Source organism: Podarcis bocagei (genome assembly GCF_964188305.1).
Source record: "Podarcis bocagei genome assembly, chromosome: 10".
In the NCBI taxonomy this organism is placed as follows: Eukaryota; Metazoa; Chordata; class Lepidosauria; order Squamata; family Lacertidae; genus Podarcis; species Podarcis bocagei.
This window is the reverse complement of record NC_138135.1, coordinates 6,780,699-7,002,355: the sequence shown is the minus strand read 5'-3', so window position 1 is coordinate 7,002,355 and position 221,657 is coordinate 6,780,699. Positions and strand designations below refer to the sequence as shown.

The 221,657-nt window shown below is 48.4% G+C and overlaps 2 protein-coding genes across 11 annotated transcripts; both read left to right on the top strand.

Annotated features, from left to right (window-relative positions):
- Nucleotides 1-22,383: 22,383 nt before the first annotated feature.
- On the top strand, nt 22,384-74,509 carry CCDC136 (coiled-coil domain containing 136). 5 transcript variants are annotated; one of them, XM_081210225.1, is made up of 10 exons: nt 22,384-22,574; nt 35,995-36,240; nt 39,232-39,306; nt 53,874-54,248; nt 58,701-58,818; nt 60,648-60,873; nt 61,651-61,782; nt 64,805-64,948; nt 66,486-66,603; nt 73,018-73,142. In XM_081210225.1, exons 1-9 carry the CDS (start codon nt 22,433-22,435, stop codon nt 66,588-66,590), a joined length of 1,563 nt encoding a protein of 520 aa, XP_081066351.1. In that variant the 5' UTR covers nt 22,384-22,432; the 3' UTR covers nt 66,591-66,603; nt 73,018-73,142. The 5 variants fall into 5 exon arrangements, with proteins under 5 accessions (XP_081066351.1, XP_081066352.1, XP_081066350.1 ...); XM_081210226.1 differs by lacking the exon at nt 66,486-66,603 and having other exon boundaries at nt 22,387-22,574; nt 60,666-60,873; nt 73,018-74,509; XM_081210224.1 differs by lacking the exon at nt 66,486-66,603 and having other exon boundaries at nt 22,388-22,574; nt 73,018-74,509.
- A 17,785-nt stretch (nt 74,510-92,294) lies between these two features.
- On the top strand, nt 92,295-219,940 carry FLNC (filamin C). Of its 6 annotated transcripts, XM_081209698.1 has the most exons (49): nt 92,295-93,218; nt 133,876-134,124; nt 141,235-141,332; nt 141,919-142,069; nt 143,012-143,130; nt 143,851-143,928; nt 145,094-145,256; nt 146,837-147,037; nt 148,597-148,722; nt 153,390-153,527; nt 154,452-154,578; nt 157,136-157,272; nt 158,112-158,305; nt 159,047-159,160; nt 160,398-160,541; nt 161,974-162,097; nt 164,272-164,432; nt 165,418-165,508; nt 166,544-166,713; nt 166,951-167,068; nt 168,354-168,616; nt 170,339-170,936; nt 172,931-173,104; nt 174,274-174,436; nt 177,929-178,089; nt 179,935-180,102; nt 181,599-181,722; nt 181,876-182,032; nt 182,967-183,156; nt 184,512-184,535; nt 186,549-186,796; nt 189,198-189,296; nt 189,898-189,997; nt 191,937-192,077; nt 193,524-193,652; nt 194,780-194,953; nt 196,083-196,244; nt 197,208-197,411; nt 199,885-200,037; nt 200,910-201,032; nt 203,680-203,925; nt 207,864-208,133; nt 208,895-209,032; nt 209,600-209,715; nt 211,413-211,545; nt 214,272-214,448; nt 216,288-216,506; nt 217,430-217,654; nt 218,520-219,940. In XM_081209698.1, exons 1-49 carry the CDS (start codon nt 92,864-92,866, stop codon nt 218,705-218,707), a joined length of 8,325 nt encoding a protein of 2,774 aa, XP_081065824.1. In that variant the 5' UTR covers nt 92,295-92,863; the 3' UTR covers nt 218,708-219,940. The 6 variants fall into 6 exon arrangements, with proteins under 6 accessions (XP_081065824.1, XP_081065828.1, XP_081065829.1 ...); XM_081209702.1 differs by lacking the exon at nt 203,680-203,925; XM_081209700.1 differs by lacking the exon at nt 148,597-148,722 and having other exon boundaries at nt 92,296-93,218.
- Nucleotides 219,941-221,657: the final 1,717 nt, after the last annotated feature.

The window sequence follows — 221,657 nt, the reverse complement described above, 5'->3', positions numbered from 1 at the left end:
CCAACCCCTTTGCGATGCGGAGAATCGCAGCTGTAGCGGAAATGACCGGGAAGATCAGAAACCAAGACGATAATAAATCTAGTAAAGGATGGTTCTTACTAAAAAAAAAGAACACTGTAAACAATTAAAAACGTTGGCAGGATTTTAAAAAAACCCGCTTGCAGTGTGACAAGAACTATGGTGAGAACTGAGCGTTCAGGAAATATGGAGAATGTTATACGATGCAGTCGGCAAAAAATAACTATGGAACCCATGGAGGGACGTCAAGGGATTCAGAGAATCCTATGTATTTTTTATTATGATTTACATGTGATTTTAATTGTTATATGTAAAACTGAATTTGAGAGAGAGAGAGAGAGAGAGAGAATCGCAGCTATAGCATAGGAACCCAAATGGGATATCCAGAATTGGGATCAGAAGCTGGGGCGGCTTCTGTAAATTTGGGGTGTCCCGCTCGAAACGGGACAGTTGTGCCTTTTGCTTTCGTATCCCCTTCTCTTCTCCAGGCCAAACTGAATTCCCTCGACTTTATCAATGCACACGTAGTACATTTGAAGCACACATTATTTCCCTCCAAGTACAGTCATACCTCGGGTTACAGACGCTTTGGGTTGTGTGATTTTGGGTTGCGCACCGTGCCGAACCCGGAAGTACTGGAATGGTCACTTCCGGGTTTGGGCGTTTGTGCATTTGCAGAAGCGCTAAATCGCGCTTTGCGTATGCACAGAAGTGCCGAATTGTGCTTTATGCATGCGCAGAAGTGCCGAATTGCAACCCGCGCGTGCGCAGACGCATGGGTCGCAGGTTGCGAACGCTGCGGGTTGCGAATGTGCCTCCCGCACGGATCACGTTCATGACCCAAGCATCCACTGTAATCCCAGGAAGTGTAGTTGCCTAAGGGTGCTGGGAACTGTAGCTCAGGCAGACTACAGTTCCCAGCATTCTTTGCAGGGAACGGTGTGCTTCATGACGATTTGTGCCCAGGATGCAACTGGGCTGGTTATACGCGACTCCACTTTTAATACAGTTCGTACCTGCGAAAATTTCAGGGCAGGCAGACTGCTTTAGATCCAACCAGTCCATGACCTGCAGTATCCTGTTGAAATCCTGTAGCTATTTCTACCACAAATGTTTTCCACCGCGTTCTCTCCCCTGTTCCCCTTTAGATGCTCTGTAGCTCATGAGAGTCCCTCTAGACGGCAAGAACGAGTTAACATTGGGGGTAGCATTGCAGAACTACAAATAAAGTGGAATAATTTTATAAAGTGTTTAGGGAAGTTTTTAATGCTTCATATTTTATCGCTTTTTTATTCTGTTGGGAGCCGCCCAGAGTGGCTGGGGAAACCCAGTCAGATGGGTGGGGTATAAATAAATTATTATTATTATTATTATTATTATTATTATTATTATTATTATTATTACAGTGGTACCCTGGTTCTCAAACACCTTGGTACTCAAACAACTTGGAACCCAAACAGTGCAAACCTGGAAGTAAGTGTTCTGGTTTGTGAACTTTTTTCAGAAGCTGAACATGCTCTTTTTTGAGTGTTATGCTTCCGTTTTGAGTGCCACACTTCTGTTTGAGTGTTACGCTAAAGTCTGTCTGTTTTTGCTATTTATTTTGCCTTTTTGTTTTTGCGACTCTTTTTGTGCCTGTATGGAACCCAGTTCAGCTTCTGACGGATCGATTGGGTGACTGCAGTACATCGTTTATCGCTTTCATTTTATGGATCAGTGGTCTCGTTAAAAAGTAAAATCCATGTTAAATTGCTGTTTTAGGGGTTGTTTTTAAAAGTCTGGAACGGATTAATCCGTCTTGCATTACTTTCTGTGGGAAAGCGCGCCTCGGTTTTGGAAAGCTTTGGTTTCGGAACGGATTAAGTTTGAGAACCGAGGTATTATAACTTGCGAACCGAATGAATGTTGGCGTACTAAACTGCCTCATTAAAAGCACAGCAACAGAGGCTGGTTAGAAAGTTGGCAACCCAAGTGGTAGCGAGCTTGCTTGGGATTTTGGCCTCATGCTCTGCTTATTCCTCCACCCCTTTTCCCCACCCCGAATAAATGGGACTTTCCCCCCTTTAAGGGCAGAGGGGTAAATGTAGCTTAAGATGTGTGTTAAATTCCCATTTACTTCGCGGAATCCGTTCTGCCCAATTCTCCCCGGCGCCAAAGGGGTTAAGAGCTTTGCTCCCGAGCAATGTGGACATGAGCATGTGAGCGCCATATGGGAATGTGGCGCATCACCCTGTTCCTTGCCTGCCACATGCAGAGAGAAGGTAATTTGAGCCTGCAAATTACCAGCCGGCCTGAAAAGAACATCTGGAAGGACTGCAAGCAACTGGCTCGTTGGTCTAGGGGTATGATTCTCGCTTAGGGTGCGAGAGGTCCCGGGTTCAAATCCCGGACGAGCCCTACTTTTCGAACTCCGACTACGCAAAGGAGAAGACAAGTTGAAACCACAAATGCAATTACCTTTTCTGAAAATCCAGATTTACCAGTGCAGATCACCCGGGGGCAATCATTTATGGCCGGCCTCCCCTTTTGGCCACGATCCAATCGCTTGCCGGCAAATTCAGGTTGTGCAATTAAAGTTGATTAGGGAGGCTTGTGCAACAAACCCGCTTCTCCAAAAGATTAAGAGTTTATTTATTTATTTTTAATGTTGCAATGCAATATGTGAAATCTTTACATAATGATACATCTACATTATATTCGTAAATTTAACATTTCATTATGTACTAACATTGATCCATTTCTTATTCCTTGCCCTGCGCGTGACTTCCTTGTTATTATTTTGTAACTTTATTATTGAGATTGTAATTTTTTGTATCTTAATAATTGAAAGTTTGGTCTTATATATCTGCTTAGCTTAGCTTAACCTTGTGAAATCAGTCTATGCATATCAATAAATTCATGTTGGAGCATCTTTTGGCCATGTATTCTTCTACACAGTTCCATTCCTGTTTGAGATTTTAATTAGATTGCATTCTAATTAGAAAGATTAAGAGGGGGGGGGGGGTTGGATCAAGGAAAGTGACAGGAAGATGCGCTGAGACTTGTTCTAACCTGGGGGAAATTATCTGGGTTTTTTGCTAACTTATTCACGTAAAATATCCGTTGCAGCTTCCATCTTGCCATGGGTGCGTTTTCGTGGCCATCTTTCCTATCCCGACCAGTGGGAGTTATTTACTCCCGTGCAGTGGCGTAGCGTGGGTTGTCAGCACCCGGGGCAAGGCAAGTAATTTGCGCCCCCTAACCCGTGGATTTGCGCCCCCTAAGCCTAACCCCCAGATGTTGCGCCCGGTGCGGCCGGCCCCCCCTGCACCCCCCACGCTACGCCACTGCTCCCGTGTAAGGATGGGGCTCTCTTTGGACGAAACCGAGCTACAGATCAAGAAGTCCCAGTTCGAATCTTGACAATTCAAGAATTGGATTTGGTTTTGTTTTTTTTTATAATAATGTTTATTAAAGTTTCACAAACAATAAAAAAATTCCAAAATTTAAACATAAGAAAAACTACAAAGATATAAAAATACAAAAACAAAACACATAGAAAATACACAATAGAAAACAGTTAACAAAAGAAAAGAAGGAAAAAAAGAACAAAACAGAAAATAGATTAGTATTTTCATATCTTATACTTCCTTCACTAGTTTCTTGACCTCCTCACACCTCCCATTTTGTATTCCAGTTCAGATATTAAATTCAGCAAATCCTTACCCTCTAGCATTTATCCTCACTCAAGATATTAACCTATTATAAGTATCAATTTTCCAATTATCAATCCCTATTTACATTTTCTTAGAAATCTTTTTACCAATACCACTTATTTTCCATCAGACATCGTTTTAACATTCCTTAATTTTACAGTGCTTCTGCAAGTAGTCCTTAAATTTCTTCCAGTCTTCCTCCACCGACTCTTCTCCCTGGTCACCAAGAATTGGATTTGTTATTGGCCCTTCGACACCAGGTCCCAGGGGCGGATTGCTACAATTTAAAACAGGCATGGCCAAACCTGGCCCTCCAGATGTTTTGGGACTACAACTCCCATCATCCCTGGCTAGCAGGACCAGTGGTCAGGGATGATGGGAATTGTAGTCTCAAAACATCTGGAGGGCAAAGTTTGGCCATGCCTGATTTAAAATCCAGTATCTTAAATATTGGATTAGACAAATAATAGAGGCTCAGGCTATCTGCCCACAGACTGTCTCGCCAGAGTGGTGCATGCTCTGGTTATCTCCCGCTTGGACTACTGCAATGCGCTCTATGTGGGGCTACCTTTGAAGGTGACACAGAAACTACAACTAATCCAGAATGCAGCAGCTAGACTGGTGACTGGGAGTGGCTGCCGAGACCACATAACACCGGTCTTGAAAGACCTACATTGCCTCCCAGTACGTTTCCGAGCACAATTCAAAGTGTTGGTGCTGATCTTGAAAGCCCTAAACGGCCTCAGCCCAGTATACCTGAAGGAGCATCTCCACCCCCATTATTCAGTCCAGACACTGAGGTCCAGCGCCAAAGGCCTTCTGGCGGTTCCCTCCCTGCGAAAAGCAAAGTTACAGGGAACCAGGCAGAGGGCCTTCTCGGTGGTGGTGCCCGCCCTGTGGAACACCCTCCCAGCAGATGTCAAAGAGAAAAATAACTACCAAACTTTTAGAAGACATCTGAAGGCAGCCCTGTTTAGGGAAGCTTTTAATGTTTAATAGGTTACTATATTTTAATGTTCGTTGGAAGCCGCCCAGAGTGGCTGGGGAAGCCCAGCCAGATGGGTGGGGTATAAATAATAAATTATTATATTATTATTATTATTATTATTATTATTATTATTATTATGCTTTGCCTCCACAGTTGGGAGGCAGAAATGCTTCTGAAATTACCGGTTGCTGGAAACCACAGGAGAGGAGAGCGGTCTTGTGTTCGAATCCTGATGGCGGGTTTCCCACTGGAATGCGGACCTTCTGCTAGGGGAAAAAAACACACCATTTACCACCCCTGAGGGAAAGGACCACAGGCCACAGAGAAGACATCTGTCTGAATTTTCGTTTCAGCAGAAAACCTTTCTGGAAACTGCCAGTCAGAGCAGGTCAGGCTTCCCCAACCTGGTGCCTGGACATGCTGGGTGTCACCAAGGTTGGGTAAGACTTGTTGCAGGAACCCCCCCCCCCAATCATTCAGTTTGTACAAGCACGACACTCACACACACGACATACGCGACGTTTCTGTTATAAATTCATAGAAAATCAACCGTACATCGGATCTACACCGGTCCACTTTTATTTTGCTCCATGAAGAAAGGACTATCAAAGGGGGTGGTTTGATACAGGACGGCCATAATCCCTGAAGCGTAGTACTCAGGAGCCCATCCCAGTTGGCATGCCAAACTTGATGAAACTGCATTAAAATGAGGGGAGCAGCCTGGCATTTTGCTGTGTGGATGTCGGTTGGGAAAACCTGGAAATATTGCAAGTAGAGCGATTTATTTGGGGGAAAAGGCTTAAAAAATCCAAGAAAAATGTAATTTTGGGGGGAGATGTTCCTAAAAAAAAAAGCTCACAGATGCTCTCCTCCTCCATTAATTTGTCTTTTGAAGGTTGGTAGCCCTCACTGCCTACTGTGGGAGGGAGTTCCACAGGTTAACCATGCGACACATGAAGTGTGTTTAGCAAATTTTGACTTTTAGAAAAGATTGGCTTCCAGGGTGTTATGTACTGAGTTGAATAGGATCCAAAAGGCAGCAGTCTGATTGGTCCTAGAACAATAGAATTCAGAATGCAGCAGTCTGATTGGTCTGAGAACAATAGGGTCCAGAATGCAGCAGTCTGATTGGTTCACACAAGCCACCCAATCCAGCTCCAGGTGGAAGTGAATCCGCAACCTGATTGGCCTACAGGTGAATCCCGGAATTAGCCAATCACGTGGGGCCCACTGTGTAAATAATGTATATAAGGCAGACATTCTGGGGGAACTTTTATTCCTCCTCACCACTATGAGCTGAATAAAGAGCATGAAATCCACTCTCGACTCCGAGTATATTTCACAGTCAGACTGTCTCTGTTTTGGGGTGGGCTTTAGCAAATTGGAACAGAGCCTTATTAAATAGGCCAGGGTGGTCTCCCTCCAGAAGAAGACTCAAGCAAACAGGCCATCAGGTCTTAATCCTCTCTATTCCTGTTTGCAGGGATATGGTTTCCAAACCTCACACAAGTAAATATAGGATGCTTTGTGGTTTCTCGGCTTGCCAATGCTTCGTCTTTTCAAATGGCAACATCTGGCAGGCCACAGCGACAGCTGGCTCGTTGGTCTAGGGGTATGATTCTCGCTTAGGGTGCGAGAGGTCCCGGGTTCAAATCCCGGACGAGCCCCAGGTAACTTTTTCAGCTTATGTGGGCTGAAGTAAGATGTTTGGAAAAGGGTTGAGATATAATTTTAGAGCAGGAGGAGAACTGTCCACATCGGGCAGTTAGGGATATGGAAGCTCAACAACTCTGGTTCCCAAATAAAGAAATAAATAACAGAAACTCAACAACTTGGGGGCGGCAGGAGCTCAACAACTCTGTCCTGATTTTCACTTTTGGAGATACAGCAACTCTATTTAAACAGCCTGCAGAACTGTAGCCCTTGGATACAGAACCACTTTGGGTTGTTCCTCTGCTATGGAACTCACAAGGTGGTCGTTTTCTCCCAACCCCAGTAAACCACCTGCCATGCGGGGATAATAACACCAGCCTACCTCGCAGGATAGGGACACGGGTGGCGCTGCAGGTTAAACCAGAGAGCCTAGGACTTGCCAATCAGAAGGTCAGTGGTTCGAATCCCCGTGACGGGGTGAGCTCCCGTTGCTCGGTCCCTGCTCCTGCCAACCTAGTAGTTCGAAAGCAAGATGTTCAAGTAGATAAATAGGTACCGCTCCAGCGGGAAGGTAAAGGGCGTTTCCGTGCGCTGCTCTGGTTCGCCAGAAGCGGCTTAGTCATGCTGGCCACATGACCCGGAAGCTGTACGCCGGCTCCCTCAGCCAATAAAGCGAGATGAGCGCCGCAACCCCAGAGTCGGCCACGACTGGACCTAATGGTCCCTTTACCTTTACCTTTACCTTTACCTTTACCTTTACCTTTACCTTGCAGGATAGGGACGCGGGTGGTGCTGTGGGTTAAACCAGAGAGCCTAGGATTTGCCGATCAGAAGGTCGGTGGTTCGAATCCCCGCGACGGGGTGAGCTCCCGTTGCTCGGTCCCTGCTCCTGCCAACCTATCATAGAATCATAGAATAGAATCATAGAATCATAGAGTTGGAAGAGACCACAAGGGCCATCGAGTTCAACCCCCTGCCAAGCAGGAAACACCATCAGAGCACTCCTGACATATGATTGCCAAGCCTCTGCTTAAAGACCTCCAAAGTAGGAGACTCCACCACACTCCTTGGCAGCAAATTCCACTGTCAAACAGCTCTTACTGTCAGGAAGTTCTTCCTAATGTTTAGGTGGAATCTTCTTTCTTGTAGTTTGGATCCATTGCTCCGTGTCCGCTTCTCTGGAGCAGCAGAAAACAACCTTTCTCCCTCCTCTATGTGACATCCTTTTATATATTTGAACATGGCTATCATATCACCCCTTAACCTCCTCTTCTCCAGGCTAAACATGCCTAGCTCCCTTAGCCGTTCCTCATAAGGCATCGTTTCCAGGCCTTTGACCATTTTGGTTGCCCTCCTCTGGACACGTTCCAGTTTGTCAGTGTCCTTCTTGAACTGTGGTGCCCAGAACTGGACACAGTACTCCAGGTGAGGTCTGACCAGAGCAGAATACAGTGGCACTATTACTTCCCTTGATCTAGATGCTATACTCCTATTGATGCAGCCCAGAATCGCATTGGCTTTTTTAGCTGCCGCGTCACACGGCAGCTCAAAAGCATGTCAAAGTGCAAGTAGATAAATAGGTACCGCTTCGGCAGGAAGGTAAACGGTGTTTCCGTGTGCTCTGGTTTCCATCACGGTGTCCCGTTGCGCCAGAAGTGGTTTAGTCCTGCTAGACACATGACCAGGAAAACTGCCTGTGGACAAACGCCGGCTCCCTCGGCCTGAAAGCAAGATAAGTGCTGCAACCCCATAGTCACCTTTGACTGGACTTAACCATCCAGGGGTCCTTTACCTTTTTTTAAACCTTTCCAATGATTTTTATGCTCTAAGTGGCCTCCAGCATGGCTTTAACCAGGGAAAGGCAACCTACAAATAAATGGATGGCAAAGACAATCTTCAGCGAGGACAGCTGGCATACGAAGGCCCTTTAAAATGTAGTGGACTTTTAAAAGGGTAAAAGAGTATCAGGAAGTAATCCATAAGGAATTGGAAAAAATGTTTAAAAGTACTCCCCCCCCAAAAAACACACACACCTAGAGTTCTTTTTGTTGGGGATAATTCAGACAGAAATTCCCAGGTGTCAAAAAAGGTTACTTCTGTATGCCACTTGGGAGAAAAGCAATGACAAACTTAGACAGCATCTTAAAAAGCAGAGACGTCACCTTGCCGACAAAGGTCCGTATAGTTCCGGTCGGTGCCAGCGCTTAATGGCGGTCCTATCTCCGAGCTCCGGAGAAGGACTGCTTCGCAAGTTCGGGTCTTACCCGCTACGGCGAGCGGGGGACCCCTAAAATCCCAGGCGCTGAAGCCTGAGAACAAGGAGACTCGGTGGGCACCTTCGCGCCCCCCGGTACCGTGAAAGAGCCTTTTTAAAGGCTACGGATCGACATCGGGAGAGAGCGCGGTGCTGAGAGTCGCTACCCAGCCTGCGAAGTGAAGCCGCGTCGCCATAAGCGGAGAGCGCCGATTCCTTCCTGAAAAGAAAATCTGGACTGAATTCCCGTGAGTAAGAGCTGGAAAACAATCGGGACCCTTTAAATTTCAGAAATTGGGCTAAAAACGGGGAGATTTAAACAAAGGAAGTCTGCCTCCCCCCGACTGCATGAAAGTGAAAGCAACGGAACTCTAAACTTGCATCCGTTTAGACCTGCTCTTTGATCATATAAACCGGACATTTAGACCCTTGATCTCCCCTCTAGCAAGCAGGGCAGAGGGGAGGTGAATTCGACTAATAACTGCATGATTTATTTGGAGGAAAAAACCTCTGCTATCTCATCTATTTGAAAGCTTGAAACGGTCTGCCTTCTTAGTACATTGAGCTGACTTTTCCCTGTGAAGTGACACCTTGATACAAAGTTCCCACAGTGCCTGACTTTTGTACATTATAAGAAGAAACAGTATAAACAGTATACTGGGTAACTGTGGCAATTGGAAGCTATAAGACTTTAGCAACATTGACTTTGACTGGTTTAATCTCCTTTCTTTCTACATCTTGGACTGTCTCCTTTGTTCTTGTATTTGGAAACTTCCTTCTATGGCCATTTTGATTTGCTCCCTCTAGAGGATAAAGTAAAGTCCGGCACGGCCTAAGACAGTGGAATTTTCCAAGGGAGAATAAATCCCTTGGGAATTGACCTTGACATGAGTGGACCACAAGAAGAGATAGCTACAAGAGCTAAGACCAAGCAACAACAACAACAACAACAGTTGCAGCTGCAACAAGCAAAGAAAAGAGGCTCAATCTCTGGAACAACAGGACAAGACAAAGGAGCAGCCGTTTCTATGGAAGCTGTGACAGAAGCTTTGCTTAAGATAAACCAGACTCTGGATTCTCTGACAAAACAGACTTCAGAGAATACACAAAAATTAACAGAAATATCAACAAGATTAAACCAGAATACAGAATCTATAAACAAACTGGTCGAGGAAAACGCCACCACGCGTCAAATTGCCGAAGAGGCCAAAGCCACTGCTGGAGAGACGCAGGAGAAATTAGAGCCACTTGCCAAGAAGGTCTATGAGCATGATGCAACTTTGGCCTTGTGGGAGTTACAGAGGAAAGAGAGAAACTTAAAATTAAGACTGATTCCGGAGAATGAAAGAGACAACCTTGTGGAATATTTGACACGGGAGTTTGCGGATTGCTGGGACCTTGAGGAAGACGAATTCAAAATTACAACTGCCTTTAGACTGGGTAAAAAGCACGATAGAAAGACACCGAGAGATTGTTTGATCACACTCAGATCTAAGGAGGAAAGAGATAAAATTTTAGGACTACACTTTGAAAAGGCCTTGCAAATTGGAAATTCAGCTGTACAGATCTTTAAAGACATACCAAAATACATTTTGGATTTAAGAAACCTCTACAAGGATTTGGTTCTTTTGTTAAAGAAAAATTTTATCCGCTTCAGGTGGGAGTTCCCACAAGGACTGTCATTCGACTACAAGGCAAAGAAAGTGAAAATAAAGACAATTCAAGATAAAGACAAATTTTTGGCAAGATACCAGGAGGACCTACAGAAGGGGACTGTGGACGTACTTGCAGAACAGAGGAGAGCACTGGATATCCTGAATCTCTCGTTTGGACAAAAACCACCACCATCAGAAGAAGAGCAACAACTTGGAGCTGTTGGAGGAGCCTTAAGAAAATAACAAGATGGCTTTGCAATTCCTTAGTTGGAATTGTAATGGACTGAATGGGCCTTTGAAGAGAAGACAAGTATTTCATATTTTGAACAGAGAACAACTGGACTTGATATGTTTACAAGAAACTCACATAACCAGAGCCCACAGGAGATTACTCACAAATAAAAGGCTAGGACAAGAATTTATTTCATCAGACAAAGTTAAGAAGAGAGGAGTGGTAATATATGTGAAGGAGAAATGGGCTCCAAAAATGATATTCAAAGATGAACAAGGGAGATATCTGGCTGTGGAGATACAAGTACAAGGAGAAAAATTTTTAGTTGTTGGAATTTATGCACCAAATGAAGGCAAATCTGACTTCTTTAAGAGACTTCATGAAACTTTGACGGACTATCTGGATTACAATATGATAATCATGGGAGACATGAATGGCGTGGTCTCCACTAATATGGACAAGGCACAAAGACTAACAGTCACTAAAGAAGGGAGACTCCCTAAGACTTTTTTCGAAATGACAGAAAACATGGACTTGATAGACATTTGGAGAACAAGGAACCCTCTGGAGAGAGAGGGAACCTTTTTCTCCCAAGCAATGATGACCTGGACCAGAATTGACCAAATCTGGGTTACTAGTGGACTGGCTCCAAAGATTAAGAAAGTGGAAATCTGCCCAAAAACTTGCTCCGACCATAACGCCGTGAAGATGGAGATGAAACTCACAATAACTGGTCAATTTAGATGGAGAATGAATGACACCCTCTTTCGAGATAAGGAGATTCTCACGAAGGCCCAAAAGACCCTAAAAGACTATTTGGAAATAAATTTGAGGACCGACGTGGAGAAAAGAGTGATCTGGGACGCAAGTAAAGCGGTTATGAGAGGATTTTTGATTCAACAAAATTCAATAAAGAGGAAAAAACAAAATGAGAAAAAAGAGAAGATCTTGGAAATGATAAAGGAAGGAGAGAGGAAATTAAGAACAAAACCAAAGTCTCAGGACATTTTAAGAGAGATCAAGTTATATCAAACTCAATATATGGAATTGATGAACCAAGAGATTGAATGGAAGATAAAGCAAATGAAGCAAAAGACTTTTGAATCAGCAAATAAATGTGGTAAACTTTTGGCATGGCAATTGAAGAAAAGGCAGAAACTAAATACAGTTACAAGCCTAGAGGTGGATGGAAAGAACATATCTAAACCCAATGAAATTAGAAATTGCTTTTTAAGTTATTTCAAAAAACTCTACACCCAAGGCCCGCAAAATGAAGAAGATATAGACAAATTCCTTGGAAGATATGGATTACAAAACATCTCTCAGCAAAGTAAGATGGACTTGAACCAGAGAATCTCAGAACAAGAGATAGAGGCTGCCATTCAGAATATGCAACTGGGCAAATCTCCGGGACCAGATGGACTGACTTCTAGATACTACAAATCGCTGAAGGAATGGCTGATTCAACCACTAAGAGAAGTTTGTAATGAGATTCTTGAGGGAAAAAGGGCACCTGAATCGTGGAAAGAGGCATATATTTCACTCATACCAAAGTCAGAGACTGAAAAGACCCAACTCAAGAACTACCGCCCAATATCACTCCTTAATGTGGATTACAAAATTTTTGCAGACATTTTGGCAAAAAGATTTAAAAGAGTTTTGATGGAGAAGATTCATAAAGACCAAGCAGGCTTTCTCCCTAAAAGACACCTAGCAGACAATGTAAGGAATGTAATAGACATCTTGGAAAAGCTGGAGGTGAATATAAACACTAAAGCAGTATTGATCTTTGTGGATGCGGAGAAAGCCTTTGATAACATCTCTTGGAGTTTTATGAGGAAGAATCTTCATGGGATGGGGGTAGGCCAGGGTTTTGAGAATGGTATGGCTGCAATATATTCTGAACAAAAAGCTAAACTGATTGTAAATAATGTTGTGACTGAGGAACTTAAGATAGAAAAAGGAACACGACAGGGGTGCCCAATTTCCCCATTACTTTTCATTTCGGTTCTGGAGGTGTTGCTGAATATGATAAGAAATGACCAGCAGGTCAAAGGTGTGCAGGTCGGAGCTAAACATTATAAGTTAAGAGCGTATGCAGATGACCTAGTATTGACTTTGCAAGAGCCAAACACTAGTACGAAAAGGGTCTTAGAAATAATACAACAATTTGGCCAGGTAGCTGGATTTAAGTTGAATAAGCAAAAAACTAAAGTTTTAGGGAAAAACCTAACAGATATGGAAAAGGAGAAATTTCAGGAGGAAACAGGTTTGACAGTGGTCAAGAAGGTCAAATACCTAGGGGTTTATTTAACACCTAAGAATGTCAATTTGTATAAGGACAATTATGAAAAATGTTGGTCAGAGATTAAAAAAGATTTAGAAATATGGTCAAATCTGAAACTGTCAATGTTAGGCCGAATTGCAGTAATTAAAATGAATGTATTGCCTAGAATGTTATTTTTGTTTCAGACCTTGCAGATTCTTGACAAGATGGAATGCTTTAAGAGGTGGCACAAAGACATTTCGAAATTTGTCTGGCAGGGCAAAAAGCCCCGAATTAAATTCAAAATACTGACTGACGCTAAAGAAAGAGGGGGTTTTGCCCTGCCGGACCTAAAATTGTACTATGAGGCAGCAGCTTTTTGCTGGCTGAAAGAATGGATGCTCCTCGAGAACACGGACATCTTGGATCTGGAAGGTTTCAATAATGCTTTTGGTTGGCATGCATATCTTTGGTATGACAAAGTTAACAGTACTTTCAAAAATCACATTGTTAGAAAAGCATTATTTAATGTTTGGATAAGATACAAAGACCTATTGGAAAATAAAACCCCTAGATGGGTGTCACCAGTGGAGGCTAAAGCAGTGAAGAAACTCAATATGGAGGTCGGATGGCCGAAGTATTGGGAAATCTTAGAACAGGATGGAGACAAGTTTAAACTACAAAGTCAGGAGAAATTGAAGCACAAAGTAGAAAATTGGTTTCAATATCGCCAAATAATGGAATTTTTTAAACAGGATAGGAAAATCGGTTTCCAGGTGGAGAAATCAAAACTAGAGACCGAATTGCTAGAACCCAATACTAAGAATTTATCTAGAATGTATAACTTGCTGTTGAAATGGAACACACAGGATGAAACAGTTAAATCTGCTATGATTAAGTGGGCGCAGGATGTTGGACACAACATTATGTCAGATGACTGGGAATGGTTATGGAACACCGGTATCAAATTTACGGCATGTAATGCCTTAAAGGAAAACATTATGAAAATGGTTTACAGGTGGTACATGACCCCAGTCAAACTGGCAAAAATCTACCATTTGCCCGATAATAAATGTTGGAAGTGTAAAGAGACTGAAGGTACTTTCTATCACCTTTGGTGGACATGCCCGAAGATAAAGGCCTTCTGGGAAATGATCTATAATGAAATGAAAAAGGTACTTAAATGTACATTTTCTAAAAAACCAGAGGCCTTTCTCTTGGGCATTGTCGGCCAATTGGTGACAAAGAAAGATAGAACTTTCTTTATGTATGCCACAACAGCAGCAAGAATACTCATCGCAAAGTATTGGAAGACACAAGATTTACCTACTCTGGAAGAATGGCAGATGAAAGTGATGGACTATATGACATTGGCTGAGATGACAGGCAGAATCCGTGACCAACGCAAAGAGACGGTGGAAGAAGAATGGAAAAAATTTAAAAGCTATCTTAAGGACTACTATAAACTGAATGAATGTTAAAATGTTGTGGTTGCCAGAAGCAATAGGGTACAGGGATACAAGGTTAGACAATAAAAGAGGACTAAGATGACAGAGATTAGAAAGTAACAATTGGGAGTTGCTAGTTCAAATATGGACATTGGGATGCAGAGAGGGGGGGTATGGGGAAGCCCAAGAAAAGAGGTTTATGAAAATATCTTTGAAACTATTTTGTATGTTTGTCTTGTTTTGTGTTTGTTTGTTTTTCTTAAAAATGTTGTAAAACCAATAAAAATTTATTAAAAAAAAAAATAGAGTTCTTTTTGTTGGGGATAATTCAGACAGAAATTCCCAGGTGTCAAAAAAGGTTACTTCTGTATGCCACTTGGGAGAAAAGCAATGACAAACTTAGACAGCATCTTAAAAAGCAGAGACGTCACCTTGCCGACAAAGGTCCGTATAGTTAAAGCTCTGGTTTTCCCAGTAGTGATGTATGGAAGTGAGAGCTGGACCACAAAGAAGGCTGATCGCCGAAGAATGGATGCTTTTGAATTCTGGTGCTGGAGGAGACTCTTGAGAGTCCCATGGACTGCAAGAAGATCCAACCTCTCCATTCTGAAGGAAATCAGCCCTGAGTGCTCACTGGAAGGACAGATCCTGAAGCTCCAGTACTTTGACCACCTCATGAGAAGAGAAGACTCCCTGGAAAAGACCCTGATGTTGGGAAAGATGGAGGGCCCAAGGAGAAGGGGACGACAGAGGACAAGATGGTGGGACAGTGTTCTCGAAGCTACCAGCATGAGTTTGAGTGGAAGACAGAAGTGCTCTGGTCCAGGGGGTCACGAAGAGTCGGACACGGCTAAACGACTAAACAACAACAACATGTATGCCACTACTGCAGCCTGAAAGCAAGATGAGCACCGCAACCCCATAGTCACCTTTGACTGGACTTAACTGTCCAGGAGTCCTTTAGCTTTACCTTCTCATGTTCTTATGAATGCCAAAGGGGATATAAACAGGCATCAGACTGGCATGGGGAATCAGGTGTCAAACGAGGGCCAAGTAGTGCTCAGCTCTCCAGGTCTACCTGCCTCTCTCGCTCCCCCAGGGGAGCCATAATACGCAGCGCGAACACCTGTAAGCCCAGGATCCTGCAAGAAATTTCTACTGCGTACCAGACGCCGTGGTTGCCTTTCTGCCAAAAACTTCCTCCAGCGATTTGTTCGCATAGTTGGGAACTGAATGTAGGTCGTGGACAAGGAACATGCAGAGATAGAGAAAAATGTTCGTGGCTGTGGAGGATAAAGTGGGCAAATTTTCAGCCGGGATCTTGTGCCCATATCCTGCTTGCGGTTTCTGGGGGCCAGCAAAACCTGCCCGCTGTGGCCAGCTGCACCCACCCAGCAATCTGCTGCCCACTCTTCAGCCTTGGGGCAGTGAGTTCTGCAGGATAATTTCAGACCCTATTTTCCAGGGACAGTCCGGGACTTACAGAAGCCATCCCGGTTTCTGATTTTATCCCGGAATGTTCCACTTTTCCACGGAGGTCCCTATTTCCATCGGAGAAATGTTGGAGGGGATGGAGTTATGTGATCCCCGAGTCAAGGAGATAAGCAACTATACAACCTTTAGAGGACATCTGAAGGGAGCCCTGGATAGGGAAGGTTTTTTAAAAAAATGTTTAATACTTTATTATGTTTTTATATATGTTGGAAGCCACCCAGAGTGGCTGGGGCAACCCAGTCAGATGGGCAGGGTAATAATAATAATAATAATAATAATAATAATAATAATAATAATAATAATACAGTCACACCTCAGGTTACAGACGCTTCTGGTTGTGCAATTTTGGGTTGCGCACTGCGCTGAACCTGGAAGTACCAGAACTGGTTACTCAGAACTGTGCATGCTCAGAAGTGCTAAATCGCCCTTTGCGCATGCGCAGAAGCGCCAAATCATGATCTGTGCATGCGCAGACACAGCACTGCAGGTTGCGAAGGTGCTTCCCGCACGGATCATGTTCGCAACCCGAGCGTCCACTGTAAGACAGTAGAACCTCGGTTTTCGAACGTAATCCGTTCCGGAAGACCGTTCGACTTCTGAAGCATCCGAAAGCCGAAAATCAAAGGGCTGTCAGAAATTTCAATGGAGGAAAAAGAGAAACACACTTCGGAAGCCGTTTGAGTTCTGAAAAATGTTCGAAAACCAGAACATTTACTTCCAGGTTTTCAGTGTTTGGGAGCTGAAACGTTCCAAAACTGAGGAGTTCTAGAACTGAGGTTTGGCTGTAATATAAGACGTCCCTATTTCCATCAGAGAAATGTTAGAGGGTATGTTATTTCTTGGCTGCTCCAGGAAGCCTATTCATTCCAATTTGGTTTACACACCTTTCTGTTAATCGTTTGTTCCCACACACCCTTCATTGCATTTCTCCATCCTTTTCCGAATTCCAAAAACTCTCCCTTCCTTCCTTCCTTCCTTCCTTCCTTCCTTCCTTCCTTCCTTCCTTCCTTCCTTCCTTCCTTCCTTTGAAATGGATTTGCTGTCTCTCTGAGACAGAGCCTGTTTTATCCCCTCTAACTGGGCAAACCTACAATCTCCACCCCGCACGAGAGTCTGGGAGCACCTTGGGGGACAAAGGCGGGTTGAGGGAGCTGCCAGCTGGCGAAGGTGCCCCCATTTCTGTGCCCCCGAGAAAGGGGCACACGGTGGCAGGAAGCCCCAGAGAAGCTGCATGAGGTAGGATGTCCAGGGAGGAAACATTGGCCTCGTAATCCAATTGGGTCAATCCCATTTCCGATCCTTGGGCGGCTTCCCACCAGTGGGTAAGGAGGTCAGGGGCACTGCAAATGGTGCCAGATTCCTCTTTCACAACCAACATTATGTGTGCTTGTGTGTGTTAAGCAAGCTGTGGGGTTCCTTGTGTCCTTCTTCGAGTGCCTGAGAAAAGACGGAGAGTATTATTCGAGGGGTGCCATTTTTTTAACTTGGCGGGCAGAGACACGGGTGACACTGTGGTCTAAACTACTGAGCCTCTTGGGCTTGCCGGTCAGAAGGTCGGCAGTTGGAATCCCCGCGACGGGGTGAGCTCCCGTTGCTCGGTCCCTGCTCCTGCCAACCCAGCAGTTCAAAAGCACGTCAAAGTGCAAGTAGATAAATAGGTACCGCTCCGGCGGGAAGGTAAACGGCGTTTCCGTGCGCTGCTCTGGTTCGCCAGAAGCAGCTCAGTCATGCTGGCCACATGACCTGGAAGCTGTACGCTGGCTCCCTCGGCCAATAAAGCGAGATGAGCGCCGCAACCCCAGAGTCGTTCGCAACTGGACCTAATGGTCAGGGGTCCCTTTACCTTTACCAACCTGACGGGCAACTAATTGCCCAGGCCCAATTTTCCTTTTGATATGCTATCAATATACACTCTTTATATAATATGAAATATATGAAATCACATAAACAGAAAACTTATGAACCTTTGACTTATCTTTATTTGGTTTTATGTTTTCAAGAGAATCCATTAAGAGTCCATATTTTGTGAGTTTCAGAGATTCATAAGTTTTCTGTTTATGTGATTTCATATATTTCATATTATATAAAGAGTGTACAGTGGTACCTCGGGTTACATATGCTTCAGGTTACATATGCTTCAGGTTACATACTCCGCTAAACCACAAATAGTGCTTCAGGTTAAGAACTTTGCTTCAGGATGAGAACAGAAATCGTGCTCCGGCGGCGGGAGGCCCCATTAGCTGAAGTGGTGCTTCAGGTTAAGAACAGTTTCAGGTTAAGAACGGACCTCCGGAACGAATTAAGTACGTAACCAGAGGTACCACTGTATATTGATATCGCATCATTGTATTTGGTCATTGTGTTGCCTTGGGTATTACTGATCATTGTTTGCAACACAGGGGTTAAATTGTTTGGTTACCAATTTTCCTTTTGCCAGAATCCCTCCAGAAGGCAGTTCTTAAGAACATAGGAAGAGGCCATCAGCCAATGAACCATCTAGTCACAGAATCATAGAAAGGGAACCCCAAGGGCCATCTAGTCCAACCCTCCGCAATGCAAGAATCTCAACTTTTTCCATGCAGGCATAATTTTATAAGCCCCCATCCTGTTGCCTTTTTACTCTCCTTTCCTCAGCAGTGTCCGAACCTTTTTCAAGGAGGGCCAGATTTGAGGGCCGACCAAATTTGTTGACCTTTTTTATAGGATTGAATTTCTTGAGCTTTTTTCTTAGGATTTTACCTCAGAAAATAAACAACTGCCACAGGGGCTAGATTAAACTGACCGGCGGGCCAGATTAGGCCCCCGAAACGGACTTTGGACATGCCTGCTCTACACCATGCGTAGGCAACCTAAAGCCTGGGGGCCGGATCCGGCTCAATCACCTTCCCAGTCTGGCCCCCGGACTGTTCGGGAATCAGCGTGTTTTTACATGAGTAGAATGTGTCCATTTATTTCAAATGCATCTCTGGGTTATTTGTGGGGCATAGGAATTTGTTCATTTCCCCCTCACCCCCCCCAAAAAAAATATAGTCTGGCGTGTAAAACGTACAGGGGTAAGCAAGGAAATAATAAAAGAATCAGCTGAACAATGATTAAATTACAACAATACAACAAGACGGAAGCAGTAAAAATAAAATAAGATCGCACCTGGGTGAAGGGGAACGGGGGGTATAGGGGAATTTGAAATATTATTTATAATATAAAAGCTTTAATATGAAATTTCTAACTGTGTTGTATTTGTATACAGCAAAGAGAAGTTTAGAGCAATTAGGTAGATCTTTATTTAGTTGTGTAATCGGTTTAAGTTAGAAAATGAATATGGATGTTGAATTGATGTTTGTAATTTTTCTTTTTTCGGTTATATATATATAAAATCCGGCCCCCCCACGAGGTCTGAGGGACAGTGGACCGGCCCCCTGCAGAAAAAATCTGCTGACGGTTGGACTAGATGGCCCTTGGGGATTCCCTTTCTATGAATCTGGTCTACACTAAGAAGTCCCAGGCATTTCCAGACTCCTGGATCTTGTCCCCATAGATGGAGGCGGGGGGCCGTCTAGGGCAGGGCCCTCCTTGCCCGTCAAGAGGGAGGCAGGCCGGCCCCCTCCCCAGGAAGGATGAGCAGGTGGAAAGCGGCTTAAGGAAGATCGGTCCAGCCCCCTGACCCAGGGGTGGGGGATAGAGAAGGGATTAAGGACAAAGTGATTACCCCAAACTCTCCTCCACTGCCCTTGCTCTCGTTGGATAATGGGACACTCTCCGCCCTGGCAGGGCCTGATCCTGGATGCGACGCTGGTTGGTTTTCTCCCTTGCCAGCTGTGTGAATCTACGGTTGCGCCCACCCCAATCTCCGAGAGAAAAAGGGATTTTCTCTCTCCCCCCCCCATTTTTTTATTAGTTTTACAATATTATAAACAAACAAACAAAAACACAAGACAAACAAACACAAATCATAGCCTTATTGAAAATTGCAGTTATTAACTTTGTTAAGTGACTTCCTTGCTTCCCCTTGGTTGAATTTCATTGCATGTCCTTCCAAATCCCAATTTTTATGAAATTTAACTTAAACATTAACATCCTTAGATCTTCACCTTATGGAATTAAACATATTAATTCATCACTTAACATAAATAAAATCCTAAGCCCATTATAAATATCTGCAAGCTATTTTCAGTTAGTTTAACTTAACATATTTTACTAAATAATCATTACATTTATTCCACTCTTCCTGATTCTCTCTCTCTTTTTAAATTTTTATTCATTTTTCTTTTTCATTCATTACACACATCTCAGTTTCTTAACATTCACTATATATTCCTCCTCTCCAAGGTTTTCCCCAACTTCCACTTCTGGTTCGTTTATCTTTTCACCCATTTTGCTATCTCTTAACAGAAAAAGTTATTCATAACATAACATCAAATCTAAAGACGTAAAAATAACAGTAAGTACACCATCATCTTTCACTGTCTTCTAATGCTAATAATGTGAATGTTTATTTAAATCCTGCCATCAAGTCTATTAACTTTCTTTGCTTCAGCAAATATACCGTATTTTTCGCTCTATAAGACGCACCAGACCACAAGACGCATCTAGTTTTTGGAGGAGGAAAACAAGAAAAAAAATATTCTGAATCTCAGAAGCCAGAACAGCAAGAGGGATCGCTGTGCAGCGAAAGCAGAAATCCCTCTTGCTGTTCTGGCTTCTGGGATAGCTGCGCAGCCTGCATTCGCTCCATAAGACGCACACACATTTCCCCTTTTTAGGAGGGAAAAAGTGAGTCTTATAGAGCAAAAAATATGGTATTCCTCCCTCCCTCCCTCCCCTCCAAGGCTTCCCCCAACTTCTGATTCTGGTTCGTTTCTATTTTCACCCATTTTACTATCTCTTAATAGAAAAAAGTTATTAATAACATAACATCAAACCTAAAAATAACAGTAAGTGCACCATCACCTTTTGCTATCTTCTAAACATTTTCTAATGCTAATGATGTGAATGTTTATTTAAATCCTGCCATCAAGTCTATTGACTTTCTTTGCTTCTGCAAAAATAATATGGATGGTTCCCGATCTTTTTCAAAGTATCCGTTTTCTTTTTCTCTTAGTCTATATATCATTTTTGCCAGTTCTGCATAGTTCATCAACTTCCCTTGCCATTGTTCTTTCGTTGGTATTTCTCCAGTCGCGAAAAAGGGATTCTCAACAGATACCTCAGGCTTTCTCCGGAGGAGAAATTGGAAGTATACATGAGAAGAACACAAACCTATACAGTGGTACCTCGGGTTAAGAACTTAATTCGTTCTGGAGGTCTGTACTTAACCTGAAACTCTTCTTAACCTGAAGCACCACTTTAGCAAATTGGGCCTCCTGCTGTCGCCACGCCGCCAGAACACGATTTCTGTTCTTATCCTGAAGCAAAGTTCTTAACCTGAAACACTATTTCTGGGTTAGCGGAGTCTGTAACCTGAAGCATATGTAACCTGAAGCGTTATGTAACCCGAGGTACCGCTGTAATGGGGCACAGTTGGGGGTCTGCCAGCCCCATTGGGTGTCATGGTCCGAAGTCCTGGCAGGGTCCCCCGTTTCCAGCATCCTAGAGCTGCTCCATCAGTCTGAAAGGGTAGATTTCCAGCCATCGTGTGCCCCAAAGCTAAGCATTTAATAACAGCAGAAACAGCAGGTGCTTGTAGTGGTTAGGAGCGGTGGACTCGTAATCTGGGGAACCGGGTTCAATTCCCTGCTCCTCCACATGCAGCTGCTGGGTGACCTTGGGCCAGTCACACTTCTGTGAAGTCTCTCAGCCCCACTCACCTCACAGAGTGTTTGTTGTGGGGGAGGAAGAGAAAGGAGAATGTTAGCCGCTTTGAGACTCCTTCAGGTAGTGATAAAGTGGGATAACAAATTCAAACTCTTCTTCTTCTTCTTCTTCAGAACGACGAGCGAGTTCTCTCTCTCTCTCTGTATATAATTTTTATTGAATTTTCTGTTTTGCAATTCAAAGTACTCCTTTTCACATCCCTTTTTTTTAAAAAAAGAGTTTATTAGACAAACAGGTTCTTAAAACACATGCAATACGAACAAAATAACATTCAGTATGTTATAAAGAATATACAAGTATTTGATCCCCTGCTAAATTTGCCCGTTTGCCCTCTGACGAAGAAATGACCAGTCCATAATTTTAATGGTAGCTTTATTGTAGCTGTGAGAGACAGAATAACAACAGGAAAACCCCCAGAAACCCTCACTGTAAATATAAAAAGAAAAGAACGGAAAAGAACAGAAGAAAGAAAAAACAAAGAGAAAGAAGAAGAATGAAAGTGCGAATAAAGGCAAAGACATAATGTTATCCACCGCTTAAATCAGCAAAGAAAAGGAATTTCCGACTATGCCCATTGTACTAATTTACAATTAATCTATTATTTACACAGTTGTGTGAAGTTGTTTTTTGTTAACTTAATTTAACTTTATCTAACAAATACTTTTTACTGTGTGGCTCATTCAATATCAGCCAGAAAGCATTTATTATTGCAGTACCCTTTGAGATATTCCTTCATTATGGACCATTCCTTGTTACGCTGGACCTCTCTGCAGCTACCGAGGCAGCGAGGCGTGCAGAAACCCCGCTTCCCCTCAGGGATGCTGTGTGGTCCGTTGCCATGGAGACGCAGAATCTAGAACTCTGAGCGGCATCTCAGGTGAGAAGGATGCTCTGTGCAAGTGTGCCTCCAGCTTGTCTATGAGGTTGCCTGTGCTGGGGTGCGGGAGAACAGGGGAAGGTGTTCAGAATGTGACCTTCTGGACCAGGGTGCCAGAGCTTCTGAATCATCTCAGATTTGGCCCGGGAACTGAAAATCCGCTGATGGAGCAGCCTCCAGACAGTAAGGAAGAGGGGTGTGCTTTGAAGGTCAGAGAGAGGGAGGGAGAGAGAGAGAGAGGGGATTGTGTTTGGAGAGAGGTGTCATAGACACTGACGATGGTGATGAATTGAATTTGTATACTGCCCTATACCTGTATATCTCAGGGTGGTTCATATGTAAAATTGCAACACCAAAACCACAAAACAAATAATTAAGTACCTTGGGTTAAGGGAAGCGGGTGGCGCTGTGGGTTAAACCACAGAGCCTAGGACTTGCCGATCAGAAGGTCGGCGGTTTGAATCCCCGCGATGGGGTGAGCTCCCGTTGCTCGGTCCCTGCTCCTGCCAACCTAGCAGTTCGAAAGCACGCCAGAGTGCAAGTAGATAAATAGGTACCACTCAGGCGGGAAGGTAAACGGCGTTTCCGTGCGCTGCTCTGGTTCGCCAGAAGCGGCTTAGTCATGCTGGCCACAGGACCTGGAAGCTGTACGCCGGCTCCCTCGGCCAGTAAAGCGAGATGAGCGCTGCAACCCCAGAGTCGGCCACGACTGGACCTAATGGTCAGGGGTCCCTTTACCTTTTACCTTGGGTTAAGAACTTAATTCATTCTGGAGGTCTGTTCTTAACCTGAAACTGTTCTTATCCTGAAGTACCACATTAGCTAATGGGGCCTCCCACTGCTGCCACACCGCCGCGCAATTTCTGTTCTCATCCTGAAGCAAAGTTCTTAACCTGCAGTACGATTACTGGGTTAGTGGAGTCTGTAACCTGAAGCGTCTGTAACCCGAGGTACCACTGTAATAAAAATAAGAACGAAGACAAGCCAGGAACACCCCTTCTCACAACACTTTTAAAAGGCTGGTCCACCGTCCCTCAGACCATGTGGGGGCCCGGACTATATTTTTTTGGGGGGGAAAGAACGAATTCCTATGCCCCACAAATAACCCAGAGATCCATTTTAAATAAAAGGACACATTAGAATCATAGAATCATAGAGTTGGAAGAGACCACAAGGGCCATCGAGTCCCACCCCCTGCCAAGCAGGAAACACCATCAGAGCACTCCTGACATATGGTTGTCAAGCCTCTGCTTAAAGACCTCCAAAGGAGGAGACTCCACCACACTCCTTGGCAGCAAATTCCACTGTCGAATAGCTCTTACTGTCAGGAAGTTCTTCCTAATGTTTAGGTGGAATCTTCTTTCTTGTAGTTTGGATCCATTGCTCCGTGTCCGCTTCTCTGGAGCAGCAGAAAACAACCTTTCTCCCTCCTCTATGTGACATCCTTTTCTATATTTGAACATGGCTATCATATCACCCCTTAACCTCCTCTTCTCCAGGCTAAACATGCCCAGCTCCCTTAGCCGTTCCTCATAAGGCATCGTTTCCAGGCCTTTGACCATTTTGGTTGCCCTCCTCTGGACACGTTCCAGTTTGTCAGTGTCCTTCTTGAACTGTGGTGCCCAGAACTGGACACAATACTCTAGGTGAGGTCTGACCAGAGCAGAATACAGTGGCACTATTACTTCCTTGATCTAGATGCTATACTCCTATTGATGCAGCCCAGAATTGCATTGGCTTTTTTAGCTGCCGCGTCACACTGTTGGCTCATGTCAACATTCTACATTCTACATTCTACTCATGTAAAAACACGCTGATTCCTGGACCGTCTGCGGGATGGATTGAGAAGGCGATTGGGCCGCATCCAGCCCCTGGGCCATAGGTTGCCTACCCCTGGGGTAGGCCCAGATTTTGTGTCTCCTGCAGACTCAGAGCTGAAATGCTCTTTAAGTTTGTTTTGCACCTCTGAAAAGGTGTGTCTGCCGCCTCCAGCCGCTGTCGCATGATCTCTGCTGCCCCCTGCTGGACACAGTAGCAAATGCAGACATAGTCCCGGACTGCAGTCAGACAGTCTATAGGACACAGGTCCTGGATCACTGCCTTGCCGTGGCGAAGGGGCTTGAATAACTCAGAGAAGCTAGGAGCTATGCCGTGTAGGGCCACCCAAGATGGACAGGTCATAGTGGAGAGTTTTGACCAAATGTGATCCACCTGGAGCAGGAACCGGCAAGCCACTCCAGTATCCCTGCCAAGAAAACTCCATGGACAAAGGCAACAGGCATATAAAAGTACAAGTAGATTCAGAGCTGATGAAGCGGCTGGGCCAAAGCCGAAAGGTCGCTCAGTTGCGGATATGCCTGGAAGTGAAAGTCCAATGCTGTAAAGAAAAATATTGCATAAGAATTGATGCTTTTGAATTCTGGTACTGGAGGAGACTCTTGAGAGTCCCATGGACTGCAAGAAGATCAAACCTCTCCATTCTGAAGGAAATCAGCCCTGAGTGCTCACTGGAAGGACAGATCCTAAAGCTGAGGCTCCAAGACTTTGGCAACCTCATGAGAAGAGAAGACTCCCTGGAAAAGACCCTGATGTTGGGAAAGATGGAGGGCACAAGGAGAAGGGGACGACAGAGGACGAGATGGCTGGACAGTGTTCTTGAAGCTACCAGCATGAGTTTGACCAAACTGGGAGGCAGTGGAAGACAGGAGTGCCTGGCGTGCTCTGGTCCAGGGGGTCACGAAGAGGCAGACACAACTAAACAAAAACAACAACAACAAAGGGCCGGCCCACTGCCTCAGGTGGCTGGATCAGTAGGGGCAGCAGATCCCCGTGTAGATCTTTACCTCCCCCCCCACTTTGTTCCTGATGTAGATCTTCACTCACCTTTCTTCCTTGGTGGCAGGGGCGGGGTGTGTGTGTGTGGAGATGCCATTTGGCAGTTCCCCTCAGGGACAAAATTTCAGGGGACCATTCAAGAGTCCCCCTCTGCACCCCTATGCCTGAGTGTTGCATCCAGCACCTTCTTCGTCAGGCCAAGGAATCGCAAATTGGGTGGCTCATAGGAAGATAGGAAACTGCTTTGTCCTGAGCTATTGTTCTGCATAACCCAGTGTTGTCTACACTGGCAGACAGCTGCTTTCCAGGGTATCAGGGCAGAAGGCCATCTGCAGATGCTCCTCCACTGAGCTAAAGCCCAAAACAGGCACACCTGAAGCTCCCTAATACTCAGCCGCCCATCATCACAGTGATCCACATGACGGTCACCTCCAGGCTTGACTACTGTAATTCGCTCTACGCGGGGCTTTCCTTGAAGCTGTCTCAGAAACTCCAGCGGGTGCAGAATGCTGCAGCAAGGCTCCTCACGGGGTCTTTGCCATGGGAGCATATTCACCCAGTGCTTTTCCAGCTGCACTGGCTCCCGGTGGAGTATTGGGTCAGGTTTAAGGTGCTGGTTTTGACCTTTAAAGCCCTTCACGGCCTAGGACCCATGTACCTTCTGGACCGCCTCTCCCGGTATGCCCCACGGAGAGCCTCAAGGTCCATAAATAGCAACACCCTAGTGGTCCCTAAGGAAGTCAGATCAGTGGCGTAGCGTGGGTTGTCAGCACCCAAGGCAAGGCAAGTAATTTGCGCCCCCTAACCCGTGGATTTGCGCCCCTTAACCCGTGGATTTGCGCCCCCGAACCCTAACCCCCAGATGTTGCGCCCGGTGCGGCCGGCCCCCCTGCACCCCCCACGCTACGCCACTGAGTCAGATTAGCCTCAGCCAGAGCCAGAGCCTTTTCAGCAGTGGCCCCGGCCTGGTGGAACGCTCTGCCTCATGAGACCAGGGCCCTGCAGGATCTGATTTCTTTCCGCAGGGCCTGTAAGACAGAGTTGTTCCACCTGGCCTTTGGCTTGGAGTCAGTTTGATTCCCTCCCCCTCTTTCTTTTTCCTTTTTCCTTTCTCCTCCTGTGATGAGGCTGCATTTTAATATTTCATGTTGTATTTTAATCTTGTTTTTAAGTTGTATTCATTCAACTTGTTTTTATTATTGCTTGTTAGCCGCCCTGAGCCCGGCCTTGGCTGGGGAGGGCGGGGTATAAATAAAAATTATTATTATTATTATTATTATTATTATTATTATTATCTAACTCAGTACTGCCTACACTAACTGGCAGCAGCTGTCCAGGGTTTTTGGTGGGGAACATGCCCAGCTCCACCTGTGGACTGAACCTGAGCTATGGCCCTTCCCAGATAGGAACGCGGGAATCATTGCTGAGTCCATGTAGCTCAGTATGGGCTGCTCGGACTGGCAGCAGCTCTCCACGGGGAGGAAAATACCTTGAGCCTTCTGTAGTTCGAGGCTGCCGTCCTAGTTTAGACTAAGAGGCAGAGACTGCCCCCCCCCCAGGTCACCACCAGCCAGGTGGATTTGAACCTCTCCCAGGAGCTCCGCGCGGGTGCTTCAAGCTTGTGTGCTGGGTGTTTGTGTGTGACCGTTGTTGTTGTTGTCTAGTCGTTTAGTCATGTCCGACTCTTCGTGACCCCCTGGACCAGAGCACGCCAGGCACTCCTGTCTTCCACTGCCTCCCACAGTTTGGTCAAACTCATGCTGGTAGCTTCGAGAACACTGTCCCACCATCTCGTCCTCTGTCATCCCCTTCTCTTTGTGCCCTCCATCTTTCCCAGCATCAGGGTCTTTTCCAGGGAGTTTTCTCTTCTCATGAGGTGGCCAAAGTACTGGAGCCTCAGCTTCAGGATCTGTCCTTCCAGTGAGCACTCAGGGCTGATTTCCTTCAGAAGGGATAAGTTTAATCTTGCAGTCCATGGGACTCTCAAGAGTCTCCTCCAGCACCAGAATTCAAAAGCATCAATTCTTCAGCGATCAGTCTTCTTTATGGTCCAGCTCTCACTTCCATACATCACTACTGGGAAAACCATAGCTTGAACTATACGGACCTTTGTTGGCAAGGTGATGTCTCTGCTTTTTAAGATACTGTCTAGGTTTGTCATTGCTTTTCTCCCAAGAAGCAGGCTTTAATTTCGTGACTGCTGTCACCATCTGCACTGTTCATGGAGCCCAAGAAAGTAAAATCTATCCCTGCCTCCATTTCTTCCCCTTCTATTTGCCAGGATGTGGGGCTGGGCTGTGGGTCTCGGCTGGTGCTGAGCTTGCCCCCCCTACCGTTGGGTGTGCGTGCCAAGCGGACAACCCCGCCTGCTCCTCGGTGCGCGTCGATTCGAGCGCTTGCGCTTGGGAATAGCAGAGCTCGCCATATGGGAATGCGCATTTCGAGCGCTCCGCGCGTGTCTGGGGGCATGTCTAAGTGCCGGGAGGCTGGGGGGAGAGCCACGCGCTGATGCTCCCCTGCTCGGGCCATCTGTCAGGATGTGCGAGTGTATGCGCTGGCCCCCTGCAAATGCACAAGCGTGTCGGTGGCTCTGAAGTTGTGAGGTTTTAACCTTTGGCTAAAGAGCAGGCCTCGCCAGAAACGCCACGGCCGGGTGTCCATTTATGTGCGCGTTTTGCGCTTGGTTGCGAGCCCTCCACAGCGGTTACGCGCGCGGAGTGGCAAGCCGGAGACGCCTCCGATGTTTCCCGCTGGGCACCCGGGCGGCCAAAAGCTCGGCTGCGCGCTCCTGGGTACCGATTTCCAGCGCGCAACAGAAAGCATCTTTGGGTACCGGCGCGAGCGCGCCAAAGAGGTGTCGCGTTTGGGTTGCGCCAGCCCGGGTTGTGAGGATGGGCTCCGGGTAGCGCCAGCCCTCTGTCTCTCTCTGTGTGTGCGCCTTCCGCCAGCCTGGGGGTGGGCCTTGCCTCCTCCCCCTCCTCCCCTCCCCCTCCTCCCCCGCCTCCTGCTTCCCCCTCCCCCCCTCCGTCTGCTTTTTCGCTCCAGAAACGGCCATGGAGGCAGCTGAGACGCAGCTGCTTGGGAGGCGGACGGAGAGAGCAGGTCAGTGATGGGGGGCGGGTTTGATGGAGAGGAGGGGGGCGCAGCTCCAACTCCCGCAAGGACCCCCGCAACCCCCCTGCTCCCCTCCCCTTGCATCACCGCAGCCTTTCCGTTGCGTCCCCTCCATCCGTCTCCCTTCCAAGCGCCTTCACCTCTCCGGGGTCTTTCCTTCCTCCCCTCCTTCCCCGTCCCACCCCCTCTCTCCCCTCCCCCTCTCCACTTTCCACCTGTGGCTGCCCTTCCCCCCCACCCCCCGTCCTGTGCCCACCTTCAGGGGCACGCGCAGCCCTCCCCCTCTGAGACCCTTCCCCACCCATCTCTCTCTTTGCAAAAAAATAGAGTCACACCTTGCGCTGATGATATCACGGGCGGTGGTTATGTCATCCGGCGGGCGAGGAGGGTATGTGGTGGAAAGTCCAGTCTCTTCGCTACCCGAGACCCTTTCCCCAAATATACACCTCTTGAGGAGTCCCGGCCCCGTTTGGAGAACAGGATTTGGGGGAAAACCGGTGGAGAAAAAGGAATGCAAAACGGGAGTTTTCTGGAGAGTGTTTGGGGTAGGAGAAAGTGGGTTTTCTGGAAATGCGGCTGAATTGTGTGTCTCTAACACACACACACACACACACACACACACACACACACACACACACACACACACACAGGTTCTGGACGCTCCATCCTTTTGATCATTGAGGAGTTAGTCCGTTTTCCTGCCCCCCTTCCCCGGTTCCATCTGGACCCCACCCCCTTGAAATTGTGTCTAAAAGGGCTGCAGCGAGAAAAGGGCTTCTCTTTGTCCTAGGGGAATTGCATCTCTCTCTCCGCACCCCTCCAGCTGCCCACCCGATTTCTCCCCCCCCCCAAACTGACCCAGTTACATAACCCTCCAAGAAAGAAGCGAGGATGCGATCTTCGGAGACTTGTGGGGTTGTGGAGGCCTTAGGAAGAATGTATCCCATAAGGGATACATGCGTTGGGTGGTCTGTGCCCCGTAACAGAACCCCGGTGGGGCTAGGGGGCTGCCCGGCCCTCCCCACCCACCCTCGCCCCAGATTGCCCCACTCTGCAGACACTGCAGCAGGCAGAAGTTCAAGGGACAGATACACGAAAGCCCTTCTTCACGCAGTGCAGTTAACCTGTGGAACTCCCTGCCACAGGGATTTCAAAGGAGGTTAGGCAAATTCGTGGAGGAGGAGGAGAGGGTTAGAGAGGCAGCCATGCTTCTGAATGTCAGCTGCGGGAGGGAAGAGGGCTCTTGTGGTCGCATCCAAGAGAAGTGAGTTCTTGACTTGATGGGCTGTTGGCCCGATCCAGAAGGCTTGTCTTGGAATCACTGAATTGGAGAGTTGAAAGGGACCCCCAGGGGTCATCTAGTCCAACCCCTGAAACGCAGGAATCTCAGCTCAAGCATCCAGGACAGGTGGACCAGGTCACTTTGGACTCAGTTGTCCATGGAGACACAGGTCCGTTCTGCGTCCAGGGCAACTGTCTGCCAGCTCCATCTGGTACGCAGGATGAGACCCTCCCTGCCTGTGGACTGTCTCGCCAGAGTGGTGCATGCTTTGGTTATCTCTTGCTTGGACTACTGCAATGCACTCTACGTGGGGCTACTTTTGAAGGTGACCCGGAAACAACAACTAATCCAGAATGTGGCAGCTAGACTGGTGACTGGGAGCAGCTGCCGAGACCACAGGTCCATCTCTGAGGGCCTCCTGGCGGTTCCCTCCCTGTGAGAAGCGAGGTTACAGGGAACCAGGCAGAGGGCCTTCTCAGTAGTGGCGCCTGCCCTGTGGAACGCCCTCGCAGCAGATATCAAGGCAATAAACAACTATTTTACTTTTAAAAGACAACTGTTTAGGGAAGTTTTTAATGTCTGGTGCTATTTTGTTTTTAATATTCAGTTGGAAGCCGCCCAGAGTGGTTGGGGAAACCCAGCCAGATGGGCGGGGTATAAATAATGAATTATTATTATTATTATTATTATTATTATTATTATTATTATTATTATTATTATTATTATTATTATTATTAGGCCATCCAACCTCTGCTTAAAAACCTCCAAGGAAGGGGAGTCCGCCACCTCCCAAAGGAGCCCATTCCACTGCCAAACAGCTCTTACCGTCAGAAAGTTCTTCCTGATATTTAGCCTGGATCTACTATTTTGTAACTTGAAGCCATGGGTTCGGGTCCTACATCCCAGAGCAGGAGAAAAACCGTTCTTACGTTCTCATAAGGTGCTCGTGTGAATGTTTAAAGTCCTAAATGACTCAGGCCCCAGAGGGGGAGCTCTTGAGAGTTCCTCCACCCTCAGAGGCTCAGGATGGTATCCTGGGAGACAGGGCCTTTTCTGTGGTGGCCCCTAATCCATGAGACTCCCTCCCCACAGAGGCCTGTCTGGCACCTTCATTGCACAGCTTATGGAGGATTCTGAAGACACTTGTCCCTGGCCTTTAACCCTTCAGGTGCATGCTATCTTATTTCTGCAACTGCAAGTTATTTTAAACTGGTCTTAACATTTTTTTTTAATTTTCAATGCAAAATTACAACAAAAATAACAAACATTGAATCCAAAACAAAACAGTACAATCAAGAAAAAACAAATCACAAAACACAAAAGAAAAAAAGAACACAAAACCCAAAAAGACAAAAAACAAAAACACACATCTACAAATATAACCATATCATCATTCTAATCTAATCATTGCATACATATACACATATTGCCTTTCTTCCTTTTTTCTAAGACCTCAAAATTTTTACTCTTTCTAAGTTGTTGTGTCTAATGTAGATTACCTCCATCTTTATACTTTTTACACCATTTTTCTCTTTCTTTAACCCTGCAAAGCTTCATTCATTATATGAAAAAACATTGTTGTGGAGTAAGCATGTCTTACTTAACATTTTAACGTTCAAAATCTTGTGAGCAGGCCCGGGGCCTTAGGGTGGGAAATTAATAAGAATAAGAATAATGAGCTTACCAGGTCTCACTCGACTTGCGGGCTCTGTATTAAGGGACAGATAATAATAATAATAATAATAATAATAATAATAATAATAATAATAATAATAATAATTTATTTGTACCCCGCCCATCTGGCTGGGTTTCCCCAGCCACTCTGGGCGGCTTCCACAAAGACCAAAAATACACTAAGATGTCACACATTAAAAACTTCCCTTAAGGGTTGCCTTAAGATGTCTTCTGAATGTCAGGTAGTTGTTTATCTCTTTGACATCAGATGGGAGGGCGTTCCACAGGGCGGGCGCCACCACTGAAAAGGCCCTCTGCCTGGTAGCTTGGCTTCTCGCAGTGAGGGAACTGCCAGAAGGCCCTCGGCGCTGGACCTCAGTGTCCGGGCAGAATGATGGGGGTGGAGATGCTCATTTGGGTATAGTGGACTGAGGCCGTTTAGGGCCTTAAAGGTCAGCACCAACACTTTGAATTGTGCTCAGAAATGTACTGGGAGCTAATGGAGGTCTTTCAGGACCGGTGTTATGTGGTCTCGGTGGCCGCCCCCAGTCTAGCTGCGGCATTCTGGATGAGTTGTATTTTCCGGGTCACCTTCAAAGGTAGCCCCACGTAGAGCGCATTGCAGTAGTCCAAGTAGATCTTTATTTCGCAAGAATTCTCCGCTCTTAAGAAATATTGCCTGCCGCAAGCTGATGTGGAGACAGCAGGCTGCAAACGGAATTGTGGGGATTTCTGCAATGGGTTATCCTAGTCACACCTGGCCAGGTAGCATCCAACTCTGATTCTATTCCCGCTTGCAAAGAGAATCAGGGAGTCTGAAGAGCCTTCTTTCTGCCTGCCTCTTTCCCCAGAGGGCTGATGTCAGTTAGAATAAAACAGGCAATGTGAGCAAATGGTCTGAATAACGCAGCTTCTTTGCCCCCGTTGAGAACGACAGCAAAAACTTCTCACACCGCGTTGCGTATTTTATTTCTCTCTTATACTTCTTGGCCTCTTAAAACAGGGTGGCTGTTTAGCATTTGTTTAATTAACAAAATATAGATGCATCTTAGTAGACAAAAGACCTTTAGAAGATGATGATGATGATAATAATAATAATAATAATAATAATAATAATAATAATAATAATAAATTTATTTATAACCTGCCCATCTGGCTGGGCTTCCTCGGCCAGTCTGGGCGGCTTCCAACAAAATATTAAAATACTGTAATACATCAAACATTAAAAGCTTCCCTAAACAGGACTGCCTTCAGATGTCTTCTAAAAGTCTGGTAGTTGTCTTTGACATCTGGTGGGAGGGCATTCCACAGGGCGGGTGCCATCACCGAGAAGGCCCTCTGCCTGGTTCCCTGTAACTTGGCTTTTCCCAGGGAGGGAACAGCCAGAAGGCCCTTGGAGCTGGACCTCAGTGTCCAGGTAGAATGATGGGGGTGGAGACGCTCCTTCAGATATACTGGGCTGAGGCCGTTTAGGGCTTGAAAGGTCAGCACCAACACTTTGAATTGTGCTTGGAAACATACTGGGAGCCAGTGTAGGTCTTTCAAGACCGGTGTTATGTGATCTCGGCGGCCACTCCCAGTCACCAGTCTAGCTGCGCATTCTGGATTAGTTGTAGTTTCCGGGTCACCTTCAAAGGTAGCCCCACGTAGAGCGCATTGCAGTAGTCCAAGCGGGAGATCACCAGAGCATGCACCACTCTGGTGAAATAGTCGGCAGGCTGGTAGGGTCTCATCCTGCGTACCAGATGGAGCTGGCTGACAGCTGCCCTGGACACAGAACTGACCTGTGCCTCCATGGACAGCTGTGAGTCCAAAATGACTCCCAGGCTGCGCACCTGGTCCTTCAGGGGCACAGGTACCCCACTGAGGACCAGGGAGTCCCCCACACCCGCCCGCTTCCTGTCCCCCAAAAACAGTCCTTCTGTCTTGTCAGGATTCAACCTCAATCTGTTAGCCACCATCCATCCTCCAACCACCTCCAGGCACTCACACAGGATCTAAACTATTTGCTAAAAAGAGCAGTAATAGAAAACGAGTTAGCATAAGAATAGTTTTTTTAAAATTACAGGCTAAAGTGGGACTCTTTGGAGGTGGTTTGGAGCTCCTATCACTCCCTGACTATTGGCCATGCTGGCTGGGGCTGATGGGAGTCAGTCAGATTCCCCAACTCTTACTCTGAAGGAGACCTCAAAGGTCATTTAGTCGAACCCCCTGCAGACACAAGAATCTTGTTGTTGAAGCATCCCTGATGGACGGGCATCCAGACTTTGTTTTTACACCTCTAATGAAGGAGACTTCATCACGGTCAAGAAGTGCACCCTAACGTTTAGCCAAAATATTATTATTATTATTACATTGGTACCTTGGGTTACATACGCTTCAGGTTACAGACTCCACTAAACCAGAAATAGTACCTCGGGTTAAGAACTTTGCTTCAGGATGAGAACAGAAATCGTGCTCCAGCGGCGCGGCAGCAGCGGGAGGCCCCATTAGCTAAAGTGGTGCTTCAGGTTAAGAACAGCTTCAGGTTAAGAACGGACCTCCGGAATGAATTAAGTACATAACCAGAGGTACCACTGCAATTATTATTTATACCCCGCCCATCTGGCTGACTTTCCGCAGCCACTCTGGGTGGCTCCCAATCGAGTGTTAAAAACAATACAGCATTAAATGTTAAAAACTTCCCTAAAGAGAGCTGCCTTCAGATGTCTTTTAAAAACAGGATAGCTGCTTATTTCCTTGACATCTGATGGGAGGGCGTTCCACAGGGCGGGCGCCACTACCGAGAAGGCCCTCTGCCTGGTTCCCTCTAACTTCGCTTCTCGCAGTGAGGGAACCGCCAGAAGGCCCTCGGAGCTGGACCTCAGTGTCCAGGCTGAACGATGGGGGTGGAGACGCTCCTTCAGGTTTCCTGGGCTGAGGCTGTTTAGGGCTTTCAAGGTCAGCACCAACACTTTGAATTGTGCTCGGAAACGTACTGGGAGCCAATGCAGATCTCTCAGAACCGGTGTTATGTGGTCTCGGCGGCCACTCCCAGTCACCAGTCTGGCTGGCGCATTCAGGATTAGTTGTAGTTTCCTGGTCACCTTCAAAGGTAGCCCCACGTAGAGCGCATTGCAGTAGTCCAAGCGGGAGATAACAAGATCCCCTTTCTTTTATTTCCAACTTTAAAATTGGGCCTGTGACGCAGCTGCTGCTCAGAGGTTTGCTGAACGGAGTGCAAATCCATAAGAAATTGTTGCTGATGCGTTAATTTATATAAAGCATAAAGCCAGGATAGCTTTGCAAGCGCAAAAACCAATTGCACGAATATTAAAATATAAACACCCATAATTAAAATGCACGATAAAGCTATTCCATTAGAATTATTACAGTATAGGCACCCATAATTAAAATAGGCAAGGAAGTAATTCCGTTAGAACAACACGGTAATTAAAACAGAAGTTTGGGTTGGAGAACTCGAGGGAAAAGCCTGCGTAAATGGAGGGGGTGATTTTAAAAGCCGGCAGAATGACAGTGTAGATGGGGAAGAGAAGTAGCTCAGAGGCAGAGGATCTGCAGAAGGTTCTGAGTTCGATTCCTGACACCTCCAGGTAGGACTGGGAATGCCTTCAATCTGAAACTAGGACAGCTGTTGTTGGCCAGTGCAGACAATACTGGGCTGGATAGACCAAGAGTCTGAGGCACCTTCCTGTTGCTGGAAACCCCAGGAGGGGAGGGGGGTGTTCTTATGGTCAGATCCTGCTTCCAGGTTTCTCCCCCTCCTGCTTCCAGCCAACAGAGGACACTGGGGGTATCCCCATATGGGATAGATCCCCATGTATATACTTTGTAACTAAGTCTGCCTTCAGGGATCCAACTGTGAACTGATGATGTGAGTAAACTTCTTTTATATACTTTACACAAGATTGTGGTGTGTTTATTCTTTTAAGAGGCACGCGGGTGGCGCTGTTGTCTAAACCACAGAGCCTAGGACTTGCCGATCGGAAGGTCAGCGGTTCGAATCCCCGTGACGGGGTGAGCTCCTGTTGCTCGGTCCCTGCTTCTGCCAACCTAGCGGTTCGAAAGCACGTCAAAGTGCAAGTAGATAAATAGGTACCACTCCGGCGGGAAGGTAAAGGGCATTTCCGTGCGCTGCTCTGGTTCGCCAGAAGCGGCTTAGTCACGCTGACCACATGACCTGGAAGCTGTACACCGGCTCCCTCGGCCAGTAAAGCGAGATGAGCGCCGCAACCCCAGAGTCGGCCACGACTGGACCTAATGGTATTTACCTTTACCTTTAAGGGAACTTACTAGGAACCTGATAGTGAGAGGGTTACACAAGCATGCAACCAGTTATCCGCTGTATGTTTAAAAGGGGAATGTGAAACTCTGCTATGTAAAGGAACTTGCTAGCTCAAGTTAGGAAGGCTATTGATAAACAATATATCTTCTCCTGCCTCCCTGAACATTCCCACACACCTGCCTCCTGCTGAAGTTCTGCTTGTCTGCCAGAAGATGGCGAAAGCTGCTTGTGTTAACATGGTGGGCGGCCGACTCTCCTTCCTTAGAGATTTATAAGCAGAGGTTGGACAGACAACTGCAAGGGATTCAGTGCTCTAAGGGGGTTGGACTAGATGACCCCTGGGTGTCCCTCCAAACTCTACGATTCTCCTCTCCCGTTCTGCCTTTTGCTGACAGAGGCATGTTTCCTCCCAGGTGAGGTGGAGACCCCCAATGTCGAAATAAACGAGTTGGAGGAGGAAGATGAGGAAGATGAAGAGGAGGAGGAGGACGATGATGACGAGGTGGAGGTCAGGAACTTGGACTCTTCGGACGACGAGAATGAGCCGGACGAGGAGAAGCAGCGGGAGTTGAGAGCCCAGGTCATGCGTTTGCTGGACGAGCTGGAAGAAGTCCGGGAAGTGGCCCTCAAGCACGAAGGGGATTCCCTCGAATTGCAAGGTGGGTGTCTTGCCTCAGGGCTGCGGGGTCCCTGGAACCTGCCAATTTTTTCAGGTCGTGTCAGTTTCCTCCAGACGACCCACCTGTGGAGTGATCTGCTTGCACAAATCTTATGTAAAAAAGTTAGATTATATATCTGCTCTTTGGTATGCGTTCGCACAGATTGGCTTATGGTTCTGAAAATGGGTGGTAGTATAGCGGTTTGCCCGACTCTCTAAGGAAGAGAATAACACAATAAAACAGTCACAGTTCGTTGCACAATCAATACTTTTTAGCTTAATTAATTCAACAAAGTCGATGGAAGAGAGGTACCGGTGGCGTACTTTTCCCAGACACTCAACGCAACCGAGCGGAACTACTCAAAAATCGACAAGGAGGGGCTGGCAATCGTGAAGGGAGTAAAAAAATTCCATGATTTCTTGTACGGGCGGCCCTTCACCGTGGTGACTGACCACAAGCCGTTGCTTGGCTTGTTTGCCCCCGAAAAGCAGACCCCCCAAGTGCTGTCTCCTCGCGTCCTCAGGTGGTCAATTTTCCTTGCCAGCTACCAGTATGCACTGATTCACCGACCTGGGAAGGCGATGGGCCATGCGGACGCCCTCAGCAGGCTACCACTACCGGAAACAGGCCCCGACCCAGCACCTGCACAAGAGGTTATGAGCCTGGAGCTGCTTCCCGACCGCCCCATTCAGGCACAAGAAGTTGCACACCATTCCAAGAAAGATAGGGTCATCTCCGGGGTCCTGGACTGGGTGTGGAGGGGATGGCCCAGCAGCAGCCCCGGGCCAGAATTCGCCGGCTACACAACCCGCAAACATGAACTGTCGGCCCACAAGGGGTGCCTGTTATGGGGAAGCAGGGTCGCTGTTCCCCAGCCCCTCCGCAAAAGGGTCCTCACTGCCCTACACGAGACACACCCAGGGGTAGTAAGAATGAAGGCCCTGGACAGGAGTTATGTGTGGTGGCCGAAGGGACCGCCCCAGGGCGCAAGACTGGGGTGTATATATGGGGGTCTTGGGCTGCCCAGATGACAAGACCCCCACTCTGCTTCGCTGTGACTACATTCCCGCCCTGTGGAACGCCCTTCCAGCAGATGTCAAAGCGATAAACAACTATCTGACATTCAGGAGACATCTTAAGGCAGCCCTGTTCAGGGAAGTTTTTAACGTGTGACATTTTACTGTATTTTTGGTTTTTATGGAAGCCGCCCAGAGTGGCTGGGGAGGCCCAGCCAGATGGGCGGGGTATAAATAATAAATTATTATTATTATTATTATTATTATTATTATTATTATTATTATTATTTCCACAGCATTTGATATTTTCATTTACATACATTCATTCGAAATAAGATGGCTTTACGAAGCAATTCTCTATCCTCCCACCACACTGACGAAGTATTCTATGAAGCAGCAGTCAATATCCAAAATCACTGTTCAGCGTTGGACATCATATTTGCTGAATACACAAAGCTTCACAGCTTGTCTTTCACCGTACAAAGTCTGGTACCTCGCTTCTTTTAAAGATTTCCAGAGACTTTGAAACTAAAGGTTTCATTTTGGACTTGTTATGGTTTGAAGGAATTCTATAAAAGATTCTCTATTGCGTATGTACACGGTCATCGTGTTGCCTAGACATTGCTGACGTTCTCTTTGCAACACAGGGGTTGGTTTGGTTTCTTATTGTGAAAATCCTGACAGAAGAGTTTAGCCAATTTCAGCTCGGACACTGCTTTCATCTGCAGTATTCCGGATATGTCTGGGAAATTCTGGATGTATGGCAACTCTAAGAAGGTGCCATCCAGCCGCCTTAGGGACTCCACTCTGGGTTTGTGTTGGAATTTCTCCTGAGCCTCTTTTTCCTCAGAATTTATCCCACAAGGCAGCAAGTAGAATTTAATACAGTGGTACCTTGGTTCTCAAACACCTTGGTACACAAACAGCTAGGAACCCAAACCCTGCAAACCTGGAAGTAAGTGTTCCGGTTTGCGAACTTTTTTCAGAAGCCGAACGTGCTCCGTTTTGAGTGCCACACTTCCGATCTGAGTGCCACACTTCTGTTTTGAGTGTTACGCTGAGATCTGTCTGCTTTTGCTATTTATTTTGTGTTTTTGCAGCTTTTTTCGTTTTGGTTTTCTCAGAGGCGGAGCTAGCTGCTCTGGCACCCAGAGCAGCAAACATGCTCTGCTCCTGCGGGCAGGGCTAGCCGCCCATGGGGGCAGGGCGAGGGGCTAGCATCCCAGGGGGGGTTGGTGCCCGTGGCAATATCACCCCCCCCAGGGATGACACCCAGGGTGGACCGCACCCCATGCACCCCCTTTCTTCTGCCAGTGGTTTTTGTGACTGTGTGGAACCCAGTTCAGCTACTGATTGATTGTGTGACTGCAGTACATTGTTTATTGCTTTCATTTTATGGATCAGTGGTCTTGTTAGATAGTAAAATGCATGGTAATTTGCTGTTTTAGGGGTTGCTTTTAAAAGTCTGGAACGGATAAATCCATTTTGCATTGCTTTCTATGGGAAAGTGCGCCTTGGTTTTGGAACGCTTTGGTTTTGGAACGGATTTCCGAAATGGATTAAGTTTGAGAACCAAGGTACCACTGTAAATGGTAAAGGTGCAGGTAGCTTTTAAGCAACATTGCGCAGGGTCTGCCAAGCTCAGCCTTGGTTCCCCAGCCAGGAGGCACACGCCTGGTTTTGGAACGGACTTCCGGAACGGATTAAGTTTGAGAACCAAGGCACCACTGTAAATGGTAAAGGTGCAGGTAGCTTTTAAGCAACATTGCGCAGGGACTGCCAGGATTTCACTTTGCTTCTGTAACAGAAGCCAGGGTTTCGGAAAGACAGCTGTGTAACACAGAGGAGCCATAGCAAGGAAGGTGATCTGCACGTTGCTTTTGAGAAGCTGAAGAGAGGGAACTCCTGGCTCTTGAATTTGTGGCTGCCTCCTCAAGAGGTCAACAGTTTATTCTGCTTTTTCTCTCTGCGGCAGGGTTGCTGGAAGACGAGAGACTTGCCAGTGCTCAGCAGGCGGAAACCTTCACGAAGCAGATTCAGAGACTACAAGGTCAGTCCTGGCCTTTGTGTTTGTTTGTTTGTTTGTTTGTTTGTTTGTTTGTGTAATGAATTGGTTTACTGATTTAATGCAATTTTATTTAGTGTGTAAATATGCCACATTTTCCCGAGCTGGGTTTCAAGGCAGCTCCTGACATTTGAAAACTTTGCTAGAAAATAGCGGTAAGCCAAAAAGACACAGCACATAAGGAAAAAGGAATGGGGTTGGAGAAGGAAAAATATATATGCAAACTTAGGCATCTGTTCTTAACAGTTAAGGTTCTTATTGGAACCAGCCAGGGATGGAGAGTGGTTCATGGAGCCCAGCCTGTTTTAACTGTTTACAATTCTGAATTTTAAATGGTTATAACCTTCCCTGGGACCGACTGGTGGAGAGCATGGAATAAGTTTGATGCTGGTGATGATAAATGCAAAGTAAGAAAAACAAGCTAGTTGAAAACGATGGCTAAAATGCATCAAAGCAGGAACTGAAAATATAATTTATTCTGACAGCAGCCCAGGCGTCAGCGTTGTCTAGACATAGGTTTCCAAAGACCTGGCTGAACAGGAAGGTCTTAGTCTGCCGATGGAAAGATAATAAAGAGGGAGAAAGTCTAATCTCTCCTCAATATGGGAGCAGCCGCAGAAAAGGCTCTGTCTTGTGTTGCCAGCAGCCGTGTTTCTGAGGCCGAGGGGCTGAGAGGAGATTCTAAAGGGCATAAATGTTGCCAGGGTTTGATTTGGTCTAAAACTCCTCCGTTGTGTCTCGGAAGCCGTTTCTCCCTTCCGTAAGAGCTCAGGCAAATTACAGTGGTGCCTCGCAAGACGAAATTAATTCGTTCCACAAGTTTTTTCTTCTTGCGAGTTTTTCGTCTTGCGAAGCACGGTTTCCCATAGGAATGCATTGAAAATCAATCAATGCGTTCCTATGGAGACCGTCCGGGAACAGAGGGGAAGCGCCGCTCTGTCCCCTCTTTTGAAGCAAGGGGCGGAGAGGAGAAGATCGCTTCTCCCCCTTGCCGCCCCTTGGTTCAAAAGGGGTCTGGGGAGAGAGGGGAAGGCGCTGCGCCTTCCCCTCTGTCCCCGGAGCTTGCGGGGCTGGCAACGGGGAGAAGCGATCTTCTCCCCGCCGCCCCTTGCTTCAAAAGAGGTCCGGGGACAGCGGGGAAGATGCGCTGCGCTTCCCGCTATCCCCGGAGCTTGCGGGGCAAGCTTCGTCTTGCGAAGCAAGCCCATAGGGAAACCTTTCATTTTGCGAGTTTTTCGTCTCGCGAGGCGTTCGTCTTGCGGGGCACCACTGTAGTGGGGGACTTCATTGGTGTCAGAAGTGGGATATATCACTGGAGGGGGAGAGTCTCTTGCCCAGCCGCTTCCTCCCCACGGGAAGTGGTCGTCATCTGAGGCCCTTCTTTGTGTCCCCCTAAGAGAAGTCTAGAGCAGGGGTCAGCAAACTTTTTCTTTTTTTCAAGTAAATTTTTAATGTTTTCCTTACATATTCTTTTCCAACAAACCATATCAATGCCATACATTCCCTTTGACTCTGCCGAGTCGCGACTCCCCCCCCCGCAGTTGGTATATTTAACCCCTTTCTATCGCACACATCATTCTCATAATAGTACTATTATGTGGGGAGCCCGGCGGCGTGGCGCAAGGTAGAATCATAGAATCATAGAATCATAGAATTATAGAGTTGGAAGAGACCACAAGGGCCATCGAGTCCAACCCCCTGCCAAGCAGGAAACACCATCAGAGCATTCCTGACATATGGTTGTCAAGCCTCTGCTTAAAGACCTCCAAAGTAGGAGACTCCACCACACTCCTTGGCAGCAAATTCCACTGTCGAACAGCTCTTACTGTCAGGAAGTTCTTCCTAATGTTGAGGTGGAATCTTCTTTCTTGTAGTTTGGATCCATTGCTCCGTGTCCGCTTCTCTGGAGCAGCAGAAAACAACCTTTCTCCCTCCTCTATGTGACATCTTTTTATATATTTGAACATGGCTATCATATCACCCCTCAACCTCCTCTTCTCCAGGCTAAACATGCCCAGCTCCCTTAGCCGTTCCTCATAAGGCATCGTTATTTTGGTATCTACCAATTATTTTGGTATCTTTGGTCTTCCTGGTCGCGGATCCTTCCTGACAATTTGGCAAGTTCTGCGTATTCTGTCAACTTCACCTGCCACTCCTGGATGGTTGGTATGTCTTCTGTTTTCCATCTTTGGGCCAGGAGGGTTCTTGCAGCGGCCGTAGCATACATAAACAGATTTTGGTCTCCCATTTTGATTTCCATTCCTATTAAACCTAATAGACATGCTTCCAGTCTTTTGGGAAAAGTATACCTAAATATTTTTTTGAGTTCATTATAAATTGATTCCCAATTTTTTTTTACCTTATCACAGGTCCACCAGCAGCAAACTTTTTCATCAGGGGGCCGGTCCACTGTCCCTCAGACCTTGTGGGGGGCCGAACTATATTTTGAAAAATATAAATGCCCTCAAGCCGGTCCTGCAGCTGCCTCTGGACCTGGTTGCGAATTTAAGCTGCGCTTTAACTTCTCACGGTCGGAATTTGTGTGTGTGTGGGGGGGGAACTGCGGCTTATATTTGGGCCAATACGGTAATATTCTAGTGTAGATGGTTTTGGCTTTGTAATTGATCTTCTGGCCCCATTCCAAATGCACAAGGGGGTTGGGCTAGATGACCTCTGGGGATCCCAACCAAAAGTCCACAATTCTACGAAGGGTCTCCCCTCTCCTCCCACAACACTTGGTTTCTTCCTCCCCAGTTCGCTCACGGGCCTTTTGATGTATTTATAGGCCCATAACCCAGCTCCTTCCCGTCGAGCGAGTGTTAATCTGCGCAGAATGCTGCTATAAATAGCGTGGACACTGTATGGAGGACGCCACGTGTCCCCGAAGCGGCAGGTGGCGAGTCTATATGTGGCGATTTTGCCCGGGGCTCGAGCAATCCATGGGGACCGGGGATGGGGTCAGCCTCGAAGGGCTGGCGCAGGGAGGGACGCCAGGCAGGCAAGACGGTGGGACAGCCTCAGGACAGTTTGAGGTTCAGAGGAGGCCAACTGGTACTTCCCCGGGTTTTTTTTTAACCGAGCTTTGACCGCTAGGCGCTGCTGCCTCTTCTTGCTGCAACCTCCGAGATCCCCGGCAGTTGTGAGAGCAAAGCACCGGAAAAGGATCTGGAGGTAGGAGTGCACTTCGCGGCCTTGTAAAGGTAAAGGGACCCCTGACCGTTAAGTCCAGTCGCGGACGACTCTGGGGTTGCGGCGCTCACCTCGCTTTTTTGGCCGAGGGAGCCGGCCTACAGCTTCCGGGTCATGTGTCCAGCATGACTGAGCCGCTTCTGGTGAACCAGAGCAGCGCACGGAAATGCCGTTTACCTTCCTGCCGGAGCGGTGCCTATTCGTCTACTTGCACTTTGATGTGCTTTCGAACTGCTAGGTTGACAGGAGCTGGGACCGAGCAATGGGAGCTCACCCTGTCGCGGGGATTCGAACCACCGACCTTCTGATCAGCAAGTCCTAGGATGTGTGGTTTAACCCACAGTGCCACCCGCGTCCTGCTTTTTCAGGTTAAAGGTAAAGGTAAAGGGACCCCTGACCATTAGGTCCAGTCGTGGATGACTCTGGGGTTGCGGCGCTCATCTCGCCTTATTAGCCGAGAGAGCCGGCGTACAGCTTCTGGGTCATGTGGCCAGCATGACTAAGCCGCTTCTGGCGAACCAGAGCAGTGCACGGAAACGCTGCTTACCTTCCCGCCGGAGCGGTACCTATTTATCTACTTGCACTTTGACGTGCTTTCGAACTGCTAGGTTGGCAGGAGCAGGGACCGAGCAAAGGGAGCTCACCCCGTCCCGGGGATTTGAACCTCCGCCCTTCTGATCGGCAAGCCCAAAAGGCTCTGTGGTTTAGTCCACAGCGCCACCCGCGTGAGAGCAAAGCACTGGAAAAGGATCTAAGGCAGGAGTGCGCCTCGTGGTCTTGACACCGTTGCAAATTGAGCAGATCTACACCAGATGGAGCTCGTCTCCCATGCAAAGGCAGATGCCGTCCATCAAACCAACTCACAAATCTCCAGCACGGCTTTTGTCCGAAGGGCCCTCTTCTCTCTTCACGTCCTGCGCCAGGCTGCATTCTTTGAAATTTCAGTAAATCATAGGATTGTAGAGTTGGAAGGGACCCCAGGGGTCATCTAGTCCAACCCCCTAAAATGCAGGAATCTCCCCCCCCAATTTTTTTTGTTCATTTTATAACACAACTAAACAACACAAACAGAAAAACAAACAATACAAACAAATTCTTGTCTTATCCTTATTTTTTCTAAACATTGTCAGGTGGGCTTCCCCTAGTCCCCCCTATCTTATTTTCATTTTACCTCATCTTTAGCAGTTTACATATATCATAATTTTTAACCATTTTTTAAAATCAAGCTTACTTTTACCATAAAAATCTTCACATTTTATCACTTACTTTAAAATTGTTGTTGTTGTTTAGTCATTTAGTCGTGTCCGACTCGTTGTGACCCCCTGGACCAGAGCATGCCAGGCACTCCTGTCCTCCACTGCCTCCCGCAGTTTGGTCAAACTTATGCTGGTAGCTTCGAGAACACTGTTCCACCATCTCGTCCTCTGTTGTCCCCTTCTCCTTGTGCCCTCCATCTTTCCCAACATCCTGAGGTGGCCAAAGTATTGGAGCCTCAGCTTCAGGATCTGTCCTTCCAGTGAGCACTCAGGGCTGATTTCCTTCCGAATGGAGAGGTTTCATCTTCTTGCAGTCCATGGGACTCTCAAGAGTCTCCTCCAGCACCAGAATTCAAAAGCATCCGTTCTTCGGCGATCAACCTTCTTTACGGTCCAGCTCTCACTTCCATACATCACTGCTGGGAAAACCAGAGCTTTAACTATACGGACATTTGTTGGCAAGGTGATGTCTCTGCTTTTTAAGATGCTGTCTAGCTTGATCCATGAAGGGGTACTTTAAAATAGTACTATTTTAAAATACATTATCTTCTACTTCTCACCCTACAGCCTATATCCACTTCCAAAGCTATTCTAAGACCTAGCAGTTTGAAAGCACATCAAAGTGCAAGTAGATAAATAGGTACCGCTCCTGCGGGAAGGTAAACGGTGTTTCCGTGCGCTGCTCTGGTTCGCCAGAAGCGGCTTAGTCATGCTGGCCACATGACCCGGAAGCTGTACGCCGTCTCCCTCGGCCAATAAAGCGAGATGAGCGCTGCAACCCCAGAGTCGTCCGCGACTGGACCTAATGGTCAGGGGTCCCTTTGCCTTTACCTTTAAGATAAAATCCTAAGTGACATTGAGTTGCTTAGGTGCACCATGGGTGCAGACATGTATTTCTAAATGATGACGTCCTGGCTTTTAACCCCACCATCCGATTACCCCAATGATGTCCTAGTTTACTACCTGAGGAGAAGATTTTTGCGTGTGCGTCTTTACATCAAGAAGCATTCAGAACAGCACTGCCACCTGCATTCTGAAGTGGTAAAACGGTAAAGGTAAAGGCCCCCGGATGGTTAAGTCCAGTCAAAGGCGACTCTGGGGTTGTGGTGCCCCTCTCGCTTTCAGGCCAAGGGAGCCAGCGTTTGTCAGCAGACAACTTTCCGGGTCATGTGGCCAGCAGGACTAAGCCGCTTCTGGCGCACGAAGGACCGTGACAGAAACCAGGGCGCATGGAAACGCCGTTTACCTTCCCGCCACAGCGGTACCTATTTATCTACTTGCGCTGGTGTGCTTTCGAACTGCTAGGTTGGCAGGAGCTGGGAGCTCACCCTGTTGCGGGGATTCGAACCGCTGACCTTCCTGGATCCTTTGCCTCGGGCATCACCTGAACCAAGTCTGGGGCCTGATCCTGAAGAGTCCCAGTCTGCACAGGTTCCCCTGCAGCAAACACCAGCTGGGCCGAGTCAGGGGCCTGATCCTGCCCTGGCTCCAGATGCGGGGATTACCTCGTTGCCTCCAGCTGGGCCGTCACTTACAGCTGCTCCACTACCGGTTGGGTCAGGGGAGGCTGAGGCGGCCTCTGGGTCTAGTAACCCACCGACGTCTCCTGAGCTGCAGAGACTGAGGTCTGAGAGAAGGAGAGACCTGAGTACTCGCAGGAGGAGTGCTCACCTTCGGGCGAAACAGGGAGGTGAGTCGCCAGGGGATCAGGACCGGCCGTTACCCCGACAGAGATAAAAGGCTACTGGACCCCGCCCCAGGTTGCGGGAGCAATGTTGCTGTTTGCCAGAACCTGCCTGTGATCCTGTGCCCGACCTAGCCTGGTTTCCTGCCTTGGCCCTGTTCCACAAGGGTCCTAGTGGGATCCTTGGATTCAGGACCGGACCTGGACCGCGTTGCTCGGGTTAACCCCTGGGCCCCGCACACCACTCTGTGCAAAGTGGAAAGGAGCTGGCCCTGATAAAAAGCTCTCCTGTGACGCAGTATTTAATCGGGATCTGCCATTATGAGACAGAGCACATGGAAACGCCGTTTACCTTCCCGCCACAGCGGTACCTATTTATCTACTTGCTCTGGTGTGCTTTCGAACTGCTAGGTTGGCAGGAGCTGGGAGCTCACCCTGTTGCCATTGCAGAGATTGATAGTCAGAGGGGGAGGCGAGCCATTGCTCTGTTATCATGATTGTATTCTAAGTTCGACTTGGCAAATCCTCCCCTGGAAAGACTGATTTATGGTGCAACCTGTCTGGGAAAATTAATGAGCAAACGCCTAGATTCTATTTCATCGGAACTGAGAAAAGATGGCGTCTCCCACCCGAGGAGGATTTTTGGATGGATTCGGTATAAATACCAGCATGTGAGGATTTATTGCAAACAAAAGACTTACCAGCTATAAAAAAGGGAGAGACATACAAAGTTCACACAGAAGCATAATATTGTTTAGTTTAACTCGCCTGTGGAAACAACTCGGAGGCTATTAAAGAAGAAGGATAATAACAAGAAGATTGAAAGATGGGACTGGTGAACACTAAAAGCAGCAGAAATATGAGATGATTGGACCCCACTGAACTCGAAGCACGGGAACCCCCAACAAAAAATTATAATTTGGCAAAATATTTGGACTTTATGATATGTGCTTGTATAATTTGGAATAATTAATGTGACTTGATTGGATTGCTAAAATGGAAAACAATAAAAAATATTATTAGAAAAAGGAAAGGAGCTGGTCCTCTGCTGGGGGCCAGCTGGGCAAATGCCCAGTCATGCCACCTCTGGGTGCAGTCTGATGCCACCACCTCATTCTGCAAAACTTGTAGTATGGCTCTCCGGGAATCAGTTGCTTTGGAGTGACTCCCCAGGAGGGCATCCTTTTGAGTAAATGAGGAAAGGTGATTTCAGACCTCTTGAAACCAGCCCCGATCGACTTTCTTCTTGGCAAGATGCCGTCTGCAAAAAGACTCTCCGAAGCTAATTTTATCAAAGTAGGCTTGGTGAGCCAGACCCAATAGTTCTGGAGCTGTAGATTTTTAAAAAAAACGTATTGCTTTTTTCCTCGCTTGATATTTATAGACCGGCTTTTAACAGAAGGGGGCTTGCAAGGTGGTTTGTGACAGTTTAAAAACACAGTTTTAAAACGACATTCCGGAAGCAGCAGAGATGCAGGCTGTTCCCTATGTTCTGTGCGGGTGGGATTTTTTCCCCTGTCCTCCGACCTTTGGCAAAAGCACCAGGTTTTCTTGCTTTATGCAAAAATCCTGGCATCTTTGGAGAAGGGCTGGGAAAAACCTGTATCTTGAACATAGACAATGTGGAGCCAGATGGACAAAGGATTTAATTTGGCTGAAGGCCGCTCCCTGTGTCTTTACAGTCATGCCTTCATGCTGCTGAAGAGAGCAATAGAATAAGGCTCTGTTCCGGGGCTCTCAAATCCCTTGCTACAAAAACACAAACTTTTGAGATCAAAACAGACACATTTCCCTGTAACCTAGGAATCACATGTAAACACTGAGGCATTTTGATTATTGTTGAATTGCTTGTTTTGCAGACTTGTAACGCTTGCAGATTTGACAAGGATAGTAATATAGAGAGTTTAAGGGGTGGGGGAAAGCAACATGAGTATACACCTGAAAAATGGAACAGCTCTTTTAATTTTTATTTTTCCAACCATTCCGTTCATTCAAGCGCAAAATGAACTAGTAAAGGTAAAGGGACCCCTGACCATTAGGTCCAGTCGTGACCGACTCTGGGGTTGCACGCTCATCTCGTTCTATAGGCCGAGGGAGCCGGCGTACAGCTTCCGGGTTGTGTGGCCAGCAGGACTAAGCCGCTTCTGGCGAACCAGAGCAGCGCACGGAAACGCCATTTACCTTCCCGCCGGAGCGGTACCTATTTATCTACTTGCACTTTGATGTGCTTTCAAACTGCTAGGTTGGCAGGAGCAGGGACCGAGCAACGGGAGCTCACCCCGTCGTGGGGATTCGAACCACCAACCTTCTGATCGGCAAGCCCTAGGCTCAGTGGTTTAACCCACAGCGCCACCCGCGTCCCACAGCACCACCCATTCCGTTCATTCAAGCGCAAAATGAAATAGTAGGATGTTCCAAAAAGCAGCCTCATTAAAACTGCTGCTGCTGTGCTATTATTATTATTATTATTATTATTATTACTACTACTATTATTATTTTATTAAAATCAAGAGCAGCGTCAGCTTCAGTTCTTGGGGTCCCTTGGGAAAATATGCCTGCAGTAGACCCCTTTCTTGCTCGCCCTTGTACCCTATTACAGCACTGCCTTCAGCAACCTGGACATTTTAGACTACAACTCCATGATGGGAATTGTTAGGTCTGGGTGTTCATCAATGTGCGGATGATACCTAGCTCTACCTCTTTCAAATCAGAACCAGTGAAGGCGGTGAAGTGTCCTGTGTGAGTGTCCAGAGGCGGTTGGAGGATGGATGGCGGCTAGCAGATTGAGGTTGAATCCTGACAAGACAGAAGGACTGTTCTTGGGGGACAGGAGGCAGGCAGGTGTGGGGGACTCCCTGGTCCTGAATGGGGCAACTGTGCCCCTGAAGGACCAGGTGCGCAGCCTGGGAGTCATTTTGGACTCACAGCTGTCCATGGAGGCACAGGTCAGTTCTGTGTCCAGGGCAGCTGTCTACCAGCTCCATCTGGTGCACAGGATGAGACCCTACCTGCCCGCAGACTGTCTCGCCAGAGTGGTGCATGCTCTGGTTATCTCCCGCTTGGACTACTGCAATGCACTCTATGTGGGGCTACCTTTGAAGGTGACCCGGAAACTACAACTAATCCAGAATGCAGCAGCCAGACTGGTGACTGGGAGCGGCCGCCGAGACCATATACCACTGGTCTTGAAAGACCTACACTGGCTCCCAGTCCGTTTCCGAGCACAATTCAAAGTGTTGGTGCTGACCTTGAAAGCCCTAAACGGCCTCGGTCCTGTATACCTGAAGGAGCGTCTCCACCTCCATGGTTCTGCCCGGACACTGAGGTCCAGCTCCGAGGGCCTTCTGGCGGTTCCCTCCCTGCGCTAAGTCAGGTTACAGGGAACCAGGCACAGGGCCTTCTCGGTGGTGGCGCCTTCCCTGTGGAACGCCCTCCCACCAGATATCAAAGAGAAAAACAACTACCAGACTTTTAGAAGACATCTGAAGGCAGCCTTGTTTAGGGAAGCTTTTCATGTTTAATAGGTTATGGTATTTTAATATTCTGTTGGAAGCTGCCCAGAGTGGCTGGGGAAACTCAGCCAGATGGGCGGCGTATAAATAATAAATTATTATTATTACCCAAAACATCTGGAGGCCACCAGGTTGGCAAAGCCTGACTCAGAGCAATTTGGAAAGTTCAGCCGGTGCAGAATTTGGCGGCCAGGTTGCTCACAGGGGCAAGATGGCTTGAGTGTATTACACCGATCTCGGCCCGACTGCGTTGGCTGCTTCTTAGTTTCTGGGTCCGATTCAAAGTGCTGGTGTTGACCTACAAAGCCTCAAATGGCTCAGAACTGCAACCCTCTCACCATATGAACCGACCCGGACCCTGAGATCATCTTTGGAAGACCTTTTTTGTGTTCCCCTTCCATGAGAGGCCAAGAGGTTGGCAACACGAGAACAGGGCCTTTTTGGTGGTGGTTCCCCGTAAGTGAGATGCTCTCCCCAGGGAGGCTCAGCTATATCTCTTTAGGTGCCAAGCGAGAAACACTCCTCTTCTCACAGGCCTTTGCAGGGGTCAGCAAACTTTTCCAGCGGGGGGCCGGTCCACTGTCCCTCAGATCTTGTGGGGAGCGGGCTATACAGTAGTACCTCTGGATACGAACGGGATCCGTTCCGGAGCCCCATTCGCATCCAGAAGCAAACGTAACTAGCGATGGCACATCTGTGCACGGGCGCGTCACTTTTCGCTGCTTCCGTGCATGTGCGTGATGTCATTTTGAGCGTCTGCGCATGCGCGAGCGGCGAAACCCGGAAGTAGCGTGCTCCGTTATTTCCGGTTTGCCACGGAGCGCAACTCGAACGTGCTCAACATGAAGCATATTCAACCTGAGGTATGACTGTATTTTGGGAAAAAAAACCAATGAACGAATTCCTATACCCCACAAATAACCCAGAGATGCATTTTAAATAAAAGGACACATTCTACTCCTGTAAAAACACGCTGATTCCTGGACCGTCCGCAGGCTGGATTTAGAAGGCGATTGCGCTGGATCCCAGTTTGCTTACCCACAGACTAATCAAACAATCTACAGCTTTTATGGTTTGTTGTTTCTGTTTGTTACTTGTTGTTGTTTAGTCGTTTAGTTGTGTCCGACTCTTTGTGACCCCCTGGACCAGAGCACGCCAGGCACTCCTGTCTTCCACTGCCTCCCGCAGTTTGGTCAGACTCATGCTGGTAGCTTCGAGAACACTGTCCCACCATCTCCGTCGTCCCCTTCTCCTTGTGCCCTCCATCTTTCCCAACATCAGGGTCTTTTCCAGGGAGTCTTCTCTTCTCATGAGGCGGCCAAAGTCTTGGAGCCTCAGCTTCAGGATCTGTCCTTCCAGTGAGCACTCAGGGCTGATTTCCTTCAGAATGGTGAAGATTGGTCTCAACTAGGGCCAGGGCCTTTTCAGTACTGGCCCCGACTTGGTGGAACGCTCTTTCACAAGAGACTAGGGCCCTGCGGGACTTGACATCTTTCTGCAGGGCCTGCAAGCCAGAGCTGTTCCGCCTGGCCTTTGGTTTGGACTCGGTCTGACCCTTATGTTTCCCTCCCCTTATGGTCTTGATTTATCAGCTATTTTAAAATGAGGCTGCATTTTAAATTGTATTTTAACCCGTATTTTAAATTGGTTCTCCCCCCCCCCCCCAATTATGTTTTTATTGTAATTTTACTGGTGTTAGCCACTCTGAGCCCGGCTCTGGCCGGGGAGGGTGGGGTATAAATAATAATAATAATAATAATAATAATAATAATAATAATAATAATAATAATAATAAAACAAACAGCAGGACCAATTGTGCCCGGCTTGCGCCATCGCCCTCTGCTCAGTAGCCGTGCCAAGGCTCTGGCCTAGCCTGGGGGGTTCCGAGGTGCCGCCGCTTTAAGGGCCCAAGGGCCCCCCAAGCCGAGCGCAGGGGCCGGGTGTGGTGGTTCCGCGGGGCCCCCAAACCGGCCATGGAACTTGGACACTCATCTTCTCTTGGCTGTGAGTCCCCTGGGCCCGAGATCAAGGGGTCTGAAAGCCCGCAAGGGGCGTTGCCATGGCAGCTGGGCCCCAGAGCGGCACAACTGCCAGGAGTGGCCCCCGCAGCCCCCTGGAGACAGGTCTGGGGCCGGTCCTGCTCCCACCCCAAAGTCTCCAGCCTCCCCCTTTCCCCCCAGGTGTGGCCCTTGGTTTTGGGGTCACATGACTTGTGCCCGGGGCCGAGTGGAAATGCCCTCCCAACGCCCAACCCCAGCAAGGGTTGCCAACTCTTTCCGCTGCCTCTGCTCCTCTGCTTTTAGTAATGGCTTGATTTGCAGGGGTGCCTTCTCTCCCTCTTCACTGCCTGCCCCCCCCACTCTTTTTATGGGAGGATCAAACAGACGTCTAAATAATAATAATAATAATAATAATAATAATAATAATAATAATAATAATAAATAACTACATATTTATTAATCATCCGCCTTCACACCTAAAGGGCAGCTTAACAGCATACCCAGATTTTCCAGATTTACAAAACTGATCCCTGCTTCTAATTTGATCCCAGAATGTCCCGCTTTTCCTTAGGAAGTCCCTATTTTCATCCGAGAAATGTTGGAGGGGATGGAGTTATCCAACCCCCAAGCCATCTGAAGCCAGCCCTGTATAAGAAGATTTTGTAATTTTTAATGTTTTATTATGTTTTTATATATGTTGTAATCTGCCCAGAGCGGCTGGGGCAACCTAATCAGATGGGTGGGGTATGAACAGTAAAAATTATTATTATTATTATTATTATTATTATTATTATTATTATTATTATAATTATTAAATAGGACATCCCTCTTTTCATCGGAGAAATGTTGGAGGTTATGCATCTTTGATATGCAGAGATGAGTCTTTCAGATGATGGTGTTGATTTATGAAAGGCAGAAAATGGCAGAAAAAACAGAAAATGTGCAATATAATGATTTAAAACACAACTCCCCGCAGACACATTGAAAAGGCCATCAATTGTTTTAAGGCCTGGTTGAAGAGCAATGTTTTCACCTGGTGCGTAAAGATGTAATGAATGCGCCCGGTGAGCCTTCCCGGGACAGCATTCCACAGACGGGGAGCCACTGCAGAAAAGGCCCCGTTCTCGTGTTGCCACCCTCCGTACCTCTTGTGGAGGAGGCACACAAAGAAGGGCCTCAGAGGATGATCTCTGGGTCCGGGGCAGTGCAGATGGGAAGAGGCAAAGCTGAGATGTTGGTAGTGATTTTTTTTATCTTATTTTTTTTCTATATGATTTTTTAATTAAATTTTCTGTTTTACAATGTACTCATTTTTACACCCTTAAGATACCAGTGACTTCCCTTCTTCTCTTTCCATGGTTCATTTTATATATGATAAATCCCTGCACATTTTACAGAAACTATACCATTCAGTATTCCATTATTACATCCATCAAAACTGATTTACACTGTTGCATTTATCTTAATGCTGCCAGTGTTTTCAGCTGTACAAGTAGTGATATCTATCTATCTATCTATCTATCTATCTATCTATCTATCTGTCTATCTGTCTATCTATCTATCTATCATCTATCTATCTATCTATCTGTCTGTCTATCTATCTATCTATCTATCTATTTATCTATCTATCATCTATCTGTCTATATCTATCTACAGTATCTATCTATCATCTATCTGTCTATCTATCATCTATCTATCTATCATCTATCTATCTATCTATCTATCTATCTATCTATCATCTATTTATCATCTATCTACAGTATCAATCTACAGTATCTATCTATCTATCTATCTATCTATCTATCTATCTATCCATCATCTATCTATCTGTCTATATCTATCTACAGTATCAGTCTACAGTATCTATCTATCTATCTATCTATCTATCTATCTATCTATCCATCTATCATCTATCTATCCGTCTATATCTATCTACAGTATCAGTCTACAGTATCTATCTATCATCTATCTATCTATCTATCTATCTATCTATCTATCTATCATCTATTTATCATCTACCTACAGTATCATTCTACAGTATCTATCTATCTATCTATCTATCTATCTATCTATCTATCTATCTATCATCTATTTATCATCTATCTACAGTATCATTCTACAGTATCTATCTATCTATCTATCTATCTATCTATCTATCTATCTATCTATCTATCATCTATCTATCTATCTATCTATCTATCCATCTATCATCTATCTATCTATCTGTCTATATCTATCTACAGTATCAGTCTACAGTATCTATCTATCATCTATCTATCTATCTATCATCTATCTATCTATCTATCTATCTATCTATCTATCTATCTATATCTATCATCTATTTATCATCTATCTACAGTATCATTCTACAGTATCTATCTATCTATCTATCTATCTATCTATCTATCTATCTATCTATCATCTATCTATCTATCTATCTATCTATCTATCATCTATTTATCATCTATCTACAGTATCATTCTACAGTATCTATCTATCTATCTATCTATCTATCTATCTATCTATCTATCATCTATCTATCTATCTATCTATCTATCTATCTATCATCTCTATGCTGGAAGCCAATCAGAGTGGCTGGGGCTACTCAGTCAGATGGATGGGGTATAATAATAATAATAATAATAATAATAATAATAATAATAATAATAATTACTACTACGCTTACTGCTCCCCTACCATCACCTGACCAAGGCAAGAGGCGGCTGGAAAAGGAAGTTATAAAGAGGAGGAGCAGGTTCAAAGAGCGCTCTGGTCCAATTCCTTAAAAATATCAGGACCTGTGGCTTCAGAAGATAATGTGGCCCTTGGGATGCAAAGGGCCCAACTCAGTGACTAATCGAAAGCCCTTGCCTTCTCCCCGTTTGCCTCCTTCTCCCCTCCCCGAATCCAGCTCAGATGTGCTCCCTGAAGGAAGAGTTTGACTCGCTGCAGGAGGTGAAAGATGTGGAGCTGGACCGCTTGGAGCGGGAGCTGCGGGAGGCCAACGAGGAGATTCACAGCCTGCGCTTGGACGCCGAGGAGGCGGCCGCCTTGCACGAGAACGAGGTGGCCGGGCTGCAAGAGGAGATCTGCCGCCTGAAAGCCGAGCTGGAGCGCGTGCAGAGGGTCCGGAACGAGTACGACATGGAGGTCACAGCCCTGCGGGCCGAGATCAACATGAAGCGGCCGGGCACCGGGGACAGCCAGCCTGCCCCGGAGATGTTGGTGGTATCCCACTTTGATGACCGTCTCGCCTGCACCTCGGAAGAGGTGGCCAGGCTCCAAGGTACAGTCATGTCTCGGGTTACAGACGCTTCGGGTTGCGCGATTTCGGCTTGCGCACCGCTCCGAACCCGGAAGTACCGTGTGATAAGACTTTTAAGGTCTTAGATATGTAATACATTTTCATAAATGTACCAAGCAAACACGTACATAAATATATAAAGCACATGTCTGAAAACCCCACAGAAAAAAAGTCCTGAACAAATTGACCTCAATTATTTCTCTGTAAGGTCAAAGTGGGAAATCTCCCCATTGTCTTTTTCCTTCACAAATCCTGTCTTAAGGGCACATTTAAGATATGAATAGGACGCGGGTTGTGCTGTGGGTTAAATCACAGAGCCTAGGGCTTGCCGATCAGAAGGTCGGTGTTTCGAATCCCCGCGATGGGGTGAGCTCCCGTTGCTCGGTCCCTGCTCCTGCCAACCTAGCAGTTCGAAAGCACATCCAAGTGCAAGTAGATAAATAGGTACCACTCCAGCGGGAACGTAAACGGCGTTTCCGTGTGCTGCTCCGGTTCGACAGAAGCGGCTTAGTCATGCTGGCCACATCACCTGGAAGCTGTACGCCGGCTCCCTCAGCCAATAAAGCGAGATGAACGCCACAACCCCAGAGTCAGTCACGAATGGACCTAATGGTCAGGGGTCCCTTTACCTTTACCTTTAAGATATGAATAGGGTGTGAGCCTGTGACCTGGCTCAGGAACTAAGTATTTATCATTACAAAAGACTGGTCAGGCTCCTCAGGCAATCCAATCAAGTGTCCATTAAACAGATAACCTGTCAGACGAGATAAACAACACACTCAGATTTCTGCTGTAGACCGCCTTTTCTGTGATGTAGGTATGATGTATCTGGGGGGTGGTCTTGGGTTACACCCCTTCTGTGATGTATGTAGGTTGTATGGAGGGGTGGTCTTGAGCTCCAGGGCAGGGAATTTAAAATGTCTATATAAGGCCTTGTGCGCCATTGTTCTGGGTTCCTCCTCCTTTCCGGCGTGTGGTGAGTGAGGACCCTGTTGCAACAGCTTTAATAAAGATCAGGCTTACTAGCTGTTTTGCTTCTCAATATTCTCTGGTTGGCCTCTGTTCTTTTCTCCTACCAATAGGGAACCTACGTAAGGACTCTATATGGGCTCTTGGATACCCCAAAAGGGGGAAAAGGGCAGAGTTTTGTTTACAACAACCAGATTGGGTTACTTTCGGGTTCCGGTGCTTGTGTGTGTGCACAAGCGCTGAATCGCGACCTGCACGTGCGCAGACGTGGTGCTGCAGGTTGCGGACGCTGCGGGTGGCGAACGTGCTTCCTGCACGGATCACGTTCGCAACCCAAGCGTCCACTGTACTGTTATAAGAAAAAACTGCTCCTTTATCCCTTATGGGGTATCCAAGAGCCTGTGTAGAGTCCTTATGTAGGTTTTCTATCGGTAGGAGAAAATAACAAGAGGGCAACCAGAGTACAGTGCTACCTCGGTTTAAGAACTGTCCTGTTTATGAATGATTCGGTTTATGAACTCCGCAAAACCGGAAGTAGTGTCCTCGTTTGCGAACTTTACCTCAGTCTGAGAACAGACGCCAAACAGTAGAAGGGTGCTGGCAGTGGGAGGCCTCATTAGGGAAAGCACGCCTCAGTTTAAGAACAGTTTCGGTTTAAGAACGGACTTCCGGAACGGATTAAGTTCGTAAACTGAGGTACCACTGTATACAGTGGTGCCTCGCAAGACGAAAATAATCCGTTCTGCGAGTTTCTTCGTCTTGCAGATTTTTTCGTCTTGCGAAGCATGGATCCATCCTGGTACTGTATTATAATGGGATAGCGGGCAAAGCACAAAGCGGGTCGCTCCCCAGCAGGAGGAGTTTCCTCAGCTTGGAGGATCTGTTGCCGGGAAGAGGCAAAGACACCCCCTCCCACCTCCCCACGAAAACAGCCCCCCTTCCTCTGTCGCCAAGCCTTGCCGCGTCTTCGCTCGGCCAAACCGCGTCCCACATCAAAGCCCCAGCCCGCTCCTCTCCCTCTCTCTCCACGAGGTGCCAAAGGAAGTTCGAGCCCAGGAACCGAGGGCGGACGCACGAAGCGCCCGGCGCGGTCTCTCCCTTGCTCCCCCCGTTACCACTGTAATAGTGCCACTGTATTCTGCTCTGGTCAGACCTCACCTGGAGTACTGTGTCCAGTTCTGGGCACCCCAGTTCAAGAAGGACACTGACAAACTGGAACGTGTCCAGAGGAGGGCAACCAAAATGGTCAAAGGCCTGGAAACGATGCCTTATGAGGAACGGCTAAGGGAGCTGGGCATGTTTAGCCTGGAGAAGAGGAGGTTAAGGGGTGATATGATAGCCATGTTCAAATATATAAAAGGATGTCACATAGAGGAGGGAGAAAGGTTGTTTTCTGCTGCTCCAGAGAAGCGGACACGGAGCAATGGATCCAAACTACAAGAAAGAAGATTCCACCTAAACATTAGGAAGAACTTCCCGACAGTAAGAGCTGTTCGACAGTGGAATTTGCTGCCCAGGAGTGTGGTGGAGTCTCCTACTTTGGAGGTCTTTAAGCAGAGGCTTGACAACCATATGTCAGGAGTGCTCTGATGGTGTTTCCTGCTTGGCAGGGGGTGGGACTCGATGGCCCTTGTGGTCTCTTCCAACTCTATAATTCTATGATTCTATGATTCTATGATTCTACCTTGCGCCACGCCGCCGGGCTCCCCACAGTCTCGGCAGCTGCTCCCCGCTTCTTCCCACCCCCGCAAAGGCGCCTTCGCGGCGGCCCAAGCGCAGTCGATGCCTCCTCCTCCTCCTTGGTCCCCCTCCTCCTGCCTTCGCGCAGTTAGGGCAAAATGGAGCAGCCACGTGGGGAGGGGGAGAGAGAGAGAGAGGCAGAGGCGGCGGCGCAGAGACCCAGCCAGATCCGCTGGATCCCAGCCCACCTGCCTCCTCTGTGCCCTCTCCAGAAGTGGATCCCTCTGGAAAAGGTAGGTCGCTCCCTCGCTCGCTCCCTGCCAGCCCAGTTCCCGCTTCAAAAGGAAACAAACTCGCAAGACATTTCGTCTTGCGAAGCAAGCCCATAGGGAAATTCGTCTTACGAAGCACCTCAAAAACAGCAAAGCCCTTTTGTCTTGCGAGTTTTTTGTCTTCCGAGGCATTCGTCTTGCGGGGCACCACTGTATTGAGAAGCTAAGCAGCTAGTAAGTCTGATCTTGATTAAACTGTTGCAACAGGGTCCCCTGCTCACCCCACGCAAGGAGGGAAAGGAGGAACCCAGAACACTGGTGTGCAAGCGCTTATATAGACTTTTGAAATTGCCTCCCCTGTAGCTCAAGACCACCCCCCAAAGCACCATACATGCATCACAGAAAGAGGTGGTCCCCAGCAGAAATTTGAGTGTGTTGCTTCTCTCCTATCTGCCAAGATACCTGATAATGCCTTATTATTATCTGATTGCCTTTTCTGGGTAGCCTGGCCATTCCTTGGAGATGGTAAATACTTAGTTCCTGAATCTCTTATGCATATTGATAAGTTTGCTCAGCTTAACAGATACCGTATTTTTCGCTCTATAAGACGCACCAGACCACAAGACGCACCTAGTTTTTGGAGGAGCAAAACAAGAAAAAAAAATATTCTGAATCTCAGAAGCCAGAACAGCAAGAGGGATCGCTGCGCAGTGAAAGCAGCAATCCCTCTTGCTGTTCTGGCTTCTAGGATAGCTGTGCAGCCTGCATTCGCTCCATAAGACGCACACACATTCCCCCTTGCTTTTTAGGAGGGAAAAAGTGAGTCTTATAGAGCAAACAATACGGTACTTGCCAGACTGTATTTACAGGGAGGTGTAAGCCCTTACAGTCCAAAGACAATTAGAAAGCTTTTCCCATTTCCTTCCTTCCTCACAGAGAAATATTTGAGGTCAATTTGGGAGAGTCAAAAATGGCTTCAGGATTGCTCTGTACTATGTCAGAGATGTGGTTTATATACTTATGTATGTGTTTGCCTTGTACATTTATGAACATTTATTTTATATGTATAAGACCTTAGAATTCATATAACAGTGGTATCAGCCATCCTGGTTCAACCTCCCCACGCTCGTTTCTGAGCAGCACATGCGGAACTCGCCAGATTATCCTGGACTACAATTCCCACCATCCTGACCATGGGCCATGTGGATGATGGGCTTTGTAGTCCAGTGAAGTCACAAGAAAAATGTCTTGGACCTGGTGGGGAAATAATCGATACCCAATGCAAAAAAGCCCACAATTTATGCACATTTAACTTTTGCACACGTTCTGTTTTATACACTTGGCAGAAAACTTTTTAAAAATAAGAAGGGAGTGGAAGGAGGGCGGGCATCCAGCAAAAAAAAGACTTTGTCAATCTTACCCACCAAACCTTGAATCAGATGGAATAATCCCCCTGAAATGCGCTGCTCGGCCGCGGCAAATGATGTTTCATCCCGGTGGCTGTGCTTTGCAGAGGATCTCCGGACGCTGAGAATTAAGTACCAGGAACTGACCAACGAGTACCAAATCCTGCAGGAGAGCAACAAGATCATGGTCAACCAGCTGGAGAGACTGGAGGCCCTGAAGTACAGGTGAGTCTCCATGTCCCGGGATTGCGCATGGTGGCCAATGGCTTGTGGCAGGACCCCGAGGAGCCGGAACATCTAATTCGGTTGCATTTACCGCATTTTTCACTCTATAGGATGCACTTTCCCCCCTCCAAAAATGAAGGGGAAATGTGTGTGTGTCCTAAAGGAGCGAATGCAGGCTTTCACTGAAGCCTGGAGAGTGAGAGGGGTTGGTGTGCACCGACCCCTCTCGCTCTCCAGGCTTCAGGCAGCTATCCGCAAGCCTTCGGAGCGCTCCGAAGGCTTGCGGATAGCAGCCTGCAGCCTGAAGCCCGGGGAGCGCAGTGCCAACTCCCGCTGCGCTCCCTGGGCTTCAGGCAGCTATCTGCAAGCCTTCAGAGCCCGGCAGGAGTTCCCGCCGGGCTCCGAAGGCTTGCGGATAGCAGCCTGTTCTGGGGGCTGGGGTCGGGGGAAGCTAAAAACGAAGCCAAGACAGCGAGCGGGATCCATCCGCTCGCTGTCTTGGCTTCTTTGCTCTTTGGGGCTGGGGGAAAAAAATATATCCCCCCCTTATTCCCCCCCTAAAAACGAGGTGCACCCTATGGTCCTGTGCGCCGTATGGAGCGGAAAAGCCCAGAATATTCCACCTTTCCTGCAAGGAGCTGAAGGTGGATGCCTTGTTCTCCTCTCTCCCAGCTCAGTCTTCACAACAACCCTGTGAGGTAGCTTCGGCTGAGAGACTGTGACTGGTCCGAGGCCAGCCAGTCAGCTTCATGACCGAGTGGGGATTTGAACCCTCGTCTCTCATGTCCTAACCCGGCACGCTGTCTACTAAACCACGCTGACTCTTTTGCCTCTGCAAATATCAGCTTCAGAGCAAGGATTTTTTGCCGGGAGCAAAGTGGAAAGAGTTAAAGTCCCTCCTCAGCCCTGCTGCACTTCCAAGATAATTTACCTGTTTAGGGAAGTTTTTTTAAATCACTGATGTTTTAATGCATTTTTAACCTTCTGTTGAAGGGATGTGGGTGGCGCTGTGGGTTAAACCACAGAGCCTAGGACTTGTCAATCAGAAGGTCGGAGGTTCGAATCCCCGCGACGGGGTGAGCTCCCGATGCTCGGTCCCTGCTCCTGCCAACCTAGCAGTTCGTCAAAGTGCAAGTAGATAAATAGGTACCGCTCCGGTGGGAAGGTAAATGGCGTTTCCGTGTGCTGCTCTGGTTCGCCAGAAGCGGCTTAGTCCTGCTGGCCACATGACCCGGAAGCTGTACGCCGGCTCCCTCGGCCAGTAAAGCGAGATGAGCACCGCAACCCCAGAGTCGGCTACGACTGGACCTAATGGTCAGGGGTCCCTTTACCTTTACCTTAACCTTCTGTTGGAAGCCACCCAGAGTGGTTGGGGAAACCCAGCCAGATGGGCAGGGTAGAAATAACAAATTATTATTATTATTATTATTATTATTATTATTATTATTATTATTATTATTATTACCTGTACACCCCTGGGGTAAATGTTCTGGTTATAGTGATGGCTACCACCTTGAATGGCTAATAATAATAATAATAATAATAATAATAATAATAATAATAGCTGGTGTCCTTGTTTTTTGTCCAAGGGAGCCCCCTCAGATTTCTCCGTTAACAAACTTAATTCGTTCCGGAGGTCCGTTCTTAACCTGAAACTGCTCTTAACCTGAGGTACCACTTTAGCTAATGGGGCCTCCCGCTGCCGCCACCACATGATTTCTGTTCTCCTCCTGAAGCAAAGTTCTTAACCCGAAATACTATTTCTGGGTTGGTGGAGTCTGTAACCTGAAGCGTCTGTAACCCGAGGTACCACTGTATCTCCCTCTCAGTCCTTTCCCCCCGAACAGAGCACGAAGCAAGTCAGACGACTCCCCCTCCCTCGACTCAGACTCCGAGGGGAGCACAGACCACCCCCCGTCCATCAACTGGCGGGCCACGCCCCACGCGAGCGGCAGCGTCTCCTTCAAGTCCGTGGAGATGGCGGGCACGGCCAGCGAGGGAGACGAGGAGGAGAAGCTGTCGAAACCGGAGAGCGAGGCTGACCTGCGCTACCAGGTGAGGAGGGAGGAGAGCGAGGCGGATCCAGACCAGGCGCAGGTATGGGGAGAGGTTTTTAAACGGTGCACCCCCTTTCAAGGAACCCTGGAAGAATTGTTTGGCGAAGGGTTAAGGAGGTCATGGAACGTGGTGGTTGAGATCATGACACATGAATGAGATGCCATGATAATAATAATAATTTTTTATTTATACCCCGCCCTTCCCGGTTCAGGAAACCGGGCTCAGAGCGGTTAACAACAAATTTAAAACACTTAATTGATGCTGCAAAAAAAAAAACACCCCACCAGCATAAAATATGTATAAAGTGTAAATAACAGTAAAATAGAATCAAAAATCAAACATCTGGAGGGCCGGAGTTTGCCTGTGCCTGTGTTAAAATGATTGTAAAACTAGTGAAATGTATAAACCTGGAAAGCATATTTTTTATTTTTTAAGAGCAGAGGGTGCCCTCCAAGGGCAGCTGAAATTATCAAGGGGTGGAGAGAAAGTTTGCTGTATTTGGGACATTTTCGTCTGGAGAAAGGGCGAGGAAGAGGCAACCAGAAAAAGCTGCCTTCTCCAGTCAGGGGTTTTCCAGATATTTCAGATATTTCCAGCTGGCCTCGCCACCTGGGGCTGGTGGGATCTGCAGCCTAAAAAATCAGGAAGGCTCTCTGAGGTCAGAGAAGGCCGGTAACCCTCCCTGCAGGTCAGAAACAAGAGGGCACGGAGTTTTTGGATGTTGGGCACAGCTTGACCCTCTTGCCCTCTGTGCCCCTCTTCTTGCCCTGGCAGAGCGACCAAGCCCCACACAGCCAGTGCAGGACAGAAGACAAGGACCATCTCGACCTCCCGGAGTGGGCAAGGAGAGCGGCAGAGCGGAAGGCGGGAGAGGCAGCCAGAGCAGGGAGGGAAGACGGAAGTGAGGTAGGCATGACGTACGGAACAGGTGCTGATCAGGAGTTTGGTGGGAAATCCACGTACTTCAGCTCTGCGTTAGCAGTATGGTGGCCTACCTTACAGGGTGGTTGTAAAGGGTCCAGTAAAATATGCATGCAAAATGCAGGAGTCTGGGCTTGGTTGCTGTTGTTGTTTAGTCGTGTCCGCCTCTTTGTGACCCCCTGGACCAGAGCACGCCAGGCACTCCTGTCTTCCACTGCCTCCCGCAGTTTGGTCAAACTCATGCTGGTAGCTTCGAGAACACTGTCCCACCATCTTGTCCTCTGTCATCCCCTTCTCCTTGTGCCCTCCGTCTTTCCCAACATCAGGGTCTTTTCCAGGGAGTCTTCTCTTCTCATGAGGTGGCCAAAGTATTGGAGCCTCAGCTTCAGGATCTGTCCTTCCAGTGAGCGCTCAGGGCTGATTTCCTTCAGAATGGAGAGGTTTGATCTTCTTGCAGTCCATAGGACTCTCAAGAGTCTCCTCCAGCACCAGAATTCAAAAGCATCCATTCTTCGGCGATCAGCCTTCTTGATGGTCCAGCTCTCACTTCCATACATCACTACTGGGAAAACCAGAGCTTTTACTATATGGACCTTTGTTGGCAAGGTGATGTCTCTGCTTTTTAGGATGCTGTCTAGGTTTCTCATTGCTTTTCTCCCAAGAAGCAGGCGTCTTTTAATTTCGTGACTGCTTGGGCTTGGTAGCCAAGTATTAAGTTTTCACCCGCCAGCTTCCAAGTCCAGTCCAGCCGCAGACTGGGGTCACAATATTGTATACATTTATTAATATCAATCTTCTTTGGAGAAGCACAGGCTGCTCTCAGGGTGACCTGCAAGCCGGATCCCTTGCAGGGAGATTAGACCACAGTTGGCTATTTAATGGGCACTCATTCTGGGGAAGCTAGATGATGTGATGTCAAAGCAAGGGCCAGTCCACCCTGTCCAGTGTGCTCTCCCATCACTTTCCTTACCGCCATCAGTCTCCTTTCTTGTGACTTGGAAGCCACTGATTCGAGTCCTACCCTCCGGAGCAGGAGAAAACAAGCTTGTTCCCTCTTCCATGAGATATTTGAAGATGGCGCTCATATCTCCTCTCAGTCTCCTCTTTTCCAGGCTAAACATACCCAGCTCCTTCAACCGTTCCTAATCAGGCTTAGTTTCCAGACCCTTGATCATCTTGGTCACCCTCCTCTGCACACCTTCCATCTTGTCAACACCCTTCTTAAATTATGGTCTGGACACAGTATCCCAGGTGTGGTCTGACCAAGGCAGAATAGAGCGGGACTATGACTTCCCTTGATCGGCACACGATACTTTTGTTGACGCAGCCTAGAATTGCGTTAGCTTTTTTTTGCTGCTGCATCACACAAGACCCCTTCCTCCCCACTACGGTAACTGCACTACCTGAATCTGAGGGGTTGCATCTGCAGACCCTGGTGCCATATGGGGAACTGCCCCACCAACCTCAGTCCGGCCCCGACCTGCCTGCCTTATTTTGGACCACCAATCCAGGGGGGTAGCCCTGCCTGTCAGATTTCCCCTCCTCCTTCACTCCAGGGCTTCTGCCTGCTAAACTTAGCAAAGGGCAAGAGGATGGGGACGAAACTAGAATCAATTGGCAGTGCTGTTGCGTTCCGAAGGCAAAGGAAGGATTGGACCCTGATTAATAAAATACACACGAGGCTTGGCCAGCAAGACTCTGGGAGGAAGTGCCAATAATAATCTGTCGCATCCTGGCCCAGCTCCCCTTTATTAACAAAAGAACTTTTAGCAAGCGCTTGTAAGAACCAATCAGATTTCCCCTGAGCATTTCGAAAAAACCACATGGGACAAAGTTAGATCAGAGAAATCCTTTTAACTACAAAGAACTAATTTGAGCATGCGTACATGTTCAGGCATGTAGGGGACGCAGGTGGCGCTGTGGGTAAAACCTCAGTGCCTAGGACTTGCCGATCGTATGGTCGGCGGTTCGAATCCCCACGGCGGGGTGAGTTCCCGTCTTTCGGTCCCAGCTCCTGCCCACCTAGCAGTTCGAAAGCACTCTTAAGTGCAAGTAGATAAATAGGTACCACTTTATAGCAGGAAGGTAAACGGCGTTTCCGTGTGCTGCGCTGGCTCGCCAGTTGCAGCTTCGTCACGCTGTCCACGTGACCCGGAAGTGTCTCCGGACAGCGCTGGCCCCCGGCCTCTTGAGCGAGATGGGTGCGCAACCCCAGAGTCGGTCACGACTGGCCCGTACGGGCAGGGGTACCTTTACCTTTACCTTTACATGTTCAGGCTAAATAAAACAGGAATTAAGGAGGAATGCATTTAGCAATCCCTGGAGGTCATAAACAGGCAGTAAACAGGAAAGGAAGGACAGGCAAGGAAAGATAGTATTTAGCATCTCCTTGTGAATTCTCTTCCTGGCCCTTAAGATCTACCTAAAGATTAACAAAATCTACATCAAGGCTACCTCCTTATCTTATGTACTGAGGATGTCTGGTGAAACAACTGGTCTGTGTTTTAGAATGCTTATACGTGCCTGTCAGGCAGAGAAAATGGGCAGTAGAGAAAACAGTGGCGTAGCGTGGGTTGTCAGCACCCGGGGCAAGGCAAGTAATTTGCGCCCCCTAACCCGTGGATTTGCGCCCCCTAACCCATGGATTTGCGCCCCCAACCCTAACCCCCAGATGTTGTGCCCGGTGCGGCCGGCCCCCCCTGCACCCCCCACGCTACGCCACTGAGAGAAAATGGGGCAGATATGTAGAGGCTTGTGGGATTTGATCAGAAATTATTGTCAATGACTCAAGCCCACTCAAGCAAAGCTTTCATCGTTGACACAACGGCTTGCTCCATTTTTCATAATTCCTCATAGCAATCCCACCTGCTGTTGGCCTCCGTGCCTCTGCCCTACCCAGTCCCACCAGCTGCTCCTGGATCCCACTAAGACCCCATGCGTCGGAAAGGTATGCGAAGGGATGCCCGGCTTGTCTGTTGACCCTCTGCTCTTCCTTCTTCTCTGGCAGCACGACCAAACCCAAGACATCCTGCGAGAGATGGAGAGTAAGTGTTGGCTCAGCCAGAACGAACGGGAGCAGCTGCACGAGGAACTGCGGATGTGCAAGGAGGAGATTGAGAGACTTAACGGCACCATCCCCATCGGAGGACGGGTAAATCCTCAGAGGCGTTTGGGCATGTGTGTGTGTGTGTGTGTGTCACGGGTTGCTCTGCTCGGTCCAGTGGGGAGCTGGGGGCTGGAGCAACCCTTTCCCTGAAGCAGAGGTGATTGATTGATTGATTAATTGATTGATTGACTGATTTCATTTCTATGCCACTTTCCGTTCAAACAAATCCCAAAGCAACAAACAGCAATAGCATGAACACCACAAGTACAGCATGAATCAGATAATCACGGGGAATCTGGGTCAAGTTTGAATTTGGGTACAAAACCTTTCTGAAACGCAGCTGTCCTCTCCAGACAGGCTTTTAACAACCAGCCGCCTCAGTGTCTCCACAGGGACATATTAATCATTTTATTTGTTTATTTCATAAATAAATTTATGCACCATTTGATTGGGGGTGGGGAGAGACATACCTCAACGCGGTTTACAAAGAGAAGGGGGTAATAAAATTAGCTTTAACAGCAATACTTTGAAATGTTCAAAAGGTAAAACCAGCAAGAAACTGAAAGCAGGTTAAAACACACATCCGCGTTCTGCCTGTCTGGGTAAAGGTAAAGGGACCCCTGACCATTAGGTCCAGTCGTGGCCGACTCTGGGGTTGCGGCGCTCATCTTGCTTTACTGGCTGAGGGAGCCGGCGTACAGCTTCCGGGTCATGTGGCCAGCATGACTAAGCCGCTTCTGGCGAACCAGAGCAGCGCACGGAAACGCCGTTTACCTTCCCGCCGGAGAGGTGCCTATTTATCTACTTGCACTTTGACGTGCTTTGACTGCTAGGTTGGCAGGAGCAGGGACTGAGGGAATGGGAGCTCACCCCGTCACAGGGATTCGAACCACCGACCTTCTGATTGGCAAGTCCTAGGCTCTGTGGTTTAACCCACAGCGCCACCCGCGTCTGGGTAGGCTTGACCAAACAGAAATGTTTTTAGCAGGCGCTGAGAAATATACAGGAAAGGCACCTGCCTGGTGTCATTGGGCAGGGAGTTTGAAAGTGCAGGTGGCTTCGCACGGAAAGATTGATTTCTTACAAATGCGGCACTTATAGCAGCGGCAGATACTACGTGGGGATCAGTCGCCGGTGCGCTTTTGGGGGTGCTGTGCCCACAAACGCCAGACGACAGGGTTTGAGAGACACAGCAATTCCTGCATAATGTCTTGTGTGGTTGCTTTTTTAAAACACACTCACACATTGACTGACTCCAATTCTAGCACAATCGCAATCCCTTTCCCGGTGGGTGGTAGGAATTCTGTGTAGCCAGCTCCTTCCGAGGCATCCAAATTCTTCGGTGCAGAGTCATAGCACGCAGGCGGCTCTGAAGCAGGATCCGGGCCCGAAATTTCAGACCCCCGTCCCACACGGGCAGCCAAAACACCCTGTGGCCTAACTTCTTTCTTTCTCTCTCTCTCCTCTCTCTCTTTCTCTTGTCCCCTGCCTCGGCTCATCTCCCCTCCGTGGTGTTTGTGGCGTCCCCTCCGCCCTCCATCCCACGCTCTCCCTCCCCACACTGCCCCCCGGAACCCCACAGGTCCCCCACGCGCCTGACCCTCCCGCCATCATCTCCCTCCCTCTCATAGGACTGGTTATCATAGTAGCCCTGCTTTGGTGCTGGCGGGCTGAGATGTCTTCCTAACTCCCCGAATCAGGTACTGGTATCATCCGCTTGGTCGGCTAGGCTGCGCTTGGCTTGCGTCTCCTGCATGAAGCAAGGACACACATTCCCCGTATCCTACATTTGGTTGCTTTGTCGTTGTCATCCCCCCCTTGCAGTTACACCCATGCACCTGCCCAGCACCCCTCCCTCTCGCCTCCTTCCCCAACCCATCGCCTGCCGCACAGCCTGTTCCCTCTTCACAACAAATCATTTCCCCATGCTTGCATTTCCTCCTCCGGTGAGGCAGAGCAGGAACAAGCCAATTCCTTTTTATAAAAAAATAGACTTTGGGTTAGGAAAGCCTTTCAAGAGGTTTTCCTGCTGGGGCTGATGGGAGCTCTAGGCAGTGCCGGATTTATGTACAGTGGTACCTCGGGTTAAGTACTGTACTTAATTCGTTCCGGAGCTCCGTTCTTAACCTGAAACTGTTCTTAACCTGAAGTACCACTTTAGCTAATGTGCTGCACCACTGGAGCACGATTTCTGTTCTCCTCCTGAAGCAAAGTTCTTAACCTGAAGCACTATTTCTGGGTTAACGGAGTCTGTAACCTGAAGCGTCTGTAACCTGAAGCGTGTGTAGCCTGAGGTACCACTGTATAAGCTAAACAAGCTCTAGCTTAGGGCCCCACTCTCTTGGGGCCCCCCAAAAAAATTAAAGGAAAAAAACCCTGGATGTACATTTCCAAAATATTAAAAAGGTAAAGGTGAAGCACCCCAGACAGTTAAGTCCAGTCGTGACCGACTCTGGGGTTGTGGCGCTCATCTCGCTTTACTGGCTGAGGGAGCCGGCGTACAGCTTCCGGGTCATGTGGCCAGCATGACTAAGCCAGAGCAACGCACAAAAACGCCGTTTACCTTCCTGCTGGAGCGGTACCTATTTATCTACTTGCACTTTTACCTGCTTTCGAACTGCTAGGTTGGCAGGAGCAGGGACCGAGCAACGGGAGCTCGCCCCGTCACGGGGATTCGAACCGCCAACCTTCTGATCGGCAAGTCCTAGGCTCTGTGGTTTAACTCACAGCACCACCCGCGTCCCAGTGCCGGATTTACGTATGAGCTAAACAAGCTATAGCTTAGGGCCCCACTCTCTTGGGGCTCCCCCCAAAAAAATTAAAGGAAAAATAACCTGGATGTTCATTTCCAAAATATTAAAAAGGTAAAGAACCCCAGAAAGTTAAATCCAGTCGCAGACGACTCTGGGGTTGCGGCGCTCATCTTGCTTTAATGGCTGAGGGAGCGAGCGTTTGTCCGCTGACAGTTTTTCCGGGACATGTGGCCAGCATGACTAAGCCGCTTCTGGCTAAACCAGAACGGCATTTACCTTCCCTATTTATCTACTTGCACTTTGACGTGCTTTCGAACTGCTAGGTTGGCAGGAGCAGGGACCGAGCAACGGGAGCTCAGCCCGTCGTGGGGATTCGAACCACCGACCTTCTGATCGGCAAGCTCAAGAGGCTCAGTGGTTTAAACCACAGCGTCTCAAAATATTACCTTGATAAAATACGTGTTTTGTTATGTGCAAATGGCTTGAGATACCTCTTAGGTCCATAAATCACCATGTAGCATATATTCAACACAAAAAACAGCGACCATTTCTTGTTGACAAAGGACAGCTGGACGTAGAAAGGGCCCCATTACCTTCAGTAGCTGAGGGCCTTGTCAGACCTAAATCCGGCCCTGGCTCTAGGGCAGAAACATCTGGAAGGCATTGTCTGGGTGAACGCCGGGTTAAGAGGCGCGTCCTACAACCTCCCTTTGCAAAACCCAGCAGCCAGGTTGCTCACCGGTTTGAGCATATAATGCCAATCCTGGCTTGCCAATTACCATATTTTTCGCTCCATAAGGCGCACCGGACCATAAGGCGCACCTAGTTTTTAGAGGGGGAAATCAAGAAAAAAAATCTGTCTGCTTCTCCCAGAGCTTCTGGGGCTGCCAAAGAGCAGCCCCAAAAAGCAAAGAAGCCAAGACAGCGAGCGGGATCCATCCCGCTCGCTGTCTTGGCTTCTGCCATAGCCGCGCGCAGCCTCTCCCGGCCAGAGGGGCTGCACGCGGCTATGGCAATACCCCCACCTCCCGCAAAAGCCCACAGGAGCTGCGCACCATTTAAGGAGTGTGCGGCTCCTGCGGGCTTTTCTACGAGGAGGGAGAAGGGACTGACTGGCTGCGTCAGTCCCTTCTCCCTCATGGGGGAAAACCCGCAAGAGCCGCGCGGAGCTTGTGTGCGGCTCTTGGGGGCTTTTCCTCCCTGCTTCCCCCCTGCATTTGCTCCGTAAGACGCACACACATTTCCCCTTACTTTTTAGGAGGGGAAAAGTGTGTCTTATGGAGCGAAAAATATGGTAGTTTTCCAGCTCGAAAGTGCTGCTTTTTGACCTATAAGCCTTAAACTGCTCGGGACTGCGATGCCTCAAGGACCGCCTCTAACCATATGACCCGACCTGGACCCTGAGATCACCCTCTGAGGCCCTTCTTCACCTGCCTCCATCACAAGAGGCCCAGAGAGTGGCAACACAAGATAGCTCAGTTGCTTAGAGCGTGGTTCTGATCACGCCAAGGTTGCAGGTTCGATTCCCGTGTGGGGCAGCTGCATAGTCTTGCATTGCTGGGGGTTGGACTGGATTATCCTCAGGGTCCCTTCCAACTCTACGATTCTGTGATTCTAACAGGGCCTTTTTTGCAATGGCTCCCTGTTTGTGGAATACTCTCCCCAGGAGAGGCTCGCCTGGCACCTTCATTTATACCAAGAAAAAAGCACACCAAGAACTCTGGCCCATATCCGTTTCAGCAGTGGGAGTGGTCTGTACAGTGGTGCCCCGCAAGACGAATGCCTCGCAAGACGGAAAACTCGCTAGATGAAAGAGTTTTCCGTTTTGGAGGTGCTTCGCAAAACGAATCTCCTATGGGCTTGCTTCGCAAGACGAAAATGTCTTGCGAGTTCCTGCGGGTTTTTCCCCCTACCCCCCTTTTCTAAGCCGCTAAGCTGCTTATCAGCTGATCCGATCAGCAGATAAGCCGCTAAAAGCCGCTAATAGCGCTAATCCGCTAATCCTTCAATGGGCTTGCTTCGCAAGTCAAAAAAACCGCTAGACGAAGAGACTCTCAGAACGGATTCTTTTCGTCTTGCGAGGCACCACTGTACTCGCCAATCAATAGTTAACAGTAACAAAAACTAATCCATTTAGAAGTATGTATTCTGATAAGGATTACAAACACAAATAGAGATTACAAACTCAAAAAAATATGTATAACACAATAATTCGTTACAGAATTGGAGAGAAGAGTTTATGAGTAGAGATAAGTTCCTGTTAGTCCACAGTCAGATTCGTCGTGGAGGTCTTAGTTTCAATCATAAATGTATCCTTGTTATCCTTGAGAAACATAGAAAATAACAGGATATATTTATCCGAAAGACTTCAAACTTACACGACCCTTTAAAAATTAGGTAAGGAACCAAATGTTATATAATACTGTTTTATATATTATAATTTATGACAATTTAGAATTTAAATGTATTTTCATGTAATATTTGATACTTCAGCTGATGAAGGTGAATACATCGAAATAGGGCCCTGTCCTGGTTTCTAATCCTAAACTGACTTCTGACTTCTGCTAAGTGATTGAAACTAAGACCTTCACGTCGACTCTGACTATGGACTCACATGAACTTATCTCTACTCATAAACTCTTATCTCTAATGCTGTAACGAATTATTGTGTTAGACATATTTTTATGAGTTTGAGTTTGTAATCTCTATTTGAGTCTGTAATCCTTGTCAGAATACATACTTTTGAATGGATTCGTTTTTGTTACTATTAACTATTGATTTGCGAGTAGGGACCCCTCCCACTGCTGAAACTTACATTGGCCAGAGTTCTTGGTGGGCTTTCTTTTTTTCCTTTTTTTTTTGGCACCTTCATTTAGGCATAACAACGACAATAATAATATTAACCAGGCAAAAAACGTTCCTCATTTGGTCGATCCAATTTACATTCTGTGCCCTTTTAAAATGTAATTTTTTTGGGGGGTGTATTGGGTTGCTGTTTTTATTTTTATGAGGTACAGTGGTGCCCCGCAAGACGAATGCCTCGCAAGACGGAAAACGAAAGAGTTTTCCGTTTTGGAGGTGCTTCGCAAAACGAATCTCCTATGGGCTTGCTTCGCAAGACGAAAATGTCTTGCGAGTTCCTGCGGGTTTTTTTCTTTTCTTTTTATAAAATTTTTATTGGTTTTTCACAATTTTTATAAACACAAACAATACACAATACAAACAAACACATAAACAAACATGTATAATTTCAAATCCTTTTTTCTTAAACCTTACTTCACCGACTTCCCCGTACCTCCCCTTTCTGCATCCTAATTTCCAATTTTTTTCCAGCAAATCCTCCCCCTTAATTTTATCAAAATTTCCCTTGTTCTTTTCTTTTACTTAATCTTTTACAGCTGTAATCCCCTTTTTTCTAAAACCTCAACATTTTAGCATTCATTAATTTTACACTATTTCTTAAGATAAATTTTAAATTTCTTCCAATCTTCTTCCGCCGTCTCTTTTCCCTGGTCTCGGATTCTGCCCGTCATTTCTGCTAGTCCCATATAGTCTATCACCTTCGTCTGCCATTCTTCCAGAGTGGGTAGATCCTGTGTCTTCCAATACTTTGCGATGAGAATTCTTGCTGCTGTAGTAGCATACATAAAAAAAGTCCTGTCTTTCTTTAACACCAATTGGCCGACAATGCCCAAGAGAAAGGTCCTGCGGGTTTTTTTCCTCCCCCCCCTTTTTCTAAGCCGCTAAGCCGCTTATCAGCTGATCCGATCAGCCGATAAGTCGCTAAAAGCCGCTAATAGAGCTAATACTAATCCGCTAATCCTTCAATGGGCTTGCTTCGCAAGACGAAAAAACCGCTAGACGAAGAGAATCACAGAACGGATTCTTTTCGTCTTGCGAGGCACCACTGTATTTTGTGGTTTTAAATCTTGATTTTATTCTGTGAACTGCCCTGAGACCCACTCACAACCCAGGTATAGGGCGGTATATAAATTCAATTAACAACAACAGCAACAACAACAATTCTTTATTTATTTACATGCCATCCATCTGATTGGGTTTCCCCAGCCACTCTGGGCGGCTTCCAACAGACAAAAACATTCCTCTTCAACCAGGCCTCTCTCTGGCTTTTGACAGAATCATAGAGTTGGAAGGGACCAACGAGGGTCATCTAGTTCAACCCCCTTGCAATGCAGGAATCTTTTACCCAATGCGAGTCTCGAACCCACAACCCTGGCGTAGCTACCGACTGAGCTACACCAGCTTGTAACTACCGGCGGCTTTCCAGAATAAGGGAGGGTGTTTCAACGTATTTCTCTCCCATCCGGTTTTAATGCATGTCTTTTTTTCTTTTGTAAGTCGCTTTGGGTTGTCCTGGCAAAAAAAACAAAAAAAAACAGGGCGACTAATACATTTAATAAATAAATAAATGACTGACCTACCAGCTCAGAAATAAATAAATAGACAGATAGATAGATAGATAAATGTCTGAGCTACCAGCTCAGAAATAAATAAATAGATAAATAAACAAATGACTGAGCTACAAGCTCAGAAATAAATAAATATATAAAGGGGAAAGGGACCCCTGACCATTAGGTCCAGTCGTGACCGACTCTGGGGTTGCGGCGTTCATCTCGCTTTATTGGCCAAGGCAGCCGGCGTACAGCTTCCAGGTCATGTGGCCAGCATGACTAAGCCACTTCTGGCGAACCAGAGCAGCGCACGGAAACGCCGTTTACCTTCCCGCTGGAGCGGTACCTATTTATCTACTTGCACTTTGAAGTGCTTTTGAACTGCTAGGTGGGCAGGAGCAGGGACTGAGCAACAGGAGCTCACCCCGTCGCAGGGATTCGAACCGCCGACCTTCTGATCGGCAAGTCCTAGGCTCTGTGGTTTAACCCACAGCGCCACCAGGGTCCCTAAATAGATGGATAGATAGATAGATAGATAGATAGATAGATAAATGACTGAGCTACCAGCTAAGAAATAAACAAATAAATGATAGATAGATAGATAGATAGATAGATAGATAGATAGATAGATAGATAGATGGCTGAGCTACCAGCCTTGCTAGGAATCACCTTCATAAGAACATAAAAGGCTACAGGATCATCCAATTGCCCTTCAGTGTAGCGCCTTGTTCTCAAGGCGGCCGACCGGATGTCTGGCGGCGACCCAGCAAGCGGGATTCGAACACGAGCCCCCCGCCCCCCCGCGTGCTGAAAGCGCGGGTTGCAATGCACGCCTGTGGATGTCCGTGTGGTTCAATTAACCCTAGTGCATGGAGCAGGGTTGGAGCCAGGTGGGTGGGTTTTAAGGCTCCCTCGCTCACCCCCCCTTTCTCCTTCTCCTCCCCTGCAGGTCCCAGCCGGAGGGATGAAGCCCCTCGCTCTCTTTGCTGTCCTTGCCGGGGGCCTGCTCCTCTACCCCTGCGTAAAGAGATACACCAGCAGCTGGACGCCGCCCTAAGGAGCCTGCACACCTGGACACCCGCCCCTCGAAGAGGGGGCCCCTTGCGCCACGTACCCCTCCCCATCCCAACTCTGTGAGGACTGAGCACTTGTCCCCCCCCACACCACCCCCCCGTCGACCCAACCGCTGCTCAGAAAGCCGGTCTCGCCATCAGCCGTGCCAAGCGACCCTTCACCCATCATCAGCTATCCATTCCCCTCCCTTTCCTGCTTCTGCTGAGGATGAGCTGAGGCGGGGTTTTTTTTGGGGGGTGCCTCCAACCGGGCTTCCAGCTTCCCACCTGCCCTGCCCCCTCCCCTGCTGCTGGGGACCTCTGGGGCGCAGTCCTCGGTCTCCCCATCAGTGGTCCCAACCTGGAGGAGCCGAGGCGTTGGCTGGGAGGGAAGAGAGATGGCTATGAGTCCGTCTCACCTCCTGGTGGCCCCCCCTGAAAAAACAGGACTTGGGGAGCCCATGGTACCTCTCCCCTCTTTTACCCCCCCGGCTCTTCTGTGCCAGCCCGAGGGGGCAACCGAGAGCAATACCTGCCCTCTGGGTGGCTGACCTCTGCAATAACCGGAAGGGACCTGATGCGCTTTCCCAGCAGGAAAATGTGCCAGCCAGGGTTGGGATGAAGAGGTGTGGGGAGCTGGGGGGCACAATTTCCTCTAGGCAATATTTTAAAGTCTGTTTCAACACACTGTGAACGGGAAGCAACTTCCGGAGGGGCCCGGAGCAGAACGGATCGACCTGTGAATTTCTTTCGTTCTCCACCATCAGTGATTACCTTTCTCGCTTATCCCCAACCTGGGACGGATCCTGAATCTATGCATTCCACCCCTAGCTCCATCCCTCTTCTCTTTCTCCATCGTGGTCTCATCCCACAGCTGCGCACTGTTTCCTCCTGGCCCTAGGAACGCTCACAGAGTTTGTGTGTGTGTGTTTGTGTGTGTGTGTTTGTGTGTGTGTCCCTCTTTGCACTTTCGACGCAGGTATGATGGTTCGGGGACCACCAGGATGCAGAAAGGTCCCTTAAGGCCTGTTTGGGTCCCCCGGGACTGTCCTCGTCCGACAGCGCTTCCAGCAATCGAGGCCTCACCCAGGTAGCAACGGGTGGGGGAGCCACGGCTGTGGACTGTAGCGCAGCCCTCCGGGATCCGGGGCGCCAGATCCCTGCCCTGCATGTTTCGTGGGCACCCGTCCTCCGTCACCTCACGGTCTGTCACCCCCTCCTCACCTCTTCCACGTCTCATTCGTCGAGCTCTGCTCCCGACTTCTGTCCAAGAAGGGGGCCACCCCGAAAAGCCGCTGGAGACTGTCTGCAGATCTTTCTCTTTCGTCTTTGTTCTATGTTGTAACTCAGTAAAAAAAGGAAATGGGAAAACAAAGACCTTTCTAAATACATGAGGCTTGGCTCTCTTCTGTCCTGGTTGCGTTTTTCCGCGTGAAGGCAGTGTGGGAATGTTCAGGGTGGCAGGAGAGGATATAAAGGTAAAGGTAAAGGGACCCCTGATCATTAGGTCCAGTCGTGACCGACTCTGGGGTTGTGGCGCTCATCTCGCTTTATTGGCCGAGGGAGCCAGTGTACAGCTTCCAGGTCTTGTGGCCAGCATGACTAAGCTGCTTCTGGTGAACCAGAGCAGCGCACGGAAACGCCGTTTACCTTCCCGCCAGAGTGGTACCTATTTATCTACTTGAACTTTGACGTGCTTTCAAACTACTAGGTTGGCAGGAGCAGGGACCGAGCAGCGGGAGCTCACCCCGTCGCGGGGATTTGAACTGCCAACCTTCCGATTGGCAAGTCCTAGGCTCTGTGGTTTAACCCACAGCGCCACCCGCATCCCTTTGAATAAACCTACACAGATTTATTATTGGCTCTCCTTATATTCTTACGCATTGCGGGCGTTAATGAGGATTTTCTCGCTCCTGGGGATCACACTTCACCAGACCTTGCTTGGGCAGCATGGGGAAAAAACCCTGGGGCCTTCGAGAAGTGGCAGAGAAGCAACAACGGCTGCGATGTGTCTGGGTCTCAAATGAGCTGGCAGGCTCCGAAAGGTCCACGTGAGTCACAGGTCTATAATTGCTGCCCCAGGTGGCCAGGGGAATGAGATGGGTACCCGGCAGTGGTGCCCTCTGGGAAGGCCGCAGCTCAGAACGCTCACCCACCTCCCAGCCTATTCCTCAGTCTCCCCCTCCGAAGAGGCAAAGGGGCTGCTGCTTCTCTCTAGCGCATGACCTGCTTCAGAGCGTCTGGAGCACAAACTGTTCTTGGGGGCCGCGCATGCTGTGTCTTACTCACAAGTCCCTTTTTGAGGCCAGGTGCTCTGGGACAGAACCTCATCGGCTATATCGAGCGAGGAGCGTGGCCTCTGGCCAGCCCATCGCCCTAGCCAGAGAATGAAATGTGTGTGTGTATTTGGGGTGGAGAGGAGGAGGGTGCCCTTGTGTGGCACCCTCTGCCCACTCCGTCTCCTCCAGGTGACAGGTTGCGCATCTTGGTGCATGTTGAAAGCGCTGTGGCTGCATTCTGCATTCACCCTCTGCGCAAGTTCTGCATGTGCCCCACCCTGGGACGTGCCTCTTCCCTGGCTGCCCAGTCCACCAGGGCGGCGCAACACTTGCCCCGCCCCGGGCACCAGCAACCCACGCTACGCCACTGCCCGTAACCATATAAATTCTGGCCCTTCTCACTCTCCCGGCACCGCCAGAAGACCGTGGACCTCACAAGCTGCTTTGATCATGCCCATTTTTTCTTCTTTGCTTATTTCTTTTTTTTTAATTAAATTTTATCTACATAATTATTACAAAATACAAGCAAAATACTGCAAATACATACATACAGTGGTACCTCGGGTTAAGTACTTAATTCGTTCCAGAGGTCTGTTCTTAACCTGAAACTGTTCTTAACCTGAAGCACCACTTTAGCTAATGGGGCCTCCTGCTGCCACTGCGCCACCGGAGCACGATTTCTGTTCTCATCCTGAAGCAAAGTTCTTAACCCGAGGTACTATTTCTGGGTTAGTGGAGTCTGTAACCTGAAGGGTATGTAACCTGAGGTACCACTGTATATATTTCAGATAAGCACACCCATATAAAAAAAAGACCAAAAAAGAAAAAAGGAAGAAAAGAAAAAAGAAAAAGAAAAAATAAGAAGAAAAACTGGAAGAAGAAAAATTGGAATAATTTCTTCCAAATTTATTCTACAAATATCTCAACAATAAAATTTCATGGATTGACTTCCATCACTTACACTGCACTTCCTATATATGTTTTAAGCAAAACTGTATCTGTTATTCCACATTTTCCCCATACAATCTCTTACAAATATTCTAATCAATAAGTTTTCTAAATCTTTCATAAACACAACCAACACCTTACACTTAATCCTTGTCTACATAAATAACCGTTTAAACATTTCCATTGTTTCTGGATTATATTTTTTGGTTTTTGTCTTTATCTTCTTTGCTTATTTCTCTTGTTTTAGGACAAGCTCCGCGTCCCCCCCCCCTTGCATTTTGCAGATACGGCGGAGAGACAGACAACCCCAGATGGGTCCTGGGAAAAGACTGCGACTCATGAGGCTGCTGGCCCTGCAGGGGAGAGGAGGAGAATTCCTGGCCTTTGGCTGCGTCCGCCCCCCCCGACTCGGCACGATATTAATAGATTTCCCCCCCTCCCACGTTACCCCTGAGCTCGGCCATTCAGGAATCCCTGGACGCAGCTGCTGCCAGGATACCTCTGTCTTGCCCGTCAACCCACCCTCTTTGGCAGAGAGATCGGCCCACGGCAGAGAGAGGGGCCCAATCCTTTGCCTCATGGGGCCCGATTCGGAGCGGCTGCAGCCGTTCCCCACTCACCCGGTGGATTTATGTATACGCTCAACAAGCTCCAGCTTAGGGCCCCACTCTCTTGGGGGCCCCAAAAAACTTGAAGGGGAAAAAACCTGGATGTACATTTCCAAAATAGAAGATAAGAAACAAATAAAATAAAAACTACACACAGCAAGCGTGTTTTGTGTTGTGTAGGCTCCTCTGATGTAAGTCATGGGCCCCGCCTGCTAGCCTGCTCCCTCAAATATCCCTGGTTTGCTCCTCTCTATATATAGGGTGCCCACATTCTGCATAGACTTGTTGTATGGCAACACGTGCAAATGGATTGAGATACCTATGAGGTCCATAAATTACCATGTGGCATATATTCAACACAAAAAACAGCAACAATTTGTTGTTGACAAAGTACAGGTGGACGTAGAAAGGGCCCCATTACCATCAGTAGCTGAGGGCCTCATCAAACCCAAATCTGGCCCCGTGCAGGAGGGAGGAGAACCCTGAATAGTGGTGCACAAGCTCTTATACAGACATTTGAAGTTCCAGTATTAACCATCGCAAAAGAATGGCCAGGCTTCCCAGGTAAAGCAATCAGTGACCGTTATCAGGTATCCTGGCAAACACGATTTTTGTTGTAGACTTGCCTCCTTCTGTGATGTATGTATGAATGATGTTTTGGGGTCTTGGTGGTCTTGGGCGACAGGGTAAACCTCCAAGGTAGGAGAGGCCACCACCGTCCCCCTGTCGAATAGCTCTTGCCGTCGTAAAGTTCTTCCTGATGTTTAATGGGAATCTGTCATTTGAAACCACGGGTTCGAGTCTTCTCCTCTGGGGCGACAGGAAACAATCTCTCTCCATCTTCCACTGGACAGCCCTCCAGACATTTGAAGATGGATATTGCCAAAGACCCAGCGGTGTCGGAAGAGCTTTGCCACATCTGTTTTTGCAGTTGCCTCCTTCCTCGTCCAAAATCTCCACTGGACGTTGTTCCCACCTCACCACCATTTTAAATTCAATTACCGTATTTTTCGCCGTATAGGGCGCACCGGCCCATAGGGTGCACCCAGTTGGGGGGGGGGGAAATAAAAAAAATATTTACCCCCCAGGCACGGGGCTGGGGTGGGGGAAGCCTGAGCTTCCCCCGACCCCAGCCCCCAGAAAAAGGCTGCTATCTGCAAGAGAACTGCCCGAAGCCCAAGGTGCACAGCGCCACACTCCCTGGGCTTTGGGCTGCAGGCAGCGAAAGCCTGCATTCGCCCCATAGGACGCACACACATTTCCCCTTCATTTTTGGAGGGGGGAAAGTGCGTCCTATAGGGCGAAAAATACGGTAACAATAGGCCTGATGCATGCAACGCAAACTCTAAACAACCATGCTAATATAAGCAAGAATATCAGATTATGTGACATGTCCTATAATAGAAACCGTTCAATATCCCTATGTTATGAATACAAAACCCTTAACGACAAAGTTATGCATTTTTAAATATACCACGAAACGTGTATTAAATCTCCACCTATTTAAAAAAATATGTGAGCTATCTCTAAAATCTAAGTATCAAATACCTGCTTATGAAAGTATTAAATGATTATTAAATACCTGCTCATAAAAAAATGTTTTTAAAAAATCCTTTTATAGCTGGCCCCTGCTATAGTGCATAATAAAACATTAAACATGGGGAAAAACCTTCCCTATGCAGGGCTGCCTTCAGGTGTTTTCTAAAGGTTGTGTAGTTACTTATCTCCTTGGCTCAGGAGTCACATAATTCCATACCCTCCAGTGTTTCGCCAGTGAAAATAGGGACGTCCTAAGGAAAAGCCGGACATTCTGGGATCAAATCAAAAACCGGGACAGCTTCTGAACTTAAATCGGGGACTATCCCTGGGAAATAGGGGCACTTGGAGGGTCTGCGAGGCCCTTTTGAGCCACAGCCAGCACATGTGTGACTCATGTTTGTGCATAAATGTATGTCTGATGGGCAGGTGGGGGCAGAGTGGCCGCTAGAAGCCGTCCCTCGCTCCAACTGGCATGAGAAAGCCGAAGGCAGCACATAGCATTCGTCAGGAGCTTTCCTAGATTGAAATAACCCACTAGGTCAGTCCAGCCTGAATCACAGCCGGCTAGAATATCAGACCACGTTTTCTCCAAAGGACAAAGGACACCGTGTCTGGGCACCCGTCACTGTACACATCGTTCTGTCGGAGAGACAACATTCAACCCACCCCACTCTCCGGCCTCTGGACATTCCCTTTGCAATTCCTGTTTCAAACAAACAGGAACCGGAAAGGAGTGCTGATATTTTTTCGATAAAGCACTCCCATGAAAGAAAGGCAGATAAAATATTGGGCCGGGGTATTGATTGGGGGGGGGGTTATTGGTGCTCTCAGTATCAATTATTGTTGTTGTTGTTTAGTCGTGTCCCACTCTTCATGACCCCCTGGACCAGAGCACGCCAGGCACTCCTGTCTTCCACTGCCTCCCGCAGTTTGGTCAAACTCATGTCTGTAGCTTCAAGAACGCTGTCCCGCCATCTCGTCCTCTGTCGTCCCCTTCTCCTTGTGCCCTCCATCTTTCCCAACATCAGGGTCTTTTCCAGGGAGTCTTCTCGTCTCATGAGGTGGCCAAAGTCTTGGAGCCTCAGCTTCAGGATCTGTCCTTCCAGTGAGCACTCAGGGCTGATTTCCTTCAGAATGGAGAGGTTTGATCTTCTTGCAGTCCATGGGACTCTCAAGAGTCTCCTCCAGCACCAGAATTCAAAAGCATCCATTCTTCGGCGATCAGCCTTCTTTATGGTCCAGCTCTCACTTCCATACATCACTACTGGGAAAACCATAGCTTCAACTATACAGACTTTTGTCGGCAAGGTGATGTCTCTGCTTTTTAAGATGCTGTCTAGGTTTGTTTGCTATCATTTATTAGCATCTTTGTTTTTCTAGATCTTACGATTTATGTTAAGGTTACCAGATGTCCCCGTTTCCTGGGGACAGTCCCCGGATTTACAAATCAACTCCCCTGACAAAATCCTATCGTTCCTACTAAAGTTGAAAAGTGTCCCCAGATTCATTGAAAAAAATCTGGTAACCTTAATTTATGTTGAGATTGTTCAGCTTTGTCGTGAGCAATCTTGATGTGCTTTCTTCATTGCTGATGACTTACCTTTCCAATTAGGGACACGGGGGGCGCTGTGGTCTAAACCACTGAGCCTCTTGGGCTTGCCGATCAGAAGGTTGGTGGTTCGAATCCCCACAACAGAGTTCCCGTTGCTCTGTTCCAGTTCCTGCCAACCTAGCAGTTCGAAAGCATGCCTGTGCAAGCAGATAAATAGGGACTGCTGCAGCGGGAAATTAAACAGCGTTTCCATTCACTCTGGTTTCTGTCATGGTATTCCACGGCGCCAGAAGTGGTTTAGTCATGCTAGACCGGGGGTCACCAAACTCTTTCAGCCGTGGGCCAGTCCACTGTCCTTCAGACCCTGTGGGGGGCCAGACTATATTTTTAGGGGGAAATGAACGAATTCCTATGCCCCAAAATAACCCTGCTTTATAGGACATCCTATTAAATAATAATAATAATAATAATAATAATAATAATAATAATAATAATAATAATAATAATAATAATAATAAGTGTTTGTGGGAAGCAGGGCATTTATTGTTTTGCTGTTTTGTTTTTAATTATTTACTTGTTTCTATCCTGTATTTTTTCCTGTGAACTGCCATGAGATCTCATGAGAAAGGGCAGCATATAATATTTAATCATCATCATCATCATCATCATCATCAGTGCTTTTTTCTAAAAAATAAATTTAGGGGTACCGTATTTCCTGGCGTATAAGACGAGTGGGCGTATAAGACGACCCCCCAACTTTTCCAGTTAAAATATAGAGTTTGGGATATACTCGCTGTATAAGACTACCCCTCTTCCAACGCACGCCAAATAAAAATTTAAAAAACTAGTCTCCAGTCCGGCTCGGAAATCTGCTCCACTTCCCAGTGGCCAGGGGCTTCTGGGGCCAATTTTCAAGCGTATTTCTGCTTCATCTAGAGAGCTTGGTGTCCTCTGATTTAATTTGCTGTCGTTTTGTCCTTTGGTGGGGAGTTGCTGCAGGAGCTGCTGTTGTAGCCGGCATATAAGACAACCTCCGACTTTTGAGAAGATTTTCCTGGGTTAAAAAGTAGTCTTATACACCAGAAAATACAGTACTCTCATTTTCCTACTCCTATTGAAATACTGCCCCTCAATGAGGCCAAACTTAAATTCACTAAATATTTAGGGGTATGTGTACCCCTGTGTCCCCCAGAAAAAAGCACTGATAATAATAATAATAATAATAATAATAATAATAATAATAATAATAATAATAATAATTTTTATTATTTATACCCTGACCATCTGATTGGGTATTGGGTTGCCCCAGGCACTCTGGGCAGCTTCCAACATATATAAAAACACAGAACTGTCCCTGGAAAACAGGGACATTTGGGGGGTCTGTTGCAGGGTCCGCAGTCCTGAATTACACTCTGTTCTTTGGCCACGAAAACACTTTGAGAATGGGTGGGGCGGGAGTAAGGAGCCCCCCTCCTTCCTTACCCTTTTTGGCACAGCAGGGTTCTGGAAATGACTTCAAGGAGAGGTAATCGGCTGGCCGGACTGTGAGTGTCTCTCCCAGCGCACCGTCAAGTGTTTCGCAGATAAAATTGGACATGTTGGTAACATCCCTATTTTCGTACGGTCACTGCCTGCCTGAAAGCAGCCCCCCTCAACCCCCACTCTCTGACCAGATATGCACTTAGGAAGGTCCTACTCTGCCTCCAGTAGCCTCCCCCACGCTGTTGTAATAGCCAAGAAGCTGTGGTGCATTAAAAAGGAAACAAAAACCTTGGGAAATTGTCCTGCAACCTGCTTTCCAAAGTTGGCACCAAAGGGCTGTGGCTCAGAGTATGTTTGCAGGGAAATTTCTTCTTCTTCTCTGGCGATCCCTCCTAGCTGAGTAAGATTGTCTTCCATAAACACGGTTTTAACAGTGAGTCCGTAAGTGACTGTGGAGGCCAATTCTGGACCCACACGTCCTTCCACAGTGGGGACATTGGTTTCCAGGCTGGAGTTGATCATGGTGAGGGTTTGCTAAGCGTGCCTTCCTCTTAGCACGTTTCTCCCTAGAGTCCTGAGTTCGAGTGTCTTCAAAGCCCATGACACCTTTGGCAAAGGCTGTTCTCCAACTGGAGCACTCGCAAGCCAGTGTTTCCCAACTGTTGATGCTCATACTACATTATACACGGGTGGCGCTGTGGGTTAAACCACAGAGCCTAGGACTTGCCGATCAGAAGGTCGGCGGTTTGAATCCCCGCAACGGGGTGAGCTCCCATTCCCTCAGTCCCTGCTCCTGCCAACCTAGCAGTCAAAGCACGTCAAAGTGCAAGTAGATAAATAGGCACCTCTCCAGCGGGAAGGTAAACGGTGTTTCCATGTGCTGCTCTAGTTCGCCAGAAGCGGCTTAGTCATGCTGGCCACATGACCTGGAAGCTGTACGCCGGCTCCCTCGGCCAATAAAGCGAAATGAGTGTCGCAACCCCAGAGTCGGCCACGACTGGACCTAATGGTCAGGGGTCCCTTTATCTTTACCTATACTACATTTTTAAAGATTTTCCTTGAGAGAGTCTTTAAACCTCATTTGTTGACCACCATTATGCTTTCCATTTTTAAGATCGGAATAGAGTACATTGGTACCTCGGGTTACATACACTTCAGGTTACATACGCTTCAGGTTACATACGCTTCAGGTTACAGACTCTGCTAAGCCAGAAATAGTGCTTCAGGTTAAGAACTTTGCTTCAGGATGAGAGCAGAAATCGTGCTCTAGCGGCACGGCGGTAGCAGGAGGCCCCATTAGCTAAAGTGGTGCTTCAGGTTAAGAACAGTTTCAGGTTAAGAACGGACCTCCAGAACGAATTAAGTACTTAACCCGAGGTACCACTGTAGTTGCTTAGGAAGACGATCATCAGGCATCCAAACAACATGACCAATCCAATGAAGTTGATGTTGAAGAATCATTGCTGTGACACTGGTTGATCTTTGCTTCTTCCAGTACACGATAGGTAACAATAGGCTCCCCCAGCTCTGTGATTCGATGAGTCCCTGGGGAAAGTGGGTGAGTTGGAAGAGATGCGGGTTCTGTGTGGGACGATACTGCTAGCCCATCGGCCTTGCATCAGTTGTCACTCACTGTTGAGGCCTGGGGGTTCTCTGGCAGCTAGCACCGCATCGCAGGGATGAATGGATCGATGTCCCAGCGGCAGCCCTGATTGGCCGAGGAAATGAGCCACAGGGAGGTCAAAGTCACTTCGCCAAATAATTTGTCGTTAGGCAGTGAGGCTTTTTTGTTAGGCCTAATATCTAACGACATCCCCAGAGATAAGAAAAACGTATTCCTTTACGCAACTGCAGCGGCCAGAATATTGATTGCAAAGAACTGGAAGAGGGAAATCCCATCATTGTTAGACTGGCAACTGTGAGTTTGTAGAAACGGCAAAATTGACGGCAATTATTAGAGGCCACTCAAATCAGAGAATAATCAAAGAGTGGGATGGAGTGAAGGAACACATGAAAAAATATGCTTCCGGAATTGAAATACAGTGGTGCCTTGCAAGACGAAAAGAATCCGTTCTGTGATTCTCTTCGTCTAGCGGTTTTTTCGTCTTGCGAAGCAAGCCCACTGACGGATTAGCGGATTAGCGGATTAGCGCTATTAGCGGCTTTTAGCGGCTTATCTGCTGATCGGATCAGCTGATAAGCGGCTTAGCGGCTTAGAAAGGGGGGGGGAGGGAAAAAAACCAGCAGGAACTCGCAAGACATTGTCGTCTTGCGAAGCAAGCCCATAGGGAAATTCGTTTTGCGAAGCACCTCCAAAACGGAAAACTCTTTCGTCTAGCGAGTTTTCCGTCTTGCGAGGCATTCGTCTTGCAGGGCACCACTGTACTACTAGACAATGTGCAAAACGTGCAGGGGTAAGCAAGGAAATACGGTAACAATAGAATCAATAGAATAATTACTAAATTATAACAACACAGCAAGATGAAAGAAGTAAAATATTACGATCACACATGGGTGAAGGGTATAAGGGTTAGGGTTTACAAATTGCGTCGTATTTATATACAGCAAAGAGAAGCCTAGAGTACAGTGGTACCTCGGGTTACATACGCTTCAGGTTACAGACTCTGCTAACCCAGAAATAGTACCTCTGGTTAAGAACTTTGCTTCAGGATGAGAACAGAAATTGTGTTCCGGCAGCAGCTGGAGGCCCCATTAGCTAAAGTGGTGCTTCAGGTTAAGAATGGTTTCAGGTTAAGAACGGACCTCCGGAACGAATTAAGTACTTAACCTGAGGTACCACTGTGATGGTGTATATTTTAATTTAGGTAATAGGCTTATGTAAGAAAATGAATATGGATTTTGAATTTGATGCTTGTAACTTTGTCCTTTTTTGGTTTTGAAATAAAATTAATAATAAAATAAAATAAATAATTCGTCGTTAGGCAGCTGGCACGCAGCAGCTCTTGCCTGAAGGGCGAGGGTAGGAACCGCGTCCCCAGAGGACGGCCGTCGCCTGATCTGAAGACATTTCACCCCAGAAACCTGCCAAAATTGTTCGCCCAGATTTGCTACCTGCAAATGACAGGAGACGGTATTTTGGCTGAGCCCTCAAAACACGGAGATGCGTTTGAGATGAAGAGAGCAGCCAGGAAGAACTGGGCTGCGTTGCTCAAACCGGCCACAAAAATTGCTCCGGTCTTCCGTATCTTCTGCTTTTACTGGATTACGGCAAAACCTTAATAAAAAATCGTTTTAGCTGGTATTTGCTGCAAGACTGAACTTGCTTGTAGAAGATTAGGGGGCATTTTTGAGCTCTGTCACTGGATCTCCCATAGGTTTGAAGTTTTTTGTGCTTTTTTTTAAAAAAAAGGACTGCAAATATTCTGAGTGGAAAAGTCGGGGCAGGTTTTACTTCGACCCAGGGGTTCCCAGACGTTTTTGGGCCTCTGCTAGGAAAATCAGGATATGGAATAGGTGAGCCGAGGAGCAAGAGGGGCTGGAGAATAAAAACCAAGGGAGCCACCTTAAATTGAGTGTCGTGGGAATAAGGCACAGGCTGGCAGCAACTGTTCAGGGTCTCTGCCAGCCCTACCTTGAGATGCCACCAGGGACTGAACTTGGGTCATTCAGCATGCTCTACCCACTGACGGGGGTGGCGCTGTGGGTTAAACCACAGAGCCTAGGACTTGCCGATCAGAAGGTCGGCAGTTCGAATCCCTGCGACGGGGTGAACTCCCGCTGCTCCATCCCTGCTCCCAGTCACCAGTCTAGCTGCCGCATTCTGGATTAATTGCAGTTTCCGGGTCACCTTCAAAGGTAGCCCCATGTAGAGTGCATGGCAGTAGTCCAAGCGGGAGATAACCAGAGCATGCACCACTCTGGCGAGGCAGTCCGCAGGCAGGTAGGGTCTCATCCTGCATACCAGATGGAGCTGGTAAACAGCTGCCCTGGACACAGAATTAACCTGCGCCTCCATGGACAGCTGTGAGTCCAAAATGACCCCCAGGCTGCGCACCTGGTCCAGGGGCACAGTTGCCCCATTCAGGACCAGGGAATCCCCCACACCCACCCGCCCCCTGTCCCCCCAAAACAGTACTTCTGTCTTGTCAGGATTCAACCTCAATCTGCTAGCCCTACAAGGAGATGTCGGAATTCGAACCTGGGACCTGGTGCTATACGCCGCTGTGCTATGGATCTGAGCCAGACCATTGCTGTCTACACTGGCTGGCAGGGTCTCTCTAGGTTTTGAAGACGCCAAGGAGTGAACCTAGGTTTTTCTGCAGGCTCTCTGTCACTGAAGAGGGGCCCTTTTTCAGCACGGATTCTAATAGCCAAGAATTGGAAAAGTAATCACATCCCCACCAAAACAGACAGGTTAGCAAAAATGATTGGATATCTAAAATGTGCAAAGTTAACAGGGAGAACTAGTGAAGGCGGTGAAAGTCCTGTGTGAGTGTCTGGAGGCGGTTGGAGTGTGGATGGTGACTAACAGATTGAGTTTGAATCCTGACAAGACAGAAGTACTGTTTTGGGGGGACAGGGGGCGGGTGGGTGTGGGGGATTCCCTGGTCCTGAATGGGGCAACTGTGTCCTTGAAGGACCAGGTGTGCAGTCTGGGAGTCATTTTGGACTCACAGCTGTCCATGGAGGCACAGGTCAGTTCTGAGTCCAGGGCAGCTGTCTACCAGCTTCAACTGGTACACAGGATGAGACCCTACCTGCCTGTGGGCTGTCTCGCCAGAGTGGTGCATGCTCTGGTTATCTCTCGCTTGGACTACTGCAAGGCGCTCTACGTGGGGCTACCTTTGAAGGTGACCCAGAAACTACAACTAATCCAGAATGCGGCAGCTAGACTGGTGACTGGGAGTGGCCGCCGAGACCATATAACACCGGTCCTGAGAGATCTGCATTGGCTGCCAGTACGTTTCCAAGCACAATTCAAAGTGTTGGCGCTGACCTTGAAAGGCCTAACCCGGCCTCAGTCCAGTATACCTAAAGGAGCGTCTCCACCTCCATCGTTCTGCTCGGACACTGAGGTCCAACGCTGAGGGCCTTTTGGCAGTTCCCTCACTGCAAGAAGCGAAGTTGCAGGGAACCAGGCAGAGGGACTTCTCAGTGGTGGCGCCCGCCCTGTGGAACGCCCTCCCTTCAGATGTGAAGGAAATAAGCAGCTATCTTATTTTTAAAAGACATCTGAAGGCAGCCCTGGTTAGGGAAGTTTTTAATATTTAACGCTGTACTGTTTTTAACACTTGATTGGGAGCTGCCCAGAGTGGCTGGGGAAACTCAGCCACATTGGCGGGGTATAAATAAATAAATTATTATTATTATTATTATTATTATTATTATTATTATTATTATTATTATATTTATTTATTCATTATTATTACAGAGAGCTGCTGCCGGTCCGAGCAGAACATATGAGGTTAGATGGGCCAACGGCTTTACTTGGCGCCAGGGAGCTTCCTGTGTTTGCCAACCAAAGGGGCTGGGAGGTCAAAATGGGTCGTGTGCCAGCGTGACCCAGATCCTGGTCTCTGCTCACCAGCCAAATCTGTAACTTTGCAGGACCCTCTTGCTATCAGTTGCACGAGGCATGACTTTGCCCTTTGGAAATGGCTGACTCACCCCTGACATGCAAAGTCTATCCATGTGGCTCACAATCCCGTTTTTCCCTATCGTTTCAGCCAGAATTCCTGGCACAGTTCTGATTCACAGACCTGTTGGGATCTTGTTTCTGCGGCCAACGGCTTGGCTTTTTGGCACAGGGAACAGTTTGGTAGCAAAAGAGGGGAACCCCTCAAATCCCTCTGACCCCGACTTGTCTCTCACCTTCCCAGACTCTTGTTGTGTTTTTTTGAGATGGGATAATAAATATTTTATTGGAATTTTATTTACAACATAACATAACCCACCCCCAATACACAAATCCACCCTCATTAAACGTGAACATAACATACAATGAGCATAGCATACAACAATACAAACAACCAAATAAAAGACTTCCTTTATCCTGTATCTGGGCTCCTTATTTACTTCTTATAAGCTGTTTCCTTTATGAATAATTATTAAGATTTTTCTAATTCTAACTTAAATATCCACAAAGTCTCCTGCAGACATTAATCGAAACAAGTCCAGGTATGTATTTTAGGGCACTGTTTTGTGAATTATACTCCGCATTTTCCCCATGCTTTTTGAAACTCTTGTCTAGTGTGATCTCTAATTGCCTCTGTTAATCTAGCCAGTTCAATATTCTCTAACAGTTTGTCTTGCCATTCCTTTTTTGTTGGCACAGTTTCTTTTTCCCAGTTTTTAGCAGTTAGAATCCTTGCCACTCCTGTGGCATAGAGGAATATTTTCTGATCTTCTCTTGCTATGTCTGTGTCTGTTATCCCTAGTAGAAAATACAGAAGCTTTTCGACTAGGGATAACTTTATGAAACACACAGAAGCTTGCCAGCCTCTTTGAGCCACAAGAGAGAGATTTGGGCCAACCTCTCCCCATGTTTTGTGAGAAAGATGGTCACAGAAAAGGCGGTCTACAACAGAAATCTGAGTGTGTTGTTTACCTCCTGTCTGGCAGGTTACCTGTTAATGCTTACTTGATTGGATACCCTGGGAGTCTTTTGTAATGATAAATACTTAGTTCCTGGGCCAGGTCACAGGCTCACCTTTTCAAACACAGGATTTGTGAAGGAAAAGACAATGGGGAGGCATTTCCATTTTCATTGACCTTGCAGAGAAATCATTTGGTCAGTTTGGGAGCCAAAATGGTTCCAGGGCTGTTTTCCTGTGCTGCTTCAGACATGTGGTTTATATATTTATGTATGTGTTTGCTTGGTACATTTATGAACATTTATTATATATAGTAAAGGGCAAAGGGACCACTGGCCATTAGGTCCAGTCGTGGCTGACTCTGGGGTTGCGGCGCTCATCTCGCTTTACTGGCCAAGGGAGCCAGTGTACAGCTTCCGGGTCATGTGGCCAGCAGGACTAAGCCGCTTCTGGCGAACCAGAGCAGCGCACGGGAACACCGTTTACTTTCCAGTCCATAGCTGTCAACTTTCCTTGCGAGGAATCCTATCCGGAATAAGGGAATTTCCCTTTAAAAAATGGAAACATTGACAGCTATGTTCCTACCAGAGTGGTACCTATTTATCTACTTGCACTTTGAGGTGCTTTTGAACTGCTAGGTTGGCAAGAGCAGGAACCGAGCAACGGGAGCTCACCCCGTCGCGGGGATTCGAAGCGCCAACCTTCTGATCAGCAAGTCGTAGGCTCTGTGGTCCTTCTTTATGGTCTAGCTCTCACTTCCATACTTACCAGTAGTGATGTATGGAAGTGAGAGCTGGACCATAAAGAAGGCTGATCGCCGAAGAATGGAGGCTTTTGAATTCTGGTGCTGGAGGAGTCTCTTGAGAGTCCCATGGACTGCAAGAAGATCAAACATCTCCATTCTGAAGGAAATCAGCCCTGAGTGCTCACTGGAAGGACAGATCCTGAAGCTGAGGCTCCAAGACTTTTGCCACCTCATGAGAAGAGAAGACTCCCTGGAAAAGACCCTGTTGTTGGGAAAGATGGAAGGCACAAGGAGAAGGGGACGGCAGAGGACGAGATGGTGGGACAGTGTTCTCGAAGCTACCAGCATGAGTTTGACCAAACAGCGGGAGGCAGTGGAAGACAGGAGTGCCTGGCGTGCTCTGGTCCAGGGGGTCACGAAGAGTCGGACACGACTAAAGAACAACAAGGCTCTGTGGTTTAACCCACAGTGCCACCCGCGTGCCATAAGACCTTAAATTTTATTTCACCTCCCAGAGTGGCTGGGGCAGCCCAGTCCCATGGGCAGGGTACAAGTAGTAAAATAATAATAATGATCATCTTCATCATCGAGTCAGACGTCCCTATTTTCAACAGAGAAATGCTGGAGAGCATGCTCTTTTGGCCTTGACATGCCACTAGTCGAGTGTCTGGGCTCGGGGTCGATTGGCGCTCAGTCAGTGCCTTCTGTCCTGGGACTTCCTGCCGGACTCCACACACCCCCCCTCCAGAGAAAGCTGATGCCCCTACAAGTTGGGCCCCTGTGACGGGCCAGTGTGGAAGCTCTGTTCGCCGAGTGGGTGCTGTTTACAAGGCAAATCCCTCCTTGAGCTGCCCGTCCGGTCCGCACCCCCTCTCGACGCGGCACGTCAGGGTGACTGCACAGCTCATGGGCTATTTTGGGTGGCAGAGGCATCATAAGAGAAAAATGAAACAGGGCCCGGGCCTCTCTCCCTCCCTCCTGCAGCTGTGCGAGGAGTCAGCTTTCAACTGTTCCATGAGAAGGCACCTTTTTTGAGCCAGGGTGACACCACAGAGCAGGAGAAAACTCCAGCAGCTTCCAGTGCGTAAAACGCACATGGATGCACAGCTCGACGGGGTGATATCATTTGCGCACTCCCCGAGGCGAGGGAATCACTGATTCGCCCTCTCCGATTCCCCCACCAGCTCCCAAAACTACATGTACATCACCAGCGATGACCCAGAAAATATGTCACCGACGTTCTTTGTAGAGAGAGTTTGCCATACCCCTGAGTCATACTATTGGTCCTCAGTTTGGATATACAGTGGTACCTCGGGTTACAGACGCTTCAGGTTACAGACACTTCAGGTTACAGACTCCGCTAACCCAGAAATAGGACCTCGGGTTAAGAACTTTGCTTCAGGATGAGAACAGAAATCGTGCAGCAGTGGGAGGCCCCATTAGCTAAAGTGGTACCTCAGGTTAAGAACAGTTTCAGGTTAAGAAGGGACCTCCGGAACGAATTAAGTTCTTAACCCGAGGTACCACTGTAAATAGTATATAATAATCTGCATTTAACTAGTTCTGGGGTTTTTATAAATTGTTATAATCCCATTAATTGTTTTTTAACCGTGAGTGAGGGGTGGTTTTGGGGGGTGGGGGAGAGGATGAAAATAATGGGAGGAAGGGAAGAGTTCAAAGTATTCTAAGTATTTGCTGTGCGCAGTGTGGGAGGGGAAGGAGGGGTTTGGATAGTTTTGTTCCTCATTCATGGGTGGCAAAGGGGAGTGTGTGTGTGTCCATGTGTGAGCAACGTCTGGTGTCTTCATTATATATTTTTAGGTGCCAGGGCCCAGGAGGAAATGGACCTCTTCAACCAGGCCTTGAAGAGCCTTTTAAATGTGTCTGTGGCCTTATTGTTCTGATGTTTTGTTTTTAATTATTTACTTGTTTTTATCCTGTATTTTATACCCTGCGATCTTATGAGGAAGGGAATATATAAAACATAATAATAATAATAATAATAATAATAATAATAATAATAATAATAATAATGTCTGTACTGACACTTCACTCTTTGGAGTAAAAGCTATCCTTCAGGTTGCACCTGTATTTCTGATTTCTTTCTTTTTATTAGTATACTGTAACCTCTGCAAAGAGGGCAAGCCAAAGTAGATCAAGAAAGGGTGTGTGTGAGCTTGACTGTGGAAGACTCGGGTTCGAATCTCGCCTGTGCTGTGGCCTCTGCTCAGGGAAACTTCCATGCGGCTTGCCGCTTGAGTATCAAGGAGTCAACTGATGACAGCTGAGTTGCACAAACTGGGCCTCTTTGTTCCCCTGAGATGTGTGTGTGTCTAAAGATTTCCCACCTTTGCAAACCATACTTTTCAGAATTCTAAAACGCTGGTTTGTTGTTTTTTTTAAAAAACGATGCTCTTCCAATTCTTACGCTGCAGTAACTGCATCCACAAGTGATGGGTTCAAGATGCTCAGTCATTCTGAACCCACTTTGTGTGTGTGTGTGTGTTCCCCCTGGCCTTTGGCTTGGAATCAACTTGATCCCCTCCCCCTCTTTCCTTTTTCCTTTCTCCTTCTGTGATGGAACTCCTATTTGTGGACTTCCCTGGCTTTTTTCTGGCCCACGTAGGACCAGTCTGGATAGTTAGCCTTGGTGAAGACTTGACGTTTTCATCCCCAAAAATTGTTTGATTCGAGTTTCTACTGAAACGAGGCTGCATTTTAATGTTGTATTTTAGCCTTGTTCTTAAGTTGTGTTTTAATCAATTGTTTTTATACCTGGTGTTAGCCGCCCTGAGCCCGGTTTTGGCTGGGGAGGGCGGGGTATAAATAAAATTTATTATTATTATTATTGGTTCCCCTGAATTTAATCAGGTGGGCTTTCAAAGGCACATCCGATTCCCCATCTTCTGAGAACTTACATTTCTGCTCCCACCCCCAACAAACCTTTTGGGCCCCCCCAACTCCTCCATTTAAACTCCCCCCCCCTTTCTAGCAGCAATTGGATCCAAAGAACTGAGGCCAGAGGCCGGCTGCTGCCCCCCTCCCCTTCCCATATTCAAGAGAAGACAAATCCTAACAATATTCACCCCCCCCCATTTGTGGAGGGGGGGGGATCTTAAAAATAGCAACTGATACATCCCTAACTTTCCAGCCTGAAGAAGTGGGTTGGGTTGGAGGGGGTGTAGAGAAGAGTGGAGTTTGTAACGGGGTGGGGGTGGGGGGGAGATCTGCTCCTGGCAGAGCCAATCCCTGCCCCTCTGCTATCCATAGCGCCCAATCCACAGCTCCTGAATTATCTCAGGGGGCGATTGGGAGCCAGTTACTCATCTCATCGTTGTATATGGTCACAGCGCAGGCATTCCTGGGAGTCCTTCCTCCTGACGTGGAACAAGGGGGTGGCTGGTTGGTTGGTTGGGGGGCGAGGGGTGGGGTGGGGGAAAGCTTTTTAAAAACCCCTCCTTTGCCCCGGACCTTCCACTTTTGAATGAGCCAGGAAAACTCGCAACACACGCCCTCTTTTCTCTCTCTCTCTCTCTCCGCTGTCCTCCCTGCCTTGTCTTTCCTCTCTTCTCTTCGCTTGCCTCCGAAATCCCAGCTGAAAGGAAGAAGGAATCAGAAAAGGGAAACAAAAGAAAATAGAAGCAGCAGCCCGCTTTTGTGGATTAATTTTCTCCACCCTCGCTGATCCGTTTTCTGGATACTGTTTTCACCCTCTTCGGGGCGAAGCGCCGCGCCTCTGGATTTTGGGAAGGGAAGTTGGAGACCCCAGGAAGAAACCCCCCGCCCCCCCAATTTAAAACAAACAAGGTGGGTTTCGAGCCCTTTCTCCCTCCTCTTCTGTCTGCTCAATTTCACCCCCCCCCCGCTAGTCGATCCCAACTCGCCGCGAGCAACTTTTTGCGGCGCTTGGATTTTAGTCTCTCCTCGTCCCTTTCGCTCGCGCTCCTTCGCTCGCCTTTTTCGGAGCCTCTCTCTTTGAACGGACAGACCCACTTCCTTCCTTCTCCGCTCCGAAACAAAATAACAATAATTCAGGATGAATAGCAACAGTTACTACGACCAGGCCCCCCAAACTTATTATCAAGAGGAGCAGGAGGAGATGCCGGCCACCGAGAAAGACCTGGCCGAGGACGCGCCCTGGAAGAAGATTCAGCAGAACACTTTTACGCGCTGGTGCAACGAGCACCTCAAATGCATGAACAAGCGCATCGGCGACTTGCAGAAGGACCTGAGCGACGGCTTGAAGCTCATCGGTCTCCTCGAGGTCCTGAGCCAGAAGAAGATGTACCGAAAGTACCACGCGCGCCCCAACTTCAGGCAGATGAAACTGGAGAACGTCTCGGTGGCGCTGGAGTTCCTCGACCGGGAACACATCAAGCTGGTCTCCATCGGTGAGTTGCTGGAGGAGGGGGACGCGCCCTGGCAGGAGGAGGGGGCGAGGGTGGGGGATCCCCCCGGGGGTGGGTGGTTTTCCAGCCCCACATTTCTACGCGCCCCACTCCTCACTAGCGATCAAGGGGGTGTAGACCCGGGAGGAGGCGCGCGCGCGCAGGGTCTGTGTGTGTGCCTGTCTTGGAGAGGGGTACTTGGAAAACGGTTTGGCAGAGGAAGGGGGTTTGTGGCTGCGTCTTCCGGCGTTACACAGGTCTCTTGGTCTGCGACAGCTAAGAGCAAGGGCAGCAGGCGCCCTCTGTGCCAACTTTCACACGCCTGCTGGAAACTTTTCTCCGCCTCTAGGCCTGTGCAGGGAATTCAGAATGGACATCTGGTTGTTGTTGCTGCTGCTGTTGTTGTTTAAAAAAAATCTTAGTGGTATTTATGGTGTGGTTTTCTGTTGTTGCTGCGACGCTTTGATATATATTTTTACGGCACCAATATTTTATTTATAAAGAGACAGGTATTAGCGCTGGTTTCTTACTGCCCAGTTTGCATGTTAGGTTTCTTGCAGAAAAGGACAGCTGGCAGCTGGCTATCCTCTGATGGGCCGCCAGCTTCCCAGGTTACACAGAGCGCTACTTAGTCCCGGCCGAGAGAGGGATTACAGGGTTGCATACGCAGCTGCTGTTGCTGCTTAGTCGGTCCCAGAGAGGCGGAGCTTCAAAATAAACATTTTATCGGAGCAGCTTCAGATGCGATGGAAGTTAGACAGAGTTCCTCTTGGCCGTGGTCAGAGGCAGCAATGGATTCTGGATTCTGCGGGAGAGGAGAGTGAGGGTCTTTCCTGCTTGTGTGTCTTCTGATGTCAATATGAATCTATTGAAAATACACTGCGGCGTTGAGAGATTTTGTGGTTGTTTGCTCAAGAGAATGCAGTAGCACAGTCGCTGACAGGGGTCTGCAGATAATAAACACTGCTTGCCCATTTGCAAAGCCAGGATCAAGATATTACTATTAGTACACAAAGCTTGGGACCAGGTGACTCTCACTAGAACAGCGTGATCTGTGGAACTAGCAGCATCAAGGGTGCCACATAATATTCAGACCACAGTGGAAAGAAATCCCCCTTCTTATGAAGATTACCAGCTCTGGGATCCCACAGCTAATTCTCCCCTGGTCTCCTCGCTGACCCAAATAGGACTAACTTACCCAGCTAGCTCTGGTGATCATCTAATGTTTATTGGATGGATTCCACCCCAAATTGATTTTTGAATTCTGAATTTATATTCATGCTTTATACTGTATTTTATGCTGTTTTTCGTTGCATCAATTAAGTGTTTTAAATTTGTTGTTAGCTGCCCTGAGCCCGGTTTTTGAACCGGGAAGGGTGGGGAATAAATAAAGGTAAAGGTAAAGGTACCCCTGCCCGTACAGGCCAGTCTTGCCAGACTCTAGGGTTGTGCGCCCATCTCACTCAAGAGGCCGGGGGCCAGCGCTGTCCGAAGACACTTCCGGGTCACGTGGCCAGCGTGACATCGCTGCTCTGGCGAACCAGAGCCGCACATGGAAACGCCGTTTACCTTCCCGCTTGTAAGCGGTCCCTATTTATCTACTTGCACCCAGGGGTGCTTTCGAACTGCTAGGTTGGCAGGCGCTGGGACCGAACGGCGGGAGCGCACCCCGCCGCAGGGATTCGAACTGCTGACCTTTCGATCGGCAAGCCCTAGGCGCTGAGGCTTTTACCCACAGCGCCACCTGCGTCCGGGGAATAAATAAAATTTTATTATTATTATTATTATTATTATTATTATTATTATTATTATTAATTTGGCAGCAGCCACAGAACCTAACTTTGGAACTCCTGGCCTATTGACACGAGGCAGACTGTACTGTTCACAACAACCCTTTGGGGTAGGTTGCTGTTATTCTGCTATGGCAAGTTCCTGAGACGGGGTGCAGAATAGTTTCTTACAGCTGGGGGCAAATAACCTTTCAAGGCTGCCGGACTACAACTCCCATCACCACCACCCCAGGCCCTGGGAACCAAAGTCCAGCGGCACCCGGAGGATTCCTGCAGATTAGCTGTGATTGCAGCGGGTTGGGCTGGATGGCCTTTGAAGGACCCTTCCCGACACTACAATTCTGTGATTCTGTAGCAACGGGGTCTCTCCACCCGGGCTCAGAGTATAATCTGGAAAGGCTTCCTTCAAGCCTTAGCCACAAGCTTGCCAGGCAATCTGGGCTCCTTTGTATCAAAACACACCAAGAACAAATTCCTCAAGAGTCCCCAGTTGCTATGTGACACCCCTGAAGGCAAGAAAATTGTCTGGCAGCTGTACATTTGTACTAACAGTAGACCTGAAGGAGCGTCTCCACCCCCATTGTTCTGCCTGGACAGTTAGGTCCAGCTCTGAGGGCCTTCTGGCGGCTCCCTCCGTGCGAGAAGCCAAGGTACAGGGAACCAGGCAGAGGGCCTTCTCGGTGGTGGCACCCACCCTGTGGAACGCCCTCCCACCAGGTGTCAAAGAGAAAAATAACTACCAAACTTTAAGAAGACATCTGAAGGCAGCCCTGTTTAGGGAAGCTTTTAATGTTTAATAGGTTATTGTATATTAGTGTTTTGTTGGAAGCTGCCCAGAGTGGCTGGGGAAACCCAGCCAGATGGGTGGGCTGTCAAGGTCAGCACCAATACTTTGAATTGTGCTCAGAAACGTACTGGGAGCCAATGTAGGTCTTTCAAGACCGGTGTTATAAGGTCTCGGCGGCCGCTCCCAGTCACCACTCTAGCTTAGAGTGTCAGACTAAAACCTGGGTGAGACCAGGGTTCAAATCTCCACTTGGCTTCATCAAGCCCCCTGGGGTGTCACTGCCTCTCAGCTTGGCCTACCTTGCAGGGCTGTTTTGGGGATTAGAAACGAGGGGAGAGGTGGAACCATGTAAGCTACTTTGAGCTCCTGGGAGAATAAAGTGGGATATGAATGCAATGAATCGTTTGCCTCGCAGAACACGGGCTTATAGACCGAGCTAAGTCCTCATCACCCCCCCCCCCATAATTATGATTATTATTGTCACTGCTGTTCTTTATTAGAGTTGAATAAACCGAATGCATTCCTCTGACCCAAGCAGCTTGCAGTCTAAATTTGCTACTGGATAGCAATGGATTTAGGATGTTGCAGGAAGTCCCCCCCCCCCCACAGGGTGCTGAGTTGAGGGGGCACAAAATGATGATGATGATGATGATAATAATAATAATAATAATAATAATAGCAGCTATATTTATATGGGTACCTTCTGAGATCAATAAAAAACATAGAAGATCAATCAAAGACATCTGAAGGCAGCCCTGTTTAGGGAAGCTTTTAATGTTTGATGCATTATTGCATTTTAATATTTTGTTGGAAGTCGCCCAGAGTGGCTGGGGAAGGGCAGGCGGGTGAGCGGGGTATAAATAATAAAGTATTATTATTATTTACAGTGGTACCTCGGGTTAAGTACTTAATTCGTTCCGGAGGTCCGTTTTTAACCTGAAACTGTTCTTAACCTGAAGCACCACTTTAGCTAATGGGGCCTCCTGCTGCTGCTGCGCCGCCGGAGCATGATTTCTGTCCTCACCCTGAAGCAAAGTTCTTAACCTGAAGCACTATTTCTAGGTTAGCGGAGTGTGTAACCTGAAGCGTATGTAACCTGAAGCTTATGTAACCCGAGGTACCACTGTATTATAAAAACAACTGTACCCAAGGGAATTATTGTGAAAATAATAAATATTTAAGGTGGAGGTGCCAAATTTTGTCCTCGCTCAGGGTGCCATATTACCAAAGTCTAGCCCTGTTCTGGATCAGGCCAGAAGCTCATCGGTTCCTGCCTCCTATTCTCACAGCAGCCAACCACATGCCCCAATGGGAAACTAGCAAGTAGGAAATGAGAGCAACAGCCTTCTCCCACTTTTGCTCCCAGTGTTTGAAATTCTCCAGGCGCATTTTGCACCTGGCTTTCCGCCACTTTTGGCTGAGTGAAGATGCCCGGGTGCCAGGATGGTGCCTGAATTCTTCACCACCTGGAGGTGCATGCCTGGGGGGGGGGGTTATTGGACTGGGACTGTTTTCACACCCTCATCCCACACTCTGCAGAATTCTATCCATTCTATTTTACCTGCACAACCGGAATGAATTTCAGGAAACAAAAACTCGCTCTCTGCGCAGCCTGAGCAGGAGCAGTGAACCACCTTAGAGTAATAAAAATAATAATTTATTATTTATACACCGCCCATCTGGCTGGGCTTCTCCAGCCACTCTGGGCGGCTTCCAACACAATATTAAAATACGGTGATGCATCAAACATTAAAAGCTTCCCTAAAGAGGGCTGCCTTCAGATGTCTTCTAAAAGTCTTGTAGTTGTTCTCTTTGACATCCGGTGGGAGGGTGTTCCACAGGGCGGGCGCCACCACCGAGAAGGCCCTCTGCCTGGTTCCCTGTAAGAATGCTTGCCTCTTGTCTTCGCTGACCCCACCCCACTGCCCTGCTCACGGTTGGGAAGAATATTCCCATGTTATGAATGGTCCGTGTCCCCATTAAGAAAAAGATGTCAGATGTCTCCACCCCCATTGTTCAGCCCGGACACTGAGGTCCAGCTCCGAGGGCCTTCTGGCGGTTCCCTCCCTGCGAGAAGTGAGGTTACAGGGAACCAGACAGAGGGCCTTCTCGGTGGTGGCGCCTGCCCTGTGGAACACCCTCCCAGCAGATGTGAAGGAAATAAGCAACTATCCTATCTTCAAAAGACATCTGAAGGCAGCCCTGTTCAGGGAAGTTCTTAATACTTAATGCTGTATTGTTTTTAACACTTGATTGGGAGCTGCCCAGAGTGGCTGGGGAAAATCAGCCAGATGGGTGGGGTATAAATAATAAATTATTATTATTATTATTATTATTATTATTATTATTATTATTAGCCAATATATATGTGGATTGTCACTGGATCAAGTGACTTTTCTTCTCTGGGCTCTCAAAGCTCTTAACTGAGCTCAAGGTTGTCATCTGATCTAGCCAGATGTTTGTGTTGTTGTTTAGACGTTTAGTCGTGTCCGCCTCTTTGTGACCCCCTGGACCAGAGCACGCCAGGCACTCCTGTCTTCCACTGCCTCCCGCAGTTTGGTCAAACTCATGCTGGTCTCTTCGAGAACACTGTCCCACCATCTCGTCCTCCATCGTCCCCTTCTCCTTGTGCCCTCCATCCTTCCCAGCATCAGGGTCTTTTCCAGGGAGTCTTCTCTTCTCGTGAGGTGGCCAAAGTCTTGGAGCCTCAGCTTCAGGATCTGTCCTTCCAGTGAGCACTCAGGGCTGATTTCCTTCAGAATGGAGAGGTTTGATCTTCTTGCAGTCCATGGGACTCTCAAGAGTCTCCTCCAGCACCAGAATTCAAAAGTATCCATTCTTTGGCGATCAGCCTTCTTTATGGTCCAGTTCTCACTTCCATACATCACTACTGGGGAAACCATGGCTTTAACTATACGGGCCAGATGTTTAAGTGACAATTAATCACAGTCAGTCCATCATTTGAAAAATAAGAGCCTTGCCCCCAAATGGCAACTAGACATTATGTTTTGGCAACTGCAGCCTTGGCTTACAGAGCCGTTTGGCTCCAACTTATATACCTGAGTTTCAAAGACTGCTTGTTGAGAGACATTGCAGCTTCCAAAAGTGGAGGGGAGGGCATAGCCCTAGTGCCTTGTAGCCACTGAGTGGCATATCGTCCAGAATTCATCTATTCCCTCTTTTCAAGCCATCCTTGTCAGCGGCCTTCGCTCCCACCTTGTGATAAGCGAAGGGGGAGACTGGGGTCAGGCTAGAAGGAAGGAACGGGAGAGGCGAGAGATGAATAGGCTATTTACACGACTCTGTGCCAAGATCAGCCAAATCCAGCAGCCTGAATAAATAACACAAGGAATAATGATGTTTCTGCGCATATTTGGACTCCCTCAACAATTTATTTGGCTTGGCTTCAGCCGGTCACGGGGTTGGGGTTCTGCGTATAAGCGTCTCTGCAAACTATTGGTACCCTGTAAAAAAAAATTAACTACCCTACTTTCTTCCTGGCTTCCGACTTTTGCAAGGCACTGTTCACAGATTTGAATGCCACTCTCCTGCAGCCCTGAGGGCTAGTAACTTAAAACAAGCAAACCCACACGCAGCCTCATAGAAAGCTGCTGTTTCCAGGGTGGCAGTTTCGGCTGCCAAATTCCCCTTGGCCAACAGGGGACAAGATTTCAGTGTCTACTAGCCGGGATGTTTGTCAAGGATGAGGTTTCCTGATTTTACAAGAGTGTACAACCTTACAAGAAAAAAAAAAAATCCTTCCAGTAGCACCTTAGAGACCAACTAAGTGTTATTGGTATTTGTTATTGTTATTGGTATATTGTTATATATGGTATATATATTGTTATATATGTTCTGAGCCCGGCTTTGGCTGGGGAGGGAGGGATATGAATTATTATTATTATTATTATTATTATTATTATTATTATTATTATTATTATTATTTTGAATATGGTATTTCTACCCCGCCCATCTGGCTGGGTTTCCCCAGCCACTCTGGGCGGCTTCCAACAGAACACTAAAATACAGTAACCTATTAAACATTAAAAGCTTCCCTAAACAGGACTGCCTTCAGATGTCTTCTAAAAGTTGGGTAGTTATTTTTCTCTTTGACATCTGGTGGGAGGGCATTCCTCTGCCTGGTTCCCTGTAACTTGGCTTCTCACAGTGAGGGAACCGCCAGAAGGCCCTCGGTGCTCGACCTCAGCGTCCAGGCTGAACGATGGAGGTGTAGACGCTCCTTCAGGTCTACTGGGCTGAGGCTGTTTACGGCTTTCAAGGTCAGCACCAACACTTTGAATTGTGCTTGGAAACATACTGGGAGCCAATGCAGGTCTTTCAAGACCGGTGTTATGTGGTCTCGGCGGCTGCCCCCAGTCACCAGTCTAGCTGCCGCATTCTGGATTAGTTGCAGTTTCCGGGTCACCTTCAAAGGTAGCGCCACGTAGAGCGCATTGCAGTAGTCCAAGCAGGAGATAACCAGAGCATGCACCACTCTGGCAAGATAGTCTATGGGCAGGTAGGGTCTCATCCTGCATACCAGATGGAGCTGATAAACAGCTTCCCTGGACACAGAACTGACCTGTGCCTCCATGGACAGCTGTGAGTCCAAAATGACTCCCGGGCTGCGCACCTGGTCCTTCAGGGGCACAGTTACCCCATTCAGGACCAGGGAGTCCTCCACACCCGCCCATCCCCCTGTCCCCCCAAAACAGTACTTCTGTCTTGTCAGGATTCAACCTCAATCTGTTAGCTGCCTCCCATCCTCCAACCGCCTCCAGACACTCTTCACGTCTTCATTGCTTTGCTCTGCTAAGTCTGCTTCGCCTGTATTGGCATTTTTTTTTTGGGGGGGGGAGAGAGAGGGAGGGAGAGGAGCTCTGCCAAAATATCCCTCTCTCCCTTTGAAAGGAAATGTGCTCGACTGTGCAGAACAGGATGGAGAGAAGCCAAGCGGCTTGGTGGACAGGGAGACCTCATAAGGCTGGACTCCTGTCAACAAGAATTGTTCCCCTATGTTTTCCTTGGCTGGCGGTGGGGGGCAAGCGGAGGGAGGGGCTTGGGGGTCTCGAGTGCCCCTCTGCAGTCCCACCGCGGCTTGGTTTCTGCTCAAGTTCTTTTTTATTTTTAAAAAACTCTAACAACAATAATAAGGTTTCTGCTCAAGTTCACGGGGAGGCAGCTGTGCGGTGCCAGTCTTGGTCCGGTGCCCCCGCGCCAGCCCAGTGTGGGAATTTCTCTCTTTAAGCAGATTAGGGCCCCTGCGCACAGCTGGCGCAAGTGTCAACAACAAACTGAGCCAGCAGCCTGGATCCGGCCAGAGGCGGCCCGTTTGGAGCACAGCAGCGCTGGCTTCTCAGGGATGCCATGTCAGGTGCATGTTGTTGTTTAGTCGTTTAGTCGTGTCCGACTCTTCGTAACCCCCTGGACCAGAGCACGCCAGGCACTCCTGTCTTCCACTGCCTCCTGCAGTTTGGTCAAATTCATGCTGGTCTCTTCGAGAACACTGCCCAACCATCTTGTCCTCCGTCATCCCCTTCTCCTTGTGCCCTCCATCTTTGCCAACATCAGGGTCTTTTCCAGGGAGTCTTATCTTCTCCTGAGGTGGCCAAAGTCTTGGAGCCTCAGCTTCAGGATCTGTCCTTCCAGTGAGCACTCAGGGCTGATTTCCTTCAGAATGCATAAGGTACATAAGAGACCAGAAAGAATGGCCGACAAGTCACAGACTCCTTTACAGCGGTACCTCGGGTTACAGACACTTCAGGTTACAGACTCCGCTAACCCAGAAATAGTACCTTGGGTTAAGAACTTTGCTTCAGGATGAGAACAGAAACCGCACGGCGGCAGCAGGAGGCCCCATTAGCTAAAGTGGTGCTTCAGGTTAAGAACAGTTTCAGGTTAAGAACGGACCTCCGGAACGAATTAAGTACTTAACCCGAGGTACCACTGTAATAATAATATAATAATAAATTTTATTTATAACCCTCCCTCCCCTTGGCACGGCTACTGAGCAGAGGGCGATGGCACAAGCTGGGCACAGTTGGTCCTGCTGTTTGTTATTTTATTGTTTAATAATAATAATAATAATAATAATAATAATAATAATAATAATAATAATAATAATTTATTTATACCTCACTGTCCCCGGCCAGAGCCTGGCTCAGGGTGGCTTACACCAGTAAAATTACAATAAAAACATAAAGGGGGGGGACACCCCAATTTAAAATACAGGTTAAAATGCAATTTAAAATGCAGCCTCATTTTAAAAGCAGCCCATAGATCAAGACCATAAGGGGAGGGAAACATAAGGGTCAGACTGAGTCCAAACCAAAGGCCAGGCGGAACAGCTCTGTCTTGCAGGGCCTGCGGAAAGATGTCAAGTCCCGCATGGCCCTGGTCTCTTGTGACAGAGCGTTCCACCACGTCGGGGCCAGTACCAAAAAGGCCCTGGCCCTAGTTGAGACCAATCTAACCTCCTTGGGACCTCCAAAGTGTTGTCATTTGTGGACCTTAAGGTCCTCCGCAAGGCATACCAGGAGAGGTGGTTCCTTAGGTACGTGGGTCCTAGGCCGCAAGCAGGATTCGAACAGAATATCTCTCTCTCCTCCTGTGGTTTCCAGGAAGCGTTGGAGCAGAGCCGTCGATAGTCCTCTCCTGCTCCACGAATTTGTCTCATCCTCTTTTAAAGCCATCCAAGTTGGTGGCCATCACCTCTTGTAGCAGAGAGTTCCACAGTTCAGCTTTCAGTCCTTTCTTCCATCTGTCCCAAAGCTTCCAACATTCAGCTTCGCCGGTTGCCCATGAGAGAGGGAGAGAAACGTCTCTCCATCCACCTTCCGCAAGCCGGGCATGATTTTTACGAACACCTTATCTTGTCGCCTGTTACTTGCCTTCCCCCTAAACTAAAAAACCACAGAATTTTGAGCTGGAAGGGACCCCTGAGTCTCAAGTGAAAAGCTTCTGGGAAATGATATATGATGAGATGAAAAAAATGTTGAAATATACATTCATAAAGAAACCAGAAGCATTTTTACAGGGCATGGTAGGAAGTGATATAAAGAGAAAAGAATGTAAGCTGTTTTTATATGCAACGATGGCAGCAAGAATATTATTAGCACAAAAATGGAAGCAAGAAGAATTACCGACGAAAGAGGAATGGAGGATGAAATTAATGGACTATGCAGAATTAGACAAACTAACAGGAAGGATTCGAAATCTGCGGGACCAGAAATTCACAGAAGACTGGTGTAAATTTACAGACTATTTGAAAAGTAATAGTGATGATCAAAGTATGTTTGTAGGTTTGCGAGAAGTTTTGTGAGGTGAATTATTGGAACTATTGCAAAAATGGATAAAGGGGAGGATGATTAGTTATGATAATTAAAGGCAATATGAATTTAAGAAATGCATAAGAAGTGGTTAAAACGGGGGATCATCAGAGGTGCTGATGGGAGTCCATAAAAAGATTGTATAACTGGTGAAGTTTTGTGGTATGTATATAATTCGTATGTTAACATTAATAAAAATTATTCTCAAAAAAGGAAGGGACCCTTGAGTATAATCTAGTCTAACCCCTTGCCAGGCAGGAAGTCGGGGTCTCCTTCCCTCTGCAGCCATTTCCCAGAGTGCTGCAGTTAAATCCTGCGCCAGTGACCCGGGGCCAATGAGCGGGTTGGTCTGCATGACCTCTGCGGTGCCCGCAGCGGTGGCATTTGGGCTTGGCGCCCGGTCCTGTCTTTGGAGCAAAGCGTCAGCTGGGGGGAATCAGCTGCTCTTTCAAGCCAAGCCAGAGTCCTGACCCTTTGCCAGGCAGCTCCTGACCAGCCCAGTCATTCCTGGCTTCGCTTGGGGGGAACGGCTGCTGCGTCTGCAAAAGTACTTCTGTGTGGGTCTCTCCTCCCAGCCCTTCGCCACCCTCCTCTCCTCCTTTCTCTCTCTCTCCCCCTACCACCACCTGCCCAGGCCTCTGATAAGATCACATTCTAGGAAGCAATGACCGCATTGGTAGCCCATTCCAAACAGCTGTTCCCATCTGAGCCAGCGCCAGGGTTAGGGGGAGGCGAAGGAGGGAGGCCGGATTTTTGGGCCGCGAGATATATATAGTAGATACACAGAGTAGAGAGCTCGAGAAAGACAGCGTCCCAGTGTGAAAAAGGCAGATTCCATGTGATCCTTGGGAAAGGAACTGGAAACAAAACAGCCGCTGTCATGATCGCAGTTAGGCAAATCTGCGTTCAGAGCATAGCTGTCAACGTTTCCCTTTTATAAAAGGGAAATTCCCTTATTCCGAATAGGATTCCTCGCAAAAAAAGGGAAAAGTTGACGGCTATGATTCAGAGCCATGTGTACGGTTCCTGATGCCTCGCCTCCGAAAGGGTACAGTGGTCCCTTGGTTCTCAAACGCCTTGGTTCTCAAACAACTTGGAACCCAAACACTGCAAACCCGGAAGTAAATGTTCCGGTTTGCGAACGTTTTTCGGAAGCCGAACGTGGTCCATTTTAAGTGCCACGCTTCCGTTTTGAGTGGCACACTTCTGTTTTGAGTGTTACGCTGAGATCTGTCTGTTTTTGCTATTTATTTTGCGTTTTCGTGGCTCTTTGTTTTGTTTTGTTTTTGCGACTGTGTGCAACCCACTTCAGCTCCTGATGGATTGATTGACTGTGTGACTGCAATACATTGTTTATTGCTTTCATTTTGTAGATCATTGGTCTCATTAGATAGTAAAAATCATGTTAAATTGCTGTTTTAGAGGTTGTTTTCAAAAGCCTGGAATGGATTAATCCATTTTGCATTACTTTCTATGGGAAAGCGCGCCTTTGTCTTGGAACGCTTTGGTTTTGGAACGGACTTCCGGAATGGATTAAGTTTGAGAACCAAAGTACCACTGTAAATGGTAAAGGTGCAGGCAGCTTTTAAGCAACATTGCGCAGGGACTGCCAAGTTCAGCCTTGGTTCCCCAGCCCGGAGGCACACGCCTGGTTTTGGAACGGAATTCTGGAACGGATTAAGTTTGAGAACCAAGGTACCACCGCATTGTGGAGTTGGAAAAGCTTCAGAAAGAGGCCACCGGAAAAAGATCCAGTGGTTGGAGCATCTCCCCATCAGTGTTTTAGATTAGACAAAAGGCGAGTAAATGGGGGCGCAATGGATGAATGGCTCAGCTGGTTAGAGCGTGGTGCCGATAACACCAAGGTTGCAGGTTCGATCACCTGCCTATTCCTGCAGAGCGATGGACTAGATGATCCTTGGGGTACCTTCCAATTCTACAATTCTATGGTTATACAGACTTAAGGAAGTGTGGCTTTCACGGGAATACAGTGGTACCTTGGTTCTCAAACTTAATCCGTTCCGGAAGTCCATTCCAAAACCAAAGCGTTCCAAAACCAAGGCGTGCTTTCCCATAGAAAATGGAAGCTATAAACGATGTATCGCAGTCAATCAATCAGTAGCTAAACTGGGTTCCACACGGTCACAAAAACAAAACAAAAAAGAGCTGCAAAGACCAAAACGCAAAATAAATAGCAAAAACAGACAGACCTCAGCGTAACACTCAAATCGGAAGCGTAACACTCAAAATGGAGGATGTTCGGCTCCCGAAAAACATTCGCAAACCAGAACACTTACTTCCGGGTTTGCAGTGTTTAAGAGAAGCACCCACCCATAGCTCTTGAGAATCCCTGTCCCACCAGCTGCCTGTGCAAAGAAAACGACCCCCCCTCCTGCATAACAGGGGGTTGGACTAGATGACCACTGGGTGCACCTCAATAATTCTACAACCCTGCCCCTTTCCCCAGGAACCAGGCAGTTCTGCACCAGCTCAGGGTGTATGTGTGTGTGTATATTTTTATATATGGAAGGAGAGGAGCTGGGCTCCCTCTGGGAGATGCCAGGCATTCCCGAAACTCCACGGCAAAGGCATTTGCGCTCCATTGTCTATCTTTGGTAACAGAGTCTCCTCCCGGCCTTGGGGGAAGGGCGGCAACCTTGGCATTGCCTGGCTGGCACCCCAGAGGCCAAGGGACTGACCTGCCCGTCGGGAAGCCCCTCAAATTTTGCCTCTACTGTGATGCGCCCATTCTAGGAACGGCTGACCTCCCCGTTCCCTGGCCTCATACATGAGCTAGGGTTGTTGTTGTTTAGTCGTTTAGTCGTGTCCCCCTGGACCAGAGCACGCCAGGCACTCCTGTCTTCCACTGCCTCCTGCAGTTTGGTCAAACTCAGACTGGTAGCTTCGAGAACACTGTCCAACCATCTCGCCCTCTGTCGTCCCCTTCTCCTGGTTTTGTTGTTGTTTAGTCGTGTCCGACTCTTTGTGACCCCCCTGGACCAGAGCACGCCAGGTACCCTCCATCTTTCCTAGCATCAGGGTCTTTTCCAGGGAGTCTTCTCTTCTCATGAGGTGGCCAAAGTATTGGAGCCTCAGCTTCAGGATCTGTCCTTCCTGGGAGCACTCAGGGCTGATTTCCTTCAGAATGGATAGGTTTGATCTTCTTGCAGTCCATGGGACTCTCAAGAGTCTCCTCCAGCACCATAATTCAAAAGCATCAATTCTTCGGCGATCAGCCTTCTTGATGGTCCAGCTCTCACTTCCATACATCACTACTGGGAAAACAATAGCTTTAACTAGACGGACCTTTGTTGGCAAGGTGATGTCTCTGCTTTCTCTGCTAGGGTTGCCATATTTCAAAAAACCAGGAGAACCCCAAAAGTTGCTGAGCTTTTTCTAGACAACCCCAACGTTGTTGAGTCCCAGATTCGAATCCTGTTAGCACCTCCAGGTAGGGCTGGGAGAGTGTGCCAGCTGAAATCTCGGAGAGCCTGGTCAGTATGGACAACACTTAGCTCGGTGGACCCGGTGGTCTGACTCTGTATAAGGCAGCTTCTTGTGTCAAGAGGAGAGTGCTGGATCAGGCCCATGGCCCGTCTAGTCCAGCGTCCTGTACTTACAGTGGCCAGCCCAGCGCCTCTTCTGGGAAATCAGGATTCGAACCCAACTCTCCCCTCCTGTGGTTTCCCCCCAACTGGTATTCAGGTGCACTGCTACCTCCAATTGCAGAGGCAGGGCACAGTCACCAACGATGCTGTCAAGCATGCAAAAAGTTAAAACGCTATCAAACAGATTAAAATCCTCACCAACTTTCTAAGCTTTTGTGCAGGCCCGGCTAAATAACAGCAGCAGCGGCTTCCAGCAAAATATAAAAACATAATAAAACGTCAAACATTAAAAACTTCCTGAAACAGGGCTGCCTTCAGATGTCTTCTAAAAGTTGCGTAGTTCTTGAACGTTTCTCGAAGGCGCTGGAAGGAATACAGCGAAGGCGCCTGCCTGATATCACTAGGCGGGCAGTTCCAAAGTTCCAAGGTGCCTCTACGCCAAGTGACTGAGTTCTTACCAATGCAGAACAAGTATTCCTTGCAGTAGCGCCAGTTCCGGCCGAGTGGGGTAGGACTTCTCATAGGTAAAGGGCAGACTGCAGGGTGAAGAAAGAAAGAAATTCTATAAGCCTATAAGGTGCTGTGGTCTAAACCACTGAGCCTAGGGCTTGCCAATTAGAAGGTCGGCGGTTCAAATCCCTGCGATGGGGTGAGCTCCCGTTGCTCGGTCCCAGGTCCTGCCAACCTAGCAGTTCGAAAGCACATCAAAGTGCAAGTAGATAAATACCGCATTTTTCACTCCATAAGACACACCTGACCATAAGACGCACCTAGTTTTTAGAGGAGGAAAACAAGAAAAAAAATATTCTGAACGAACCAGTGGATGTATTTTTGTGGTTCATGCTATGTGATTTGACGGTGAGTTTGGGGTAGCCCAATGCAAAAATCCTGAGAATCCATGTGGATCTGTGCTTTGTAACCACGTTTTTGCGTCATTGCGGCCCCACGAAACAGTCGATGCGTGATTTTTTTGGTGCAGGCTGTAGCTATGGACATGCTATGTGATCTGATGGTGAATTTGAGGTGACCCAGTGCCAAAATCCCGAGGATCCATGTGGATCCGTGCTTTGTAACCACGTTTTGTGCCATTTTTGGAGGAAAAAGGTACGTCTTATGGAGCGAAAAATACGGTAGGTAGCGCTCTGGCGGGAAGGTAAAAGGCGTTTCTGTGCGCTGCTCTGGTTTTGCTAGAAGCTGCTTAGTCATGCTGGCCACATGACCCGGAAGCTGTACGCCGGCTCCCTCGGCCAGTAAAGCAAGATGAGCGGTGCAACCCCAGAGTCGTTTGTGACTGGACTTAATGGTCAGGGGTCCTTTTTATAAGGTGCTAGAAAGTTTATGCACAAACACAATAAATAAATGGCCAGAAAACTGGTTAAAAGGTAAAGGTAAAGGGACCCCTGAACATTAGGTCCAGTCGTAGCCGACTCTGGGATTGCGACGCTCATCTCGCTTTACTGGCCGAGGGAGCTGGCGTACAGCTTCCGGGTCATGTGGCCAGCATGACTAAGCCGCTTCTGGCGAACCAGAGCAGCGCACAGAAACGCCGTTTACCTTCCCGCCGGAGTGGTACCTATTTATCTACTTGCACTTTGTGCTTTCGAACTGCTAGGTTGGCAGGAGCAGGGACCAAGCAACGGGAGCTCACCCCGTCGTGGGGATTCGAACCGCCAACCTTCTGATTGGCAAGTCCTAGGCTCTGTGGTTTAACCCACAGCGCCACCCGCGTCCCAGAATGCTGGTTGCTCAGCGGCCAAAGTTTGCCTTGCCCTTGCCTTGGGCCTGGGCATTTTTTAGGATTGTGCTGGAGATTTCTAACCTTGCAGCTGGCCTTGGGGTGCGGTCACATTCCCAGGAACCCCAGATCTGGAAGAGAAGGAGATGCCCCCTTTGCCGTGGGGGGGGGGGGCTGGTGTTCCTGGAATTCCAGGAATCTCCCACCAGCCCCTTCTTGCCCTCAGCTGTTGGTGGAAGCCCGATCCATCTTTGTCCGTGTGGAATGCGGGTGAGAACAGGTGTCGACAGATAACTACAAAGGGGCTCAGAGATAGTCCTATGGCAAAGCACCCCCCCCTTTAACTTGGGGTCCATAAGAGTGACAGAAACCTTATGGTCTGGCTGTTGTGAGATGAGCCACTGCATAGACTGACAAACTGGAACGTGTCCAGAGGAGGGCAACCAAAATGGTCAAAGGCCTGGAAACGATGCCTTATGAGGAACGGCTAAGGGAGCTGGGCATGTTTAGCCTGGAGAAGAGGAGGTTAAGGGTTATGATAGCCATGTTCAAATATATAAAAGGATGTCACATAGAGGAGGGAGAAAGGTTGTTTTCTGCTGCTCCAGAGAAGCGGACACGGAGCAATGGATCCAAACTACAAGAAAGAAGATTCCACCTAAACATTAGGAAGAACTTCCTGACAGTAAGAGCTGTTCGACAGTGGAATTTGCTGCCAAGGAGTGTGGTGGAGTCTCCTACTTTGGAGGTCTTTAAGCAGAGGCTTGACAACCATATGTCAGGAGTGCTCTGATGGTGTTTCCTGCTTGGCAGGGGGTTGGACTCGATGGCCCTTGTGGTCTCTTCCAACTCTATGATTCTATGATTCAACAGATGCTTCTTATGTTCTTAGTCCAGGGGTTTTTTTTGGGGGGGGGTGGCGGCCCAGCAGACTTGTCGTGCAAGAACGCCAGGAAGGTTTCAGTTTTGCAACCCAAATTTGCTGTTCTGTGGCCAAATCCCACTTGCAAAACAGAAGCACTCAGAAATCGCTTTATTTATTGCAAGTATGGATGCACTAGGGACGTGGGTGGCGCTGTGGGTTAAACCACAGAGCCTAGGGCTTGCCAATAAGAATGTCGGCGGTTCGAATCCCCGCGACGGTGTGAGCTCCTATAGCTCGGTCCCTGCTCCTGCCAACCTAGCAGTTCAAAAGCACATCAAAGTGCAAGTAGATAAATAGGCAGGAAGGTAAACGGCGTTTCTGTGCGCTGCTCTGGTTCGCCAGAAGCGGCTTAGTCCTGCTGGCCACATGACCCGGAAGCTGTACGCCGGCTCCCTTGGCCAGTAAAGTGAGATGAGCGCCGCAACCACAGAGTCGGCCATGACTGGACCTAATGGTCAGGGGTCCCTTTACCTTTTATGGATGCACAAGCACTTATTTCACCTGCAAACGTTCCCAGGGTGAAAACACCGGCAAAGTCATAATTGGAGAACATTAACCATCCAACCTCCTGCAACCATTGCACACAGAAGCCCTCCCTGTGATATTAATTTTATTTATTTATTATTTCATAAAATTTATACACTGCTTGAGTGGTTAAAAAAAACCAACAACTCTCAAAGTGGTTAAAGAAAAATATGGAATGATAAGAAAGTAACAACTTTTATAAATTCAGCACTTTAAAATTTGCTAAGATAACCATAGACCAAAATCTGATTAAAACTCGCACCGACTTTCTAAACATCTGGGTAGGCTTGTCTGACCAAAAATGCTTTTTGCAGGAGTCAAAATGAGTTCACCTGGTGTCAAGTGGCAGGGAGTTCCAAAGTATGGAAGGGGTATTTTGTGGCAGTGCCAGTTCCTCGTAGGTTAACCTGTCCAAGTTGTTGGGAGCTTTATATACTAAGGCAGTCCTACCTTGGATCCCGAACGCCTTGGTACTCGGAGGTTTTGGCTTCCGAACGCCACAAACCCAGAAGTGAGTGTTCCGGTTTGTGAGCCTTCTTTGGAAGCTGAACGTCCAGTGGGGCTTCCGCAGCTTCTGATTGGCTGTAGGAGCTTTGGTTATACCGTTAGAAATACATAGACAGATAATTATGAAATTATTGTGAGGTTTAATAAGCTGTTTATGTTTGGACAACTTTTCTGCTGTAAAAGTTTTCCTCCAAAGGCATTTTATTTTTTTAAAATCTGATTTAAATAAAAAAAATCACACACACACACAGTGGTACCTTGGGTACTTAATTCGTTTCGGAGGTCCGTAATTAACCTGAAACTGTTCTTAACCTGAAGCACCACTTTAGCTAATGGGGCCTCCTGCACCGCTGGAGCACGATTTCTGTTCTCATCCTGAAGCAAAGTTCTTAACCTGAAGCACTATTTCTGGGTGAGCGGAGTCTGTAACCTGAAGCGTATGTAACCTGAAGCGTATTTAACCCGAGGTAACACTGTGTGTGTGTGTGTGTGTGTGTGTGTGTGTGTGTATGTATATATATATATATATATATATATATATGCTTTCGTAGATTTTCACGGGTACAGGAATGCAGGTTTTGGTGTCTTCGGGTGTCTTCCCGTGTAAGAGTTGGGGTGTCTAGGCGACGTTTCGACGAGGTCTCACTCGTCATCTTCAGGCTGGTGCTTTCGGCTTCTTGTTACTAGAACAGAGCAGGATCTCAGTGTTTTAGTTCCTATAAATACTGTTGAGGGGGTGTGGTGTATAGCCTCCAACGTTCTGGGCAGAGAGGGAGTTCCCAGGTTAGTGTGCCTTTTCTTCTTTTGTTCCTTAATTACTTGAGGGATATCTTGAGTGATTTCTTGAGTGATATTCTGAGTACCACTTAGGAGGGTCATTAGGTGTGGATTAGTTGCTAAAGCTTTCGTGTCTTGACCTCTTGAGCTTGTGAAGAGTTTTTCTGAGAAGATGGCTGTACTGCACTTAGTTGTGCTCTGGCTTGGCTTCGTGTATAGGGGCGAGCTGTGGTTTTGTGCCCTGTGCCAGCCAGATCTGTGTAGGGATTGCAGGGGGGTGCAGCATCCGGAGGTGCCACTATGGTTTGGCTACTGGATGGTGTCTGTACTTTATCTGTGGAGAGGGTCTGGGTTTGGGTCTGGTGTGGTTGATTGGAGATGGCGTTCTGTGTGTCTCTGGTTCTGGTGTCGGTTTGTGTGGGGAGGGCTAATTTCCAGATGTCTGGCAGGCGGGACGTGTCGTCACGCTTGTTCATGTTGTGAGGGTGTTTCTCTATCTCGATGGCTTCCATGACACACAGAACGCCATCTCCAATCAACCACACCAGACCCAAACCCAGACCCTCTCCACAGATAAAGTACAGACACCATCCAGTAGCCAAACCATAGTGGCACCTCCGGATGCTGCACCCCCCTGCAATCCCTACACAGATCTGGCTGGCACAGGGCACAAAACCACAGCTCGCCCCTATACACGAAGCCAAGCCAGAGCACAACTAAGTGCAGTACAGCCATCTTCTCAGAAAAACTCTTCACAAGCTCAAGAGGTCAAGACACGAAAGCTTTAGCAACTAATCCACACCTAATGACCCTCCTAAGTGGTACTCAGAATATCACTCAAGAAATCACTCAAGATATCCCTCAAGTAATTAATGAACAAAAGAAGAAAAGGCACACTAACCTGGGAACTCCCTCTCTGCCCAGAACGTTGGAGGCTATACACCACACCCCCTCAACAGTATTTATAGGAACTAAAACACTGAGATCCTGCTCTGTTCTAGTAACAAGAAGCCGAAAGCACCAGCCTGAAGATGACGAGTGAGACCTCGTCGAAACGTCGCCTAGACACCCCAACTCTTACACGGGAAGACACCCGAAGACACCAAAACCTGCATATATATATATATATATATATATATATATATATATATATATACACACACACACACACCATTGATTTTTATCCACCCTGAGCGGAAGCCCTTCCACAACCAGAATGCGCATGGACGATGTGTTCGGGCGTTCAGACAGGCAAGGCAGCTGGCAAAGACAAATTGGGAGGAAGCTCGCTCCTTTAAGACCCTGGGTTTACCAATATAAATTTTGGCAACCAATCAGAAGCTGGGGGAGGCGAGGGTTCAGCTGGTTGGCATCTGTATTTGGGGGAGATTCTGGGCGCACGACCAGGACAGGAACCAGCCCCATGTCACCGTACAAAGAGGGCCGGAGGAAGGGTGAGCCTGCTATTTTGGGATCCGGGTCCAGGAGTATCGGATGTTGAAAGGGACAGGACACCAGGGGTCTGCTGGGGGCTTGAGAAAGCGTGGGAAAGGGAGAAGAAATAATCTTCGCAAAAGAGTTGGGGGAGAAGGTTCAAACTGCCTGGTCGTGTGTCCCTAAGATTGTGGGAATGTTCAGGGATACAGGAGAGGATATATTGTTTGGTTATAGCCTTTCCAACTTGTGTTAACAAGGTCACAACTTAGCAGAGTAACATTCCCCCTTTTAAACTCACAGCGGATGCGTTTGCTCAGGCTCACTAAAGCCTCTGTAATACAGTGGTGCCTCGCAAGACGAAAAGAATCTGTTCTGTGATTCTCTTCGTCTAGCGGTTTTTTTCGTCTTGCGAAGCAAGCCCATGGATGGATTAGCGCTATTAGCGACTTTTAGAGGCTTTTAGCGGCTTATCTGCTGATCAGATCAGCTGATAAGCGGCTTAGCGCTATTAGCGGCTATTAGCTGCTTTTAGCGGCTTATCTGCTGATCGGATCAGCTGATAAGCGGCTTAGCGGCTTAGAAAAAGGGGGGGAAGGGGGAAAAAACCAGCAGGAACTCGCAAGACATTGTCGTCTTGCGAAGCAAGCCCATAGGAGATTCGTTTTGCGAAGCACCTCCAAAATGGAAAACTCTTTCGTCTAGCGAGTTTTCCGTCTTGCGAGGCATTCGTCTTGCGGGGCACCACTGTAACTGTTCTGGTTTTCCCCCCTTATTCCCCCATAAAAGATAAGACACGACACAGTCTTCTATAAAAGTATAAAAAGAGTTTACTCACTCACACTCTGTTCACAATCGGATCCCAGAAGGCAGACTTAGCTTAGAAAAGTAACATACACCTGGAAACTATCTCATAAGGAGACAGTCCTTCTGTCCTCTCCTGGCTGGAAGCCAATTGTGAACAGAATGTGAGTGAGTAAACTCTTTTTATACTTTTATAGAAGTATAAAAACAAGCCAAGAGAGCATCTTTGGCTAAGCAGATGTTGCTTCTGCGATGCATGTAGTCAAAGAGAGATGGCTGCCCTGCCCTGTGCTTTTGTCGTTACCTGCACAGGTGAGGCCACGCCCACCTCTAGTCACATGCAGAGGAAGTCTGTCCCAGCCCAGAAGGAAACAGGAAGTTGACCTGCTGGCTGGACAAACATTCCTCCCCAGGTGTAAACATGTTCACTCTAGCAATATTGTACTTGACTGCTCTTGTGTTTCACATCCCGCAAAGATCAGGAGCCAGAACCCCTCGAACCATTAGATTTTTGAGCTCTTGCAACTCAGGATGGAGAAAAGCAAGTCCTTATTCACACAGTTAACCTGTGGAACTCCCTCCCTCAGGAGATGGCTGCCAATTTGGATGGCATTTAGGGGGGACTAGCAAGGGAGGAGAGGGCTGTCGATGGCTCCTAGCCAATTTTCATTTCATTTCTCTTTTAATTTGTATACCGTCTTTCTGTTTCACAACACCCAAGGCGGTTTACGAGCTGAAGAAACAAAGAATGTACACATCATAACAATCTAATCCAATACAAAAATGTGATAATAAAACATAACTTTAAAATAAGCAACCGATATCAAATGTAGTAATATTCAACAATCTATTGGAATAGCATGGAATAATATTCAATATCAGCATATAAAAATTAAACAGAAATCCACTCTTAACAATTATAAGAAATAATTTCTAAATTATAATCAATAAAACAACGGCAGGGTGGTTCCGTTCTGCCTCCACAGTCGAAGTGCGGCGATGCCTCTGAATCCCAGTTTCTGGAAACAGCAGGAGGAGAGAGGGGTCATGTGTTCGAATCCTGCTTGCAGATTCCCCATAACGGGCAACTGGTTGGCCACTGTGAGAAGCTGGACTAGATTGGCTCTCCTTTGAACTGATCCGACGGGTACCTCTGATGTTCTTATTTTGTGGGTTGATGCATAATGGGGTGTGTGTGTGTCAGAGGGGCAGTGTAGACTACAGGACCTTTGGGGAACCCAAACCAGGACAGCAATTCTGCTTGAATGAATGAATGAATGAATGAATCCTTATTTGCGTCAGCCATCGGCCATAGCAATAAAACAACAATACAATATACAAAGAATAGAAATAAAAAGACAATTACAGTCATACCTCGGGTTACAGACGCTTCAGGTTGCGTTTGTTTTGGGTTGCGGACCGCCGAAACCTGGAAGTACCGGAACGGGTTACTTCTGGGTTTCGGCAGGCACACATGCGCAGAAGCACTAAATCGCACTTTGTGCATGCGCAGAAGCGCTGAATCGCAACCCACGCGTGCACAGACGCGCCGCTGCAGGTTGCGGACGTTGTGGGTTGTGAACGTGCATCCCGCACGGATCACGTTCGCAACCTGAGCATCCACTGTACAAAGAATAGAAAGAAAAAGTCAATTATATAAAATACATTTTAGGGTTTTGCATCAATAGCCAAATAGTGGACCTTATTCTGATTGCCCCAGCTAAAAACCTTGCAGCCTTTGCTGTCATCTACTCATCTTGATCTGCCAAGAGAAAGGACACTGGGGCAGTGGTTGGGCAACCCAGAATGGACAATAAAAGAGGGGTGATAGCCTCATTCCTCAAGTCTTTATAAAGAGCACAAGCCGGAAGGGCATGCGCCGCCAAATCAGGACTGCCATCTCCACAGGTACAGAAGGATTTTTTGTATAGTCTGTTGGAATCGTCCCTCAAGTCCAGCCGAGGGCAAGAGTAAAATCTTGCGAGAGTAAAAGCACATCTATGTTTTAGAATTGCTATGTTATGCAGATAGGGTGCCAGAGAATCGAAATGGGAAGATGGGAAATAGTCATACCATGGGCAAAATTTCCTTATTGTGGCCAAGTTGTTTGGACGCTCGATATCGTTTTGTTGTTGTTGTTTAGTCGTTTAGTCGTGTCCGACTCTTCGTGACCCCCTGGACCAGAGCACGCCAGGCCCTCCTGTCTTCCACTGCCTCCCGCAGTTTGGTCAAACTCATGCTGGTCGCTTCGAGAACACTATCCAACCATCTCGTCCTCTGTCATCCCCTTCTCCTTGTGCCCTCCATCTTCCCCAACATCAGGGTCTTTTCCACTTCTCATGAGGTGGCCAAAGTCTTGGAGCCTCAGCTTCAGGATCTGTCCTTCCAGTGAGCACTCAGGGCTGATTTCCCTCAGAATGGAGAGGTTTGATCTTCTTGCAGTCCATGGGACTCTCAAGAGTCTCCTCCAGCACCAGAATTCAAAAGCATCCATTCTTCGGTGCTCAGCCTTCTTTATGGTCCAGCTCTCACTTCCATACATCACTACTGGGAAAACCATAGCTTTAACTATATGGACCTTTGTTGGCAAGGTGACGTCTCTACTTCTCAAGATGCTGTCTAGGCCTGTCATTGCCCTTCTCCCAAGAAGCAGGCGTCTTTTAATTTCGCGGCTGCTGTCACTATCTGCAGTGATCATGGAGCCCAAGAAAGTAAAATCTCTCCCTGCCTCCATTTCTTCCCCTTCTATTTGCCAGGAGGTGATGGGCCCAGGGGCCATGATCTTCGTTTTTTTGATGTTGAGCTTCAGCCCATATTTTGCGCTCTCCTCTTTCACCCTCATTAAAAGGCTGGCAAACTAGACTGTTTGCTTTACTAAAACCCAAAGTGAGTAGCTGTTGTGGTGATAAACCACAAGAGCGAAGAGTTTTCATAGACAATTTTAGTCCAGGCGCTCTTGTGACAATCTTGCAGCACTAGGGGTATTAGACCAGAAGGTGGATTTCAGTTTAGGCGAAGCCAATGGTCAAGTGTCCTACGTCAGATCCGTCATTCTGCAGAGGGAAGATTGGCCTGTAGAAGCAACGATGCGTTTGGGACACAGGGTGGTATGGAGAAAAATTGCTTCTTTCCCATCCTGTGCCAGCCGAATCCTGGCAAGGCCTGATGCGAATGCCCTCCTGCCCCTCCTGCTCCTGAGCTATGCTCAGTCCCAGAATGGCAGAGCCTGCCTGGGGGTTTGGCTCCCTCCTGCCTTTGGGCTGGGCTGGGCAGCTGTTGGGCCAGGGAGTGGGGGCTGTGGGAAGGGGGGGGGGGGCGGACGGAGGCAGGGCAGGCATTCCTGGACTAATCCCACTGACATTGGGCCCAACTGGGAGAGCGTGGTCTCTGCTCCCAGAAGCAGCTGCCGGGAGCAACTGATAGCCATTTTGAGTCTTTGGCCTTCCTGGTAATAATAATAATAATAATAATAATAATAATAATAATAATAATAATAATAATAATAATAATAATTTATACCCTGCCATCCGCAGCCAAGACTGGGCTCAGGGTGGCTAACACCCGATATAAAAACAAATTGATTGAAATACAACTTAGAAAACAAGATTAAAATACAACATTAAAATGCAGCCCCATTTCAATGGAAACTCAAAAAACTTTTTGGGGGATGAAAACGTCAAGTCTTCACCAAGGCTAACTATCCAGACTGGTCCTATGTGGGCCAGAAAAAAGCCAGGGAAGTCCTCAAATAGGAGTTCCATCACAGGAGGGGAAAGGAAAAAAGAAGAGGGGGAGGGGATCAAGTTGATTCCAAGCCAATGGCCAGGCGGAACAACTCTGTCTTACAGGCCCTGCGGAAAGAAATCAGATCCTGCAGGGCCCTGGTCTCAAGAGGCAGAGCGTTCCACCAGGCCGGGGCCACCGCTGAAAAGGCCCTGCCTCTGGTTGAGGCTAATCTGACTTCCTTAGGGCCCAGGACCTCCAGGGTGTTGCTATTTATGGACCTTAAGGTGGGGCATACCAGGAGAGGTGGTCCCATAGGTACAAGGGTCCTAGAGCTCTGGGGGTTCGAATCCCGTGCTCAGCCAGGAAGCTCACTGGGAGACCTTGGGCCAGTCTCTCACTCTCTGCTTAACCTACCTCACAGGGTTGTCGTTGGGGATTAAATGAGGACCATGACCTAGGAGAGACCAGGGTTCGAATCCCCCACTCGGCCATGAAGCTGATTGAGTGACCTTGGGCCAGGAACTCACTCTCAGCCCATCCTACCTCGCAGGGTCATTGTGGGGGTTAAACGGGGAGGAGAACTACATATGCTGGGGCAACCCTGTGCAACTGTGGTATTATTATTATTATTATTATTATTGTTATTATTATTATTATTATTATTATTATTATTCCACCTTGAGCTCCTTGGAAAAAAAGGCAGGATATGAACATGAAAGACAGATGGGTAACAAAGACAGATAGATAATAAACAAAAACAATGCTGTCCACGGTTGTAAAGACTGCAGAGAGAATAATTGGGTGCACACTTCCCACCTTGGATCAAATCTATGCTTCCAGGTGCAGAGATAGCGCAGGATAGTGCGCACCCCGGAAATGTTCTCTTTCAGCTACTGCCTTCCGGAAGAAGGTCCAGGGTTATAAAGACTAGGACTAGCCACCTGAGAAACAGTTTCTATCCAAATGCAATTTTGGTTTTAAATGCAGTGTTAGGTAGTCTCTATGGGAGTATATTGTATTTAATTATGGGGCATCAGAGTTTTTAGGGGGCTAACCAGGCTGGGATAGCTGGGATAGCAGGCTTGTTGGTTTTTGAATGTCTAATGTAGATTTTTCAATTTTGTTCTTCTGTATGGGACAATGACAATAAAGATTATCGTATCATATCGTATTGTATTGTCGTAACCTGTGGTGCTTTTTCGAACGAGGAAAGCGATGGGAAGACATCCCATATAGTTGTTGTTCTTCATGACCCCATGGACCAGAGCACGCCAGGCCCTCCTGTCTTCCACTGCCTCCCGCAGTTTGGTCAAACTCATGCTGGTAGCTTCGAGAACACTGTCCCACCATCTCGTCCTCTGTCGTCCCCTTCTCCTTGTGCCCTCCATCTTTCCCAACATCAGGGTCTTTTCCAGGGAGTCTTCTCTTCTCATGAGGTAGCCAAAGTCTTGGAGCCTCAGCTTCAGGATCTGTCCTTCCAGTGAGCACTCAGGGCTGATTTCCTTCAGAATGGAGAGGTTTGATCTTCTTGCAGTCCATGGGACTCTCAAGAGTCTCCTCCAGCACCAGAATTCAAAAGCATCCATTCTTCGGCGGTCAGCCTTCTTGATCGTCCAGCTCTCACTTCCAACAGTGTGACGCTGCAGCTAAAAGAGCCAATGCAATTCTGGGCTGCATCAATAGGAGTATAGCATCTAGATCAAGGGAAGTAATAGTGCCACTGTATTCTGCTCTGGTCAGACCTCACCTGGAGTACTGTGTCCAGTTCTGGGCACCACAATTCAAGAAGGACACTGACAAACTGGAACGTGTCCAGAGGAGGGCAACCAAAATGGTCAAAGGCCTGGAAACGATGCCTTATGAGGAACGGCTAAGGGAGCTGGGCATGTTTAGCCTGGAGAAGAGGAGGTTAAGGGGTGATATGATAGCCATGTTCAAATATATAAAAGGATGTCACGTAGAGGAGGGAGAAAGGTTGTTTTCTGCTGCTCCAGAGAAGCGGACACGGAGCAATGGAGCCAAACTACAAGAAAGAAGATTCCACCTAAACATTAGGAAGAACTTCCTGACAGTAAGAGCTGTTCGACAGTGGAATTTGCTGCCAAGGAGTGTGGTGGAGTCTCCTACTTTGGAGGTCTTTAAGCAGAGGCTTGACAACCATATGTCAGGAGTACTCTGGTGGTGTTTCCTGCTTGGCAGGGGGTTGGACTCGATGGCCCTTGTGGTCTCTTCCAACTCTATGATTCTATGATAGTGCACGCTAACAAATGCTCAATTAAATAGCCAGCGCTGTCTAACATCCCTGAAAACAGATCAAGGTGGAGGCTTAAAACAGAAGGAGCTCTGGACTTGGCCTAGGACGGGAGGCAGGAATTGGAGAGCCCTGTAGGATTTTAGCAGAGATGCTGCCCCCCTCTTACCAAGACTGAACGCAAGTTGCAGCTCCTGGCTGATGCCTAGGTTTTATTTTTTATTTTTTTTTTTGGGGGGGAGGAAGAAACTGAGTGCACCAAACATCTGCTTGCAGCTGGGCTGGCCCCTCCCTCAGATTCCCACCCCCTGAGACATTCTGCTGCATTTCTGACAGCTTATTTCATTGTTTGTATCTCACCAGCTTGGCAGGCGTCCTGTCGCAGACGCGGCAGGGGACTCAGGGTGGCGGCTCACAGGTCCCCTTCTGACCCCCATTCCCCCCCCCCGGAAAAAACCCTTCCAGCTGAGGATTCAGGTTACCAAAGCCATAGCAAGCATATTTGGTTTCTCTCCATTTCAAAAAAAATATCATTTTTATTAAGTTTTCCATTTTAACAATCCAATCCAATCACATTAAATTAAATCTAGCTTTCAACTTTGTGATATATCATCAGCTGAACATCGTGATATACAGTGGTACGTCGGTTTATGAACTTAATCTGTTCCGGAAGTCCGTTCTTAAACCAAAACCGTCCTTAAACTGAGATGCGCTTTCTCTAATGAGGTCTTCTGCCAGGGGTGCCCTTCCACCATTCGGATTCCGTTCTTAGACCGAGGTAAAATTCGCAAACCGGGACACTACTTCTGGATTTGCGGAGTTCAAAAACAGGGCTGTTCTTAAACTGAGGTACCATTGTACTGATATACAGTGGACCCTTGGGTTGCGAACGTGATCTGTGCGGAATGCATGTTTGCAACCTGCAGCGTTCGCAACCTGCGCCTGTGTGTCTGCGCATGCCATGGTTGCAGTTTAGCACTTCTGCACATGTATGACTGCCGAAACCCAGAAGTAATCCATTCCGGTACTTCCGGCTTTCGGCAATCCGCAACCTGAAGAAACGCAACCTGAAGCGGCTGTATCCTGAGGTATGACTGTATCACAATATAATGATATATTAAAGGTAAAGGAACCCTGACAGTTAAGGTCTGTCGTTAACCACTCTGGGGTTGCGGCACTCATCTCGCTTTACTGGCCGAGGGAGCCGGCGTTTGTCTGCAGACAGTTTTTCTGGGTCATGTGCCAGCATGACTAAGCCGCTTCTGGCGAAACAGAGCAGTGCATGGAAAAGCCGTTTACCTTCCTGCCGGAGTGGTACCTATTCATCTACTTGCACTTTGACATGCTTTTGAACTGCTAAGTTGGCAGGAGCAGGGACTGGGCAACGGGAGCTCACCCTGTCGTGGGGATTCGAACCGCTGACCTTCTGATCAGCAAGCCCCAGTGGTTTAGACCACAGTGCCACCCGCATCCCTTACTGATATATTACAATGTCTGAAATAAGAATGGAGCTAGGCAGAGGCAGAGGCTGGCTTCACTTCCCCGCCTTGTGATTTTTGCATAGCGCACAAAGACACACATCACAATTCACAATATAGTGCCAGGTCAAGAACTATGAAACTGAAATCACGATATGGACTTCCAACTGGCTTTGGACAATATATCAATATGTCACCCAGTCCTCCTCCTAACACTGGAACTCAGGAGCGTACGGGGAAGCTGAATATCGGAAGATTCAGCACAGATAAAATACAGTACTTTTTAACTATGGAACTCCCTGCCACAGAAGCCAAGGATGGTAATCCACCTGGATGGCTTTGGAAGAGGATTGGAGAAATTCGAGGAGGAGAGGGCTATCGATGGCTACTAGCCAGAAGGGCTGTGCTTTGCCACCCCAGTTGGAGGCCAGCAATGCTTCTGAATCACAGGAAAACCACAGGAAGGGAGGGTGGCCTTGTGTTCCGATCCTGCTTGAGGGTTTCCCAATAATAATAATAATAATAATAATAATAATAATAATAATAATAATAATAATAATAATAATATATTTATTTATACCCTGCCCATCTGGCTGGGTTTCGCCAGCCGCTCTGGGCAGCTCCCAACTGAATATTAAAAACAAAATACAGCATCAAACCTTAAAAACTTCCCTAAACAGGGCTTCAGATGTCTTCTAAAAATCAGATCGTTGTTTATTTTATAATGAAATGATTTTAGAAGTATCATTTTACTGTTGTTAGCCGCTCTGAGCCTGGCTTTGGCTGGGGAGGGCGGGATATTATTATTATTATTATTATTATTATTATTATTATTATTATTATTATTATTAATTCTACGTCTGATGGGAGGGCATTCCGCAGGGTGGGCGCCACCACCGAGAAGGCCCTCTGCCTGGTTCCCTGTAACCTCACTTCTCGCAGGGAGGGAACCGCCAGAAGGCCCTCGGAGCTGGACCTCAGATAGAATCATAGCTTCCCAGAGTGGCTTAACCGCCAGTCTTAATTAACGCTGGGAATTATAGCTCTGTGAGGGGGGAACGGGCGTCTCCTAACAGTTCACAGCAACCTTAACAAACTATAGCTCCCAGGGTGCTCGGAGCATTGAAAGCAGTATGATTTGCATACATGTCTGGTGCAGATTGTGAGTCTAAGGGTTGCTCGAAAGCTTCCAAGAACCTGGTTCTGGGTTTTCTCTGGAACCGGGAAACCCGGAGCCAGTCAGAAATCTGGCTTTCTCTCCTCTGCCACTGATCTGCACGCTCACACACTCACTTTCGCACAAGCCTGACTCTCCTGCCCACCTCATAGCTGAGGCCTGAGTTCAACCAGCTGCAACTGGGAAAGAAAACTCAGCCATATCTCACTGCCTCTGGAGGGATGAGCTCAGTTGTGAGCTGGAAGTGTGCGTGCGCATGTGTTTAGGCACAAACCATGAGCAGGAAAGTTCCCCTCCCTTCTGCCTCCTTGCAGAAAAATTAAAATACAAAACTGCATCTTTGCTATAAGACGTGGAACATCTGGCTCCTCTTGCCCCAAACTCTCGGTTTGACCCCTCCTGGGTCCCAGGCAGCTTGGAAATGTGCGAAGGTCCCCTTAGGGGGTGATCAATAACTGCTGGGGAAGAGGAGGGAGGGGGAGGCAGTTGCCATGGCAGCGGAGAAGGGATGCAGGGCATCAGTTAATGCAAGCCTTGTGACAAGGCATTTGAAACATGAGATCCGCAATCGTCTGCCTGCTGGATTCATCAAGCCCTCTCTCCCTGCATGTGGTCTGATTCAGGCCTTGCAGCGGATAATTTTCCCTGCACATGGGAACTCTGGCTGGGCTGGGAATAGGCACATCCACCCCACAAGAACACGGCATGAGGAACTTAAGAAAATGCTAAAAAAAAACTTGATAAAAAATCCCGAAGCTTATCTGTTAGTGTGGGTGGGCAAAGACATAAAAGGTAAAGGGACCCCTGACCATTAGGTCCAGTCGTGGCCGACTCTGGGGTTGCGACGCTCATCTCGCTTTACTGGCCGAGGGAGCCGGCATACAGCTTCTGGGTCATGTGGCCAGCATGACTAAGCTGCTTCTGGCGAACCAGAGCAGTGCACGGAAACGCCGTTTACCTTCCCGCCAGAGTGGTACCTATTTATCTACTTACACTTCGTGCTTTCGAACTGCTAGGTTGACAGGAGCAGGGACTGAGCAACGGGAGCTCACCCTGTCGCGGGGATTCGAACCGCCGACCTTCTGATCGGCAAGCCCTAGGCTCTGTGGTTTAATCCACAGCGCCACCTGCGTCCCCGGGCAAAGACATACCACATATTAAAAAACTCCAATCTTTTTATATGCAACAACAGCTGCCAAGGTAGTGATTGCTACTAAATGGAAATCGTAGGACATACCAACAAGGGAAGAGTGGATTTGTAAATTAAGTAAGTATATAGAATTGGCAAAATTAACTTCATTTATAAGATATCAATCAAATCCAAAGTTAATAATGGAGTGGAAGTATTTCGAAGATTATATGTCAAAATATCGTTCTAAAAATGACATGTTAATAGGCTTAGAATAAAAAAATGTAAGAATAACAAAACCAATAAAGAAAGAAGGAAAAATCAGAATTTAACAAAATTAACTTATTATAGAATGCAAAGGGGAAAAGGTAGAAAGAAATATAAAGAAGTTGAATTGCTGTGGAAGGAAGTCGAAGGTGGGTGGTGGGTTTTATAATTAAGTGTATAATTATGCAACTGTTGTAATTTAGATATTATATTTTATGTGAGGGAATCATTGGGAATTTGGGGTATTATGTATTTATGTTAAGTTTCAGTAAATATCTTCGAGATATTCCGAGATCCTTTCAGATCTTCCTTGAGATTTCACGCTAGGTGACAAATCTCAGCTCGCTCTCTTAAGAGCAAGGAGAAGAGCCTGTTCAATCAGGCCAATGGCAAATCAAGTCCCAGCATCCTCTTCTCTCAGAGGCCAACCAGATACCCCAATGGGAAACACACCATCAGGATTCGAACACAAGACCCCTCTCTCGCTTCCTGGAGCTTCCAGAAACTGGGATTCAGAATCATCACAGCCTCCAATTGTGGGGAGACAGAACAGCGGCCATGCCTCTCACGATTAGCTTTATCTTCTTCGGCAATCCCTCGTGACCGAGTAAGATTGTCTTCCATAAACACGGTCTTAACAGTGGGTCCGTAAGTGACTATGGAGGCCAATTCTGGATCCACACCTCCTTCCACAGTGGGGACATTGGTTTCCGGGCTGGAGCTGATCACGGTGTGGATTTGACAAGTGTGCCTTCCTCTTGGCACGTTTCTCCCTTGTGTCTTGAGTTCGAGTGTCTAAAAGCCCATGACACCTTTGGCAAAGGCTGTTCTCCAACTGGAGCGCTCGCAGGCCAGTGTTTCCCAGTTGTCGGTGTTTATACTACATTTTTTTAGATTTGCCTTGAGAGAGTCTTTAAACCTCTTTTGTTGACCACCAGCATTACACTTTCCATTTCTAAGTTCAGAAGAGAGTAGTTGCTTTGGAAGACGATCATCAGGCATCCGCACAACATGACCAGTCCAATGAAGTTGATGTTGAAGAATCATTGCTTCGACACCGGTCTTTATATTTATGTTGTGAACCGCCCTGTGATCTGTTTTTTTTTTTTAATGATATTTATTAAAATTTCAGAAACAAAAAATTACATAATTAAAAATAAAAGAGACAAGGGAAAATATAGGGGGGGAAAACCATACAAAACACAAAATATAGAAAAAAAAGTTAGAAAAAACACTTAAAAACAGATTAATCCTTCCGTATCTTACATTTCATTTCCTTGCGTCCCTGACCTCCTCTCACCTCCCTTTTTTGTATTCCAGTTCAATTGGTTAATTCAGCAATTCCTTTCTCTCCTTGTTTTTGTCTTAGTCCTTTAACTTAATATTTTATAGCTTTAGATTCTCACCTATTAACCGGCCATTTTTTCATACACCTTTATGACATTGCTGCTAGAACCACTTAATTTCATTCTAACGTCATTCTAACATTCATTGTGAATGTGATCTTTGGATGAAGAGTGGTATACAAATTCAATTCAACAACTGCAACGACAGCCCTCTCCCCTCCATCAGGAAATGGGGGGAGTTACAGGGTTTAACTCTGCTTTGTGCAAGCGAGCCCTGACTGCATCTTCCAACGCATGGTTTCATCCATGAGTTGCCTCTTACTCGCTTTACGTCTGAACCGAAAAGTCTCAAACGCCAGAACCAGTGCCGGATTTATGTATAAGCTAAACAAGCTATAGCTTAGGGCCCCACTCTCTTGGGGGCAATAAAAAAATTAAAGGGGGAAAAATGGAGATACCTTTGCAAAATGTAAGATAAAAATCAAATCAAATAAAACCTACATACAGCAGCAGTGTTTTGTGTTGTGTAGGCTGCTATGATGTAAGTCGTGGGCCCCGCCTGCTAGCCTGCTCCCTAAAATATCCCTGGTTTGCTCCTTTCTATATATAGGGTGCCCACATTCTGCATAGACTGGTTGAGTGGCAACATGTGCAAATGGCTTGAGATACCTATTGGGTCCATAAATTACCATATAGCATATATTCAACACAAAAACCAGTGACAATTTGTTGTTGACAAAGGACAGCTGGACATAGAAAGGGCCCCATTACGTTCGTTAGCTGAGGGCCTCATCGGACCTAAATCCGGCCCTGACCAGAACCTTTCCTCATATGGAGCTCCTTTTCTCTTATCTACGTTTTACAGCAATTGCTTCCAAATTTGTGTGCAGATCTGTACAAAAGAGCACACGGGAACGTTGTGCGAATGTGAGTCCTCTTTTTTGAGGCGGTGTGGGGACTGAGTCATTCAAGCTTCTGGTCCCACCCTGTTCCTGGCTGAAGGTCTGGCTGAGGGCAGATGGAGGTTCGTGGGGCAATGCCTGTCAGGAGATTCTTCAGCTATGATTCCTGCGTTGCTGGGGGTTGGGCTAGATGACCTGGTGGGGTCCTTTCCCAGGAATCCAGTGATTCTCCCGCTTGGACTACTGCAATGCGCTCTACGTGGGGCTACCTTTGAAGGTGACCCAGAAACTGCAATTAATCCAGAATGCGGCAGCTAGACTGGGGACTGGGGGCGGCTGCCGAGACCACATAACACCGGTCTTGAAAGACCTACATTGGCTCCCAGTACGTTTCTGAGCACAATTCAAAGTGTTGGTGCTTTAAAGCCCTAAACTGCCTCAGTCCTGTATACCTGAAGGAGTGTCTCCACCCGCATCGTTCTGTCCAGACACTGAGGTCCAGCTCCGAGGGCCTTCTGGCGGTTCCCTCCCTGCGAGAAGCCAAGTTACAGGGAACCAGGCAGAGGGCCTTCTCGGTGGTGGCACCCGCCCTGTGGAATGCCCTCCCACCAGATGTGAAGGAATTAAGCAGCTATCTTATTTTTAAAAGACACCTGAAGGAAGTTTTTAATATTTAATGCTGTATTGTTTTTAACACTCGATTGGGAGCCGCCCAGAGTGGTTGGGAAGCTCAGCCAGATGGGCAGGGTATAAATAATAAATATTATTATTATTATTCTATGATTAACACCAGTGGACACCAGTATGCTCCTTCCACATCCATTGCTACTAAATGTGGGTGGAGAGTTGGGGAGCGACCTTTTCTAGACTCGCAGCTGTCTCTGTCCTTCCTCCCCGTCCCCCCACCTCCAAGCCAGAGTGCACCCCCCCCTAAAAAATAAATAAATTCTCTAAGAAGTCTGGATTCACAACCGGGGGTTGCAGCTGTCCTGGTCTGGGTGTGTGAGGGAGGAGAGAGACTTTTAGCTAGGGAGCAACAGGCGGATGTAACACGATCTTTCCTTGCTAGAGGGGGGAGCAGTTGCAGAAGCAAAGGGGTTCATAAACTGCTCCTTTGCAGAGGTAAAAGCAACACTTTGAAGGCCACTGACGGTGGGTCCCGCCAGGCGGGTGTTTTTGTTGTGTTCTGCAACAAGTTTATGACAAAAAGAATAGTGGATTTGTGGAGCTTGCAGGATCAGGATAAAGAATAGTGGATAGTGGAGCTTGCAGGATCAGGCCAGGATCAGGCCAGTGGTCCATCTCCTCAAGCATCTTGCTCTCACAGTGGCCGGACCTCTCAAGAGTCTCCTCCAGCACCAGAATTCAAAAGCATCCATTCTTTGGCGACCAGCTTTCTTTATGGTCCAGCTCTCGCTTCCATACAGCACTACTGGGAAAACCATGTTGTTGTTTAGTCGTTTAGTCATGTCCAACTCTTCGTGACCCCCTGGACCAGAGCATGCCAGGCCCTCCTGTCTTCCACTGCCTCCTGCAGTTTGGTCAAACTCATGCTGGTCTCTTCGAGAACACTGTCCCACCATCTCGTCCTCTGTTGTCCCCTTCTCCTTGTGCCCTCCATCTTTCCCAACATCAGGGTCTTTTCCAGGGAGTCTTCTCTTCTCATGAGGTGGCCAAAGTCTTGGAGCCTCAGCTTCAGGATCTGTCCTTCCAGTGAGCACTCAGGGCTGATTTCCTTCAGAATGGAGAGGTTTGATCCAGATTCCACTTAAACATTAGGAAGAACTTCCTGACAGTAAGAGCTGTTCGACAGTGGAATTTGCTGCCCAGGAGTGTGGTAGAGTCTCCTTCTTTGGAGGTCTTTAAGCAGAGGCTTGGCAACCATATGTCAGGAGTGCTCTGATGGTGTCCTGCTTGGCAGGGGGTTGGGCTTGATGGCCCTTGTGGTCTATTCCAACTCTATGATTCTATGATCTTCTTGCAGTCCATGGGACTCTCAAGAGTCTCCTCCAGCACCAGAATTCAAAAGCATCCATTCTTCGGCAATCAGCCTTCTTGATGGTCCAGCTCTCACTTCCATACATCACTACTGGGAAAACCATAGCTTTGACTATACGGACCTTTGTTGGCAAGGTGATATCTCTGCTTTTTTCAAGGCAGAGACATTGCCTCCTGTACTGGGTCTCAATCTCTCTCTTTCTCCCCCCTCCCAAGTCCCTGCAAGACCCCTGGAGGCAGCTGATCGTGTGAGGAGTCTGAGTCTCCACCATCGCCCGCTGCAAACATCTGCAGCCCATTTCCTCCCTGGGTGCGATCCAACCGTATTTTCCATGTCCATCATGCCGAATGGCCCAGCGCCAGCTCCCTTTCCCTTTGCAAAGGGGGTGTGCGTATCTCTTCTCCCCCTGTGAGAGGAAACAGGCAGACACCCCAGGGTTTTTTTGTGGGGGGAGGGTTTGCACTTGCCTTGTATTCACCCAACGAAGCTGAATGCTGGAAGGTTCAGGACAGAGCAAGGGAAGACTTTCTCCATGCGGTGCATTGTTGAACTGCGGAACTCATTGCCACTGGAGGTGGTGCTGGACCCCAACCCAGATAGCTTTATTTATTTTTCCCCCAAAATTTTATTGGTTTTCACAATACTATAAACAAACAAAGAAACACACAAGACAAACAAACATAACAAACATAAATCATAGCCTTATTGAAAATTATGGTTATTAACTTGGATAAGTGACTTCCTCGCTTCCCCTTGGTTGAATTTCATTGCATGTCCTTTTAACGGTTTTCCAAATCACAATTTTTATAAAATTTAACTTAAACATTAACATCCTTAAATCTTGACTTTATAGAATTAAACATATTAATTCATCACTTAACATAAATAAAATTCTAATCCCATTAAGTATCTGCAAGCTATTTCCAGTTAGTTTAACTTAACAAATTTAACTAAATAATCATTAAATTTATTCCACTCTTCCTGATACTCCTCCTTCTTCTGGTCACGGACTCTTCTGGTCAGGTCGGCTAGCTCCGAAAAATCCATCATCTTCATCTGCCATTCTTCTATTGTTGGTAATTCTTGAGTTTTCCACTTTTTAGCTAACAAAATACGAGCAGCAGTTGTGGTATACAAAAATAATTTAACATCTTTCTTGGGCACAACCCAGATAGCACACAGGAATAACCATAGACACATAATTTTCTTAACAAACGATGGAACATAAATTGGTCTTAACACTAAAGACCCCACCTCCAACCTATTCCATATTTCAGTTTCATATTACTTATTGCCAATACACATTTTTATCATAATTAAACTTTTTCTTAATATATCTTGATTCTTATATCTACCTTGCAACTATTACGGAAGTTCCTCGAATGCTGCAACAGAGTTTAAACTACTCTATTTATACTTGACATATTCTTTAAAATTTATATTGCATTGTAGAATGAAAAGATTATTGTAAATTGTATAATGTGGAGGAAATCGAGTGGGAGGAAGGAGAAAAGAATAATATGATGGATTGAGGAAATAGAAATGTAAATGTATGGGGCGATGGGGAGGGAATGGTTTTGGCTTTGGTACATCTGTATTGCAATGTAATAGGTGAAAACCAATAATAAAAAAGACTGCTGAAAAAAGAAAGAAAGAAAGAAAGAAAGAAAGAAAGAAAGAAAGAAAGAAAGAAAGAAAGAGAAACTTGTTCTCTGTTCGCCAGGCGTAATATCATACACCTCCACCACGTGCCTCAAATTGCCTTTACCCCAAATAACATCAACTATTATTGTTAACGTATCGGGTTCATGCGTGCTGCGGAAAAGGACAAGAAAGGGTTCGTTTCGGTGTGCTGTTTAATTGGGCTGTGTTTTGTCCTGCAGCTGCGGCGCTTGTGAGCATGAGTCAGCAAACATGTGAGAATGAGTCAGCACCATCTGCCGTGTAATAATAATACTGTAATAATAATAATAATTTTATTATTTAAATGTTGTTGCGTTTAAGGCATAATCTGTAGGCTCTAAGGAGACTGTATCTGTCATTGCATGCAACTGAAACTGTATTATGCTCTCAGCAAAGCAACAGTTTCTTCTCTGTTCTTTTGGCACAATCTCCCGGCACTCTGCACATGCCCCAACTAAGATCCTGGAGAGGGAGGTTAATTGGGAATGAGGGGGGGATGAGCTCAGACCAGCAGAGTCTCTGGTGGCTGAACCAAGAAGGCTCCATCTGAAGGATATTAGGAGCGAAACGAAACCTTGAACACATTTGAAATCTGGCAGCGATGTTGCTGAACCTGAACTTGACATCTGAAAATGAAGTTGCTGGGTTTTTGGTTTTGTTTTGTTCTTAAAGAAGCTGCAAGGAAGCTAGCCATTAAATCTCTCTCTCTCTCTCTCATTGGAACTGATGCTGAGGGCAAATATCCACTAATATTTCTGTTGCTCAACCGGAGTGTGTGTGTGTAAAAAAGGGCAGAAACTGCAGACAGGAAGTGTGATGGCCTGGGATTCGGACTCGGAGGCTGAACCTGTGGGATCCCAGCCTGCACAGGAGTCCCCGCCTCCTGAACCAGCAGAGCCGGGGGTGGGGCCTGAGCCTGAAGGGTCCTCACCTGTGCTGGATCCTCAGGTGCAGGCATCAGCTGAGTCTGCTCTGGCTCCTGTGGTGATGGAAGACCCATTGCCTGCAGGTGCTCCTCTCCCAGCCCTGTCAGGGGAAGCTGAGGTTGCCTCTGGGTCCGGTAACCCTCCAGCCTCTCCTGAGCTGCAGAGGCTCAGGGCAGAGAGGCGGAGGGAACTAGGTTCTCACAGGAGGAGTGCTCGCCTCCAGGCCAGGAGAGGTGAGTCAGCAGAGGATCGGGGCCGCCCTATGCCTCGGGGCAAATAAAAGCCGACCAGTCCCAGGTTGCGGGAGTAACATTGTTGGTTGCCAGTTCCTGATGCGCCCTGGCTCCCTGCTTGCAAGCCTGTTCCTGACTTCACCCAGCTCCCTGCCTTGGACCCAGCTTCAGCTTTGACGGACAGCCTCCATACTGCAACCTTGACCTCAAACTGGACTCGGACCTCGCCTCGCGGTTAGCCCCCGGGACCAGCACAGGAAGCTTTTCATTAAAGGCACAGTGTGGTCCCTTCCAAGTGTTGTGGAACTGCCATCAGCCTCAGCCAGCATTGCTGGCGGTAGAGGTCATTGAATTAGCTACCCTTGCGAGGAACTTTCCAGAAAAACCCTGCTCCTATGACTCGTGCAATTAAGCCAAGCCGTGTGCCAACGACTGACTTTTTTTCTGGAGCGTCAGATGCAAACCTGACATCTGTTTCTTTCAGCCGAGGGTAATAACAGCTCAGATAAGTGGCTAAGAAGACCATGTACAGTAGTGCCTTTTATTTGAAATATTCGTCAAGGCTCCTCTGATCGTTTTTTGTGGGACTCCCAGTGCTTTTTTTTTCTTTCAAAAAATGTTTAGGGGTTCTCTCATTTTCCGACTCATTGAAATACTGCAACTCAGTGAGGCCAAACTTAGACTCACAAAATGTTTAGGGGTATGCGTACCCCTGCGCCCCCCCAAGCACTGGGGGTTTCTCTTGGCCTCAGTGAACAGTCCATGGGGTCACGAAGAGTCGGACACGACTAAACGACTAAACAGCAACATCAATAAGGGACAGCAGCGGGACACGGTGCTGGGATAAGGGAGTTTCCCACCATATAAAGGATGGTTGACAGCTATGCCTTCGTGACGCCGGATGCCTCTGGTCCACCTAGAGATGCTGAATGCAGTCCATGCAGCGCATTGCCGCAGCTCATGTTTGTTATGAAGCGGAGGAGAGATTGCTAAGGAAATGGGAGGCTGCCTTGCCCTCCGTGTTTATGGAAAGACTGAGCTCGGAGGGAAAGAGTTCGGCGCAGTATTGCATTGTTGTTCCCAGGAACGGCTCGAAAATATGTCAGAGATTCCTAGGGCAACGGAGACGGGATTTCCCCGTAACCTCTTCACCCCCGCTTCTCAAACCTCGGCCTTCCTGCCGCACATAGCAACCCAGCGCACACACAAAACCTGTTCCCAGCCTTTCCTGGGAAGAAGCCAAGTTACAGGGAACCAGGCAGAGGGCCTTCTCGGTAGTGGCACCCGCCCTGTGGAACTCCCTCCCACCAGATGTCAAAGAGAACAACAACTACAAAGGCAGCCCTGTTTAGGGAAGCTTTTAATGTTTAATAGGTTATTGTATTTTAGTGTTTTGTTGGAAGCTGCCCAGAGTGGTTGGGGGGACCCAGCCAGATGGGCGGGGTATAAATTATTATTATTATTATTATTATTATTATTATTATTATTATTATTATTATTTCCTTAAGAATGTTAAGGGCTTCCCAAAGGTCATCTGCTCCAGCCCCTGCTGCTAGGAAGAGCCAGGGAGCAATGCGCTTCTCTGGTTTTATTGATTTGTAGAAGTGTCAGCATGCCACAAATTCATGCCATATAGCAGGGGTCAGCAAACTTTTTCAGCTGGGGGCTGGTCCGCTGTCCCTCAGACCTTGTGGGGGCCCAGACTATATTTTGAAGGGGGGGAGAGAATGAATTCCTATGCCCCACAAATAACCCAGAGATGCATTTTAAATAAAAGCACACATTCTACTCAGGTAAAAACCTGCTGATTCCCGGACTATCCGCGGGCCGGATTGAGAAGGCAATTGGGCTGGATCCGGCCCCCCGAGCCTTAGTTTGGCTACCCATGCCATATAGCAAGGCGGTGTATACGTGATAAAACACAATACGCCACAGACACAGTGCAAAACGAGAATCAAAACGACACTTTTGTAAGCTTGTCGACATCAATACTAATAAAAGAGACACATTGTCAGCTTTGCAACATTCTGATTCTGCCCGGCAAAAGCTGTTTCCTTCGTTTTAACCTTTCCCCCCTGAATTTCTGTGTAACTCGAAAACTTGCCTGCTGCATTTGGGGCCGTCTGGAGGAAATCCTAGAATCAGTGCTTTTTTTCCTAAAAAATGTTTAGGGGCACAGTGGTACCTCGGGTTAAGAACTTAATTTGTTCTGGAGGTCCGTTCTTAACCTGAAACTGTTCTTAACCTGAGGTACCACTTTAGCTAATGGGGCCTTGCCGTACGATTTCTGTTCTCATCCTGAAGCAAAGTTCTTAAGCCGAGGTACTATTTCTGGGTTAGCGGAGTCTGTAACCTGAAGCGTATGTAACCCGAGGTACCACTGTACAGGAATGGGTTACTTCCGGGTTTTGGCGCTTTGCACATATGCAGAAGCACCGAATCACAACCTACGCATGCGCAGACACGGGCTGCGGGTTGCAAATGCTGCGGGTTGCGAACGTGCCTCCCTCACGGATCACGTTCGCAACCTGAGCATCCACTGTATATTCTTTGTATATCGTATTGTTGTTTTATTGTTATGACCGATGGATGACGCAAACAAAGATTCATTCATTCTCATTCTCTGAAGTCAAAGAGATAAACATACAACCTTCTGTAGACCACATCACACCGGTCCTGCAATACCTACACTGGCTCCCAGTACGTTTCCAAGCACAATTCAAAGTGTTGGTGCTGACCTTGAAAGCCCTAAACGGCCTCGGTCCACTATACCTGAAGGAGCATCTCCACCCCCATCGTTCTGCCCGGACACTGAGGTCCAGCGCCGAGGGCCTTCTGGCGGTTCCCACCCTGCGAGAAGCCAAGTTACAGGGAACCAGGCAGAGGGCCTTCTTGGTGGTGGCACCCACCCTGTGGAACGCCCTCCCACCAGATATCAAAGAGAAAAACAACTACCAGACTTTTAGAAGACCTCTGAAGGCAGCCCTGTTTAGGGAAGCTTTAAATGTTTAATAGGTTATTGTATTTTAGTGTTTTGTTGGAAGTCGCCCAGAGTGGCTGGGGAAACCCAGGCAGATGGGCAGGGTCTAAATAAATTATTATTATTATTATTATTATTATTATTATTATTATTATTATTATTATTATTATTATTATAAAGCAGCCCTGCGTCGGGACGATTTTAACGTGTCGAGTGGGGTCAGATTTGTGGGGCGCAAATTCACATTATTACAATTATTCTATGGATATTTTAAAAAAAAACCAAGCAAAGTGCTCCTTGCCTCGTTGCTAACCCTTTCCCCCTCCGCCTTTCCTCCCGACAGACAGCAAGGCCATCGTGGACGGGAACCTGAAACTGATTCTGGGCTTGATATGGACCCTGATCCTGCACTATTCCATCTCGATGCCCATGTGGGAAGACGAGGATGAGGAGGATGCCAAGAAGCAGACCCCCAAACAGCGGCTCCTGGGCTGGATCCAAAACAAGGTCCCTCAACTGCCCATCACCAACTTCAACCGCGACTGGCAGGACGGCAAGGCGCTGGGAGCCCTGGTGGACAACTGTGCTCCCGGTAAGTAGGAAAAATAAGCTGCCGGATGGTGACTCTGGGCTTTGGTGTCCTTCATGCCTGGGTCCCTGGATGGACTACAAATCCCATCGTCCAGTGGGCTAAGCTGGCTGTGGACGATGGGAGTTGTAGTCCACCCACACCGGGGGGGACGGGGACAAAGAGCAAAGAATACTACTTAGCTTAGTAATGTCCGTGTCAGCAGCTCTCCAGGGGTTTCAGAGAGGAGATGTTCCCAGTCCTGTGTAATAAACGAAAATCTGCCCTTATTCCCTTATTGGGGACACAAGAGCCCCTATACAGTCCTTTGTAGGTTCTCCATCGGTCGGAGAAAAGAACAGAGGCCAACCAGAGAATATTGAGAAGCAAAGCAGCTTGTAAGCCTGATCTTTATTGATCTGTTGCAACAGGGTGCTCCCCTCACACGCAGGAGAAGGAGGAAGAACACAGAACAAAGGTGTGCCAGCCCTTATATAGACATTTTAAATTGCCCACCCTGGAGTCCAAGACCACCCCCTGAAACATCATACATACATCACAGAAGGGGTGTAGCTCAAGACCACCCCCCAGACACATCATACCTACATCACAGAAAAGGCGGTCTACAACAGAAATCTGAGTGCGTTGTTTACCTCCTGTCTGGCAGGTTACCCATTAATGCTTACTTGATTGGATACCCTGGGGAGCCTGGCCAGTCTTTCGTAATGACAAATACTTAGTTCCTGAGCCAGGTCACAGGCTCACCCTATTCATACACAACCATACCCTCAAGACAGGATTTGTGAAGGAAAAGACAATGGGGAGGCTTTTCCATTTTCCTTTGACTTTGCAGAGAAAACATTTGGTCAGTTTGGGAGCCAAAACGACTAAGCCGCTTCTGGCAAACCAGAGCAGTGCATGGAAACACCGTTTACCTTCCCGCTGGAGCGGTACCTATTTATCTACTTGCACTGGTGTGCTTTTGAACATCTAAGTTGGCAGGAGCAGGGACCGAACAACGGGAGCTCACCCCGTCACGGGGATTCGAACCGCTGACCTTCTGATCTCTGATCGGCAAGTCCTAGGCTCTGTGGTTGAGACCACAGCGCCACCCCATCAAGTGTAACAAAAGAGACATTTACATTTCCCTGTTTCCCAGCCAAGTTCATCACACCCTTTTGTCTTCATCTGGGTTTGTTATTTCTGGAATGGCTACCTGTCTGGCACTCAGGTATCAGGATGCCAGGGATTATCACTCAGGCAGAGGGGCTGCTGAGTAGCTGAGCTCACATGTCTATATGAATTTCTGAAGTTTTCCCTGTGAGTCAGTACATAGAGACATTTATTAGCGAATTCTTACATTTGGTATCGTGCAGCAAAGGCCCTTTGAATAGATAGGAAGAAACTGTGATGAAGTGCTTTGTGGGGACAAATCACAAAAGCCACAAAAGTGATGGTGCTGATTTTGGTAGTGGGCTGCATGTGCATGATATCTGCTGGAGGGGCAACCCCCCCCAACCTATACATAAATTCCTGCAAGACTCCGAATATCCAATACTGTATAGAAAACTATACATAAATTCCTGCAACAGGTTTCAGACTTTCAGAGGCAAGGCTAAAACCTTTGCACCAAGATTGCCGAATTAGGATTATTTATGTTGCAGTCTTGGCTTCCTCCAGCTCTCTGGGACTGCAGCTGCCTAGCACCGGCCGGTTGTTGGGAGTTCTAGTTGGGAGTTGTAGTTCAGAAAAGCTGGAGGGCGCCCGGTTGAGGAAATCCACCTTCTCCCGTGTCTCCTCTTGGGCTGGTTTTGCTATGGAGCTCATCTCCTCTTCCAGGACTCATCAGCCTAAACACTTCTTTCTCGGATTTATGGCTGCTGGGGGCAGGGGGAAGGGAATCTACCCTCCGCTCAGGAAAAGCAAGCCAAATTTGGGCAAACTCAGAGGTCTGGACGGATATGTTGGCACTGGGAGCCCTTGGCTTGTTTGTGGGTTACGTATCTCTCCGTGTAGAGGGGTCTGACGTGGACTGTAGCCTCCTTAATGTTCAGAACTTATCCCCCCCTCCATTTTTATTTTTATTTTTACATCTGTGGAATTAAGGCAAGATTTCTCCGCAGGCAAACCTTGCTTAGCAACATCAGTGTGGCTTTTGACGAGCCACAGATCTATTTTGCTCCATTCAGTGATATTTAACTCAGAGCAAACCCACTGAAATGAATGGACCTAATTTAGTGATGGTGGTCAATTTCAATAGGCCTACTCTGAGTAAAGTCTAGTTTGCTACCCGTCATCAGTGTGGCTTTTGACAAGCTACAGGTCTCATCGCCGCTCATTGACGAGCTACAGGTCTCATCGCCGCAGATACGGCTCAGCCACGCTGCTCACTTGCCATGCGCTGTCGCGCCATGGAGTTGTGGGGCAGAGCTGCGCCCTAAAAATAATAATGAATCATAATAATGAATAATAATGAATAATAATATATGCCGCCCATCTGACTGGCTCGCCATTAGCATGTGCAGCACACGTTTAAAGTGCATGGTTTTGCCCAAAGAATCATGGGAACTGTAGTTAACTAAGGGTGCTTGGAGCCCTGTGAGGAAAACTACAGTTCCCATGATTCTTTGGGACATAGCTGGCAACCTTTCCCTTTTTAAAAGGGAAAATCCCTGATTCCGAACAGGATTCCTCGCAATAAAAGAGAAAAGTTGACAGCTGTGCTTTGGGAGGAAGTTATGTGCTTTCGACAGTAGCAGGCATGGTGAAACTTGGCCACCCAGATGTTTTCGGACTACAATTCCCATCATCCCTGACCACTGGTCCTGTTAGCTAGGGATGATGGGAGTTGTAGTCCCAAAACATCTGGAGGGCCAAGTTTGGCCATGCCTGGCTTAGAGTGTCAGACTAAGACCTGGGAGACCAGGGTTCGAATCCATGCGCAGCCATGAAGTCCAGTGGGGGATCTTGGACTCATCTCCCTGCCTCTTCGGCCGGCCTTTCTCACAGGTTTGTTGTAGGCAATAAATGAGAATGGGGAGAACCACACACGCAGCCTTGATCTCCATGAAGAAAAACATGGGGTATAAATGCCATAAAATTTATGGACATAAATTAATATGTGTGGTGTGGATCTGGCCCAGCTGGCTGTCAAAGAAACTGCAGGGCTAAAGTGGCTGTCTTGTGGAGGTCTACTCAGAAGTAAGCCCCCCAGAGTTCACGGCAGTTTGGCCCCAGGTAAATGGGGCCAAATAGTGGCACTATTACTTCAAGGGAAGTAATAGTGCCACTGTATTCTGCTCTGGTCAGACCTCACCTGGAGTACTGTGTCCAGTTCTGGGCACCACAGTTCAAGAAGGACACTGACAAACTGGAACGTGTCCAGAGGAGGGCAACCAAAATGGTCAAAGGCCTGGAAACGATGCCTTATGAGGAACGGCTAAGGGAGCTGGGCATGTTTAGCCTGGAGAAGAGGAGGTTAAGGGGTGATATGATAGTCATGTTCAAATATATAAAAGGATGTCACATAGATGAGGGAGAAAGGTTGTTTTCTGCTGCTCCAGAGAAGCGGACACGGAGCAATGGATCCAAACTACAAGAAAGAAGATTCCACCTCAACATTAGGAAGAACTTCCTGACAGTAAGAGCTGTTCGACAGTGGAATTTGCTGCCAAGGAGTGTGGTGGAGTCTCCTGCTTTGGAGGACTTTAAGCAGAGGCTTGACAACCATATGTCAGGAGTGCTCTGATGGTGTTTCCTGCTTGGCAGGGGGTTGGACTCGATGGCCCTTGTGGTCTCTTCCAACTCTATGATTCTATGATTCTATGAAATGGGGAGCCTGTTGTCTTTGTCCATGGGGTTTTCTTGGCAGGGATACTGGAGTGGCTTGCCGGTTCCTCCTCCAGGTGGATCACGTTTAGTCAAAACTCTCCACTATGACCTGTCCATCTTGGGTGGCCCTGCATGGCATAGCTCATAGCTTCTCTGAGTTATTCAAGCCCCTTTGCCACGGCAAGGCAGTGATCCATGAAGGGAAGAAGAATTGATGCTTTTGAATTCTGGTGCTGGAGGAGACTCTTGAGAGTCCCATGGACTGCAAGAAGATCAAACCTCTCCATTCTGAAGGAAATCAGCCCTGAGTGCTCACTGGAAGGACAGATTCTGAAGCTGAGGCTCCAAGACTATGGCCACCTCATGACAAGACAAAACTCCCTGGAAAAGACCGTGATGTTGGGGAAGATGGAGGGCACAAGGAGAAGGGGACGACAGAGGACGAGATGGTTGGACAGTGTTCTCGAAGCTACCAGCATGAGTTTGACTAAACAGCGGGAGGCAGTGGAAGACAGGAGTGCCTGGCGTGCTCTGGTCCAGGGGTCACGAAGAGTCGGACACGACTAAACGACTAAACAACAACAACAACAACAAAATGGGGAGCAGGATTGCGGCCACATTAGTGGGACTTACACCTGAGTAGACACTTACAGGATTGTTGCATTCTCAAAGGAGAGGTCCCTTTGCCCGAGAGCAACTCCCCCTCTCTGACAGCCGAAGGCATAGGCGCCGACTCCATGGGGCTTGAGGGGGCTCGAGCCCCCTCAAAAAAATTTTTGGGGGGGCTCAGCCCCCCCAATAATCTCGGGCGGGCGCCCTTCCAGCAGAGCGCCGCCGCCGTCCCCCGCCTCCTCCCAGCCTGCTCCTTCGCCAGCCAGCCAGCCGCGCGCCCTAATCGGAGAGCCCCGGCCAAGGCACTGCCGGAAATCCCGCGAGAACAGGGGAATCCCGACTGGCCACACCTCCCAGCCAGCCAATCGGCTGGCTGGGGGGGCGTGGCTTGCCCTATTTAGGGCCGGAGCCACTTTATTTGCATATTCATGAGCTTATTTATTATTCATGAGCTTTCCCGGGCCCCCCCAATATTTTTTCTAAGTCCGCGTCCCTGGCCGAAGGGACTGATTACATTGACGCTTAAGGGAACAGCACTCCATGCACGGGCAGAGGCACTCTTGTCCTGGACAGATTGCAGGGCCGAATCCTGCTGCTGTTAAAATATTGGCGGGGCTGGGTGCTTTGAGGCGCGATGAGTCCAGGTTCGAATTAAATGGAGATGGGGAGGGGGATATCCACCTGTCCTGTCCCCCCTGAAAGCCTTAAGAGAAGACCCTGCTCCCGAGAGCTTTCGTTTCCTGCCTTGCACGGGGTTGGGCTGGATGACCTCCAGGTGTCCCACCCTCCCACATCAAGGATCATGTGATTCCTTGGCACTTGCATCCTTTGCGAGGTGGGAGGGTTGAGCGATGGACAGCTGAGCACTGGGCCTGCCAAGCCAAGTTGTGCCGGGGAGTTTACCTTAACAGAAGCCGCAGCCAGGCCTTATATGTCAATAGCTTCCCTCTGGGTCTGCCTCCTTCCTTAGTTCTTGGCATACTTTCTCTCCATCTCTGGGGATCCCCCAGGCTGCTGCTCGGCTCTCGCAAATGTTTGGCAATCCATCTCCAGCACAAACCTCTCTGCCCGTCCTCTGCAGTGCTCAAAAAAAGGCCTCTTCCTCTCAGGGCTAGCGTCAAAATTGCTGTGCCCAGAGACTGGCAGAATTGTAGAGTTGGAGGGGGAACCTCAGTGGTCATCCATCCCAACCCAGGCAACGGTGGCAATCTGCTGTTCGGCGCAGCTGCCGTGCGTCACTCCAGAAACAGCCGTGTCTTCCACTGCCTCCCGCAGTTTGGTCAAACTCAGACTGGTAGCTTCGAGAACACTGTCCCACCATCTCGTCCTCTGTCATCCCTTCTCCTTGTGCCCTCCATCTTTCCCAACATCAGGGTCTTTTCCAGGGAGTCTTCTCTTCTCATGAGGTGGCCAAAGTCTTGGAGCCTCAGCTTCAGGATCTGTCCTTCCAGTGAGCACTCAGGGCTGATTTCCTTCAGAATGGAGAGGTTTGATCTTCTTGCAGTCCATAGGACTCTCAAGAGTCTCCTCCAGCACCAGAATTCAAAAGCATCCATTCTTCGGCGATCAGCCTTCTTTGTGGTCCAGCTCTCACTTCCATACATCACTACTGGGAAAACCAGAGCTTTAACTATACAGACCTTTGTTGGCAAGGTGATGTCTCTGCTTTTGAAGATGCTGTCTAGGTTTGTCATCGCTTTTCTCCCAAGAAGCAGGTGTCTTTTAATTTCGTGGCTGCTCTCATCATCTGCAGTGATCATGGAGCCCAAGAAAGTAAAATCTCTCCCTGCCTCCATTTCTTCCCCTTCTGTAGACAAGGATTAAGTGTAAGGTATTGGTTGTGTTTAGAATAGATTTATGAAAGATTTAGAAAACGTATCGATTAGAATATTTGTATGGGAAAAATACGGAATAACAGATACAAATCGGCTTCAAATGTATATTGGAAGTGCAATGTAAGCAATGGAAGACAATCAATGAAGTTTTATTATGGAGATATTTGTAGAATAAATTTGGAAGAAATTCTTCCAATTTTTCTTATTTTTTCTTTTTCTTTTTTCTTCCTCTTTTCTTTTCTGTTCTTTTTTATATATGTGTGCTTATCTGAAAAATATATGTACCTTATTTTTCGCTCTATAACACGCACCCGACCATAACACGCACGTAGTTTTTAGAGGAGGAAAATCCGTAGGCATGCCACCCGTAGGCATTCCCTCCATAACACGCACAGACATTTCCCCTTACTTTTTAGGAGGAAAAAAGTGAGTGTTATGGTGCAAAAAATACGGTATGTATTTTGCTTGCATTTTGTAATTATTATGTTAAATAAAGTTGCGCAACTTAGCAGGGAAGCATCGGGAGGCGACGCCAGGGTGTGTTGGCTCCGCCTCCGATTGGCTCAGGCTCCACCCACTTTTGGACCCCAACCATGGGCCCCTTCTGCTGAGTCTTATCCGGTTCCGTGTCTTATTTCTCCCCTTTGCACTCCCTTCCTTAATCCAGTTCCGGTTCTTCGCGGCAGCCGGGGCGGCTCACGATAAACCCTGGAGTGGATCCAGTTTCTTTCCGGCTGGATCGGGCGATCTGTGCCAAGTGTGGCCACAATGCCCCTATTGTCTCTGGCTCTCCTGGCAGGCGCCCCCAAGGCTGGCGCTGCCCGTCTGACCCTGTCTTTATCTCTCCTTCCCATAGGCCTGTGCCCGGACTGGGAGACCTGGGATCCTAACCAGCCCGTGGAAAACGCCCGGGAGGCTATGCAGCAGGCAGACGACTGGCTGGGAGTGCCCCAGGTACCACCTTGGCAAAAAAACGGGGCATCCGAAGGGCTGGGCTCTCTGGACCAAAGCCACCCTTTCCCCTCTGCCTTTAAAAGTTGTCTGGCAGGCGGTTATCCAACCGGCGAAGCCTCTTTTCGTGCTTCGCCTGGTGACTTTCTGCCTGTTGCGCAACAGGGAAGGGAGCGGCTTTGGCACGCAGGAGGAAAACTGCTAGTGGGGAAGGGATGTTATTCCTCTTCGGCGGAATAACATGGCCTTTTCAGTACTGGCTCCGACTTGGTGGAACGCTCTGTCCCAAGAGACCAGGGCACTGCAGGACTCGACATCTTTCCACAGGGCCTGTTCCGCCTGGCCTTTGGTTCGGGCTCAGTCTGACCCTTATGTTTCTCTCCCCTTATGGTTTTGACTTTTAAAATGAGCCTGCATTTTAAATTGCATTTTAACCTGCATTTTAAATTGTTTTTTTTCTTTTTTCTTATTATGTTTTTACTGAAATTTTATTGGTGTTAGCCGCCCTGAGCCCGGCTCTGGCCAGGGAGGGCGGGGTATAAATAAAATTTATTACTATTATGATTATTATTCCTTCTTCTCCTCGCAGGTGATTGCCCCCGAAGAGATCGTGGACCCCAACGTGGATGAGCATTCGGTCATGACCTACCTGTCTCAGTTTCCCAAAGCCAAGCTGAAGCCAGGGGCTCCCCTGCGCTCCAAGCAACTGAACCCCAAGAAAGCCAAGGCCTACGGCCCAGGTAAGTAGCCCTGGCCAAGCAGTCAAGAGAGCAACGGCCAAGGGAATTAATTGCTCTCTTCTCCACCCAACTCCCGGATGACCAGGAAAAGGCCTGCTCCCATCACTTTAAGAAAGGGATCAATCCAGATCAATCAACCCGAGAAGCCTTCTGTATTCTGGAGCTAAAGCGGGGGCCTCTGGACTCTTATTTCCATTTCATAGAATCGTAGAATGGGACCCCCAAGGGTCATCCATCCCAACCCGCTGCGAGATGCCGGAGTCAGAGCTGTAGAATCCCTGAAAGGAGTAATTCAGCCACTTTACAAATGCAAAGTGAATTAAAGGGCTCTGTTGCCCAAAGGCAAACAAACAAACAAACAAACAAACAAACAAACAAACAAACAAACACTTTGGGTTTACAAATGCAAAGTGAATTAAAAGGCTCTGTTGCCCAAAGGCAAACAAACAAACAAACAAACAAACAAACAAACAAACAAACAAACCCCACTTTAAAATAAAGATTTGATGGGGAAGTTCCGTTGAAAAGCATGGGATGAGTGAATTGCTGAGGCAGGCGTTTAAAGAGCCCGCAAACTAATCTGGATCATAGAATCGTAGAATCATTGAGTGGGATGGGTCCCCCAAAGGTCAAGGAGTCCAACCCCCCCCCCCCCCGAGATGCAGAAATTTCAGCTGAAGCATCCGAATCAGCTCACCGTCTGATTTGATAAGCAGATCAGGCCAAAGGCTTAAACAGAGACCGGGAGAAATCAAAGTTTGCGCAAGCAGATCGGGACGAATCCTTGATCTTTCGTGGAGGAGGGGGTTGGAACGGTTTTATGATTCTATGAGGATTCAGAAAAGGGGAAAATAATAATAATAATTATGAGAACCGGGGAACTGGAAAGAGACGTTGTTCCATCTACTGTATCCCGGCTAACGTATCTGACGTTCCGCACAGGGATCGAGCCCCACGGCAACACGGTGCTGAAACCAGCCCATTTCACAGTGGAAACCATCGAGGCAGGATTGGGAGAGGTGCTGGTCTACATCGAAGACCCTGAAGGCCACACAGAGGAGGTACTGGGCTCTGCAGGCTTCTGCTCTTCTCCTTTTTTAAAAAATACATTTTTATTGTTTTTTTTAACATATCATTTCCAACAATCATTTAACATAATTTCTTACCTTCTACAATATTTTAGACTTGCGTCAACAACCTCTGAAGATTTTCCGTTCTTTATCGCTTGTTCTGCATTTCTTAATTTCTCTATTACTTTTAATGATCATTAACTAAGAATTCTCTTCATGCTCTTTCTTGCAATATTTCAAGGAGTCCTCCTTACAGAACTTCTTGCAGTCCTGCCAGCGTAATCTGTTCGTTACAATTGCTTTTCAAATAGTTCATATATTTACTCCAGTCTTCTAAGAATCTCTGGTCCCACAGGTTTCGAATCCTTCCTGTTAATTTATCTAATTCTGCATAGTCCATTAATTTCATGCCTTATGCTCTTCTCCTTGCCCTCCTGTAAGCCCCTGAGTTTTGTGGGGTCCTGCACCTAATCAAATTGAAATGGGAGGTTCTACGGGCAAAGGACTCTTGCAATACCAAGCAAGGATGGGAAGCATGCACCCCCCCAGCTGTTGCCGGACTACAACTCCCATAATCCTTTGCCATTTCCCACGCCAGAGTCCAGCAACAAATGCAAGGCCCTATATTGCGGGACACCGCAGTAGGGACACGGGCGAGGGTGGGTCTTCCTAGGAAATAATGTCTCCTGCTTTCGTTCCTCGCCCACCCAGGCCAAAGTCGTCGCCAACAACGACAAGAACCGGACGTATTCTGTCTCCTACGTGCCGAAAGTGGCTGGCTTGCATAAGGTGAGATGCCCTCTTCTCCTGTAAGCATGGAATCAGAGAGGTGTAGAGCTGGAAGGGACCCCTGGGGTATAATAATAATAATAATAATAATAATAATAATAATAATAATAATAATAAATTTATACCACACCCATCCATTTGGGTTTCCCCAGCCACTCTGGGAGGCTCCCAACAGATTAAAAGCAGAATAAAGCATCAAACATTAAAAACTTCCCTAAACAGGGCCGCCTTCAGATGTCTTCTAAAAGTCGGATAGTTGTTTATTTCCTTGACATCGTTCCACACGGCGGGTGCCACCACCGAAAAGGCCCTCTGTCTGGTTCCATGTAACCTCACTTCTTGCAGGGAGGGAACCGCCAGAAGGCCCTCGGAGCTGGACCTCAGTGTCCGGGCAGAACGATGGGGGTGGAGACGTTCCTTTAGGTATACAGGACTGAGGCTGTTTAGGGCTTTAAAGCACCAACATTTTGAATTGTGCTTGGAAATGTACTGGGAGCCAATGTAGGTCTTTTGGGACCAGTGTTATGTGGTCTTTGCGGCCGCTCCCAGTCACCAGTCTAGCTGCCGCATTTTTGATTAGTTGCAGTTTCTGGGTCACCTTCAAAGGTAGCCCCACGTAGAGCGCATTGTAGTAGGCTAAGCGGGAGATAAGCAGAGCATCCACCACTCTGGTGAGGCAGTCTGCGGGCAGGGAGGGTCTCATCCTGCGCCCCAAATGGAGCTGGTAGACAGGCGGCCTGGACACAGAACTGACCTGTGCCTCCACAGACAGCTGTGAGTCTAAAATGACTCCCAGGCTGCGCACCTGGTCCTTCAGGGGCACAGTTACCCCATTCAGGACCAGGGAGTCCCCCACACCTGCCTGCCTCCTGTCCCCCAAGAACAGTCCTTCTGTCTTGTCAGGATTCAACCTCAATCTGTTAGCCACCATCCATCCTCCAACTGCCTCCAGACATTCACACAGGACCTTCACCACCATCACTGGTTCTGATTTAGATGTCCAATCCCACACAGTGCAGGGATCTTTCCTTGCAGGAGTGTTGTTCCAAACCTTGATCGTTGTTATGCCCCTTTCTGAGCTTTTGCCAGGGTGTGCCAGTCCAGGCTGCTTCCCTCCCCATACCACAAAAATCACCCTCTTCCCCTCCCTGCTCTCCCTCCCTAGGTCACGGTGCTCTTCGCCGGGCAGAATATCGACAAGAGCCCCTTCGAAGTCAACGTGGGCATGGCGCTGGGCGATGCCAACAAGGTGACGGCCCGGGGCCCAGGCCTGGAGCCCGTGGGCAACGTGGCTCATAAGCCTACCTACTTTGACATCTACACGGCAGGTAAGTGGCCAGGTGGATGCCTCTGAGAAGCCTCCAGGCAGCCCTGCCCGACTAAGTGCCCCCAGTACATCCAAGGTAGACTGCCCCTGAGCGTGGAAGCTCCATGGCTAATTCCCGTCAATGGGCGTTTCTCCCGAGGGTTGCCAGTCTGCTAGCTCTTGACATGAATGTCTCCAAATTTGCCTGTATGATGCCCCACTGCAGGTGGAAGGGAGGGCGCTTTGTCTCCCAGATGGGCGAGAGTGCCAATAATAATAATAATAATAATAATAATAATAATAATAATAATAATAAATATAGTGGTATCTCTGGATTGGAAGCGGGTGGCACTGTGGGTTAAACCACAGAGCTTAGGACTTGCCAATCAGAAGGTCGGTGGTTCGAATCCCCACAATGGGGTGAGCTCCCGTTGCTCGGTCCCAGCTCCTGCCAACCTAGCAGTTCAAAAGCACGTCAAAGTGCAAGTAGATAAATAGGTACCACTCCGGAGGGGAAGGTAAACGGCGTTTCCGTGCACTGCTCTGGTTTGCCAGAAGCGGCTAAGTCATGCTGGCCACATGACCCAGAAGCTGTACGCCGCCTCCCTCGGCCAATAAAGCAAGATGAGTGCCGCAACCCCAGAGTCGGCCACGACTGGACCGAATGGTCAGGGGTCCCTTTACCTTTACCTTTTTACCTCTGGATACGAACGGGATTCATTCTGGAGCCCCGTTTGCACCCAGAAGCGAATGCAACCTGCATCTGCGCCTGTGCAGGTCACGATTTGCTGCTTCCGTGCATGCGCATGATGTCATTTTGACTGTGTATGCGCGAGCGGCGAAACCCGGAAGCAACGCGTCCCGTTACTTCTGGGTCGCCACGGAGAGCGACCCGAAACCGCTCAACCTGAAGCAACTTCAACCCGGGGTATGACTGTAATAATTATTATTTAACAAGATCGTGTGTGTAGCTTGCAAACTTCAGCTCAGCAGGAGATGGATGCAAAGAATAGTTTAGACCAGGCATAGGCAAACTCAGCCCTTCCAGATGTTTTGGGACTACAACTCCCATGATACCTAGCTAACAGGACCAGTGGTCAGGGATGATGGGAGTTGTAGTCCTAAAACATCTGGCGGGCCGAGTCATCCGCTCCTCATTCTCAATTAACCTCCTTCTCCAGGGTCTTTCCCAATGACATCACCAGGGCTCTTCCCTGTGACATCACTCGGGGCGACCCATAGCTCTCAGGTTTGGGCTCTGAGATCTCAGGGTTTGTGGCGCTCCTCACTTGGCAACCCCAATATCCCAGCAGGAACTTCTTCCAGAGCCCTTTGAAGCACGGATCGTGGCCCTTGTCCGGGGAGGGGGGACGGCCGGAAGGGTGTGGAGAGGACCGAGATCTGTGGGAAGGGAGGGGGGCACCCGGCACACGATTCTTCCGACAGCCAGAGTCCTCGAACTGTAAAGTTGGAAGGCGCCCCCAGAGGTCATCCAGCCCAACCCCAATGTGAGGACACGGGTCAAACACTAGATGGAGTGGATGGTGTGTGTGTGAGGGTTGGATCCGGAGCTGTGCCCCTCATGCCGCCTCTGCCCAACAGGTGCGGGGACTGGAGACGTGGGCGTGGTGATTGTGGACCCCCAGGGCCGCCGCGACACTGTGGAGGTGGTATTGGAGGACAAGGGCGACAGTATTTTCCGCTGCACTTATCACCCCGTCCTGGAGGGTCCACACACCCTCTACGTCACCTTTGCAGGGGCTCAGATACCCAAAAGCCCCTTCACCGTCAACATCTCAGAAGGTAAGGCCGCCTAACGCTTCCTTTCCCCTTCCTTCCTTCCTTCCTTCCTTCCTTCCTTCCTTCCTTCCTTCCTTCCTTCCTTCCTTCCTTCCTTCCCCCTTCCACATTTCCATGCCTGTCTTTCGCCTCCAAAATGCCACCCTAATCATTCCCTTAACACTCAACCAGCAGAAAGAAGCCTTTGCGGTCTGAGAGCGGCGAGGCAGCATGGGGTAGTGGTTAGAGCGTTTCGGACTAGGAGCTGGGGAAGACAAGGGTTCAAATCGCTCCCCTCTCCCCTTGGTCAGTGGGTGACCAGTCCCTGCCTCTCAGCCTAAGCTACCCTACTGCACAGGGTTGTTGTGAAAATAGAAAGGGGAAGAGGAGAATTGTGTGTGGGGTGATAAATTAATAAATTAAATCGTCGTCATCAAGGGGAGCCCGTGTGGGATTGATTGTTAGAACGTTGGCTCCACGGAGATCTGGGTTCAAATCTCTGTTCGGGCACGAATATAGTCCATTTTGCACGTTCCTAGGAAGCACGCCTGCGGAAAGGTCTGGAATCTCGCAGCCAGCTCCCCTCTCTTCTTTGCACTGAAAACAGGAATCTGACACGCCAGAAGCTTCCTGACAAGAGCCTTCCCCTGGGCACATAGCTGAGCTCCGTTCTCTAGCCTCTAGCCTTAGTCCTCATTTTCTCACAAGCCCTCCCCCCCCCCCGAACACTGTGTGTTTTAACCTGCAAAACCTTTGCCTTTTTGTATCCTCTTTGGGATCGCCGCACAACAGCCCTCTGAGGTCGGTTCTTAGGCTGCTAGGGCCTGAATTTGACTGAGCTAAATGGGACCTACTTCTGAGCCTTATGGCTTCTGTTGCCATTTTACAGATCTGCAAACTGAGTCCGAAGGACAGTGACTTTCTCAAGGTCTCCCCGCAAGTTAGCAGGCTTGAAAGCTCTTCCCCTCTGAATCCTGGCTATTTGGGGATAGGGTGTGGTTCCTTCCTCAGAGGCAGATGTCTGACTGTTCTGTGCAAGGCTTCCCCTGGGGTGGGGAACTGGATCTCGCCAGTGGGCTGAATCCAGAGCCGGCTCCCCCTTTTGACTCAAAAGTGCCCACCTGTCAATCACCTGATTTCAGGTGATTCAACTTCGGAGGAAGAATGGGGAGTGTACTTTTAACATGCTCTGGGTTCCTCTTTTCCCACTTTTTCAGCCCTGCCTTGAATTAGGGTTGCGGCTGAGAGTTGGCTTTACAGGGGGGTGTGGCTGGGAGGAAAACAGCCTTGCAGGCCATATTAAGATGACCGAGGTTTCTTTATTGAATTTTCTTACACCGCCCTAGACCTGGAGGTCTCAGGCCGGTTCACAGGACAAAATCAAAATATTAAACCCTGGATTCTCCATGCTTGCCGTAGGTAAATGACTAGGAGAGCAGCATTCCCATTACACAGATGGGCAAACTGAGGCGGTCTGTCTGCTTTTGGCGGGGAGGCTTCTAGCTGGGCCTGGGGCTCTCCCTGCTTCCTCACCCCATCAAACGTCACTAACTCATCCTCTCCTTTCTCCTCGGACCCTCCAGCGCCGTTCCCCCCGCCTCCGCCCGGCGTGTCCCCCCTCCAGATCATCCCTCAGTCCGTCCGCACCCCGCCCGCCGACAAGGCCAAGAAAATCCCACCCCCCACCATGCCCAAGCCGCGCAAACCAAGTTAGTAAGAGCAGGCCTGGCAAAGCCTCGCTTGCGCCCGCGCTTCCTGGCATGAGATGGCCCGGCAATGGCATGGAACGGGCAAAGCCACCGTGTCTCGACCACCCAGACTCCTGTTTGGTTTGTTTGGTTGCTTGGTTCGTGGGGTAGGGGGAGAAGCAGACTTCAGCTGCTTTGACTGTTGGCTATACCAGGCTAGAAAGCCTTCCCATATAAAGATGAATGTGCTGCCTGAAATGTTATTTTTATTCCAAACAATCCCGGTAATAAGGGGGTTGGGTTACTTCAAAGAATGGCAAAAAGTAATAACAAAGTGGCGAGGGGAAAAACGAAGAATTAAATATAAATTACTTACAGATACTAAAGAAAGAGGAGGTATTTCTCTGCGAGATTTGAAATTATATTATGAAACATCTTGCCTATGTTGGATAAGGGATTGGATTTTGTTTAAAAAAATACAGCTCTGTTAGATCTGGAAGGATACGAGAAAGCTTCCCCATAACCCTCAAGCAAGGGGTCCCCCCTTCTCAGCTTGGGGGCCCCAGCCCAGCAACTCTGTCAGGCTGACCCCAGTGCCTTCCTCGGGAGTTTTGGGTTCTGCATGGCATCGTGCTGCCTCCAACCAAGCCCTGCCCCGTAGCTGCCCCTTTCCCACGTGCCTGTCGCTTGTGGCATGGACTTGAGGTCGTGCATTTGAGAGATGTGCCTGCACCAAAGGACCGGCATGTTCCACTTTGAGCTGCTGTGTCGCCTGCGAGCCGCAGCCTTTCCCCTAAGCGCCTCTGCGGCTTTCGCCTCCTCTGCCAGTCTAAGGGGCACCCATCCACCATGGGATGTGATCCAGGAGAGACAGTCAAGTACAGCATTCCTTAAAATGCTAGAGAAGACATGCCAGGGAATGTTTGGTCCAGCCAGTCGAAACTTCCTGTTCCTCCTGGCTGGAGCATCCTTCCTTTTGCATGTGATAGAAGGTGGGCGTGACCTTACCTGTCCAGGTAACAAAAGGAAGAGTCACGCAGCACAACTCCCTCTTTTTGACTTCCTTCTTTGTTTGATCAGCTTTCAGCTAGGACTGCTCTGCTAGCTCTCAGCTAGCAGAAGCACTGGGATTATTCTCCCATATGGGGTAGATCCAATGTACATATTTGCAGCTAAGTCTGCCTTCAGGGATCCAACTGTGAACTGATGTGAGTAAACTTCTTTTATCATCTTTGAATAAGATTGTGGCGTCTTTATTCTTTTAAGAGGGATTCAAGGGAACTTAATAGAATAGAATAGAATAGAATAGAATAGAATAGAATAGAATAGAATAGAATAGAATAGAATAGAATTTATTATTTATACCCCGCCCATCTGGCTGGGTTTCCCCAGCCACTCTGGGCGGCTTCCAACAAAATATTAAAATACAGTGGTCTGTTAAACATTAAAAGCTTCCCTAAAGAGAGCTGCCTTCAGATGTCTTCTAAAAGTCTAGTAGTTATTTTTCTCTTTGACATCTGGTGGGAGGGCGTTCCACAGGGCGGGTGCCACTACCGAGAAGGCCCTCTGCCTGGTTCCCTGTAACCTCACTTCTCATAGGGAAGGAACCACCAGAAGGCCCTCGGAGCTGGACCTTAGCCTCCGGGCAGAACGATGGGGGTGAAGACGCTCCTTACCAGGAACGTACAATTCAATCTGAGACAGATTGAACTGTAGAATAGTGAGAGGCTCACACGAGCCTACAACAAGCCATCTGCTGTGCATGTAAAAAGGGGGGATATAAACTCTGCCGAGTAAAGGAACTTGCTAGTGCAAGTTTGGAAGGATATGAATAAACAATATATCCTCTCCTGCCACCCTGAACATGCCCACATCCACCCTCTGACTTCCATCAGCCACTGCCAGCATGGCCAACAATTTGTAAGGTGGGTGGGAGTCCCACAGCGCCTCGGGGCGCGGGGAGACCAGGTTGGCTGTTCCTGCACTAAACCATCATTTCTAATTCATTCCCCTCCATCTTCCCCTCCATCAACCCTCAATGTCCTTCTTTCCCCTATTTCGTACCTGTAAATATCCTTTAAATGTGCTCGCCTGATACAACTGGGGAGAAGGACCCCGAATATGGTCTAGGGCTCGAGGCCATTGATCTTCCAACTGGCCATTACCGGGTCATGGTCCAGATTCTGGAGTCGTTGCAGCACGGTCAGCGTAAGGGCATGTGCTTAAAAAGTTAAGAAATGGGTGCCCGAGTGCATGCTTGGGTTCCAGGTGAGTCCTGGATCGGAAAAGATGGAAGATTACAAAATTAGGCACAAGAGAAGGTGGTTTCAGCGCTTGTGATTCCCTGCAAAGGGGGTTTCTGGGGAATAATAAGGACATTAAAAGAGACTCCTGGGTCAGGCCACCGGCCCACCTAGTCCAATATGCTGTTCTCACAGGGTCAACCAGAAGCCCCAATGCGAAACCCGTGAGCAGGATCTGAACTCAAGACCCCTCTCCCCTTCTGCGATTTTCATTCACTAGGAATTCAGAAGCATAGCCAGCATGTCTAGGAGCCACCAATAGCCCTTTCCTCCATGAATTTGTATAGTCCTCTTTTAAAGCCCTCACAAGTCGGTCACCAACGCTGTGGCAGGGAGTTCCGCAGTTTAACCTTAACCTCCCAGCATTTAGCTTCACTGGATGTCCGTGAGTTCTGATGTTATGAGAGAGGAAGGAAACCTTTTCTCGCTCCCACGATCTCCATGTTTATTTTTACGCACCTCTGTGGTGCCCCCAATTACTCACCTTGTTTCTAAGCTAATCAATTAATCTTTATTACGGTCCAGAGACCCAACAAATCGTTACAAAGCAATGCAGAATTCAGACAGCCTACCTCCAGGTTAAACAAGCATTTTGTTCAGACTTAAAGATAGGGATCATTGGTTCTTGCAACCACCGATAAAAACTTCGCCACTGCTAATGTTCTGGCGTTTGTCCGGTCTTCCAATAGGAACCTGACATAGTGAGACTCTGATTTTCCCGGGAAAGGTACCAGCAAGGGTAATATCAGTTCAGCCCTGGCTTGCTCATCTTTCGCACAGTGCAGCAAAATATGTTTTATGGAATCGATGTCTTGAGCACACGGGCAAAGTCTGTCCTATTAGGGAACTCCTCTCAACCTGCCATCCAACACTGCAGAAGGAAAGACGTTCAGTCTGGCTTTGGTGAAAAGCCTTCGATAATTTGGTACTGTCAGGTTTTTAATGTAAGGTGTTAACTTTAAGACATGCCCATATTGTACTCCTACTGCCAACGGACGACAGACTGCGTGTGATCGAGATCGCAAGTCACTGTGTGTATTATCCCATAATCTTTGCTTTAACGTCTTTAGGGTGCCTTCATAACCCAGGTAATACAGTTGGGGGGCGGGGTGTGACAGACCAATACAGGTGGCTTTTCTAGCCATGGTTTTCTGCCATTTGCGGACAAACTCCTCATTGATCAGGTGTTGGTACAAACCCTTCCCAAGAACAAGCTAAAATGTCCTGTATGCTGCAACCTTTCTCCAGTTCCTGCATCCCATTGATCATTCGGGCTGCCCCTTTCTGAACCGAAACGGCTTGTTTTGTTTTTTTAGTTTCGCTTGCAAAAGTGGGTCAGTGATGACCCCACGGAGCTGTGGGCAGATGACGTAGGGAACCCCTTGTGACTTACGCAGTTTTAAACAAAAGATAGAAAGGGAAACCCATGCCCAATGCCTGAGAAACTCCAGCTAGAGCCATCTAAATAATAATAATAATAATAATAATAATAATAATAATAATAATAATAATAATAATAATTTATTATCCGTACCCCACCCATCTGGCTGGGTTTCCCCAGCCACTCTGGGCGGCTTCCAACAAAAATTAAAAATACGTCAAGATGTCACACATTAAAAACTTCCCTAAACAGGGCTGCCTTCAGATGTTTTCTAAATGTCAGGTAGTTGTTTATCTCTCTGACATCTGATGGGAGGGTGTTCCACAGAGCGGGCGCCACCACCGAGAAGGCCCTCTGTCTTGTTCCCTGTACTTTGCTTCTCGCAGTGGGGGAACCACCAGAAGGCCCTCGGCGCTGGACCTCAGGTGTCCGGCCTGAACAATGGGGGTGGAGACGCTCTTTCAGATATACTGGACCGAGGCTGTTTAGGGCTTTAAAGGTCAGCACCAACACTTTGAATTGTGCTCAGAAACGTACTGGGAGCCAGTGTAGGTCTTTTAAGACCGGTGTTATGTGGTCTCGGCGGCCGCCCCCAGTCACCATTCTAGCTGCCGCATTCTGGAAAGGGGTTCCCTTTTTCGGAGTGCATAGCTGGAGCTTCAATTGGGCCAGATCTCTTCCGCTGCCGACCCTTCTGCTTGTCTTGCTCGCGAGTCGCTGCATGGAGGGTCTCTTTCGAGCTGACCCGGCCCTGGGTGTGGACATGTCTGTTCGGGTGGCCTCTTACCCATAGCACCTGGGCGTCGTCGCGGTGCTTGGCTGGCCCCGGGTACCTTGGCAACATTTTGTGTGTGGCAGGCGTGTGGCGCTCTTTGCGGGCCCTGCCTGCCGGATCCCAGCCCTCTCGGAGAGCGTGGCTGCGGATCTGACGAAGCCAGGAGCGTGGGGAGTGAACTGTGTGGCCTGATCCTGCTAACCCATGCCTTTTCTCTCTTCCTCTGCAGCGTGCAGCCCCAATGCCTGCCGGGCTATGGGTCGTGGGCTCCAGCCCAAGGGGGTGCGAGTGAAGGAGGTGGCTGATTTCAAGGTGTACACTAAAGGCGCTGGCACCGGGGAGCTGAAAGTCGTGGTCAAGGGACCAAGTAAGTGCTGGGAAATCCGCCCCAATCGAGGCTGGCGCTACCCTTTCTTTTCAGATTACCATATTTTCGCTCCATAAGATGCACCTGACCATAGTTTTTAGAGGAGGAAAACAAGAAAAAAAATATTCTGAACGAAACAGCGGCTATATGATTTTTGTGGTTCATGCTGTGGCCATGTGATTTGACGGCGAGTTTGGGTTCGCCCAATACAAAAATCCTGAGGATCCATGTGGATCCGTGCTTTCTAACCATGTTTTTGCGCCGTTGCGGCCCCACGAAACAGTGGATGTGTGGTTTTTTTTGGGTGCAGGCTGTAGCCATGGACATGCTATGTGATCTGATGGTGAACTTGGGGTGACCCAATGCAAAAATCCTGAGGATCCATGTGGATCCGTGATTTGTAACCATGTTTTAAGTGGGGAGGGCAGGAAAAGCACTGAAGGGACAAGGAGCATGCGTGGGGTGTGTGGAGAAGGAGCTTTCCAGCGAGGTGAGCGGGGAGGAGGGAGGGAAAGAGAGCACGCTCGCTTTAAAGCAACCAACCAGACAGGAGCCGCTTACACCCATGTAAGCGGCTCCTTTGCCGCTTTGCTGTTTCAAAGTGAGCCACGGAGGAGGGAAGGAAGGGGAACCATGGATCCTCTGCTCGCGACTGCAGCAGATCCCCCCACCATCCGTAGGCATTCGCTCCATAACACGCACAGACATTTCCCCTTACTTTCTAGGAGGAAAAAAGTGCGTCTTATGGAGGGAAAAATACGGAAATTTATTTGATTTTTACATATTAACATGTACAGTGGACGCTCAGGTTGCGAACGTGATCCAATCGAGCCAACCAATCGCTCGATTGGCTGGGCACTTTGTACATGCCCAGGTTCCCGTGTCCCTGCCATTCACATCTTTGCTCCCGCCCCTTTTTCGCAGAAGGCACTGAGGAGCCGGTGAAGGTTCGGGACGTTGGCGACGGGGTGTACGAATGCGACTACTACCCGACTGTCCCCGGGAAATACGTGGTGTCCATCACATGGGGCGGCTATGCCATCCCGAGAAGGTAAGAAAAACGCCGTGTTGGGCAGGGCACGATCCTGTGCGTGCAGAAACGGTGCCAGAGGCGAGCGGAATTTACACTCTTGAGAATCTCGGCTGCCTTTCTTTCTCAAAGCAAGCTTCTATCCTCATCAATGTGAAAATATTTGGCTGATTAATATTCCGCAGCCTGATTAGTACTATAGTACTATAATGTGTTTGCTTAGGGTTATGGTTTTGTTGGTTCTGTTCTAGCTATTTATTTGTGCTTTATTTTGTTTTTTTATATTGTGACTCACCCTGAGATGATCTTCTTCTTCTTCTCCTTCTTCTTCTTGATACAGCAAGAAAAGAAAAAAGTGAAAACACAAATACAAAATTACACACAGGAATAACAATAGCTACTGAATTTTCTTAACAGTGAGACATAAAGTGGTCTTAACACTAAAGACCGAACCTCCTGTCTGTTCCATATTTCGATTTCATATAACTTATTGCCAATACACACTTTTATCAGAATTAAACTTTTTCTTAATATATCTTAATTTTTATATCTGGCTTTCAACTGTTACTAAAGTTCCTCGAATGCTGCAACCGAGTTTAAACTACTATATTTATATTTCAAATATTCTTTGAAAACCTCCCATTTTCAAACAAATTCCTGAGATCTTTTGATGAAGGGCAGTATACAACAACATTTCCTTGAAAAGGGAAATGTCTAGTGAACTCTCTGCAGCCCAGGAGGCCTAGATAGTGCTCAACTCTACAATTCCATGGGTGTTCTATGAATTCTGCAAAATGAGAAAAAACTTTTGCACGTGTTTTTATGGAACAAAACTCAATTTGAGTTTCCTTTAGGGCACTCGTGGATTCTAGTGTGGCTGGTTCCAGCTTTCAAGACAGGCTCCCAGTCTTGGTGTGGCATGGACTTTTTAGATTATTATTATTCAACATTAATACATACATATTACGAATATACAAACAGACATACATTTCATACAATCCTTAAAAATATTCATACATACCCACACTCAATCCCACACATACTTCCTTTTCCCACTACCACCCCTCACCCCACCCTTGTGTTAGACTTCCAATCTACTCAATTGCAATTTCTTTCCACTTCTATTACTTTCTTTCACACACTTTTAAACCAACTTTCTCCTTCTTTTTCTCTTACACATTGTTATCCATCTTATTTAGTATTTCAGTATTCATAACGGAACTTATTTATTCTAACAGTTCTGATTTTTCAATATGATTTTGCAAATATCCTTTAAACACCTTCCAGTTCTTGTCTATCTTCTCTTTTGAGATCCTTCCGATTTCTCCCGTTGTTTTGGATATATTGTAATACACCAATAATTTGGCAAGCTACTCTATTTTTGTCAGTATTATACCACTTTTCCAATTTTTCACAATCAATAGCCTTGCGGTTACTGTTGCGTATAAATATAATGTCTTGTCCTCTTCCTTTAGACTTCCTGGCACTATTCCCAATAGAATATATAATAATAATAATTTATTATTTATACCCCGCCCATCTGGCTGAGTTTCCCAGCCACTCTGGGCGGCTCCCAATCGAGTGTTAAAAACAATACAGCATTAAATATTAAAAACTTCCCTAAACAGGGCTGCCTTCAGATGTCTTTTAAAGATAGGATAGCTGCTTATTTCCTTCACATCTGGTGGGAGGGTGTTCCACAGGGAAGGCGCCACTACCGAGAAGGCCCTCTGCCTGGTTCCCTGTAACCTCACTTCTCGCAATGAGGGAACCACCAGAAGGCCCTCGGTGCTGGACCTCAGTGTCCGGGCAGAACAATGAGGGTGGAGACGCTCCTTCAGGTATACAGGACTGAGGCCGTTTAGGGCTATAAAGGTCAGCACCAACACTTTGAATTGTGCTCGGAAACGTACTGGGAGCCAGTGTAGGTCTTTCAGGACCGGTGTTATGTGGTCTCGGCGGCCGCTCCCAGTCACCAGTCCAGCTGCCACATTCTGGATTAATTGCAGTTTCCGGGTCACCTTCAAAGGTAGCCCCACATAGAGCGCATTGCAGTAATCCAAGCGGGAGATAACCAGAGCATGGACCAGTCTGGCGAGACAGTTTGCGGGCAGGGAGGGTCTCATCCTGCATACCAGATGGAGCTGGTAAACAGCCGCCCTGGACACAGAATTGACCTGCCCCTCCATGGACAGCTGTGAGTCCAAAATGACTCCCAGGCTGCGCACCTGGTCCTTCAGGGGCACAGTTGCCCCATTCAGGACCAGGGAATCCTCCACACCCGCCCGCCCCCTGTCCCCCCAAAACAGTACTTCTGTCTTGTCAGGATTCAACCTCAATCTATTAGCCGCCATCCATCCTCCAACCGCCTCCAGACACTCACACACAACCCTCACTGCCTTCACCTTCTGATGTTTTCCTAAATGAATATCTAAACATTTTTTCCCATTTCATTATGCATTGTTTCCCAACATTGTTTGATGTTTAAACAGTTCCACCATATATGCCTCAGGTACCTTTTTCTGTTCTGCATTGTCATGGCATGGACTTAACTGTTTTTCTTTCCTGTCCCCTCCAGTCCCTTTGAGGTGCTGGTGGGCCCAGAGGCTGGAGCGCAGAAGGTCAGGGCCTGGGGCCCTGGCTTGGAGACTGGCGTGGTGGGCAAGTCGGCAGATTTCGTTGTTGAGGCAATTGGCACAGAAGTGGGCACCCTTGGTAAGTCACAGCGGGGGCAAGGTGGCTTAGGCTGGATGCGGTTGGGGGGGCATTTCTCAGTTTTGTTTTGTTTTGTTATTTTTTTTTAGTAATTTCAACATAACATTTTATCAAAAAACATATCATCCTTCTCCCCCCTCCCTATTTTTTCCCTCCCTCCTCCCCCAAAACATAACCCCCTCCCCCCGACTTCCCTCAGCTCCTCTCTCAACATATGTTATCAACATATGTTATTTTCTGCATGTTACAAAACTGTAAAGGTAAAGGGACCCCTGATCATTAGGTCCAGTCGTGGCCGACTCTGGGGTTGCGGCGCTCATCTCGCTTTACTGGCCGAAGGAGCCAGAGTACAGCTTCTGGGTCATGTGGCCAGCATGACTAAGCCGCTTCTGGCGAACCAGAGCAGCGCACGGAAACACCATTTACCTTCCTGCCGGAGCTGCACCTAGTTATCTACTTGCACTTTGACATGCTTTCGAACTGCCAGGCGGGCAGGAACTGGGACAGAGCAACAGGAGCTCACCCCATCACAGGGTTTCGAACCTCCGACCTTCCGATCGGCAAGTCTAAGAGGCTCAGTGGTTTAACCCACAGAGCCACCTGCATCCCTATTCAACCCTAAAACAGTGACCATTTGTTGTTGGCAAAGGGCAGCTGGACATATAAAGGGTCCCATTACTTTCAGTAGCTCAGGGCCTCATCAAACCAAAATCCGGGATATTTGTTTCAATCTTTCTTTTCAGTGTGCTACAGTGATGTGGGTTGCGGGCAGTCCAGGAAACCGTGGCTTGGTGATCTGCTCTCAGCCTAACCTGCCCTCTCTCTCTCCTTCCCTGCAGGCTTCTCCATTGAGGGTCCCTCTCAGGCCAAGATCGAATGCGACGACAAGGGCGACGGCTCTTGCGATGTCCGCTACTGGCCGACGGAGCCGGGCGAGTACGCCGTGCACGTGATCTGCGACGACGAGGACATCAAGGACAGCCCCTTCATCGCTCACATCCTGCCCGCCACCAACGAGTACTTCCCAGAGAAGGTAGGCGCTGTTGGGATACTGCCAGGGAGATAGTGTCCATCATGGCCCCCAAGCCGGCTGCTGGACGATCCATCGGTCTCCCGTAGTCACGCAGTGTGAGCGATTAGCGACACGAGTTTCCTGAAAATACCTTGCCACATTCCAGGGCTCATGCACACTCTTATCAGCAGATAATGCACAGCCAGAAGTCGCACTCAGGAGAGCATTATTTACAAGCTTTTATTCAGCGTTGATCAGAACAGAGAAAGACATGACTGCCTGCGTCAGTGTCTCCGACAGAGAGAGAAACGAAAGCAATAGAAAACATAAACATCCTGTGAACAGGAAATACGCAGGCTGTGACACAAACATCCTGCTCCCTTTTAAGGTGAAACGGAAATATCCTAACAGGCGCCACCCAGTTGGCCCAGTCGGAGGTAACCGTCCGTGCCAATCGCTATCACGTTCTTTGGTTCCTTGCGAGACTCCTTGTGGATCAGAACCTGGATGGAAGGAGTAATCAGGGGAGCCTTCTTGGCCAGGCCAATGCCCGCCCGCCCCAGTCCAGCTTCCTGATCTCATAGTGGCCAAATCAGGATTCGAACACAAGACCCCCCTCCCGTCCTGCGGTTTCCAGCAACTGGTATTCAAAAGCATTTACTGCAACCTTTTGCAGGAGGTGCAGACGCCTGATGGTTGTCAAACAGCGCCCTGAGGTTGCTCCCGTCTCCCCTAACTCCCTCCTCTGCCTCTTTGCACCAGGTAAAAGCTTTTGGTCCGGGGCTGGAGCCCGTCGGCTGCATTGTGAACAAGCCAGCAGAGTTCACCATCGACGCCAGAGGGGCAGGGAAAGCAGAACTCAAAATCTACGCCCAGGTAAGTGGCAAGCCAGGTGTACTGACTCCTCCTCTGTGTTTTGTTTTTGCAAAGCTGGTCACTCTGGGATGCTATTTCCTGAACCGACTTTGGTCCCTGACTTCCAGCATAATTAGAATTGTTAGTAGAAGTGGATGGTAAATTAAAGCTGAAAACATTTGAAGAGTTGAGAGGGAAATTAACTGACTGCTTGCAGTATCACCAGTTGCAAGATTTGTTTAGAGAGGATGTTAAAAGTAATGGATTTGCAAGTAGTAAATCAAAAATTGAGGCAGAATAAAAGAAAAATACTGTCAAAAATGTATAAGATATTATTAGAGTGGAATACAAAGGACGAAGAGGTGAAAAGTGTTATGATAAGATGGGCTCAGGATTTGGGACACAATATTGATTTCGAAAGGTGGGGAAAAATGTGGACGACTTCCAGCATAATTTCTTTTCTTTCTTCAATTTTATTTTCGGAGTTTCAAAAAGAAAACAATTTTTTGCACACACACAAGCATACTTTTTTACATTAAGCCACAATTCATATCAGTACCTTTATGGGGTTCCCTGAAACCCCAAACTTCACCCCACCCCTTGGCTTCCAAAATTTATCTTCCTTTTTTAAAGTGCATCTAATTACCTTTATCTAATATTATTACGCTTCAGTTTTATCCTTTATCGTTTTAAAGCATGAGTCCTGTATCGACCCTGCAAACGTTTTTAAACGTTTGCAGCGTTCTTTAATATATTCTATAAAATTATGTCATTCTTTGTTGAACTTAAGGGACGCGGGTGGCGCTGTGGGTTAAGCCACAGAACCTAGGACTTGCTGATCAGAAGGTCGGCGGTTCGAATCCCCGCCATGGGGTGAGCTCCCGTTGCTCGGTCCCTGCTCCTGCCAACTTAGCGGTTTGAAAGCACGTCAAAGTGCAAGTAGATCAAAAGGTACTGCTCTGGCGGGAAGGTAAACGGCGTTTCCGTGGGCTGCTCTGGTTCGCCAGAAGCGGCTTAGTCATGCTGGCCACATGACCCGGAAGCTATTGGTCAATAAAGCGAGATGAGCGCCGCAACCCCAGAGTTGTCCACGACTGGACCTAATGGTCAGGGGTCCCTTGGTTAGCCTTGGCGCCTTGGTTAGCCTTGCCATTTCTGCATATGAGACTTCCAGAGTCATTTCTTTGCTGCTCCAGAGGGTGGCAGAGAGAGAGAACCCGGCAGCCTGCTGTTTACACGAGACGCCTTTTCTTTCCAGGATGCAGAAGGCGTCCCCATTGACATCAAAATCAAGGACAACGGTGACGGCACTTTCTCCTGCGTCTACGTCCCCACCAAGGCCATCAAGCACACCATCATCATCAGCTGGGGAGGAGTCAACGTTCCCAAGAGCCCCTTCCGGGTGAGTGTGGGTTTCGACAGAGAATTGTTGGAAGGGACCCCAGGGGTCATCTAGTCCAACCCCGCTTTGCAACGCGGGAATCGCAGCTCAAGAACCCCTGGAAAGTGATTCTGCTTGAAAACTTCCAAGGAAGGAGATTCCAGCACCTCTCGAGGAAGACCACTGTCGGACAGCGCTTGCCACCAGAAAGTTCTTCCTTAATGCTTAGCTGTAATCTCCTTCCTTGCAACTTGAAGCCTCGGGTTCGAGTCCTACCCCCCAGAGCAACAGAAAAACAAGCTTGCTTTATTTCCGATGGGACAGCCCTTCAGATATTTGAAGACGGCTCTCCTCTCGGTCTCCGGGTTAAACTTACCCGGCTCCTTCAACCGTTCCTCATCCGGCGTGTTTTCCAGACCCTTGATCATCTGCGTTGCCCTTCTCTGCGCATATATATATATATATAAATGTTTTTATTAGCAATTTCAACATAACAACATATCAAAACATATCATATTCATTATTTTCATTATTTTCTCCCCTTTTTTCCCACCCCCAAACCCTCCCTCTCCTCCCCCAAAGACTTCCCTCAGCTCCTCCTCTCTGATTTCTCAGCACGTATTATTCTCTGCATGTTAGAAAATTATACAAATCCTTACATTATCTGTCTACCATGTTATCAATCAATCAATCAATCTGTGTATGTTTATTCAAAACCTGCCAAGGAGTCCAACTCATTTTGTGTTTTTTTTTAAGTAATTTGTGAAAAGTTCCCATTCTTCTTTGAAGTCACAGTTGTCCTTGTCTCGCAGTTTATATGTTAGTTTAGCCAGCTCTGCATAGTTCGTCAATTTATCTTGCCGCTGTTCTTTTGTCGGGGTTTCCTCATTCTTCCATCCTTGTGCTATCAAGACTCTTGCTGCTGTTGTTGCACACATAAATAAATTCTTTGTTTTCCTTGGCAGGTCCCACAATCCCGAACAAAAATACTTCTGGTTTTTTTTACAAATGTCATTTTAAACATTTTTTTCAATTCATTATATATCATTTCCCAATTTTTAAAAATTTCTCTACATTCCCACCACATATGATAAAAAGTCCCTTCCTTTTCTTTACATTTCCAACATAGGTTTGACCCGGTTTTGTACATTTTTGCTATCTGTACTGGTGTTCTAATAGCTTCCACTGTTGACTGACCCAGTACCTGCCCCTGACCATGGGAGGCACCACTGAGCTCTGGTGGCGAATAGCAACCGGTCAAATTCTCATTTCCCACATGTTAGCCTAATCGCTCCCTAACCTTGCATCCATCGCCACATCTAGTAGCAGCGAGTTCCGTAAGCTAACTGCGCGATGCACTTCCCCCAAGACTGTCCTTTGCTTCCTGTCTGTACAGGAAGTCACACCACTCTCCTAAACCTTTCGCGTTAATCCTCCCTCTTCTTCCCCGCAGGTGGCCGTCGGCGAAGGCAGCCACCCCGACAAAGTCAAGGTCTACGGCCCTGGCGTGGAGAAGACGGGTCTGAAGGCCAACGAGCCCACGTACTTCACGGTGGACTGCAGTGAGGCAGGGCAAGGTCAGGATCCTCAGAGGAGTGTCATGACTCAAAAGGAAGCTGTTTTGATCCAGAGTCAGAGCCATTGGTCAACCTAGCCAATATTGTCGACACAGGCTGGCAGCATTTCTCTGGAGTCTAAGGGCAGGGAAGGTGTTCCAGGAATCTGGGAGGGCTCGATCCAGGACCTTAGCGCTACGATGCTCAGCTGGCTAGTTTCCAGGGGGTTCTTCTGGGCCGTCCTGCCTTAGGGGTCATCTGGTCCCCATCAGCTGTTAGAATAATCGAATCATAGAGTTAGGGACCCCAGGGGTCATCTAGTCCAACCCCCCGTGATGCAGGAATCTCGGCTAAAACATCCATGACAGACAGCTGCCCAACCTCTGCTTAAATACCTCCAAGGAAGGAGAGCCTCTTCCACTTTTCTCTGGGGCTTTGTTCGGATTTCAAGAAGGGTTGCGTTGCTGTTGTTATGATTTAATATCAATACCACTGCTTTTTTCTGGGGGTATACAGGGGTACACATACCCCTAAGCATGTTGTGAACCTAAGTTTGGCTTCGCTGAGAAGCAGTATTTCAATATTAGTAGGAAAATGAGGGGACGCGGGTGGCGCTGTGGTCTAAACCACAGGGCCTAGGGCTTGCCGGTCGGAAGGTCGGCGGTTCGAATCCCCGTGATGGACAGGGTGAGCTCCCGTTGCTCGGTCCCTGCTCCTGCCAACCTAGCAGTTCGAAAGCACCACAAAGTGCAAGTAGACAAATAGGTACCGCTCTGGCAGGAAGGTAAACGGCATTTCCATGCGCTGCTCTGGTTCACCAGAAGCGGCTTAGTCCTGCTGGCCACATGACCCGGAAGCTGTACGCCGGCTCCCTCGGCCAATAAAACGAGATGAGCGCCACAACCCCAGAGTCGGCCACGACTAGACCTAATGGTCAGGGGTCCCTTTACCTTTACTTTTGGAAAATGAGAGTACCCCTAAACATTTTTTTTCCTTAGAAAAAAGCTCTGATTAATATTAATTTATGTATTACCTGCCCTTAAGCCTAAGGTCTTGCAGCAGGGCCACAACTTTAAAGGTAAAGGTAAAGGGACCCCTGACCATTAGGTCCAGTTGTGAACGACTCTGGGGTTGTGGTACTCATCTTGCTTTACTGGCCGAGGGAGCTGGCATTTGTCCGAAGACAGTTTTTCCGGGTCATGTGGCCAGCATGACTAAGCCGCTTCTGGCGAAACCAGAGCAACGCACAGAAATGCCGTTTACCTTCCCGCCAGAGTGGTACCTATTTATCTACTTGCGCTGTGACATGCTTTCGAACTGCTAGGTTGGCAGGAGCTGGGACCGAGCAACGGGAGCTCACCCTGTCACAGGGATTCGAACCGCTGACCTTCTGATCAGCAAGTCCTAGGTTCTGTGATTTAACCCACAGCGCCACCCGCGTCCTGGTCAACTTTAAAACACAGTATTAAAAACAACTTCCAATCGCAAATGTAAGGTGGGTCCTAAAAACATGTACGAATACAGTAGCACCTCGGCTTATGTTACCCTCAGGTAATGTAAACTTTGGGTTGCGAAAGAGGAAAACCCAGAAGTGTTTCTTCCGCACGGCATGCGCAGAGGCATTCTACCAGGCCATGCGCATGCGCAGAAGCGCTCCCCACGGTTCCGGAAAACTTGGGACCCGATGGGAGCTCTGGAACGGGTCCCATTCGCAACCAAAGGTACCACTGTACAGATGTACCTCTGAAGTCAAACAGAATCTGTTCCTGAAATCTGTTCAACTTCCAAAATATTCGGAAACCAAGGTGTAGCTTCCGATTGATTTCAGGTGCACTGGAAACAACAGCTGAAGCCGCGCCGGACGTTCGGCTTCCAGAAAAACGTTCGAAAACCAGAACACTCACTTCCGGTTTTCGAACGTTCGGGAGCCGGAAAGTTCAACTCCCAAGGCGTTTGGGAGCCGATGTATGACTGTAATAATAATGACAATAATAATACAATGAAGGTAGAATAATGGAATCATAGGATTTTGGGCAGCAGGGGGAACAAGGGTGGGGCTTAGGGAGACGGTTTCTGTAGGGCCTGGCCACCCTTGACCATTTGGGACCAGCACCCCTGGGTGCAGACCAGAGCTTGGCCCTTGACCGCCTTTGGCGCATCTCATTTGTCATGCGCCTCCTTGGCTGTCTTTGCAGGGGACGTCAGCATCGGTATAAAATGTGCCCCCGGCGTTGTGGGACCGGTGGAAGCCGACATCGACTTTGACATCATCAAGAATGACAACGACACCTTCACCGTCAAATACACCCCACCCGGTCCTGGGCGCTACACCATCATGGTCCTCTTTGCCAACCAGGTAAAAGGAAGCGAAATGGGCTTAATTCCAGGTGAAATCACTGGTAGGCTTAGAGCAGGGGCCAGCAACCTTTTTCAGCAGGGGGCCGGTCCACCGTCCCTCAGACCATGTGGGGGCTGGACTATATTTTGGAAAAAAGAAATGAACGAATTCCTATGCCCCACAAATAACCCAGAGATGCATTTTAAATAAAAGCACACCTTCTACTCATGTAAAAACATGCTGATTCCTAGACCGTCCACGGGCTGGATTGAGAAGGCGAATGGGCCAGATCTGGCCCCCGGGCCTTAGTTTGCCTACCCCTGAAGTATAATAAGAGAAGGAAGGTACAGTGGTACCTCGCAAGACGAATGCCTCGCAAGACAAAAAACGCGCAAGACGAAAGAGTTTTTCGTTTTTTGAGTTGCTTCGCAAGACGAATTTCCCTATGGGCTTGCTTTGCAAGACGAAAAACGAAACCGTCTTGCAAGTTTGTTTCCTTTTTCTTAAAACCGTTAATACCCTATGGGAAACCGTGCTTCGCAAGACGAAAAATTCACAAGACGAAAAAACTCGCAGAATGAATTAATTTCGTCTTGCGAGACACCACTGTACTGACACATGAATTGCAATGCAAATAATAACCTTAAAGTAATAAAAATGATGAGCACTGGTGGAGGGAAATTGCAAGGGCATATTACCACTCACCCATTTTCCTTTAAAAAAATTTTGGGCCCTAAGCTATAGCTTGCTTAGCTTACACGTAAATCCCGCACTGATTATGGCGACACAGGCGATCCCAGATTCCTCTCCTCAGCATCTGGGCAATCTTAAGCACTGGACACCCCTTTTTTCTGAAGATAGGTGTGTGGGGGGGGGATACCTGGAAGGAGAGAGGGGGCGTTTCTGCCTGTTTCTGTAGCCAGAGGCCAAAGGGTAGATAGAGCGCATGATCTTGCGGGGGAGAGATGTGATCTTTGCTCATCCTGTTTCTTTCCTTTTCCAGGAGATCCCCATCAGCCCTTTCCACATCAAGGTGGACCCATCTCACGATGCCACCAAGGTTAAGGCAGAGGGGCCTGGACTCAGCCGGACAGGTGAGCAGTGGCCCAGGAGAGGTGGGGGGGTGCAGAGGGGGAGTCCCACCCCAAAAAATCGCCTCCGAGAGTGCAGCCCCGCCTAGAGATGTCATGGGGACCAGGGACGATATGATATCTTTATTGTCATTGTCCCATAGAGAACAACAAAATTGAAAATCTACATAAAACATTCATAACCCAACAAGGCTGATATCCCAACTATCCCAGCCTGGTTAGCCCCCCCAAAAAAACTCTGATACCCCATTTTTAAATACAATATACTCCCATACAGGGGATGCGGGTGGCGCTGTGGGTTAAACCACAGAGCCTGGGACTTGCCGATCAGAAGGTCGGTGGTTCGAATCCCTGCGACGGGGTGAGCTCCCGTTGCTCAGTCCCTGCTCCTGCCAACTTAGATGTTCAAAAGCACACCAGTGCAAGTAGATAAATAGGTACCGCTCCGGCGTGAAGGTAAACGGCGTTTCCGTGCACTGCTCTGGTTCGCCAGAAGCGGCTTAGTCATGCTGGCCACATGACCCGGAAGCTGTACGCCGGCTCCCTCGGCCAATAAAGCGAGATGAGCGCTGCAACCCCAGAGGCGGTCACGACTGGATCTAATGATCAGGGTCCCTTTATACTCCCATACAGACTACTTTAAATAATTCAATATCTTCTCAAACCAATCCTCCTCCTTCTCGCTGACCTTATGTATTGGAATTTGCAGGAACTTAATAAAATGTAAAAACAGAATTGTAGAGTTCGAAGGGTCCATCTAGGGGCCATCTAGTCCAACCCCCTGCAATGCGGGAATCTCAACTAAAGCATGCATGACATGGCACCTGTGTCTCTCTGCAGCCAGATACTGCAGCCGAGAAAGTCCTATGGGGTGGTGTTTGGTGGGAGGGTCGCAGCCATGGCCTTAATCCTCAGTTCAGGAAGCTGCAGGCTGAGCAGAGAAGCTATGGGGGGTGCCCTCCTTGGTTTCCTGCAAGGGGGGAAGACTGAAACCAGAGAACTGAGGGTCTCTGCCCCGCTATGGCCTTTCCTTCTCAGGTGTGGAGGTCGGGAAGCCCACCCACTTCACGGTCTTCACCAAGGGTGCTGGCAAAGCCAAGCTGGACGTCCACTTTGCCGGCGCCACCAAGGGAGAGGTTGTGCGGGACTTTGAGATCATTGACAACCACGACTACTCTTACACCGTCAAGTACACGGCCGTGCAACAGGTGAGGGACCGCGTGCCCCCCGCCCTCTGTCCAGCGCACTCCCCAGCCATGGTGTCAGCCATCAAGAGCCTCTCTTTCGAAGCCACCCAAGTGGGTGTCTCATGTGGCAGGGAGTTCCGCCGTTTGGCTGTGCCCCGAGTTGGCAATGCCAACCACCACGCTGGGGAAGGCGAATCCAGGCCCCATCCTGTATCCTTTTGCGTGTCTGACGCTGATCTCTTCTCTCCGGCGACTTAGGGCAACATGGCGGTGACCGTGACGTACGGCGGGGACCCCATTCCCAAGAGCCCCTTCCCGGTGAACGTGGCGCCGCCCCTCGACCTCAGCAAGGTCAAAGTGCAAGGGCTCAATAACAGTAAGTGGGGCCAAGGAGTCAAGGGTGGGGAGTGACCAGCAAGGGTCAGCTTCGGATTGGGGAGGCTGGTTCTGTGCCCTTATGGATGATTGGCACTCCAGTGTGACTTCACTGCCAATGCTGGAAAATCTTAAATAAACTTTAGGCTCCTCCCCTTTGACCTTGAAGTCTACCCCCCCCGCCTTTTCCTACACAGCTGATCTGGGAAGAATGTAGAGTTCAGAAAAACAGGGGAGATAAAATACTCACCCAAAGCTCATATGACCCTTTATATACTTCGGATTAAGCCTTGCCGGTATCAGTGGGGTTTACTGTTATGTAAACAGTCCGTTTTGGACTCACAGCTGTCCATGGAGGCGCAGGTCAATTCTGTGTCCAGGGCAGCTGTCTACCAGCTCCATCTGGTACACAGGATGAGACCCTCCCTGCCCACGGACTGTCTCGCCAGAGTGATGCATGCTCTGGTTTCTCTTGCTTGGACTACTGCGCTCTATGTGGGGCTACCTTTGAAGGTGACCCGGAAACTACAACTAATCCAGTATGCAGCAGCCAGACTGGTGACTGGGGGCGGCTGCTGAGACCATATTACACCGGTCCTGAAAGACCTTCATTGGCTCCCAGTACGTTTCCAAGGACAATTCAAAGTGTTGGTGCTGACCTTGAAAGCCCTAAATGGCCTCGGTCCAGTAGACCTGAAGGAGCGTCTCCACTCCCATCATTCCACCCAGACACTGAGGTCCAGCGCCAAGGGGCTTCTGGCGGTTCCCTCCCTGCGAGAAGCTAAGCTACAGGGAACCAAGCAGAGGGCCTTCTCGGTGTTGGCACCTGCTCTGTGGAACGCCCTCCCACCAGATGTCAAAGAGATAAACAACTACCTGACATTTAGAAGACATCTGGAGGCAGCCCTCTTTAGGGAAGCTTTTAATGTTTAACAGACTATTGTATTTTTAATATTTGGTTGGAAGCTGCCCAGAGTGGCTGGGGAAACCCAGCCAGATGGGCAGGGTACAAATAATAAATTAAAATTATAATATATTATTATAATTATGCATTGGGTTGAGCTACCTGGCATAGGTGCTAACACCCTGGGGCCCTGGGTGCCCGAGCACCCACAAAATTCCCCATGAAAGGAAAGTTGGCAGTCCTGGTAAACGTAGCAGCTCATGTCTAGCAAGTTTTCTCTTGTCCGGCTGCTGAGGTCCAGCAAAGGCACTGTGCTCCACTCTCTTGTGGCTAAAACCCTCTTGTCCCTCTCCCAACCAACTCTTTCCCGCCCTCCCCGCAGAGGTGGACGTGGGTCGCGACCAGGAATTTGCCATCAACACGAAGGGAGCCGGGGGCCAAGGGCAGGTGGACGTGAAGATCAGCTCGCCCTCCCGCCGCCCCATCCCTTGCAAGGTGGAGACGGGCAGCGCCAACGACATCCACACCGTGAAATACATGCCGCCCGAGGAAGGGCCCTACAAAGTGGACATCACCTACGACGGGCACCCGGTGCCGGGCAGCCCTTTTGCTGTCGAGGCTGTCATGCCCCCAGACCCATCCAAGGTGGGCACGGAGGGTTGATAGGGGTCTAGATCGGGGGTCAGCAGACTTTTTCAGCAGGGGGCCGGTCCACTGTCCCTCAGACCTTGTGGGGGGCCGGACTATATTTTGGAAAAAATAATGGACAAATTCCTATGCCCCGCAAATAACCCAGAGATGCATTTTAAATAAAAGCACACATTCTACTCATGTAAAAACACCAAATAAGAATGAAAAAGTGCACCCCACCACTGAGACCGTTCCGTTGTACCTCTCCAACCTCTCAAAATTTCAACACCTTTTGCGATGGTTAGACCCTTTTCCGTTTTAACAGTATGAATTCTGCAAACACCCTTCCGTATCTCCTGAAAATCATTACTTCCGCATATTCCCTGTCTTACTTTAATGGCACATGTTAATTTATCTCATATATATATATATATATATATATATATATATATATATATATACACACACACACACACACACACACACATATATATATATATATATATATATATATATATATATATATATTTTAACATATCATTTTCAAGAATCATTTCACATAATTTCATATCTTATACAAATTTTTGACTTCCATCAGTCACATCTGAAAATTTTCCAATCTTTCCCACTTAATTTACATTTCTTAATTTCAGTATTACTTTTAATTATCTTAACTAATAACTCTCCTCATAGCCTTCCTTGTAATATTTCACCTGTTCCTCCTTACAAAACTTATTGTAATTCTGCTACAAGCTTCGGCAGCACATATACTAAAATACAGAGAAGATTAGCATGGCACATGTTAATTTATCAATAATAGCTATATCCCACACCTCTTTGTACCATTCTTCCATTTTAGATTGCCCTTCCACTGCCTAGCTATGATAATTTGTGCAGCTGTCAATCAATTTGTGAGCAAGTCCTCCCTAGCCTGTGAACCTTCCACCCCGTCGTAGGTTGATAACAGTGCTACCCATATGGCATGCCCCGCGGAGGACCTTAAGGTCCACAAATGACAACACTTTGGAGGTCTCAAGCCACAAGGTGGTCTCAACTAGGGCCAGGGCCTTTTCAGTACTGGCCCCAACTTGGTGGAACGCTCTGTCCCAAGAGACCAGGGCCCTGCGGGACTTGACATCTTTCCGCAGGGCCTGCAAGACGGAGCTGTTCTGCCTGGCCTTTGGTTTGGACTCGGTCCGACCCTTATGTTTCCCTCCCCTTATGGTTTTGATCTATGGCCTATTATTAAAATGAGGCTGCATTTTAAATTGCATTTTAACCTGTATTTTAAATTGCACCCTCCATTATGTTTTTACTGTAATTTTACTGGTGTTAGCCGCCCTGAGTCCGGCTCTGGCCGGGGAGGGTGGGGTATAAATAAAATTATTTATTATTATTATTATTATTATTATTATTATTATTATTATTATTATTATTATTACTATTATACAGTGGTACCTCAGGTTAAGTACTTAATTCATTCCGGAGGTCCGTTCTTAACCTGAAACTGTTCTTAACCTGAAGCACCACTTTAGCTAATGGGGCCTCCTGCTGCCGCTGCGCCGCCAGAGCACGATTTCTGTTCTCATCCTGAAGCAAAGTTCTTAATCTGAAGCACTATTTCTGGGTTAGCGGAGTCTGTAACCTGAAGCGTATGTAACCTGAAGCGTATGTAAACTGAGGTACCACTGTATCTGAGTTACTAACCCAGCCCCAATCCCGTTTGCTCCCTTCCAGGTGTGCGCCTACGGCCCTGGGCTGAAAGGCGGTTTTGTGGGGAAGCCAGCCCCCTTCACCATCGATACCAAGGGGGCTGGCATGGGGGGCCTGGGCTTGACGGTGGAGGGTCCTTGCGAGGCCAAGATCGAGTGCCAGGACAACGGCGACGGCTCCTGCTCCGTCTCCTACCTGCCCACCGAGCCCGGCGAGTACGCCATCAACATCCTCTTTGCGGACGCCCACATCCCCGGCTCGCCCTTCAAGGCAGACATCAAGCCCGTCTTCGACCCGTCCAAGGTGACGGCCAGCGGGCCCGGCCTGGAGCACGGCAAGGTGGGTGAGGTGGCGACCTTCATGGTGGACTGCTCCAAGGCGGGCGAGGCCGAGCTCACCATCGAGATCATCTCGGACTCGGGCGTCAAGGCCGAGGTGCTCATCCAGAACAACAGCGACGGCACCTACAGCATCACCTATATCCCATCCTTCCCGGGCACCTACACCATCACCATCAAATACGGCGGCCACCCCGTCCCCAAGTTCCCGGCGCGCGTCAGCGTCGACCCTGCGGTGGACACCAGCAACGTCAAGGTCTTCGGGCCAGGAGTGGAGCCAAGAGGTATCCTTTGCGGAATCGTGGAATTGCAGAGTTGTAAGGGACCACAAGGGACGTGGGTGGCGCTGTGGGTTAAACCACAGAGCCGATCAGAAGGTCGGCGGTTCGAATCCCCGCGACGGGGTGAGCTCCCCTTGCTCGGTCCCTGCTCCTGCCAACCTAGCAGTTCCAAAGCCTGTCAAAGTGCAAGTAGATAAATAGGTACCGCTCCGGCGGGAAGGTAAACGGCGTTTCTGTGTGCAGCTCTGGTTCGCCAGAAGCAGCTTAGTCCTGCTGGCCACATGACCCGGAAACTACGCCGGCTCCGTTGGCCAATAAAGCGAGATGAGAGCCGCAACCCCAGAGTCAGCCACGACTGGACCTAACGGTCAGGGGTCCCTTTACCTTAAGGGACCACAGGGGGCATCCAGTCCAACCCCCTTGTCAGGGGCTGGACTGAGGAGGAATGGTGGGAACCGCCCCCCCTTCTCCTGAACCTTCCCATGGGCAGGAGGACAGTATGGATTTAGAACAGTGGTTTGCAAAGGGGCACAGTCCAGAGGGGGAAAGCTGGGAAATACTGGGTGAGGAACAGCTAGAAGAGGAAACACATATTACGAAGCCTCATGTCATCTCTGGTTGAAAGACTGGTGTTTATTTAAAATATGGGATATTTTAGATCTAGAAGGTCATGACACCCGTTTTGGGTGGCATGGCTATCTTAATTATGGGAAAATAAAGGCGCATAGGAGTTTTTCAAATCATAAAATAAGAAATCATAAAATAATAAAAGGTATGAGAGCTGGCAGATTCAGTGTCCTTGGACAGCGTTCTTGACCCCCCTCACCTAAGACTAGATGGGCTCTGAGAGTGATAGATCAGAGAGCAATAAGCTCAGCTTACTCAACATAGGAGTGACTTAGATTAATAGGGATGTAGGTGGTAAACCTTTACTGGGAGCAACGCCATTTCTAGAGGAATATGCATTCCTTTGTCTCTCGCTGTGATTATTAAAGAAACTACTGTACTTTTCGCTCTATAGGACACACCTATAGGACGCACCTTGATTTAGAGGGGGAGAACAGGAAAAAACAAAATTCTCCCCCTCTCTGCTCAGCGCCCCTTCAGCGAAGCGGCAGGAGAAATGGAGCCCCTTCCATTTCTCCTCCCACTTCGCTGAAGGGGCGCTGCGCAGAGAGGGAAAACTGTGCAGCGCCTCTCCAGCGAAGCGAAGCCTGGAGAGCAAGAGGGGTTGGTGTGCACCGACCCCTCTTGCTCTCCAGGCTTCAGGCGGCTATCTGAAAGCATTCGGAGCGCAGCGGGAACTTCGGAGCACAGCGGGATTGCGGATAGCTGCCTGAAGCCCCTGGAGCGCAGCCAGAGTTCCCGCTGCGCTCTGGGGGCTTCAGGCGGCTTCAGCGAAAGCAACGCGAAGCCTCCAGAGCACGGGGGGAGCGCTCCCTCTGCGCTTTGGAGGCTTCGCGTTTCTATCGCTGAAGCCAAGGAGCCTGCACTCGCTCCATAAGACGCACACACATTTCCCCTTCATTTTTGAAGGGGGAAAAGTGTGTCTTATAGAGCGAAAAATACGGTAACTGGTAAGAGCACTCCTTTCGTTTGATCTGCTTATTCACTGCCACCGGGGGAGGGATCCGAATCCTGAAGCCTGACACCTCTGCCGGATTCCAAGACAGGGATCTTTCTCCCAACATGGAGCTCAAACTCACAGCTCTGAGACTGAGCGTCTCATGCTCTCCCGAATGAGCCATCATAGAACCATAGTACTGTCAGGGCGAAAGCCGCCCTCAAGGGCCACCAGACATCCGATGCCCTTTTAAATGTGTTTTGGGAGGCGGGATTATTCGTTTGTTCCTGTTCTTCTCTTGTGTTTTTTGCAATTTTTGCCATATCGTATTTTTATGCTGTGAACTGTCCGTGAGATCTACGGACAAAGGGTGGTCTGCAGATTCAGTAAACAAAATAAAGAGAAATAACATCTACCGCCCACGTCCCCCCAGGTGTTCTGCGTGAGGTCACCACCGACTTCACGGTCGACGCCCGCTCGCTGACCAAGACCGGGGGCAGCCACACCAAGGTGCGCGTCATCAACCCCTCGGGTGCCAAGACGGACACGTACGTCACCGACAACGCAGATGGCACCTACCGTGTCCAGTATACCCCCTACGAGGACGGTAAGAATCTCCTGTTTCTCTCAACCTCTAATCCCCTTCCACCTCCTGATGGCACATGCTAGGCAGGCCTTGACCAGCCAGGTGACTGCCAGATGTTTCGGACTGCGATTCGCATCTGTTTTAGCCACTCTGGCCATTTTGGACAACAAATCCCATTGGGCTCAGTGCCATATGGCTGCCCTGGTTGGTGCTGGAGAAAGCTCTGGGAGCCAGGGGCGGTGGGTGGCAGTGGCGGCGGCAGGAGGAGTCTGCCAAGGGTGACCTGTGGGTGGTACTTCCGGTACTTCTGGGTTTCGGCGGTCTGTAACCCGAAAAAACACAACCTGAAGTGTCTGTAACCCGAGGGATGACTGTACTGTGTTATTTGTATGATGTTAGCCACTCTGAGCCTGGCTTTGGCTGGGGAGGGCGGGGTACAAGTAAAATTTATTATTATTATTATTATTAGTTAGTTAGTTTTGCCAATCTTCTTTGGCAGGGGCTTCTTTATGTAGGGAGCTGTCTGGTCTTGGCCTGGCACCCCCTCTCAGACTCAGGAATAAATTTTCGTGCTTTACGGGACGGCCTCTCCTGGTCTGCCCCGCAGAGGACCTTAAGGTCCATGAATATCCATAGTTTAGAGGTCCCTAAGGAAGTCAGATTATCTCCCACCAGGGCCAGGGCCTTCTCAGTGATGGCTCCGACCTGGTGGAATGCTCTGTCCCAGGAGACCAGGGCCCTGCAGGATTTAACCTCCTTCCGCCGGGCCTGTAAGACACAGCTATTCCGCCTGGACTTAATCTGAATTCAGCCTGATCTTTCATTTCCCTTCTCTTCCCTCCCCCTCCCCTTTGATCACCCACTCTGAGACCCCACAGCTAATTCTCCCCTGGTCTCCTCGCTGGCCCAAGTAGGACCAGTTCAGCCAGCTAGCCCTGGGGATTATCTAATGCTTATTTCCCCTAAACTGATTTCTGAATTTTATTGTTATTCATGTTTTTATACTGCTTCTTATGCTGCTTTTACAAGTGTTTTAAATTTGTTGTTAGCCGCCCTGAGCCCGGTTTTTGAACTGGGAAGGGTGGGGTATAAATAAAAATTTATTATTATTATTTTTAATTATTAAAGAGTCAACTTACTCGCTTGTTCTGTGTGATTTATCGCTTGCACCTCACTCTCGTCCTTCTCAGGTGTGCACCTGGTGGAAGTCACCTACGACGACGTCCCCGTCCCGAAGAGCCCCTTCCGAGTGGGGGTCACCGAGGGCTGCGACCCCAGCCGCGTCCGAGCCTATGGCCCCGGTCTCGAGGGGGGGCTGGTGAACAAAGCCAATCGCTTCACGGTGGAGACCAGGTAGGGGCAGCCTTCATCTTAGGGGGCAAGCAACCAAAAATTGCCCCTTTCCCTTATGGGGTATCCAAGAGCCCATATAGAGTCCTTACATAGGTTCCCTATTGGTAGGAGAAAATAACAGAGGCCAACCAGAGAATATTGAGAAGCAAAGCAGCTAGTAAGCCTGATCTTTATTGATCTGTTGCAACAGGGTGCTCCCCCCACACGCAGGAGAGGAGGCGGAACCTGGAACAATGGCGCGCAAGGCCTTATAAAGACTTTTGAAATTGCCACCCTGTAGATCAAGACCACCCCCAGAAACCTCATACATACATCACAGAAAAGGTGGTCTACAGCAGAAATTTGAGGGTGTTGTTTACCTCCTGTCTGGCAGGTTACCTGTAAATGGTCACTTGATTGGTAGCCTGGGGAGTCTGGCCAGTCTTTTGCAATGACAAATATTTAGTTCCTGAGCCAGGTCAGAGGAACCCAGAACAATGGTGTGCAAGGCCTTATATAGACATTTGAAATTGCCACCCTGTAGATCAAGACCAAGGGACGTGGGTGGCGCTGTGGGTTAAACCACAGAGCCTAGGACTTGTCGATCAGAAGGTCGGCGGTTCGAATCCCCGCGACGGGGTGATCTCCCGTTGCTTGGTCCCTGCTCCTGCCCACCTAGCATTTCGAAAGCACATCAAAGTGCAAGTAGATAAATAGGTACCGCTCTGGCGGGAAGGTAAACGGCGTTTCCGTGCGCTGCTCTGGTTCGCCAGAAGCGGCTCAGTCATGCTGGCCACATGACCCGGTAGCTATACGCCGGCTTCCTCAGCCAGTAAAGCAAGATGAGCGCCGCAACCCCAGAGCTGGCCACGACTGGACCTAATGGTCAGGGGTCCCTTTACCTTTAGATCAAGACCACCCCCAGAAACATCATTCATACAACACAGAAGGGGTGTAACCCAAGACCACCCCTCAGATACATCATACCTACATCACAGAAAAGGCGGTCTACAGCAGAAATCTGAGTGCATTGTTTTTCTCCTATCTGGCAGGTTACCTGTTAATGGTCACTTGATCGGATTCCCTGGGGAACCTGGCCAGTCTTTTGTAATGATAAATACTTAGTTCCTGGGCCAGGTCACAGCCTTACACCCTATTCATATCTTAAATGTGCCCTTAAGACAGGATTTGTGAAGGAAAAGACAATGGGGAGGCTTTTCCATTTTCCTTTGACCTTGCAGAGAAAACATTTGCTCAGTTTAGGAAACAAAATGGTTTCAGGTCGGTCTTCCTGTGCTGATCTACGTACGTGCTTGGTTGGTACACTTATGAACATTACCATATATCTAAGACCTCAAAATTCCTATCACATGGTCAAGGAAGAGGTTGATCAAGGACTTTAAAAAAGAATGGGGGAAATTCACCATTGACCTAGGAGACCATTGTTAGCAAATTAAAACTTTAGCTGGACTCTAAGAAACACTTGTAAAGTAATGAAGGCTCTGGATAATTTGGAAAAATGAAAACTCCGGAGAACGTACTGATAGGTAGTTTAAATTCTGTTTTATGGATGGGGGGGGGGGGGAGACACGAGATTCAGAGAGTTCTCACGAAAAAGATTATACAAACCGTTTGAATGTAAATTTGTAATGATAAAAAAGATACTTCTAAATAAAATAAAATAAAATAAAATAATTTATTATTTATCCCCCACCCATCTGGCTGGGCTTCCCCAGCCACTCTGGGCGGCTTCCAACAGAATATTAAAATACAATACCCTATTAAACAATAAAAGCTTCCCTATAAATAAAGATACCAGTTTTTAAATAGAACGTACTTATATACTTTCTTGGCTTCAATGTCCATCTTGGTTGTCTCCCTAGTAAAATATTGACCAAGCAAAAAAATAAAAGAGAAAGGGAATAGCTTGAGCCTGAAGCGGACACGGACGGAGTGTTGTTGCTGCCTCGCCACCGTTATTTATTTGATTTCTAAATAATTACAAATTACTGCTTGCAATGTTTTCATTGCCGGTCCCAATCGTGCTCTGATGCATTTTAAATGTTGTTTTGCGTTGGCCTGTCTTTCTTCACGTTTTGCAAGGATGTTTTTGAATGTCAGAAGCCGCCTTAAATCCCAGCTTGGCAGAAAGGCTGGATACAAATAAAGAGCCCTTAGGTCCTCAGATAACTACAAATTTAACAAAAATTTGTAATAATGAATAAATAAGCATTAAATCACCATCGACATAAATTTATTACCTGGCCTCCCCATAAGGTCCCAGGCTTCAACCATGTAAAAATTGTTACAGTAAATATTAAATACCAATTAACACCAGATATTGACATAAATCTAAAATGTTGAAAGCGACTATGAAAATAAATAAATGTTTGTTTACTTATCACCAGTGCTTTTTCTCCTGGGGGTACGCAGGGGTACGCATACCCCTAAACATTTTGTGAATCTTTGTACTTTTGTCCATTTACTTTATTTATCTTTTATTTATCTTTTCCCATTTGAACTACAAAATGGTGATTTTCTTGAGTCAAAATGAGAGTCCCCCTAAACATTCTTTGAAGGAAAAAAAGCACTGCTTATTAAAGTATTTGTATGCCACCGTGCCATAAAAATATATAGATATCAACGTCAGTTTTATGGCGATAAAACTGTACAATAAAAGCATTTTTTTAAAATCGTGGTCAAGAGGTTAAGGTGGGTCCTAAAATATACATCTCAAGGCAAAGAGGGGCTTTTTCAGCATATGATGATAATGATGATTCATATTCATTTTATTTATTAAATTTGCATAGTGCCTTTCATCGGCAGATCTTCCAATTAATGACAAATTAAAGCAAATCAGTCCAAATTACAACAATAGCAATACCTCAATTATATATTCCAATTACACAAATTTTCTTGGGGCTTCCCATGTTCCAGATGTCTAGAGATAATCGTCCTCATTCATATCTCTGCACTTTGGGCTATTTTTCAAATTCAAAACTAATACAGTATTATCCATCCTTATTCTCAGTCTGATCAGATGTTGTTTCTGCGGCTTGCATCTTCTGTTGCAAAGTTTCCGTGTTGTTAACCAACAAGAGGCATTTTTTTAATCGTCTTATTCTCTGTCCAATTATTCTCTTATCTCTCAGGAGTTGCCCTCTCAGAAAATCAATATATTTAAGGTATCGATAGATTTAATGTATTTCTAATCTCTTGCTGGAAGCCGCCCACAGTGGCTGGGGAAACCCAGCCAGATAGGCGGGGTATAAGTAATAAATTATTATTATTATTATTATTATTATTATTATTATTATTATTATTATTATTATTATTATTTGGGGCCTCAGTCGTTCTCTTGCCCTCCGAAGTGTTCCGGAACGTTCCACGCAAACGGTTGCGCCACTGGCCACAGAGAATTCTGGGAAATCCTCACACCTGGAGACCTCCTTACGTCTCTGTTAAGGCTTGCTGGCATCTCCCCTTTGACGGCGCTGTTTTCTTTCTCCCCAGGGGTGCGGGGACCGGGGGCCTGGGCTTGGCCATTGAGGGGCCGTCAGAGGCCAAGATGTCCTGCAAGGACAACAAGGACGGCAGCTGCAGTGTGGAATACATCCCCTTCACGCCGGGAGATTACGACGTCAACATCACCTTCGGGGGGCGACCCATCCCTGGTAGGCGGAGGGCAGGGGCTGCTGCGCCTGGACCTTCAGGATGTGTTCTGGAATCGTAGAATTGTGGCGTTGGGTCCCGTAAAGGTCCTCTAGTCCCACAGACTAGGAATTATGGGTAACGAAATTCCCAAAAAAGTCCAGGAGAGTTTTTATGTACACTACAGGTGCCGCCAGAATTTTAACTGCAAAAGGTTAGGAGAGGATATCCCATCCAAATCAGACTGGCAAAATAAATTCAGAGAGCGCCATAGCTGTCAACGTTTCCCTTTTTTAAAATGAAAATTCCCTTATTGCGTGGCGAGTTCCACGTCCCCCCATAGAAATAAAGACACAGGACACAAGAATTCAAGTTAATGGGTCAAATTAGGCCACAACTTTATTGATTACAGGAATTGAGCGGTATTGGCTTAGGCATTGGTCCTACAACTAACCGGCCTGGCCGGTGAGGGTTAACCACCAGTGGGAGGAGTCCTTCTGAGGCACATCAACTAGGACCTCCCCCCGGGGTCACCGCATGGGGGCGTGCCGTGGGCCCACACCTCCATAGGCTTAGGACAAGGCCACGCCCCCCGGAATCCTTTACCGGACTACCCTTCACTTTGGGGGAAGGTGATGGTGCTGCCTCTCCCCCTTCATCTGCATAACAATAGACTGTACCCCCCGCAATGCCTACCGCCCATACCGTGGAGTTGTGACGGTTTGCTACGAGGTAGGCGAAAACCGAACGGCTGGTGCCAATCTGCCAGTCGGAAAAATTCCTACCAGGCCCCTTGACGGCGACCAACCGAGGTTCATAGCAACGTCAGAGAACCTAGCCTAACGGGTAGGAGGGGAGGCAAAACTAGGTCAGCTGCGGTGCGGGCCCTCGGCCGCGCCAGACCTAAGCAGGCGAGGCCATGCCCCCTGAGCCAGCCAATTGGCTGGCTCGGGGAATGACACGTCCGAGGATTCCCTGCTATCGCGTGGGCTGGAGCGTGTGGGAAGGGGCGTGAAGCCCGCAACCCCACCTCCTCCTAATCTCGGAAGTGGCTTTCCGAATAGGACTCCTCACAAGAAAAGGGAAGAGTTGACAACTACGGAGAGTACGCTGAACTGGTGAGACTATCAGCAAATATTAAATAAGATGGAGTTCTTGTTATGAAATATACCAAGAAAAAGACACACTAAGAACTCAGGCCAATGTAAATTTCAATAGTGGGAGTAGTCCCTACTTTCAAATCAATACAGTGGTGCCCCGCAAGACGAATGCCTCGCAAGACGAAAAACTCGCTAGACGAAAGGGTTTTCCGTTTTTGCGTTGCTCCGCAAGACGATTTTCCCTATGGGCTTGCTTCGCAAGACGAAAACGTCTTGCGCTTTTTTTAAAAGCCGCTTGAAGAGGCGCAGTTGCGACGGACCGTGCTTCGCAAGACGAAAAACATCGCAAGACGAAAAGACTCGCGGAACAAATTCTTTTCGTCTTGCGAGGCACCACTGTAGTCAATTGTAACACAAACTACAGAATACATACTTGTCAACGGATTAGTTTTTGTTACAGTTGACTATGGATTTGCAAGTAGGGACTACTCCCACTATTGAAACTTACATTGGCTTGAGACTATCAGCAAGGCTACGAGATGTTACAGGTGAGAAATTGATCGGAAATTGGGACACATGCAGAGCCTGTGTAAAAGAACATTGGCAAAATATTAATCCGTTGGCCAATTTTGATTGAACTTCTGTGTGCAAAGAGGATCATTTTACAAAATTCAAAGTAAGTTAAATGACATGGAGAAAATAAAGTGAAGTGCATATTCAAGGGATTTGATTTAATAAAAACTTCCTTCCTCTTTGCTTTTCCCGCAGGAAGCCCCTTCCGCGTCCCGGTCAAGGACGTGGTCGACCCCAGCAAGGTCAAGTGCTCGGGCCCAGGGTTGGGGGCTGGCGTGAGAGCCCGCGTCCCCCAGACCTTCACCGTCGACTGCAGCAAGGCTGGGCTGGCACCCCTGGAGGTGAAGGTCCTGGGACCCACAGGTATGGAGATCTGGGGCGGGAAAGGAGGACCACCTCAGTGGTTTCGCTTGCTAACCCCCACCCCTTTTTGACCGCCCTGGGGGTGGGGGGCATGGGGTTCCTGAGCCTCGCTTTGTGGGAGCTCCCCTAGGAATCCCCTATACCAGGGGTGGCCAACTCCCAAGAGACTGCAATGTACTCACAGAGTTAATAACTGGCAGTGATCTATCCCCTTTTTAGGGGTTCAGGGCAAAGTTTTGAGCTTTTTTTAGGCAGGGGGAAAGCTACGATTTTGGGGGTTGCACGGCAAAAATGATGAACTTTCTTTAGGGGAGCCGATCTCTATACCATGGGTAGGCAAAGTAACGCCCGGCCCAATCGTCTTCTAAATCCATCCCGCGAACGGTCCTTTTATTTAAAATGCATCTCTGGGTTTTTTGTGGGGCCTGCCTGGTGTTTTTACACGAGTAGAATGTGTCCTTTTATTTCTAATGCATCTCTGAGAAGAAGAACAAATTCATTCTTTAACTCATAGGTAGGCAAACTAAACCACAGAGCCTAGGGCTTGCCGATCAGAAGGTCGGCAGTTTGAATCCCCGGGACGGGGTGAGCTCCTGTTGCTCTGTCCCTGCTCCTGCCAACCTAGCAGTTCGAAAGCACATCCAAGTGCAAGTAGATAAATAGGTACTGCTCTGGTAGGAAGGTAAACGGCCTTTCCGTGCGCTGCTCTGGTTCCCCAGAAGCGGCTTAGTCATGCCGGCCACATGACCCGGAAGCTGTACGCCGGCTCCCTCGGCCAGTAAAGAGAGATGAGCGCCACAACCCCAGAGTCGGTCACAACTGGACCTAATGGTCAGGGGTCCCTTTACCTTTACCTATGGAGCGAAAAATACATTATGTCCTTATCGCTGCAAACACTTTGTCAGAAAGGCGAACGGGCTTAGCTTCGGGTGCTCTGCATCCCTTGAGAGCCTCTCCAACCCTCTTTCACGGCCTAGGACCCTCGTACCTACGGGACTGCCTCTCCTGGTATGCCCCACGGAGAGCCTCAAGGTCCATAAATAGCAACACCCTAGAGGGCCCTAAGGAAGTTAGATTAGCTTCAACCAGAGCCAGGGCCTTTTCAACACTGGCCCCGACTTGGTGGAACGCTCTGCCTCATGAGACCAGGGCCCTGAGGGATCTGATTTCTTTCCGCAGGGCTTGTAAGACAGAGTTGTTCCGCCTGGCCTTTGCCTTGGAATCAACTTGATCCCCTCCCCCTCTTTCTTCTTTCTTTTTTCTTTCTCCTCCTACGATGAGGCTGCATTTTAATATTTTAATGTTTCAATATTTTAATGTTGTATTTTAATCTTGTTTTTAAGTTGTAATCATTCAGCTTGTTTTTATTATTGCTTGTAAGCCGCCCTGAGCCCAGCCTTGGCTGGGGAAGGCGGGGTATAAATAATAATAATAATAATAATAATAATAATAATAATAATAATAATAATAATAATAATAATTTCCTCCCCTCCCAGGGGTCGCTGAGCCTGCCGAGGTGCGCGACAACGGGGACGGCACCCACACGGTGAACTACACGCCAGCCACGGACGGGCCCTACACCGTCGCTGTTAAGTACGCCGGGCAAGAGGTGCCCCGCAGGTGAGCAGGGAGACCCAAGGGGAGGTGGGGGGGGGGGCAGAAGGCAGCTTCCCCTTTGGGAACCCTGCGAGGTTGGTGAGGCCAAGAGGTGAGGGCTTGGGGGTATGTTGATGGTCTGACTGGCCCTCACTCCTCGGCGGTCTCTTCTTCCAGCCCGTTCAAGATCAAGGTGCTTCCGGCGCACGACGCCAGCAAGGTGCGAGCCAGCGGCCCCGGGCTCAACGCCTCCGGCATCCCCGCCAGCTTGCCGGTGGAGTTCACCATCGACGCCCGAGATGCTGGCGAGGGGCTGCTCACTGTGCAGATCTTGGTGAGTGGCGGGCGATGGTGTGGTGGGTTGGGAGGGGGATCCCTGATTTGCCTGGGCGGGGGCAGGGACAAAGGAGCAGTGGGAATGCTCCAGGCTGTGCTGGCAGGGGCTGATGGGAGTTGTAGTCCAAATGGGTGTGCTGGCAGGGGCTTATGGGAGTTGTAGTCCAAAATGGCTGGGCTGGTGGGGGCTGATGGGAGTCCAAAATGGCTGTGCTGGTTCTGGCTAATGGGAGTTGTAGTCCAAATGGGTGTGCTGGCACAGGCTGATGGGAGTTGTAGTCCAAATGGGTGTGCTGGCAGGGACTGATGGGAGTTGTAGTCCAAAATGGCTGTGCTGGTGGTGGCTGATGAGAGTCCAAAATGGCTGTGCTGTTTCTGGCTGATGGGAGTTGTAGTCCAAAATGGCTGTGCTGGTTCTGGCTGATGAGAGTCCAAAAAGGCTGTGCTGGTTCTGGCTGATGGGAGTTGTAGTCCAAATGGGTGTGCTGGCAGGGGCTGATGGGAGTTGTAGTTCAAAATGGCTGTGCTGGTTCTGGCTAATGGGAATTGTAGTCCAAATGGGTGTGCTGGCAGGGGCTGATGGGAGTTGTAGTCCAAGGCATTTGAAGGGCACCCGGTTGGCAAAGGCAGTGATGTGGGGGTGCCCACGAGACTACTTCCTATTCTGAAGTACCTACCCTCATTCTGACCTCGCCAGCGGGAGTGAATTGGGCTGCGTACTCAGCGCCGATTTCTGAGAGCTGCATTCCGTACAAGCTCAGAGGCACTCTCTTCTCGTTGCGTCATACAAGCCCTGACATAGGGAATGGTTGTGGATAAGTGGTTCTGGGGCCTCATCCACCAGTATGTTTGGACTTAGAGAAGCCTCTGATCCTCAGCTCCCACAAACACACTACATTCATAGAATCATAGAATTGTTTTCGGTTCTCCAGGACCCTGAGGGGAAGCCCAAGAAAGCCAACATCCGGGACAATGGCGACGGCACCTATACTGTCTCCTACGTCCCGGACATGACGGGCCGCTACACCATCACCATCAAATACGGCGGCGACGAAATCCCTTACTCTCCCTTCCGCATCCACGCTCTGCCCGCGGGCGATGCCAGCAAGTGCCTGGTCACAGGTAGGAGTCTCCCCATGCCCGCCTTGCCAACCCCCGTCCAGCCGGTCTCATCTCCCGGAGCGGGGCACAGAACTCAAGTTTCTAGTCCTCACGCCCTCTCTGCCCTCTCTCTCCCCTGCCTCCCCCTCCTCTTTGCCTCCATCTTGTGCCGTCTTCGAGGAGTCGAGCGGGCGAGAGAGAGGCACTTCTCCCGACGACCCGTATATTGGCCGTTCGCCCCGGCTTATTTCATTTATTGCTTTTTATTCCCTCGCTGCCCCTACAACAACAACCTTGTGAGGAAAGTTAGGCTGAGAGGTCGCCCAAGGCTGAGAGGTCTTGCCCAGGCCTGACTCCTGTGCTCTAAACTTTTGCACAGGAGTCAGAACAAAGTTTTTCTTTTCTTTTTTTAAAAAATAATTATTAGGTTTTCCATTTAACAATCCAATCATATCACATTAATTATTCCAAATTATACCAATACATATCATAAAGTCCAAATACTTTGCCAAATTATAAATTTTTGTTGGGGCTTCCCATGCTTCGAGTTCAGTAAGGGTCCACTCATCTCATATTTCTGCTGCTTTTAGTGTTCACCAGTCCCATCTTTCGATCTTCTTGTTGTTATCCTTTTTCTTCTTAATAGCCTCTGAGTTGTTTCCACAGGCGAGTTAAAGTTAGCAATATTATGCTTCTGTGTGAACTTTGTAAGGCTCTCCCTTTTATTTAAAGCTGGTAAGTCTTTTGTTAGCAATAAATCTTCACACGCTGATCCAAAAATCCTCCTCGGGTGGCAGACGCCATCTTTCTCAGTTCCAATGAAATACAATCTAGGCGTTTGCTCATTAATTTTCCCAGACAAGTTGCACCATAAATCAGTCTTTCCAGGGGAGGATTTGCCAAGTCAAACTTAGAATACAATCAGGATAACAGAGTAGTGGCTCGCCTCCCCCTATGACTATTAATCTTGCAACATAGTCTATCTCATAATGGCGGATCCCGATTAAAAACTGTGTCACAAGAGAGCCTTTTATTTTCTTTCCATATATTTCAAAAAACAAAGTCTTTAGTTGAAATTTTTATTTCCACACAGTTTATTTTCCAGTCTCACTTGCTCTAGGTTGTATTGACTTTTCTTCTGGGGGGGGGGCGGTGTTAGGTCATATCGTAATAAGAAGAAGAAAAAGTCGCCCCCCCCCAAAAAAAAGTTTTTCAGGGAATCTGTATGCCACAAAAAAAAAACTTTTTTGGAGCGAACGGTTCATAATTTTTTTAGAATAAAATAATAATGCTGCAATTGATTTGCTGCCACGGCAGCAGTTATATGCGCCTTGCTGCTGATTCTTACGGCTGTCTCTTCTTCTTCCTTTCTGCAGTGTCCATAGGAGGCCACGGACTGGGTAAGTACCTGTGATGCCCCCTGCCCTGGATCTTGGGGGTGGGAACATGGTGATATCCTGGTAGCCCAATCAAGCAGCGCCATTCCTGCCCACCAGCCTAAGAACAGAGGAGGCAGCCTCACAACAGAATTGCAGAATTGCAGAACTGGAAGCCATCCTACTAGGGCAGCCAAAATTTTCTGCAGACACGAAGGAGAGATTCGCGCTAAAACACCGGCACTTTTGAAATGAAATGAAATTGCAAACTGATGCGAAAATAGCAGAGAGAGAGAGAAAGAGAGAGCTGAACTTAAGATTGGAAAGATGAGAATTTGGGCGGGTAGCTCCCAGTGGATGGCTTTCCTTGATGGGTTTGCATCGCCATCTGGTGGTTAGCTAGTCCAAACACTATTCCGAGCACGTTAGATCAAATGAATCGGTTTAGCAGATGCTGTCTGCAACAAACCACGCTGCAACAAACATTTTTGGGCAGCCGCCTCCCTTGGTTCCGAAAATTCATCGCCCCCAGTGCTCCCTCCCCTACAAAAAGCATTATGCACAACCCTCCAAGGAAGATGATGTCATGATAAAATTCAAAACGGTAACCATTAATTGCACGTTTGTTGCAAAATCCCAATAACATAACACCGGTCTTGAAAGACCTACATTGGCTCGCAGTACGTTTCCGAGCACAATTCAAAGTGTTGGTGCTGACCTTGAAAACCCTAAATGGCCTCGGTCCAGTAGACCTGAAGGAATGTCTCCACCCCCATCGTTCAGCCCAGACACTGAGGTCCAGCTCCGAGGGCCTTCTGGCAGTTCCCTCATTGCGAGAAGCGAAGTTACAGGGAACCAGGCAGAGGGCCTTCTTGGTGGTGGCACCCGCCCTGTGGAACGCCCTCCCACCAGATGTCAAAGAGAAAAACAACTACCAAACTTTTAGAAGACATCTGAAGGCAGCCCTGTTTAGGGAAGCTTTTAAGGTTTAATAGGTTATTGTATTTTAGTGTTCTGTTGGAAGCCGCCCGGAGTGGCTGGGGAAACCCAGCCAGATGGACGGGGTATGTATAAATAAATAAATAACAACATCTGGACAGCGTCATCATGGAAGGGACCATGCGAAATCATTCACCCAACGTGGGTTTTGAAACCACGTCCCTGAGATTGAGTCCGGTGCTCTACCAACTTGGTTTCATTAATTCCACAAAACTGAGGGACTCGATCCACTGAGATCAGCTTTTCAAAGGCTGGTGGTCATTTAGCAAGAGCCTTGGATGCCCCATTTAGTAACTGCTTGGCCGCTCGGTCAATTCCGAATAGAGGGGCTCGAGGGAGTGATACCAGTTTCTCAATACCAGCTGAGCAGGAGAGCCCTTGACTCTGCACCAACCTGACTTATCTCTCCCTCCGCCTGCACCCGCACTTCCCTCTCCAATCCTACACCTTCTCCTGCCTCTGACTCTCGTCTCCCGGCTGCCAGGGGCTCCCCCCAGATCACTGATCCCTTCTTGCAAGTCACCACTTCACCTGGTGGCTGCCCCTCTACATCCAGCCGGATCATCCTGACATCGAGTCGCTAATAATAATAATAATAATAATAATAATAATAATAATAATAATAATATATTATTTATACCCCGCCCATCTGGCTGGGCTTCCCCAGCCACTCTGGGCGGACTTCCAAAAAATATTAAAATACTATAATACATCAAACATTAAAAGCTTCCCTAAACAGGGCTGCCTTCAGGTGTCTTCTAGAAGTCTGGTAGCTGTTTTTCTCTTTGACATCTGGTGGGAGGGCGTTCCACAGGGCAGGTGCCACCACCGAGAAGGCCCTCTGCCTGGTTCCCTGTAACCTCGCTTCCCACAGGGAGGGAACTGCCAGAAGGCCCTCGGAGCTGGACCTCAGTGTCCAGGCTGAACGATGGGGGTGGAGACGCTCCTTCAGGGATACAGGACCGAGGCCTTTCGGTTTGGCTGAGTTCTCCTCCCCGCCTTACCCTAACCAAGGTGTTCTTGATTCTTTACCTGCAGGTACCTGCCTGGGCCCCACCATCCAGATCGGGGAGGAGACGGTGATCACCGTGGACGCCAAGGCAGCGGGGAAAGGCAAGGTCACCTGCAAGGTGTCCACGCCGGACGGAGCCGAGCTGGACGTCGACGTGGTGGAGAACCACGACGGCACTTTCGACATCTACTACACGGCCCCCGAGCCTGGCAAATACGTTATCACCATCCGCTTTGGGGGAGAGCAGATCCCCAACAGCCCCTTCCATGTGGTGGTGAGTTGTGGGGTGAAACCGGGGCAAAAGGGCTTCCTGGGTCAAGCTGGGCTGGTGCAGCCGTAAAATCATGGGGCAGAGCTTGTGACGGGTGGGGAGAGGAAGAGAGCCTTATTGGAGCCTGCTCTATATATATATATATATATATATATATATATATATATATATATATATATATTATTGCATTTGTATCGCACCTTTCTCCCCAAGGAGCTCAAGGTGGCATATATGGTTCCTCTCTCTCCCCCCCCCATTTAATTCCCACGACCACCTTGCGAGGTAGGTTAGGTAGTAAAAAAATGGGTTGGGAGCGCAGATCTTGGAATTGACAGGCTAGGCAGTTAACTGTTGCGTTCCCAAAGCAAGGGAGGATTGGACTCTGATTGATAAAATACACACAAGGCTTGACCAGCAAGACTCTGGGAGGCAGTGCGACTAATAATAAGTCCTCTCCACCCCTCGGCCCAGGTCGTTTTAATCACAAAAGAACTTTTTACACAGCGTTTGTAAGAACCAATCAGATTTACTCTGAGCATTTCAAAAAAAACCTCATGGGACAAAGTCAGATCAGAAGAAATTCTTTTAACTACAAAGAAACTATTTCCTACTTGAGCATGCATATGTAGTTCAGAGTAAATAAAATGGGAATAAAAGGAGGAATGCATTCAGCAAAACCCCGGAGGTCATAAACAGGAGAGGAAGGATGTCAGTATTTACCATCTCCTTATGAACTCTCTTCCTTAAGATCTATTAAAAGATTAAAGGTAAAGGGACCCCTGACCATTAGGTCCAGTCGTGGCCGACTCTGGGGTTGCGGCACTCATCTCGCTTTATTGGCCGAGGGACCCGGCGTACAGCTTCCGGGTCATGTGCCCAGCATGCCTAAGCCGCTTCTGGGAAACCAGAGCAGCGCACGGAAACGCCCTTTACCTTCCCACCGGAGCGGTACCTATTTATCTACTTGCACTTTGATGTGCTTTTGAACTGCTAGGTTGGCAGGAGCAGGGACTGAGCAATGGGAGCTCACCCTGTTGCGGGGATTCGAACCGCCAACCTTCTGATCGGCAAGTCCTATGGTTTAACCCATAGCACCACTTGCGTCCCTTAATCTAAAGATTAAACTACATCAAAGTCTCCCCGCTGCCCTGTGGAGGCTTCGCGCCACTAAGGCAGAAGCTAGAACAGCTAGAGGGAGGCTTCGCAGGATACCTCAGAGCTGCTCAGGAGTGTGGGGCATCTGAGCACAGCCTGTCCGCTGCTCCCAGGGCTGGAGGGGGAGCCCATGTTCCCCCCACCAGCCCCAAAGAGCAGCCTGCCGGCTGCTCCCTGATCTTATCGGGGCTGGCGGAGGAAGCCCCGGGGTGCTCTGCCGGCACCCAGAGTTTTCCTCGCCAGCCCTAAAGAGTGGCTCAGGAGCGTGCCGCACTCCGGCAATTTAGCTCCAGGGACCACATATTCGCTCCAGAAGACGCACAGACATTTCCCCTTAGTTTTTAAGAGGGAAAAAGTGCTTCTTATGGAGCGAAAAATATGGTAGATACAGGAGATCTGGTTGACATAGCATAGCTGGACTTTGAAAAAGCTTTTGGCAAAGTAACTGACCAAAGACTCCCGACTGATCTCGGCAGTCGAGGAAAAAGAGGTCTTCTTGTGGATCAGGAATTGGTCAAGTTGCTGGAAGCAGAGAGTTGGAATAAATGGACAGTTCTCCAAATGGAGAGAAGTGGAGATTCGCAAGGATCAGTGTTGGTTGGGACCTGTGCTTTTTAACTTGCTTAGATTCAGGGATGGCCAGCGAGTTGGCCAGGCTGACACTGAATCGTCCGGGGTCTTCAAAACAGAAAGAGATTTGTGAAGAGCTCCGAAAGGACCTCTCCAGACAGAGGGGAGGAGTGAAAAAATGGCAAAGTCATGCATGGGGCGGGGTTGCGAATATATTAATTTCACATGTAGGTTCACGAGGCCTGAACTGCCGGTGGTGGACCAGGAGGAAGACCTTGTGGTCCTAGTAGACAGCTCATCTGGTGTGTCTTGGCCGTGAAAAGGCTCAGAAAAAGGCCACCAAAATTATAAAAGCGGTCGAATAGACTACCCTGTGCAGGAAGGTTTCATTAAAACTTTTCGGCGTACAATGTTTGCTTTCCTTTTGTCGTTTCCCTCTCCTTCTTATTTCTCGTTTGGTTTCCTGTTTCCTATTGTGCATTGAAAAGTTTTGATGGAACTTTATGCAAAACAGGAAAATAAAAACATAAACCGCCGGCTCTTGCTGCTGGCCTGTGGCTCCGGCGTGAGGTCGGTGGGGTGCAGAAATGGTTCCGGCGGGCAGAGGTGGCTTGGACCCCACAATCGAGTTTGCACCGCGCTGGCGCTGGCCCTGACCTGTCCCATTGCTTCCCGCCAGGCCTGCGACTCCATCCCCCACGTCGAGGAGCCCTGCGACAGCGTCCAGCTCTGCCAGCCCTTCCCAGCGCCCCACGCCGGCGGCTACCCCCCGCACTGGGTACCAGGAGCTTGCTCTCGCCTCTCTCGGACGCTCTGTCTTTTCCTGCTGCCTCTCTCCCCATCTCTCTGCCTCTCTTGGGAAGAGGGGCTGCCCTTCTCCCTCCTTGGGGAAAAGCCCCCAAGAGCCGCACACACGCTCCACGCGGCTCTTTAAAGAAGCGCTGAGCAGAGCCTCCTGTCTGCATTCGCTCCATAAGACGCACACACATTTCCCCTTACTTTTTAGGAGGGGAAAAGTGTGTCTTATGGAGCGGAAAATACGGTAGCTGTTTGTTTTCCCCAACTGGCAGCCGACGATTCCAAGCAGGAGATGGTGGCGCTTGCCTGTTTCCTATGCCCAGGGCGATGGCCCGGACTGCCCTGCTTCCATGGGGTGCCTACTCTCTTACTGCCCCCCCTTTCTTTGCAGCTCTGTGCCTCTTTTCAGCCAGCCTGCCCCTCCAGCGCTGCTGCGGCGGGTACCCCCGCCCTCCTTCGCCCTCGCTTCACTGTCGGGTGCTCTTCTTCCCTCCCTCTGCCTGTACTTAGTCCTTTCTCTCTCTTTCTCTCCCCCTCTCTCTCCTTCTCTCCTTTCCGCCCCTTCCCCCCTCCCCCACCAGGCTACGGATGAGCCCGTCGCCCCGCCAGAGACCATGGACTCCATGCTGCGCCCCTTCAACCTGGTCATCCCCTTCACCGTCCAGAAGGGGGACATCACAGGTAGGGGCGGCTACCCCAAAAAACATCTGGAGAGCCCCAGGACTGGCAGAGGGCTTGGGATGCTTAGGGATGGGGAGGGCATTATTCACTTACAGTGGTGCCTTCGTTCTCAAACTTAATCCGTTCCAGAAGTCCGTTCCAAAACCAGGCATGTGCCTCCTGGCTGGGGAACCAAGGCTGAGCTTGGCAGTCCCTGCGCAATGTTGCTTAAAAGCTGCCTGCACCTTTACCATTTACAGTGGTACCTTGGTTCTCAAACTTAGTCTGTTCCGGAAATCCATTCCAAAACCAAGGTGTTCCAAAACCAAGGTGCGCTTTCCCGTAGAAAGCGATGCAAAACAGATCAATCCGTTCCAGACTTTTAAAAACAACCCCTAAAACAGCCATTGAACATGAATTTTGCTATCTAACGAGACCATTGATCCATAAAATGAAAGCAATAAATGATGTGCTGCAGTCACACCGTCAATCAATCCATCAGGAGCTGAACTGGGTTGCACACAGTCGCAAAAACAAAACAAAACAAAGAGCCACGAAAACGCAAAATAATTAGCAAAAACAGACAGATCTCAGCCTAACACTCAAAACAGAAGTGTGGCACTTAAAATGTAGCACATTTGGCTTCTGAAAAACCTTTGCAAACCAGAACACTTACTTCCAGGTTTGCAGGGTTTAGGTTCCAAGTTGTTTGAGTACCAAGGCGTTTGAGAACCAAGGTACCACTGTATTTGCTATTTCAGATTAAAATTTTGCTGTTGCATATCCAACATACAACATACAAACAAGATTTCAAAGAATTTCCTGGACTTACAGTGGTGCCTTGGTTCTCAAACTTAATCCATTCCGGAAGTCCGTTCCAAAACCAAAGCGTTCCAAAACCAAGGCGTGCTTTCCCATAGAAAGCAATGCAAAATGGATCAATCCGATCCAGACTTTTTTAATAAACGGCAATTTAACATGAATATTGCTATCTAACGAGATCGTTGATCCATAAGATGAAAGCGCTAATCAATGTACCGTACTATAAAATAAATAAAACGGTATTGTAGATGATGAAAATTAAAATTAATTATTTTTCTTACCTGCACTGATAGTCATTGTTTGGAAGGGGGGCTTTTATCCATTTCCGCAGTCACACAGTCAATCAATCAGTAGCTGAACTGCGTTCCATACAGCCACAAAAACAAAAAATAAAACCTACATACAGCAACAGTGTTTTGTGTGGTGTAGGCTCCTATGATGTAAGTCATGGGCCCCGCCTGCTAGCCGGCTCCCTAAAATATCACTGCTTTGCTCCTTTCTATATATAGGGTTCCTACATTCTGCATAGACTGGTTGCCGGGCAACATGTGCAAATGGCTTCAGATACCTATTAGGTCCATCAATTACCATATAGCATATATTCCACACAAAAACCAGTGACTATTTGTTGTTGACAAAGGACAGCTGAACATAGAAAGGGCCCCATTACCTCCAGTAGCTTAGCGCTTCATCAAACCGAAATCCGTCCCCATCCCCATTGCTCAACTTTAGATTGCCACGTGAGCCAAACTTAGTGGCGCAGCCTCAAAGAGGACTGGAGACTTGATGAATGTTGAGAGGGGAAGGACCAATCTCTGCGCTTCAGCTAAGGACGCTTGGCCCGCAGAAGATCCCAAAGTTCAAGGGATTCCGACTCAACATTAAAACAACAAAATTGAAATTATTATGAGGAAGGATTTCCTGACGGCGAGAGGTGTTTGACGGCAGAATGGACTCCCTCGGAAGGGGGCGGATTATGGGGTGGGCGCAACTCTTAGGAACACAGCAGGCTCCCTGTGAGTCAGGCGAGGTTTCTGAGTCTGGCCCCGATCCACGGCTCTTTCCTCATCATACCTTCAGGTCTTAACAGCGTTCCCTTTCCCTCCCCTTTCCCTCCCCCCCCCTCCCCGGTCTCCAGGCGAGGTGCGGATGCCTTCTGGCAAGACGGCACGGCCGCACATCACCGACAACAAGGACGGCACCGTGACGGTGAAGTACGCTCCCGTGGAGAAGGGTCTTCATGAGATGGACATCAAGTACGATGGAAACCACATCCCAGGTGAGAGGTCCTGCCGGGAATTCTTCAGCTTCTTGCAGCGGGTTGTGCTGGATGACCTCTGAGGGGCCCTTTCCAACTCTGCAACACTATGGTTCAGTGGTTCAAGGCATTTTTGAAAGCCACGGCATCCCAAGTGGCCCCGGTCTCCTTCCCACTCCTCCTTTCCTCCTGGGTTTCTGTTGCCCTCTGCCGTGGATTTCGTCTCGAACCGCACAATTGTGATCTTTAAGGCAGTTTGTGTGGTCAGAGCAACAGCGGCACAAAGGTGGAGCTCACAGACCCCTGAATCGCACAGCTCACATAGAGGAATCCTCGTGCCTTAGCTGACACGTTTGTGGAAACCGAGTCACGTTGTCAGAGGAAAAGCACGCCTGTGTTATCAAAGCTGGGAGCTGCTGCCAAGACCATATAACACTGGTCTTGAAAGACCATCATTGGCTCCCAGTACATTTCCAAGCACAATTCAAAGTGTTGGTTCTGGCCTTGAAAGCCCTAAACAGCCTCGGTCCAGTATACCTGAAGGAGCGTCTCCACCCCCATTGTTCTGTCCGGACGCTGAGGTCCAGCTCCGAGGGCCTTCTGGAGGTTCCCTCACTGTGAGAAGTGAGGTTGCAGGGAACCAGGCAGAGGGCCTTCTCGGTGGTGGCACCTGTGCTGTGGAACGCCCTCCCTTCAGATGTCAAGGAAATAAACAACTATCTGACTTTTAGAAGACATCTGAAGGGAAGCTTTTAATGTTTGATGTTTTTTCATGTTTTTAATACAGTGGAACCTCGGGTTGTGAACGCGATCTGTTCGGGAGGCGCGTTCGCAACCTGCAGCACCGCATCTGCACACGCGCGTAATGCGACTCGGCGCTTCTGTGCATGCGATTTAGTGCTTCTGTATATGTGTGAGCGCCAAAACTCAGAAGTAACCTGTTTCAGTTCTTCCGGGTTAAGGCACGTCCGTAACCTGAAAACGCATAACCTCAAGTGTCTGTAACCCGAGGTACCACTGTATTCTGTTGGAAGCCAGATGGGCAGGGTATAAATTATTATTATTATTATTATTATTATTATTAAGCTGGATGCCAGATTCAGTGAGCAGAGCACTAGAATCAAATTTGGGAAGATTCAGGACATATGAAAGTCTCACGCCCACTGACAGTTTTACATCTTCACATGTACTATCCATGCATGTGCTAAAATTTCCACTGCAACCGCCGCCCCCCAGGCACTCACTGGGGTTTATTGGGGTTTTCACTCCAGCCTGCTCAGAGCACACTCACCCAAACTGTTCTCCAAGCCTCCCCTGAATTCCCTGATCCCTCTCTCTTCTGCATGTCTACACGTAAATTGGCACTCATTTCTGAGCACCAGAAATGGAGGGCATTAGAAATCTTTTTCAAGCAGCCTGGCCTGGCGCTGTGTCCCTCACGCTGACGTCTCTTATCTCTGCGCCTAGGGAGCCCTCTCCAGTTCTACGTGGATGCCATCAATGCCCGGCACGTCAGCGCTTACGGACCTGGGCTGAGCCACGGCATGGTGAACAAGCCAGCGACCTTCACCATCGTCACCAAGGATGCCGGAGAAGGTAAGACTGGCGCCTCCACGGTGCAGCACATCCTGTATCTAAAAGGAAGCTGCAGTTGCAGGAATCAGCTGGGTCCTCCAAGCAGATATTTCAGCATCTAAGGATTTCAGGGTCCTAGGGGACCACAAGCTTGACCTGAGTCCACGGTGTGATGCAGCAGCAAAGAAAGTGAATGCTATTCTAGGCTGCATCATAAGAAATCTAGGGTCCAGATCAAAGGAAGTCATAGATAAAGGTAAAGGTAAAGGGACCCCTGACCATAAGGTCCAGTCGTGGCCGACTCTGGGGTTGCGGCGCTCAACTCGCTTTATTGGCCGAGGGAGCCGGCGTACAGCTTCCGGGTCATGTGGCCAGCATGACTAAGCCACCTCTGCTAACCAGAGCAGCGCACGGAAACGCCGTTTACCTTCCTGCCGGAGTGGTACCTACTTATCTACTTGCACTTCGTACTTTCGAACTGCTAGGTGGGCAGGAGCAGGGACAGAGCAAGAGGAACCACCGACCTTCTGATCAGCAAGCCCTAGGCTCTGTGGTTTAACCCTCAGCGCCACCTTACACTGCGTTTAAAACCAAAATCGCATTTGGGTAGAAACTGTTTCTCAGGTGGCTAGTCCTGGTCTTTATAACCCTGTACCTTCTTCCAGGAGGCAGAAGCTGAAAGAGATCATTTCCAGGGTGTGCACTATCCTGCACTATCTCTGCAGCTTTCTTATGGCACCTGGAAGCCTAGATTTGCTCCAAGGTGGGAAGAGGGCACCCAATTATAGTCTCTGAAGTCTTTACAACCCTAGACAGTGTTGTTTTCCCCCTGACCGTGCAGCTCCCAAACCACACATACAGACCACTCTCTGGTGTCCATAGCCAGGGCAAAGTTGCCCCAAGATCCCTCAGGTGATGGAGGAGGGAAGGTGGACTGGCTGGAACCTGAGGACAGGTGTGGAGGTGAGAGGGATGTCAGGCAGGTCAGCATCCAATCCAGGGGACCTTGCATGCGTGCAGCCGACTGACAGCAGTGCAGAAGCTAAAAGGGAAGAGAGGGGAAAATAGAGCATTTCTGTGGTTTCTGGGTGGAAGGGAGGACCCGCGAGTGCCAGCCCTGTGACCCAGCTGCTTTCTCCTCACCCCAGGAGGCCTGTCGCTTGCTGTGGAGGGTCCCTCCAAGGCCGAGATCACCTGCAAGGACAACAAAGATGGCACCTGCACTGTCTCCTACTTGCCGACGGCCCCCGGGGATTACAACATCATCGTGCGCTTCGACGACAAGCACATCCCCGGCAGCCCCTTCACCGCCAAGATCACTGGTGAGCCTTGCTCTCCAGTTAATGTGGGACGGCGCAACGGCACTTCTTCCCCTTTCACCGCTGGGCCCGCTCTCACTTCGCACCCACCCCGCAGAACACCAGTGACCCGAATTCCTACAGACTGCCCCGGATTATCTTGTGGGGGACTTGCGTGAGGGGAAACTGAATACAGTGGTGCCCCGCAAGACGAATGCCTCGCAAGACGGAAAACTCGCTAGACGAAAGAGTTTTCCGTTTTGGAGGTGCTTCACAAAACGAATCTCCTATGGGCTTGCTTCGCAAGACGACAATGTCTTGCGAGTTCCTGCTGGTTTTTCCCCTCCCCCCTTTCTAAGCCGCTAAGCTGCTTATCAGCTGATCCGATCAGCAGATAAGCCGCTAAAAGCCGCTAATAGCGCTAATCCGTCAATGGGCTTGCTTCGCAAGACGAAAAAACCGCTAGACGAAGATAATCACAGAACGGATTCTTTTCGTCTTGCGAGGCACCACTGTACAGCAGTACCTCTGGTTGCGAATGGGATCCATTCCGGAGGCCCGTTCACAACATGAAAAGAACGCAACCCACAGCGGCGTGGGGTATAAATAGGACCTTCGTACCTACGGGACCGCCTCTGCCGGTATGCTCCACAGAGAGCCTCAAGGTCCATAAATAGCAACACCCTAGTCGTCCCGGGCCCTAAGGAACTCAGATTAGCCTCAACCAGAGCCAGGGCCTTTTCAACACTATTCAACACTTTCAATCTATTAAACATTAAAAGCATCCCTAGTAGAGACTAAAGCTGTATATTATGATGTAAAAGTAAATGGTTGGGCAAGCTGAGGTCATGAAATGAGGGCCCTGTTCTACTTAGGGAGAAGAATCAGAATACAGTGGTACCTCTGGATACACACACCTCTGGTTGCATATCCTTCGAGTTATGCACACGGCACATTTTTCTGGGTTTCACTGTGCGTGCATGCGCAGAAGCGCTCTATGCGCTGCACACTTGCGCAGAACCTCCGGTTGCGAATTCCTCGGGATCCGACCGGAGCTCTGGAACGGATTCTGTGCGCGACCAGAGGTACCGCTGTATTTCTTCTGGCGTCCCTGCGTTGCGCTCGGTCTCGCTCACAGACCTCTCCTTCCCAGGCGACGATTCCATGCGCACCTCTCAGCTGAACGTGGGAACCTCCACCGACGTCTCTCTGAAGATCACTGAGAGCGACCTGAGCCTGCTGACGGCCAGTATCCGTGCACCGTCCGGCAACGAAGAACCCTGCTTGCTCAAGCGCCTCCCGAACCGGCACATCGGTGAGTTTGCTAACAGTTTTCTCCTTTTTTCTGCAAATTTTGCTCACCGGCAGACGGAGGAGACCTGTGAGAACTCGCAAACGTGTGCTCTCTTGATGCCTTACCTTTTTCTTTTTTAAATATTTTTTATTACATTTTCCATTTAACAATCCATTCATAACACATTAATTATTCCAAATTATACCAATGCATATCATAAAGTCCATATGCATATCAAAAAGTTATTGGATTGTATCTTTCTATCTTCTTTCAAACTTTCATAAAATCTATTGGGGAGAAGTTCCTTTGCTTGTCAGTCGGCGCCGCCGTTGCTGAACCCATTTCCTATGGGGCTCATTTTGTTTGGATAGGGGAGCCCCAGGGTCTGGGGGGGGGGCCTCTGCTGCTGCTTCTGCAGTTCCCCCTTGCACTGACCATAGCCGTCAACCATCCCTTACTTGGCGGGAAAGTCCCTTATCCCAGCGCCGTGTCCCGCTGCTGTCCCTTATTGATGATGTCCCTTAAATTTCCCGGGTTTCAAAGGAAGCAGCTCCTCTCCCTCCCTCCCTGCCGGCCAGGTAGGAGGGAGGCTCCAACTGTGTTGCTCGGCTGCGTTGCTCATCCAATAAGGAGTCTAAGAACGACTGGGGGGGTGGAGCTTGCATGCCTTGTGCCAATCAAATCGGCCGCATTGCCTGGGGACTCGCCTTTGCTCAGTGCTTCCCAGCAGAGAGGTGACGGTGGTTTCCCTTGCTGCATCCCCTTTGCCGGGTTGCTGCGCCGTGGGAACCACCGCTTGAGGCTTCGTTTGGCTGCTGGCTGGGCTTTCTGCCTTTAGCTCGGAGGGGCTCAGAAGGCGAACATACCTGTGCCTGGAAAACCCCTTATTTTGGCTGCTGGTCCCTTATTTCCGAGGCTGCTGGTCCCTTATTTTCAAATCTGTAAGTTGACAGCTATGGCACTGACTCTTCCCTCCCCCCCCAGGCATCTCCTTCACCCCCAAGGAGGTCGGGGAGCACGTGGTCAGCGTGAAGAAGAGCGGCAAACACGTCACCAACAGCCCCTTCAAGATCATGGTGGGGCAGTCAGAAATCGGAGACGCCAGCAAGGTTAAAGTCTCGGGAAAAGGGCTGGTGGAAGGGCGCACGTTCGAGGTGTCCGAATTCATCGTGGACACGCGAACCGCAGGTGAGCGGAGAAGGGGGCGTAGAGATGCGCTTGTTTGTCTCGGGATAGGAATCGTGGTAATGTAGACTTGGAAGGAACCCCAAAAGTCACCCAGAATCTTGACTCGATCACACACGGTTTTAGCTTTTCTGTCTTTTGTAACACCTTTATTGGCATCACATACAACATACAAAAGGGATGCGGGTGGCGCTGTGGGTTAAACCACAGAGCTTAGGACTTGCTGATCAGAAGGTCAGCGGTTCAAATCCCCGTGACGGGGTGAGCTCCCATTGCTCGGTCCCAGCTCTTGCCAACTTAGCAGTTTGAAAGCATGTCAAAGTGCAAGTAAATAAATAGGTACCGCTCTGGTGGGAAGGTAAACGGCGTTTCCGTGCGCTGCTCTGGTTCGCCAGAAGCGGCTTAGTCATGCTGGCCACATGACCTGGAAGCTGTACGCCGGCTCCCTCGGCCAGTAAAGCGAGATGAGCGCGCAACCTCAGAGTCGGCCACGACTGAACCTAATGGTCAGGGGTCCCTTTACCTTTACCTTACAATATCCAAAACAAATCAATACAGAATTACCACTTCCCCAGTGGCACAAAACATTTGCCAAAAGAAAGGGGGCAGAGCAGTCTATCGTCACATCTTCAGGTCTCCAGGCAGATCAGATGTCTGCAGTGTATTTCGACGACAAAAAACCAAATAGAGCTATTTAGCCACTAACTAGGTGAGCTCCTGATCATGCCCCAGTAATAGAAAATGTATGACCTCTGACTCTGGTTTCCCTTTGGGGATACAGAGTTGATCTAGAAATTGCTGGCAGGGATCAGCATATAGTTTACAGTCATAGCTGTCAACCGTCCCTTATTTGGCAGGAAACTCCCTTATCCAAGCGCTGTGTCATGCTGCTGTCCCTTATTTATGATGTCCCGTAAATATCCCGGGTTTCAAAGGAAGCAGCTCCTCTCCCTGCCGGCCAGGGAGGCTCCAACTGTGTTGCTTGGCTGCGTTGCTCACCCAATAAGGAGTCTAAGAACGACTGGGGGGTGGAGCTTGCATGCCTTGGGTCAATCAAATCAGCCGCATTGCCTGAGGACTCGCCTTTGCTCAGCGCTTCCCAGCGGAGAGGTTTTCCTTGCTGCATCCACTTTGCTGGGTTGCTGCGCTGTGGGAACCACTGCCTGGGCTTTCTGCCTTTGGCTTGGAGGGGCTCAGAAGTAGAACATACCTGTGCTCTGAAAATCCCTTATATTGGCTGCTGGTATCTTATTTTCGAGGCTGCTGGTCCCTTATTTTCAAATCTGTAAGTTGACAGCTATGTTTACAATTGAGAACCAAATGTGCAAGGGTTTCCACCAGGTGGTCTTCACATGGGCAAGTTCTTTCTCCTTCCACCCTGCCTGAGAACCTTCCCCAAAGGAGGATTTTAGCTTTTTGTAGTTCATCCTCCGTGTTCTTCCCTCGGCGCACCTTCTTCAGAATGACCCCGGGAGCCCATCCTTATTAGGGAACCTTTCTTCCCACCTGAGGGCCGTGTCAAGCTGTCGGGGGCCGAAAGTAAAAGTGGGCGGAGCAACAAATGTGACTTTCATAGAGGAGGCTGGTTCCTACCCCTGACCCTGACCTATGTCCACCATCCAGGCAAGCATGGTCAGATCGGAAGGGCATCTTCCAGCTAGGCAAAGCCACTCGAGGTGGGCGGGAGAGAGGGGTGTGGCCTGTGGGGAGGGGGCGTGGCCTGGGGAAAGGTCGGGTGCAGAAGCCTCCGGGAGGGAGGTCACTCCTCAGATGAAATTGCTTCAATATTGAAGGCAGGAAGATTGGGAGGAAATGCAGGGCTGTAGGCGGGCTCAGTATAGAGCTCAGTTTAAAAAAAAAAAGAATCACTGTTTTATGTGGGATGTGATACGTAAGTAGCAGTCAAGTACAACATTCCTTGTTTTCCTAGAGTGGACATGCGGGGGAATGTTTGGTCCAGCCAGTCGAAAGCTTCCTGTTTCCTCCTGGCTGGGACATACAGTGGTGCCCCGCAAGACGAATGCCTCGCAAGATGGAAAACTCGCTAGACGAAAGAGTTTTCCGTTTTGGAGGTGCTTCGCAAAACAAATCTCCTATGGGCTTGCTTCGCAAGACGAAAATGTCTTGCTAGTTCCTGCTGGTTTTTTCCCCTCCCCCCTTTTTCTAAGCCGCTAAGCCGCTTATCAGCTGATCCAATCAGCAGATAAGCCGCTAAAAGCCGCTAATTCGCTAATCCGTCAATGGGCTTGCTTCGCAAGACGAAAAAACCGCTAGACGAAGAGAATCACAGAACGGATTCTTTTCGTCTTGCGAGGCACCACTGTACTGTATTTTTTCATGTATAAGACTAGGTCCCCCCCCCAGAAAATAATGTCCAAAATTTGGGGGTGTCTTATACAAGGGGGCCATCTCCCCCCATTTTCTTAAATCGAGAGCGAAAGAGGGGCCTAACGCTGTCTGCTTCCTTCCCCTCCAGGTTATGGCGGCCTCGGCCTGTCCATCGAGGGCCCCAGCAAAGTCGACATCAACTGTGAGGACATGGAGGACGGCACCTGCAAAGTCACCTACTGCCCCACGGAGCCCGGGAACTACATCATCAACATCAAGTTTGCCGACAAGCACGTGCCAGGTCTGTGCCTCTCTCTCGCTGGCGTGTTCTCTGTGCATTGCAGACTTCAAGGTTCTAGTCCTCAGCTTCCCGGCCTTCTCTGCTTCTCCGCCCCAACAGCGACACTTGCAAAACGTGACCTGCCCCCCCCCAGCCTCTCGCAATGGAGGGGAGGCGGCCGCGGGTCACTTGGAAACAGGGTTAGGCAAATTCCCGGAGGAGGAGATTGCTGTCAATGGCTCCTAGCCACCTCATACCTGTTCCGCGCTTGTAAGAACTCGATTGTCCAGCATGGCAGCGCTGGCCTTTTGGAACTCCCTGCCAATTGGTTTTCCTTTCGGCGCCTGCGGGAAACATTCTAGTTGAAACGCTTTGAGAAAGTTGGCGAGGATTTTAACCTCTTTTGCAGGATTTCTCCTTTTCATATGCTTTAAACCATGGGTGGGCAACCTAAGGCCCGGGGGCCGGATCTGGCCCAATCGCCTTCTAAATCTGGCCCGCGGATGGTCTGGGAATCAGTGTGTTTTTTCATGAGTAGAATGTGTCCTTTTATTTAAAATGCATCTCTGGGTTATTTGTGGGGCATAGGAATTCGTTCATTTCTCCCCCCAAAATATAGTCCGGCCCCCCACAAGGTATGAGGGACAGTGGACCGGCCCCTTGCTGAAAAGGTTTTCTGACCCCTGTTTTAAATTGTTGTTGTAAGATTTTCTTGCCTTACATTTTTTGTAAACCGCTTTGAGGTTCCCCCCGTCCCCAGAAAAACAAATAGACAAGTGGTATAGAATTTTTGTGAAATTTCACCCCAGAGTCAAAACCCAGCCGCCTTTTGGGCGTAATTGGGATACCACCGGGATCTCAGGGTAACAGCTATGCTGTCGCTGCCTTTCCAGGAAGCCCTTTCACCGTGAAGATGTCGGGCGAGGGGCGCATGAAAGAGAGCATCACCCGCCGGCGCCAGGCCCCATCCATCGCCACCATCGGCAGCACGTGCGACCTGAACCTCAAAATCCCAGGTAAGAGGGCACATTTTGGGGAGTGGGGGGTAGGGGGCAGCTGGGGGGCCAGGACCTGAACAGGACCACCAGGGGATTTTGTTTCCACCCCCATCCCACCCCCTTCCTCCTTTCTGCTCTGTCACCGGTGTGGTCCAGACTGCAGCTGAAACAGCACCTGTTGCACAAATCTGGGATTCCAGAATTTTGAAGAAGAAAACCCTTTTCTTTTCTTTTTACATTTTTATTAATTTTTTAACATATCAATTCCAGCAATCATACACATATCTTCACATCTTACATAATATTTTTTACTTCCGTCTACACCTCTGATGATTTTCTGTTCTTTATCACTTATTCTACATTTCTTAATTTCCTATTACATTTGATTATCCTTAACTAACAATTCTCATCGCAGTCTTTCTTGCAATATTTCAAATAATCCACTTTACAAAACTTCTTGCAGTCCTGCTAGCGTAATCTGTTCATCACAATTACTTTTCAAATAGTTCATATATTCGCTCCAGTCTTCTAAGAATCTCTGATCCCACAGGTTTCAAATCCTTCCTGTTAATTTATGTAATTCTGCATAGTTCAGAAGAAAACCCTTTTCTCCCTCTTTTGTAACCCTAGTTAAAACTATGCGTAGTTTTGGCATTTTGCCGAAATGGCAAAAATGACCGGAAGAATCAGAAACTGGGAAGACCAAAATGTTAATAAGGAATGGGGGGAATCTTTAATCTTATCTTAAAAACCACTGTAGACAGCTAAAGTCGTTAGTGTGGTCGGAATATCACTTGTAGTTTAATGGTGGATTTTGGGACACAAAGGAGATGCAAAAGATTTGGGTTATTATAAAAGATGCAGGAGGAAAGGACTAGCAATAGGACCTACCAAGGGGAGGAGGAAAGTCCAGGAGATTCTGTGGAACCTCGTTTCGATATTGTATGTTGATACGTTATTGTGAAATGTTAGTTTGAAAAACCCAAATAAATAAATTTACGGAAAAGCAACAACTATGCATAGTTAACCTGCCGCGGGAGGCAGTGACTGCCAACTTGGGTGGCTTTGTGTTCTGGTTTTGGCAGGCGGGTCGCCTGTTCCTGCCATGGGGCACCCAGAGCCATCTAGCCCACTCTTGGTTCTCCGTCTTACGATCTAAGTATTGCTATCACTGCAGGATACATCTGAGTTCCTGGGGTTTCCCAAGAGGCAGGGAGAGCGAGAAGGGGACTTGTTGGAGTCAGAAACGATTCACTGCTTTACTTGCCTTTCCAAAAACTTGCATTTGCTTAGGCCCAGGCATGCCCAAAGTCCGTTTTGGGGGCCTAATCTGGCCCGCCAGTCGGCTTAATCCAGCCTCTGCTTAATCCAGCAGTTTATTTCCTGGGATGAAAACCTCAACAACTTCAGCAGTTTATTTCCTGGGGTGAAAACCTCAACAACCTCAAGCTAAACAACTTTGGGGTAAAATCCTAAAAAAACTCAACAACTTCAATCCTAATAAAAGCTAAACAGCTTTGGTTGGCCCTCTGGTTGGCCCTCACAGCCCTTCACTTCATCAAATCCGGCCCTCTTTGAAAAAAGTTTGGACACCACTGGCTTAGCCCCTGGTGACAGAAAAAAGCCCGCCCAGATCTAAGTCAATAGCAGCACCTGTGGCGATGAGGACTAGCCGCTTGCCTTTTCAGAACCAATGTGAAAAGGCTTTCGCAGTTAGAGGCAGAGGGGGCTTCTTCTTGTGGGCATGTTCAGGGTGGCAGGAGAGGATATATTGTTTATTCATATCCTTCCTAACCTGTGCTAGCAAGTTTCTTTATGTAGCAGAGTTTACATCCCCCCTTTCTTACATGCACAGCAGATAGCTGGTTGCAGGATCGTGTGAGCCTCTCACTAGTATAAAATTCAGTATTGAATTGTATATTACTGGTAAATTCCCTTTAATCCCTCTTAACAGAATAAAGACGCCACAATCTTATTCAAAGATGATAAAAGTTTACTCACGTCAGTTCACAGTTGGATCCCTGAAGGCAGACTTAGTTACAGATATGTACATATGGATCTACACCATATGAGGGGATAATCCCAGTGCTTCTGCTAGCTGACAGCTAGTAGAGCAGTCCTTTTCCCTTTTCTTGCGAGGAATCCTATTCGGAATAAGGGAATTTCCCTTTAAAAAAGGGAAACGTTGACAGCTATGGTGCAAGGATCCCCTTTCTTTTTTATATTGATTTTCCACATTTATAACAAATATAACATATAAAAGACACCAAACGAAACACATTACGATACTGAAAGAAAAATAAAAGCACTTATTACTTCTAAAATCCAAATTAACTTTCATTGTTGTCTGACTTTCTCAAATCCTGCCCTGACTGAATTTCATTGTGACACCAAGTTCTCCAAAATCACCTTCCTAATAAAATTAACACCATCAATTTACTATCTTCATCTCTTTTCTTATTGGCTTAAATCCATATTACTGTGCAACATTCTTATTCTAATCCCAGACCTGTTTGATACTTCCAAGTACTTTCTAATTATCTTATATTACAATATTTAGCTAGATAATCTTTAAAATTTCGTCGTGGGACCCTCTTTCTAACCCTCCTGTCTCCCCTCTGTCTTGCCCCCGCTTCTCCTTCCTCCGTCTCCGCCTCCCGCGCAGGGAACTGGTTCCAGATGGTCTCGGCCCAGGAGCGGCTGACGCGCACCTTCACGCGCAGCAGCCACACTTACACGCGCACCGAGCGGACGGAAATCAGCAAGACCCGGGGCGGCGAGACCAAGCGAGAGGTGCGGGTGGAGGAGTCCACCCAAGTGGGCGGGGACCCCTTCCACAACGTCTTCGGAGACTTCCTGGGGCGCGAGAGCCTCGGCTCTTTTGGGAGCATCGCCCGGACGACCCAGGAGGGTGCGTGGGCGCAGTGTGCCGTGTTGTGGGGTTGCATGGGCCTCTCATGTGCGCCTGTGTGCGGGGGTTTTTTTGCACGGAGTCGGGCAGACGTTTAGGAGGTTCGCTCTACACTTAATTGCATGTGCACCCCACTTTTGGGACGGAGGAGCTCAAGGGGGGGGCTATGCATGGTTCCCCCCATCACTAGGCCTAGGACCCACGTACCTACGGGGCCGCCTCTCCTGGTATGCCCCGCAGAGGACCTTAAGGTCCACAAATGACAACACTTTGGAGGTCCCGAGCCTCAAGGAGGTTAGATTGGTCTCAACTAGGGCCAGGGCCTTTTCAGTACTGGCCCCGACTTGGTGGAACGCTCTGTCCCAAGAGACCAGGGCTCTGCGGGACTTGACATCTTTCCGCAGGGCCTGCAAGACGGAGCTGTTCCGCCTGGCCTTTGGTTTCCCTCTTATGTTTCCCTCCCCTTATGGATTTGATTTATCGGCTACTTTAAAATGAGGCTGCATTTTAAATTGCATTTTAACTTGTACGGTGGTACCTTGGGTTACATACGCTTCAGGTTATATATGCTTCAGGTTACAGACTCCGCTAACCCAGAAATAGTACCTTGGCTTAAGAACTTTGCTTCAGGATGAGAACAGAAATCGTGCTCCGGCAGCGTGGCGGCAGCAGGAGGCCCCATTAGCTAAAGTGGTGCTTCAGGTTAAGAACAGTTTCAGGTTAAGAACGGACCTCAGGAACAAATTAAGTACTTAACCCGAGGAACCACTGTATTTTAAAGTGGGGTTTTTTCTCTCCCTTTATTGGTGTTAGCCGCCCTGAGCCTGGCTCTGGGCAGGGTATAAATTAAAAAATATTATTATTATTATTATTATTATTATTATTATTATTATTATTATTATTATTATTATTATTATTATTTAATCACCACAACACCCCTAAGAGGCAGGCACTGGCCCAATGCCACACCCTGCAAAGTTCGCAGCTGAGTGGAGGTCTCTGGGTTGTAGTCCGACACTTTATTTATTATTATTATTATTATTATTATTATTATTATTATTATTATTATTATTATTATCATTATTATTATAACAGCAGCACACACAACCCCAGTCCACCAGGAAGGAAGGCTTTCGCCCAGTTAACTCAGACATAAGGTCATGCATCTTGCCGGCAGTTCTGGTTTAGCAAAGACGTTGTGATCATCAACGCAGGTCTTGCAAAGGGGTTTTCCTTTTAGCTGGCCAGCTCAGCTCTCAGGAAGCTTTCTTGAACACCCCACAACGTTTAGATCTTGCAATGAAGCAACTTGAATAAAATATGGGGGGGGGGAGCCCAGGTAAGCCCTGCCCCTCATAATCAGTCACAAGCACCATTTGAATGGCAATGGCCATCAACTTTTTCGGGGGGGGGGGGGCTCCATTATATATTTTATGGGGGGGCAAAGCATGGGCATAGCCAGGGTTTTTGTTAGGGGGGCCCCCAGAAAGTTGTTCAGCTTTGGGGGGAGATCATGGGTACAAATGCCCCCCAAAAGAGGACATTACGGGGGGGGCAGGCTTCTGAATTTGAGTATTTTTTAATGCTTTTCCATAATTTCTGAGGAGCTGTCCCCCTGTGCCCATGGGGTAAAGGGACTTGGTTCCTAGGGGTCGGCTCCTATGCCATGAAGGCAAAACTGAGGATTTCAACCAAGCGTCTACGCCTTGGCGGTTTGGAGAGGCAGCCCTTTCTTAACGTTGCACGAGAATTTTGCTTATTTGCTATTCACTGCTCTGAAGCTCTTGATATCCTCTCCCTGTGTTTGTGCCTGTGTCGATTCAGTGCTCTGAACGGAGTTTAGAACTGCATTGAGCTCGTTCATGCATGGTCACAGTATATTTGCGTGTTTTGTCCCAGCTCCAACACCTGGTCTCTTGCATGACTCTGAATATTCGCACAAGGGGTCAAGGGAAGGGGCGTCCAGGACCAGAATTTTGCCGAGGCTCCTCTAATTCTAAAGCTTTCAGTGGATGCAGCGCATTCATTTCCAAACTGCAATCAACCCCCCCATATTGATTATTTTATTGAGATTATCATAGCAAAGTAAATCAGAAAGAAGGGACACGGGTGGCGCTGTGGGTTAAACCACAGAGCCTAGGACTTGCCGATCAGAAGGTTGCCGGTTCGAATCCCCGTGACGGGGTGAGCTTCCGTTGCTCGGTCCATGCACCTGCCAACCTAGCTGTTCAAAAGCACACCAGTGCAAGTAGATAAATAGGTACCGCTCCGGCGGGAAGGTAAACGGCGTTTCCGTGCGCAGCTCTGGTTCGCCAGAAGCGGCTTAGTCATGCTGGCCACATGACCCGGAAGCTGTATGCCAGCTCCCTCGGCCAGTAAAGTGAGATGAGCGCCGCAACGCCAGAGTCGGCCACGACTGGACCTAATGGTCAGGGGTCCCTTTACCTTTACATTAAATCAGAAAGGAAAAGAAAGAAAAGAAAAAAGGAGGAAGAGAATACATAAAATACATTTTTAAAAGCAGAGGACATCAGCAACAATAAAACAACCATACAATGGTACCTCGCAAGACGAATGCCTCGCAAGACAAAAAACTCGCTAGACGAAAGGGTTTTTTGTTTTTTGAGCTGCTTCGCAAGACGAATTTCCCTATGGGCTTGCTTTGCAAGACGAAAACGTCTTGCAAGTTTGTTTCCTTTTTCTTAACACCGTTAATACAGTTGCGACTTGACTTCGAGGAGCAACTCATAGAACGCGGTGTGGTAGCCTTTTTTGAGGTTTTTAAAGACTTTGGTGATTTTTGAAGCTTTCCCAAAACTTTCCCGACACCGTGCTTCGCAAGACGAAAAAAGTCGCAAGGCGACAAAACTCGCGGAACGAATTAATTTCGTCTTGCGAGGCACCACTGTATAAGGCTACAAAGCTTTAGCCTTTTAGATGGATAAACATATTGTTTAGATGGATAAACTTGTTGTTTCCCTCAAGGATGTGTTAATCCATGTGTCACTATGGTTTCGAAAAACGCATTCTAAATATTAAATTTGTCCATGCATAGTCTGCACCTGAAAGTGAACAGTTGATGGGTTGCCAGAGTTGCTATGTCATTTGTCAATTTATTGAAGGGAAACCATATTTCTCCTTCCAGTGTTTCAGTATCAGTCTTTTTGCAGATGTGAGAACATGGAAAATGCATTTACATTGACTGATTGCCAGGCCCCATATATTTGGTATATAGTTAAGAGGATGTTATCATCTAAAAATTATTAGCGCTTTCCCCACCATGATATTTATATACCCTAATACTTCCACCAGGGACACAGATGGCGCTGTGGGTTAAACCACAGAGCCTAGGGCTTGCCGATTGGAAGGTCGGCGGTTCGAATCCCCGTGACGGGGTGACCTCCTGTTGCTCAGTCCCTGCTCCTGCCAACCCAGCAGTTCGAAAGCACATCAAAGTGCAAGTAGAAAAATAGGTACTGCTCTGGTGGGAAGGTAAACGGCGTTTCCGTGCGCTGCTCTGGTTCGCCAGACGTGGCTTAGTCATGCTGGCCACATGACCCGGAAAAACTGCGGACAAACGCCGGCTCCCTCGGCTTATAGAGCGAGATGAGCGCCGCAACCCCAGAGTCGTCCGCGACTGGACCTAACGGTCAGGGATACCTTTACCTTTAATACTTCCCCCAAAACACCTGTTTTAAGGAAGCATTTTCCCTGTTGCATCTCCAAACTACAGTCATGAGGACTAAAAACACGTTCCTTCTGTTATGAGCAATCGGGAACAGGAGCATTCGGGGGGGGGGGGGAGCCTCGGGCTGCTCTGATTGGCGAGGCTGCATGCGCGTGAAGCTGCTCGGGATTGGCCGGGCCTTTTTGCAGGCTCTCGATTGGCTGGTGGCCTTCTGACGGACTCTCCCCCTGTCTTCCTCCTCGCGGTCCAGGTGAGGCGGGCTTGCAGGCCATGACTGCTCAGGTGACCAGCCCGTCGGGGAAGATGGCGGAGGCAGAGATCATCGAGGGGGACGACAGCGCCTACTCGGTGCGCTTTGTGCCGCAGGAGATGGGCCCCCACACCGTCAACGTCAAGTACCGAGGGCAGCACGTCCCGGGAAGCCCCTTCCAGTTCACCGTGGGGCCTCTGGGGGAAGGAGGCTCCCACAAGGTGCGAGCGGGAGGCACCGGCCTAGAGAGAGGCGTGGCCGGAGTCCCAGGTAAGAGAGCACATGATAGTCTCCATGAATGAATCTTTATTTGCTTTAGCCATCGGCCATAATTGCGTGGTGAGTCCTCCCCCCCAGTAGAAATAAAGACACATGATACAATTATTAAGGTTAATGGGCTAAATAAGGCCACAGCTTTATTGGTTACAGGTGATGAGCGGTATTGGCTTAGGCATTGGTCCTAACCGACTATATCCGACTTCAGCCCGTCCGCTTGAAGTCCAGGAAGCGTTAACCACCAGTAGGGGGAGTCCTGCTGATGCACATCGACTAGGAACTCCCCCGGGGTCACCACTAGGGGGCGTGCCTTGGGCCCTCACCTCCCCAGGCTTCGGACAGGGCCACGCCCCCCAGAATCCATTAACTAACGACCCTCCAATATGTGGGGCAGGTGATGGCGCTTCCTCCCCTCTTCCATCTACAGAGCAATACCAATGCCTAACCGCCAATACCCAGAAAGTTGTGACAGTTTGCTACGAGGTAGGCGAAAACCAAGTGGCTGGTGCCAATTTGCCAAGTGGAAAAATTCCTACCAGGCCCCTCAATGGCGACCAACCAAGGTCCATAGCAAGGTCAAGGAAGGAAAACCTTATAGGGCGGGAAAAACAGGAATCGCAGCGGAAGAAAGATAGAATTGAAGATTTGGGAGGTGTTCCTAGGGGTCATCCAGTCAAACCCGCTGCAATTCAGCAATCCCAACGGAAACATCCCTGACAGGTGGCCTAAAAGCTCCCTCCTCTTTTTCTCCCCAGCCGAGTTCAGCATCTGGACACGGGAGGCAGGGGCCGGGGGTCTCTCCATCGCCGTGGAAGGTCCCAGCAAGGCGGAGATTGCCTTTGAGGACCGCAAAGACGGCTCTTGCGGAGTTTCCTACATTGTCCAGGAACCAGGTATTGTGTTTTGGTTGATGCTTCTGGTCTGGGAGGTCCACACACAGACACCGAAGCCCCAGCAGAGTTTTATTTCTTCCAAAGGATTCTGTGCCCCCTTTCCTTTCACAGAACCCACAAGTTGGCTTGGATGTCCACGGGTTCTAGACGAGAAAGGGAGGGGAGCTTGCATCTCTCCACGTCCTGTGTGATTCTGTAAACTTCTATCATTCGTGTGGTCCTTTGGAACTCCCTGCCTATAGATGTCAGGCAGGCATTCTTTTCAGCACCCACAGAAAGCGTTCTTGTTTAGGCAAGCCCACGCAGAATGTTTCTGTACATCTGGTTTTAGCATATTGCCAGTTTCATCTTTATTAAGCTGTCCTTTTGACCGACAATTCTGCTGTTTCGTTCCGTTTGCAAACGAATTGGGGTTTTTTTTTCCTTTTGCGGCCAAGCGGTGCGTACGTTTAATGAAGTGAAATGTCCCCCATTTACTCGCCTTTTCCCTAAACGATAAAAAAAACCCCGACCACTGCAAAGGGGAATTCCTCCACCTCCGGTCTTAACCCCTCCTCTCTCCGTCAGGCGACTACGAGGTGTCCATCAAATTCAATGACGAGCACATCCCCGACAGCCCCTTCGTGGTTCCCGTGGCCTCGCTCTCAGACGACGCACACCGCTTGACAGTCACCAGCCTCCAGGTACCGGCCTGCCCAGCCTTGCCCAGCCTGGTGCCTCCTGCAGGAGGGAGTGTGTATCCCCCCCAAGGGGAGTCCTGGAGAGCTTCTGATAGATTTGGGGAACGAAAAGGACGGGGCAGGGAGGGACAGATTCAGGGCACATAAAAGGAAGCGCTTCTTTAAGCAGCACGTACCGTATTTTTTGCTCCATAAGACACACTTTTTTCTTCCTAAAAAGTAAGGGGAAATGTCTGTGCGCCTTATGGAGTGAATGTGTGGTCCCTGGAGCCAATTGCCCAGGGGCGAAAAGCAGATCATGCTCTTTTTTTTGAAAGAGGGAAGGGGGTGTTGAAACAAATCCGTTGATCGTTTGCCGATCGGGAGAGAGATAAGGGACGCTAGAGATAAAGGAGGCTGCCTGGGAGTGCAGAGGTAATGACAGCAAATTTGCAAGGAGAGGAGACAGGAAGACTAAAGCAGTGAGGAGAGAAATTAGAAGAAAAGGAGGAGCAAAAAACTGTTCCAGCTAAGGAAAAGATGCTAAGGCAAACAAGAGGGAAGGGGGTGTTGAAAGGAAGCAGCTGATCGGCAAGTGATTGGGAGGGAGATTAGGGACGCAATAAAGGAGGCTGCCTGGGAGTGGGGAGGTTAAAGGTCATGGATCCTCAGGATTTTTGCACTGGGTCACCCCAAATTCACCATCAGATCACATTTCTGTGGCCACAGCATGAACCACAAAAATCATACATTCACTGTTTTGTTCAGAATATATTTTTTTTCTTGTTTTCCTCCTCTAAAAACTAGGTGCGTCTTATGGTCAGGTGCGTCTTATGGAGCAAAAAATACAGTAGTTGACCTATGGAACTTTCTCCCCCAAGAAGTAGTGATGGCACCAACCTGGATAGCTTTAAAAGGAGATTGTCAGTCGTAGAATCGTAGAGTTAGAAGGGACCCCAGGGGTCATCTAGTCCAACCCCCTGCAATGCAGGGATCTCAGCTAAAGCATCATTGACAGATGGCCATCCAAACTCTGCTTAAAAACTTTCGAGGAAGGAGAGGCCACAACCTCTTGAGGAAGACCGTTCCACTGTCAAACAGCTCTTGCTGTCAGAAAGTTCTTCCTGATGTTGAGTCAGAATCTCCTTTCTTGTAACTTGAAGCCACGGGTTCAAGTGCTACCCTCTGGGGAGAATCATTCTGGGGAATACAGTGGTACCTTGGTTCTCAAACTTAATCTGTTCCGGAAGTCCGTTCCAAAACCAAACCTTCTGGCGGTACCCTCCCTGTGAGAAGCGAAGTTACAATGAACCAGGCAGAGGGCCTTCTCGGTGGTGGCGCCCGCCCTGTGGAACGCCCTCCCACCAGATGTCAACGAGATAAAAGAACTATCTGACTTTCAGAAGACATCTGAAGGCAGCCCTGTTTAGGGAAGCTTTTAATATTGGACAAATTATTGTATTTTAATATTTTGCCAGAAGCCGCTCAGAGCGGCTGTGGAAACCCAGCCAGATGGGTGGGGTATAAATAATAATAATAATAATTTATTATTATTACCAGCCATAATGGCTCTGTTTCCACAGTCAGTGCCAGTAATGTTCCAGATTCCACAGATTTCATCAGAATTCCAGGGTCGCCTGAATTCCAGGGTCTTGGGCAGCCCCACCCCCCGATCTCCTGCTTATTGGTCTCACCCAGCCCTCCTTTCCGTGTCCCCGCAGGAGACGGGCTTAAAGGTGAACCAGCCGGCTTCCTTCGCGGTGCAACTGAACGGGGCTCGTGGCGTGATCGATGCCAAAGTCCACACGCCCGCCGGCGTGGTCGAGGAGTGCTACGTCTCAGAACTGGACAGCGGTGAGTTCGCCAGGCGGTGGAGGAGGAGGAGGAAACAGTCCTGCTTCCCCATGCCCGGTGTTTGCGTCTTCGAGTTTCATAGGGTTGTAAAGTCGGAAGGGACCCCCAGAGGCCATCTAGACCAACCCCCGCTAATGAGCCCCGACACCAGATGGGACTTGCATACCAGAGACGGGGTAACTGAGCCTTCGTCAGCCAGCTTGGCGCTTCCTGGAAGTTTCAGGCACAGCCTTCCCTCAAAGTGTGCGCCTGAAGCCAGATTCGAACTCGAGGCAGCTGGGTTCGCAATGCCCCTTCCAAGCCACTGCGTTAGGCAACCGCTGTCAATGAGGTTTGAAAAGCAGGCGTGAATTTCTCCTCTATATTGCCGCATCTCTGGGAAGAATAGAATCACAGAGTTGTACAAGGGGCCCCCCAAAGGTCTTCTATTCCAACCCCCCCTGCAGTGCAGGAATCACAGCTAAATAATCCCTGGGAGACGGCCATGCAACCTCTATTTAAACCTGTGGGTTAAACCACAGAGCCTAGGACTTGCCGATCAGAAGGTCGGCGGTTCGAATCCCCGCGACGGGGTGAGCTCCCGTTGCTCGGTCCCTGCTCCTGCCAACCTAGCAGTTCAAAAGCACATCAAAGTGCAAGTAGATAAATAGGTACCGCTCTGGCGGGAAGGTAAACAGCGTTTCCGTGCGCTGCTCTGGTTCGCCAGAAGCGGCTTATTCATGCTGGCCACATGACCCGGAAGCTGTACGCCGGCTCCCTCGGCCAATAAAGCGAGATGAGCGCCGCAACCCCAGAGTCATTCGTGACTGGACCTAATGGTCAGGGGTCCCTTTACCTTTACCTTTAAGGAGGGAGAGCCCACCATCTTCCACAGTCCAAGCATCAGGAAAATATTCCTGACATTTAGTTGGGACTCTCCTTCCTTGTCATTTGAAGACTTGGGTTCGAGTCCTCCCCTCCAGAGCAGCAAAAAACCAACCTTGCTCCATCTTCCACGGGACAGCCACTCAGATATTTGAAGATCTAGGGGTACAAAATATCCAAAAAAGGTCCCACTTAGGACCAGGAGACTAGCGGAAATTGCAATTGCAGGCATGCGTCCCTTTAGCACTGGCAACAGATTCTGGGGCTCAATTCAAGCCCCTGAGAATCCCAGGGTTTTTTAAATAGATCCTAGGTCTGCTTTCATTAGCCCTGGCGCCCCACACCTGCACGGGACTACAAATCCCATCATGCATTGCCCGGAAGGGTGGTTTGAAAGGCAGGTCTAGATGTGTGGAAGAGCGATCTGACATTTACAGCATGTTATTCCTTGAAGGAGGGACGCAGGTGGCGCTATGAGTTAAACCACAGAGCCTAGGACTTGCCAATCAGAAGGTCGGCGGTTCGAATCCCCACAACAGGGTGAGCTCCCGTTGCTCAGTCCCTGCTCCTGCCCACCTAGCAGTTCGAAAGCACATCAAAGTGCAAGTAGATAAATAGGTACCACTCCGGCGGGGAGGTAAACGGCGTTTCCGTGCACTGCTCTGGTTCGCCAGAAGCGGCTTAGTCCTGCTGGCCACATGACCCGGAAGTGTCTGCGGACAGCGCTGGCCCCCGGCCTCTTGAGTGAGATGGGCGCACAACCCTAGAGTCTGTCAAGACTGGCCCAAACGGGCAGGGGTACCTTTACCTTTACCTTTTTAGACTTGCTAAGATGTGAATCAGATAAGTGCTGGAGATGCAATGAGACTAAGGGTACATTCTGTCATATGTGGTGGAGCTGTAAAAGGATAAAAGAGTATTGGGAAATAATTCATAATGAATTGAAAAAATTGTTTAAAAGTACTTTTCCCACGAAAACCGGAGTCCTTTTTTGTTGGGCATAATTCAGACGGAAATTCCCAGGTGTCAAAAAAAGGTTATTTGTGTATGCCACTACTGCGGCCCGTGTTTCGTTAGCCCCAAATTGGAAATTGAGCGAAGTCTCAACCAAAAAATAATGGCAGCTTAACCTGATGGAATACGCGCAGCTTGCAGACTTAACATACAGAATAAGAGAACGAGAAGAACATATGTTTAGAGAAGACTGGAAAATGTTTATTGATTATATGGGGGGGGGACTGTGTGCACTTGAAAACACGGGCAGCATTGAGATAAATTCAACAGTGTGAATAAGTTTTGATGGAAGTAATAATGGAATACTGAATGGTTGAGTTTATATAAAATATGCAGGAATTTATGTAATGCAAAGGGACGCGGGTGGCGCTGTGGGTTAAACCACAGAGCCTAGGACTTGCCGATCAGAAGGTCGGCGGTTCGAATCCCTGCGACGGGGTGAGCTCCTGTTGCTCGGTCCCTGCTCCTGCCAACCTAGCAGTTCGAAAGCATGTCAAAGTGCAAGTAGATAAGTAGGTACCGCTCCGGCGGGAAGGTAAACGGCGTTTCCGTGCGCTGCTCTGGTTCGCCAGAAGCGGCTTAGTCCTGCTGGCCGCATGACCCGGAAAAACTGTCTGTGGACAAACGCTGGCTCCCTTGGCCTATAGAGCGAGATGAGCGCCACAACCCCAGAGTTGGTCACGACTGGACCTAATGGTCAGGGGTCCCTTTACCCTTTACGCCACACCTTTACTATGTTATGCAAAATGAACTGTGGAAGGAGAAGAAGGGAAGTCATTGATACTTCAAGGTTGTTTCAATGAATACAGTGGTACCTCGGGTTAAGTACTAATTTCGTCCCTCCACAGACAAGTACGCCATTCGCTTCATCCCCCACGAGAACGGCGTCCACTCCATCGACGTCCGGTTCAACGGGAGACATATCCCTGGCAGCCCCTTCAAGATCCGCGTTGGGGAGCAGAGTCAGGCCGGGGACCCAGGACTCGTCACAGCCTATGGGCCAGGCCTGGAGGGCGGAACCACAGGTAAGCACCCCGTCCTGCCATCAGGTGCCATCGAGTCCCAGTAGGTTTCCGAGGACAATTCAAAGTGTTTGTGCTGACCTTGAAAGCCCGAAACGGCCTTGGCCCAGTATACCTGAAGGAGCGTCTCCACCCCCATCCTTCTGCCCAGACACTGAGGTCCAGCTCCGAGGGCCTTCTGACGGTTCCCTCCCTGCGAGAAGCCAAGTTACAGGGAACCAGGCAGAGGGCCTTCTCGGTGGTGGTGCCCTCCCATCAGATGTCAAGGAATGAACAACTATCCGACTTTCAGAAGACATCTGAAGGCATCCCTGTTTAGGGAAGTTTTTAATGACTGATGTTTTATGGTAGAGTCATACCTTGGGTTACAGACGCTTCAGGTTGCGTTTTTTCGGGTTGCGGACTGCCGAAACCTGGAAGTACCAGAACAGGTTACTTCCGGGTTTCGGCGGTCGCGCATGCTCAGAAGCGCCAAATCGCGCTTTGCGCATGTGCTGAAGTGCCGAATCACAACCCGTGCGTGCGCAGACGCGGCATTGCGGGTTGCGAACATGCATTCCGCACGGATCACGTTCGCAACCCAAGCGTCCACTGTATTTTTAATCTTTTGTTGGAAACTGTCCACAATGGCTGGGGAAACCCAGCCAGATGGGCGTGAAATAAATAAATAAATAAATAAATAAATAAATAAATAAATAAATAAATTATTTAGGCTGTAACAGCTGCAGTTCCTTGCAACTCACCCTCACATTGGCCAACTTTCATATGTGTTGGACCGCTATAGACCCTCATTGCCAAGTCTGGAGCAGCACCAATAGTATCACCAGCCAGCTCCCTTATTCCACCCAATTAACTTTTTTAAAAAATTATTATTATTATTATTATTATTATTATTATTATTATTATTATTATTATTATTAGAAGCACACACACCCCGCCCCTCCTTCTTCAGCCACAAACAAGTGGCTTGCACCAGATCGGTTGAAACAATCAGAGAAAAAAGGCAGCCCCCGCCTGCAGTGGGCTTCCAAGGGACAACACGAAAGGAAGAAAGGAGGAGGAGGGAAGAGGAAGAGGAGCAACTCAGGCTCCAGTTGTTACAAATTACTTAGCCGTTCTTAGTGGTTACTTATTTCATGAAAGTTATATATATATAAAAACCCCAACGACCGATGAAGCAGTTTAGGAAACATGATAGAACAATGAAAATTAAGTTGATGGACTACGCTGAAATGGCAAACATGACCGGAAGAATCAGAAATCAAGAGGACCAAAACTTTAATAAGGAATGGGGGAAATTTACAATTAATCTTAAGAAACCATTGCAAACAGTTAAAACTGTTAAGTGGGACTGCAGTAACACTTGTAATGTAACAAAGAGCTATGAAGATATAAAAATCTGGATTATTATAAAAGAGGGAGAAGGAAAGGACAAACAATAAAACCCACAAAGGGGAGGAGTGAATTCCAGGAGATTCTTGGGAATCTTGTTTTCATATAGTATGTTGTGGTGTGAATGTACATTTTAATATGGAAAATCCAATAAATAAATAAATCTGAAGGCAGCCCTGTTTAGGGAAGCTTTTAAAATTTGATGAATTATTGTATTTTGATATTTTGCTGGAAGCTGCCCAGAGTGGCTGGGGTATAAATAATAAATTATTATTATTATTATTATTATTATTATTATTATTATTATTATTATTATTATTAAATTTTGGGGGGAAAGAACAATGAAATTATCAGCTGGGGAGGCGCTCCGCGGGGCTGGCCTTTCTCAATTTCTCCCCAGTCCTCTCGCAGCTCAGAGTTGCTTAACCCCCCCATCTCCTCCTTTGGCAGGCGTCTCTTCCGAGTTCTTCGTGAAGACGCGGAACACGGGGTCGGGGGCCCTCTCGGTCACCATCGACGGCCCCTCCAAGGTGCAGATGGACTGCCAAGAGTACCCTGAGGGCCACAAGGTCACCTACATGCCCATGGCGCCCGGAAACTACCTCATCTCCATCAAGTACGGCGGACCCCAGCACATCGTGGGCAGCCCCTTCAAGGCCAAGGTCACAGGTAGGTATCTTGCGAGGTGGGCCGTCTTACGTATATCCGGCGCCGCGGTGCAAAGATCCCTCTGGCGCCCCCGCCCCCCCGCTAGAGGCAGATCCAAACAGCGTTCCAAGGAAGAACAGCATTTGCATCCTTTGCACCAGGAGCAAACTCACAACCGGTCCGTAGACATGCCATAACTAGCAGCCTTTCCCTCTAGAGTAGACCCTGAAGAAGAAGCATCCTGTGTGACTCAGAAGCTTGCTGTCCAGGGTTGTAAAGACTGCAGAGAGAATAATTGGGTGCACTCTTCCCACCTTGGATCAAATCTATGCTCCCAGGTGCCGTAAGAAAGCTGCAGAGATAGCGCAGGATAGTTCGCACCCCGGAAATGATCTCTTTCAGCTTCTGCCTTCTGGAAGAAGGTCCAGGGTTATAAAGACCAGGACTAGCCGCCTGAGAAACAGTTTCTATCCAAATGCGATTTTGGTTTTAAACTCAGTGTAAGGTAGTCTCTGTGGGAGTATATTGTATTTAATTATGGGGTATCAGAGTTTTTAGGGGGTTAACCAGGCTGGGATAGCAGGCTTGTTGGTTTTTGAATGTCTGGTGTAGATTTTTTCAATTTCGTTGTTCTGTATGGGACAATGACAATAAAGATTATCATATCCATCAGTTTCATAAAGCAACAGGCTACCATAATTCCCCTATTAGAAGCACACTCAAGGATTTACAGGGGTACATCTTACCACGTTTATTGCGGCCCTCTTGGGCCACCACCACAGAGGCAGAGCCTAGGAGCCACCCATAGCCCACGGGTTTGCCTAATCCGCTTTCGGAGCCCGGTGGCTGTCACCTCCCTCCAGTGGCAGGGAGTTCCAGAGGTCAGCTACGCGAAAGAAGCCAACGGTGTCTCTTCATTCCTGCCTCTCTATCCCTTTCCCCAGGACCTCGTCTGTCAGGCGGGCACAGCCTCCACGAAACCTCGACGGTGCTGGTGGAGACGGTGACCAGGGCCTCCTCCTCATCTTCATCATCCTCGGTGGGCGGCAGCTACAGCGCCCTGCCCAAGTTCTCCTCCGATGCCAGCAAGGTGGTCGCCCGGGGGCCTGGGCTGACCAAAGCCTTTGTCGGACAGAAGAACACTTTCACCGTCGACTGCAGCAAGGCTGGTAAGCGGCGGGGAATCTCTGGAGTGTTGTGGTTGGAAAAGTGCTTTGTGAGATACCGTATTTTTCGCTCTATAGGACGCACCTACCATAGTAAGGGGAGAATAGAGAAAAAAATTTTTTTCTTGTTCTCCCCCTCTAAATCAAGGTGCGTTCACCCGAAGCCTCCGGAGCACAGCAGGAGTTCCCACTGCGCTCTGGAGGCTTCAGGCGGCTACCTTGGAAGCCTGGAGAGCGAGGGGTCGCTGCGCACTGACCCCTCTCGCTCTCCAGGCTTCAGTGAAGGCAACCCGAAGCCTCAGGAGCGTGGCAGGAGTTCCCACTGGGCTCCGGAGGCTTCAGGTTCCTTTTGACCTGCTCTTTGGGGCTGGCAGGGGGAAGCGCTGCTTTCCCCCCCGCCAGCCCCAAAGAGCAGGTCGGGGAACAGCGCAAAGGCTGTGCGCAGCCTTGCCGCTGCCCCCTGAGCTTGTGGGGCTGGCGGTGGGGGGAAGCGCTGCTTTCCCCCACCGCCAGCCTCAAGGATCCCTGAAGACTTCAGAGCGCAGCGCGAGGTCCCGCTGCGCTCCAAAGGCTTGAGGCTTTGGGGACAGCCTTTGTAGGCTCCGCAAGGCAGTGGGGTGAAGGCGGAGGCTTTACGCAGCTAACCCCAAGCTAGAACAGCGAGACGGAGCGCTGCGCAGTGCTCCGTCTCCCTGTTCTGACTTTGGGCTTGGCCGCGCAGCCTGCATTCGCTCTATAGGATGCACACACATTTCCCCTTAATTTTTGGAGGGGGAAAAGTGCGTCCTATAGAGCGAAAAATACTGTAGTTTTTAAAGCAATTCCAATTATTCTTAGTGTTATTCTTATTCTTATTATTATTCCGCAGGTACCAACATGCTGATGGTGGGGGTCCACGGCCCCAAGACCCCCTGCGACGAGGTCTACGTCAAGCACACGGGCAACCGTGTCTACAACGTCACGTACACCGTCAAGGAGAAAGGCGACTACATCCTCATCGTCAAATGGGGCGACGAGAGCGTTCCTGGAAGCCCCTACCAAGTCAACGTCCCTTAGGAGGAGGGGGCTGGCACCTATCCCCCCTCGTCCGGGCCCCGCCCTGCACCCCCCATGCCAAAGACTGGCCCCCCTCCCAAAACCCTCCCCACGTTGCCCCAGGGCGGGGCCGGCACCACGAGGAACCTCGGGACAATTCCTTTCGCCTGTTTGGGGGCGCTTTATTTTTTTTGCCTTTTTAACTATTTCTCCCGGCTGTGAAGGTGTTTGTGGGGGGGACGGGGGGGGGGAAGGGCAAGGGGTGTGCACCATTTTAGCTGGGAAAGGGTGGGGTTCACAATGGGGAGGGGGTAAAGGGGGGGAGGAAACCGGAAGTCGCGAAGGAGGAAGTGTCAGATGTTGGCGTTCACCGGGTAGGGGGCGTGTGGCGGGGCGCCCCCCGACAGTGGACCCACGAGGTTCTGCCCGAAAAAGTGGGTTGCGAGAGGGGTGAGGAAGGCAGAGCTTGGCAGGTTATGGGCCCAGATTTTTCACACCGCAGGCGCTGGGGCATCCGTCTCCTGGCGCCGCTGAATGAGTTTCGCTTTTTCGGAGATGTGGAGACGCAGCCCAGATAAGGAAGAAGGGGGAGCAGAACGCAGGGTTGTTTAGAAGACTTCTGCTGGGACCAGGTGGACCGGGGTCATCCGTGACCCCCCCTGAACTATAGGAGCAGCTGCCCCGTCAAGTGGCGATGGCTTGTGGGGCAGGCGAGGGTTGAAGAGAAGGATGCCGTTTTGAGCGGGAGCGAAGGCTGGGTGGGGTTCAGTCTCCCAGGAAGGTCCGCCATGCGACCCCCTGCCCGTTGGACGGGGGTTTATGCAGCAGACCTTCTCAGCTGACCGAGGCCAAAGTTTTGGGGTTTCCCCCCCACCCCAGAGTAGACCCGTTGAGGGTTTTCCGTGCCTTCTCCTCCCACCCCATCCGCAAACTGGTTTGCTGTCGCTGGGAACGGGGGCAGCCCAAGCCAGAGAGAGTGAAAGAGAGAGGAAAGCCTTTTTATATAGAAGACGACGAAGAAAGGGGGCGGGAAAGAAAAATAATGATAATAAAGAAATATTGGGGAAACGGGATGATAAGAATCCTGGCCCACATGGGCAGGACTGTTTGTAACTGACAGCCCCTCGAGGGAGGGGCTTTTTTATAGCAATGTGTTTGTGGTTGCATGTTTCCTGTGGTGGGCAGCGGGAGACCCAGAGCATCACAGCCCAGCCTGGCCCCCTCCCAGGCAATAAAGATGACTTGCTTTTAAAATGCAGTGGTGTGGCCTGTTTTTGTGTGTGCATTTGCTGGGTAAAATCCTGCAGAGCATATCCAGATTCCTTTTTCTTTTGGTGGACGCCTCTAAGGGCTTGCAGGGGCTTACTGGTGCAGCCTAATCTCCCGTTACCAAAGAACACAGTCCCGGTTCAGACATAACCCTAAACCGTGGTTGTTTAACAGATACCAACAACAGACCCCTACAAGAGCAAAATCTGGAACGACGATGAACAACATTTTCAGATACGAACAATCACGAGAGGGAAGGAGACAATCAGCAAAAGAGTTTTAGGAAAATCAGGAAGCCGCTCTTATTGCACTGGGATCAGCATAAAGCAAATTAAGCTGCAATTAGGGATGAAGGAATGGGTTTCCCAAACCCCAAAACTGACTGTGCAGGCAGTTTTAAAACTGCACCAAAATCCCCATTTCTCCTTAGCTAAAATGCATAAACTTTAGCCGTTGAGCAAATGCAAAACAAGAACACAGCTCTCTCCCTTATCAGTTTGACGACAAGACTGGCCTTGACTTTACCAGTAGAACAGACACAGACGTATCTTATGTCCTGACCACAAATGACGCAGAGACCCAAGTCTGGGACTAATGCCAGAGCATGTTCTCGGAAGTAGTGATCTCTTGCTCCAAGATAGGAGTAGGAACAGGAATATCCTTTTATGGTCAGAAGTACAGGAAGGAAGATCCTTTTATGGTTGAGAGTACCAGAGCAGGAACATATGTGATGTCAACCTGTGTACGTACGCCAACGTGGTTGGGCTCCTAGGGGAGGAGTGAGAGGGTGCCTGGAGGATATATAAACTACATGAAACCTGTCATTTCTTTGGACTTGCTGTAGACTTGATCACGCAAGTGCCTTCTGCTATCCGGAGAGCAGAATAAACTCTTTCTTTGAACCAACCTCGGTGTCATTTTGACTTCCTTCCTCCTGTCCCAGAGCAACGTGGACCCAATCGGTGAACTCCAATAAGGCTACAGGGACATGTGAAGTGTGATGTAATTAATTGCAAACCTTAATATCTTTATAATCGTGAATTATAAAGGTAAAGGACCCCTGACCGTTAAGTCCAGTCGCAGACGATTCTGGGGTTGTGGCGCTCATCTCTCTTTACTGGCTGAGGGAGCCGGCGTTTGTACGCAGACAGCTTCCGAGTCATGTGGCCAGCATGACTAAGCCGCTTCTGGCGAAGCAGAGCAGTGCACGGAAACGCCGTTTACCTTCCCGCCGGAGCCGTACCTATTTATCTACTTGAACTTGCAGCCTCCTGGTAGGTGGGCAGGAGTTGGGACCAAGCAACAGGAGCTCACCCCGTCGCGGGGATTCGAACCACCGGCCTTCTGATCGGCAAGCCCTAGGCTCAGTGGTTTAGACCACAGCGCCACCCACGTCCTTTTTAATCATGAATTATGGGTGTGTGTAAATTAAAAAGAAAAAAAGGGTTGGAAAAGGGAGGGTGCTGAGTTTACCCATAATGCCAAGCCATAGTTAAACCATTGTTTGTAAGCTAACAATAAACCATTGCTTCATGTTGTGTTTTGTTGCCGGTAAGCAAAGCATAGAATTGTAGCGTTAGAAGGGGACTACTTGGTCCAACTCCCTGCAACGCAGGAATCACAACTAAAGAGACATGGCACATGGAAACATGCGCAGCTTAAGAATTACATGCCATGGAATATGCAGTGTTAGGAGTAGCAT

Bases quoted from the DNA above. Each gene is read 5' to 3' on its own strand.
- CCDC136 (XM_081210224.1), top strand. From the start codon at position 22,433: ATGAGGTTGCCTGTGCTGGGGTGCGGGAGAACAGGGGAAGGTGTTCAG. The intron at 22,575-35,994 runs GTAAGGAAGAGG...GTTTCCTCCCAG, and splicing joins GATGGAGCAGCCTCCAGACA to GTGAGGTGGAGACCCCCAAT. The intron at 36,241-39,231 runs GTGGGTGTCTTG...TCTCTGCGGCAG, and splicing joins GGATTCCCTCGAATTGCAAG to GGTTGCTGGAAGACGAGAGA.
- FLNC (XM_081209698.1), top strand. From the start codon at position 92,864: ATGAATAGCAACAGTTACTACGACCAGGCCCCCCAAACTTATTATCAA. The intron at 203,926-207,863 runs GTGCGTGGGCGC...CTCGCGGTCCAG, and splicing joins CGCCCGGACGACCCAGGAGG to GTGAGGCGGGCTTGCAGGCC. The intron at 209,033-209,599 runs GTATTGTGTTTT...TCTCTCCGTCAG, and splicing joins CTACATTGTCCAGGAACCAG to GCGACTACGAGGTGTCCATC.